Source organism: Anarhichas minor, unplaced genomic scaffold (genome assembly GCF_050575085.1).
Source record: "Anarhichas minor isolate MPS153535 unplaced genomic scaffold, ASM5057508v1 ptg000010l, whole genome shotgun sequence".
NCBI classification, from domain to species: Eukaryota; Metazoa; Chordata; class Actinopteri; order Perciformes; family Anarhichadidae; genus Anarhichas; species Anarhichas minor.
In genome coordinates this window covers 1,810,909-2,092,287 of record NW_027466456.1, presented here as the reverse complement: position 1 = coordinate 2,092,287, position 281,379 = coordinate 1,810,909, and the positions used below count along the sequence as shown (strand labels likewise).

Genomic DNA, 281,379 nt, shown 5'->3' with positions numbered 1-281,379 from the left:
AAAAGAAGTGATGGTCGGAGCATTAAACCAGACAGACAGTAACAGTTGGACATGCGCACACATTCAAACAGTTTAGGTGCTGGAGAAGTTAAGTCAGGGGAATGCAGACAGACACTCCAGTAATGTTTTTGATGACCCGCCTGTGGCCACCACATAAACTATCATGACTGGACGAGCGGTGTGTTGGAGCATGAGTGAGAGGACATGGGCGGGAAGTGGTAGAGAAGAAGAGTTTTCAAAAAGCAAACTAGGAAATGTTGCGTTTTTCCAAAAGAATTGTACACATGCAGACTGTTCTCAATCATTGTTCGTACTTACGAAGAGTTAAGGCCTTCACACATCGGGGGCGTGATGAATACACGACACAAAAATGCGAAATACTCATCTGCAAATATTTTACATCAAAACTATTCATACTAGCAAAGATGCAAATTTGCAATAATAAACGGTTTGAATAGATTTGTGGGAGCAGAGGACCAACTACAGGATCCTATTGACGCAGTCTGACAGTCTGTCTGATGTAAATGTGGAATAGCCTAAACTACTGAAAGCTGTTTTATTGAGTTTCCTTTTAGAGAAATGCTCTGAATCAAATCAGTTCCCTCTGGTAAACAGTTTCACAGTGTATAAGGCTTTTATTGTGAAAGGTAAGAATGGAAGGAAGGGATCTGGTCTGCGCTGCCTTCGTCAAAAATTGAAAGGAGTAATAAAGTTTGCAGTCTTCCGTGTTGCTGTAAACTATAGTTTTGAATTTGTCCATTCCACACAGCTGATTGGTTGAGGCTTTTATTTGTGGTTGCTAAAGATTTACTTTAGTTGCCAGGTGTATGTTTTGGTGTTTGAAGTGCAAAATGCATAAAACTTGTGATGGAACTGTGATTTTTCAAAAAAGTAAGAAAGATATGGAAAAAAACTTATATAACTATAATATAAGGTTTAAAGTTAAGGTTGGCAGAAAATGACTGCAAGAAAAAGTCACAGCACACCTTTCCCTCCATTGGTCGCACAATTTGATGTGTCATATGTGTAGGTGGTAGGACTCAGTAAAATGAAAAGCTTTAAATTATAATAAGCCATGTGTGCATTGCAAGCACTCATAATGAATAGAAGGAGTCTGAAGAAAAGGTACGCCCTTGTCTCTAAAACCAGCTTTCTGTGTGTGTGCGTGTGTGTGTGTGTGTGTGTGTGTGTGTGTGTGTGTGTGTGTGTGTGTGTGTGTGTCAGCCGTATACGTGACGGCGTCCACTCACAGAGGACACATGACACGACAGTTGCGTGTTCGCAGGTGTTTGACTCGAGAGAGTTTGGTTGACGGGATGAATGAGACACGCACAATCGGTGTTTTTTCGGCTGAAGGTTGCGGACTGAGAGGATTCGCTTGTAATTATGGGTCTATTCTCATCACTCTTCATCTGAAGGCTAAAGTGCTCTCTTGGCGCTCCCTCCTCCACTTTAGTTTGATTGAAAAGACTTTCAAGCAGACACGGCTTTCCAACATGGTTTAGCTCAAACACATGCACGACCGCACAAAATGCATATGAGCATAGCGTGCGCAAAGCACACATGCAAACACACGCCGCAGCTGTTCTTGTATGATATATATATATTTATTTTATTTTTATGAGCACACAATGATCTCTTGGCAGCACCTCAGCTCCCCAAAGTTCAAGCACCCTATAGATGATGTCCTGGGTGAATGCCAGACTGACACACACACACACACACACACACACACACACACACACACACACACACACACACACACACATACAAGCTCACACAGCCGCAGAGCTTTGATCGTTCGGTGCCCCTTGCCAACTGTTTCACTGCAACGAAGGGAACCGAGTGCAGCCCCTCTCTCATGTAGACGCTCCCTCCTTCTCTCACCTCTACTCCGCTTCTCAGCCTCGACTATCCCTCCGCAGCGTGCGATAAATAATCACAAAGCGAGGCCCCAGTAATTAGCTGGCATAGGTGTGAGAGGAGGGCGGCTATCGAGGCCCCCAGGAATGAGATGATGTGGAGCGAAGGGGTGCAGAATGAAAGGGCAGAGCGAAGAGGGGAGTGAAAGATTAAAAAGGTGATGTGCAGACGTCGGAGCAGCCAAACGAACCCGGCGACCCCTCTCCTCGGCCCAGTGCTTTCCCCCTCTCTGATGTTGTCCTCTTTTTGGCAGCAGCAAGACATCTCCATCCCAACCCCCCGACCCTGCCCGTCCTCTCCCAGCCTCACCTAGCATACCAAACCATGTGGCCCGGTCCAGCGGAGCAGCGCGAGCCAGCCCCGCCCCGACCGCTCAGCCAACCCCGCAGGAGGCAAACGCTCTCGTATGAAACACTGGAAAACTTTTATAGCTCCATAATATTTAAAAACTGCCCCCCCCCCCCCCCCCATCTTATGAAGCGGTCACGTTCTTTCTGCATGTGCCACAGATGTTTAATCGCAGGGCTGTCATTGTTATCTCGTTCTTACCCCCCCCCCCCACAATTCTATCTCTCTTTCTGTGCTTTCTCTTTCCCCCATCTTTCCCCCTCACACCCACTCCGCCGCCGCCGCAAACCTCCACCGCGCGCTGCCTCCTCGTCTCTCTGGCTTTCTGTAACAAAACCAGGGGCTTAGAGAGCAGTCAGTGTCGAGATCCTCCACAATGTGAAGCAGATGTGTGACCCACACACGCACGCACACACACACACACACACACACACACACACACACACACACACACACATACACACACGCACACACACACACACACACACACACACACACACACACACACGCACACACACACACACGCACACGTGGAAGAGCAGCCTGGAGCATTTTGGGCCAGAGGGTGGAGAGACAAGTAAGCAGAAACAGCTCTGTTGCTAGGCTACGGCCAAAATAAAACAGACCCGGAAAGCTGTGGACTCTAGCTGAAACAGGCGGTTGTGTTTCACACACACACACACACACACACACACACACACACACACACACACACACACACACACACTATGAACTGTCAAGACTGGGAAACAATGTTTTGAGAGAGGCCTGGGAAAGTGGACAGTTCGACCTCGTAGACTTTTAGCATCTTTATCAGATTTCTGTGAGTCTCATGTTCAGCTCCAGTTTGTCCCCAATCAAGTGGAAAGATGCAAATTGTTGGCTTGGGCAACCTGTTGCCGATTATGTTTTAGTGTATTATGAGTGTGTGTGTGTGTGTGTCTTCATGTGTGTGTGGAGAGAGTTGAGGAGTTCAGGCTTGCTGGTACATGCAGGTGTGTGTGTGTGTGTGTGTCGTGTTCAACAGAGGAAATCTCTTACTGATTGAACTGTTTTCCAAGGCGCTTATCGTAGCCAAAGGTCTGCTGTCTTTCTGACAGAGAGAGCGGGAGTGTGTGTGTGTGTGTGTGTGAGTGTGTGTGTGTGTGAGAGAGCGAGAGAGAGAGAGGAAGAAGGAAGAGAAAAAGGTTGTATGCTGTCCGTCAGCATCTGACAGCTTGTCCATCCAATTCACTCCTTCTTTTGTCTTCCTCTCTCCCTCTCTTTGTGCGTTTGTCTCTGGTATTTCGGCCTCTTTGGCTTCGGCAGAGTTATTTACATGGTTGTTAAAAACAAGAACGTGAACGATTCCTCGGAAACGTTTGCATCCTAACCTTCCTCAGACAGGTCTGCAGGAATGTTTAGTTCCCTGTTCGCCGGAACAGGTGCTATCTTCTTGGAAATCTCCTGATCGCTGTATAAGCACTCACCAGCACACACACACACACACACACACACACACACACACACACACACACACACACACACACACACACACACACACACACACACACACACACACGAAGCCAAGGGGGATTCCATGGGACTAATGTTTAACAGGGAGAAGTTGGACTGCACCATCAATTTTAGCTCCCTGTGTGCAGACACTGTGGTTTACTCTAGATAGCCGGGCCAAGCCTCAGAGATAAGAGCTCTCTCGGCCTGCCTGTGGGAAACATGAAAGCATTCTCTTTAGAACCGACTGCTCTCTCTGTCTCCTTCCCACCCTCTTTCTCTGTCAGTGCACGACGCGTGAACGTGAGAGAGCAGCTAGTGTGAGCACATTTAAAACTTTAAAAGCAATGCCAAAAAGAGTTTACTAGTCCCAATACGATTGCACCCTTTTTGTTGGAACCATGTTTTATATTTGGTGAACAAAGCATTAAACTCTTAGAAATTAAGGTGCTGACTAGAACCATGTCGGGTTCTTCAGCTTGTCCCTAGGAGAGCCCCTTTTGGCTCCTGGTAGAACCTTTTATATAAAGCCTCTCAGAGGATTCTAGCTAGAAACCAACATAAAGGGTTGTATTTCAAACTTAGTGAATGTTTTCACCCAGAACCCCCCATGAGAGGTTCTACAGAGAGCAATTCTATGGTCTAATGGTTCCACCCAGAACATTTTGTTGAGGTTCTATCTAGAATCTATACATCTTTTAAGGGTGCTTACAAGAACCCACGCGGGGGGTTTTACCGAGAACCCTTATATATCCCAAGGGCTTCATCTCGTACCTACGCTGAGGTTTCTACCAAGAAAACTTTTAAGATGCCAAAGGTTTCATCTAGAAACCACCCAGCAGGGTCTCCAGAGAACCCTAACATATTCCAAGAAATGTATCCAGAACTCACCCAGGAGTTTAAACCAAGAACCCTTTCATTTTACAAAGGTTTCATCTAGAACCCAAACAGGGGGCTGGATTGTGTGCGTTCCCTTTCATCAGCCAGGCTTTCAACTATTCTTGAAGAACTCTTCTTTCCAAAAACAGGATGAAAGGGTTGTTAATGGAACCCTTAGTCTCACAAAGAACCCCTTAAAAAAACTCTCTCTCCATAAAAAGGTTCTTCAGAAGCAAATTGTTCTGGGTGGAACCTCGGCCCTTCAGAAAGAACCGTTTTGGAACCCTTATTTCTAAGCGTGTAGTATTCATCATGTACGTCAAGTGCAACACACTCTCTACGGGCGCTTGTTTAAATATCCCTCTAAATATGTGGCGCTCTGTTCTTTAAACACATAAACCGTCATACATGATGAAAACCTGTGTACTTTAACCGAAACATGTTCAGCTTGATTTGGTGACAGCTTTAGGTAGAGCAGCTGGACATCGTCATGTTTTTCCACATGTGCCCACATGCTGTGTATTTCGAGTGAATTATAGAGGTCACAGAGAAGAAGAATGAATATCTCTTCACAACTCGTCCTTTCACAGTTGAATACTTTAAATGCAAAAGAGAGAGAGAGAGAAATTGCAGGTATGTTTCAGAAGAAGTGTGGTAGTTCATCTGTAACTTGGCATGCCAACCAACACACACACACACACACACACACACACACACACACTTCTAGGCCCATACACAAACAGACCTACCAGGGTGAGCTCCGTGAGCAACTGTAGAACGCAGAGCTGTCAAACTGGCTGCTGGAAGGAGGCAATTAGAGCAGAGGTTGTCTTGCTAATGGGCTGCCTGACCCCAGACGCCCTCACACACACACACACACACACAAGCAGAAACAGAATTTCTTTTGTAACCCTCCTAAACCTTGCACCGAACAAAAAGCAGAGCACTGTTAAGTGCAAGGCTTGCCTTTAGGCTCACACACATGCACAGTCCAGACCAGGAGTGCAGGATATGCAGAGGCATGCACCTCTGTAAGCCCTGACACACAGGTATGAAAAAGATTCCACTGGAAAACCACTGAACTACTGTGCCGTTTCCCAGGATCACCCAAGTACTAGTAAACACTGTGTGTGTTGTGTGTGTGAATCTGTGTGCGGGTTTGTACCGATATATATATGTATATGTGTGTGTGTGTGTGCACACGTTTTTTAGGCAGACAGAGGACTCATTGTGATATGGTTGTGTCCCTCAAGGCGCTGGAATCCGGCAAATTGGCTTTGTCGGAAACTCAAACCATTTACAACTCTCGACTTGTTTTGATCCTTTCAAAAAATTCCATTTCCTGCGGTCGTTTTGGGGAGTGACTGCGGAGAAGCCTCTGGAAGGAAAAGCCTCATTGTGGCTTCGGTGTGAGCTGGTGAGGCTCGACTTGAAGGTCAGACTGTAGGTTCCCCCGTGTGAGAGTGAATGGTGGATGAAAAGGTGACCCTTAGATAACAGGGAAAGGACAGTGTGGCTGCTTTGGCACTGGATGGGCAACCGGTTGAGAGGGATGTTTCTTTAGGCTTCACTTGTCATGGGGATGATTTTGCAATTAATTTATATCTTGTAATTGAGTTGGTTATTTTTTGTTTCACTAAATCAAAATGTCTGTTAACTGTGATTTAAAAGAAATACGCCTAAAGACCTGTTTATTTTATTATATTATATTATTATTTTCTCATCCTTTATTCTAATCATATCACAAAACCACGCGAGAATCCCACAATAATCCAGGCTTCGAGTAATGCGTTTGTGTCCGGACCAATCGGCGTCTTCTGAGGAGCTACTGGCAGCAGGTTTATGTGAGTGTGTGTGACGCAACGACACGGAGAGGCGACAACAATGGCGGCTCCTGGAGGGGTTAGCATAGATGCTGCAATAGCACCAGAACTGGAGATTATTCCTTTAATCTCGATGGAAAAAGATGTTTTCACTCTTCCACCCACTGGCTTCGGTAAGAGTTTGATTGACAGATGCTTCATCCAATCCCCTGTCAACGTCTCAGATGGCTCTGAGTAACCAATCATCTGGCAGGTCAGGTTAGAGGACCAACACAGCACAGCGGTTGGAACAATAAAAATGTGTTTTACCTGTGTACTAGACCTGAGTGTTCATCATGTTTCATCCTAAACTATGAGCTTGTGTGCATGCAGAGTGAGGAGTTGTGTTTTCTAGCGTGTTTGTATGTGTGTGTGTGTGTGTGTGTGTGTGTGTGTGTGTGTGTGTGTGTGTGTGTGTGTGTGTGTGTATGTGATGTAACGTCTGATGGAGCCGCTCTGCTCACCGCTCCAAAAATACAACCAGTATGACCTCAGCCGATGCAAACTTCATTGACAGCGTGAATCACGGCACTGGAGCTCAGTAAGGAAAAGAGACGAGAGCGTGTTAGAGGGAGGGAGAGAAGCCTGAAGATAAACAATATGGCCAAAAGTATGTGGACACTAAGTCACATACAGTATTTTTGTGTGCTTTTTTGCCAACGGCTGTTCTTCATGGTTTGGGTCAGGCCTTGCTGCTCCAATTAAAGGAAGTCTTAATGCTTCAACGGTATTTAAGACAATAGAGTGCTGCAGGGATGAGGCATTTTTGTTGGCCAACCCAGAAGTTAGCATCGCTAATCGTTGATTTTTCCATTGGATTTGGGATTATTGCAGAAACTCTGTTGCAAACAAACATTTGTGATACTTCGGAAGCCTTCTGGTTTTGTAGTCGGTGTAGGAATTACCAATCACGTTGAAGCAGTCCTTGAATGCAGGTAAACACTCCATGTAGGAAAGCAAAAGAAGTGGAACGCATTGGCCGAAATGCAATCTGGGAACCGGCTGTCATCTGATGACGATTTCGATTTTTATTGGCTGAAAATGAGTTTGTAAACTGGCTACTTGTGAAACAATCGGGTCATACACGTCGTATCTCAACTCCAGTCTTGCCTCTCAAGTTACTAATCAGACCGTAAACATTGAGCAGCCCCTCGGCCCCGGATATCTGCGGACTTCATCGGAACCCCAGAAATAAAGCCCATTCACCCCAAAGGCTTACTGTGGACAGACCGATAGCGGACGGGCTCAGAGGACGGGTGTAGAAGAACTCAACGGGCCTGCACTGAGCTCTTATCTGAGCCTCATCCAACACCTTTAGGAGGAACTGAATCATTGTGTTTATTTGGTGTTTGCTCAACTTCCTCATTTTCTGCGGCCCCACAAACCCCACTGGTTTTATCTTTAAAAATATTATCAAAATCATAATTTTGTTCCTCTAATTTCATGTTTCTGTTCTTCTGACCTGAATATGTATTGAAGTGGGGAAACTCTTCTCTTGCCACAAAGTAAGCTTAGACATTTGATGACGGTGTGAAATGTTCAGCATATTTTCGGAGCTGCAAGTTTGTCTTTCAAAGCCTTCGCAGATGAGTGGAAGCTGGTGCAGCGGCGTTGAAATGACACGTTCGACAATCACAAAGGGGTGTGATTGTCGTGCACACGCACTCAGACACAGAGGTGAACAGATCTGGTGGAGGGGGATTCTCCGAGCAGGCCGCCTTTGTTTAGCTCAGATATGGTTTTCTGTGCAATGTGTATGAATGGACGTCGTGCCTGTATATGCAGATGTGAACGCTGGGTTTGTGGCAGAAAGAAATAGAGAGAGAGAGAGAGGTTATTTGTGTGTGACAGAGGGTTGCCTGTATCTGTAGCGTGTGACACACAGTGCTCTCGCTGCAGCAGCCAGGCCACAGTTTAGGGACTTGTGCCAAGGGACAGAATAGCCTGTCTGTTTCCTGCTTCTTACTGAGCGCTGATTGACAGCAGGGCTTCTTTGTGTGTGTGTGTGTGTGTGTGTGTGTGTGTGTGTGTGTGTGTGAATGCATGAATTCTCTGTCTATGTGTGTGTGTGTGTGTCAAACTGACAGATTGACAGAAACACACCACACATTGCATGCATGGGGATGTAAAGAAGTTGCCATCTCTGCAGAAAAAAAAGAAAAGGAAAAGACACCCAGCCTCCTGTCAAATTGTCACTTATTTAGCAACGTGTTTATCTGGTCTTTTTGTGTTCACAGCGTCACACTCATTTCACACACAAACACTGGGGAACACACACATTTTCACCCTCAATTTAAATAAACAGTTTCACCACAGAATATACTGTGGTTTATTTATTCAGGGTGTCAAATTGCGCACACGGACGGGAACTAGCATACATGCACAAGCACACATGCCGGCCTCAGCTGTCATGTTTCTGGAGTGTCGGGTTGTGAAGAGCAGAGGTAGCCGCCTCACCTCCGACCTCTCTGCGGTCCCTCGAGGTCATGAGGACCGCAGACGCAGAACATGTGTATCCGAGATTTCAGCATGCAGACTGAGGAAGGCAGAGATCAATGTAGGGAGGGTTAGCGTGTGGTTGTTTAGGTCAAAGCGTCCGCAGAGGAGATAAAGATAAAAAGCAGATGTTTGCATACAGGAACAAAGTACAGGGTAAAGGATGTGGCTGGAGAATAGCAGAAGTTAAGATGGGTGTCATTTAGACTGCAGAAGAGAGTCTTTGCACCTCTCTTTTAAAGTGGCAAAAATAATCTTGTTGGAGCTGAGAGTGAGCACTTGAGAAGAAATCCAGTCAACGAAATTCTGATGCACTGACCGAAAATAAGTGTGAAGATGAACAGATGTGTAACTCATACAAGGGTCCTAAATTTGGCTTCTGCATTGATAAAGAAACTTTAGAAACTGCCATGTCAGACCACCTTAGACAATATCTTACCTGATATCTTAACATTGCATTAGCAGTCATCACAATGCACTGTGAGATCATAAAATATGTAGCTGGCGACATAAACCTTGCTACTAATTCAAACAAGGCACCATGTGCACTTGTAATAAACTCAAAGATGCAACATTTTGCAGCCGAATTTCGGTGTTGTTTTTGCATTGGATTGTGGACTGTGTAGCTATTGAATGGTTTAAGAGGAGGAACTAACACCCTGACCCGTAACCCATGAGGTTCACCCACTGGTTAGGTGGGTCAGATTGTGAAAAGAAAGATGATCTAGTCAGAGATACATTACTTAGAGATATTTAAAGATAAACACATTGTAGATTCAACTTTTATTCTTGTCTGGCCTTCTTTAATAAAGCGTACTATCATCATGCAGGATGTGTGTTGTCTCTTAATATACAGACAAATAAATCAATAGTAGCCCATATATCAGAGCATGCTGATTATCTGTGGGCGGTTGGAGGGAAGAAGTTCTACATCGGACATATGGTTTGATTTGATCGTTTTTTATGAACTTCAGCAAAATCAGCAGACATACACATTCTCTGTATTTTGTTTTCCTACAGTGTATATATGTACAGACACGGTTAGAATTGTTTAATGTTGAAAAGACACATTACTTAAGAAATTGTTGAGGCAACATTGATATGGTTTTGCTTTCACTTTTTCTTTTAAAGTACAAAAAACGACAGAGAAGGAAATAAGCGGTAGAACAATATCAAAACAGACTGTAAAGTGGGCGCAGGTTTGGTGGAGCTCAAGGCATGGTGTATGTGTTTTCATTTACAGGAGAGGCCGAGGGAGTAGAGAAGAAGTGGAGCGAGGAGACATGAACTATAAACAACAAAAATTGGACACATCATCGCGGGCAGCTGATAGTCTACCCAGCCCTCCCGCCCTCTGCAGCCCCGCCTGCTCCCTGCTATGAGCCCCCAGACATTCACTGAAGGGCTAAACAGGAATCCCCCATAGCCCCACGACAGACTGACTGACTCTGCATGGTTTCGATCACACACACACACAGACACACACACACACACACACTCACACACACACTCTGGCTCGAATGCACACATGCATTTACACACGGGCTTACAGACAGCACAGAAGTAACCCCAGTCTGCAGTATTATCACGCTATCAGCCAAGACCATCACCTCGTATCACACTGCAGCACTATATGGCTTTAACACATGCAGGCATTTAGAGAAGGAGCATGCGATGCTCCCTCAGTTTTAATTTCTCTTTCACTCTCTCACATGCACAGATATTTACATTAACACCTAAACCCTTACGGTAACACTCTCTGCTTCCTGAAATCACTTCTTTTTTTTCACTCACTGTTTATTTTCACGGCGGCACCAGCGGGTGATGCACAGCACAGGTGTGACAGAACGTACAGATGAGAGGAAAGGTTAGGAGTTCCTCACCTCCCACAGCACCGCCCGGTGATGTGCATTTGGGGGGGGGGGGGGGGGCTTTCTTCCACCCTTTCCCCTCAACATTTGCATGGCCCTCGCTGTTAGGGTTTTCCCTCAAACACACACAATACCACATGAAGTGACACACAAGGGGAATGCATGGCCTCTCAAGGCTGTAGAGGTTGGAGTGCTACATTTTCACTGTCGAAAAATGATGAAGTCCTGAGTGTCTTCACGGGCGCTGATCACGGGGAGATAGTGGAGGTTGTTTAGGGAAAACACCTGCAGGAAGTTCCTGAGTACATTTTATGATTCAGGATTCAACATGAAGATTACAAGAACTCCTAAATAATAAGACCTCTGCTGTGTCCAGATGTGTTTCCCTGAGAATGTGCCATCATAATCTGTAAAATACTCAGCACTTCAACGTGTCCTTTTCCTGTTGTATTGTATTCTTACAGTGATTGGATGATCTCTACAGATTTCCTTGGACTCTAATATCTACCAAATCTAACCTAATCTCTATATCTGCTCAATATCTCCTGCCAGAACGTCGTGATAAGTCATTTCATGCCTCCGCAACAAGCTGAAGTGTCCTCCTCTGAGGATGATTCAGTGGTTTCGATCAGTACACACTTACTCAAGCATGAAAGAGCTTTTCATAAAGCAATGTTGTGTCAGCAGCAATTAAAATTTAGTGTTTAGGAGATATCGCTTGGTGCTGTGACAAAAGCCCGGATGGCATCATCAAAGACGTTCAGAAGATTAAGAAAACCTTGAAATTTAAAGCAGCAGTTTGACATTTTGGGGAAACATTTTTTTTTTCGCCTTCTTGCCGAGAGTTACACGAAAAGGTCAATATCAATCTCCTACATATCTGTAGGCAGCAACATTAGCTTAGCTTAACATAAAAATTGGAAACAGCTAGCCCGGCTTTTTCCAAAGGTCACAGAATCCGCCTACAAACCTCTAAAGCTCATTATTTTTTGTGTAAAAGGGACAGTTTGCTGGTTTACGCAGGATTAAGGCCTTTACACGCCGCGGGCGTGTGGAAGGAACAACACAAAGATGCAAAATACTTAATATATACTCAAACTAAAAAAAACGCACTGTGAAAGTCCTTTATGTGTTGATTATTGAACTTTGGAGGTGCTGATTGGCAGCTAACCCTCTCCCAGCTGTACCTTTTTATATATAGACATAAAATTAGTATCGATCTTCTCGTCTAAGTCTTGGCATGAAAGAAATAGGACCGACTCTTTTGTCTCCCCCGGACCACAATAACAATGTAGGTGAAATAAGTGGCGTTTCAGCTCCGGCTGACTCTGAGTCTGGCACGCGGCAGCGGGCAGATTTGCTCCGTCACGATGGCCGCTGAGGACACACGATCCTCTGTATCAGGTCAAGCTCGCCACCAGGAATGCCATCTATTTCCAGTTGACCTGCCGTGACAGCGAGTTATATACCCGGGGCGGGGGGGGGGGGGGGGGGGGGGGTATGCGATTAGGGCTGCCACAGCGGAGGAAGAGGAGGGTGAGGAAGAGGAGTGTGGGGTTTCCTGGGAAGCTCCCAGTCAGACATCTGCTGCCATCACTCCATCACCCTCACACTCCCTCCCTCATCTCACTGTCTATCTGCTATTTGCCCTCTTTCTGTCCCGGCGATGGCTCACTGAATAATTCAAAGGGCGAGCAGGGACAGTGGATTAAGTCCCTGTAGAGGAGGAGGAGGAGGAGGAGGAGGAGGAGGAGGAGGAGGAGAAGGAGGAGAAGGAGGAGGAGAAGGAGGAGGAGGTATGAAGAGGGAGGGCAGAGGGGATTTTGCCTCGTTAGACGTGAGGAGCTGAGGGGAATTTTTTTATCGATGAGGCAGCAGGGAAGAAAGAAGGGGGCACCCTGAGAAGTGGAAGAGAAATGTAGAGGCGAGGAGCGAGAGGGTGAGCGAGCGGGCAGCGCGTCACATGACCACCGGGAGATCCCTGAGCAGAGCACCCTGCTGCCTGAGAACGATTCCCAGAAGTTACGTCTGTGTGTGTGTGTGTGTGTGTGTGTGTGTGTGTGTGTGTGTGTGTGTGTGTGTGTGTGTGTGTGTGTGAAACAATGCCTCCTGTCCTTGTGCTGAACGATTATAAAGCAGCTGAGTGGTTCATGTGACATCATCACATCTTTTATACATTTAAAAATTATAGAATTTATCCCACTATTTATATCAGTCTAATATAAGGGAAAAAACAAGATGCCCTTCAGATTTAAAGCATTGAAAAAGAGGATTTCGTTGAAACAAAGCCGTGTGTTCAAACGACACAAAGGTGCAGGGAGTTAGTGTGACTGATCAGAGGATAAACCGGGGTAATTCTCTTTCTTCTTCTTCTTCTTCTTCTAGTGCTGGACTTTTGGGCCAGCCGTCTCACGCCCACTCAGTCGCACACAAATGCACAAACTCACAGAGCAAAACAGCCAGAACGTCATTTACAATTCAGTGTGCTTCAGAAGTTCAGAAGGTCAGGGGGGATTCGATCAGTTGTCTTTCTTAGAAGAGCAAGTTTTAATTGTAAATCTAATCTTGATCTTTGAAATCCGCTGTTGAAATATCGATTCTGACAGCTGAACATACAACAACCAGACATTTTGATGCTGCAACAGTTTTAATTCAATGTTTAAAGGGTCTATAGTGCCGTTGATTGTGGCGGATTCCGCCACTACCAACAAAAACTACTGTATAGACAGATAATTACTGAGTCTAAATACATTGAATGGCTTTTGCAGAATAACAGCGAACATAAATGGTACCAAAAATTGGGGATAATCAAAAGAAAACGTTAAAATGTTTAATCTAACTGTCTCGCTCAAAAAATGTATTTTCTAAACAGCTTAAATGTCAGGGAACAGTAATTAGATACCTTGATGAATAAAATACAACACAGTTCCATTATCTTAGACTGTAGTGAAGTAGATTGATGAGTAAGACGTTATTAACAGGGGTTTGAACTTTTCTCATCGTGCTTCAAGGGACGTTTTGCTCATACCCAGCAGTTCATGAGGCTCAGGCTGGTTCGAGCAGCATCCAAGGCCCCCGTGCATTCTGGGAGTGTGACTAAATAAGCATATTGCAGCCACACATGCACAGTTCGTTGATAGACTTTATGGCCCTTCTCCGTGGGCTTTGTAGCAGTAGATGAAGAATGCAGTCGGCATGAAAAGACGTGAAATACTTTCCATGTGCACGCGTTTGGTTTGTGTTCCCTGGAGGACGTTCGCACGTTGGCTTATACGTCCCCGGTGGGAATCTGATGTTTGCTTTATTTCCGGATGGGTTGCGCTCTGGGTTTGTGGGTCGGTATTGTTTTCAGGCCAGTATAGTTTCAGAAATGGGACCGTGCAGGACTTCTGTGTTTTTAAAAGGAAGCTCTGCAGCTGTTGTTGCTCTCATCTCAAATATATATTTTTTAAACGACTCCCCTGGTTCCATGTAAATGGAAGGTGAGGTTGATACGTCGAATTCTTTGAAGCTCCTCTGAAATACGTGCAAAAAAACCAGTGTCGGTTTCATTGGCACCCACTTTAGTTTCAGAGCATCAATAATGAAGAGTCACTCAGCGGATGCAGACCTCTAAACACTGGCCTGCTGCTGTGAACAAATGTGGGCCAACATCACTGCAAAGAGCCTGATAAGCAAAGAGAAACAGCTCATGTCTGATCACCATCAGTCAGAAAGTGATTCGTTTTATTAAACCGCAGTCTGTTTTATACCTGCTCTTCTGTCTCCGTCTCCATCATCCTTCCTCTCTATCCTTCTGTCTTCCCCTCTAACATAATTGAAGCGAGCTCCACCTCTCCTATGTAACCCAATGCTTCTCCCACAGCGCTAAAGTGTCGTTTGGGCCGCAGCTTAAGTACTAACTCGTACAGATCAGCAGAAAACCTAGATTAGAGCGATGAATAATTCATCTTATTGCCTTAAATGCAGTTTGTGGTAAAAGATAGTTACAAATCCTATTAGACTTCTGACCCTGTTCATTTCACTGGTGTGACCAACATGCACTGCAAAGCTGATTATTACTTCTTCCTTTCCTTTCTAATCTTTCGCTCTCACTCGCTCTTCCTTTGGAGGGAGTTGACGACTCTTCATTAATCCTTCCAGGACTCAAGGACAAGTGGGCGCATCTGAAGCTTTTTACATGTATGTCTGTGTGTGTGTGTGTGTGTGTGTGTGTGTGTGTGTGTGTTTTATATTTATAATATTGACTGTGCTCTATAAAAATGGCAGGAAATTGTATTAAGTTTGGCAGAGCGGATTCTCTCAAGACAAATCTAACGATTTTTTCTGCTCGTCCCTCAGATCCATTTATATAATAATGGATGTCAACATATTAAAGTGAATTAAAGTGGGGTTGGTGTTAGCCATCATCATCAATTATTGATCTTTAATAATTGATGCAGGTGATGTTTAGTGTGGCTGATACTATGATAATGGGTTGATGCTGCCCAAGTGGACCAGCATGTTAAAACCATAATGTTTTTTTGTTTTTTTCCTGTGTGTGTGTGTGTGTGGGTGTCGGTTGTTTTCACCGTGTCTGTCTCTCTGTCTGTCTGCCTGCCTGTGCTGCTGCCGTCCGTTGAGGGTGAGCTTAACCTGATGATCTCATACTGTGAGGTGATGCAGTCTTACGGCAGGTGAGTCATCAGGCGATGCTGTGGGCCTCTTACTGGAACAAATAGACACGCTCAGATCATCTCCCCTGCAGCTTTTTTTATCTGCTGCTGTACTTACTGCTGCATCATCTCCCCGGTCTCCCCCCTACTATCCCCCTCCCCCCCCCCCCCCCTCTGCCTCAACCTCATCGCACAGCCCCGTCTCACTTTCCTCCACCCTCCACTCTCACTACACTCTCTCATCTTGCCAAAGCTTTTCTCCTCCTCTTCTCCTCTCACATCATGGTCCCGCTCTTCTTCTTGAGTATCACGTTACACTGAGAAAACTAAATACATTCAAAGACATTAAAGGAAAGGTCGGACTTTTCTTTTCTTTCTTTTTTCTTGTTGAGTGTTAGATGAGACGATCGATGCCCCTCTCCACACAATCCGTAGTATACTAGTTATGTTAGCTTAGCATAGGCTTTAAAAGGAGACGCTGCTGCTGCCGGGCGCTGAGGTCTCCTCCTCCCTCCGGAGCTCCGACTGCAGGTCAAAGCTGGCCGAATCTGGGTCTGTCCACGGTGGACCGGACTCTGCTGGAGGATCTGGGTCTGTCCACGGTGGACCGGACTCTGCTGGAGGATCTGGGTCTGTCCACGGTGGACCGGTCTCTGCTGGAGGATCTGGGTCTGTCCACGGTGGACCGGTCTCTGCTGGAGGATCTGGGTCTGTCCACGGTGGACTGGACTCTGCTGGAGTCTGAGCTGAAGGAGTTTCTGGTGAACCTGAATGATTTCACCTGATTTCGCCAGAATCCGACCCGGTGGCACCGATGACGAGCATTAAAATGAAATATATAGAAATAGTCCATCTTCTCTCTGATGCTCTTGGGTTCTTGTGTATTTCTCTTTTGTCCTCTGCCTCTTTTCCTCCAGCTTTTCTATGTCACCCTGCCGTCTGCTTGTATTTTATGTCCTCCATCACACAGCAGCAAAGAAAAGAGCCTCACAGGCCGCTGGTTTGTTTTTTTAATTAGGTAAATGGACTTGAGTCTGCCGGACCAGACTGAGAAATCACTCTCTGGACTCCAGCGCTGTCATAACGACTTCTTAAATGAATGACTTCAACTAAATGTTATTCAAATCTTTGCTGTGCAGTGGGGTTATGCAGACTTTTTTTTTTTTTTTTTTTTACAAACTGCTGTTTTGGTTTTGGGTTTCTTATGTTTTTTCTTTGGCTTTGTCAAGGTGAACACTCCACAGTCTCTCCACAGATGCTCATGCTTTAAGGGGAATTCACCCACACAGCGGCCAACCTCAAACCTCGGCCTCACCTGGTCCTGACAGGCTGCATTCTGACTCTCCCACACCCACACAAGGTGAGGCCTGGCTGGGCGTAGCAGACGTGGCACTGCTCATCTTTCCAGGGAGGATCCCTTCAGACACAACAACAAATATGCGCTCAGACAGAGGGGGTATTATCAGTTGTTATTACTGGAGATAATTATGTCAGATAATTATATCTAATAGCTATGTTGTGTCTTTTCAGCCACTCCGGTGTCAATATTATTTCAATCTCAGTCCTGAGAGCGCTGGACCTCATGGGAAAATACTGTGCGTCGGGTAAAGAGGGGGTGTGAGGGGACCACGACGTCAGGGAGGGGTACGGATTTTATTTGGTTATGTCATAAAGCTCTGACGATTAAAAACACAAGGTTTATTTGTATAGCAGTTTTAAGGTATTTAAGAAAACTTCTGACCCAAAAAGAAAAAAAAGGATTTCAAGTTTGGATAAAAAAACATTAACAAGTAGATAAATAAACAATAATTGGTATTAACAATTGTTTAAACGAGTAAAGCCATCATGCCAGTCTATATACGCTTTAATCTAGCATTAAAGCAAATCACATCTGTGTTTTTTCTTATTACCAAAGACACACAGTCACCCAACGCTCCGACGTTTCCTTGTCGTACACGAGCGTTTCTGACTTTTGAGGGATTGTTTCTCTCACAGAGGGCTTTTGTGTGCTGCAGGTGTTGAGGTATACGAGGCAGCACTAAGGAGGGTTTTATTCCTATGGGCCCCCTGAGGCCCCGAGACCTGGTCCAAGAGAAAGACCAGAAGCTGTTTCAACTTCCTCGACTGTTGTTTTGTATGGAACACAACATCAAACACTGTACGTCAGAGCGCACAGCCCACCACAACTACACACACACACACACACACACACACACACTCATACACATACTATTAAAAAAACCCGTTATCAGTCAAATTCATCTTTAACTTTCTTTACTGTGTGTTTTATCTCTATTTGACAAATTAATTACATTAGACAGAGAGTCTGAATCCATACTTTATATATAAAATGATTTAAGAAGTGCTGCATTATAATAATATAATATTATCAGATATGAATTATCTACATGATACTAATATTTCATTCTTTTAAATGGTTATTGTCAATATTGTATATATCGCAGCACTCGTACTAAAAGTAAAAAATAAAAGTAGCACAACAAATATAAACAAATAAAAATAAAAATACTCCTTTACAAGTAAAAACCCTGTAATCAAAGATACAGAGAGATACAGAGGCATCATTAAAGTAAAGAATGTTTTATTGTTGTATTGTAATATTGGATTATAATGTTTCTCCAATATATTAATGGGTAATTTAATCTATCATAATATCTTGTTTAACAAGATGATCATTATGTTTTGTGTGTAAAGAATTTAGTATGTAAAGCAACAAGTAAAGATAACTGTCAAATTAATGAATCGTGATGTTTAAGTTTTTTTTTTTAAATACTCGTAAAGTACAACAATCTCAAATTGTACTCAAGTACAGTATTTAGCCGTATTAAAGCTCTGCATTTCTCTCTGCTCTTGCAACAGATTTTTAGAAAAAATCATGGATTAGAATCCCACATTTGAATAAACATAAATACTTCTGTGAGGCCAAGATTCTCTCTTCATCTCTCTGACAAAATCCCTCAAGAATAATTAGAGCTATATATAATATAGCATATATTTGTCAGGCTCAGAATGATGATATACAATACGGTGTGTAATATTAGACTATAGCACCGAATGGAGTCCAGCCAACAGGTATAGAGCAGCAGAGCAGAGAGCTCCCAGTATGGATTGTGTTAGCGTCTCTGAAGCCCCTGGAGCCACAACACTGACCTTTCCTGTTATGGAAATGTGCTGCTGGCTGTTCTAGGCCCACAGCCACACGCTGCTTGTTTGAATGGCTGCACAGGCCCCCTTCTGCTGCCTGCCTCTTTCCTGAAGACTTGCTTTTTACTGTTTGTGGTGCTTTCTGAACCCACATTCGTGAAGCATTGTTCAACAGAATGGGCACAATGTGTTCCATTTTATTATGTTGTTCTCTGTTCTCTTTATTTTGGCAACCTTTTACTCGACCGTGTGGTTCTCCGAACTCTTCATATAACTGATAAATAATCTCTGCTCGGCCAAGGCAGGAAAAAAAGTTGGCATTGTATGTATCGTGCAAAGCAGAGGTACGTTGAATGTCAACGTTTCTGAACCAAAAACACGTTTCATAAATACGTTTAATATCAGCCTTGTAAAAACGTATGTGGTTAACGTTGGGAAAGTACTTGGTTAGGGTTAGAAGAAACACCATGGTGTGTGTTAAAATAATAACGCAACAATGTAACGTAGCAACGTAACATCACAACTTAAATAGCAAAAGTAAATAACATAATTTACTTTTGGCTTTCACATGGGACATGAACAGGGGTCTCCTGGGTGAAAGTCCTGTTTGTTACATATCCGGTTTCTTTCACACTTAGGGAAATGACACATGGTTACTGTTGGGAAATGTTTGATATTTTGTTAAGGTTGGAAAATAGTTCATAGTTTGTGTTAAAATAATAACGTTTCAAAGTAACAACGTTACTTGCTTGAATATATAACAACTGCCCTTAGTGGACTTTCATTACATAACAAGCTTCACAACCTTGTGTAACCAGCGTGAAGTCAAAGTCTACTTTTGGTTTCGAACAGCGTTCTCCTGGGTGAAGGTCCTGTGTAGTGGTTTGCAGAAACATTCAATGCCAACATTTTATTCCTGGCGACTGGGCTCGTCTGCTTCTACATGTGTGAATGTGTGTTGGATGTAAAAGACTTTGTGATTCCGAACCAAAAGAACATACGAGGGTGTAAAGAGTCCACTTGTCTAACTTCGTGCTGCCCCCCCCCCCCCCTCTCTCTCTCTCCTGTCCGTCACTGTGATTAGAGGCTAAACTGGGGCAAATGAAGTGACATGTTTTGCTTTGCAAAGAAAACAGAGCTGCGTTAATCCTCGCGTGTGGACTTGCGTGAGTGTCGGAGGAGCTGGGGCTCGAGCTGCACACAGTGGGTCAGCAGTGACGCGCTCTGTACGCCATCATCTGGACTTTCCATATGTGACGTGATTAGAAAGCAATTTGCTCTTTGACAATCTGATCCAAGAAAAACACCCGCTTTATTAAAACAAAACAAATTACCCCATTCAGCCCCAAAGACATCGAACCGCACGGTTTAGCGGCCTGAATACATCACATGGATGGATTATTATAAACAAATGGGGGTTTTAAGGAGTTAATCAAGATGATCCTTATCGTGACGTTTGGCGGCAATCCACCAAAATCTCCAGTATGTTCATTTGACCCGCAATCTGCACTGAAAGGCTTAACAGAACACAGATGAACATGACTGAAGTATTGTAATTGCTGAGCAAGGGATCCACTTTGTATGTTCCAGAACGCAGAACAGTATTTGTGTTGCACTAAACTGTGTGGCCTCCTAATCTTCAATTTTCATTTGAGGAACTTTTAAAGTTCCATCTTGTTTCCTACGGTGCAGCACAGAACTTAAATATTGAGTTTCTCCAAAGCTTTAATGCTAATATTGTGGCTGTATATTTCACATCGTTTAGAAATGAAAGAGACTGCGTCCAAGAGAATTACACTGTGCTGGGTTACGTAAAAACACACGCTACCTTGTAAAATAAATATGTCTGGATTGATGTGGCTGAAGTGACAGAGAAATTGGAAGATGTACAGCAGTTCTTCCAACACGCTCTGTATAAATGGGAGATTCTGAAGAAAACTATTTTGGCCACAAGAAAGCCCCTTGCAGCCAGGGGAGGGGGGGGATTATACAGTGTGACGTAAACAAAGATCAGTGCTGGTAAAAATAGATTTAACAAACACTTGCCAATAAGAATTTGCATTAAATTTGACTTGAAATATCCAGGAAATGCCACGCGGCTTAGCTCTGCTTAGGCCTGTGAAGCGTCCCCATTGTGCAGGCGTTTGTCCTCCTGCAAGCCCTCAGAGAACGGTAATCGCCTTGCCAGCGTTTGTGCGACGTTAGCGTAGCATAGCGCGCCTTAGCATTAGACCAGTCAGCTGTAAGCCCGGATTGTTTTATGATTTGTCAGAGAAACCATGCATGGCATGAAAATCGCGAAGCTGTTGGGATGCCCCTTTCAGTTTTGGCATTTTGTACAGTTTCGGATGCTTTCCCTTGTACAATGAGGCCTTTTCATACGATTGTTACAACAGTCAATCTCAGCTGATTGTGTGTTCTACTCATGGGCTTCAACAGAAATCTGTGTTAGGATCCGTCATTTTTCAGTGTTGCAACCAGAGGTCTTCCAAGCATGACTGTGTGTCTTCTGTTATCTCCCCTCTCTGCGCCGTTTCCCTCCATCAGACAGGGTTACCCCCCTCTGTCTATCTTTATCTTCTGATGAAGTCTGTAAGCTCTTTAAAAGGAACAACAAATACAGCATTTTCCTGTTTAATACAAACTGTTTTTCACTTCAATATGCAAAATCAGAGACATTCTTCTCTGTTTCTAACGCTTCAGTGGACATTTGCTTTCTGTGACGCTCATCTCGGTGTTCGAAGTTTCTCCTTCATTCACTCTCGCTTCCGCAAACCTGCTGTTGCTTTATTTAGCTTTAGACGTCCCCTCTGCCCATGACGTCACTGACGTCAGGACTTTTTTGAAGTGTAAGAAAAAATGTTGCCGTCCGTGTGCACCCAGAGCTCTACGAGAATACATCGTCTTTGTACAGAGCTCAGATGTATAAATGTATGTGTATGAACCATCGACTGTCCAGTGTTTCCCACAGGATTTTGTGAGACTATAGTGGGTGGACCTTGGACCCTCTAGGGGGGTCAGGGGTCACAGCTCCCCGCAGGGAAAGTTTGTACATTTTAAAATGAAATGCATCAATCTGGTATACTTTCCGAGAAAAAACAAAAGTCTATATCTAAGAAGTTTTGTGCTATTCTTCTAGCAGTGGTGGACGAATGTAACTAACTACATTTAGGCTACTATACTGAAGTGCAATCCATTTATGTAAATCCATCTTATGTAACATTAAACTCCCACTGTGCACCTCTGTGGTGGAAATGCTACCCGAGAGGGCCAGCCAGCCAAGTCGTTGAGAAGTGTAAAAACGTTTTCGGGATCATCATGAAACTGTGGCCGGACAAAATAGACTTTGGCGGACCGCAGCATTCTCTGTAATTAATGTCGCTGCCATATTTATCCCGAGATGCCGTTATTCTGAGTGTTGATGGAACAGCTACAATGTCATCCCAGCCTAGCACTGATCGATTCGAACTCCATTCAGACAACAAGAATTTTAAAAGTTGTTCGCTTGTCGTCCGAGCGCCTCCAGGTAAAAATAATCTGACCAAATTTGATCAGCAGTGTGTTTGTGAAAGTAAGACAAACTTCTCCTTCGCTTTCAAATTACAGCCGACCAAATATAGTAGACATCTGCTGCCACCGGTCACATCTTAATGTGTGTTAAGAATATCAGTCGTATATCAGTGTTTGACACAGTTTGTTTATGAGTTGAATTTAGCAACTCAGCATTATCTGAAAAACGAGCCGTGGTGTTCTGTGTAGACAAACTGGCCAGGTTCACCGGCTATACAAGGGCTCCAGGCAGATGATAAACAGGTCTACTCCTTCCCCAAACTTGGTTTTCCAGTATTTATGAGCTTCACAGTGACAACTCCAGGCCAACGGTAAGCAGGGATTTGTTTGTTTTTTTGAAGCGTTGGCCTACTTAAGAACACAAAAGTCTAAATCTGTTCTTTCAGCGCTTCTCAGCGTCAACAGACAGACAGACAGGATTCCAGCACTGGTGCCAGCCACAACAATGTGTGTGTGTGTGTGTGTGTGTGCGCGTGTGTGTGTGTGTGTGTGTGTGTGTGTGTGCGCGTGCGTGTGTGTGTGCGTGTGTGTGCGTGAGTGTCTGTGTGCTTGTGTGACTGTCTGTGTCAGCATGTGTGCATTTTTGGACAAGAGATGGAGGGTGTTAGTGAGTTCAGAGGAGGAGAGCGGTTGGGTAAAAGAAAAGAGAGATGAAGCAGATGCTATTTCTCAGTTGGGGCAACGTTAACCCGGGGCGGTGCCAAGAGGCAGCAGCCGTTGGCACGGGACGAACAAGTGTGTGTGTGTGTTTGTGTGTGTGCGTGTGTGAGTGTAATTTCAATTGGGGGGGCTTGTCTTGCATTAGCTGTGCCCTTATAAAGACGAGAGCAGGATATACTGTTCTCATACTGAAATGCCATATTAAACAAACACCAAGCAGTGGTTGGTGAGACAGTGTGTGTGTGTGTGTGTGTGTGTGTGTGTGTGTGTGCGTGTGTGTGTGTGTGCATGTAGAGAGAGATGGTGTCTTTCTCTGTGTGAGGCCTTTACAGGCTTTAGGAGCTGGAAGACCGCAGTCCTCTTGATGTAAAAATAGTCTGTGTATACTTACAGTCTATACGCTTTGTGTAGACAGTGAAGAGATTCAAGCCCAATTACCTTCTGTGTGCACAAAGGAGGAGAAATCCGTCTCAACACAGTCGCCAGAAAAAGATGTTGACATCGTACGTTTATGCAAAACACGGGATACGTTGAATGTCGGCGTTTCTGAACCAAAAAGACGTTTCAGAAATTTGTTTCATACTATCACACTTGCAAAAATGCACAATGAAACGTGGTTAACGTAACTTTAATACATACAGGTTCAATACATACATGTTAAAATGATAACGCAACAGCGTAATGTAACAGTGTAACAAGGAACGAAACAACGGAACAGGGGTGAAGCTAACAGGGTGAAGCTATCTGCTCTGTGTGTCGCTCGCTGTACTGCGTCTATTCATCTAACCAAATGGAAAAAAAACATTCACATTCAACGTATCCGAGGTTTGCAGAAACGTACACTGCCGACATTGTTTTTTCCTGCCGTCTGAGCAGCCCATCGTGAGTGGACTGTCCGTACTCAAATGGAAGCACAGGAACAGCTGATGATGCCATGTTTGATATTAGTTTTGAAGGATTAATTGTTGAAGTTGTTTTAATACAGAATGGATCAATTGTTGGCCCTGACCAACAGCAATCTGACTTCATGCTACACATGTGGCAAGTGTGTGTTTTTCACACAGGACAAGGTGAGGTGACTCCAACTCAACTTCAGCTCGTTCTTACTGTCAGGGTAGTTTGATGTGTATCAGTATCTGCAGCTGCTCAAGATCAAATTGACCTGTACAAGAGGAAAGCCTGTGTGCTGCACCTTTTCCTCTTCCTCCTTCCTTTCCTCACTCCCTCGTGTCCTCTCCTCCTGTCTTTAAGGTCACATATCAGCATGTGTGTGGCTCACTCCATCAGCTCTAAGCAGCTGGCACAGGTTGACCCCGGCGGTGTGGTCCGCTCACACCAGCGGTAAGACACTCACACGCACACACATGCACGCACAAACTCACATAGACTTACACAGAGGTGCGCGCTCAGCAGCGACAGTTTGAGGCGGACTAGGAAACATGCACAGACGTGTGCGCGAGATGTTTGTTATGTCTGTCTGTGCGGTATTGTGCGAATCAGGCCCCATACAGAGCGTCTGATACACTTCCACCGTGTGTGTGAACCACGTAGCTGCGTGGTTCACTGCCCCTTTTTTCGTAGATGTAGAACACATGGACACTAAATTATTGGGTGGAAAAGACTTCTGAAACCCAACTTCTATTCCACAACTCTCCTGTTTTTAACCCACTCTCACGTCCTTGCCTGTTTTCAACCTAACATTGGTTTTGTTGCATGATTACAGCATTACGGATCACTTTACTAAGTACTTTAGGCCTTTAAGGCAGCAGTTGAAATTGCCAGAGGCTGCTCAGGTTTTAACCCCTTTGACTGGCTTGGCAGCAAAGAGTGTTTGCGAGTCTTCAAGCACTTTGGCATCACAGGTCAACTCTAAAAGCACATTCTGGTAGATCCGTCTCTGGTTACAAAAGTCAACACCTTATGAACTGACACTCGCCTAAACAAAAAGTGAAAGTACTGTTACTTTAAAGAAATTTTACTCAAGTAAAAGTGAAAGTACTTGTGTAAAAATGTACTTAAGCAAAAGTAAAATGTAGGTAGCTTAAAATATATTCTGAGTAACCCTTCCTACTAGATTACATAAAAAAGATTAGGGAGGGGGTTGATGATATATGATACAACTGTTACTGTAAATTAAAGAATATCTCTAGGCTACATAGTTGCATTAAATAACGTATACACAAGTGGAACAACGTCAGCAACAAGATCCCTTGTGTCCTAACAAGTCCACTCGGCTCCTCCTCAAATTCAAAACATTTTGAGCTGAGTGAGGCTCTACCCTCACATCCGCGATGAAGAGTCTCAAACAGCAGAACTTCCTCACACTTGTCATTGAAGGTATAAGCACCTCAGTGAACTCTGAGGCTCCACCATTAGCATGTTAGCATTTAGCATGTTAGCCAGTGCACCTACTATCCAGGTCACGAACATCGTGGGTGTGTCACGCCGGGTGGTGCATTAAATTCTTAAATGATTCAAACGCATTTAGGATCCAGAGGAAAAATAAGTTTCCCTCAAAACATAATTGACGATGCAGTTTCGTTGAATGGGAACGGAATTTTTAGGAGACCAGGCCGCCGTTTACACTCTGAAACCATCGCTCTCACACGATTTCACACATTTGTTTTGTGGACAAGTGTGTCTGTGCACCACAGTCGATGCACTTGGAGACAAGTCAAGACAAAGTCATGCTTGGAAGCAAATCAAAAAAGAAAAGAGTTGCACAGTTTAGTCAGCTTGCTGCTTCTAATGAGGCTGTGGTTACGCCTGTGTGAGGGTGTTGAGTGAGAAAACAACTGAAAGTGTTGATAAAACAAAAAATGAAAATTTTAAGGATAAAAAAAGTAAACTTCTATCATGGCAGAAGGTCAATAAACCTGAGTGAACAGAAACGTTTCAGTGTGTAGTTTCTGACCAGTGGGTGAGCAGACAGTTTTCTGTGACTGGAACCATTTTCACTTTAATCTCTCAGAGAGACACAATGTAAGAGAGAGAGAGAGAGAGAGAGAGAGAGAGAGAGAGAGAGAGAGAGAGAGAGAGAGAGAGAGAGAGAGAGAGAGAGATTGTCTGGTTCTTAACATTGTGGTGTGTATGCATGTGTGTGTGTGTGTGCGTGTGTGTAGGGCTCTTTGCAGATGGCTGGCCGTGTGCCAGCAGCAGGCATCTCTGGGAGCAGACCCAGGCATGATGTCATTACCAGCCAGACCAAGGAGCCGCAGTTATCTGTGACATTGTGTTCTCGAAGGAGACACAATGTGTGTGTGTGTGTGTATGTGTTAATATTATTTTTGAACGCTTTGTGTCTGCACACAGTCACATTGTGAGGACTCGCCTTCCTTTTGTGGACAAAGTGCACGTTTAAGGTTGTGTTAAGGTTAGGTAAGAGTTAAGATTAGGCTGGTCACGGTTATGGTTAGGTTACCTCTCCAAGAAAAATGAATGCTAGTCAGCTACGTTTACATGCACACTCATATTCCACTATTATTCCTTCCAAAATATTTAGAATTTGATATGGCTCATGTAAACATCATATTCCGTTTGGATATGCAGAATTAGGCCTTATTCCAGTGGAGCATTTTCCGATTAAGACATGCAGGACATGTTGATATTATTAGAGTATTCTTTGGACATGTATACAACTCATTCAGAATATGCGTCTCTGTAGAGGTTTTTACTGCACTTTGTGAAACACGGCCTCTTTCCTGTTTACGACCAGCTCTCTGCGTTGATCACAAACTAACGAGCCAATAGTTTGAAAGAAGTAGAGATGCCTTAACATGCCCAAAAGAAAGGCCCACATTTCTCGTTGGAAGGAGAAACACAACTGCTTTTAATAGTGATGAGGATGCGCCATGGGGTCGTTTTACGTTGATCCGAATATGCTCTGCTGCATGTAAACGGGAATATTAGTGGAATATATTTTCATTAGCTATGTAAACAGCTAATTAGGAATATTGTCTTTTTCCGAATAAGGGCAAAAAACTGAATATTTGGTGCATGTAAACGTAGTCAATGTAATGTCCTTCTAAAATGATGGGAACACGACTATGTGTGTGTGTGTGTGTGTGTGTGTGTGTGTGTGTGTGTGTGTGTGTGTGTGTGTGTGGTACAGGACATGGTTATTGTCAGTCGTCTGTGCCTGGTGTCCATCAGTCACACTCTCTCTCCTTCATACTCTCCTCCCTCTGGTCTTCAAAGATGACCCTCAGAGGTTCAAGTGTGTGTGAGCGTTTATGAGCCTGTTTTCTCTTTTCTATTTCAGGTTTATTACTTATGAAAGCGGATAGACGTCTGACAGGGTGACATTTCTCAGTGGCCACTTGAGTTTACAGCTGATGTGATTTGGATGTCGGAGGAGAGGCAGTGGCCGCCTGGCGGTCTAATCCAATTGGTCTTTTTAAGGAATGGAAACGACAAAACACACCGTGACAATTTGTCCCTTTTTTCCTCGTTCACTTCAGACTTCTCTGAGATGTTTCCATGTTATATTTGTTTATGTGAGGCTAGTGAGGGGGGGGGGGGGGGGGGGGGGGGGGGGGGGAGGGAGGCAGAGAGAGAGAGAGGAATCATTGAAGTGCTCGCCAGTGTTTTTGTTTGTGTCTGGGTTTCCCGCTCTCTCTTTTCCCCTTCTACCCACAACAGCAAGCAGCTTCAGTTTCTTCCCCTCTCTCTCCCTACCTGTCTCACCTCCCCTCTCACACTCAAGTACAATTCGAGTCGGCCCAACCGAACCTGTCCTCCCTCCCTCCCTGCTGTCTGTCTATACACCTGCCAACCTTTACTCTCCCGCCCGTGTTTGTGCTCCAGTCTGGCTCTTGGCGTGGTCCGTCTGGGCGCTGATGAGAGGGAAAACCCGTCAGGAGGAGCTCTGAAAGCCGCGAAGAAAGAGGGCCTGTGGTGCAGGACTAAGCTGCAGGGTTTTCCATCGGAACGCCGAAACCCAGACGTCTGAGCAAGCTTTATCAGGAAGGAGTTTGCTCCTAATGCACACACTGTGCAACAACACATAGAATATTAAGTGGAGGAGGAGTGTGTGAATTCGCCCCCACTGTAGTGGAAATGTTAACAGCCTGGTTGACTCACGCAAACTCTCTTCTTTCTTTCTTTTTCTCTCCGTCTGTCTGTCTGTCTGTCTGCGTTCGTGTGATTTGTGACTAAATTGAATTGGCCCTTCAGGTTTCACATGCCAGCAGGGATTTCTGTTTTCAGATGGTAGGTTTCAGGTAACGACCCAGTCTCCCCCGTCTGCGTCTCTCTCTAACCAAACACATTAGCACCGCTCTCACCTCGGAATATGAGGTTCACCCCACACGGCCTTTAACGCGTTTCACCTCATTGTAGAGTTCCAGAGGTCCCCCAGGCCAAAAGACAGACACATGCAACACCACTAACACTGGGAGACATGCAAAACCTCCACCACCCAACTCTGCAGGACAGAACAAAACAATTTTAGAAAATATCATGTAATATATAAAACAATTAAATATACGGTAGGACTTATACATAAATATATATATATATATATATTATTATTATATATATATATATATATATGGTTATATATATGCCCTGCAATATCAAGATCTTAGAAATATTCTAATTGCTGCATCCGCTTGAAGCTTTTTCCGGATGTGCGTGTTTTTCGTTCTGAGGGACCACAAAAACAATAAGTAGTGTCATTTCCAAATCTCCTTGAGCAAATGTCGTAAGTTAGTGCCCACACATTCAGTAAGGGAGCAGCGTTGTTTTCCCGGAAGACAAACAAACAAAATTTTGCTGGTTGTTGACTGGAAGCTTATGTGGCAAATTTGTATTTTCAGTATGACTCGTCCTTTTCAAACTGCCGTCCCAAATGCTCAGTGGTTTTGTTTACATTGTGTTTTTCTTCATATTCTTCAATTTGAAATTGATCACCAAGAAAATATGTTTATCTGAACCAAGTTTAGTTGCTCACATAGTTTCCCCGTTGCATCTTTAAATAGCAGGCATGTAGCAACACACTCACTCACAAGGGGTGGTTACTGGTTTACCTGAGATTACAGGAAATGTTTTTCCCAATAAGAATGTCTTTTTCAGAATTTCCTGTAACCCTCTAGCTCTTTCTCACTGGGATTTTTGCTGTAGTTTACTAATGAGAAAGTGTAAACATGTGTAGAAACCTTTGACCTTTGCGGTTGCACTTTCTGTCCACCTCTGCAGCAGCTGCGGAGCTCTGAATCCCCGCTGTGCTGCTACATCTGCTGAAGCTCACCTCGTGCAACCATCTTCGGATCAGCCTGAGAGGGATTCCCAGCTCGTTCACGGTTAGTTTACCTCCCGCCCCCCCCCCCCCCCCGCCCCCTTGCATCGCTGTCCTATCCCCCCTCCCCTGTGGTTTCTTCTGCCTACACTGTGGTGAGCCTGTCAGTGCTCATGAGTCAGTGCAGAGACATGCTGTGGTTAGCTGATCTTTATGGCGTCCCTGATAAGAATCCATATGAAGAAGACCCCCATGATGCCTCACTCGTAACCACAAAGGGAAGCACTATTATTCAAAAGGTGTGTGTGCATGCTCTCATTTATGCAGAAATGAAACAAAGTAGAAAGACAGCTTAGTTTGTAAGTAAGATATTTAGCAAACCAACAGTTTAGTTTAGCCACATTCTTTATAGGGAAGTAAAAGTGAAAAATGTAACTATGATAAGCAGGTCAAAGTGGAACACAGAAGTTGTTCTGTAAACTGTAATATGTGTTTAAAAACATGACAGTTTGGATAATATTTAACATTAGCATGTGTTTTTTCTTCAAAATAAGGATGTCTAACTTTGAGGGTTTCTTTGACAAGAAAGACTACAGCCATGCTAGCAGCTCTGTGAGGCTGTACTATGAGCTAAATGCCAACACCAGCATGCTAATGTGCACACAAAGTTTTGCAGGTATGGTCATTTACAAATGCCTCATGATAGCTCATGAAACCTCATGATAGCTCCGTGTGGAAAGTTAAAGTTTGTAAAACCAAAGTTTGTTCATTAGGCTTCATGCTTTTTGAGGCTGGAATATCTGCACAACATTTGAAGGCAATCCATCCAAAAGTTGTTGAGCTATTTCAGTCGAGGCCAAAGTGTTGGACAGAAAAACTGACATATTGCTAAGTACTGTCTGATCATGCAACAGTTTGGGTTTGTTGCCCCCTCTTGAGCAATGTTGTTGTGTTCTCAGCGACTAAAGTTAAAGCATCTTTGATCTGGTGAGAATATTTACAGCAGACAGAAACATTTGGCCTCATTGTATACTTGTTACAGAGGTCCACTATTCTTCGACAGCTGAGGGCTCATTGCAAGAAACATTTACCGAAACACCGTCTAACCTTTCATGAGAACGCAGCTTTTATTTGAATGTCATTATGTGGAGCGTAAAGTTCAATCTCAAAGGTGTGAGCAGCGAAGGAGAGGGGATCCCGTCGCGGCCCAGCAGACTGTCAGCTGCACAGCAGAGCGCTTACATGGAACCCACGCAGTGGGTGGGCGGACCGCTGCTCGACACATTCTCAGCTGTGGGGGGGATTCTGAAACTGCAGGGGGGGAAAGGAAAGCCCTCATTTCAAAGTGTGTGTGTGTGTGTGCGTGTGAGCGAACAACGGCAGTTGACAATGGAGCTGAGGTTGCAGGTACACTGTCTATATTACGCCCACACGTCCTCTTTTCTAGCTGCACTTAGAATCAGATGCATTTTAAAGATGAATCCATCCATCAAACATGATCTTTCAAGTAACAAACACAATTGATCACGCGGAGCAAAATGAGGATGTTAAAATAGGCTTTCAGGGGGAAATTTGCCTAATTTTCTTCCCAGTAGAAAGGTTGCCAGTTCTCATCCAGCAAAATTAACTTGTGTAGCGATATGAAAAGCTTCCCACCAATAAACAAAGCTAGCTGTATCAATCCAGTTGCACTGTTTAACTTAGTTCTTTTGGCAAGATTGATTGACCCCTCACTAAGTCCCACCCCATGAACGCAGACTAGCCAATCATAGCGTAGCATCACCCAGCTCCAAGCAGGGTCCGAAAACTATCCGGCTCTGCTCCAAAGAGTCTTATGCACATCCTTAACTAGCGTTAGCACCTCTATGCTATTCTTATACTAAAGGTATACTGAATGTAAACACATGCTGCTGTAGCTTTTTAATGATTCTAACAGTGAATAAAGATCTACCCGGCTTTACAGGAACAGTGTTCCAGAATTTCATTGTCTTCTGTCTCCATCACCAGGTGATGTGTTGGTTCACGTTTACACTGTGATCTGTAGCTTTAGCTTCTATTTTTATCTTCTTAACCTGTTTTTGCTGATGAACCAGTCTGACATCCTGGATATATCCTTCAAATGCATATTGTAGACCCTTCTGTCTGCTTCTCTCTGAAATCGCTTTTTCCAAAAATAAGATCATTTATCTATTCAGGGAGTGCAGTTAGTGACAGTGTGGGCTCCATGGTATCGTAGCTCTGGCAGCTTGACAGAGAAGCAGCGGGGGGCGGGGCTTAGCGAAGGGTCGTTTTGTACACACAAAGGGCGATTCTGCTCCTATGTGAGGAGAGAACCTTACTGGAACTCACAGCTTCCTCTGAATGACCGTAAGTTCAGTCAGACATCCAGGCGAGCACAAGAGGATACAGCACCACTTACTTTAGCTAGTGAAGGGTATGAGGCCTTAGCATGAAGCTGTGAAGGTGCTGTTTTTCTCAGCGAGCGGTTGTCCTGGTTGATAATTAGGTCAGCACAGCCCTCCTGGGAGGAGAGGGCAGAGGGGACACTGTAGAAACCCCTGAGCCCCATCACAGCCAGATGAAAAGAAAACAGTCCCAGTACAGGTTCCACATGTCAGGGCGAAGGGTGAAAATGTGTTTTAGATTTTCCTCCTTCCCTCTCCTCTCTGGTGCTGTTTGATTCTGGGCTAGGGAGGGAGTAACCTCCTAAGAGCTCTTATAACACCTCTCTGTCCCAGCGCGTCGGTTTGTTTCTACACTATGTGAGGTTTGTGTGTGCGTACTGTTATGTGGTCCGGCATATCTGTTTCTTCCTTCCTTAGGGTTTTAGCTAATCCACTTCTCCAGGCTTCCTTCCCAGAACAGGCGAGACCTTTCTAAAGAAAACAGGACAGAGCAGCACCTTGGAAATCCCTCCACCTCTCTCATTAAAGATGAGGATGAAGACGAAGTTGATTTTCCTGATTCGATTTAAGCCCGTGAAACTATACCCGGGCCACGTCGCTCCGAGAGAGGGATGAAAGAGAGACAGCTGGAGAGAGAGGGGGGACACTTTAGTGAGCAAAGATGAATCTGGTTAATCAATTTAATCCAGTTCTGACTGCAGGATCTGAAATCCCTCTGTTTAAATCTCTGCATGTACTTAAAGTCAAGTAAAATAAGAATACATTTTTGCCAAAAACTTAGCCTTGATGTTGACTTCTGCACTTATTTGGTCCAATAATGAAGGCTCTCGGCTCTTTAGCCTCTCCTTGCAAAGCCGGCTCTCAGGTGTAAGTCAGCCACTCTCGTGGGATCGGTCAGTATTTTGACTCTGTCCAAAAAAAGGTTTTATTCTATTTGGAAAAAATAGAGAAATAAAATATGCACGATTGCCATCATAGTTTACATTTCCATAAACCAATCCAAATTGAATTTGAAGAGAGGAAATGTAATGAGATCCTACTTTAGAGATTCACTGGGTGAATGCATGCGCATGTGCAAACATGTGTGCATGTGGTCGTGTACAACATAATGACCCACCATCAGAATTGCACGTCAGGCAAAATGACAGACCTGCAGAGATAAAGACCGTTCTTATGTTCATGTAATTCAAACAATAATCTGCTGTGGACTCGATGATCCCTCCAATCTGGGAATCTTCCCTGTAATCACACTCGTCACGTTCTGCACCGAAGAGCAACAATTCCCGTCTTCCACCCTGATCTTTTTGTATTGCCTTTATTAATAATACATAAAAACCTTTTATAACAGGAATGCTGAATCAGATGTGTAAAATGTAAGACTTGCCCTGACACCCAGGCTTATTTAAACATCGTAGTATTGACGTCATGTGGCGTCAAATGGGCTCTAACTGAGGCCAGGCTTTCCATTCTCATTCAGTAGTCCTGTAAACCAATAGAGTCATCTCTACAAGAGTGTGTACGGTTTTAAACGTCTTCCTCTGGGACGCGAGTGTGAACGTCAGCTCTGTGGGCAGCAGTGTTTGTCTCTGTCAGCGGCCCTTCAGCACCAGCGGGGATCAAACACGGTGGAATAACAATCCAGGAAACCAAACATGCTAGAACTGAAGTCTACAGTTTCAGTTGGCAGGAGAAATTAAAAAAAGTTTTTTTCGAGAGATATTTTTATCCTGCATTGTAAAGAGTTTAGTGGAGAGGTGGAGTAAAAGAAAAAAGACAATTTCTCCTGAAAATATTGGTAATATGCACGACGAGAGCTGGTTATTGTTCAAAAAGATACAATAACAGTATCAATACCAGTCGAGTAGTTAGGGTCAGGATAGCCTATTGGTCCATACGACCCGAACAAATCAGGTTACCAGTACCTCGGTAAGCATGGACGCCTGGCCGATCCTAGCACTTGAATGCTGGCACAGGGCCAGGGTTTTGCCAAGAAGAGCAGTGGGATTCATAATAACGTATGTAACGTAGTAGCGTGTTTAATTAATCAGAGAATGCTTGCAGTGATTTGCTGCAAGCAAAACAATATAGTCTATTTATTTTTTTTAAATCTGGGCACAAAAAGGATCGATTGCAGGTGTTGTTTTACTGGAGAAGTTTCGATACGACTTGGTGTTGGGATATTCCGGTGGATACCTCACAGGTATTGAGTATCGATGCCCAGCGCTACTCATGACTTTAAAAAACACCCATGAAGGAGTTAAACCAGGTGCTGTTGTGAACTTCTAGTGAATCATCACCATCAGTTGCATCTGCTTACTGGAAGTTGTCGTGGGCCGTACAGCTGCACCCACCAAAACCAGTGTATCCACCCATTAAATTATTCAGCATGTAGATGCAACACCTTGAGTAAAGTCAATGCAAACCAACTGAGCTGAATAGAATGCAACAGGGCAACCGTAGTTCCCCTCTCAAGAGGGAACCAGGTTATTCCAAGTAGAGCGAGTGTGTTTTCACAACTCAAACCTGAGACTTTTTTTCCTCTCATCTCACACTACCAGCTGTGTTTTTGTTGTCTTTCCCCTCATTTTCTGTCTTTCTTTTCATTTCAGAATAAGTGCTGACAGGGCCTTTCAAACACGGCAGAAACTTCTCTTTCTGCAGCCTCTTTGTCTATTGTTCACTTTGAGTTCAACCCTCAAAGCCTTTATGTCCAGACAATGCATGCGTGATCCATATCTAAGAATGTGTACACCGTAAAGAGACCAGCGTTCTTTGCTCTGGTTTGTGTGTATCTACTTCATGTCAAATAAACAATGTTGAGTGAATTGAGTGAAATGTCTTGAGCAGATGTGTCCACACTGGATCAAAATCTGCAGTCAGCTGCTGCATATCTGCTTGACAAATCCCCCCCCCCCCCACACCCGCTAAACTCTAGACCTCTCCATACCCACCCCCCCTTCGGCCTCTCTGGGGAGCCACTACAGGCCGCCTGGCTCCAGCGTTCTGCACTAGGAGCCAGGGGGTCTCCATGGAGGGCATACCCAAACCGTGAGTCCCTCCTGGGGGCACATGGACTCTCATCACCCTGGAATCACAGTTGCAGGAGACGGGGGAGGGGGGGGGCACGTGTTATCATAAACACGGTACGAGCACACAGTTAATGAGTCACACAGCAAATCCCAGATCCCGGCTGACATTCTGTGTTTTTTTGGAGGACAGTTATGCAGGAAAGTTATTGTGGAGAGGAGGAAGAAACGGTCTCTCTCATTATCTTCATGCTCTCTCCCTTATAAAACTCTACATAAACATGACCTGCAGTAATAAACACCTCACCTGAATTTAGAAGGAAATGAGAGCTGTAGAAAGATTCTAGCATTGTGACTTACAGCCATTAACATCGCTGATACAACAAACGCCGCCAAAACATAATCTCACGCTTTATCCATGTTACTCAGAGTCCATCTCCATGAAAACCCTTCACCACTCGAGCCCTAATATTCCCACTATCCCTTAAGTAGCTCCAAAAATAGATAAAATATTGTCTTCACGCCATGTCTGCTATATCTTCCACTAATTGATTGAAGCCACAGGAGGCGACTGTACATCAAGTGAAATATTCGCATTATTTATCGCTGCATCATTAACAGAAATGGAAAATTAGCTGTTTCATGCAACATTTTAGAGACACTTCCCTGTTACTTCGGCTGTGACGCTCTATTTACGTACATTTAGGACGTGTCATGGACAACATGTCAGGTTCCGCTCGCGTTTATAGACGTCGCTTTGAAATGACGGCTCCGAGCCAAATACGTCTCATTTTGTTAAACGGCTGTCGCCTCGACTCCTCTCTCTCCTCTTACTCGCCTCTTCCGCTTGCTTTTCCCGTGGGCGGGACTAAGGCACAAGGAGATGAGGTTGAGGAAAGGAATCAAGGATGCACAAAACTGGGAAGTGGGGAAAGGCCCATTTCTGTATCGCATTTCAAGATGAAGGCATATTCATGAATTATCTTCTTTTTGTTGATCCTAGCTGGTAAACTGACAAGTTTATTTTTTTATTACTGTTGCCTAATGAGAATTTATCGTCTTCAACTCCGCTAATTAAAATACTCTGAGAACGCTAGCCAGTCTATACAGATGCAGCTATATGTTCAGACTCTTCTGTAGGCTTCTGTTTCCTTCTCACTGTCTCAGATTCATTTGCGATTTGCCCTGTTAGGGACCCACAGGCTACTTACAGCCTGTTGCCCTCTGACCTCTGGGAGGGGTTAAGTATGGGAATGAGAGGGTCACGGAGAAGCTAAGGGTTAATTGTAGTCCCTCTTAGAAGTAATCGCCAGCATCACCCACGTCTAGTGCCGCCCCCACTGCCTCCCAGCACACACACACACACACACGCACATTTGACAGCTACAACAGCAGTCCGGCTCTTTATCTGCAGTGTCCCTTCATATCCTGGCCTGCAGGCAAACAGTCCCTCTTTTTATGTGGACAGATAGATGTTCAGCTTGTTTCCTGTTACATATTTTGCATACCACAGAGCGCTCGAAGGTCAGGCCTTACCCAAGCCTCTCCCCCGGGGACTTGGGCCGGGACTGTACCCCTGTGTCACCCAAACACACAACCGCCCCATAGTCTCGGACGTCCTTGCGAGACTGAATACGGCAGCGACCCGTCCAAGTCTGCTAATCTGTTATAGCCCAGAGCACAGAGGGACGAAGCTTCGGAAGGATCTCTGGAGGAAGAGGAATGATAATTGGAGTGGAATTTTTCTTTTTTCTCACTTAATTTATGGAACGATTGTAGTTTGTCATCCTATTTGAGCTTTTCATTTTGAAGGACAGTGTGGGACAGTGTGTGCATGTGTGTGTGAGAAGAGACATATATGTGTGTGTGTGTGTGTGTGCATTCATGTGAGGCAGAATGGATGCGATTAGAGGACTGGGTTGAGCGCAGCAGGGTAAGAGGGCCAGATGGAGAGACGGAGGAAAGCCGGGGTTGGAGATGGGAGGGTAATTGGCTGAGATGAAAAATGAGAGTCCTTGACCTTTAGTTACCTCCGGGGGGACGGCTGATAGCACGGGAGCCCATCCCATCGCCCCGTCCCTGTGCCACTCCCTCACCCATAAAGATCTTTAACTACAGGGATGGAGGACGGGAGGGACAAAGGTAAAGACAGGCGGAGAAGCTCAGGGGGGAGTCACTTGGTTGTTCTTGGGCGTGGTGGTCTTTTATTGTGTGCGTGTGTGTGTGTTAGGGTCTCAGCTGTCCCAGCCTCCATTAGTCTCTAATAGGGCTGTCACTCTGGGCTTTTAAGTCTGCTTGGTAGCATGGCAGACAACCAACAAACCCGCAGCCCCTTCGCTTCCCAATCCCAATTAGCATTGCTCTCCTAACACCACCCAACCGCTCATCCAGGTCTCATGTACACAAGCACGCTGGGTGAGACGAGTCCTACCTCAACCGCAACACCTGTGCGGAGGACAGACTCTCGACAGCGCTGCCTTTCTTTGGAACGGATCAACAACTACATGCGGGCTCCCTAATCTATAATGAGCGGAACAGTTTTGTGGGGAATTCCCCAGCGTCCCCGGTATGACCTGCTGTGTCTGTGTGCAGCGCGGTGACAGGTGCGTCCGTTAATTAAAGCTCAGAGCTAATGACAGGGCGGCAGAGCTGAAGCCTGGCTGAAGAGAAGAAAAAAACAGGGCCCAGGGGATGAAGCATTTCTGGCACGAGTGCACTTGTAGACTGAAATCCTCACTGTTGACAAATGACTTAATAAGTTGAAGTAAAGGAAGCAATCATTGTTGTTGTTATACTGTTCATTGTTATATGTGTATTGATAGTGTTTTAGAGAACTAAACGTATTTGGTAAATGGACCGCATTTGCTGAGAGCTTTTTTAGTCTTGGCGACCACTCAAAGTGCTTTACAACACAAGTCGGCATTCACACACTGGTGGCAGAAGCTACCATACAAGGTGCCACCTGTTCCTCAGGAGCGATAAACATTTACATTCACAGCAATTTGGGGATCAGTGTTTTAAACATTCTAGTCTGCACGGGCCAGGGATTCAACCGCAAACATTTCGATTAGTGGACAACCGCTCTACCTTCCTAACCTGGCCTCTTATTTGAAATGGTCTAGAAGCAAATAAGGCGTCAGGGTTTTCAAGCCCAAACTAATTAGAAAACAAAAACTCCATTATTCTACTGAATCAAACAAAAAGACAACACTTGTCTCCCTGACTGGCCACAAAACAGCAGAAAAGGAGAAGCAAAATGAATAGCAGAGGTTAATAAAGTCACCAAGACTAACAAACACAAAGGATCAAGGATTAACAGAGCTGTGTCTGTCAACGAAAGCAGAGCGTTTCACCAGTTAAACTCAACCACAGCAGCAACAGACAGCTCAGGGACCAAGAGGGCAGGAAGACCGACTCTGGGGAGAAGCTCCACTGATTGTTCAATGAGATTCAGAGGTTTGGGTGATCAGGTACTGAGGGAGGAGCGTGGCAGACCTGAAAACACAGAGAAAGAGAGAGAGAGAGAGAGAGAGAGAGAGAGAGAGAGAGAGAGAGAGAGAGACAGCTGTCTTCCAAGAAAAAGGCCAGAGGAAAAATCAGTCGATGTAACACACCCTTCGCTAAGCCCCGCCCCCAGCTGCTACTGTCAGAGCTACCACTAACTGCTCTCACTAAATACATTATCTTATGGTCTTGAAGTCAGTGTTTTTATTGAATGTGTTTTTGTTTAGATGCCTGAGACAAAGTCTGTGCTTAACACAAGCTTACATTTTTGCTTTTTGTTCTACAATATATAATATGTCAGTAAATACCCCTCTGATGATAGCGGTTGCTAACAAGTGGCTGAATGAGACGACTAAACCAGAACATCAGTCCTCTGTTAGCTTAGTGGTGAAGTCATGTGACTGAGGTGGCGTTTGTTTATAGCCTTTAGCTTTTCACTTCTGACGATTGTATTCACACTTCAAAAATAATAAAAGTGTGAAGATTATCTGTGAAGATTGTCTTGCTGAACAAACGTGTAAGTATCATAAAGGTTTTTTTTCGGTTGGATCTAAAATCCAAAGGAAAAATCCTGTTGGCTTTTTGGTGAGGGAACCAGTGCGACGCTAACTTCCTGGTTGGCCTACAAAAATACACCATCCCCGCAGCACCTTATTATAGGTTTTCAATTTACTAAAACAAAAGAACGTTAAGTTAAATGTCTGATTGTTTTGTATTCCACAAATCTGAGTAAGAGAGTGAAGTAATAGAAAGATGCCAGAAGTGAATTAAATAAAAGGACACAGATGAAAAGCTAACGAGATAAGCTGATACTACCAGAGAGCTCAGACACACGGGGAGGGAACTACAGAAGAGAAAAGAAGCAGAAACAAGGAAGGATTGAACCCGAGAGAGCGGCCAGCTGTGAGGAGGTGCAGTTTGTCCTTGTTAAACTCGCGGCCCATATGGCCGGCATTCTGAGCCGGTTCTGGAGGTGATTTTTATAGCCACTTTTATAGCTTGGCAGGCTCGCACTGCTCCAATGAGAGAGTGCCTGCCTACCTGCCAGTGCAGCCATTCAGCTGATGGAGAAGGAATAAACATGAATAATGTGCTGAACTTCATTCTACATTTAGAATATTAAAAAGTACCAAGAACCATGCGTCTTGAAAAGAGATTAGGTGGGGATATCGGGTCACACCCCCCCCCCCCCCACCACCATCCTTCCCCTTATGTCTTTTCTTTGTTACATCTCTTTGTCCTCTGCTCTATCCCTCGTCAATCCCTCCAGGCCTTTTTTGGACAATTAAAAGTTCACGGTGAAATGTATCCGCTGGAAAGGAAAACAAACACGGCTGATTTCAGTCATGTCTTTCCCCACCCTGATGGGTAACAGTATTACACATGTGCTGTGGTCACGAAGCCCAGCTTTCACCAACCAACAAGGTAAATGTTTCTGCATATAGTGGTTCTCCATCACATCTACCCCATTACTTGGCCATTACAATGAATGATGAACGCTTAACAAACCATTATGGTTGATACCAACAACAATGATTACTGCGTTTTGTAGAGAAGCACATGGTTGACTATGTGTACTCACACAAATTTAGTCCTTGGAGATCGTTGTGTGCTTTTTTTCTTAAACAGTCGAAGAAGCACAGTCCCTTATAAGTAAAACCACACTCTGGGAACCTGTCCTCGTTCATACTCAAACACATACATTATATCTGCCATGCAGATCATTTCTTTTCATCCTTTCCCACAAAGTTCATTAGGTTTTTTGCTGCCGTTGATGTTTTGAGTTGCCAAGCCTCTCCAGCAACTCGCATTTCAGCCATTTCTCTCAGCGTTTGAACTGGAAATATGAAGCGGTTCAGGTTTCCACTGAGGGGAATTGGTGAGTGTGTGTGTGTGTGTGTGTGTGTGTGTGTGTGTGTGCGTGCGTGCGTGTGCATGCGTGTGTGTGTGTGTTTGTGTGTGTGTGGCTAGATAGAGCTTTCCCGATGTAAGACTCTCTTGTGGGCAGACAGATGCTCGGCACACATATGGTGAGGCAAAGACCGGACAGGCAGAGGTTTTGTAAAAACAAAAAACATCTGACGTGAATATTGTAACAATAAAAGTAATTAAAAAAAGCCAAGTTTAGTGTTTAGAAAAGAAAAAAACATCGGACTGAACAACACAAAAATAATGCTCAGAAAAGAATGATTTTACTTGACGTCAGCGGGTCTTTCATTCTCATGCAAATGTTTACCACTGGACCGTTTGTGCTGTTTATTACAGATGTTTGCTGTAAGCTAGTTAGCAACGTGTGTGTGTGTGTGTGTGTGTGTGTGTGTGTGTGTGTGTGTGTGTGTGTGTGTGTGTGTGTGTGTGTGTGTTTCTATCTGTGTGTTCAGCTCAACCTCAAACTGAACGCAGAGTTCATCAGAAACTCCAGAACTTTCTCTGCCTTTATGGAAAAGATAAAGGAGCTCCGGGATATCTTTTCCCTCTCAAGTGTGTTTGTGTCTTTCCATAAAGTGTGTTTCAAATTGCGCACTAAAGTTACTAAAAGGAGCTTTCATTTTGTGTTGATTCTGGCGGTCCCTGTGGTCAAAAACGGTAGTGAATGGAAATGCGACACAGTGCAATTAAAAGAAACCTACATTGTTTATCTCTGTGCGCCGAACTCCTGATATCTACAGAACTAGACCCTTTAAAAGTGGCCTTGGTGCCTTATCTGACAACATAAAGTACACTGCCAGAAATTAGTAGTACTACTATTTGACTTGGATTTATGCTTCAAACCACAACTCAAAAAAGGTTCTCACACGCTGACCTTGTAAAAATAATTAATGCTTTTATCTTCTGAAGACTTGATTACTGTAACGCCCTCCTTTCAGGCTTAAGCCATAAGTCACTTCTCGCCTCCAACTAGTTCTCACTGGTTTTAACAGACAGCATCACATCACTCCAATCCCGGCTTCTGTCCATTGGCTCCCTGTTTGTTTTTTAAATCGATTACAAGATTTTACTGATCAGTTTTCAAAGGAGGTCTGGATCTGGACACAAAGTTGAGCCGGCTCAGAGCCTTAGATCCTCGGGTGGGTCGAGGCTCAAAACTAGGTGAGGAGCCTGAGGAGATATAAGACTTCAGAATTCAGAAGTCATCTCTTTTAAATCGCTTCTTAAAACACATTTTTACAGACTTGCTGTAATGTGACATGGTCTTTTTATTGCTTTCATTCTTTTTATTGCTTTTATTGCTTTTTTCTTTGTATCTATTGTATTGATATGTTGTTTATTGTTTTACATATTGTTCTGTTTTATGTCTTTAAATGTAATTTCTGTTTGCTTGGCCTCACTGTTTGACTTTCTGTTTTGATATTGCCTTGGATCCTGCTTTTGCTTTCTTTTTTGTAAACTCTGGTACACACGTCCGAACACACGTTTTATTGTTTTACTTTCACACTTACCTGCATGAGAAAAACAAGTTAATCAAGCGTGAATCTACGAGGACAAGTAGCTCTCTTTCTTCGATCTGTTCTCAAGGTCCGTGTCAGGGATGGTCATCAAAGCGACATCCAATCTATCGGCTGACTTGAGACGTTCAAAGTGAAACTCACGCTGACGCACGCGTCGGCTGCGGAGGTGATTGAGAGAAGTAATGGTTTGTCTCTGCGTCAGGTGACCACATCTGTGGGGCCTGTGTTCATGTTTTCATCATGATAATAGAGTCTCAACTCACCACACGGCCTCGCTCCAACTCTTTCTTTCTCTCTCTTTCATCATGACGTTGTTGTTGTGGAGGACTCGTGGATCATGGCCAGCTTAAACAGTTCCACCCCCCCCCCCCCCCCCCCCCCTCCCACTTGCAGACCTTCAGAAACTGACTCAAGCGTGTGTTGTGGGTTTTGGCGAATGGCGAAACGGGGATGTATGTAGGAGGGAGATGGAGAAAAACAAGCACAAATTCAACTGGGGGAGAAATCGGTGTTTAAAACGACTTGATTGGAAAGTGCTCATGTAGATATAGGAAGGCAGGGAAAAGCACAACTGAGAGGGGCTGAAAAGAAGAGTGGTGCAAAAGCTGAAACGTGAACTCCTGCCAAACTATTGTAAGAGTAGCTGCTCCGCCTGCAGCTGCCCTGGTAATCTCCCCCACTGCTGGTTCCTCCTCCACATCTGTCCTCGTTCTCCCTCTCCTCTCCTCCAGTGGCAATGTGATCACAATAACAGAGAAGCTCTCTTAAAGCCTTTACACACCGGGGCCATTTCTTTTTTTTTTGTGCAATTAATTTGCACGTCAACATATTTCTCTGAACTCTCAGATTTTTCAGAGCTTTTGCAGCACGACTAAAAGCATCAACCAATCACATTGTGCGGAAATGGTTGAGTCGAGCCTGTATTTATATCCCATTCAGAGGCTCCGTAGTTCAGACCAATGAAGGCAAAGTTATTCAACATATCCTCATACAACAGTTTGTATGATTTCTTACAAACAGTTTGTGTGTTTCCTACGAAAGCCAACAACACATGTCAATTTCCACGCATTACATGCATACCGTCTTTTCAAAATAAACTTACGTCTTCACAGGAAACTTAGTTAGGTTCATAGACTGTATAAGTAGTAGTCATCGTGACGTCACCCATTGGTTTGTGGTTTTGAAGCCTTGGAGTTCAGCGTTTTGCCCGTCGCCATGTTGGCTTTTTTGCAACCAGCGAACGAAAGTTACCATATTTGGATGGTGGAGAAGTGACTCAGAGACACCATATACGGCTCTAGAAGGGTAACAACCTGTGAAACACAAAGTAGCTAAAGCATCCCCTGCTTTATGGTCTGTTTGACTCTAAATGGACCATAATTTACGAAATGAACATCATGCTGTATTGAAGAAGACTTGAAACTAGAGATTGAGACCATAAACTCATGTTTACAATGTTTACTGAGGTAATGAATCAAGTGAGTAGAAGAGCCATCTTCTCATAGACTTCTATACAATCTGACCTGTTTTTGTAACCGGAGGAGTCGCCCCCTGATGGCCAGTAGAGAAAATGCAAGTTTAAGACACTTCCGCATTGACTTCAGTCTTCAGAACCGGAGGTTTCCGCCTGATTACGTTTAGGCAGCAAAACTACTTGGTTAGGTTTCGGAAAAGACTGCAGATTGGGTTAAAATAACTACGGAAGAGCTGTTACTGAAGTTTGCATGCTACGTGACAAAAACCTCAACGTTGACGTTTTGTTTCATGCGTGGAACGAACCGCGGTCTTCTGGCTGGAAGTTTGACCTACACCTCCACTTGCAGACTTTAAACTTCCTCGTTCCTCGTAGACTACAGAAGAAATGCTTTTGTGGGATTTCTATGTATTACAGCTCATTGTTTTTCGTAGGTTTTGCAGACAGGAAGGCAGCGCAGACCAAATCTACTCCTTACATTCTTACCTTTCACAATAAAAGCACTAGACATGTAACAATCGCAGGCGAGTATTCCACATTCTCCTATTGTTTACTCGTCACACCCTGTATGTAAACGCCTTTAGGGGAAACGCACACCTGTGTGATGGATTGGTGTGTAAAAGTGTGCATTCCAAAGAAAGAGCGAAGCAAGGTGGAAATAACTCCAGGTTGATGCACGCAGGGTGAAATGGAGGAGAAATGTGGGGATGTTAAATGGAAAATGGCCGCCTGCCAAGTGGCAAAGTGCCCTTTCAGCTGCATGCTTGTTTTATACACACTCCTCAATCACAAACATTTCATCACCGAGGACAAGCCTCGCATGTCTGTGTGCGTGTGTGTACCTGCAATAACTTGTTCCTTTGACCATAAAATGTAAAAAGCTTTGTTTTGCAGAAGGACGGCTGAGAAGCGACTGTTTTGTTCTGCAGACAGGATTGCGGACACAGAGACGTTTAATTTAGAGTGCAGCCTTGTACTTCCTGTCAGCCACTCATAAAGAGAGATGATAACACACTCGTGGAGATGTGCCTGTCACAAACCTCTCGACAGGTGTGTGTGTGTTTGTGTGTGTTTTTGCTTGCGTCAAACTCCTCTCCTCCCCGTCTGCGTTCAAAGAAGTGTATTGTCTGCTCTTATCTGTGCATCTGTGCGGAACAAGTGAAGGGAGAGCCGCAAGCTTGTTAAACCTTGTTGCCGCCCAGCTTTTAAGCTGTGATTTTTTTTAAACCTCTTCACTCTGACAGAACAGACAGAGACTCCATAGTTCTGAGTGATGGATGTTGCCTTTGACGGAGTCATCTCAGACATTAGGACAACTTCGCTTTTTCCTCCAGTCGGCCGTGAGCTACGGGACAGACGGGTGGCCACAAATGAAAAAAGAATCTGAATTAGTGAGTGGAGAAACAGATGCTTTCATGCAGGGCCAGAGTAGTCACTGACTGGTTTGATGAATGTGAAATTAATGGGGAATCATTTGGCTACAAGATCTCACAGAGCTAACACCGCACCACCTACTAACTCTCCAAAGCTGTCAGCAGCTTTTTTTTCACAAATTACCTCAGTTTTAAACCAGGTGTTTACAGCTGGGCTCATCATCATTCATTCCTGTCAAGGATATTTCAGTCTGCATTAAAATAATTATTGGCCATTTGGGGGCAGCGGAAACCAAGCTGTAGACACAACATTGACATATTACGAACTTTTAAAGGGGACATCATGAAAAAGTCACTTCTTTCAGTGCTTGTGCACATACATGTGGGTATCTGGAGTGTCTACCAACCCACAAACTGTGAAATAAGACGACCCAGTCATTTTATTGTGGGTCGCCAAGATCAAAAAAACATGTGATTTTAACAAGCCATTTAGATTTGGCTGTGTCTCATGCAGGCTCATTACAGTCCTCAACTGTCTCCACCCACAGTCCCAGAACTCCCTTTGCAAAGATGCACCATGTTTTTCAAGCCAATCGTAACAGAGTGGGCTTTTTCGAGAGTGGGTCTCAAAGAGTGTTAAAACCTAGTGTTTCAGATGGATGGTGGATACAGGTATATTCACACAGACAGTATGTAAAACATTTGGTGGCATCTAGCTGTGTGGTTGCAGATTGCAACCAACTGACAACCCCTCCGCTAACTCCTCCCTTTAGCAAAATGACGTGAGTCGCCGAGTGCAAAACCTTTTGTAATGTTGTTTGCCTCACACAGAGGCCATCCTTACTATAACAATACTACTTTTGGAGCAGAAGTCAGAAGGCTGGCGGCACCATGGTTTTGCAATCTGCGGCTCATGTTACCGCACTTTCACAAGCGTATAGAGAACTACGGTGGCCTTCAGGTAACGCAAAAAGGCCCTCTCTACCGCCAGTGTTTGGTTAGTTCGTTCAGGGCTACTGTACAAACATGGCGGTGCAACATGGCAGACTCAGAGAAGAGGATCCGCTCCCTATGTGGATATGAAGGGCTCACACCAAGCAAACAAAAACACGACGATTCTTAGATTCAGGTGTTTATACACTAAAGAAAACAGAGTTATAGAGTATTATATTCCATTTCTGCTAACAGATCCCCTGAAATCCTACACTGGCCCTTTAAGTGTAAGTACAATAGCGGATATTAGAATGTCCAAAAAGTACAAACGTATAAAATGTTTCAGTAACAGTAATACATTTTAAGCACTTGGAGCTGCCAAACATGAGCCTTTCAACACAGTGTGGTAGTATTAGTACATAACTCTATTCAATGTGGTACAGTATAAGTATTGTTTCTGCTGTATTTAGAGCTCCCAGCTGAGTAGTAACCACAGTGAATGCAATAAAACTAAGAACTCTATTTAAAGAGGGCTCTGTTTGCTGTTAAAATGCTGGATCCGTGATCTGTAGCTTGTGCCCAGTGTGTTCTGTAAATGGTATCAAGTAGATTTAAGTCGCTATTTCGGTAAGTAAAAAAAGAAAAGCTGACAATTCCCTTGTATGCACTATACCCCACCGTGTCCGATTGTCAGTGTCCCGGCATGAGAAAACCTGGCTGGGTACGGGCCAGCTGGAGCGGCCCTGAGCTCCTCTGAGAACCAGAGTTACAAAGGCTCACTGTGCTGGAGTGGCACTGAGAACTGCACGCTGGCAGCGGCTCTGAGGCTTCACCAATGCTGGGCGGCAACACTTGAAAAGACCTGTGATTTTTCTGTCTGCCTTTCACCTCCATCCACCGCGTTCTGTTTCCTACTGGCGTCGCCCTGTCTCACCTCCGCTGTCTGTTTCTGTCTGTCTGTACATACATTTTGACGGTGGTGAGACGGAACTAGGCACATTTACTCAAGTAAATTCTGTAGGAGTGTTTCCATTCTATGCAGCTTTATGTTTCCATGCCACCACATCTCAGAGAACTACTGTACTTTTTTAACTCCACTGCATTTATCTGACAGCCTTAGTTTCTTAATAGATTACTGTTTTAAATCCCCTTCCTGTCCAGTGAAAACCATGTATCTGCAAATGTTGTAAGGATGAAGTCTTTCTTCTATGTGTTGAGGAAAATCCTCCTACTTCTTAAGCTAAATAATCTATTTGAAAAGCCTCTTGGATCAGCTGGAAAATGCATCGTCACAAAGCTGAAAACAGGCTGTTTTTGAGCTCATGAAAAGTCGACGACATTCTCACTCCCAACTCGTATACTGGACGTCAACCTGTCTTTCTCTTTCCGTTTGTTTGTTTTCTCTTCCCCCTCTGGCTCTTTCTCTTTCTGTTTCCCGCTCCCTCTCTTGGTATCAGTGCCATCAGAATGTCACTTCCAAGATAGCTTGCCCTTTTGCTCAGCAAACCGTTGGCAGCAAAAGACAGATTGGCAGAAAGAGAGTCTGACAGATTTCCCTGCCCAGTTTGCACAAGTGGCTGTGATGTTTTCACCGCGAGACGTCTGGACTGGGATCAGGTGCAAGCATGGCACTAATCCCGCTATAAGAGGCCTAAATGGCACCCACTAACTAGCAGCAGGGAGGAGGGATAAAGTATTGGGTGCAGGTAATAACAGAACAGACGGAGAGAGTCGGGCAGCGGGGAAATCCCTGGTGAGGTCACACTCCTATATTCTGAGGCCTGAGTCCCCCCCCCCCTTCTAAAATGAAACCCCCCAAAAAGCTGTCAGGGGGCCAGCAACCTACCTGATGCAACCTACTTCTCTTTGTACAACTGCACCTGGATGAATTACAGCAGGAGTCATAGCTGCATTCTTTTTAAATCACCCTGTGGGATATCTGTGACATTTAGCAGGATTTGTGAAACTTTATTTGAATCAGTAGTAACGCAGACAGCCAAAGAATGTCCTGGACTGAGCTTCGGGTCTAATCACTTTATCCCTGCTTGTGACCGCATCACTACTGTCCCGAACACCCTTATACAAATACTCTACCGCAACAAGATTTACTACGGCTGAGGAACTTTGAGAGAGCTATAAATATCTAGGGTTACTCAAACAAGTTGCGTTTTTGTACCATTCCTGCGCCTAGTGCCTTTGAGTCGGGTACCTTTGCCCACAATCAGAGAACAAACAGCAAATATTTGACTTTCAGTTTTGTTAATCTGTGTCACAGATAAAGTCAGATACCACAAGGGTGGCGACTCTCACCCTGCAAGTTTCAACCACGAAGCAATCTTCCATTCAAGTGCCTCCTCTTTGGGAGGAGGATTTTTTTTAATAAGCTTTTCTCTTGTGAGATTATGAGTTTATGTGTTGAAGAAATACCTCAATATCTTGGGAAATATGCTAATCTACCTTCTGAGGTAGACGAGAAGATCAATACCAGGCTGCCTAATGTTGTACTAAGACAAATGCAAACAAAATATTTCTCGCCTGGGAGCAGCAACCAGCGGAGACTCCAGGAGGTTTCTGGTCCCAGCCAAGTAATAGACAGTGGCAACTGTTCGTTCAAAACAACAATGGCGGCTCCTGAAGAGGTTGGCGCAGATGATGCAATAGCATCATTTATATCAGAGCTGGGGAGTATTTCTTCATTGAAAGAAGAACAAAGAACGACACTGGAGGTTTTTATCATTTGAGAAAATGTTCAAGTATTTTTTGAAAGAACCTGTACTTTTTGAAAGTGCTTTCCAAACAGTTTCTAAAGACGGCTTCTCAGATGGTTTTGTGTAAAAAAACAAAAACATCTGGCGCGTTTGGTTAGCTTTTAGTTGGACACGGTCCCCTTTGGACAGAGCCAGGCTAGCTGTTTCCCTCTGTTTCCAGTCTTTATGCTAAGCTAAGCTAATTGTGTGCTAGCTCCCGCTTCATATTTACTGTACAGAAGTGGTATTGATCTTCTCATCTAACTCTCAGCAAGAAACCGTATTTCCAAAATGTCGAACTATTACAACTCTCATGAAAAGCGATTAGTGGCTTAAAATCTCTCACAGATATAATTAATTATAAATAAATGTCAGTGGCAATACCATTTTTGTGGTTCACATGTCAGACAGGAGTCTTTTATTGCACAATGTTGAAAAAGTAATCATGTGAAATATTACTTTTATTACTTTTTCAATAAAATGACTTAATATTAGTTTTATATTTTAGTTTATTGTTATTATATTGTTATTCTATTAGGCACTGGTGTTAGCAATACATCTCATACACTTTATATTTATTATTATATTTTTTTGATGAATCTCTGGCACAAGCATTTCCTTTGGGATTTAATATATTCTGTCGTATTTTATGTGAAATATATTTCTAACAGGAGTTTGGTCATGTGACAAAGTTTGTTTTCAGCTGCACCCTGAGGTGGGATGCACCCACACCCATACAGACTCTGATAAAGGGCAGCTCCTGACCCTCGATCCCCTAAAGTTTCAGGTCAGACTGGAGGTGAAGCGCCGCCACCCTCAGCGGCTTCATGTTCAGCGCGTTAGCGATAGAGTTGACCTCTGCATTATGGCCACTGGGTCAGAACAAGGTGTGAAGCCACTGACCCGACGTCTAAGCTGTTGTCTCTCTTTTTTTGTCCCCAGCAGACAAATGTGGCAGTTTGTTGGAGCCCAAACACAAAAAAATCAAAGTTGCTCCCCATTTCCTCCTCTCCATACCTATGTATAAATAAACATGTGTACAGGCGGTCGACTCACCTTAACTCCCCCCCCCCCCCCCCCGTCCCCTACTTAAATAAATATACAGGGGGAAGCGAGGGGTTAATAGGGCCACATTTAGGGAAAAGGAGGAGAAAGGAGGGAGGGGTGGAAGGTGAGGGAGGCCCAGGGGAGCTCATTATACTCAAACAGAGGAGACATTAACTCACATACACACACTTTGACACAAACCTCCAAACTTCTTTAACGCACACATAGAGACTTATTACTCTCCATGTGAAGCATATGCTGGCTTAAAGCCCCATTAACACACAACGTTTTGTAAGCGTACTTATTGAAAGCAGTTACGCAGAAAAGTCACTGGTTCCTGGTGGGGTGACGCCCGCAAGCCACATTACAACATGAGAATGAAATATATATATATATATCTGCTTTACGGGATATTAAATCGTGCGTAGCAAAGATTTGGAGTCTTATATGTTGTGCTGATTTTGTCCAGAGCTTAAGAGAACTTTATTACATCTTAATTAAAGCACTTGGTCGTTCCTCTTTATTAACAAAACATATATCTGTGATATTCATTTTATATTGTTCTTTTTTCTTTTCCTGCCTCTCTACGTATCTTCAGACAATAGTTTGTGTGATAACTTACAGAAAGTTAGTTGTTTATTGCGTTCCCCTCAACCCAGTCGTAAGAAGAAATGTTGGCATTGTACATTTCTGCAAACCATAAAAACTTTCATATTCATATCAACCTCGTATCACACAATGCCCCGTGGTTAACGTTGTGACACGATTGGTTAGGTTTAGGCAACAAAACGACATGGTTAAAGTTAGAAAAAAAAGATGTTTTCAAACAATCACGTAACAACGTAAGGTGACATTGTAAGGTAACAACGTAAGTAACATCGTAACTATAAGAAGTACACGTTACCCTCCAAAAGTAAGGTTATTTAAGTCGATGTTGACTTTTGGTTTCACACAGGACACAAACAGCGGCCTCCTGGGTGAAAGTCCCATGTTTGTTTGACCCGATCCTCCCGACAGACTTTGGATGCTGTTCATTATGCTAAAGCGTCTCCTTGCTATCTTCACTCGCGTCCTAACTCTTCCCAGCGAGGATTTAAAAAGAGAGATGCAAGGAAAGAAACGAGAGGAAAGAGGAGCCCAAGCTGCCAAATGAGAACTCCTTGGTTCCACAGTTGCTTCAAACTGTGTGCCCCGTGTGGAGGTGCAGTATTTATGTGTTACGTTGATAAGAGACTTCCGTGTAGGACACCAGCCCTGCACATAGGTGGTATCGACAAATGCTGGGGGGGGGGGGGGGCGCCATTCAGAATTCAAAATGTTTAATGTCAATTCTTTTTTACGAAGACTATTCCAATACTATTATTTCAAAATATTACCCAAAAAACGATATGGCCGAGGAAATAGGCCTGATTTTGCACGCAGCATCACCGCGGTGCATGAACACAATGATTGGAGGAACGTGATGAGAGGTTCACCAACTAAGATCTGCCTAGGAGACCAAATTGGTCAGGTCTTTATACTACGTCACACGACTACCTTAGCAGCAGCCCCACACGTCCTGGCTCATGATTATACGTAGATATATACGTATATAAATGAATTACTTTTGGTAGTAGTGAGTACGAGCGGTGAAAGAGAACAGCCTGCTCTGTGTGAGCTTGGCCCTGTTTATTTACAAGTGCTCGTTTTATGATCATCGCTTTAATTGATAGTTAACCATGGCTCTGCTCTCCCACTGTTGGATGAACATAAACAAGTACTAAAGCAAAACATGTGTCACTCTCTCAGCTCTGTGTGTGTGTGTGTGTGTGTGTGTGTGTGCGTGTGTGTGTGTTCACATGACCTGGAGTGTGAGAGCCAGGAAAGCCAGACTGGTTTCATTATGCTCCAAACTAGCCCATTATGGTTTAGGAAAATCATCCAAACCCTAAACAGTTGTTATGGCAACGGCATGTCACCTCTCCTTTTTTTTTTTCAACCTTCCTCACTCTCCCGCTCTTCACATTTCTTCACACTCAACACACACACACACGGCCCTCGCTCTCTTTTCCCCCGGCGGTGAGTTATAGATGCAGCCTCTGCCCTCGGCCTAAAGAACAATAAACCAGTGGAAAAGAACACAGAGGGAGGAAAAAAAAAAAAACAGCAACAGGAGTTTGGAATTGTCGGATCTCGATCTTTTTTTCCTTTCTGCTTCATTTTGTTCAAAAGGTTTTGGCCCGTCCACTTCCTTTCCTATAAAGTTCAGGTCAGGTGTCAGTGAGGGGGATACCAGCCCGAGGACCACGGTCAACATGTTTGTTGTTACTGGCAGAATGCACGTGGTTCAACTTGAATACTGGAAATAGAATCAATTATTTTAAAGTGTAACTGCATCCCCGGGTCTGAGAGAAGTAAAAGGGAAACAGATAAAATCACGCCCACTTCCGTATGATGAAAGCCTTGACGCAGCATCGACAAATATGACAACCAGAGTTGATGACAGTTGCTTGGAAAATAGCGACAGGGCATGGGGTACTGAATTTAATGGATTTACTGTTTATCAGACCACAAATTAGACAGGAATTACTTCCTATGGTCAGCAACCTCCGCGGCAACCTTCGGTTCTGAAGAGTGAAGCTAATGCTGAAGTGTCCTTAAACTTGCATTCTCTCTACTGGCCATCAGGGGGCGACTCCTCTGCTTACAAAATGAAGTCAGATTGTATAGAAGTCTAAGTTAACTTAAATTCCAGTAGACAGAAAGGAGAGAACAGGCTTGTGCTGTGATTGTACTGTAATGCTACTCTGTGGCTACTGGAAACGTAAAACCAATCGACGCTGAGGAGAGAGGAGAGGAGGGAGGTCTGATTAGAGGGTGTTCAAATTATTTTATTTCATGACGTTATTAGTCACAAATGGTCGGCTCTATCTCAGAATTGGTCTTGCAAGATTACGGCAGATTTAAAACAGTAGATGGTATTTTGAATCATGATTTATGAAGTGTGCAGTTATTCTTTAAATCTCTTTTCCTACTTGCTGTATCATGTTCACTTTCTGTTGCTGCCGTTGTATAGTGTTTTCCTTCATAGCACCTTGACACAGCTCTGTTAATCCATTAGTCTTTGTCTTGGTTAGCCTAGCTTTCTTTTATTTCTGTTATAATAATTTAGTTTTTATTTAGTTGGTGTAGGTTCTTTTGCTTGTTTCTGTAATATCAGTTGGTTTTTCTGTTCATCTTCATAACAATGCCACTCATTTGTTACACTTGAGGTGCTTCAGCAGCCTTTTCTTGCTTTTCTTGTCACATTTTCTTTGCAAAGGTCAGTGAAACGTATTTATTACTCCTCGTGTTGCCTCAGACATAAAGTAACGGATGTGAAATACAGAACAGAATTTTGACAACTAGAATATTTCAGTTTAATTGAATAGTTCAAGCACTTCACTCAGTGTGAACATCGTGTTGCTTCAATAAATAGCTGGAACAAACTGATCCAGAACATATGTCATACTGTCAGCGTGAAATAAGGTAATTTTCCAACAAATAGTTATTAAACATTGGGGAAATACTCGTTTAAAATTCTGAGAATTCGAGAAGAAGATTAATGCAACTCGTGTGAATGGTAGATGTAAGGCCAACAGCTTAGCTTAGCATAAAGACTTATGCTAAGCTAATGTCTGCTAGTTGTAGCTGCAGCTAATAATCTGCTATCTCCTTAGCTAGTACGACAGACAGTCAAAGTGGTATCTTATTTAATTCTTAGCAAGAAAGTAAGTAAGTTAAAGGGTTAAAGTTTAAATATACCTTGAGCATTCTGAGTGTGTGGCTTTAGGAATCTCAAGTGCACAGCACACATGCTGAAAACATTATTAATGACTTAAAGTGGTGTAGCATAGTGCTTCGCTTTGTGGCAGGTCTGGTGGTCTGGGATCCTTATTGGGTTGTGTTTGATGTCTCTTCTTAATGGCAAAGTCCCAATGCGTTATGATCGCACACACACACACACACACTTTATGTGAGCAGCCATTTGCCTTGTCGCCATGATAAAGCTCTTGGCGCTCTACCGGGGTTGTTTTAAAGCCCAGACACCCTTAGCCATTACTCAGGTGATATGCCAGCGGCTAGTGATCAATGTGTCTCTAATAGAGAGAACGGGGGGAGCAAAAAGCGAGAGAAAGACAGCGATATTGATAGAGAGAGATAAAGATAAGCACAAAGAGTGATTGCACTTTTACCTTCTCATCCATCACCCTCTTCGTGGAGCGCTAACTGGCCCTAACCTGCTCTGCAGTAATAGCCTGCCTGCATGTTGTATTTACGAGGTGCCATCAAAACAATGGCATTTATCTCGGCACTCGGATCATAAGCTTTCATCATTTTTATCATCGTGTCTTCGCCTCTGTGTGTGTGCGCAGGTGTTGGCGGACCTGCTGAAAGGCTCAATGACCCATGCTTTAGCAGGAGTGAGGAAAGCTCAAGGGCTGGGTGTCAAATGCGAGGCGGTTAATGCTCCTTAAAGTTCAGCCAAATCCTGAGGTCAGCGCGCGTGTTTCTGTACGTCTATCTGACCTTCAATCTGTTCATCTGTCTCGCTGCCTCTCCACTCGGGAGGAGTGGGTGCACAGAGAAAGGCCAACGGGTTGTTTTGCGGGAGTTTCAGATTGAATGATGATTAAACCGCAACATGAGCGAGGGAGGAAACAAAGAGAAGAAGTGCATGGGAAAGGAGAGCTGAAGAAGCAAAAACTTCTGATAAACGGGTTTGAGTGAGACGGGGGAGGTGCTAGTGTGTGTGTGTGTGTGTGTATGTGTGCGTGTGTGAGATGTGGGGAGGGTGAGAGTGCCAGGCGATGTAGGAGGGGGAGAAAGAGCGGGCGCGTCTGGAAAGCATCAAGCCATAGTTCGGCATATGTGCGAGTGTGTGTGTGTGTGTGTGTGTGTGTGTTTTGCAGCTCCTCTGGTCTCTGGCTTGTTAACCCGCAGGTCACGGGCAGCTTCAATGCCTGGCACACAGCATGGGAATAATGACCTCTTCCATAGCAAGCACATGCTCATGAATAAACACACATAACACAGAAACATGCAAACTGAGTGTGTGTGCGTTCATGACATCTTTTTATGTCATGCTGCTCCCTCTCTACGTCAAATGTTTGCAACACTTTTGAAGCCACGCTAGCTGTTTCCAGGGGACAACCGTTTCTGAAGCCAATGTGGAAGTGCCTTAAGCATTCTCCCTATCTACCATCCACTTCTTACACAGTCTATGGCTCTTTCCCCAGGTTTCCAGTCTTTATGCTAAGCTAAGCTAACCGGCTGCTAGCTTCACAATTGGCGCAGGACCGTGAGAGCGGTGTCGATCTTCTCAAGCAACTCAATCAAGAAAGCGAATTCCCCAAAATTGTCACACTAGTCTCTGAATATTCACAGTAAGATTAATGTTACTCTCAAAGCTACAAGCAGTTTGTTTTGTTGGTACGGAGTCGCTCCTGGTTATCACTTCTCAGGAAGACTGGAGCCTGGTGCATCTGAGGGGGAAAAAACACGTCTTCTCCTCTGAGATAAGACAAGTTTAGTGGGAGGCCACTCCTTTTAGAGCGGTGCTTGGGTCTTTGATCAGCGGTGTAATGTGTGTGTGTGTGTGTGTTTGTGTGGGGGGTGTGTGTGTGGGATGTGTGTGTGTGTGTGTTTGTGTGGGATGTGTGTGTGTGTGTTTGTGTGGGGTGTGTGTTTGTGTGGGGTGTGTGTGTGTGTGTTTGTGTGGGGTGTGTGTTTGTGTGGGGTGTGTGTGTGTGTGTGGGATGTGTGTGTGTTATAGAGAATAGTAGAAAAAGACCAGCAGCTGGTGTGTTGTGTTTTGCCCTGTGAGACCTGGACCAGGCTGGTGTTGTATTACATGTACTAGTGTTGCAGAGGCGAGGTGGGGTGAGTTGGCTCGATAGCCGAGAAGTGAGGGGTGGCAGATGAACAGGAGGGGGATTGGAGAGGGGGGGCTTGCAGTGAAGCCAGCATCTGACACCCAAAGCGCTTCTCATGCTCTGGCACGGGCTATTGTAGTCTGGAATTTGAGAAATGCATTTGATCGGTACAGAGCGTCCATGCGGGTGTTATTTTGGACGACTCCTGGGGACAAAACAGCCACCAGAGAAGGAGAGGAGGGCAAGGGTTACCTGGTGAATACTTTTACTTTCATCACACATGAGAGAAGCATCCAGCGTTTACGTGAAGAATGTAGGCCCTTTCTGTCCAAGCTCTGCAATCTAAAGAAGAGAAAGAAAGAAACAATGCATACCATATAGCACTTTTAACCTTTATGGGGCGAAGTGAGCATCTGATTAAAAGAGAGAAAAAAGAATAACATTCCAGTTCACATTGTGTGGATGACAGGAGTGAGAAGAAGGAGGGCCTGGAGATATTATATCTGGCTCTGCACACTCTCAGCCTCCCTCCTCACTCAAAGGGAATCCCATCTTTTCTCTTTGACCTCTGCATTCCTCGGAATCATTGCAAGGCGTTTGTGTGTGTGTGTGAGAGAGAGAGAGAGATCGGTGTTCACCTTCAAACTACTTGAAGTAATTAATACGATCCTCAGCCACAGCGTTGTGAGGGTTGAGTAACTCAAAGAGGGAAACCTACACCTCGGCGCTGGCTTCAGTGTCTCATCCAGGCCGACCTGCAGAGATGTGTTTACCGCGGCTGAAGAATCGGTTCAGTCTTTCATCTTTGTCTGCAACGCGGAGATGTGACGTGAGACTTTAGAGTTGCAAGAGATATAAGATACTTTGTACAGTGTTGGTTATTGTTTTGGTGCAGCATGGGAGCTCAGGTGTAAAGAGAGATGGAAAAACCACCATAAACCATTGCAGCAACGCACACAAAGAGGAAGCACGTGAATGTGAAAATACATTATATGAGCAGTTCACTCCCCCAGCAAAACAAGTACGCCAAAAGGCAAAAATAAGTAGTTAATTCCAGTGCTTGCAGAGCAACACAGGTCAGTGATTGGGTTTTATATAGATTCTGCTGAGTTGAAATGAAATAAAGATAAGGATTCTCAGAAATGCATGCTTGACATCTCTGTGCAGTTAAGGTTATTCGATCAAGCTAATAAAATAACTTCAAGAACTACTTTTTAGTAGTGAAACAAGTATTCAGGTCTTTTACTTGTTTCAATGTGCTGATTTGGCGGCTAGATGCCACCAAATCAGCGACTGAAGTCAAAGTGTAAAAAGTACAATAATTCCCCTGAGTTTTACTTGAGTCAATGTAGTTAATGGTTATTTTCCACTTCCACGGTGCAGCTGCTACATTTCATCTGCGATTAAAAAGCCTTCGACATGAAGCATAGAACAAACGGAACAATCAATTTAAAAGACTAATCCATTGTGCATTAAGACATTTAGACAGCTAGGGCATGAGCCTGGAATGCTGAGTCGGCAAAAAGATTAAAAAACGGAGCAGAACGTTTTGTAAACCTCACTGGGCACTTGGAGAAACATTGCTGGAAGTAGATCAACTCGATGTGGTCGATCCTCTTTTTATAATGAATGGAAATGTAAATAAACTAGTCATTTCACTACATGTGGTACCACTCCCCATGTCTGTGACTGTTTAGGACGGATTGGTGCTTTCACCCTAATTGCTTTCAGGAGAGATCATGAGTGGGTCGATCATTGAGCACATACCGCCACCTATTGATGGAAGATGGTACTGCAGCGAGAGCAGCAAGCTGATATTTCTAGTTTAGGTTGTAGGAGGACACCTAGTGGTACAGTAAGCTGTTCAGAGTGAAAAGATTCAGAGGACATGTGTGAAAAGTGTGTTTATTGAAGGAAACAAGGCAGCGTAAAAGGACACTATACTCTACACTACACTCCTGGCTCATTGCATCCCACTAGTCACCAAACCGGATAAGTGCATCCAATGCTTTTGATCAGTTCTATATGAGAATTAGCATTTCAAGGATTTCCATTTTTCCCCAAAAAGAGCTGTTAACTAGAGAAAGCTGTAGTGTCTCGTCAGGGCTGGGTGTAGCGCAAGTATTTCTTCCCAGAAGGCACCTCTTTGGTGGTCACACCGTTGGGGAAGAGAGCAGCGGCTTCAGCATCAGAGAGCGACGGGATGACCATGACTTTCTGACCAGGCTGAAAGAGACATCAAGGAGGCGTGTTATAGGAGCAGGACTCCAGTTTTTGAATCACAGCGTTACTGTGACGACAATTATGCAGCGGCATCATTTGGCTCCTGTGTCACGTGGCTTTTTCTTCAGTGTTTCCACTAAAAGTGAAGTCACATGAACACCTAAATGGTCTGTTTGGAAGGGATGCACTTGCTGTTTTTAATAATATGTAGCGGTTGCTCTCATGGAGGTGGAATGCACTTATTTTAACTCTACACAACAGTGTCTGCTCAGTGGATTTACTGGATGCTGATCATCACTGATGTCGTCAGCTTTGGTACTTTTCAACCTGTACCATTTTCCCCATGTGTTTGTGTCTAAGTGACTAATGGGACCAATTTATTTATTTATTTTTTTTAATTGGTCCAGTATTGAAGGAGACATTTTGCAGACAGCAGCTGCTAAAAGGTCTGCAATATAATCGCTCGGGGCAACTCCTCTCCGTTATTATAGGTCCACTAAAAGTGGCTCAGATTGTTGTTATAAATAAGAATCCTACAGAGAAATAAAATGTTTTTCTGTACCTTTTACTTGTTCTGGTCTGTTTGTTATTGTGTCACAACAATATTGTGATTTGTTGCTGGAAGGCAACGGTGGGAACATGAGAGAGTTGGAGGAGTGCTTTGTGTTGTCAGAGTTTGTTGTGTTGGACTACAGAAAGCGTAGCCAAGTGTTAAATACAAGATTTTTAATGTCATGGCTGAATATTTAAATGATTTCAACAGTGTGGATGAGACGCAAAGTTTCAGAACAAAATATCAGAACGATACTTCTGAGAGTGACACTTTGTTGAATGCAATAACAAACACAGGATCAAGGGAAAAGGTGAAAAGGAGGGTTTTTCCATAATGTTGTCAGACACTTAATCTGAAAACAAGAGCAAAAACAAGCACTTTTAGTGGAGTGAGTTGCCCAAATGCACTTTCAAAAATCGTGGTCGCTTCCACACGCAAAATACCAGAATGAACTTTTACGTGTCTATAAGACTGTGGTTGCTGCTGCACAGAAAGTTCATCGTCAACAGATCAAGAAAGTGACAGAATCCATGAATGGAAGGCTTATTACGGTTATTGAAAAGAAGGGGGGCTATATTGGTCACCGATTTTTTTTTTTTTTAAATGTCAGAAATGTTTATCTGTAGATTTTGAGTTGTTTGTTTAATATTCGTTTTTCATTTAGTTGCATAATAATTGTGCACACATAGATATTCTCCTAAGAAAGCCAAAACCTCACTTTTACGTTCTTAAATATTCAGGTTTGAGGTTTATTAACATTTTGGATTGACCGAGAGCTCTGTAGTTGTTGAATAATAAAATGAATCCTCAAAAATACAACTTGTGCATGCAGTGTACATTTTGCGAAGTGTGATCATTTGCTTTCTAGCCGAGAGTTAGATGGTAGGCATCCCCTCTTATATCTGTACGCTGAATATGAAGCCGGAGGAAGGAGCTTAGTTGAGCACAGTTCACGGCTGCAGGTGAAGAAACACGCGGTTTAACCGTTTACCTTCCAGTCGACGGGTGTGGCCACCTTCTTCTGTGCAGTGAGCTGCAGAGAGTCGATAACTCGGAGCAGCTCGTCAAAGTTCCTCCCTGTGGTGGCGGGGTAGAGGATGGACAGCTTCATCTTCTTGTCTGGGCCGATCACAAAGACCTGAAGAGGGTGAAGATGTCACAGGGTCAACATAGCACCCAGAATATGCTTCTTTTTTCTGTTTTTGTAAATATGGTGATAAAGTGGCACACAAAACAAATGGAAAATACTGGGGAAACAGCTTTGTTGAGGTGCAAACACTTCATCATTTTGCTCCGACTTGACTGGCTCCCAGACAAAAGGATGTGGTAATCAGCTGCAGCTAAATTTGAGAATAAAGACCAAAAAACTGTCCTGCACAGATTTGTTTTGCCAGTAAAAGACTAATTTCACCGGCATCTGTACATTTTGGATCATGATGCGGTCTTGGCAATCTTTTTTTAGTGATGCAATACAAAGTATGTCCGGCACTGAGGACAGGTCTCTTACACAGCGAGCGGTGAGGGGCATCCCATCCTTGTCTCTCTCATCGGGGTCCAGCATGCCGAGCTGGACGGACAGCTGTCTCTTGTCGTCAGCGATGATGGGGAACGGCAGAGGGCTATCAGCCTCATTGTTGAACGCCATCACATCCTGTAGGAGGAGGAGACACACTCAGACTTTACACCTTTGTTAACGCACGTACATCATCATCCTCAGTTAATCATTCTCTCCGTCCTGACAGCCGTCTCCTTCACAGCGGCACAGGTTTGATGAGTGACCAGAGACATTTAATCTTCAACTCCAATAAGAGCTCAGACACCGATTGTAGAGCAAACACTGTAAATGTTAATAATTATCATCTGGAGGGCAAAAGGAGAAAATCCTACTTTCAAAAAGTAGTTTTCTGCATTTTTTAGCAGGGAAGCAGGATCGTGTTACTGTTAAATAAAAAACATAATGTAAAAGGTTCATGACATGCAGCACATGGCCTCCAGGCTAACTTTTAGAGCTACAATGCTTAGTGAATTACTTAAATTACTTATTTTTTTTAAACGTATGTAAAAAAAAAAAAAGAAAAAGTATGCAATGTATATCACAATTAAAAAAGGTGTGTGTGTGTGTGTGTGTGCATCCCCAACCTTGCTCCAGTTGAGGTGATCCTCCACACTGTCTACGGACAAGGCGATCATCTTCACGCCTCGTTTCTTGAACTCTTCGCTGACATTTGAGGCACGGGCGAGCTCGGTGGTGCAGACGGGAGTGAAGTCCTTTGGGTGGGAGAACAGGATGCCCCATCTACAGAGGAAAACACACACACACACACACAAGCAATGAGGCCTTTGCTCTACACATCGTCTTCTGGCTCAGATACCTCAATGTGAAAAACTGTATTTGGAGGAAAACAGCAAATAAGGTCACGGTCATCCAACACTCACGTGTTCCTGTTGAAGACAGAACTTGCATTAAGCTCAAGTGTATGCACAAGTTCAAGTTACCACACTGAATGAAGTAAACTAAAGGTGAAACAGAGGTAAAACACACATTACATAACATACAACTTTGCGCTGTATTTGTGTCTGTTGTAGTTGTGCATGCACGTCTTCATGTTTCCCATAAGGAAGACAGAAACAGAAGAAATGGCTATAAAAAAAAAATTAAAAAAAAGAGGGAAAAGACAGAACATTAAGTCTCAGTAGAGGAAATTCCAGCCGCAGATTGGAACAACAGGTGTCTGTGAATCTGGCAGACTGAAGCTCAAAACCCAGCTGTGCACTCACTGAAAAATGTCCAATGAGGGGTGAAGGGTCAGACGGTTGGGGAAGTTTTTCTGCCAAAACACTTCCAATTTTTTAAAGGAGAATTCTCCCATTAATCACACGAGTCTCCTGCTTCACATGATGAATGTCGATTTATTTTTTTTATGTGTTGGAACATGCCATCACATGGGGGAGAGGAAACTGGAAAGCTTTGTTACTCACATGCATTGTGATCAGCTGAGTATCGGGTGACCAGATGCTCTGGTTAGATTGGGACACCCCCCATCAGTCAAAGCAGGGAGAAACTGGATACTGACAGTTTGTAAGAGGAATGTGTTCAGAAGATGGTGTGTTTTGTTTTTTCCTTCTAATCATTAAACAGGAAGAATGATTTTTAAAAAAACATGAGCTATACATTTTTATTAAAACAAAATATATGATCCATTCTAAGATGCAACTGGCATAAACAACCTCACACAACAATTGAAACTTGAAACTGTTATTTGGCAGTGAACTGGGCGTGTATAGATCCAGCAGTTTGGAAAGTCGGTCAAGTTACAGAGTTGCAACACCGTCTCTGCTCCTCCACCGTGTGCACAACCCTCAGGACAAGAATACAAATCCTGAAATATCTTCAAAATCAGAAGAGAATAGAAGAGTGCAACGTCAAACAAAAAATGATTTGATTATTCTTGCAAAGAGTTTAACGTTGAGCAAACTCTAGATCAGAACAAGTAGCCTACATGTGAAAATCATTCAAATTCCACTAAGTTGTTGGAGCGTAATACAGTCTGCCTACGTCCACTCCAGGCATGTGTGCGTGTGTGTGTGTGTGTGTGTGGTTGAAACGCATGCAATAGTATTATTTTCTCTCTGCTGCTACAAAAAAAAACAGCCGAAATCTCACAGGATTGGATATCAAAGAGGATGTGAGCACCGAGGCACAGTTCCAAGTTCACATAAAACACACAATGCAGGCCTTGTCCTGACTGGGTCAACAACTCACTAATGAGCTGGGCCAGAGAAAAATACAGAAAGTCATGCTTGTGTAACAGTCTCTGTGTCAGCCAGCAGGTGTCGCATCACGGCAGTCACACAGTGGGATCACGGTCAAGTGATCTGGACTGAAAAAAAAAGTCATCACTTGAACTCAGAATTAAATCCTTAATACTCAGATCAGCGTTCAAGCTTCTCAGTCAACCTGCTCAACCTGCTCAATCAAATGTTGCACTGTTAACAAACATAATTCAAAACTCAAGAGTAAAAACATAATAGGGGACGCATGCGAGTGGGAGTTTGCAGATGTGCACACTCACGAGCTGCCCAGGAAATCGTGGAACTTGATCCTGCCGATGGTGGTGTCGGCCTCGAAGTTAGGGAACTCGTCCCCCAGCAGAAGTCCAGGCATGGTCGGCTCTTCTCCGCAACTCAGAAACAAGAAGAAAGAGTCTGTCTGGCTTCCTGGAGTGTGATCAGCGCCTCATGAATGGACCCGGATATCGGCGGGGTTTATTTATGTTACGTCGAGATCATCGACCAATCAGATGCGAGAGAGCTTTTCTTTTTTTTAAATTACTTTATTTAAACAAAAATGACACTTTAACAGTAGAAAAACAAAATACAAAAAATGTGAGGAGCATATTACTGTTATCATGGATGTATAAAGGGAAATGTTATAACAATAGAATAGTCAGAAGAAACCGGTCACATAAAAAAAACACAATTACCCAGGTAGCTTTGCGATTAGAACAACAAAGATGGCGATTCTGTTCAGTGTTTCCGGACGTGATAAGAATTGTGAAACGTCCAACAGATGAATTAAAGGAGCGACAACCCGCACAGCACTGCAGACAATAGAGAATTTACCACTGCGGGTCAGCGACATCACACCTCACTACATTCACCGGTGTATATACTAATAAAATGCCGTCTCCTAAAGCTAAAAACCCCGGTCGCGGAAGTGGAAGCCCAGTGCTTGGCAGCAGCTCCAACGGCCGCTACGAGTTCATGTCGCTAACGAAGCCGCTGAACCGGTCCTCAGTGCCGCCGCCGCTCCTCCTCCAGCGGCAGGGCTCCGACCCGACCACCGCCCGCCTCCGTGTCTCGGAGAGCCCCACTCGGCGCCGGGGCTCCAGCTCCTCCGCGGGCTCAGCGAGCGGTCAGGGTCCGCCGCCGCCAGAAGTGGACGGTTTACGGCTCAACCCTTCCTTCGTCCGCGTGGCGCTCAGCTCGCTTCTCGCCATCGACCTGTGGATGTCCAAGCGGCTCGGGGTGTGCGCCTGCGAGGACTCGTCCTGGGGCAGCGTGCGGCCGTTGATGAAGCTGATAGAGATATCCGGACATGGCATCCCCTGGCTGGCTGGCACCGCCTACTGCCTGTACAAGAGCGACAGCGCTGCAGGACAGGAGGTCATGCTCAACCTTTTCATGGGTAAAAACACTTTGTGTTCATCTGTTGTCACATGCAGACAGGCTTCTAGGTACCACTGAGGTGCAGTATTTCTGCTCCTCCTCCTCCTTCCTCCCTCCCCCCTCCCATGCACACCTCTTCCATCAGAGCCCACATGTGATCCCACCTCCCATGACTAATTATATTAATTTCCCGACCCACTTTTCCTCCATTTTCTGGCAGGTTCTCACATTCAGATCACAACTGTTGTTCATTCTGGCCTTAATACACCTCTTGTTTGCAGCTCTGCAGCTGTAGCTTGCTCCAACAAACACCTTATGAAACCACAAGAGGGGCAGAGTCGTGGTGTGTGTCACAACTTCACCTGCATTCAAGGTGTTAAAGTCTGAAGAGGCCAAAACTCCAGGGAAATGTCATAAGTCTTAACAAATTGTGTTCTATCTATATTCTACAAGTGTTGCTGGAGTTTTGACCTCTTGAAACCACTGGAGGGAAATATGTTCCAAGATTTCAAGAAAGGCAAAGTGTCGACCAGAGTGTGCGGCAATGCAGGTCCACTAGAAATATTAACGCACGCACACACACACTCTTCTCCAGCACACCAAATGTTTTCCACCATGGAAATACCAACGTTTTTTAAACTCTATTCGATACCTATACTTTTTGTTACAATTTGAATGATACAGATACTGATCATATGTGATTTTTCAACATAATGGTTATTTAAAAAAGTACGACTAACGTCTTTATACTCAACGGCAAATCACATGACGCATACTGCTGTCTTGTTGCGAGTTGAGAGACAGGTTTTGACTCTAAAGGATTTGCATTGAAGCTCACGTTGGTCTGCGTTTAATCGGAGACATAGCAGAGTTTTGTTTTTGGGCTGTAAGTTGGTTTGTGACAGTAATGCAGCTTTCTGTTGGATTGTGTCAGTTAACAGCCAGTAAAGGATATACATCTATAAGGAATTAAAACGCATGCTGCATGCCAAAACCCCCCACTGTGCACAAGTGATTCTCTTGTTACAGGAAGAGGATTTGTGTGTCTCCCTATTTCCAGAGGTTGTTTTTCCAGTAACATAATAATAGTAAGATAATTGAAGTGTCAGATCGGTAATTATGAGGCAGGTAGAGGCAAGTCTGTCTCCCCATCATCTCATGCACGGCATGCAACTGTGCATGTGAACCAGTTACGTGTTAGTCCCACCTCGTCATAAGAGTCTGAATAGAAGAAGTCAACTAATAGCAGGCTGCAGATAAACGTCCAAGCCAGCTGCACAGTCTCATCATTGTAACAGCAGCAGTTATTTAAAAGTTGAGTTGTTGTCAATAATGTATACAATGTCCCGTTGCGTATTCATTTTGATGAAATCCTTTGATTGGACTCCCGGCAGCGATTGGCTCGATGCCACCTGGCTGTTGCATGAATATTTCAGCACTGCAGACCTGGAGGACATAAAGCAACTGCTAATAAAACATAAAGAGACATCTCTCTTTATTCAAGACTCTGTCGAATCAAAGGCCAGCCTTTTTAAATATAAGATAAGCTCAGATAATCCTTTATTAGTCCCGCAGCGGGGACATTTACAGGATTACAGCAGCAAAGTGGATAATGCAACAAGAGACATGGTAAAAAAAAAAAACATAAGATTAAAACAAGCAGAAAAGCTGCAGATATAAACTGCTCTTCTTCTTCACAACGAATGACGTTTTGAAGCTTGGTTCTGATTTGTGTATATCATCCCATCCAAGAAACTAAGCTAATGGGTGACATTCTGCTGTATTAGGATACAAAGATAACAGCTGTTATTTAGAAGTATGAATCTTGACTGGCCTCATGATTTGATTGGATTACGATTGTCGATGGATCTCAATGTGTCTCATCTCGTTAATGTGACTACATCTCCTCCCTTCATCCCCTCCAGGCCTCCTGTTGGACCTGCTCCTGGTCGGCATTGTGAAGGCAGTGGTGCGGCGCCGTCGGCCATCACACAACCGCATGGACATGTTTGCCACCTTTTCCGTGGACCGCTACTCCTTCCCTTCAGGCCACGCGACCCGCGCCGCCATGTGTGGGCGGTTCCTGCTGGCTCACCTGGTGCTGGCCGCCCCGCTGAGGGTCCTGGTCCTGCTGTGGGCCGGCCTGGTGGGGCTGAGCCGAGTGATGCTGGGCAGGCACAACGTGACTGACGTGATGTTTGGGTTCTGGATGGGCTACTGCCAGTATAACCTTGTAGAGATGTTGTGGATCTCGCCTCAAACCCTGCAAGGGCTGCTGGGACAGTTGGCTTAATGTTGAGCATCGAAGGAGGACGAGACACGGCCGTTTAAATCTTGATTGTTAGAGCACCTGCACACCTTTTGTCTTTTACACGGATACATCAGAGAAATTGTCTTTAGACTGGAGAAGAGAGCTCCATCACACGCAGCTTTGTTCTGCTGTTATTTGACACTTACAGGCACGTTGAGTAGGATTTGTCGGTTCCGGTTTGTAAACATTTAAAGTTGGTCCCTCCTCGCCGGCTCAACCCGGGTTGCGGTGCTCGGATTCACTCTAGTTTTGGAACGAGCTCTGTCCGCTTGGCGTTTAACCTCGCTATTTTTGCAGACTCCTCCATTTTCAAAGCTTCTTCGCTACGTTTTGAAGCTCAGAAAATGTCCCAAACACGGCAAAATGAAAAGAAAAAAAAGAAACAGAGAGACCGGCACACACTTTTTGTAGGTCATAAGTAATGATTAAGAGGGATTCATTTTGCACGAGTCTACACATTGTTTTTAAGGAAAGTCCTACTCATTGTGCTTTTAAATACAAAAGCCTTTTGGCCCTCATGACTAGCCTGTCTGTAATAAATAGAAACAACCACCTCACTCCCCCTACTGGCCCGATTCACTGGAAATGATTTAAACTGCAAGCTGCATGCTTTTGTTGTTAGAAGAGTGCGGCTGGTTTTTCGCCTGTCTGTCCACATCCGGCGATCGGCGGAGAACTTTGAGGAGTTTTGAGAATGTCGGTTTTCCGCGAAGAGAAACCTGCACAGAGTATAAAAGATCCAACTGGTTCCTCCTCACAGTTCTGCGTCAGCTGATGTCTGTGCGACCGTCCAGGACGCTTTAGATATACTGAATACTTTTACAACACAGAGCACCTTTTCTTATTTTTTTTTTACACCTGTAAGTTTACATTACATGGTTAGGTCTTCTACGGAAGCACCTGAGAGGCAAGTAAGAACAATTATTCTTGTGAATTTTAAGTCTGATCTAAACTGCCAGGATAATCTTTCTAAGTTCCTTAAAAACAAAAACATGAACATGACATTTTTTTAATCAGGATAATTCTTTTCCAGTATTTGTTGTTGTAATACTCATTTCGGCCACAAGAGGCTGAACTGCACCTCCGATTAAAATACATTTATGGCCAAAAAAGACATAACAGTATACACAATAGATGTACCTTGTGTTTAGAGTGCACGGAGACATTAACACTCACCTGTAAGAAAACAGGAATTAGTTTAGTCCTATTTAGAACACGGGGTAGTGGTGCACTTTAGCCTCTTGTGACTGAAATGAGTATTACAACAACAACAACATCCGACTTTACCTGACAAAACTCTTCAGCAATGTAAGATTATCCTGGCAAAATAAAACACCGGACAGAAAACTATTCAGATCAGCCTTCCATCACCAGAATTATTATTTGATTCTCGCCTTCCTCTCAGGGCCTCCGTACTTCTTTGCTGTCAATCATTTTTCAAAATGCGTTTTTTGTTTTAATATATGGAACAAGGTGTATCTGAGCTCCACCTACAGCCCAGGGGAGGGTCCGGTGAGGACATACCTGAAATGCATAAGTTCATACTGGATCACCTGCTCTGACTGAGGATCATGACCCCGCCGGTTACATCTACATCCAAGCAGATTTGGATGTACTGAGACTTTTTAAAATGTATTGTTAATTTAAATGAACACTTATGAATCCATTGATAAGCATTTGTTAGAATGGATATGGGGCACTTTAAAATAAGAGTGTGTGGATCCATTCGGGTGGTTTGCTGTCGGCGTGCTAGAGTTCTGCACTGTGAAAACACACCGTCTTTGCACGCACTAATAATTCTAGTCTCACTGACTCGGATAGACGTTTATTCATTAAGTTAAACATGAAACCAGAATGTGTAACTACGCACGTCATTCCTCTACCAACTCTTAACTATCACTTGGCACTCTGGCTATATTTCTCCTGACTCACATAATGTTTGACATTTTCCATAAAATTCTCAGTTAAAGATTCAGCAAGGCAATAATGTGTTAAAGGAATTAACAGCCAAGTGTTGCAGATCTTCCCACAGTTAATATTTGATGATGGAGTGACCCGTTGCATCTTGATGTTCAGACACAAATGTGACTCTGTGGGTCAGTTAGTTACTGCTCATTGTGTGTTTGGGGCACATGCGGTTCCTCAGACATAGTTAAAGGTTAGTCCGACTCGCTGACCGCAGATTGAATGACGGCGGTCACGATGTAACACGGACGAGTGTTTGACGATAGCGCTGCCACGGAGGCTGCTGACCCGTACACAAGCCATTTGTCAGCACAGCACTTATTTGCATACGAAACGCAACATCACAAGATTAGTTTATGTGATTGTTGTCAGATAGGTAGCAAAGAGATTTAAAGATTTAAAGAATATCATATGCTGTGTTGGTGTTGACACGACCTCTCTGTCCGCAGATTATTCAGTGAGTTGCTCAACAGCTGACTCCGTCTCGCTCGCTGTAAACACGCCAGAAACCAGAGCAAGTGTAGCCTAGTTTATGTTTGTCTGTTATGTGTCTATTGATTAAGACTACGATGGGATATGTGGACGTGTGATTTCTGTGTGTATTTTGGTTATTGTTGAACCATTTATTTTAAGAACTAATGTAATTTAACAGCCTGTTCCCTGGTGTTCCTGTCTCTGCAATAATTGACAAATAATCCCAGTGCTGGTGATAGTATGACTGGAGTGAGCTGTTGGTTCACCTTTTTCCATTACCCTTCTGTTGAAATCTTAACATGCTGGACAGTGAACTTTGTGACCAAAGTGATTGATTGATTTTGTTGTTGTTCCATGCTGACACTGATATGTTTACAGAATAGATTTTACACATGGAGCTCATCTCTAAAGTCAGTCATGTATGTTTTCTTTCTCTTCGTGTTTATTTTTTCTTACTGTCATGTTGTAGATTTTGTTTTTATTGTAAATGCTTTTATTGTTTCTGTTTTTACCATGTAAAGTGTCTTTGAGTGCCTTTTAAAGCGCTATATAAATAAAATGTATTATTATTATCTGGTCGAGCAGACACCACGTGTGCTGAGGCTCAGTCCTCGGTCTGAGCCTCTTCTCTCTCCCACTTTCCTGTCTTCAGCTGCACCATCAGAACAATCCTAAAAAAAAAAGCTTCAGCACATTCCAAATGTCACCTGTTCACTTCACCTCATTCAGCTCTCAAAGGTTGTCAGCAAACGTCACATCTGTTCGTGCAGATTGTCCAACATGAAGCCAGCTGCAATATATTTCACTGCGATCTGTTTTGCCTGCTGTATGCTATAACTGATATTGTGTTTCCTGTATAGACCTTATTCTTCATGTATGTAAATATGCCTGTATACGGTTCTGTGATTACACTGTGTTAATTAATGTTCAGTAGATTTGAATGTGCTGCTCAATATTCCCTGAGGGGTTGTTTTTGATTGATTTGATTGTAATGATTTTTAATTAAATTGGGAACGAATCTGAATCTGTCTCATCTCTGTGAATAGATGCATAGATATGTAATAACTGCTGCTCAGTTACTCTTCATCATCATTGCTCATTGTCTGCAGGAGTGCAGGCTCCTCCCTGGCAATGAGCAGTAAAAGCAAGAATAAAATACTTATTATATATTTATAAAATTCACTCTTCCATGCGGTTGATTTATAACAGAGGTCAGAAATACAAATTCCCTTGTTCGTTGCCTTTCTATAGGGCAGGGTTAGAAGGAACAAAAAGCATTAGACCTTTGGTCCCCGCCTCTATCAAACATTGTGCTGAGGTGGTGCTGAGGTGGTGCTCGTCATTTGATTTTCACAAGAAACCAACGCGCAAGGATCAAGGTAAGAAGGACACTTGTACTTCTAGTGTATTTTACTGCTATTTATTTTAGTGCTGTTGTTGAGTAAGTTGGTCATATTTTAGTGAGATGTGTTGTGGCCCATTTATGTGCAGATTATTATTATTACTATTATTAAACTGCAAAATTACTGAATGAAACAAAAAAGGTAGTTTTCTAAGTGCAAAATATATATTTTGTCTTTACACATTTTCCTCTGATACAATCAAAACACTGAATCTTTGCACATATTGCACCGCTTTGGCTTAGAACATTACAGCCCAAAGAAAGTTGTTTTAAAGTCTCATTGCTCTCAACGAAGTGTAAGATCTGCTCTTCTTTCTACCTTGTAAAAGATCTGGGTGTGATCTTGGACTCATCTTTTATATTGGACCTCCAAGTTGCGTCTGTGGTCAAAGTCAGCTTCTTTCAGCTAAGACTCTTAGCTAAAGTCAAAGCCTTTCTATCATCAAAAGACCTGGAGAACGTTATTCATGCTCTTATCACCTCCCGGCTGGACTACTGTAATTCTTTGTATGCTGGAATAGGCAAAAAACTTCTATCATGCCTTCAGTTGGTGCAGAACTCTGTAGCTAGACTTTTAACTGGAGGCGTGAACACATTTCACCAATCTTAAAATCCCTTCATTGGCTACCTGTAGAGTACAGAATTAATTTAAAAATGTTATTTGTTTTTAAGTGTTAAAAGTCCATCTGTCTGACCTGCTGCAGCCCTATACCCCACCTCGCTCACTAAGATCTCTCGGCAAACAGCTTTTAGTTGTTCCAAAAACCGGTCCTTCTCTGTTGCTGCCCCTAAGCTCTGGAACAACCGTCCCCTTCATATTAGGTTGTCATCCACCTTACCAATGTTTAACAGTCGTTTAAAAACCTATTTCTTTTCATGGCCTATCACCTTTGATCTTAACATGGCACTTTTGTGTGATTTGTGTCAGTTTGTCTGGATTAATAACAGTAAGTGCATTAAAATCAAGTCTTTGTTTGTATGACAGCTTATCTACTGTATGTGCAGCACTTTGAGTAACCTTTGTTGTATTTTAAAAAGTGCTACACAAATACATTTTGATTGATTGATTACAGCCCAAAGACAGTTGTTTTAAAGTCTCATTGCTCTCAACGAAGTGTAAGATCTCTTCTTTCTACCTGAGAAAGGTTTATGAGTGAACCAGAGATCAGGGCTCGATAAGTCTGTGCATAAGGGCTCAGTAATATCGCTTTATGCCGTAAGACAGTGGTTCTCAAACGTTTTCTGTCACGCCCCACTTTGGAGGAAGAAAAATGTTCATGCCCCACCACCCCAACAAACCTGTAACAAAATGGTCCATGTTGAACTTTTATTGAAATAACATTTTGTGACTCCATCTGTGCTTTTTCAAATAATAGAATAAAGAAAATTGCAATCACTTTCAAGTAAACCAGATTGCTCCATCAGACAAAAACAAATACAATGTGCAATCACTTTGTTAGAACAATGCAAATAAAGTTCAATCTGTGCAAAAAATAACTAATATTTGGCAAAAAATAGCTTATTGTGGCTGCAATTCACCTGTTTTGCACTGAATATCTTTCTAAGATAATAACAATAAACTGCAACATGTGAAAAACTAAACAAAACAAGTTCAAATATTTGGCAATAAAGAGTTTTACTGAGTTTTACACTGCGTATCTTTTCAAAACAACAATAACGTGCAACCTGTGCAAAACTAAACAAAATTAGTGCAGATATGTGTCACACATATCTGGAGCATTTTATTTTAAATATGAGCTTTAAAATGTAGCATTCTAAAAGCAAAATAATAGCTGTGATAATAATAATAGCTGCACGTGGGACTGTTGGGACTGTTAGTATGGCTGTGGTCATCACAGTGTGATGAGAGGACATGTGAGCCCTTGTTGCTGTAGTTCATCTCCTTGGAGCAGAGGCTGCATTTAGCATACTCTGCCTTATCAATGTATTTAAAACACTGTGACAGCGGGAAGCTGTTTAGACCTCCACCTTTATCCAGGCCCAGCTCCACCTTTATCCAGGCCCAGCTCCACCTTTATCCAGGCCCAGCTCCTTCACAGCTCAGCCCTGCGTCAAGCTGCGCTACAGACAGCCTCCTCTCCCTGGAGCTCTCTGACCTCATCATCTCATCAGTATCTGGGCCTCATGTTTCAAGTTATTATCACCACGAAATCATCTCATTCTACTTTGAGTTAAAAAACAACAACCTGCAACCAGATGCGCCGGTGTTCCGGTTTAACGTTAATGAGTGACCGCGTGAACTGAACCGGAACACGGGGGGGCTGCATGTTTCATCACGTTACGTTTTTTCCTCCTAAATCGTGATAATGACGAACGTTAACAGTCGACAAAGTTCCGCATGCAGTGGACGTTAACTTAACCCAGCAAGTCTGAACGGTAACGGAACATAACGTAGCTTAAACTTTAACGGAGGGAAATGAAGACGCTGAAGACATCTGAACGCTGATTGGCCAAGACGCGACACGTCACAGATGTTCTATTGCGAAGATCACTACATCACCTTTTCTCCTGTCTCACTCCAATCTGAGAAACGCTGGCTGGCCAGTTGCCCCCCCCCCCCCCCAAAAAAAAAAAACCTCTACGGATCTACACGATTCACGTGGATGATATATTTTGACTCAAAACGGCGAATTTCGCTGAAAAGCGACAAGTTTGCAGGTATGAATAAAGTTCTTGAAATAAAAAAATTCTGCATTTCCCCCTGCGCCCCACCTGCAATACCTCCGCGCCCCACTAGAGGGGCGCGCCCCACAGTTTGAGAACCACTGCCGTAAGCAATTCTATAATATAATTTGATCTACTTTCTTTGTTCAACTGTTGTTGAAAGACTCACTGGAGTATTTTAAATGTGCTGGGAATGAGATTGAGCCTTACTACTGCAAGCACGAAAACACACGATTAAATGAGTTGTCTACACAGCTGCAGCATGTTTTAATTTTAAATTTTGAAATGGATCCAACACACACAAAGATGCATTCATGTTATAGGTGTGAGATGAGGACGTTACATGCTCTAACCTGTTTAATCACCAGTGGAATGTACATTGTCTCATCAGTGAACTGTCTCATATGACAGTGGGTGGGACTGAAAGTCACGCATTTGGATCTGACGATAGCGACAAGTAAAAAAGAATATATATATATATATATATATTATATGTATTTGTCCCTTTCCTTCGTGCAGCTCCATCATGGTGCACAGAGTGGCGGTGATCGGGGCAGGCCCCTGTGGTCTGTCCAGCATGAAGGCCTGTCTGGATGAGGGCATGCTGATAACCTGCTTTGAAAGCAGCGATGACTTGGGTGGATTGTGGAGGTTCAAGGCAAGTTGATACTGGAAAAAAAAAAAAAGATTCCTATCAACGTGTTTGTGTTTATGCCCCCAAGCAAGTCAAGTCAAACGGGGTGAGAAAAAATTAATTAAATTGCTGCCATATATAAAATGTTTTTCTGCCTTTTTAACGCCTTTTTCTGCAGGAAGTGTCGGAGCCAGACAGGGCCAGCATCTACCGTTCCCTCACCATCAACATCTCCAAGGAGATGATGTCCTACAGTGATTTCCCCATCCCTGCAGATTACCCCAACTACATGCGCCACTCCAAAATCATGCAATACTTCAGGATGTATGCAGAACACTTTAAACTGCTGCAACACATTCGCTTCCAGGTAACAAGATGCAAAAGATGCAGAGAGGAGTATGCGGTTCATTCCAATATTTTTTCACAAACTAATCTGCGTTTGTTTTTTATGTATATTTCAGACCTCCGTGAAGAATATTAAACAAAGACCGGACTTTTCTCGCAGTGGTCAGTGGGAAGTGGTGACCCAGAGTAGAGACGGAGAGCAGGAGAGGCATGTCTTTGATGCGGTTATCTGCTGCTCTGGTCACTACACCTACCCTAACCTGCCGCTCAAAGACTTCCCAGGTAAAGACAGTTTGTACATCATTGGAGGATCATGTTGTTTGTTGCTGTTGGCACCTTTATTTACTCGGTGGTGGTGCTCTCGCTTTCAGGAACGCTCTGATCACATTCACACAGTTATACATTCCCACTACAACCACAGTCTGATCTGCAGACTATACAACAACAAAAATACCAAAGAAAATTAATAAATAATGTACTTGTACTTTGCACTCAGATGTCAAAATTTTAACCTGATTCCATCAAACGTTGGTTTGCAGGTGAAAAATATGATATAGCATCACGTGTCAGTAACAATAACTTTTGGTTTCACACTGGACACGCACACCGGTCCCCTAATTAAAAGTCCTGTGTTTGTTTGACCCATCCACCACCAGTCCCTCCCACACTTTCTCGCTCTTAAAACCATGTCCATTGTTCTGAGTGTCTATTAAGAACGCAGATGGGTTTACATTGGAATTAGTTGAAAGCCTGGTCCGTCTCATAGCAACAAAATAGAGAAACACAACGTATGAAGCCATCATTCTGCTGTTTTGCAGGGATAGATACATTTGAAGGGAAATACTCCCACAGCTGGGACTACAAGGGGCCTGAGGACATGCATGGGAAAAGAGTGGTGGTCATCGGCATCGGTAACTCAGGAAGCGACATCGCCGTGGAGAGCAGCAGAGTGGCAGAGCAGGTTGGGGAGTCTTTTTTTTTTTATTGCTCTTTTCTCTCTCCTTCTTTGAGATGATTCATGCATGTTGATGTCTGACTGTTGCTCTCGTTCTGCAGGTGTATATGAGCACTCGTCGTGGTGCCTGGATCATCCGCCAGGTTTCTGACAATGGCCTACCAGTTGACATGAAGTACAGCACGCGCTTTGTCCACATCCTCTTCCAGCTGTTGCCTATCAGCTTCCTTAACTGGCTCTGCGAAAAGAAACTCAACGCCATGTATGACCACACCATGTATGCCCTCAAACCCAAACACAGGTAGGTGCTGTAGGGACCACACAAATAACTACTCTGCATAAACCTCCTCACATTGTTGCAGGCAATAAACAACTTGCATAATGAAGAAATGTGTTGAATCTGTGGATGTACAATACTTATTTGACCGTATATACCTTGTTCTCCATTCTTCTGTCTTCTGCTGCCCCCTCAGATTCTTCAGTCAGATCCCAGTGGTCAACGATGATCTGCCTTTTAAGATTCTGTCCGGGTCGGTCATCCTCAAACCAAACGTGAAGGAGATCCGTGGCTCCACCGTGGTGTTTGAGGATGGCAGCGCTGTGGAAAATGTTAGAGAACTTTGTTTCCAACAATACTGTCTTTTCTTTTTATGCCCAGCACAATTTAAGCTTATATCTCTAACTCATCCTTTCCTCATTACAGGTGGATAGAATCGTGTTCGCCACAGGTTACAACTACGATTTTCCTTACATGCCGAGCAGTGCTGTGTACAAGTCTGGGCACCGTGTGGGTCTGTACAAGCACATCTTCGCTCCCAACCTGGAGCATCCCACGCTGGCTGTCGTGGGTTTCATCCATACCTTCGGAGCCATCATGGTGCAGGCTGAGATGCAGGCTCGCTGGGTTGCACGTGTCTTCAAAGGTGAGGCGGCGTGTCCAGTATGTCAGCTGCCACTAGTCTTTCCAAGCAGTCTTTACCTCAGTCTGTCTTTTGCTCTTCAGGACATAAAAAGCTGCCTTCAAACCGGGCCATGATAAAGGCTGTTGACAAGGACACCAAGGACATGGAGAACAAGTAAAACTTCCAGTATTCCTTTGCCTGACAACTTATTGCAAACAACATTGTCCCCATTGTCCCTTCTTCTGTTTTATATTATGGAGTAAATGACACAGCATACAGGGAGTTAATCAAATAAAGTTGATGAGAGCTGAGCTGTGGGTAAAACAAAAAGTAGCCCGGAAGACATTAAAAGGCTCCTTTGAGCTGCAGAGTGGGGGGGGATAATTGGTCATTATGAGTGAATGTTGTCTGTCTGCGGACTACAGGAGAGGGGCACAGCTTGAAACAGAGGGCGTAACTTGAAGTAAGTCTTGCAGGCGGCAGATTGATAGTATTGCTATGAGCGGCTGCTTCCATATCACAAATTGTTCTACTTTGAACCTGTTTAAGCAACTTGTAAATTCCGGATGCATCCACAGCTACGTTGTGTCGAAGCTGACGCCGCTGCACGTGGACTTTGTTTCCTACATGGATGACATAGCAGGAGAGATTGGGGTGCGGCCAAGTCTCCTCTGGCTCTTCTTCACAGACTACCTGCTGTTTAAGAGGATTATGTGGGGACCCGTCACAGCCTACCAGTACCGCTTGAGGGGACCAGGGAAATGGGAGGGAGCCCGCAGAGCAATCTTCACCCAGTTTGACCGCATGTTCCAGCCCTTAAAAACAAGAAAGGTTGGAAATGTTTCTTCAACATTCTGAGCCTTATGTGAAATTAAATAACTGTGTAATGTCCCTGAGTCACAACCCTGAGTCAAACATCAACATAACCTTTTCCCTCCCGTCTATTCCAGCTGGAGGCAGAAGAGGCCTCCGTCGCTGGTCGCCTGATTAAGCTGAGCCTGACCCTCGTGGCTGGAGGAGCTGCCGTCTACTACGTCCATGTGCGCAACCCGACCACCATCCCCACCCTGCTGTCCAACCTCTTTCCACAAACAGTCTGAACGTGCTGCAATGATCAGACGATGTGAATCTCGCAAATCAAATATTGAATGTACTGTTTCTAGATTCCTTTAGAAATCTTCCTGTTTAGGATGTGATTATGGGTCACTGTCTGAGCTGCTGAGTAATGCTAGAGGTCTTAATGTAGCTATATGTTTAGTTTCATGAATACCTTAACATTTCCTTATAAGTGATATAGATATTCATCTAGATGGCATGTGGTGTTCCCCAAGGTTCAATACTGGGGCCTCTTCTGTTCAACATCTACACGCGTGTTATCATAATTATGCAGACGACACACAAATCTACATAACTATGTCACCAGGGGACTATAATCCCATACAAGGGCTGGGTAACTGCATTGAACAAATCAGCAACTGGATGTGCCAAAATTTTCTTCAATTAAACAAAGATAAAACAGAAGTAATTGTTTTTGGTACCAAGGACGAACGATTGAAAATCACCGCTCAGCTTCAATCACTGATGTTAAAACCCACAAATCAAGCCAGAAATCTAGGTGTAGTTATGGATTCAGACCTCAACCTGAACAGCCATATCAAGACAATTACAAAATCAGCCTACTATCACCTGAAGAATATATCAAGGATTAGAGGACTTATGTCTCAACAGGATTTGGAAAAACTTGTCCATGCATTTATCTTCAGCAGACTGGACTACTGTAACGGTGTGTTTACAGGTCTCTGTAAAAAGTCTGTCAGAAAGCTGCAGCTGATTCAGAACGCTGGAGCTCGAGTCCTCACTGAGACCAGGAGGGTGGATCACATCACTCCAGTTCTGAGGTCTTTGCACTGGCTTCCTGTCAAACAAAGAATTGACTTTAAAATCCTGCTGTTGGTTTACAAAGCACTGAATGGTTTAGGGCCAAAATACATCTCTGATCTGCTGCTACCTTATGAACCATCCCGACCCCTTAGGTCGTCTGGGACCGGTCTACTTTCTGTTCCCAGAGTCAGAACTAAACATGGAGAAGTAGCGTTCAGTTTTTCTGCTCCACATATCTGGAACAAAGTCCCAGAAAACTGCAGGTCTGCTGAGACCCTCAGCTCCTTTAAATCAAGATTGAAGACTTTTCTGTTTGCTGCTGCCTTTAATTGAACCACATTCAATTAATATATTAATCAATTTCCTGCATTTCTGCATTTTACTACTGTATTTTATTTCTTACACTGTTTTTTAATGTTTTAATGACAGTTTTATTGTTTCAATGAATGTTATTAATTGTTTTTAAATCTCCTTTTCTTTTGCCCTATGTTTTGATGCTTTTAATGGTTTTATGTGAAGCACTTTGAATTACCTTGTTGTTGAAATGTGCTATACAAATAAACTTGCCTTGCCTAGATTGTTTTGGTTTGAGTTGTCTGGTTTTGTTGATATGTACCATCAAGAAGGCTGCCTTCCCACGAACATAATGGAGCTATTTTCTTTTAATATATATATATATATATATATATATATATATATATATATATATATTTAGCTGTAAGTCACAGTGAATGTAAAAGACTGTTTTTCCTATTTGAATATACCATTAAACATCTCACCTGCCTGTCATTGTGTGTCCAGCCCCATTTCAATCAGGAGAGACTTGTTTTATAATTTAACAATGATTTATTATACAAGCGTCAAATATGAAAAGTGCAAAGTCTTTGGCGATTGGACTCCATCCTGAAGTACTATCACCGAGGGTAGGGATACTGAGGTCCAACAGGCCTAATCCCCCTGGAGTCCAGACATTGGTGGTGGTGATGAAAGGAGTTGCTGCAATCTGATGATGAATCAGGAGCATGACTGATGCTGACTGGAGGCGACTGGGGTGGAGGAGGGTCGCATCTGCTTAGCTGAAATGACAACTGACAGCAGCAGAGAGGAGAACACTATTTAAAGTTTGACAGCAACGATATGATTGGCTTCAGGAACCGGTGTGCAGAATCTGGTTGGTTACTTAAAAGTGCACGCCCCCAATCAGCTGATAGAGTAATTACAAGGAGAGGAGAGACAGAGATTACTAGTGAGTATCTTCCTGTCTGAACTTGCACTTGAGCTACATTGAAATATAATAATATAATGTTAGACATATGGAGTAAAAAAATACTAAAATAACTGTGTGAGAGCTGTCTTAAAGTGTAACTTCTGTATTTTTCAACCTGGACCCCTATTTCCCCATGGTTTTGTGTTAAAGTAACTAATGAGGACAAAACAATTGAAACTGGTCCAGTATTGAGGGAGAATGCTGCAGACGGCAGCTGCTAAACAGGAAAAGCACAGGTGTTACTAATGACACTATGGCTCTGATTTAAAGTGTTCCAGCTCTGACAGTGAGCCAGCATGCACGATACCAGGAACCCGGGTCCAGTTCTAGACTGCTTTGAATGGCCAAAATCTTGTGCATTTTAGCCCACACACTGTCTGCAAATAGCTTTCAATCATTTTAGGTGGCATCGTTCCTCTCCCCTTTCTCCTCTGTTATACATCTGGCACTGTGTAACACCACTGCTCTCTGACCATGGACTGTGTTTAAGAAATGGACGTTGTAGTGACGTTGGGTGGTTTGTGGACTGCCGTTTTGAAGCCGCAAGTTTGGCATTTTGGCAGTCGCCATCTTGGATTATGGCCATTGCCATTATGAAGTGAGCAGATTCATTTAGTGGGGTCATTTTCTCAGAGACTTCTATACAATCAGACTTCTTTTTGCAGTCATGTTTGCACGAAGAGACCCAAGTTTTCCCACTGGTCATTTGCTGATTTGGACAGGGAGATGTGTGGGTAGGTATTATCAAACAGGAACAAATGCTGTTGTGCAGGTGTCAATGTCACAGAAACAGCACTTCTTTTTGTAGACCAAAACAGAGTAGAACACTGGAGAGGATCATTCAGGCACTGATGAAACATGTTTTCATAATCAAAGTCAGGGCCTGTAAAAACATGTGCGGTGCAATGTAAGTGTTCTGGAGACATAAAGTTCACATGCGCAGACATCACATCATGGGCCTTGTTTATCAGGTGTGCTGTAACGAGGAGAGGAATTTGCCACTGACACACATACAGAGGGGCATTTGGACTGTACTGTATCATTGACAAATAGTTTGTTGGATTGCGAAAAACTTTAAGGCCATCTGGTGTAGATATCAGGCTAATATCTATAGGCTCAACATAAGATATCTCCCCAGCAGATTTACAGGACAACATTGCGAAGACAAAAATGCATGCTTCGTTGAACACATGTCATAGGGACAGTAAATCGTTCTTTGAGTGTTAGTCCTGAAGCTCCCAGAGAATAAACATATTGACCGCTAAGATTTGGATTTGGAAGATCCTTTTCTGTAACTACTGAGTGAGTCGCTCCTGAGTCAACAAGAAAAGTGATTGCCTTTTGTAATGGAAAAATATGTTATTGTATCATGTGAAGTTTTAAAGAATGTACAACTGAATGTGAGGAACACAGGCAGACACAGAACAGCAGTTCTGCAGATGATTTGAATTAGTTTTGTATCCAGATGTCCCGTTAACTTTTCCCACAAAGGTGAGAAGTGAAGAGACACTGTGTCTTTGTTGGTAAGACAAAGACACAGAGAGACCTTGACTCCAGAACTGAATATCCTGCCAGAAATATATAATGAGCAGAAACAGACAGCCTGTGTCTGAAATACCCATACTCCCCTTTTGACACATTATCTGAAGTTGTAAAGGCGTGAACCTTTTGTATACATACATGATGTTGAATGTTGCACTTTGAGAAAGCCTTCTCACAGTGCATTGAGATACGCGTCTGTGGGACTGCTCTCTTGCTTGCAAGCAATAAAAGACCGACAACTCTGATTCTTTCAAGACTCTGTTTATTGATCTAGATTGAAAACCTCTACCCTTCTCCCGATTAATCATAGAAATCTTCCACTACACTCTCCACCAATCACAAGAGCGGTCTGAAGGAGGAAGGCACCCAGAGTGTTGGTTGTGTACGACTTGGCCTTGAGCACATGGCAGGATAGCAGGAGTTCAACACTAGGACATCTGGACAACAGTGATCATTCAGTGATGGACCATTGAATGGTTCATCACTGATTGGTCCACTGATTGCATCCCCATTCAGCCCCCTATAACACTGCCAAGTCTTCACCCAGGGAACTTACCTTAAGCTCCTCTGCATGTTTCAGTCGTCACATCTTATCGCACCGTTAACGGACAGGGGAAGAGGGGTACATTGTTCTAAAGGACCAGAATACTTTGATTGGCTTCAGACACTTACAAAATGTAAGGCTGTGTTTTTATTTAAGTTTTTCACACAACAATCACATTAAACAATTTCAATTAAATGAAACAGTCACTGTGCTACAATAACTAATTTTAACACTCCTACTATAATGGGTTCTCCTCTTTATCAGCTTTCACTGAGGTGTATGAGGTATAATCCACTGGGGGAAAAAGCCCCCCCCCCCTTTTTCTTCTCTCTGCTCTGCTGTTCTCCTGTCAGTGCAGCTCTCAGTCAGCTCTAGAGTTTTTTTTTTTTTTTCTTTTATGCTGTCCTCTGATAGCAAAAGGGTCTTCTGTCCTCCTATAAGTGGGTAAGACAGAAAAAGGGTCTTATTTTAGCCATCTCTGAGGGGGTGGGACCCCTAAAGGGTCTTCTGTTCCCTTTAGAGTGGGTAAGAAGTCTATCCCATTCTCTGGGTGGGGGAGAAGCCCAAATCTCACAGTTTTTATGCTGCTTTTTATGCTGATCTAAGGCTGGCACCTCCTTCATTTCATGTGTCACTCACACATGAGTCCTCTCTCTCTAGAGCTGACACAGAATGTACTGGTTGTAACTGGTTTGATCCTGTTCAGAAGAGTAAGGATTCTAAAAGTTTGGAGTGACTATTTTATATAAGGTATGCAGTTTATATGGTTAATCACGTCTATCATAAAATAAAACAAGTTATATTATGATGATTATAAAAAGTGTAAACAAGCTATATGTTGTGATGGTTACACTTTGAAATCAAAAGGGTTACAGGTTATAATAGCAATACTTTTATGCTTTCATACGATCTTTCTACACTATGCGTGTAACGATGGGGAAATTGCCACGCCATTCCTGCCACTTCCAAAACTGACGCTGGAGGGGTACGTAGAGCGTCATAGTTTAAAACCAAGCGTCTGTATTTGACAGAGTTGGGAGTGAGAACGTGTTGATCGTTAATCATGGTCTGTACTTTAACCAGTGAAGACCATCAGGGAAATCTTGCCCTTGTCTAGAACCTGAGCTACACCCTGCAGCACTGGAGGAACGCCATTTTTCGACAGAACAACAGCAACGGTAACAGTTCCTGCAAACATGAGCAGCCAGGGTGAAAAGAGCACAGAAGGACGGCTCTCCGGTTCTGGTACCACCCTGGTTCTGAACGGCTGAGCCACCCGTTCCCACTGAGTGAGGATGGCCTGGCGGGCTCCGGCCCACTGTCCAGGCCCCGTGAGACGATACTGATAAGGCGTGCAGGGACCAAAGAAGACCCTGAACCAGAGCACAGGATCTCTCAGTAGTAGTCTCAGGAGGTTAGGTCGCACCCCGACCTGTGATTGGAAGTCTGTCATGAAGATTGTGTCTCACAAATACAGTCCAAATGGTAACACAATTTTATATAGAGCTGAACTGAACTGACCTCCTCAGCCATGAAATCCAGATACGGGATGTATTCTACCTGGAGAGATGCCTTTCGTGGGCAAGGATAGCTGAGGAAAACATGTAGAGTTTTTGAAAAGTCAAACTCTACTTTCTACAAAAACCAGCCTGAATGATGGCAGCATGGAATGGACATCAGTGTGAAGATGATGTCTACCATTTCATGTTTCTCTTCCTCTCACACTCGATGACCTCCAGCATTCTGTCTTTGGGTGGCAGACGGCTCAAACCTTTAGAGATAAAACACAACAAACTGACACATTTTTCTTCTGTTACGACCGGCTCGGGAGTCGCAACATATAGGAGGGACACAACACCAAGTTAGCTGCCAGTTTATTTACAGGACACAAGTAAACTGTAGTGTGCAAATCCCACTGCAGACCCGGGTCTGGTGCCAGGCAGATGAGCGAGAGCGAGGGTGGAGCAAGGAGGTGCTTATATAGGTAAACCACATCCTCATCCAGGTGCCCTCAATCACTCGTTAGGGAGCTGCACCTAGAAGTCAAAAGACACAGAATACACACACATGCACACACACACACCCAAGCACAAACATTCACAGCAGGACATAGAACCATACGTAACACTTCTTATGCACTGAGAGTTTGTGTACATTTAAAGCTGTTTACCGGCAAAGACCTTCACAGCCCAGCGCGCCTGCATTTCTACCGTGGGTATGATTGGTCCATATGTCTGGAAAACACCCAAGACGGCCAGTGTGGGTTGTGATAGAGAAGGAGGAAACAGTGTCCTGAAATTTCAAAAAGCCTGTGTTGATCCTTCAGAATTATGATATCAGATTCCAAGACATAACATAAGTAAGACCTAAAAATAATGCGTCACTCAGAATAGGCAAAATGGCCCAGTGACGGCAGCGTCGGCACCCGGAATCGGGCCAGTGTATTCGACCCGATTCTGGGGCGTCATTCATGCCAAGTCGGCAACCGGACTGGCTCGACGTGTTTCTTCCGGCGTGCCGAGCTCATGCCGGATCTGGGCCAGGTCATTTTGGCTACCTGGGTAGTTATTATTTGGTTAGGGTTCATTTTGGCTTCATTAAAAAATGTATAAAATGTTATTTTAAAATGTAATGCAATTTTGTATTGATCAAAATACTGAATTTATATGTGTATTTGTTAAGTGTATTCAAAAAGGCATTAAAAAACATATTAAGAGAATAGTTTTGGGGAAAAGGTTCTTTTAATAGAGTTGGATGAGAAGATTGCTGCCGCTCTGTCTTCTCATCCAACTCAAGTATGTGACCTTTACATCCTCAGTAAATCAGTTTTTTATTGCGTAATAGAGTTTCAATTCTAACTTCTTAACAAAATTAAAATCAGTAATAGATTTACAAAACTCCGTCCACCGTTTACTCACTTGTACAATGTCAGCACTTTGTGAGGCCCCTCAGATAGAGATGAAGGCAGGAATGGAAAGTTTCCATTATAGCCTGTACAGAAGACCACAGCTTCAATGTTCTCCTCCACAGTGCCATCTTCAAACACAACTCCAGAGTCCGTGAATCGTTTCACATTTGGTTTCATCACCACCGCCCCCTGAAGGATTCGACCAGAAAGGTCATCATTGATCAAAGGTCTCTGCTCCAAAACTCTGACAGAGAAAGGAAATGATTGGAGTCAATACAAAGATTGGAACGAAATACAAACACATTTTCTCTTATTTTTGTTCGTATCCTAAATTAGTTTTTACTTTGTTAATCTGATTTCTGGGAGTCACCAACTTTTTTTTTTTTTCTCTTCTTTTAGGTGAGAGAACATTTGACCAGTGGGAGAGCACTCTTACCAAGAGTACAAAAATACGCATCTTTTTTTTCACAGTCCATAAATTACGTGTCCAAAGCATGAGTTTAATATGTTAAATATGACAAACATAATGAAATGCATGAAATTATTTTTACCATTATCTCTGCCAGGAGGATTGGTGGTGTGTGTGCGTGTCTCCGTGAGTGAGTGTGCACCTCTGTGTCTGTCCACGGCTAATCTCTAGGACCTCTTGTGGTTGCGGTTACTCACACTTTCGCAAAACACCTTTTATTGCCCGCTTTATATTGCCATTGACTGCCTGCTGACTTCAGACACAATTGTTTTGTATGTTTTAATTTGATTCAATTTGTGGGCTGAAATCGGTCCATCTATCGATCCATCTGCTAAAATTCATTGTGTGTTAATTTTGTTTTTTTTAGCTTTGCTAATAATAAACAAGGGGGATTCAGCATCTGGAGTTGACTTCTCTCAACAGAACATTAAGGGGAAATCTATAGAGGAATTTGCTGCACAAGGCCCATTATGTCACGTTCACTTTTGTATTAACTGTCTGCTCTGGGATCCCGAGGCAGAAAGGGACAAAGGTAAAAAAAAATGTGTCACCTGTGTTTGGGCTTCAGGCCGTACAGTCTGTGGTCACATTTGCGGTTGAGTCCTCTCTCTACTGCCCAGTTGACCAGAGACCTGGGAAGAATCAGCATGAGGATGTTGTTGAGTCTGGTGATAGCGTTCATGTCCAAGGGAAGACCATTACTTGACATCCTGCCCATCACCCAGGACCCCCGCCGTGTGCTGAGAAATGTCTGTCAGAGAGAGTAAAAAGAAGGGATGTAAATAGATGTACTATATTCTCTTTGTGCAATACAAGCTGTATAATACACAGTGGGCCTCATGCAGCAACATTATCTTACATTTCTCTTACATTTTCTCTTGATTTTCTTCTAAGAGAAAAAGAGAAGTCAACTCCGGATGCACAAAACGTTCTCAGCCATCCAAATCTGCTCTCAAAGTTCAGCTGAATGATGAATCCCACTTTATCACACATTTGAGGCATGTGGCTGATTATTATTAGCTTAGGTAAAAAGATTGAATTAGCCCTCTAGATACTATATAAGGGCAGGTGTTGTTGCCCAAGAATTGGAGAGATGCCACCAAAAAAAAGGCTGGAAGCAGAAGAACTTCAGTCGTAGAGAAATTGAGGCTCTGTTAAATAAACTTAAATTAAACATGTGATCTCCAGAGCACCACAACTGGCATTACAGGAAAATAAAAAAATCTTTCTTAAGTGTGATTTATGCTTGCCGCATCCCCGAGGGTTGCAGCACTTTGAGAATTTCATTTTTGGCGTGAGGAGAAAACCACACGAGTATAAAAGATCCAAACGTTTCCTGGTCACGATTCTATATCAGCTAATGTCGCGACCGTCCTCACGGAAAGTATCACCAAGGGTTTACCTTCTCTGCAGATCGACTGATCTCCACTGCAATATCTCCTCCAGAATTGCCAATGCCGACCACCACCACCCTCTCTCCTCTGCGGGTATCTGTGTTTCTATACTCCAAGCTGTGAAGACACCTTCCAGAAAACGTCTTGTATCCTGGAGAGATGCAGATGTTGCAACGGATCAAAGAAATTGCAAGATGTCCTCGCAAGACTGTGCAGATGTCAAGTAAATCGTAAAACTTTCCTCACTAGAAAAGTGTTATCCATTAGTTTACTGACCTTGAAAGTCTGACAGGGGTAAGGCTGGTTGGGTGTACTGGCCTATGCACACCATGATGGCATCAAACACGTGTCTCTCCTCTCCATCCCTGTTGTTGGTCACTATGTCCCACTGACCGGACTCAGAGAAATCTGGCCTCTGTGTAACACTCCTCACTGTGGTCTGAAGCACACATGTTCAAATTAAACGCATGCATTAAAATTTGACTTTACACAATACGTTGTAAAAACCTGTGGCTTGACAACCTGGAAACGAATGTATCTGAGCAGGTCAAAGTGATCAGCGTAGAGCCTGAAGTACTGCAGCAGCTGGGAGTTGTGCATGTAGTTGGGATAGTCGGCAGGCATGGGAAAATCGCTGAAGCACGTCATCTCTTTGGAGGTGTTGGTCACCAAGGAGCGATAGATGCTGGATCGCTCTGGCTCAGGCAACTCCTGAAGGAAAACCAGGCATAGAAAAAAATTAAATTAAATCACTTGGATATGGATTTTTCAGATTTTAATCAATAGTCTTGATAATCACAAAAGCTACACAATCTTTGTTCATATACCATAAATGCTAGACTTGTTCTAGATGTGGTGGAAAGCTCGTTGGCCATTCATCATTGTGAGACGAATCCTGAACTGGGTTAATATGTGGGATACTTGTTTTAAACTGTGGCCTCACTCACCTTAAATTTCCATAGGCCACCAATGTCATCACTGCTTTCAAAGCAGACAGGCTCCAGTCCTTCGTCAACACATGTTTTGATACAAGTCAGACCAGAATTACCTGCTCCAATAACTGCCACACGTCGAACCATTGCTGAGCACTGAGAAACAAGACTAATAGTAATCAGCCAAAATGTGTCAATCGAGCTACACCCACCAACCGCTTCACCGTGCAGAAGGAAACGTGCATCTATACTGGATACGGCTAGCTACCCTAGCATCACTGAGCTAGCAAACGTTATAACTCAGCCGAGGATGACGCAACTAATGTTTACATCTCACACTGTCGGTATCAGAATCAGAAACGGTTTTATTGCCAAGTACGTTACACATACAAGGAATTTGGCTTGGTGATTAATCCATGACAATAAACATAGTGCAATAGTAACAGACATCATTTACAAATAGAAAAAAGATACAAATTTACAATATGATAAACAAACAAATTAAGGGGAAAAGGGGAAAGAACGCAGCCTTGAGGGGAACCGGTGCTGATGGTCCGAGAGTCAGACACGTGTTTCCCCAGCTTCACATGCTGCTTCCTGTCAGACAGGAAGTCTGTGATCCACTTGCAGGGGGAGTCGGGGAACGGGCAGCTGAGAGAGCTTGTCCTGCAGCAGAGACGGGATGATGGTGTTGAAGGCAGAGCTGAAGTCCACAAACAGGATTCATGGCGTAGGTTCCTGGGGAGTCCAGATCTTTCCACAGAGCCAAGTCTCGGTGAAGCACAAAACGGAGGATGAAGAAAAGTCTCTCAAAAAATAGGGGCGCTGTATCCCGTTCTAATTATACATTTGAGCTAAATACTAAGATCAGCACGCTACCAATGAAACCAAAAATGCTAATGTTTGCTAATAAGCACTAAACACAAACAATAGCAGAGTTTGAATATCATTATTTTTGCAGATAAGTTGTAGTGAACAAAATTTTCACACAAATTAAAATTTTAACCCGATTACGGCGCCAAATAAAAATAAAATCTGAGCGTCACCAAATCCATCAAATTTATCTTCCCAAAATGTTGAATATCTATTAAAAATTTTTCAGACATTGTGTAGCCTGCAGCAGCATATAAGTGTGAGTACAGCCTGCAGCAGCATATAAGTGTGAGTACAGCCTGCAGCAGCATATAAGTGTGAGTACAGCCTGCAGCAGCATATACGTGTGAGTACAGCTGCAGCAGCATATACGTGTGAGTACAGCCTGCAGCAGCATATATGTGTGAGTACAGCTGCAGCAGCATATACGTGTGAGTACAGCTGCAGCAGCATATACGTGTGAGTACAGCCTGCAGCAGCATATATGTGTGAGTACAGCCTGCAGCAGCATACACGTGTGAGTACAGCTGCAGCAGCATATATGTGTGAGTACAGCTGCAGCAGCATATATGTGTGAGTACAGCTGCAGCAGCATATACGTGTGAGTACAGCTGCAGCAGCATATATGTGTGAGTACAGCTGCAGCAGCATATACGTGTGAGTACAGCTGCAGCAGCATATACGTGTGAGTACAGCTGCAGCAGCATATACGTGTGTGTACAGCTGCAGCAGCATATACGTGTGAGTACAGCTGCAGCAGCATATACATGTGAGTACAGCCTGCAGCAGCATATACGTGTGTGTACAGCTGCAGCAGCATATACGTGTGAGTACAGCTGCAGCAGCATATACGTGTGAGTACAGCTGCAGCAGCATATACGTGTGTGTACAGCTGCAGCAGCATATACGTGTGAGTACAGCTGCAGCAGCATATACATGTGAGTACAGCCTGCAGCAGCATATACGTGTGAGTACAGCTGCAGCAGCATATACGTGTGAGTACAGCTGCAGCAGCATATACGTGTGTGTACAGCTGCAGCAGCATATATGTGTGAGTACAGCTGCAGCAGCATATACGTGTGAGTACAGCTGCAGCAGCATATACGTGTGAGTACAGCTGCAGCAGCATATACGTGTGAGTACAGCTGCAGCAGCATATACGTGTGTGTACAGCCTGCAGCAGCATATACGTGTGTGTACAGCTGCAGCAGCATATACGTGTGAGTACAGCTGCAGCAGCATATACATGTGAGTACAGCCTGCAGCAGCATATACGTGTGTGTACAGCCTGCAGCAGCATATACGTGTGTGTACAGCTGCAGCAGCATATACGTGTGAGTACAGCTGCAGCAGCATATACGTGTGAGTACAGCTGCAGCAGCATATATGTGTGAGTACAGCTGCAGCAGCATATACGTGTGAGTACAGCTGCAGCAGCATATATGTGTGAGTACAGCTGCAGCAGCATATAAGTGTGAGTACAGCCTGCAGCAGCATATACATGTGAGTACAGCCTGCAGCAGCATATACGTGTGTGTACAGCCTGCAGCAGCATATACGTGTGTGTACAGCTGCAGCAGCATATATGTGTGAGTACAGCCTGCAGCAGCATATACATGTGAGTACAGCCTGCAGCAGCATATACGTGTGTGTACAGCCTGCAGCAGCATATACGTGTGTGTACAGCTGCAGCAGCATATACGTGTGAGTACAGCTGCAGCAGCATATACGTGTGAGTACAGCTGCAGCAGCATATACGTGTGTGTACAGCCTGCAGCAGCATATATGTGTGAGTACAGCTGCAGCAGCATATACGTGTGAGTACAGCCTGCAGCAGCATATACGTGTGAGTACAGCCTGCAGCAGCATATACGTGTGTGTACAGCCTGCAGCAGCATATATGTGTGAGTACAGCTGCAGCAGCATATACGTGTGAGTACAGCTGCAGCAGCATATATGTGTGAGTACAGCTGCAGCAGCATATAAGTGTGAGTACAGCCTGCAGCAGCATATACGTGTGAGTACAGCTGCAGCAGCATATACGTGTGAGTACAGCCTGCAGCAGCATATACGTGTGAGTACAGCCTGCAGCAGCATATACGTGTGAGTACAGCCTGCAGCAGCATATATGTGTGAGTACAGCTGCAGCAGCATATAAGTGTGAGTACAGCCTGCAGCAGCATATACGTGTGAGTACAGCCTGCAGCAGCATATACGTGTGAGTACAGCCTGCAGCAGCATATACGTGTGAGTACAGCCTGCAGCAGCATATACGTGTGAGTACAGCCTGCAGCAGCATATATGTGTGAGTACAGCTGCAGCAGCATATAAGTGTGAGTACAGCCTGCAGCAGCATATACGTGTGAGTACAGCTGCAGCAGCATATACGTGTGAGACTACCTTTATGCTCTTTTAACACAACAAAACTTTAGAAGAACAGGTAACCGTTATTAAAGAACAGCAATGTCAAGCACATCATATCATTAAGTAGTTCAAAACACTTGGAAAAGTTTGAGGAATTTGATCAGATTAAATTTACTGAATGTTTATTGCGCAATTCAAGAGAGATATTTTTGGCATTGCTGAACACTGCCGGAACAAAAAGTAGGGCTCTTTTATTGTTGAAGTCTAACAGATTGCTCTCACCTTCTCCAGTGCACCGATTTCAAGTCTTGGGCAGCTCCGATTAAATGCCAAACAGCATCTAAATTCACATGAACTGAGCTGTTGTTAATAGTCAGTTGAACCGGGTTGCAGGGGGAAGGGAGGAGCTATAACTTAATGCCATATACCTTTAACCTGGAAATGTTTTGTGAGGGAAAATGTTATTTACTTTCATAAGCCGTTTACTCTTTCACAGGGTTTGATGTGCATGTCAATGGTTAACTTTTCCCCTCAAAGCACATATTTTGACTTTTCACTATCACAGTCAGAACTGGCAGGTTTGGATCCAAACGCAGGAAAGACACTGATAAGAGGCAGCAAGTGTTCAATGATTTCAGGGCAAACAACTAACTCAGACTGAGGCAACTCTAAAAAGAAAGAACAAACCAGAACACAAAACACTGGGAAACTAACTCTGTAACAGGCTGGACTTTCTAAAACAAAGAGAGGGGAGCACTAAGACTATATACACAAGGGACTAATGACCTAATGAGGGAAAACACACAAAGACAGGAAGTGAACCAAACCAAAAATAATCCCAGACCATGAAAGTCACAGTAGGAAAAGCACAGATGTAAATAATTAATATTGATGGCTGAACTCCAATGAGCCCCATAAACCACGGAGATACAGCAAGGAAGCAGTGTGACTTTTGTGATCAGCTTTCCATAGGTTTACAACAAGTTTACACACATTAGTCAACTATAACTGACCGCACGTTCAAATGTTAGACGGACTTAATGGCGGACTGATATGTAGATAAATCCACGTTCTCTGATAAGTAACGTGTCAGAACTGCAGGTTCTGAAAAGTGTGATGGTAAATTTCCACTGTGTATCTTCTCCTGTTTTATTAGCTGACCACTCAGTGTTTTGACCCTTTTGTATCAACAAAGATAATCAATGTCAGACATAGTCAGCGAGGGTCCTCTCAGGTTGAGTAATATTGGATGTGTGTCTTAATCAGGGGCATGAAACTGTCAACTTAGGCCCTGTCCACACTACTCCGTTTTTACTCCGTATTTGCTACGTTTACACTGAGCGGCCACACTACGCCGGAGTTTTGGAGCACCCTAAACGGAGGAATCTGAAAACTCCGCCGAGGTTGGAGGTATTTGAGAACTCCGGGGTTGCGTTTGCGTGTGGACGGTCGGATACGGATGTGCTTAGAAAAAATTACGCCCACACCCGTGTTCGCTACTGGATTGGTTCTTGGCAACCATGACGTCTCCGTCCCTGATTCGTCACACTCACTATCACGTGACCCGTACCCGGAAGAAAACAAACTGGGCTACCAGCGATTCATTTCAACATGGATAACTAATTGTAAGCGTTGCTGCTAGCACAACAGCTACATGATGTTGCTGCTAGCACAACAGCTAGCAGCAGCTAGCAGCTGTTGTGCAGTAAAAGTCTGCATTTCTGTGGAGGTAGCAGCTGTTATTGGAGTGATTAGCGAGCGGCGTGACTGCACAGGTGTGTTAACTGGTTTATGTGGGAGTGCCTGAGGCAGATGTGTGGTAGGAGTGGCATTTCAGGACCCACGTAGAATAAACAGTTAATTCAAAACCAGTTAATTCAAAACCAGTTAATTCAAAACCAGTTAATTCAAAACCAGTTAATTCAAAACCAGTTAAACTCGCACACCTGTGCGGCATCAGCCCTATGGAGCAGCTCGTTGTTTTTAGATTCTAATGAGAAGACACGCTGCACTAACGTTTTACTTCTTCCGTTTGGTAGCCTTGAGAGACCTTAGTCTGTAAGTATGTATTTATGAAGCATGAAAAGATGTACGTAGATATATTCTATTCGCGTGTTTAGTATAACATTTGTGTTGTATTAAATGCTAATCGCGGTTAGCATTTCTCCATTGGCGGTAATGTTAAAATTAGCTTAGAAGCTAGCTAGGCGGACATGACGTTCAGAGCTACTAGTGAGAACAGACATCAACAACACGGAGGAAACGAGTGAGAGACCACATTGATGGACCTATAATTTAGAGAGAGAGAGAGAGAGAGAGAGAGAGAGAGACCCGCAGCACTGTAACTACGTCTGAAAAATAAAACTTTCCACGAACTGTCTGTTTGAGTTTATAGAGGGAGATTTTAGAGGAAGATCTTAAGTATCAAATACAACATTTCATTATTAAAGACTACTTTATTACTCTGTCGTATTTTATTTTTTTAAACTAAGCAAGCAATCCACTTCCTGTTTACACTGTCACTCGCATGCCCAGTGTACGTTAATGGTCACGTGCTGTCCGCCTTCGAAGGCTGCCATGTGGACGCAGATCAACTCGAGAATGATGCTGAAACTCCCGTGTGGACGGAGATTGTTTCTATTTGACAAATCTGCATCCAAGGAGAAACGGAGTAGTGTGGACAGGGCCTGATGCCCTGCCCTGTCAGCCAGCGCTTTATAGACTGGGAACACTGGGCCCAGGTGTTCCCAGTTCGCACTAATGATCAGAAACAGGTAAACAAACGACAGATTGGCAGGGAAGGGCAGAGGTCATCACACCTCCTGAATAACTCTTTCTAACTTGATCAGAAACAGGTAAACAAACGACAGATTGGCAGGGAAGGGCAGAGGTCATCACACCTCCTGAATAACTCTTTCTAACTTGATCAGAAACAGGTAAACAAACGACAGATTGGCAGGGAAGGGCAGAGGTCATCACACCTCCTGAATAACTCTTTCTAACTTGAATCTTGATAGCATCGCAACACGAGAGAACTTCTGTTTCCCAGCAGACATTTTGTTCTTTTCTCTGTTTTATTTTCTTAGCAGACAAATCACAGGAGGGAGTAATAATGTCAATGATTGACATGAACTTCTGGTATTTGTTACACCTGTGTAAATCTTCCTCTCTGAAAAAGGTGGATTCAATTTACACTACACATTTTTTTCTGGGCAGAAAAAAGATTATTGATCGAGCCATTGTTCTTTTAAAAGAAGATGACGCTTTAATCTTGTCTAGTACTCCTCTGTCTCATACTCAAATTAATCCCACTGTCCTTGATTGGCTCAAGCAACTTGAAAGGTCATCAGTCATCATCATGCAAATTAAAACCCGATGGGGTGTGAAAGACACTCAACATAAAGCTGCTTTCAAATCACACTGCGAAGCAGCACACACATTTCTTCTGTCTCCGACCTCTTTAACGCATCAGAGGTCCCGTTGCTGTCGGACGTTGTTCCTCTCCAGCATGGTTCAGAAGGTGGCAGTGATCGGCGCTGGGGTTTGTGGTCTGATCAGCATCAAGGCCTGTTTGGACGAAGGTCTGGAGCCCACCTGCTTTGAGAGCAGCCATGAAATTGGAGGTCTGTGGAGATTCAAGGTGAGCGAGAACGCTTTTATACCATTTTTATACCATGCGCTGAAGTCACACTGTTTTGACTTTTAGTGTATGAATATACACACAAATCTGACAGTAAATAAAATAGGATAAAACCTCTGTGGATCTCATGATGTTAAACGTATTGATGCTGAAAGAAAAACAAACACCAGAGCTGTCATTAGTTACTGAGAGGACTCACAATGTATTCGGGAGTTTGACCCTTTAATGGCATTTTCAACAGCTACCACTCTCTTTGGAAGATTGGTTTGCTTATACAGTATCACACAATATGGTAAATAACTGTTTATCATTTTAATTTATGATCATTTCAAGTCAAGTTTATATTGTCCCTCTGCAGGAGGAGCCAGAGCCTGGACGTGCCAACATCTATCAGTCGGTGGTCATCAACAGCTCCAAAGAGATGATGTCTCTCAGCGACTTCCCGGCTCCAGCTGAGCTCCCCAACAACATGCACCACTCTGAGGTGCTGCTGTACCTTCGCCTCTACGCTCAGGCCTTCAGACTGCTGCAGCACATACACTTCAAGGTCAGTGACCTTTAGGATTGTTTGTAAAGATGATAATAAGCCCATCTTTACGTTAAACATATATAGGCCTGCCCAACCGGTCGCTATAACAATAGTAACCACATTAATCCTTTAGCTCATGAGGACCGTAACAATGGTGGAAAATCTGCAATGAAAATATAGATTCTGGTTTTGGCAAATCTATACCGATGAATTTAGACTTTTTATTGGCTATTATTTTGAACCACTGGAATAATCCTTGATATGCTCCTGAAGGACAGGAAAACAATGAGCGCAGTACCTTTTTTATATATATATTTGAATGCATTAATACAGCCTTTTTTACAGAGTTTTGGGCTTTTAAGGGTAATATCACCCAAATGTAACACTTTACTTTAAATGCCAAGTTCAGTGTTTTTTAGCCATTTTCTCATGTTTTTGTGTCTAAGTGACTAATAAGGACAACGATTTTTGAAATTGTTGCAGTATTGACGGAGAACGCTGCAGCCGTCAGCTGCTAAACACGGCTGCGATGTCATGTAAAGTGCTTGTTTCTACCACTGATAGGCTCTGATTGTCATCATAAGTGTCTGACAACATGATGGAAACAACCTAATGTTGTCCACATTAGTCACTTAGACACAAAAACATGGGAATATAGGGTCCAGGTTGACAAATTAGAAGTTAGTCTTCAAGCCCCTATTTTTAGCTTTATAAGCACGACATAAACATTGAATAAATGGTTTATAACAGGCTATATTGTAGTTGTAAGCAGATGTGCTGTGAGCACCATAAGTGGAGGCTGATGTATGTAAACAGATAATAAAAGAAGCTATAGTAATACACATACATATATTAATTATATGAAATATGTCTCATATAAACATATATATATGATATCAATCCAGAATATTCAACTCTGTGTGTGTGTGTGTGTGTGTGTGTGTGTGTGTGTGTGTGTGTGTGTGTGTGTGTGTGTGTGCCTGTGTGCCTCAGACGTCTGTGGTCAGTGTGAGGCAGACCCCGGATTTTGCAGCGACAGGCCGGTGGGAGGTGGAGACAGAAAGGAGAGACGGTCGGAGGCAGACTGCTGTTTTTGATGCGGTGATGGTTTGTAGCGGACACTTCACCAAACCTCACCTGCCTCTCAGAGACTTCCCAGGTACCAGGAGTCATCATACACCCTGCAGCTGCTGCAGCTCCACACACTCACTGCTCTTCAATGGGGTACATACGGCTATGAATATATGTTTTCTTTCTATTCTTATTCCATCTCAGGTATTGAGAGCTTCAAAGGTAGATACTTCCACAGCTGGGATTATCGCAACGCTGAGGGTCTGCAAGGGAAAAGAGTGGTGGTGATCGGGATTGGGAACTCCGGAGGCGACATCGCTGTGGATATCAGTAGAGTTGCTGAGAAGGTACAGTTTTGTGTCTTTTTGAAATCTATCGTTGCTGTTCCATATTAAATAGCCGCTGCATGTGGCTGTACTTTGCGGTTAAAATGAATCTAAAGGCTGAGCACATGAATCTGAAGCCTCTACGTTGTGACCTGACCTGCAGGTGTTCCTCAGTACCAGGAGCGGAGCGTGGGTCATCAGCCGCTTGGGACAGGGGGGGCTCCCGGCTGACCTGGTTGGGACTTCTCGAGTGGATGCGATGATGCAGAAGCTCTTCCCCTCGTGGATCAACAGGATGGTGGAGAAGAAGATGGACGAAGCATTTGACCACAGACTGTATGGTCTGAAACCAAAACATGGGTAACAATGGCACTTAGTTGAGCAATTATTTCTAAGCATCAAAAGTCCAAATTCCTATCTAGCAGTGCTTCACGCAGTAATGTTCACTACACATCATAATGTGAAAGTATTGGCGGAGTGTACGACATGATTCACCTGCTGGGTCTAAAGTTAAAGTTTGGCCTGCAGGTGGCATCAGATGAGAGCTTAGAAGTGTCCAAATATGAAGTGCGACCACAATATAACTTGAGCAAAAATTTAATTTTCAGTTGTCTTATGTATCCATTTTATAATTTGTGCACGCAAGCACCACGTATAAAAGTTTCTTTACATATCTATTGTGTAACGGTTAAACGTTTGGCCTGATAATAGTGCTGGAAGACTGATTACGGGTGCAAAGGGTTCAAACACCAAAGAGAACAAATTCACTCTCTACTTCCTTGGTGAGAGTGTATGTACGTCTACACACAGAGTGTGTGTTTTTGTGCCTCTGAGACTTCTCATGTACTGAAGTTCCCTCACACAGCTCTGCTGTCCTTTTCTCAGTTTTTTCGCACAGATCCCTCTTGTGAATGACGAGCTGCCAGCTCGGATCATCTCGGGTCGGGTTCAGGTGAAACCAAATGTGAAGGAGTTCTGTGGATCCAGGGTGGTCCTGGTGGATGGGAGCATCATAGACAAGGTGTGTATTTGTACAATTCTTAGACTTCAATGTACATTCATTGTAAATATATATAATCGCATTCAAAACTGTGATGTCCATTTTTTTGGACTCTCCTCCCTTTTTGTTTTCTGCACACAGTACTTTGTTTCCTTGTGAATTACGGTCCGGTTATAAAAAATATAATAATCACAAAGAAATGAAATGCTGCTCTAACCTCTAAAGTGTGTGTGTGTGTGTGTGTGTGTGTGTGTGTGTGTGTGTGTGTGTGTGTGTGTGTGTGTGTGTGTCTGTGTGTGTCACACAGGTGGACATAGTGGTGTTTTCCACAGGGTACAACTACAGCTTCCCCTTCCTGCCCTCAGCTCTGCAGGCTAAACGTGGTGACAAGCTGCGTCTCTACAAGCACGTGTTCCCTCCTGCACTGACTAAGCCGACTCTGGCGGTGGTGGGCTTCATCCAAAGCTTCGGGGCGATCAACCCTCTAGCTGAGATGCAGGCCCGCTGGGTCACAAGAGTGTTTAAAGGTAAAGCACAGTGTTAAGCGGATAAAACAATGATAAAGATATACAAATAACTTTTAACTGAAACAGATTCAATGTGATGCTAATGCCGCTATATGACCTAAATACTCAAAGCGAGAAGATTGGCCATTTCTATACAGTGCTGGATATTCTTAGTGCCTGTCATTGAATCTGATTAAGGACTAAGCGGGGCAGACTTGCAGACTTTCCTGCAGGAAATTTGAGGTTTTCAAAAGGGAGTCTGGCAGCTGCATCTTTAAAACACAAAGTGGTGACGCTCGTGGAAACACTACCGCTTTTGTCCACAGGGGCCGCAAAAATCCCCACAAAATGAAAGTTCCTTATAGTAAAACGAAGTATGTTTGTTGACCTGTTAAAGAGGGCCCAGGGTCTCCAGGACCCCAAATAGAACATCAGCGTTAAGCTCACTGTTAAAATAATGTATCTGTGTGTGTGACTGATTATTTTTTCATGCAGGCTTAACCACCCTCCCATCAGAAGAGACCATGATGAAGGAAATTGAAAAAGACACAGCAGCTATTCATCAGAGGTAGGAAATATGTGTGAGTTGTATCCAAATTAAGATGTTGAGATGATCACAAATAATCCATTTCACTTTTCATAATGGGCCACCAAAGTTCTCCTGCACGCTTGGCACAACCTTGCCGCTAGATGGCGCCAAATCATACACACTAGAACTTAAAATGTCTCTCTTTCAACGTCACATTTGTTTTGTTTGCTTTATTTCCCATATAAGAACCGCTGTTTTTAATGTGTTATAATGTTTTTGTTTTTGTTTTTTTACCTGTGTTAGAAAGTGTAACCCCCACCAGGTGAACTACATCCCTTACCTGGACTCTCTGGCAGAGCAGGTGGGGGTTAAACCAAATATACTGTGGCTCTTGCTGACGGACCCCAGACTGGCTCTGCAGGTTTTGCTGGGTCCCTGTACTTCTTACCAGTATCGTCTGACTGGACCGGGCCAGTGGGCCGGAGCCCGTCAGGCCATTCTCACTCAGTGGGAGCGGGTGCATCAGCCTTTCAGGACCAGAGTGGTACCAGAACCAGAGACCAGACCCTCGTCTAGACGGAGCATCATTGTGATTGTTTCAGGTGCAGCGCTACTGTGCTCCTTCTTCTCTCCTCTGGCATTCTTCAGACCTCCTCAGTAAGACGGAGTGGTTGTTTACATTAATGATGGAAACAGACGGCAACACATTCTCTTTATCAAAGTGCTTTAGGCAGAGCATGTTTTTAGACTGTACTAATTTAACAATTTGAATGAGAAATAAAGTCTTAAAAAATTAACATGCTCGTTTTGGCTAACTCTGTACAGCATACAACGTACTGAATGTATGAAAGCTGCTAACAAGTGACTAAATAAGACGATTAAATGTTATCATGCAAATTAGTCTGTTCGCGTCTTACTTCTGCAAATTGCATTCAGGCTTCAAAAATCCTAAAAGATGTGTTCATTTGTGAAGATTATTTTGCTAAAACAAAACTTGTGAATGTCATAAACGTTTGTTTTAATCTTTTTGTCATCATTTTGCTTTTCATTTTAGTCATTTTGTTTTGTTTTGGTAATTTCCCGTCTCCCGTAGTTTTGTGTCTCTTTGTGACTTCCCAACCAAAACAATGTTTGCAGTAACTTCAAACAGAGGCTCATGCTCAGGGCCCCCGAACCTGTTTGGCCCCTGAGCCTGTGGACCCACTCGGTATCCGTCCTATACAGTAGAATCATAATGCTGTCAGTCTTTACTCTCGCATTGGCTTTTTTACAGTCTAACAATAAATCATTCGACTTGTTTGTAGAAGCAAAAGTTACTGTTAAACAGCAACGTCTTCTGTGGTTCCATTTGCTGCACAGTTTAAGTGTCAAGCTGATACAAAACCAGCAGCGGATACATTCCAACGCTTGTATTGATTAACTACCCTACAGAGGCCAATGGATCCGGAGGTAACCTCCACTGCGTTCAAGTTGAAGGAAAAGAAGAGACACCACAGACTATTGTTTTTCCTACAAGATGAATGTTGCATTTCACCTAAATGCGTGTCGCCCAGACTGGACAGGACACGCTCCTCAGACACTTAGGTAAAGTTAGAAAGATATTGTAACCGTCTACCTCACTACGGTTACAGGGAGGTATCGTTTGTATTTTAGCAACGTTTCGTTAACGATTTATTGAACCGGGAAGTCCGAATCTGTCAATATCTTTCTAACTTTACCTAACCTCCTCAGACACGGTTACATCTATGCCCCAAACAGCCTCCAAGGTGGATTTTGACTCGACATAAAGTGAGTTATTTTCGTGCAGTGTGTTTCCCTTTGCACCAGTAAGGACCCACCCGCTGCTGTCAGCGGCTCAAGGGTCACGTTAAGATCCTACATATGTGCACCATCCCGTCACTCTCACTTCCGCCCACCGCAGAGACTACGTGCAGCACGAGCAAATACGTCTCCCTCTAACAATCACAAACAGGTAAAACACAGTTAGTGCAGAAACAGATTGTAACTTTGTGAGCGCATGTATGTTTAGAGTTGTGGTAAAACCGAGATGTGGTCTAAATGCTCACGTTAAACGTCTTGTTGTTGCGCCCTTGCAGAGTTCAGAGTCGCACTAAACAACAAAGTTTAGTTTGTTAGTTATTCTGATAAATTGAAAATAAATGATACATTTCCGGGTATCATGTTGGTGCACGACTATAATTAGAGAATTTAGAATGAGAACATACCGGTAACGGTACAAATTACTGTCCAAATCTATAGTATTTTAACTTGTATTGACGTCTTCCGCGACTGGATTTACAGGTTACGTAACTCCCTCCCTCAGGAAAACTGTTACGTTGAATCGGGATTATTTGGCAATGGTGTTGTTTTTGGAAACTTTCATGGCGATAAAGCCACATTGTATTGACTATTAAGAAGAAGCTGCATTTCATGGCTACACGCATTACTAGAATAAATCATTTTATTTAATGTATTTTATCACCATCGCGACCTTAGATGTAACCGTGTCTGAGGAGCGTGTCCTGTCCAGTCTGGGCGACACGCATTTAGGTGAAATGCAACATTCATCTTGTAGGAAAAACAATAGTCTGTGGTGTCTCTTCTTTTCCTTCAACATGAACGCAGTGGAGGTTACCTCCGGATCCATTGGCCTCTGTAGGGTAGTTAATCAATACAAGCGTTGGAATGTATCCCTCTTATAATTTGCTTATACTTTTACTTCTGTGAAGCCTTCAGAGTACACACCTGTCATATCACTGGATATTGTTCATATTTTATTAATTTGAGTTTAGCCTATATAAACAATGTCATGACTCACTAAATACACAGGGTGGCGCTGCTGGTTTTGTATCAGCTTGACACTTAAACTGTGCAGCAAATGGAACCACAACCTTATATATATATAGATATATATATATATTTATATATATATATATATATATATATATATATATATATTTATATATATATATATATATATATAGATATCTATATATATATATATCTATATATATATATATATCTATGGTGCCATCATCTAACTGATTTCATGTGAATGCAGCATTTGAAATCTCTGCCTGTGGCTACATATTAACTCATGTTGAACTTTAATTTTGGTACATTCTGAAGTTTGTGGCACAGATCCAACATTTAGAGAGCTAGAGGGCAGATAGGATCCCCCTGTTTGAAAAAATAAACATGAACCTCTTATTTGCATTTTTCAGACAGCTATAGTCATTAATGTGTGATGTGTATGTTTATGTATTTCCATATTTGTAGTGTATTATGGGTTTTATGATACTGAAAGCTGTAATGGCCCAACTAGGTACAAGGGTTGTGGATAAACTCTGTGCAGCGCTACATCGTCCTTGTCTGATGCGAGTGTCCAAGGACAGAGGATGTTGTCAGCTGTACCGATTGTAAAACCCTCTGAGGCAAATTTGTGATTTTGAGCTATGCAAATGAATTGAATTGAATCCTAATCAACCCGCTTAAGTAGGAAACAAAAGTAGGAAAACCCCTTGGTCCACTTCCTGTTGTGTGCAGCCCCATGAATGCATCTTATCAGGTTTACAGGTGAAATATTTTTCAGTCTGATCTGGTTTAAATCCTTCACAGAGCTGAAGTATGACTCGTCGTGTGGCGGTGATTGGAGGAGGTAGCTCAGGTCTGGCCTGCATCAAGTGCTGTCTGGATGAGGGGCTGGAGCCCGTCTGCTTTGAAAGCAGCAATGACATCGGTGGTCTGTGGAGGTTCAAGGTGGGTCTCACTATGTGCAGGATCTCATAATTCCACAGTTTGTTTAACAAGTTAGGATGGTCATTGGTCTGGGGACTCTATTGCAGGAGAATCCAGAGCCAGACAGGGCCAGCATCTACCACTCTGTCATCATCAACACCTCCAAGGAGATGATGTGTTTCAGTGACTTACCCATCCCTGCACACTACCCCAACTACATGCACAACTCCCTCATCATGGACTACTTTCGGATTTTCGCTGACCGCTTCCAGCTCACCAAGCACATACGCTTCAATGTGAGGATGTTTCACTCTCTGCCTTTCTAGAGTTTGATTTCTCTGTACCTGAAAGCATGCAACATTCTCACCTTGGCCTCAAATGTAAAATATTTTTTAGTGCAAGACAAAAAAAAACAGTTAAAAAGATCATACTCGCCTAACGTAAAAGTCTGTGTTAGCTCTTTGTGCTGTTATCAGCCAATTTATCTGTTTGTGCCTCTCTGTCGTTCAGACCAAAGTCTTGCAGGTGAAGCAGAGATCAGATTTTTCTCGTTCAGGCCAGTGGGACGTTGAGACGGAGAACAAGGACGGCGAAAAGGAGAAACACATCTTTGACGCTGTGATGATCTGTATCGGACATCACTGCCACCCCAACCTGCCGCTGCACGACTTCCCAGGTACCATTTATGGGCTGTAAATATCCCTCAGTTTACTCAAGGACAGGTAGTGCTGATAGCGCTCCAGCAATATGAAGAGGAAAACCTTTGACACAGTCTAAATAGCCTCTAATGGCAACCCTGTACAATGTGATTATGTAATACTTTATCAACAGAAAGCAGCAATTGATAGGTTCAGTGTAATGTACTCAACCATGGCCTAGATTACATTCTAAGGGCAAAGCTGCAATGTCAATCAAGTACAGATTAAAATCCTCTTTTAGCAAAAATGAATGACGCTTTGTCCATTGTCTTTTTTTTTTTTTTTTTCAGGAATCGACACTTTCAAGGGAAAGTTCTTCCACAGCCGAGACTACAAGACTCCAGAGGAGTGGAGACATAAAAAGGTGGTCGTGATTGGAATAGGAAACTCTGGAGGAGACATCGCGGTGGAACTGAGCAGAGTCACCAAGCAGGTTGGGATGAGTCCCATTACAGACAAATAAAACAAGGTGTTGAATAAATCCACAGTGTAGCCATGAACCCAATAATCCGAAAGTTAAATCGAACATGAATGCACCCAATATAACCATGAATTCATTGTACAACTGCAGTAAGTACCGTAAATATAAAAGATATAAAATACATTTTTGGTTATGTTACATGTAACAGAGCCACATAAATTAGTCCACTTTTTAAATCCTACCTTTCTGAATATCATTTTAAATACTAAGATTTTGCAAACTATTGATATTAGTCAAAGATTTCTCTCGTACCATCAGAATGACTGACTACTGTGTCTTCCCTTTCTCAGCTTTATCTGAGCACTCGGAGAGGAGCCTGGATTCTGAACCGAGTCGGGGACAACGGGCTGCCCCTTGATCTGCTTTTCAACAGGCTGTTTGATTTTGTGAAGAGCATCCTTCCCTTTAATCTGTTCAGTGGTCTAGGAGAGAGCCAGCTCAACCGAAGATTTGATCACGCTCTGTACAATCTTAAGCCAAAGCACAGGTACTGCGTTTGCATCTGCTTTTTTTTCACAATTGTATATATATGACAGTGATAGCATAGCTTGACTCTGCAGATGGGATGCGTCCAAAATTCCACACTAACATGCTATCTAGTACGCTAAAAGCAATATGTGAGATTTTTTTCATATGTTGGAAACTTCAGTGTGAAACCAATAGTACGCAAATTGCGATACGATTTCCAGTGAAATATTACAGTATGCAAACACTGGATACATTCTACTGTTTATCCACACAAAGGTATGTTGAACGATAGTACACATATTGAGTATATAGGGATGCAGCAAGACTAGAAATCGCAGAGAAAAGACACTCCCTATAACTCCAGAACTTGCACGACAATTTCCACGTTTTTAAGTTTTCTTCAGTATCGGAGTAATCCAGTGGCAGCCATCTGTACATCCAAGGAATAACTGCAAATACGAACTGCTAATAACTAATTCGGTATGTTTGTAATGGGGCCAATTTGCCGAAATGTAAACAAATTTAGGCACAAAAAACTGTTCTCAGTTCTACACGTAATATCATGATATTCAAATAATAAAAGTAATTTATTGCAGTATTCCTCGACGTGATTGATAACGGTATCCATCAAATTGTTGTAACACAACTAACCAGTGTAACTATATGAATCTCAGGTTGTTCAGCCAACATCCCACAGTGAACGATGAGCTTCCCAACCGCATCCTATCTGGAACGGTTCAGGTGAAACCCAACATCCGCAGGTTTCAGGGGTCCAGTGTGGAGTTTGATGATGGAAGTGTTGTTGAAGATGTCGACCTGGTGGTAGGTTTAAATATTTAAAGTGTGTGTTCACCCACACACACACAGCAGTATAGTTGGCCTGTAGTGTGTGTGTGACTGAGAGGAGTCCCCCTGTCTTGCAGGTGTTTGCCACAGGTTACAGGTTTTCCTTTCCATTCCTGGCCTCACAAGTGGTCTCAGTGTCCGAGAACAAAGCCTCTCTGTACAAGTACGTGTTTCCTCCTGAGTTGGACCGCCCCACGCTGGCTATCATCGGTCTAGTGCAGCCACTGGGAGCCATTATGCCCATCTCTGAGATGCAGGCCAGGTGGGCCACACGTGTCTTTAAAGGTAACACATGAGCAATTTTTTATCATCACTGTCTTTTTACAGAAGTATTTTGAATTTAAAGAGTAACTAAACCCCCAAGTTTTGGCTGAATTGAGCCTCAAAATACAAAATAAATGCCTCTTGAATGTGGGTGTGTGGATGACGCACTGTTGTTGTTGAATTTTACTCATTTAGCTGCAGGCTAGTTAGCTAGTTAGCTTGCTAATTCCACCATGCTTTCATGCTACCATTACAGAACACTAAACAGCACCACATGAACTGCTGGGCTTGGTCTACGTTACAAAGCACAATTATTGAGACTGACACTTAGAGAGCGAAACCTCAGCTCAAGTCTCCAAAACACATTTTCTGCTTTGCACCCAATTTGCAATTCAATATGGCACTTTTTGCAACAACCTGCACATGGTCACTTGTTTGCCATTTCACAATATTGCCATTCATAATGCCACAACCTTGGACCAATTGTCCAAACTGCTATATTGCTTCATTGTCAACTCCTCAATCAGAATGTCAGAACTATAAAAAGGACAAAGAAGAGAAAAGAATCCAGCAACATTAGTTGCATCTGGACATTTAGACGTAACAACATTTTCATTAACGCTACATAATTCTCTTCAAATCATACTATTTACAGACTGACCAATCACTATATTTTTGTTTTTTTCTCAAGAACTGAAAGACAAATGCGTAGCGGTGCAAAGGGTTTGAATGTTCAATGAGGAACAGCAGGCAGCAATAGCTTTTGGCTCAGAGATATGTTGCACTGATTTGTTGTCGTCTTGTTTAAACGGTATTATTTTAGTATAATTAAAGTACCCTTTCAATTAGATTATGCTAATTGGAAAAAAAGTAGTTTGGTTTAGTTACTCTTTAAGAGGACAAACTACTATGTCTCAATGTCTCCTTTCAAACAGGCTGCATCAAGCTTCCCTCAGTGCCTTCCATGCTAAAAGATGTGCAATGCAAGCAGGAGACGATGGCTGAAAGGTACTGCAGTGGATTCACTCAACTTTTTTATTTCTTGCATGTTTCGGATCTAAAAAGCCACCAAATCTTGTATTGCACAACATGCTCTCTTTTCCAGGTATGTCGCCAGTCAGAGACACACCATCCAGGTTGACTACATCACCTACATGGATGAGATAGCAGAGCTGGTGGGAGTTCGACCCAGCCTGCTGAGGCTGCTGCTGACCGATCCCAGGCTGGGACTGAATCTGATGCTCGGCCCCTGCACGCCGTACCAGTACCGTCTCAGAGGACCAGGGAAGTGGGCTGGAGCCCGTCAGGCCATCTTCACTCAGTGGGAGAGAGTGGCTCAACCCATGCAGACCAGGCCCTGTGATGATCCCAAACCCCAGAGATCGTTGAAGTGGCCTCTGATTCTGGCAGCAGCTGCTGTGGGCTCGGCGGCCTACGTCAACAGGAACAACCTTCCAGCTTTCCTACAGGATCCCACTGCACTGTTTGACAAGATAAAAGGTTACTTGCCTGCACAGTGATGTGCAAGTCGTGCTTGTTCCACTCGTAGATATATGCTAATCTTTTAACACATTTATCATGCATGTTTTCAGTTTTTACACTATACTACCCCAACTCTGGAAATGAACAATATACTAAGTGAAACATTTTGGGGGTCTGTTTTTATGACGTTTTTAATTTGCATTAAATATATTATGGGGAAAAAGTAATTTCAACAATGGTAAAATATTTATTCAATTCAATTCATTTTTGTACAGCCCAAAATCACAAGTTACAAATTTGCCTCAGAGGGCTTTACAATCTGTACACATACGACATCCTCTGTCCCGGAACCCTCACATCGGAACAGGAAGAACTCCCCCAAAAAAAACCTTTAACGGGGGGAAAAAGAGGAAGAGACCTGTGGGAGAGCAACAGAGAGGGATCCCTCTCCCAGGATGGACAGAAGTGTAATAGATGTCATTTATTTATTATTTGGGGTGACCGTGGCTCACTGGGTTAAGAGGGTTGTCTGGGAACCTGGAAGGTCAACGGTTCGATCCTCGACTGGGACGTGTCACGTGTCGAAGTGTACCTGAGCAATACACTGAACCCCCGGGCGCCTGTCATTGGCAGCCCACTGCTCCCTATATACAGGGATGGGTCAAATGCAGAGACAAATTTCCCCCTTAAAGGGATCAATATAGTATAATAAATTAAATTAAAATTATGGCTTCATTTGCAATACCTAAACATGAAGGATGGCTGACATTGATGCTACCCTTTAATGTTTTGGTTTGGTTTTATTACCAGTTCTTTGTATTAACATGAATGTTTAAGATTGCTTTTTACAGAATGGTTTGTGTGTGTATATAAAGTTTTAAACCAAAAACTAATGTACAGTCCATGGTTGTATGAATAAACAGTTTGATCCCATTTGAGTTGTGTGCATATATTTGACATTTTAAAAGATAATTTTGCAATTCAAGAAAGTTGCAGTTTGTCGTTGTACCATTACGATTTGTTCAACGTACGTCACCAATACCAACATGGCCGTTACCTTGACTAACTAGATGGCTTGGTAACTTAGCTATGTTCCATTCACAAATGTAACGTTATCTTAACTGACCTGTCTTATCCAAAGATGATTCTTCATTTTTGTCCAGGCCATTTTCATTAGTTTTTTTAAATGATTCTGTTGAACCACAATTCAAAAGCAATGTCTGATTTTCATTAGTTCATTTTCAGTAAATCTTTATTTATTATTACTTTTGTCAGTTTCAAGTTATTTCAGTGACCATTGTGGGGTTTTCTTTCGTGTGTATCTGCTGAGCAAAGGATTAGCTAGAAAAGCATAGTAGCTAGCATACTGCAAAATGCAAACAGGATGTATTGGGGCATACTACATCATTTTCTGGCATACTAAATAGTATGGTAGTGTGGGTATTGGAACTCACACCATGTAGTGCCACAAGCGAGTGGAGCTAACTACAGTCAGACTCTGAATAAGGCTTTTTCAGGTGACCAAAACTGTTTCCATTAACCTTCAATAAACTTAAAACACACTGTGAAAGGGTTAAAGTTCAAAGGCGAACAGGTGATCCACTCAATGACAGGATAATTATGTGCTAAAGGTTATTCCTTTGACTAATCTGCACATTTGCAACAGTGAGCTTTCTGGTTTTTGCATCTCAGTCGGTAAGTGATTTGGATGGTTTTAATGGAAAAATTGGATTTGGTTGATTTAGTTTTTTTAATGCCCACAAGTGTCAGTTTTGTTTCTCATCAGTTGTTGGGGTGAAACAGCTTATTCCACGCTCAAGTTGACACAAAGTTTACAGATTTTTCTGTATTGGATTTGATGCATTGGGAAACCAAGTTAGGTTTTACTTTGCCTTTCTCTGATGATTTGGATATTTTATTTTGCATATTTTATTTCAATCTTATGAGTTTTTCTTTGCGATACTTACCCCAAATGATCATTATCTTTCATCCGTGCGATTGGACAGAACTTTGATTTTAATTACTTTTTACATCCAGAAATATATGTTCCGTGAACACACTTTCATGATATATGTAAGATTAGTTTATTACATTTCTGTGTCAGCTGCCATGTACAAAAAAACATGAATCTCATACAAGGAAAGGAGTTGTGTTGTACCACATTTAGCTTCTAGCTCATTTACACAAACTGTAATTTATTTTGTGTTTAATGTGACATTAACAAACAAATTAAAGTGTATATGCTGCATGTGTTGTTTGCCTAAATAGAATAGATATGAATAGTTACAATGATAATATAATTATTAGGGATAATAGATGAACAGAGGACTTTTTAGATTGTTAGAATAGCTTCAAGACACATTTTGTAAAAGCAAAGTTGGGTTGTTCTGAGGACATGAACCAGCATTTGAAATCTCTGCCTGTGGCTACATATTAACTCGTGTTGAACTTTGATTTTGGTACATTCTGAAGTTTGTGGCACAGATCCAACATTTAGAGAGCTAGAGGGCAGATAGGATTCCACTGATTGAAAGAATAAACATGAACCTCTTATTTGCATTTTTCAGACAACTATAGTCATTATTGTGTGATGTGTATGTTTATGTCTTTCCATATTTGTAGTGTATTATGGGTTTTATGATACTGAAAGCTGTAATGGCCCAACTAGGTACAACGGTTGTGGATAAACTCTGTGCAGCGCTACATCGTCCTTGTCTGATGCGAGTGTCCAAGGACAGAGGATGTTGTCAGCTGTACCGATTGTAAAACCCTCTGAGGCAAATTTGTGATTTTGAGCTATGCAAATGAATTGAATTGAATCCTAATCAACCCGCTTAAGTAGGAAACAAAAGTAGGAAAACCCCTTGGTCCACTTCCTGTTGTGTGCAGCCCCATGAATGCATCTTATCAGGTTTACAGGTGAAATATTTTTCAGTCTGATCTGGTTTAAATCCTTCACAGAGCTGAAGTATGACTCGTCGTGTGGCGGTGATTGGAGGAGGTAGCTCAGGTCTGGCCTGCATCAAGTGCTGTCTGGATGAGGGGCTGGAGCCCGTCTGCTTTGAAAGCAGCAATGACATCGGTGGTCTGTGGAGGTTCAAGGTGGGTCTCACTATGTGCAGGATCTCATAATTCCACAGTTTGTTTAACAAGTTAGGATGGTCATTGGTCTGGGGACTCTATTGCAGGAGAATCCAGAGCCAGACAGGGCCAGCATCTACCACTCTGTCATCATCAACACCTCCAAGGAGATGATGTGTTTCAGTGACTTTCCCATCCCTGCACACTACCCCAACTACATGCACAACTCCCTCATCATGGACTACTTTCGGTTGTTTGCTGACCGCTTCCAGCTCACCAAGCACATACGCTTCAATGTGAGGATGCTTACCGAAAAAGATGTTACTCTGTCCATGAAATGATGCCTTGTGTTTCACCCAGATCTCAAACGTAAAGTGTTGCAGAATAAGATGACAGACAGCTGAATGTATTGTCAGCAGCTGGTTGTGCCTCTCTGTCGTTCAGACCAAAGTCTTGCAGGTGAAGCAAAGATCAGATTTTTCTCGTTCGGGCCAGTGGGACGTTGAGACGGAGAACAAGGACGGCGAAAAGGAAAAACACATCTTTGACGCTGTGATGATCTGTATCGGACATCACTGCCACCCCAACCTGCCGCTGCACGACTTCCCAGGTACCATTTACGGGGTAAACCTGTCCACTTCCTGCTGTTTTATCATGTGACCCCTTGAAATGAAGCCATACTTGTAACCCCTTTGCTTAAAAATGTCGATGGTTTGTTACCCAAACAGTGACTGTCCACTCTTAACTCCTATAGTTTCATTATGAATAAGTGTTAGAGGTCTGAAATATTCACTATTTTAAACAAATCTGAGTAAGTAAGTAGGTTTTCTTCTTACCTATCCCATTATCGCTGAAGGAGAAGTTGTCCAATGTAACTATTTACATAGTGTCTGAAACAATCTATTTTAGGTTTCTGGTGTTGTTGAATGTCTTTTTTAAATGTTTAAATTTAAAAAGTGTTTCATATAATATATTTGAAACTAGACCAGTAGATTAAGCAGCCGAAGCACAGAGGCATTTATTCATTTATTAAAAGACTTTGGACAAAATGAAAGTCTACCAATGAAAAAACATGTAATGCATTTGATCTGATTGTGACAAATCTAAGGAATCGACACTTTCAAGGGAAAGTTCTTCCACAGCCGAGACTACAAGACTCCAGAGGAGTGGAGACATAAAAAGGTGGTCGTGATTGGAATAGGAAACTCTGGAGGAGACATCGCGGTGGAACTGAGCAGAGTCACCAAGCAGGTTGGGATGTTGTGGATCGTCAGACACACACACACCATGAGACTTTGATGTCTTCCCTTTGACACAGTGCTGGCATGATGATTCATGCATCTTATATTTACAGCTGTATCTAAGCACTCGGAGGGGAGCCTGGATCTTTAATCGAGTTTCATTTAACGGTCTTCCCCGTGATATATTCAACACAAGGATGAGTTATTTTGTGCGCCAAATCCTTCCCTTTGGATTAAAGTGCAGCGTGGCAGAGAAAAAACTCAGCCAAAGATTTGATCACAGTCTGTACAACTTGAAGCCAAAGCACAGGTATGGCAGCAACAGCGTATAGCTCAGTGAAATACTTCCGTACTATGTGCTGCAGTATTACTTATCATTGTGAATATGAATCTCAGGTTGTTCAGCCAACATCCCACAGTGAACGATGAGCTTCCCAACCGCATCCTATCTGGAACGGTTCAGGTGAAACCCAACATCCGCAGGTTTCAGGGGTCCAGTGTGGAGTTTGATGATGGAAGTGTTGTTGAAGATGTCGACCTGGTGGTAGGTTTAAATATTTAAAGTGTGTGTTCACCCACACACACACAGCAGTATAGTTGGCCTGTAGTGTGTGTGTGACTGAGAGGAGTCCCCCTGTCTTGCAGGTGTTTGCCACAGGTTACAGGTTTTCCTTTCCATTCCTGGCCTCACAAGTGGTCTCAGTGTCCGAGAACAAAGCCTCTCTGTACAAGTACATGTTTCCTCCTGAGTTGGACCGCCCCACGCTGGCTATCATCGGCCTAGTGCAGCCACTGGGAGCCATTATGCCCATCTCTGAGATGCAGGCCAGGTGGGCCACACGTGTCTTAAAAGGTACTCTTTAAAAACAAAACAAAAAGTATTCTATACTAACTTCCTTGACAGAAATACATTAAATATGAGAATTCACTCACCACAGCTCTCGTTATGAACAGGCTGCATCAAGCTTCCCTCAGTGGCTTCCATGCTAAAAGATGTCCAGTGCAAGCAGGAGACGATGGCTAAAAGGTAGGATTGTGGATTTTCTTAGCTTCATGTTTGTCTATTTCGGATCTAAAAAGCCACCAAATCTTGTATTGCTCAACATGGTCTGTTTTCCAGGTATGTCGCCAGTCAGAGACACACCATCCAGGTTGACTACATCACCTACATGGATGAGATAGCAGAGCTGGTGGGAGTTCGACCCAGCCTGCTGAGGCTGCTGCTGACCGATCCCAGGCTGGGACTGAATCTGATGCTCGGCCCCTGCACGCCGTACCAGTACCGTCTCAGAGGACCAGGGAAGTGGGCTGGAGCCCGTCAGGCCATCTTCACTCAGTGGGAGAGAGTGGCTCAACCCATGCAGACCAGGCCCTGTGATGATCCCAAACCCCAGAGATCGTTGAAGTGGCCTCTGATTCTGGCAGCTGCTGCTGTGGGCTCGGCGGCCTACGTCAACAGGAACAACCTTCCAGCTTTCCTACAGGATCCCACTGCACTGTTTGACAAGATAAAAGGTTACTTGCCTGCGCAGTGATGTGCAAGTCATATAATCAATTCATAATAATGCTATAAAAAAAAATCTAAATAGATAATGCTCAGCTGGCTGTCTTAATGTAAACACACTCCTTTTAACTTAACGCAACTCACATTAAGACTGCATTCATTAAAAATGCTTTAATAGACAACATTTAAAACTGTTAGTTATCGTCACCTATAGCCCTGCTAACCATTTGTACAAGTATTTTCTCAATGAAACTTCGTTGATTGTACATGCACAGATGCTGTGTATGTGTGTAATCCCCAGCTGAAAATGATTCTATTCTGTTTGAATGAACAAAGGCATGTTACTCAAGTAAAAGTACTTTAAAATTGTCCCCAAGCACAGTATAAGCAAAAATAGAAAACGTTGCACAGTTTCTATTCCACTGTGACTCCATTGCCAAGCCGTCCTTGAACTAGGATAATGTACATTGGTGAATGATGCCACCCGATGGCAGCTTCAGAATCCAGCTCATGTTCGGCTTGAAAAGTCTGTATGAAACGATGTAGTCCTGTGTCTCTGCATCCTCTCATGGTATTAAGGACCGCCCTCTGGGATCTCTTTGAATCTCATGTTGTCAAAGTCTGTAATATTTTGTAATAAGTATTATTTTAAACAATGACATGGGTAAATTGTGTGGTAGAATCAAGACATGAAATTAAAAATCAAAAATGAGAGCAGGACAAATTGTTTAATTGTATGATTTTTTTGTTGCATTGTGAATTATTGTTTATTTAACTGAAATTAGGAAAGGTGAGCAGAGAAGCGGAGACACTGACACAAGATGTCCGTTTCAGCACATTTACATCATCATCAATAAGTTCATTAATGGCGTTTTGGATGTAAAGATATAGAAAGTTTCTTGGTTTTGAGGTAGATAGAGAGATCAAATAAATAACCTGCATCGATCAATAATCAATGATGATTGTGGACAAATTTAAAAATGGACCTATCAGTCTTCAAACTAACCGCCTCTCGCCAACCACAGACGGACCCCGGAAGAAGAATCGTCCACGCGTGAATCGTTTGCATTTGGGTTGCCAGGTTTGGGGTTACCTATGAAATTAATGTTATCCGAGGGATGACAGAGATTTTACATTTGAGGATGTATTTATTTCATCTTTTTTTTAAATGTAGCTGCGTTTGTGTGGCTGCACACTTCAACACCTCAGTTACCAAACTGTAACCTGTGAATGTAACCGCTTTATAGACCTATAAATGTACACTACAGGTACCACTCGCACAATAATAGCTATTATAGACAACAATTGGCTTCATTTAGGACAACCTCGTTTAAATGAATCCAATCACTCTCCTCAACCCAAACGATACTATAAACAGTTGCAATTATTACTCCAGCCAACATAACAGTATTTATTAACAAATTAATATAACATTTCAATGTAAAATGTGTACAGAAGTGTATTCACACAGTGATTGTGACTTTATGAACAGTTTTATTACTGTGTGTTTTAATTGCCTCTTATTCGCTACTATTTAATATAGCTGCATATGCTTACTACATTTTATTATAATGTTTAGCCACCAACCTTAACAGAATGTATATTAACAAGAAATGGTTTTCTTTTTTGGGCTTTATAGAGTTAAATACATGCTTATCTATACAGTAGATCTACAAATGATTTAAATCAGAATAAGATTTATTGCCAAGGATTTATTATTCAAGGAATTTGCCATAACATAAATATAAGACAGAATGTTTACAATAAAAATACGGAAAAATATACTATAACCAATGTGTACAATATAACTAATTTGTACAATTAACTTTTTGTTAGAATGAAAGATCTGTACAGTTTTGTGCAGGATGCCATCGTAAGAATGTAGGTTGCGGTCTCTTCTCTGAATGACATATAGGGGGTTTCGGGTTTGCGAGGGGGGGATGAGACGATAAATCTGGCAACAAACGGTCTGCCATCTTTGATTGTGCGACAGGCCGCGGCGCGAGCGGGGCCTCACACACAACTAAGGAAAAAACGGTGTGACACGAGATAACGGGCGTGGATAGACACGGAACCACGAGACCACCGCGCACCGGCTCCCACAGTAACGGCCGAACACACGAGGACAGACCGGCGGCTTGAAACGGCGCCGAAGACACAGAAAAACTAGTCGCCGTGCATGTGGTGGAGCGGTTTGTTGGCAGTAGCTAACGTAAGCTAACCATCGTTAGCAGGCTAGCCATCTTTTGTAATCCGCCGGCCAGACACACGTTCGTCCACCTCAAACCAGGCCGACATCGGGATTCAAGTCGGGCCGCACATCAGCCGAGAGGACAAAGAAGGCACCGGCGGTGGCAGGTGGGTCTGCATATCGTGCGAGGTTAAAACAAATAAAATGATGGAAGTTTAGCCCCCACAGTAGCTGATGTGTTTGTGTTCACACCGCGCTAAGCTAGTGTTAGCATGCTTTTGGCCACTCAAGGAAAAGGGGGGGCTGAAAGTGGATGTGATGGCGACCAGCGAGAAACGAAACTGTGCTAAACGATGCAATGCTCTGCGGCCTGCTCTCGTAACTGTTTCTCATTCTACATTAAAAAAAATATATATGTTGTGTGTGTGTGTGCACATTTAAAGTGTTCTCGGAGACCGGTGTAGTGGAGTTCTGGGCGAAGTGGGCCTCTGCTCCCTGTCGGTATAGTTTGATTCGTGGAGAAGGATGGCCTGCAGACTCCTCAATCAGGGATTTACAGAAACATCACAATAGTGTAAATTAGGCTGGCATAACATTACGTTTTTTGTTTTCTTCTCGGGTGCTAAATGTGTTGGCGTTGAACTGAGATGTATTCCTCATTTTCATGATGTGCAGTCTTGCGTTCAGACTAGCACCGGGCTTTCCTTTTTCAGTTTCGATGTGTTGCAGATCCAACAGATGTGGTCTTAAAGGAGCACATTTGTACTGTGTGAGTCTGTACGTGTAGGAGCTGGGGAGGATTGGGAAGGGCTCTAAATGATTAATAAACTCCATTAGCAGATGTGGAAACCACCTGGTGGCTTACTAATTGGCATATATATATATATACTTGGTTCAGGATCTGAATAGTTATAGGGAGGATATTTGCATATATTGGCCAGTCAGTGACATGTTCTGATGAATATATCTAGTATCTTTTGGGGGGCTTTAGCAATGAGTTAAAGAAAACAACAGATGCTAATCATTTCTGTATTACGATTCTCTTCTCAATAAACCCGACTTTGACAAGATGGCTATCAAACGTAGTTACACACTGCATCAGTTAGTCCCCTAAAGTGTTCCCATGTGTCGAACTCAAATTGGCATTTCCAGCAACATATGTCTTTTGTCCCTTGAACCCAAGCATTTAAGCATCCAATAGGGAGGAAAAAACACACATAGCCACCCTTCAGTTTGTGGTGTGCTTATTGAAATTACTGACATCTCCCAAGGGAGACCATCTCAGTGGTATCGATTGCCTGCTGTTTGAGAACCACAATAATCTTAAGTGGCTTCCGATCCTCATCTTCTTCCATGCTTTTTGTCAGAAGAAGTTGTGTGCAATGAGCCTGATCAAAGTGAATATGAGTTGGTAGATGTTTAATGTGTGCTGTGCAGTTCAATTAATGGATATAGCAATGCATTTTTTTATCTACGGGCCAGTAATCCAGTATCTTTTTATATTTATGTCCACGGCCCACTTAGTATACTTATTTAATATGCAAACTGTAGTCTTATTGCTGTAACTTTGGCTAGTATAACTGAACTGCTAGAGCAGCAACAACAATGTTTACAGAAGATTTGTATCAATACTACTACTCTTATCAAACTAAATTTAAATGTATTTGTATTTTAAATACCACTCAACTGCTAGAGCAGTAACGGTAATGTTTACAGAAGCAAAGTCACTTTACAAACTCTGTAATATTTCACTGGAAACGAATCTTAAAATGCCGATAGATTAAGTAATATTCCTGAGTGAAGTTTATGAAGAGCACAGTCAGTCATTCCTCCCGTCTTCCTCGCTCCGCTGACGTGATTTACTGCCTGCAGGTACCGGCTGCTTTGTCTCAGCCAGCAGATACGTTTACAAGAACAACCCAAGCTAAGCTGTTAAGACTACATCCAGACAACTTTTGTTTTAATTATGCTTTTGCAATTTGCTATTGGCAGATCTTGTGCACTGTGGTTATATAAACTGGCTGAGAGACTGCGGACAGAGCAGTTTGAAACATCCCCCGAGCTACATGTTTATGCTCGTTGAACAGGTGTATTGATAAAGTATTGCATTGTGGCATTACAATAGAAAACCAAAAGGGACAATGAAATACAAGACTGCTCTTTCAGCAGCCATCATTTAGGCCATCGACATGCCTTCTCATTATGTGACTTAACTGTTGCATTAGACGGGTCAGAGCCATGACCCACTTTAAACAACAGATTTAGGTGCATTAGAACTGTACACACAAGTCATCTGAGCCGACCCGCTGGTTGAGTCTGGAATTAGGCTGGATCCTGCAATGGGCTATCGGGACATAAGACTGTATAAGCAGCACTCATTCACAGGCGTGCTACAGAGAAGAGAAGAATAGTTTGATTGTAATGGTATCCTGTATTAATAGTGAACTGCAGTCAATGATCCACGATCTGAACATAATGACCCTTCACTCAGTCCTGACACTCAAACTCAGACGGTCATAGCGTAGCATCCGCCAGCTCGGACCAAGGTCTGAAAACTATCCGGCTCCGCTCCATAGACTGTGATGCAGACGTTTCAGATTTTCTTAAATTTCAGGCTGGATTTTGAGCTGGTCATGCTTCAACGTTTAGCCTGGGATGCGTGTCATAGTGATACTATACGTTTCTAAATGTACATTTCTACATAAAAGCCTGTGGAGCTAACATTAGCAGTATGTTAGCACATCATTAACCACCGTTGGCCCTTCTGTGCTACGCTAGCTACTGAAGGTATATTGAATGTCACACGTGCTGCTTTAGCTTTCTATTAATTGGAACCGTGAAGAAAGACCTACCCGGCTTTACAGGAACAGTGTTCCTTAATTTCATCGTCTTCTGTCTGGATCTCCAGGTGATGTGCTGGTTCACTTTTAACACTTTAACACTATTTTTATCTTCTTGACCTGTGTACACGGCTGAATCAGTCTGACATCCTGGAGATGTATCCTTCAAACGCATATCGCAGACCCTTCTGTCTACTTCCCTCTGAAATCACTTTTCCCCCAACAATTTGATCATTTCTATTCATTTTGGCCATGGTCACTTAGCTCTGACAGCTTGATGGAGTAGCAGTGGGGAGCGGAGCTTAGCGAATGATCAATTTGGGGGGTTTTGCATAGAGGATGTAAAGGTCCAGTCTTTACACAATAAGGCATTCTTAAAAAATGGAGTTTAGAGTACTTAAAAATCAAAGTGTTCCTCCACACCTCCTGTCGAGCATCACTGCTGCGCATGACAATGCTGTACTAGAACCATTGATTTATAAAGATGATGAATGAGTCTGTTTCACTCGTCGATTTTTTTAATTAATTGTTTGTGATCAGTCTCCTCTGCCAAATACAGAAGCCACACAGCCACTACAGTTTCATCCATTTTAATTTTGTCTTTATTTTGTCGCTGTACATGGTGATCCACAAACATGTGTCCAGTGTACTCTGAAGTGGGCAGGTTTGTCATAGCACTTAGGTCGACGGATACTAGTTTGTCCGTGTTTTGGCCGAACAGACCGAGACCGGTGAAAACGCTAAAACATGTCGTCTCCTCTTCAGATTTCAAAGTGCCCGGCTTCATTGTCTTTTCCGACAGCTGGAGAGTGTATGTGCAGATTTTAAAGCCTCGGATGCATCAAAGTCGCCATTCCTCGTCTCGGCTTTCAGTGATCAGCAACCACTACCAGAACTGGAAAACTGTTGGAGAAGAAACTAAGCTAGAGTGTCTGTATAAGACCTGCACTGTCCCATTGCTTCGTTACTCATTTGAAGGGGTGCACATAAGCTACAACACGGAGCTCTACGTACTGTTAATGGACACTTAGGACGCCTGCTGCAGAGGCACAAAAGCTATTTGATGCACAAGTTAACACCAGTGTAAAGACGATGATGATGCCCTCACAATACATTTATACTACTGAACATAATCAAGTATCAGTTGAACTGGACAAATGAACTACTGAGGAGCTGTATTGGCTAGCATCACTACTCCTCTTTAAAGACATTTCTTATGATTTGGGCTCTCATTGGTAGGGCTGCCCCCTCTTAGTCCTCGTTCGTTTGTTAGTTGACTAAGGTTATTTTTCAATTCATGCAGAATTCATTATTTCAAATCTCTGGTAAACACAAGATTTAAAGTGGTGCTTTTGAGTGATTTCTTTGTGGAGAAACCCAGTTTTAGATTAAATCGATGAGTCGACAATATTGTATGAGTGTTTGTCGACTAAGAACTACTTCGGTCAAGGACTGACCTAATCATTGCACTTCACCGTATTTTACAAAATACGAGCCAGGTTGTTTAAAGGGCTTTTCCTTTAAGTGGATGTTCCAAGGCCAGGTTGCAGATAGTCTGAGCTCATCAGAGCTGTTGCCTCCCCCCAACACACACACACACACACACACACACACACACTGCTCCGTTAATAATAAATGACCCCTGTGTGACTTAGGAAAGACACTGCAGCCCCTGAACATGCTGTATCTCTGTCCATGGTGCTGCTCACTCTCATTCACTTTCTGCCTGCCTTGTGCCGCCCCCATACCACAATGCAATTGGAGTTTCGTCATTGGTGGACCAGATCAGATGGCGTTCAGTCTAGACTTATTAGACTTATGTCATGTGTGCAGGCCTCAAATCTGTAGTTTCACAAAGAAATTTAGGGGTTCTCCGATCCACCAAATCTGTATCGAAACAAATACTGACCGTATTAATTGAATCAGGTAGCGGCCAGACATGATCGATCCACAGTTCATAAAACTTAATAAAATTCAGTGTCTCCTGTCAGTTACATTCATGAAGTCACTGCAGGTTGGTGACTCACTGTCCTCGACTTACCTTCAATACAAATAATTCTAATGATTATTGCACTCTGCCCAAACTCCATGTGAGAGAGAGAGAGAGAGATGTTGCACCAAAGCATAGTTAGGTTTTTCGTCCTAAACCATTTGTCTCCAGAGGAGCAGATGTACGGCAGCTTTGTACACCAGCACCAGACTCTAAAGAGGTTCAGAGATATTTGTGATGGTTTAGTGTCCTGAGCCAACAACCTCCTCACCCTTTCTGTTCTTGTTTTTCCTCTCACCCCGGGTCTGTAGGAGGCTGGTTCTGGGGGCGAGGCCAGAGGACCAGACTCAATGAGTTTCAAGCGAAATGTCCGAGAAGTCAGGGCAAAGCACCAAGGCAAAGGATGGCAAAACAAAGTATGCAACCCTTAGCCTCTTCAACACCTACAAGGGCAAATCTCTGGAAACCCAGAAAACTGCAGGTAAGCCCCCACTATTGTCCCCTGTTAGTATTGAATGGAGTGTTGTTGCAGTAAATGTTTGTCTTCATTGAGTTCAGTTGAACGATGTCATATAATATAATCTTTAAGGATAATAAAGTGCTTTCCCTGGCCCTCTTAAAAACCGCTATATCTTGCTGTTCTCCTGCGTGTGAAGTGGCTGCTAGACATGGGCTCCAAAGTTTGGGCAAAGTTGCTGCCAGCCGGCGCATGCCCCCTCCGGCCAACCTGCCCAGTCTGAAGGCAGAGAACAAGGGAAACGACCCAAACGTCAACATCGTCCCCAAAGACGGTAGTGGCTGGGCATCTCGACCTGAGGGAGCGGAGGAGAGGTAAATTCAACAACTCGTGAACGTTTAGTGCATGAACAGACTGAAACTTTTGTCATAGCTCTTCTCTAAATGAAGGTGTATGTTCTGCACAACAGAGTAACTGGAAGCGTCTTAAGGCCGCGGCTACACTTGTCTTTTTAATGACACTTTTGTCATCCGATCACGTCAGGATGCATTAACGGTTAAGTTCGTACGCGTCGAGATCGGATGTAGCTCACATTGAAATCTGATCATCCAGACCACATGCAGAGGTGGCCCGGCTCGCATCGAGTTCGGATATCAGTGAGGTGTGGACTAAGGAGGACAATCTATTGTCTTTTCAGTGGATAACATAACTCAAATTTCTCCGAAAATAAGATAATTTTTTTTGAAAATTCTGTATTAAATGAGAAGATATATTTCAGTATATTTCATTAGTCAAGTATTTAATTCACACAAGAGTATACAAAACCCTATAAAATGACCTGAATCATGATAAGATTTTTATCCATATGGCCCAGTCCGAGTGTGGACAGCGTGTGGGCACAATCCGGACAATTTATAATCTCATTTTATAATCAACCGTTTCCTGATTTTGCTGTGTGTAACCACATCCTAAGATGGAAGAGTCTGTAAACCATGTTTCATGAGTGTTGTTAGAAACTATCCTGTTTTGTTTTTTTTTTTGCGCCACAGGCAATCGGAAACACCGCCACCCCCGATCAAACCACCAGTGATCCCGCCACCAGAGCCTTCTCTTGCGGCCAGCCGCTCCTGGGCCAACAGCAAGCCGACGCAGCCAGAGGGTAAATGTGCTCTTCACCTGCTCCCTATCCTGCGAACACTATCCTGTACGTTTCCTTCTTGTGTCCAAACAAACAGAGGAACTATCCACTGTATGTCTACAACACTCAAACATTACAGTCTGCATGGACCATCTGGTCTCTACTGAATGTGGTGATGGGTTGGTAAGGGGTGCCCTCCACCAGCTATTCTCAACCACTGGTGGGCCTCGTAGCGCCATCTAGTGGGCCACGGAGGTACTGCCAAATGGTTATATGAAAATATAATGACAATTTGGGGTAATTTACAAAGAATTCACATGCATAAAGAACGTAGTACGTTAAACAAAGCTACAAAATTACGACACATCAGGTCGAGACGAACGTGTTTTTCCACTTGGATAGTTAACGTTTCTGCCGATGCAGTGATACAAAATAGATTTTTTTTATTTTATTGTTTTACTAAAAAGTGACGTGGGAGACCACTGCGCCAGTAAAAGCTCCAAAGCCTGTGTGGAGGAAATATGACCCGGAATACATTGAAGCTGGATTCATAATGGCAGGCTGTGATGGCTGGGGGTCACCTCTATTGTAGTCATTACAGCTGACGACACACATTTGCAGCCCAGTTTAATTTTTCTCCTTTTTTGTCATGTTGTGTTTTTTTCTAATTCATTTTGAAAAGGTGATCCTCGGAAGTTGTTTTTTTGACAATCAAAAGTGGGCTTTAAGGTCAAAGTGCTTGAGAACCTCAGCTGTACGCCAACTGAGGATTAGACCTCTCAATGCTTCTCTGTGAGTCACTGTGTTACATTCAATCTTGGGATTTCTGTGCATTCCTAATGATGTGCTCGTATCGTACAGGTGCCCCTCGTGTGAGCAGCCATTTTCAACAGGAGTTTCCCAGCTTGCAGGCGGCTGGTGAGGCGGAGAAAGGGGACGAGCAGGAAGAGGAGCCTTATGGACCAGGCCCCAGCCTCAGACCTCAAAGTAAGGCCACACTCGTGCACGTAAACGTCCACTGGGCTCTGCCTGATGTTCGAGAACCAGAGGTGCTGTAAGTCAAGTTATAATTTTCTTCTCCTGTCGTGTTAGATGTTGGCAGTTGGCGTGAGGGTGGAGGCAGGAATTTGATCACCGCACCCAGCACTCCTGAGATGGACAACAAGGCTCCGGAGGAGGGTGGTACGGGCCTTGGTACCTCTACACCACCGGGGGAAGCTGAGGAGCCTGGACGAACCGTAACCACTGACGTTCAGAGGGAGAAGAGGGACGGCAGGGAGAAGTTGCCCCCGTCTGCCCCCCCTCTTCAACCTAAACTTAACGGGGGGCAGCAGCCTCCCGCTGGGGTGCCAACTCACTTCGACCCAGCTTTCAGGAGCATGATGCCACCCTACGTAAGTCTTAGTTTTATGTTCTGGACAGACCACATCACAGTTACAGTCTGTAGTTGTTGTGGTTATCTCGTCTTGAGCCTGCGTGATGATTCCCATCTTTGTCTTGTAGATGTTCCACGCTTATCCTCAGATGACTTCTGCTCCAGGGCAAGCAAACAGATACCCTGTTCCACAAGACGGAGCGAAGTGAGTTCCCGTCTTCATGGTTAACCTTGTATAGAGTTGAGTAAAAGGCAGTTGTTAGTTTTCCAGACCAGGTGCTATAATGTGCTTTCCTCTCTTTTTTCCCCGTGTTGGATGGTGAGGGGTCCTCGTCCAGTACGGCCCCAGCAGGGCCACCCTCAGTCCCGGCACCAGGACCCAGACAGACCCTCTATCATCAGCGCAACGGAACTTAAAGAGCTGGACAACTTAGACACCGATACTGATGAGGGCTGGGCAGGTTAGTAGCCATAACTTTGAACTTCAGTGTTAAACTACAATCGGTAGGCAAACAATATAAGTATCTATCAACCCTGTCCCTTCTGCTCTCCAGGAGCTCAGATGGAGGTGGACTACACCGAGAAGCTAAACTTCAGCGATGATGAGGAAAACCATGCTTCTAAGGAGAAAAGAGAAAACTGGTAAGTCAACACTTTGATTGTCTTGAATTCATTATTTAGCGTCTGTGGACATTTAGATCATTTAGACATAATTTAATGGAAAGAATTATTCATTCAACGTTCGATATAGTTACACTTTGCATTAAATATCTAAATCCCGATGGTATGACTTGATACGTGGCTGACAGTAATGCAATATTATTTGAAGTAAATGTACTAAAACTTGGAAAAACAAAGTAAACGTTTAGGCTCACATAGTCGATAAATTTGACATGTTTAGTAAATGCATTATGACGCTGACTCAAGAACAGGACAAAATATAATGGACATCCATAAATTGCAGATCGAACACCCTGTATGATGGATGATTTTATGTGCCAAATAGTTATTTAGTAGATGCAAAGTAAAAGGATTCAGAAATGATAGAAGTTGTCAAAGCCAATTTTATTTTTAGTGAGAGGTGTGCAACCTGAGGTTATTAAGAGAGATGGTGAACAGTTGGAATAACCTGTGACATTATTTTCAGGGAGTGGATGGGTAAAGTGGAGCGTATGCGATCCCGGCCCCCAGACGGTCAGGAGGGCTGGAAGGAAGGCACTGAGGACCGTGGGGCCAGTAAAACCCCATGGGCCGATGGTGATCCCAGAGCGCCATCACCTGGCATTATGGGGCAGTACAATAAGTCAGCTGCCCCACAGGACTACCAGGTAAAGCTGGATATGCGATACACAATCCTCTAATCATGTGTGCACTGTTTATTTACCAGCAAGGTGATGAGTCTGTATCTGTGCTCATTTCTCGATCCTCTAGGGCGCCAGTCGTTCTGTCGGTGGCGGAGCCCAACGTGTGACCAAACCACAGGCTGCAGCAGCACCCGGTGCCGACGAGGACCCTGAAGCCTGGCGACAGAAGCGCAAGAAGCCTCAAGAAGTTTCTGAAGCCGTAGAGCGAGCGAGGCGGCGGAGGGACGAAGAGGAACGGCGGATGGAAGAACAGCGGCTCGCCGCTTGCGCTGAAAAACTTAAACGTCTCAATGAAAAACACCGCCCGGCGAATGAGAGCAAATCTCCTCTTCCTCCGACCACCAATGATGAAGAGGAAGCTGTCCAAGAGGAAGAGTCCTCATCAGCTCCCGCTCGTGTATCCAGTCCAGAACCTTCGATCCCAGTTTCACAATCGCAGGCCCCGATCGTGGAAGCTCCTGTAGCCGAGATGGTGGACCAAGACGAGGAGAGGGTGGAGCGAGAACTAGAGAGCGTAGAACCAACTGTAGAGGAGGAGGAGGAGGTGCTCTTGCCTCGCCAGCCCAGCCCCCCCGTCCAGATACCTGTGGCCGTAGCTCCAGAGCCCGTGAGCGAGGAAGAGAGCTCCTCGGTTGAGGTCGTCCCGCTGATGGAGGAGAACCAGGTAGACGGGACAACAGTGCCTATCCGAGACTATTTCAACATAGAGGACAACAGAGGTGAGCTAGCTTGCGTGTACATGATCGTTGTACAGTTACGACTGACTGCCATTCTTTCAGTCATTGATGCCCATTGGTTTTGTCGTCCTGCAGTGGATGAGCCCCACCTGTCTCTGCCTCACATGGACACCCCCAGTGGTGAGGAAGTCCCTGTGGCACCACCACAGCTGGAAGGAGAAGCAGCAGCTGCTATGCGTCCCTCTCTTACCTCAGGCTATTCCAAACAGTTTCAGAAGTCTTTACCGCCTCGTTTCCTCCGACAGCAGGTAAGGACTTCCACATCTGGCTTCTTCAGTCAGTAACTGCTCGCTGAATCGTAATATGTGGGTGTGTCAGCGACTAGAGGTCTAGTAGGGGACTTGATAATGAACATTAGTGTTTACACTTTAAAATTAACATAAGAAAAGAACATTAAAGGTTAATTACATCTTTCCACAGAGGACATGTTGACTTTATACAAGTACAGGTGTACATCAGTGTATTACTGTGAAATATTCAAAAAACTAGGCTACGGTGCTGTCACATATTTGCTTGGGTCGGAGCATTTAGTGATCATAGGTGGCAAATTTCAAAGCAGTGTGTTGTCCGATCAACCAGATATAACTTTCATAAGACGACCTCTTTCTTTTGATGTAGTGGATACCATTAAAAGCAAACTATCTTTATTGATCTTAACTTTTCTTTGTTACTCTTTCCTGTTGGTCTTGTAGGAGCAGATGAAGCAGCAACAATGGCAACAACAGCAGCACCAGAGTGGGGGCTCTGTGTCTCCCTCAGGTGGTGCTGGAGGTGGTGGCGGCGGCGGCGGCGGCATTCCAGCTCCGCAGCAGCAACAACAACACCGCTCCATGTATCAGCCCATCGGCCCCCACCACCAGCACCTGGCCTCCATGGGGTTTGACCCCCGCTGGCTCATGATGCAGTCCTACATGGACCCCCGCATAATGTCGGGACGTCCTCCCATGGACATGCCAACTAACATTCACCCCGGTAAGAAGTTATGTGGATAAGAATTACAGAGTGTACGAGTATCTTTGTTGACAAGCTGACAGATGTGCCAGACGACCCGTTTATGCCCGGCAGCTCGTCGGCAGATTTTTTTTCCGCTTGTCGCTCACGATTCACAGCAGAAATAAAAAGGGGAAATTATATTTTGACAGTATATTGACATACCAGCAGCGTTACAACAGTTTCAATGCGTATATCTGTATAACGTGTCAGATGTGAAAAAAGTTATTTTATTTTTCACACCTCCTGTTTCAAAATAAGAGCCATCTAACGTGTTTATGTCGATGGAATCCCTTCATTTGTTAACACAAGGCTTTTATTCTGAAGTATTTGCAGGACAGTGTTGTGGAAAATGCAGTAACTTGCATGGCTCAATAGATTAATAGAGTTTTTAATTGTTGTATTGTCATTATTTACGAATAAACTCAGGCTTTTCCCCCATTTTCTGTCTAAAATAGACATAAATAGCATTTAAAATGTAATGAAAAACATTTTGGCCATTATGAAAGGAAAACCTGGGCGTTAACGTTAGTCTGTTTTGTCGTCTCCAGGGAGAATGCCTCCTAAGCAGATTGTGCGCAGAGAGCCTGGTGACAACTCCAGCTCCAGCTCTGACTCCTTCGACCATTTGACCCGACCGATCCGTGACCACGGCCTGCCGTCAGACTCGCGCATGGTTTGGGGATCGGACCCGTACCCACAGTCGGAGACGCTACCGTCTGTAACTCCCCCAAAAGGACGGGATGATAACAAGGAGCCGAGGTAAATAGAAGTACATGACATCATAAGAAAAATCTTTTATTTTCTGCACATGCCTATACCTAATGACAATTGTGTCTCTACAGGATGGACTCTGCTTTGGATCTGGACCGGGGTCTCCCAGCGATGTATCCCCAGGACCACAGTGCATTGGACTCTAATAAAAGTAACTTCTTCCAGGACCCTACAGAGTCCCTGTCAGCGTTTACCCAGGACCCAGAGGACCCGCCAGGGCCTCTAGACGGCGTCCCCGTAGGCTCAGCCTTTGATGCTGAGGAGCCGGGCCTACCCAGTGGGGAAGAGGTAGAAGCTCTTGGTCAGGCTATGCTCCAGAGGAGTGTGTCCCAGGGCTCCAGCCACTCCCTCAAGCTGGATGAGCCCATGTTTGATGGGCTATCCCTGGGTACGAAATCTCTAGAGCTACAGGACACGGGAGAACAGGCTGATGATAAGCCCCAGAATGAACTCTACCCCCAAGCTGCGGTGACTAGCAACAGGGCTACACCTCCTGCTGATGGATTACACAAACAAGAGAAGCTGCCTCTGCCAGCTTCTAGCAAGCAGAAAGCTGAGCTGCGCTGGGCTGCTAGATCAGGCGCCGGACGCAGAGAAGGACCAGGGGGAGAGAGACCCGTCCGCAGGTCTGGGCCAATAAAGAAGCCTGTCCTAAGGGACATGAAAGAAGAGCGAGAACAAAGAGAAGAGAGAGAGAAGCGTCACGAGAGAGGGGAAAGAGGGGAGAGACTGGAAAGAGGGGAGAGACTGGAAAGAGGGGAGAGAGGGGAAAGAGGGGACCGGTCCAAAAAGGATCAGCCATCCAAACCTCCTTCTGCAGCTGCTGCTGTGTCTGAGGGCTCCAGACCTCAGGTTGAGGGCAAGAGAGAAGCGGCTGAGGCCGAGGAAACACCGACTGGCCATCAGAGAGTCAGAGACTCCCAGCCTTCAACTGGGCCTCCCACCTCTTCCTCTCAGGAAGAGAAAGTAGACAAACCGCCCAGCAGTGACAAACACCCGGAACCCAAACTGCCCCCCAGGAAAGAGTCCAATCTTCCTCCACGTTCCTACCGGCGAGAGGAGAGGGAGCGGGAACGTGAGAGGGAGAAGGAAATGGACAGAGACCGAGATAGAGATAGAGAGTGGCCTGCCGACCCAAATTTCAAAGCACGCGGTCGAGGGGAGTATTACGCCAGAGGACGGAGCTACCGGGGAACTTACGGCGGCCGAAGCAGGGGGGGTCGTGGTCGAAGCCGAGCAGAGTTCAATTACAGAGAGCCCCGTTCACGCTCTGATTTACCTTCTGTTGGAGGCGCTGCTGCCTTTCGCAACAGGGAAGAAAGCGAAACGCGCAGCGAGAGCTCAGACTTTGAGGTTATACCAAAACGTAGACGGCGCCGTGGTTCAGACACAGATTCTGAAAGTGAAGGTGGGAGAGAGTCTGCCAGTGATACTGGACCGTCTGACCGTGAGCCGAGCACCAAACCTAGCCATCCATTGAGACGAGAGCTCCCTGGGGAGCCCCGGCCTGGGCCCCACAAGCCAGGCTTTGGACCTCCTCACATGGGGGAAAGAGTTGGACCCAGAGGGGATGATGACGGCAGACCCAAGCCAGGATTCCTCCTGAAAGGAGAGCCTTCTCGGCGAGGAAGAGGAGGATTATACAGTAGACGAGGTGGAGCAAGGGAGCGCGGCGGCCCTCGCTCAGGCCCTCTCAGACGGCCAGGAGCTAGAGAGTCCTCTTCTCAGTGGCCCTCTAGACCCATGGAGACATTCAGGCCTGAGGACACCGAGTCCACCTCAAGATATGACAATCCTGCAGCTGACCGACGACACCCACGGTCTGATGGCAAGAGATTTGGAGACATGGCTCCCCAGAGTAGTAGAGAAAGGCCTCGTCGGTCCAGACCAGCGCGGCCCCCGAGGCAAGACAAACCTCCCCGCTTCAGGCGCTTGAAGGAGCGGGAGGCTGCAGTGTTAGCTAATGGAGAAACAGCCCCAAGTCCCGTCCCTCTACTCCCAGTGCCTGCTGTCTCTAGCTCTGCCCCGGCCCCCATCTCGTTCTCCCCGACCCGGTCTAGAGCTCCAGGAACCTCGGTCACTGTGCCTGCTGAAGTGGCAGCCGCTACGTCAGCAACCGACTTGTCCTCTCCTACGGATGCACCCTTGCCTGAGACCAGCAGCCCCACCATCGCTGCAGCTGGCACCAAGTCCCCTGACTTGTCCAACCAGAACTCTTCGGATCAAGCCAATGAGGAATGGGAAACTGCGTCTGAGAGCAGCGACTTCAACGAAAGGAGAGAGCGAGAAGAAAGGAAAGGAGCACTGGAGGCCGCTAATGAAGCAGCCGCTGCCTCGGCCCCGGCTCCTGCACCCCCTCAGGGCTCTTTGACCCCCAATAGAAGCCCTCCCGATGGAGGTGTGACTCCAAGACGCGAGGGGGCTCCCGCAGCCAAGAGGAGTTTCTCAAGTCAGAGGCCTACAGAGAGGCAGAATCGTAGAGGCAACAGCGGACCCAAACCGAGCCGGAGCTACGCAGGGGTCAAGGGGGAGAGGAGGGGAGGGGCCAAAACCGGCCGCAAGGGGTGAGTTTTGAACAATCGAGCTTTTGTGTGTTGTTAAGCATTTACTTTGTCTGCTTACATTAACACTTAACACAATGAAGCTGCCTCAATGAACAGTGTGCAGTAGAATAATACTGGAGGTTTATTCACCCACAATAAACCTTTTGTGTGGTGTTCTTCCTCATTAAGTGCATTTCACTAGTGCAGAAACTACATGTATCAGGAAGCTCTTGCCGATATTGCCTGTCCAAGTTGACTTTGGCTGTTAAAAGGATTCTCCGCTTGGTTAGGTTACTTTATTCAAGTGTCCATCAAAGTGTTAAAAATAGCTAAATGTGTGGTAGTATTTTTAGACTCCAATTGTACCTTGACAGAAGCATTTGAACATTTTCTCTCTTCATCTATCTGGTGCATCAACACTCGAGCCGTTCATCGTCTACTTCACTCAAAGGACGGTTAACAAAAGAGGCCTTTTTTTTTTTTGCACAGTTCTCGTATCATTACAGAATTAATTTACATTTTAAGTGTTTCAGGCTCCTTCACCACTTCACTGTTGTTCTCACCAACATTAAAATGTGTCGCGTAGTCTCTCTTTTGGGCCTTTATTTTTCTCTCTGTCCCTAACATGCGTCTCTGATACAAACAGCCCTGCGGCCCAGCAGAACTCAGAAGGTGGAGCACAAACAGCTGGAGGAGCGTCCCAGAGGCCTACAAAAGACCAGTCCGGCCGGCGCAAAGAGGAGGCCAAACAGGCCGCTAAGAAGCCCAAAGAGAATGCTCTCTCTCAGTTTGATCTCAACAATTACGCCAGTAAGTAACAGTTATACTCTGACACTCTTTTTCTTGCTGCTAAGCCAGGAACCTACACTCAGCTCTTGCTGATCATGACATTGAATGTAAATGTCTCGATCCGCTTTTGTCCCGTCACTGTAGGTGTTGTGATCATTGATGACCACCCTGAGGTCACCACCACAGAGGACCCACAGTCCAACACCAACGATGACGGCTTCACTGAGGTGGTGTCCCGCAAGCAACAGAAACGCCTGCAGGATGAAGAGAAACGGAAAAAGGAAGAGCAGACGCCTCAGGTAAGAGGGGGGGCTTTCACCACATCGTTAAAAACAGCAATGCAATACTTTGACACAGTATAATGTACATATTCTGTTCCTACAGAACTGGAGTAAAAAAGGCTCTGGTGAGAAGGGCAGAGGGGGCGGAGGAAAGCTGCCACCAAGATTTGCTAAAAAGCAGTCATCCCAGCAGCAGCAGCAGCAGCAGCAGCAACAACAACAGCAGCAGCAACAACAGTCCTCACAGTCTCAGCCTCCTGCAGTCCCTACACCTCAGGCCCCACCACAACCCCTCATTTCTGCTCCCCAGCATCCTCACCTCGCCCCCTCCCAGCCCACCGCATCCCCCCAGACTCTGGAAGGAACAGTGGCTCCACTGCCCTCCATCCCCGCTGCCACTGTGGACTTTACCTCAAAGAGTTTACCTCCCGCGCCTGCGCAGACGCACATCACCCTGGGTACAGAGCTGTGGGAGAACAAGGTGGCGGGCTGCACTGTCCTTCCTGATGTCAAGAAGCGTGAGTGGATTCTTGTTAAAAACAATGTCTTAAATTTGTCTCGGTTCCTGAATCTTGTGATGCAGGAGGGGATTTATCAGCCAGCTCTGGTCTGACACATGTAATGTGTTTATTCCAGTTGGTCCAATCAGCCCTCCCCAGCCACCTTCTGTGAGTGCCTGGAACAAACCTCTTACCTCCTTTACTGGCGCTGTCACTGAGGTATGTTGAACACGCCCGGCTCCTTTTGTCCAGCGTGTCCTTTTGGCTAAATGATAAACCTTCAAATGTGTCGTTTCAGGGTGTGAAGCCTGGATCAGAGGTCGGTGTGGAATTGGCAATAGACTGTATTCAGTTTGGAGCGCCGTCGTCTGCAGGCAGCACCGACAGTGATGGAGTTCCAGCGTTGCTAGAAACGGTCTCTGAAAACAAACTCCCTGCTCCCAAAGAACAGAGACAGAAACAACCTCGAGCTGGCCCGATCAAAACACAGAAGGTAGCTCAGCCGTGGAGGAAACTCGCTGTTTGAACAACACTCATTCCTATGAATTCATTTAAATATTGAATCTCTCCTTCTCTCCAGCTTCCTGAAATGGAACCAATGGAAACCAAGGAGTACAAGCCAGGTCCCATCGGTAAAGAGCGCTCTTTAAAGAACCGCAAGGCCAAAGACGCACGTGGAGGAGAAGGGGAGGGGATGGAGGGAGGAGTCCCTGGAGGAGTTGTCAGTAGAGCCACAGACTCCAGTCCTCCCACCAGTGACACCACAGTACCAGAGCTGGGAGGAGACTTCGAGGGCATGATCACAGTCCCCTCAGCGGAGTACAACAGTAACTCTAAGGTACGTCGGTGTCACATGAGCACACAGCCAGGCTTTAAATACAGAACAATTATTCACATTTCTGCCCACTTTTGACAGCCCTACATTGTTCCTTTTAGGCTGTTAATACACCGAGCCCTGAACCCTGTACGCTTTTAAGTAGTATTTCTGCATTATAACATGTGTGCTGAATTTATGTCTTTCCCTCTCAGGAGTCTGTCACTGACTACACCACTCCCTCCTCCTCACTGGCTGACAGTGTTCCTACAGGAGTGAACAAAATAGAAGAGAGTTTGGTGGCAAGTGTGAGTACACGTCCTTGTTTTGTACAGCTTTTTTTAAATATTTGAAGAGATCACACTTGCCATAATACCGATGCTTTAATCCTAAACACTGGGGTGTCTTTGATGTGTTTCAGGTGGCGCTACCGCACTCATTGCCGCTTCCTCGACGAGAGACCCTGCAGCAGAGCTCCAGCCTCAGCACCGTCTCTCCCGCTACCGTTGACCTAACACTAAAGGTACGTAGAGAAAGTTAAAGTTGTTTTGAGTGGGCTGTCCCGCTACAAAAACGTTTCAGTGAAACATAAATCCGAGCGTTTCTTTCTTTCTGTCTCCTCCTCAGATGGAATCGGCTCGTAAGGCGTGGGAGAACTCCCCGAGTCTGGAGAAGAACTCTCCGGCCACTTCCTCTTCCTCCCCCATCACCTCCTGTGCGTCCTCGTACTCCACCTTCTCCTCCGCCTCCATGCCGCAGATCCCCGTGGCTTCTGTCACCCCCAGCACCTCACTGTCAGGTAACATGACCCCAAATTAGAAGGGGGGGTTGTATGAGGTAATCCATAGTCGGTGTATCACCTACAGTAGATGGCACACCCCAAGTTCTGAGAAGGAGAGTACCAGCTCGGAGCAAAGCATTGTTCTGCTGTGGACGTATTTTAGACACCTAAAAATGTTTAGAATGTTTTCTGTAACGGTGCTTGTTGACACCTTGTTTACCGCTGACATTCTGCAGTACACTGACTTTGTTTTGGGATTTCCCCTTGTGTGAGGCCTCCTTTGTGATCTCTTGTATTCACCGTGTGTTCATCTCCACCCCTGCAGGTGCTGGCACCTATACGACGTCATCGCTCAGCACCAAGACCACCACGGCCTCTGACCCCCCCAACATCTGCAAGGTGAAGCCCCAGCAGCTGCAGGGTGGAAGTCTGTCCTCCAGCAGTAGCAGCAGCAGCAGCAGCTTCTCTCAGCTGGGCTGCGTGCCGACCCTCCTGGCCCAGCAGCAGCAGACCCCACAGGTGTACGTCTCTCAGTCTGCAGCAGGTGAGAGACGCATGGCACCGAATCAACATATTCATCCACCTATCTATTTTTATTTGTAGATATTTAGTTTTGTATTTTAAAGACTAAATAGCTAATATTGAAACCCATGTCTGTCGAGGTTCTGCAGCTCAGATTCCAGCTTTCTACATGGACACTAGCCACCTCTTCAGTACCCCCCACCCTCGCTTGGCTCCTCCCTCCCTGGCGCAGCAGCAGGGCTTCCAGCCCGGCATCTCACAGGTACGGTTTTGTGTTTCAGCAACATGCTGCAGGAATGTTTGTTTTTTTAATGTTGGAGGTAAAACTACCTGCGTTTCTTCTCCACCTTTTTGTAGGCGACAGCAGTGCAGCAGATTCCCATCCCTATCTACGCTCCACTGCAAGGTCAGCCGCAGCACCAACACCAACATCAGCCGCAGCACCAACACCAACATCAGCCGCAGCACCAACACCAACATCAGCCGCAGCACCAACACCAACACCAGCCGCAGCACCAACACCAACATCAGCACCAACACCAACATCAGCATCAACACCAACACCAACACACACATCAGGCTCAGCTCGGACTCAGTGCTGGTCCCCCAGTCTCCCAGCAACAGGACCTGTTCAGCTCCTCACTGCAGCCTTACAGGTAACTCTCAACACTGCACTCGTATTCTGTTCTCTGCTCCAACACGCTCAGTACTGCTGAACCGCCAGTGTGCCGTTGTTCGCTCATCCGATCCCACGTCCTGATCCGTCCTCAGGTCTCAGCAGGCGTTCATGCAGAGCAGCCTGTCGCAGCCCTCCATGATGCTGTCGGGGCCGTCGCTGCACAGCTATGCCGGCGTCCAGGCGTCTGAGCTCGGCAAGCCTCAGTCTAGTCTGGCCTATCAGCAGGCCTCCTCCACCCAGCACATTCCCATTATGTTTGAGCCGCAGCTCAACCAGCCCTCCGGCATGGGAGGCTCCCAGCTCATTGACACGCACCTGCTGCAGGTAACCAGTCTGCACAAAGGATCTGTCCCACTCAGCCTCATGGTATTGACCAACGCCTTACTGACCCCTACATTTATTTGTTAATGTGTTTGTGTGTTCCATCTGACATATCTGTGTCTGTGCTTCAGGCCCGACAGGGGATGAGTCAGCATTCTAACATGTACTCGGGACAGGTGCAACAACACGGCCAGAGTAGCTACTACAGCAACACCCAGTCGCCCAGCTCTGCAATGCAGCAGGTAACCTGCATGCAAACATAAGTTTATAAACCTCTTATATCGCTTGTGTTGTGTTAGTGGTTAAACAAAGACCTTAATCCAGTGGTTTAAAGCAGCAAAACTTCCTTTTGATTGGTGAATGATTTGATCGTTTGCGTGTCTTAATCTCTCTCCAGATGACGGTCTCAATGCCCAGCTCCCAGCTGTCCCTGTCTAACTTTGGCTCGGGTGGAGGCCAGCCCCTCCTGGCGCTGCCTCCCACTCCTCCCCAGGCCCAGCCCCCCAACATCAACCGGCAGCCCCCGGTCTCCCAGCCATACCGAGGCATCATGGGCCCCAACCACAGCATGATGCAGCCTCCGACCAGCAAGGTACTGTCGTGCTGCTATTCTCAACCACTGGGAGTCATTTAAAGCGAGCTGTTCTTATATCTAGATAGTTCAGCACTAGCATGAATACAAAATGTCATTAAAATGCATAATTTCAGAGACTTTTGCATATCATCACAATACATCAAGTAGAGTTGTTGGCTAGCTACTGTTCCCTCGTATGAAGTGAAACAAAATGTGTTTAACCAGAGAGTGATGTGGGAGACGACGCTACTCTAGTAAAAACTCCAAAGCATGTAGTGATGAAATATGAACACATTAAATATGACTTTATAATGGAGGGGTGAGGGTAAGCTGAATATGTATCCAGGTCATTACAGCTGGCAGTAGCGTCAGACATAATCCTTTTTAAAGACTCTGAATTGTGCCTAAAGATGAGAGGTTGAGAACCCTCCTGTAGTGTGAATCTCTTGCTGATTTAGATTTCTAAAGCTGGAGTTGGAACAGTTTTTGTGTGTGGACACTTTGCAGATGGACATGGATCTGAAACTCTTTGGCAGTGGGATGGATGTGAAGCCCGGAACCCCTCCTATCGGCGCCCGGAGCACCACGCCCACCTCCAGCCATTACAGGTACCCCCTATAGATTCACATCGGACACGAGCAACGCGTATACAACAAATGTCAATGTGTGTACACACGCAGCACCAAAAAGTCTGTCATTTCTTTTATTCATAAGATGTTTGTCGCCAAGTCAGCACTGTATCTAGTTCGGTTCATGTGTTATTTATGATGATCGTTTCCTCCTCCGCCTGCAGAGCGAGCTCCACGTCTCCCAGCAGCCAGTCCAGTAAGATCAACAGCATGCTGTACCAGAAGCAGTTCCAGGCTAGCTCTGCCGGCATGAGGATGGCGCAGCACTTCCCTGGCCAGTTCAACCCACAGGTAGATTAATCTCACCTGTATTTAGATGGATTGGTATCAGCATGAAGGTTAAATGTCAAGCATCCATTTATTTCCCGTTTCTTCCTCTTCATTTCAGATTCTGTCTCAGCCCAACATCGTGTCTCCTCTGGTTCGACCTCCTCACGTTAACTCGTTTGCTGGAGGCATCCAGCGCTCTCCCATGGGCCCCCCGATGTCGCCCAATATGGGAGGTGGTCTCATGCCCCATCCCCGCCCTCTGCACCCTCAGCACCCACAGCACAGCCAGCACCCTCCCAGAGGACCTCCCGGTCCCTCGCTTGCTCCCAGAGGCACGCAGGCGGCTATGAAGGCTGAGCAGGACCTAAAGGTCTGGTTCCCCGTTTTATCAGACGATGAAGTAATCTTTCAGTGATTGGTGGCTTTGGCTTATTTTGATCGTGTCTTCATCACTCTGCAGGCAAAGCAGCGGGCCGAGGTGCTCCAGGCCACTCATAAGTTCTTCTCGGAGCAGCAGCAGCTCAAGGCCGCCCCGCAAGTCAGCAAAGTGTCGCGGCTCGATCAGGGGGGGAAACCCCCGCTCGACGCCTCCGCCCCAATCCACCAGGCCATGGGCGAACGCCCGGATCCCGACAAACCCCCCATCTCCTCGGCCAAGCCCGTCCGGACTGGCCCCATAAAACCGCAGGCCATCAAACCAGAAGAGGGCAAGTAAAGAGCGGCAGAACCCTCTTCAGATGACAATATGAATGGATGGGAGAGAGAGGATCGAGCCCCTTTCACTCAGTCACCGCCTCATATCAGCCCTGGGGGGGGACAGTGTGGGGGGGGGGGGGGGTGAGTTAATGGTGGAGGAGGCACCGCCTACACATAATCCTCCTCTTTCTTCCCCTATCTTGTCCCACTGTAGGTGGCAGCATTTTGAGTCCATCATATTTAGAAGCTGATTTAAAATGGCTGCACAAGTTGTTCCATAGAAATCTACTCAGACGGTAGATCAGAGGAGAGTTGGAAAGAAAATTCGAAAATGAGATTTGCTGCTGAGTTTGCCTTTTTTTTTTTTTTTTTATAGCTCTTGATTTCTGTTGCCATTTTTTTTTTGGTCACCACCACCCCCCACCCCCCCCAGATAGGATCGCGCATATTATAGGACAACGCTGTTTTTGTTAAATGAAAGAATCAGTTTTGTTTTTTTGTGTAGTTGAAACAATCTTGTTAAGGAGATGTCATTTTAGCGAAGCACTCACATTTCATCCACGGTCACCGCACACAGACGTGCAATCAGAAACTTCTCGTCTATTTTTTGTGTTTTTACCAGAACGGAAATGTGAAAAATTAAAGCAGTTGATTGAAATGAATGATTTTTTGATTTATCGATAAGTCTGCCCGTGAGCTTATGCTCCTGCCTTCTGCTCTCATCTCCTCGCCTGAGAATTACTGATGTGTTGGGATGCGTGTGTGTTTGTGGCATCGTAGCTGGACTCTCCTGTTTATCTGGCCAAAGGTTAAAGCAGCGCAGAGAAGACGTCACCGCCTTTTGTTTTTGGGGGATTTTAAGGAGTTCTGATTGGACTTTACAGGATCACTACATAAAGCTACTCTCACACACTCATTTCACTGCTTCCTTGCTGTCACACAAACACGCACCTATACACACTTCACTGTAAAGCACCCAGGCCTGCTGCTATTGACTGATTTCAGTGCCCTTAGCTAGAGAATAGCTGCAGGATAGGGCTATTTTAGAGGAATAGAAACGGTGAGGAGTTAATGGGTGAAACGGTAGAAAACTCAAGTGTGTGTGTGTGTGTGTGTGTGTGTGTGTGTGTGTGTGTGTGTGTGTGTGTCAACCCTCACGAGGATGGAGAACAAGGAAAAAAAAAACGAAAAGCCTCAAGTTCAGAAGCGTTTAAGCAGAAGGACACTTATTGTTTAGTTGTCTTTACTGATGAGAGCAATCAGCGCTGTGTTCTGTCTCCGCCTCACCTCCGCTGGCTGTCCCACCCACAATGCTTTCATCTCGGGGTTGTGGCGACGAGGGCCCTTCAGAAATGTACAGTAGTATGCACCCTGGGGTGGGGGGGGCGTCCTCCTCACCTCTACCCGAGCCGGGGGGAGAAAGAGTCCTTTCTTTGAAGGATGGATGAGGGAGGGAGGGAGGGAGGGAGGGAGGGAGGGTAATGATTTTGTTTTTGTTGAACTTGTACAGGGGTTTCATCGCTGTATTAAAATATGTACGGTCTTATTTACATTCTCTTGGTTTGGTTACAGAAACTAATAAAATAATATACTGTTGAGATGTTTGTCAGTGATGCCTGGTTTGTACTTTCAACAGTTTCATTTATTTTGATCTACATCAGAATTAATATTTGGCACAGATCACATCTCACCACTAGGTGTCACTACAACACTTAACATGGAGGAGGAAAATCTAGTTCCTAGTTCTTTTAAAGGGATCATCAAAAGGTAACAAATATCAGTGGTTATGAATCATTTAATAATGTTCTGTACATCAGTTTTTAACCATTAACAATGTTTGCGTTGCCAGGCTTCAGCTGGTGTTGATCCTCCAGCAGTACGCCGTCTTTGTCTTGTTAGTACTGCATGAAAGGGATTTGGTGAACAATAAGTTGATTAGCATCTTGTGAAAATTTAGATCTGCAGATTTGATGAATTTAATAATTATATTGACCTATTAACATTTATACCATAACCACAGAAGGGTTTCTGATGGCTTATTACAAATTCTTGACCCTTTTTATTATCATTTCTGCCAGCAGGATCAAGCGATTGGTCGAGTGTGTGAGTGAGTGAGTCTGTCCACGACAAATCTCGCATTCTGCTGCAGCAAACGTCATAATATTGTTTGGGTGGCCGGTTATGGCTGCATGGTCGTGGTCCTCTCGTGATAGCGGTGCTTTCTCAAAACGCCTTTTAATTACTTTTTTCTTCTTGGCAATACGGGCTACCCTGACACACGAACTTCTCAAGGACCGTGCAGAACCTTAACCAGTCTCTGCCTCAACCAGATACGCAGGGCGGGTCTTACCAAAAAGAGCAGTGGGACTATTTATTCATTGATAATTAGCCATTTGTGGGTTGTGTTCATTCAGTCTTAACCGTTAATATTAAAGTTATTAGTTAGAGCTTACAAACCCTTTATGTAAAGAGGTACAGAATCATCTCTAAGGTTCATAATAACCACACAAACTTGTAACTGAGGACGTTTATTTCATGATGATTTTTAACATTACATCATTCTGTTGGCGACAACAGTGTACAAGTACATGCAATATTCAACACATGCTGAGTGAGAGAGCAGTTTATCTAATACGACATGTTGACTGGTGAAACACTAGCAGTTTGTTTTCATTGTATGCTTTGATTATCCCACTTAGCTTGTAAAATTAATTAATCTTTCAGTCCTCAAATATATATATATATAATGTATATATATATATATATATATATATATATATATATATATATATATATATATATATATATATATAGCTTATCAAGAAAACAACAAAATCATACATCTGAATTGAAGGCGGTACAAAAATAATTCCTCTAAGAACATGTGTGGGGGCCGTGCCACAACAAAAGCCCACCCACTGAAGAAAAAGATTTTTTTTAAAAGCACACTTGCGAGAAACTCTTCATTTCGGAGTTTGGTAGCTCTTCTACGCTGATGGTGTTGGCTTTATAACTACGACTACCACGCGCATTGTGCTCTGAAGCTCTGAGTCTTTGAAGCGGGAACAGCTGAGCTTTTCGACAGTCAATCATGGCGGCCTCAGTTGGCCTGCTGGCGACCCAGCCTGAGGTCGTAGGACACCATGTGGAAGTTGTCCCAGGCGAACAGCTTCCTCTGAGCCAGGTTATAGTCGATCATGCTGTTGTAGCGGTACTTGTTCCTGAAGGGGACGGCCATGGGCTTCCCCTGGCTGGTTTTGGTGTCGTACACGTAGTTGATGATGGTGTCCGGCGCCGTGTAGCTGGCCACGGTGTACAGCTTGCCGCAGATGATGAAGGTGTTGGCCACGGAGTTCTTCCTGATGTTGGTCTCCCAGCTCCTCTTCACATCCAGGCTGTGCGGGTCCAGCTGCGAGATCACGATGGCCCCCTTGGCCTTGCTGGTGGAGTAGACGGCCCACAGCCCTTGCTCATCCACGGACAGGTCGATGTCCGTGTAGCCGCCCCAGGAGTAAGGGAACTGGCCGTGGAAGCCGGCGTGGGGGAGGTCGCGACGCGCTGCGGTGCTCTCGGAGGCGAGATCGAAGCGGATGAGGGAGCGGCTGCGTCGTCTCTGGTAATACAGAGAGCCTCGGTACAGAGTGGCACCGGTGCTCTCCACCAGCTCTGGCAACATCAGGACCTGTCAGGGGAAAAAACAGAGTGAGATTTTTTTGGGGGGCTTATTCCAAATGAGGGACTATCATCCATCTGACACCGACCTTGGATGGAAAGCCTTTAGAGAGTTGCTCCATGTCGTCGTACCCGAACAGCTGCCTGACGTCAGAGCCGATGGTGTCGATGCGCCAGACCATCTCCGGTCCGTAGGGGGAGACGGCCTCGGGGTCCTGCATCCAAACGCCATATTTACCCGCTATGTTGTCCGCCTTCCTGTGGGTCACCGGCTCAGCAACTGAGACCAACTCCCCACAACCTGTGCGCAAGAAGAAGAGGAAGGGATGAAGAGATGAGACACATTTAAGAAATATACAATATACTGTAATTATGTTCAAGATGTCCAAAGAGCATTGGATCAAAAAAACGTTTTTATCAAAGAAATACAGGACTTTCAACCAGGAGACCAATGTTCGTGTCCCAACGGGTCGTTGGGTTATTTAGAATTTACTTTCACAATGTTCGTGACATGTTTTCAGTACTAGTGTTTACATTTTACTTAGTTCAAGTACGATTTTAAGCCCAATCATGATGCTTTACCTAAACCTAACGTAAAATTGGATCACATATTTCCGTCTTCAGGAGACATTTTTCGCGGTCAGTGGTGCACATCAGAGGGGACCTCTACATGTGCGTGACTGAGGGCCAATGGGGGCAATCCGAGAGCTGGTCAGGGGTGTGATGAGGTCATTTCCCAGCATGGGGGCAGACGGCAGGTCTAGAGATGCTGCCTGACATCTCTGTTGAGTCACGACCATCAGAGCAGCAACTGGACCACAACTCATCCTGCGTCTCTCCGCTGCTCGTATCACGGGGGAAAGGATAAAGCAGTGCTGTATATTTACCACTTCCTAAAATACACCCTCGCTCTCAGGTCCAGCACGTAGCAGCGGATTAAGGGTTTGATAGGAATATGGTCTTATAAATACACCCACTGCCATGCAGCTTTCCTGTTGGCGTGGCCTCATCAGAGATATCATGACTTCACGTGGTGACCCCACGTGTATTTTCCTGACATCCCAAACAATCAAACCAGCAGAGAGCCATTCAGCAGCACAAGCATGTGGTGGGTTTTTTGGGAAAGGGAAGGGGGGGGTCAGCAGCGTGTGTGACAACCTCGTTAGGCGTGTTTCCCCATTTACATTTATGAGACAAAACGTGAAACTCCGGGGAAGGCCCTCATACCTGCGGATTGGCATGACGTTGGCATTCTCGTTCCAAATGCTGCAGTAATAATAGCAGTATTTGCTTTGAGGCTGTCAGCAGGGGGGCGAGTGTCATGTTTGCCAGGTCAGATGGAGGGGGGGAGGGAGAAAGGGGTGAGTGAGAGGGGTATACGCTGCCAGGACTGGATTTAAAGGACTATACTGGTGTGTTTGCACGGTTTAGCTCTTTAACTGCAGAACATGTGTTCCTTAGGAATTCAAAGCAAACTTTTCCTCAGTAATTCTTAATATTATTAATATTCTTAGCTTTTCGCTGTTAGCATTAACGGAGCTAACGTTTATAGAGGTTGCATTAAGTTACATGATGATGCGTTTAAGCTCTATTCAGTAAAAATGAGAATTGGCCGAAGGACAATTATGTCATCATGATGTGTTCAAGTAACATCTTGTCAAATGTTGTTTTTGGAGAGAAATAGAGATTTTTTTTCTCAGCAACATAAAATAGATATTCGAGAGGGAATTATGACCTTTTTAAGTTTTTTGCATTAACGCGCTGGTATTGGATCGATACTCGATATCGGCCGATGCAAACGTTCAGGTATCGGAATCGTGAAGGAAAAAGTGGTATCAGAACATTGTAGTAAATACGCCAAAACATCACACTGAGCCACTATAAATAAACTATATAATAAATAGGAATATTTCAAACAGAGACCTGTGTTGTCCTCAGATCCATGAGGAGCCGGTACCTCTGTCACCTCGGCCTTCAGCTCCTGGAAACCCGGATGTCCGTACTCCCACGCCGAGTCTGACGGGAAGAGACGAGGAGACACGTGGATTTAGTTGAATAATAAAACTGCGAGGATGGAGGTGATTCTGCAGAAAACGTGACCACACCTCTCAAACTGCTGCTGTCTCCCTGCCTGTTGGGATTGGAACCTAAACACACACGCAGAGTTTAGTGATTTCGGTTGTAGGCCTACGTCTCACATTCAGCGTACAATAGTTAGGAGAGTGTTTGTGTACCCAAACGTGGCTGTGGCACTACTGACAGCAGGGAATGTGACAGCAGGAAACAAACACCCCTGAATGGATTCCCAGCTGCTCCGGAGTCAGGCAGTCGGTAGATTTGGCCGACCGTAACACACACACACACACACACATTCGACACCCATCCCACCCCGGCACCTCAAAACTTCAAACCAGTCGCATGTCAGCCTTCCTCTCTTTCTTTTTCTTCTCCTTTTTTATATTTTTCCTCCAACCCTGTCCTTATTTTCCTTATCTGACTCCTTGAGACCATTACTGTTGAGAGTAAACAACGTCTATGAACTGTGTACTCTGTTTACAACAGAAAAATGAGCTTTTCAAATATGTTTTCATCATAATGGATATGAAGCGTGTGTTTGTGTACCTGTGTTCATGGGTGACTATTTGCACGTTGCCCGCTGTGCTCTTGCACGTGCCGTGTCTGGTGATTTCAGGCATACGAATGAGCCCTAATGATGCGGAGAACTTTAAGCGCTCGCATCTGAAAGCCGATGTTGATTCTCGGCGTCGATGAGGAGAGGGAGAGGGAGGTGGGCGATGAGGCAGACGACGAGCTTGCTATGTTGAAGGTAAAGGTTGAGCCCAATTAAAGGATTGTAAAGAAAAGAGGTTGGAAGTGTTTTGAGGGTTACAAGACGCAGCCATTCATCATCATCATCATCACAGGTAAACAGCCACTTTGTCTTACTGTCTTTTCCCCTGAGTGTGTGGGTGTTTACTGTGAGCCATATGTGCACTCACATCCTGCCTCTTTGTTTGGGATGTCACTGAGCAGAATACCACAAACTGCACAGACCAGACGGGTCTTCATTTCCCAGAGGAGGCAGCGGCCTAATCAACCCCGGCTTACAGAGTTCAGCAGAGCTGTTGGATGTAACTCAGCCAATTGTTGTCAGGAAACTTATTTCCCCCCAGTATTCATAATTCAGGGTGCTGTGTATAATCAACAGTCAGAGGACTTTTAAACATTTTGAACTCCAAATTGGCCACAGGCTGGTCCTTTAGTGCCTCTACATACCACATGATATGCACATTGATTGAAAGATCTTAGAAGTTCATTAAACATTATTTATGACTGCTTATCCTCCTGGCTGCACACATATGCACACACACACACACACACACACACACACACTGGTAACATGTGGTTGTTTACCTGTGATGGTGATGGAGAATGGCTACAGGAAACCAGTTTGAAAAGAAAGCCTCTGATATGATAGACATGGTGAAATCAACTGTGTTTTTGGCAATGGGCTAGACCTGAATAAACGGCACATGCGTGCTCTTATGAGCTGAAAATAAACTTTGTTTCGGCATGTATTGGATGGATTAGTTCTGCCTCGAGCACATGCCATTTCTATCGTCATGAAATAATTACAATATTTCAGCTCGTATATTTTGAGAGGAAAATGTTACTGCAGGTCATAACCACCGCTTGAGTTGTAAAAAAAGAAATTCCTGTCAGAGTTGCCAAAACGCTGTGACGTTGACCTCCTCTCTGCGTTCTGCGCGTCGTCCTCTCGCATGTGATCTATTCTACATCTGCCTCTCACCCTGAGGGGCCCTCGCTGTGTATTTCAGTCTGCAGGTGCAAACATGAGGAGCTAAGCAGATAACCTGGAGTATGCAGAAGATTGAGTGTAAACTTTTTTCTGATGCAGAGGGGGAAGTGATGTGTGGTGGACGGGGAGATGTGGCAGAGAAGGATTTACGAGCAGTAGGCCACACTCTGAGAGCCGAGCGGGTAAACAGAGCGACGGCTGAACTGAGAAAAGAAAGGGGGGGGGGGGTTACCAACAGGAGATGGCAAGTGAAAAGACGAGGGCGAGTTAAACGGATGTTTGGCTACTGCAAACACACAGAATTCCAGAGCTTAACCTCACTGGCTCCAAGATAACTCCCTCGATCTGTGTGGCCCTCTGGCCCCCCCTGGGAGTATAGTGTTCCTCCCTCCCCACCCGCCCTGACCCACCAGGCGTGATCAAAAGCCCAACCCGAGCGTGCACTTCCAGAGCGTGCATCGCATTTCAGCCGCCTCTCCCCTTCCACATAACCTGGCTATTCGCGCCCTGCTCGTCATGCAGAGGGAAACACCGGTCATAAAAGAAGCCGGATCTGCTCATGAAATACTGAGCCGACCCTCTCTGGCTCGTCACCATCACCCTAAATGCAGGAGCAGAAACCTGAGCCGAGTGGTCTAATGTGCAGACTAATGGGGCAACCAAAACATTAACCGCACAAGTACACACAACATTGGAGCATGCACACTTTGTCCCCCTGCTGTCTTTAAGGGGATTTATGCAGGAAGATGTCGGGAGGAGTAAACTTTGTGTGTGTGCATTGAGAGCAATGGAAACCACAGTCAAATTCCTTCACGTAACTGGCCAATGAAGCTCATTATTTATCAGCTTTTTCTCTGTTTCTGCAGACAGTGAACAGAAACAAACACACACACAGTGCAAAACTCTGGGATTGTGTGTGGCTCTGTACCTGCATGGTATTCCACACATGGATGACATTTATGCTTCAATGTTTCTCTGCTTCAATTAATCCATTTTACTTCAATCAGAGTCCCCAAATAGCAGAAAGACAACCTGTCTGCAGGCTAGGTAATCTAGTTGTGCATCTTAATGCATTAGAATATAAAATAAAAACGTGTGCACAATTATCTAAAAGCTGGGAATTTATAAAACATGTATATTTATGAGTTTAAACGGTTTCTATTTATAAGTGTCGATAAGCTTCACACATTTTTTGAGTGGCTCATAAAGTGTGTGGTGGTTTAGAGTGTATCTCTTACCCCCAGCAGGTCTAGTCAGGCCACTGTCCTGCAGAGGGGGGCTTGGTGGCACCATGGGGGTCTGTGGAGGACACGGTCTGCTCCTCAGCCTCTCCGTCTCCCTCCTCATCTCCTCCATCCTGCGCTGAAGCCCCTGCAGCTCCTGCTCCAGACGCTCCTTCTCCCCCCGCAGCAGGTTCCTCTCCCCCGTGGCCCGGTCCAGCGCCTCCTGAAGCCCAGGCCGAGCTGCGGCCCCGGCCCCTTGGGGACCCCCGGTGTCCCCTCCGGTCAGCCGGGACACCAGCACCTCCAGCAGGCTGAGTCTAGCCTTCAGGCCCTCCACCTCGGGGCCCCCCGTCTGTGGGCAGCTGGCCTCGACGGGGCTGGGCACGGTGAAGGTGTACTGGCATCGTCCACTCCGGTCGTTCCCCCTCCACAGAGCGGCTCGGTCCTGAGCGTCTCCTTGCAGCAGAAGACCACACATACACAACGAGAGAAGGAGAAACATCGTGGGGACCGTCCTTCCACAGATCTGATGGTTCCTTTAAATTCTTCTGACCAGTCTTCTTTTATTTGTCACCTCTAAACTTGAACTCTCCTTTAATCAATTAATAATTCCCAATTTCCTGGTGATTATTGTTTTAGTCTTATTTTGTCTCACTCTTTTCTCAGGTATCTCTTCTTCTTCTGTCCTCCCCTCTCTCTTCTTCTTCTGTCTCTCCTCAGTGGACAGGTCTGTAACACTGAGCTCTCCCCAACAGCTCACAGATATTTATACGATCTGGAGGGGAGGGAAGGAGGGGAAGAGAGGAGAGGTGAAAGGAAAGGAGGGGAGTGGAAGGATACAAACTTGGGGGGAGGGGGTCAGAGGACAAGGAGGAGGGAGGGAAGAAGAAAAGAGAAAGTAATTGGATGATGGTTGTTTTGGGGACAAAAGCATAACTTATTTTACACAATTTTGAGCGTCTGTCATTCTGCAAAAGCTGTTTTTTATTCAAGGGTTCAACATGGCAGCGTCTGTCTTTTAAATTTGTGTAATTCAGCCCCTCCAGTGTCTTTTACTCATATCTTATCTGTAGAAACATCCCGTGATACGCTTGATGTGTCGAAGGGGATTTGGCCTCAGCATGGCAGGGTGAGCAATTACCTCCTGAGGAGCACAGTGTCCCCTTTCATATTGGTAGGGGGGCCACAATGTGACTATAGCAGCCGATAAGGGCTGTCATTAGGATGGGGTCGAGGTTACAGGTCAATCGATGAGCACTGACCCCCGACATAGAACCGGATTCCTTTTCGGCTGAGCTTGGGTCTGATGTGGACAGTGTATGTGTGTTTTCTTGCTGCAGACTTCACTCAAATGTACATTTAATGCAACCCGAGTGAGCTGCCGGGGACCATTCCTCCAAAAAAAGCTCACTTCCTGTCACTTGCTGCCCGGGGTGGATTTGTTGCAGTCTGCCTCCCATCCCCTCGTCTCTTGCTTTAACACAACATCACAGACACACTGAACCTCTGCCTGCGAGCCTCACTTCTACAGGCATGTGAACGATCTCTTGTTCATTTCCACAGAGGCAGGATGAAAAGATTTGGAAGTGAGACACTTGCTCAGAGATGCACGCAATGAGACAGGTGTGCAGACGCACGCACACCTTCTGGTCCTCGCTGTGCAAGTCTCAGCTTACGCTCATATCCTGCCTCTTTGTTTTGGTTCCTAGAATATGTCCTGGCTCCTCTCCTACGCGTCTTCTCCTCATGTCTCCTACTTTACGGTGTTTGTTCAGATTTCTTGTACACTAGAAATAAAGGTGCTAACTAGAACCATATTGGGTTCTTTGGCTTGTCCTCGTGGCAGAAGCCTTTTCGGTTCCTGGTAGAGCCTTTTACAAAGTTGCACCTTGAACCCTTTCAGAGGGTTCTACCTACCAACATAAAGGTTTATACCTAGAAGCATCTGTAAAAGGTTCCACCCAAAACCCCATAGGAGAGTTCCGGCAGAAAATCCTTCTAATGTACAGGTTCCACCTAGATCCCTCTCTGGAGGTTCTATCTAGATGCTAACAAGACCCCTTATATATTGCAATGGTTTCATCTGGAAACCATTCTACCGAGAACCCTTTTATATTTCAAGGATTTAATATAGAACCCACCCAGAGGGTTCTAACCAGAAACCTTTCACATTACATGGGTTTCATCTAAAACCCACCCAGGGGGTTCTTCAAAACCGCAATCAACAAACCAATGGGTGATGTCACGGTGACTACGTCCACTTCTTATATTCAGTCTATGGTTCTTCAGAAGCAAACGGTGCTGGGTAGAACCTCAGCCCTTTAGGAGAAACCCTTTAGAGCCCTTATTTCTAAAAGTGATCCATCTCTGCTGACCCCCCCAGGCCACCCTGAACCCTAAAACATCACCTGACCCAGATTCTTCACTCCATGGCTCTAGGGCAAAGGGTGCATACTCTTCAGAAAAACACTTCCTCTTGCCGATTGATGCCAGCCTCATCTGCTTCTGGCAGAGCTTGTTTACAGACAGCTGGTGGTATACCTGAGACAGTTGCCTTTGATTGATGAGGCAAGTCTCTGATTGGTCGGACAGATGGGCGAGTGGATGAATGAGGTATATGATTTAGTCTGCCTTTGAAAAACACATCCTCTTACAGGAAATATCTTAAGAATGAGAAACTTAAGAGAGGGTGGGACAGTCCTTTATTTCACAAAGGAGTGAAATAAATCATCAAAGGAGGAAAAGATGAGAGTAAAACCATGTGTACAAAGAAAAATAGGTGAGAACAAGTGAAGACAGAAGATCCTGGGAAAGTAGTAGGAGGAGTGTTTAAACATATGAACAATGTTTCATTCACTAGAATGAGTGTAAGTATCAATCGGAAATGTATTCTCCACTTCTTGTAGCTCGTGACATTCTCCCTCGTTTCTCCACAGGGTGTGTGTGACTGACTAATGCTTGTTGGCACATCGTCTACTCCTCTCTGTCTCTCTCTGTTGGGTGAAAATCCCTGTTTTATGACTCAAATAACCGCTGCTATGCTCGGAATCTGAAGTCATCCAGTATGAGTCCTATAATGAAGGACCAAAACATGTTCTGCTGCCAGTGTGGGTGTGTCTCCAGCAGGAAGAGAGCATAGAAATGTTCTCTCAAGAACAAATAAACAGTTTAGTGTAACACTGAATAATTTTACCCTTTGCATACAGCTGGACAAAGTCCTGACCAGAGGCTGAATCAAACCTCCAGACAGCCACTTTCCAGTTAAAGCAAGTTGTAACAAATGTCACATTGCAATAACATAATAAACCTTTCCTCTCTTTTCTGTGGACTTGACATTAAGCTGTCAGTGCATGACAAACTCTGGTGAATCTGTGCTAATGACTGATAGCAACGTGCTTTGCTACATTGCTAGAGCGTGAGGATGAGGCACGCATTTGTTATATTTTACTCATTTAGCAGCAGGCTAGTTAGCTAGGTAGCTTGCTTATTCAACCATGATTTCATGCTACAATTACAGAGAATAAAAAAAAAGCACTACATGAACTGCTTGGTCTACATTTCTTTTAACATTGAGACGGAATTTACCGCTTTAAAAATATCGTTCATGATAGTCGTTAACATTTCAGTTAGCTTACGCTCATCACTGGCGCTACAGCTAATTGCTAGCATGAAGGCTATTGTTGTGATTATTGTTAGGTACGGTTGCTGTAAAGGGTCATTGTCACAAAATGCAGTTCAAACTAATAAACATTTGTGAATTTAAGTTTACATGCGGGGCCGGGATATATTTGTATGCTTGCGATTAGCATCAGCGCCAGCTACGTGTATGCTATCAGTTAGCATAAGCAATTCACAGGTTCATTGAGAGAGGACCGGCCACTCTTCACTAATACTCCTCTCTCAATAGTCTGCAGACTCCATTAATTGCTTTTATAGGAGGAGGAATCTGTAGAAATGAAATCCTTGTAAAGATTTGGACCTGAATCCATCAATAACACTATTAAATACCCATATAAGTGGTTTAGGATTAAGTACTCTTTGAGAAGGAGTTAGCTTCCCCTTTAAAATGTCTTTGTGGGTCATTTTTCCTGCTGTAATGTTTGTCAGTTCCGAGGAAGGAAATGTTCTCTTGTTTATCAACTTCAACCATATGTATGTTTTGATTATGCCTCTTGAGAGCGTGCATTTGATTCATATCTTTTCTCAAAGTGCATTTGACTACCAATTATAGCTCCAAATGAGGGGAGATTGATGCCACCTGGGTTTAAGTTGCACTGATTCCAGAGATCGTCTCTGATTGGCCGCAGACAGCAGGTGACGGGTTATAAAAGGTCATGGAAGACAGCAAACTGGTTGGTCTGTGCTTTTTTGTTTTCTCACTAATTGTACACAGAGGACCCAAAGTGATAAACCTATATGGTTTGTTTCTCTGGTCTGAATACATTTTGTTCGAAAATCAACGCCTGCATCCCGCTTCCAACTTGCATCATACCAACCATCCTAAGTACACTGCAGCCACACCAACATTAAAATAAGCATGTGGGATGAAATGCCCTCTCTTCTCTTCATCTTCAACGATGAAATATGGCCGTCACCCCCCTGCCGTGCGCACTAGCAACTAGCGCGAGCTGGAATACCATCTGCCGTAGATCAATGAAGTAAAAGACCCCTCTGGGCCAATATAATGTCTGCTCCCTCAGAAGGGTTGGGCAGCGCTGGCTGAGCAAAGAGCAGAGCTGTCAGTGTGCGTTTGTGTCTACTGTCCAGAGAGGACAGGAGCAGCCGGTCTGTCGGAAAACAATAGCGCTTCACGGCGTCCAGTCACTTCAAACTTTAGTGCCATCTTGGGACTCCACACTGCCAGTAAAGTCAGACCAATAAAAAAAGAGTTTGGTAATGAGATAAAAATAGAGCTCAGGCTTTAGAAAGTGGTTAAGAGTGAAGGGATGGCATTTTCATCTTCTTTCTTTCCATCAACCAAACTTTCCCTACGATTGCTCCCCCCATCCTCACTTTTCTGATGTCATCCTCGCAGGAAAACCAGTTAAAACCAGTTGAAACCACACCGGTGCCCTTTAAAATCACTTTATTCCAGAACAAAAAGGATCATTATATCAGTCTTCCAATGCAATGCAGAGAGTATTGTACATCATTACAGAATCAATATTTACAGCTAAAATAAATTACATCAACAAAAGATATGACAGTGTAGAGCTCCAATGTGTTATACAGTTAATTAATCCAGAACACACTGACACCTAAGTTTGTTTCACAGCGAGACGTTTAACTTGCATCTCTTAAGTTACCCCTGCTTCAAAGTAATATAACAGTTCTGTGGGAATACCAGCGTTCATACAAACATCACATTGAGCGACCGGCATAAATAAGGAAAAATAGTAAAGACAGAAGAAGCATTAAAACCAAACAGAGCCATCTGTCACGAGCATGAAAGCAGCGCGGCCGCGACCCAACGGGCCCCAGAGCCCAGCTCAAGCCGGGAGGGAGGCGAGCGGTCCGGAGAGGCCGAGGAGACATTCATGACCTGGATGTTTTGGTTCGACGCCGTCCTGCCGTAGTTTAACAAGCTACCAAGGGGCAGACGGAAAGCGGTGATTTATGGAGGAGAATAATATTCAGGATGCCGTCTGAATCGATGACCTTCCTTTCCCCGATCATCTGCACTGATGAGGAAACATACCTGATAAGTGAAATCACTTTCCTGCCAGAATGATTAAAAGAAGCCGCACTTTTGACGACGCAGATGAGCCTGGTGTTCTGGTGTGCTCGTGTTCACAAAGGGTCCCCTATAAACGCTCTCACACAAGGAATCGTGGGTAGACGTCTGAGGTTCATTCGCTAAATGTTAAAAGCCCCTTTATGGCCTTTGTACGAGGCTGCTGCAGCAGATTCAGACCAGCTACACTAAGAGAGACTGTTGGCATAGATCCCCTTTACAGTAAACTATCTATGTAATATGCAGGAGTTTTCCTGTTGTCAGGGCAAAGACCCTACACGTGATATGTGTCATGGCATGGAGCACTCCTTCACTTAGACTAGAGGGGCTGAGAGTCGGCGGTTTCTCCCAAACCGCCTTAAAATATGTCCCGCGTTCCCTTATCTGTAGCTTTACTTTCAAACCAGGGATCAAACCGTGAGCCTCAGTGCTGATCTCACAGCAGATTTATGTGGAAATACAAATGATGAGATCTGTACTGAGGGGCAAGTTGAGGCCAGATCCCTTGAGGGGTATACGCAGGCTGACACTGGGGAGGGTGTGGGAGGCTGGCTGGCGCCCCCTAGCTGGAGTGGAGGACTGTGTGCAAAGAAGAGAGAGAGAGAGAGGGGAGGGGGGGGAGGAAGAGGACAGTTCTCCCTCATCCTCCTCGTCAAACACTAGCGATATCGCATGATCACTGGAACTGAAAGAGAGAGAAGGAATATTTAACGACAAGTTCTGCACATTATGTCCATTTGAGTGTTGGGTCTAATACTCACTGATGATAATGAGCAGGAGGGCAACAACTACCGAGGCGATAATTATCTTCATCTGTGGAAGAAACAACACATTCCTCACAACACTGGAAACCTCTGAGTGCAAGCGAGTAAAGAGACACAATGAAGGTGTGTCTCACACACACACACACACACACACGTATATAAAACAGACAGACAGCCCACCTTCATGTCTCTCCACCACATCCTCCTGTGCAGCTGTTTGGCTCGGCTACTGAAGGCCGACGCGTTGTCCGATAGGCTCTCTGGGACGCGACGGGACCGCAGCACGGACGAGGAAAAATAAATTAGAGAAGAGGGGAGAAAAAAAAGAAATCTGTTAATCACCACGTAAACAAAAACCTGGCTATTGTTCAGCCTTTGATGTTGGATGAGGTGACTCAGAACTGCCTGGCTCCGATGTTGTGCATGTGCAGTTACAACGTGTTATGCAACACCGTAGCTCTGCTGGTGAGATCATTCCCATGAACAGTTTAGCATTTAACGGTGAACAACAACCCGCCGAGTTTAAACACATTTCCTCCCGTCTGTCCGCGTCGTGATGTCCCTCTCCTAAACGCTCGCCCACGCTGCCGCTCTGTTTCTTGGATACCGTCGTCTACTGGATTGTTTACGCGAGTTAACAGGAAGGTCTCAGCTCCCTGAGCGTTCGGCGCTGCTCTCGTCCGAGCCCCTGGTCCCTCTGTGGAGTGTTTGTCTCCGTCATGTGTCGGCCGTTCCCACGGCCATGTGCCTGTTAACGACCGGTCGACCGCTACAAAGAGAAGCGCTCAGAGGGGAGGCTTCTGAGAAGATGCTTGTTAATCTTCAGGAGTTTTAACGACAGGTTCGCCTGCACATGGATCGGAGAGCAAACTGCTCGTGTCCATCGCATAAAGGTCAACACACACACACACACACGGCAGAGACACGCAATCAGCCACACACGGACCAACAAATACAGCGAAACTCACGTATACACAAAGGCTCACGCAAACAGATGTGTTACAGATGTGCGTCATTGTCTTGGTTGGCTGGTCGACCTGACAGAGAGAAGCAGTTATATAACATCTGTGTGGAGCTCATGATGAGACTGAGATGAGACACTTCAGCCTCATCTTTTCATCTTATGAAGTAGAAGAAGACGTGTGTGTCTTGTTGAAAAGCCTTGCATGCGTGTGAAGTTGAGCGAGATTTCACACACACACACACACACACACACGCACACAAAAGAGTGTGAGGGAGAGTGTGAGACCTATTAAAAGCTCAGACACACACCTGGTAAAACACTAAACCTGGACATATCATTAGCACCTTTAAAGTCTACTTTAAACTGTGTGTATTTACACGCACGCAGCACTACTACTCACAAAGGGGATGTTTTGTTGATTTTTTTTCAACTAAAATATGTGACATACATTACGTATCTCTGCAGGGTTTAATATAGAGTTGCAATGATTAGTCAATTAATTGATGAGTCTACTAATAAAAGAATAATCTGCCTCTATTTTTGAAAGTGTGCCATGACCCTGACGAGCTCTGGGAGGAGCCACAGGTGAAAAACAGGTGAGCTCAATCTGCCCTCAATCAGCGCTCTCATAACTAGGAGGATCTTTACTCTGTTTGCTCGGAGTAAAGATTAACTGACCAGACCTGTGCTCCCTCGTGTGTGTAACGTGAGTTATTCCTCAAGCTTCATCAGTTTCCTAATGTCATGTTTGTTTCCTTCGTATTATGACTAATTCCATTGTTTAAAGGTGCGATATGTGGAATTCAGAGCATTAATAAAGCAGCAAACAACTTTGGTTTATGTAAAGATGTCGTTGAGTAACCTGAGCAGAGGATGAAGTCACTCTCACTCTGTGTGTGTGTGTTGTTATCAGAGCTTCTCTGTTCTTTGTTGACATAACTGGGCCATCAGTGCATGTGTTTAGTGCATGTTGGTACATAGTGCCGCATTTTTGGACATAGCCTCCAAATATTATGAAGCATATTGTCTATTGTTGATTGAATTTTGTATTTGCAGAACATTTCGTATGCAGGTCTGAGATCTCACTAGAAGCTGAGGGCATTACCCAAACCTTCATTGCATGACTTTAAATACATTAAAGATCATTGGGCCTCATCACGCCTACATACAGTGAGAATCAATCCTCAGAGCCATGTGCAAACAATCTGTGAGCTCCCTGTGGAAACTACCCGTTAAAATAAAAGACGTTCCCTGTAGAGTTTGTGTCAGCATGTGGACGAGCACAAACGAACCCGCTGTGACTCACCCGACTTGTCCTGCAGGTCGTCGAGTCGCTCGCCCCTCTCTATCACCTTGGAGATGTTCTCCTGCATCACATCGATCACCTCGTCAACCTGCGACTGCACCCTGAGGACACAAGTTGGTGCGAGACATAAAGGATAGAAATCAATCGTGAATGATAAAAGGTACGATTTGTTAAACTGATCTTCTCTTTTGGGGTAACCCACCACAGCACAAAGCACCTGTCTTCCCAACAATTTCATCCTCTCTCTATCCAGCCTGGTCCAGCTGGCAGGCAATACAAAGCCTGTCAGATGGTTTTCATCCTCTCAATGATCTGCCTGCACCTGTTTAGTATCTGCAGAATAATGCTCAGATCCTTGCTTTACTCCCGGTAGCATGGCATGACAAGTGCAGATTACCCTTCAGTCACTCTTATTGCCAAGTCATTCTTAGCATTATCTCTTTGAAGGATGCAGCGTAGGTTGGAGGGAGGGCAGAGAAATCATACATAAATATAAGCAGAGAGGCTCATAAGGGAGATACAAGACGAAGGAATTAGTTTTTTCTAACACTGATTGTCTCGGACAAGGAGCTGCAGGAAATGATCAGTCTTGGACTTCAGCTTGATTGCACGTTGAAGACGGTAATATTAAACATGCAAAACCATAACTACAACAAATCAGGAACAGGGGGACATAGAGAAGCATGGACACATAAACACATAAAGGCACATAAACACCCAGAGAGAGAGACAGACTGAGATGAGGAGCCTGGGTAATGTGCAAACATTCCTGGGGCCGTATACTCGTAAAGCTTCTCAGTAACCAAACTCTTCAGCACATAAACCTCGTCCATTGTGCCCATTTGGGTGATGCACATGTGCAACTCTCAAAAGAAGTGAGATGGCTCACTCTTAAGCTACTTCCATCATCGGCTCCGCAAAAAAAAAGAATGTTAAATTCTTTATTACCCGAAACGGGCAAGTGAGCTAGATTTACTAGCCCAACGTGGCCTTTTATTTGCCGTGGGTAATCCTTACCGTGGAGCTCTGATTTGTTTCAGGTGCTCACAGCAATGACTAACGGTCAGGTATGCACCGATTGGGAGAAACGACTCTGTCCCAACAATGACCTGGTGGAAACCGACCGCGGAGGTCTTGGGAACGTTACACAACGACCTGCACACGGCGGCCGGCCTCTCTTACACAATCCGCTATAAAACCTGTAAACACGACGAGCCACGGTTGTGTAACACCGACACCTAAACTCAAGAGTGCCGGCAACACTATTCTGACCTCTGACTTGTAGTTGTTTTGGAGGAATGTGTTCATACTTACTGCTTGAATTTGTCATTCTGAGGTCCAAATCTGGGTCCCGTGGGTCCTCGCCTGGAAAACAGGTATTAATGAAGCCAGAGTGACCAATTTAATGTGAACTTTCAGCTGTAACGACTTATTTCGCTGTTTGTGTCAAAATATGTTCGTATGACTGCTCTCGTCTTCTAGATAAAGTGTACTAAAATATATTTGATTTATTTAGTGTACTCTGTGTCTTAATAGAATTTAAACAAACTCACAGAAAGAAGTCTTCCTCCTCATCAGAGTCGTCCTCCAGCAGGTTCCTCTGTACAAGAGGAAAAGGTCAGAGGTCAGATAAGGGAACGTTCTAAATACTGAACTATGATTCTAATTAATTCAGATGTATTTCAGGAACACGCTGCCGTAAGAGCATCTCGTCCAAACGGAGTACTTTCCTGGCACTCCAGATGAATGCTGATCGATAGAATCTTTTTCTGTCTATCCTCAGAGGGCAGATGTAGCCGAAAGCATTTACACTACACTATTATAGTGCACTTACGTTGTGATGACGTACTAAAAAAATGAGACTGTTGCTGCTCTGCTTTACAAACCTCAATAAAAACTCTGGTAAAACTCCGGCTACCGGGGAAGAATGATTTCTAAGTAAAGCGGGAGTCGTGCCTCCGTTCAGTGCGTTGGTCCATTAGTTCAGGAGCAGCATAAACTACATAGTTTAGAAGTAGTTTTGGTTAAATTTTTCAATCATGACCTCATGCCACTATAAAGAGCTAAGAGAGAAAAAACACAGATGCTCTATGTTGACAGCTGCAAGCCGATATTGTGCCAGTAAATATGTAATGCACTGGCGTCTGCAAAACAGCCGAGGGAATGGTGACCATATGATGAAGAACTTCACAAGTCGAGGCACCGACACTCACTGTCTATCGTTGGAGACGTGAGGGAGGACTGGTAGTTATTATCAGAGGGCAGGAGGTGAGGCACCAAAGAGAGCCACTTGTTATGCAAGTCTCCCAGTAAGCTTAGCTTTGATCCCAGTTCAACACGCTAGAAAGAGGATTTCACAGAGAAAACAGGACGGAGGGAAGGTAAGAATCAGTGGAGGTGGAGGGGGGGGGGTGATCACTTTGATGAGAACCAGACATTTGGCTACAGGAGTTTCTTCACTTAACCTCCTTCTAAAGGTTCACTCTCTTTTCTGCATTTCCTCATTTTTCATTCACTTTTTCCACAAATACTAATCGAATCATCTTAAAGCAAAACCTGCATCTGCTATCAACATCTGTTTTTGACTGTCTGCAGCCAACATGGATGCTTTGGTGGTTTCATATTTGTTCCATAACCCTATGGACTCCTTTAGATTTTGCGGTTGTGTTCGCATGCCAGGACACATGGTGGCAGTTAACATGTCGGTGATGGGTCACGTCACACAATCAAGCAACAAGTAAACACAGGTGTGTAGCCGCAGTGTGTTTGAACCGCAGGAGGTGAAGGGTTCTCCACGCAAAATGGCGTAATACAAACAATTTATGTGTCGTCATTAAGTAACACAAAACAATAAGCCCCTCCCTCCTCCTGTGTGTCTCACCCTCTCGCTGCGAACGGATCCCGTGACCTCGTCGTCATTGAGGTGTCGTTTAAACTTGGGGGGCATGTTGTCTTCAGGCTGCTCCTCCCGATCCGGCTCCCTCTGTGGGACAGGGGGGGTGGGGGGTAGAAGATCATGATGTGGACAGTCAACAACAATGGTCCTGCTGCTCATGAGTGTTACTTGTGACATGGCGGCCTGCTAGATGAGAGTACTCTAATATTGGTGGTCAGAAGTGAGTGATTTGACTTGCAGGTTTTAACCACAACTATCTTAGCATTGAGTGTATGAACAAAGACCCAAAATCTAAACTCGCTCAGCAACAATTGCATTAAGGAGAATTATTGGTCGAGCAAACTGAGGAGAGCTGATTTCATTCATTTCCTCTGCAATCTAATATTTACCTCCTGGAACATGTAAAGAAAGCAGTTCTTCCGTTATGCCAGCTGTGTAAGAAATAATAATCCTCTCCTCTCCCTTTCATTGTCGGTAAAGAAAGACGTCCTATTTAGAGGTCTTAATTCCTCATATTCTTGGCGGGAGCAGACATTGAGTCTCACTAGCTATGAAAGGAAATGTCATCATTGCTCTGTGTGTCTTTGGGTGAAAAAAAACTCGACCATATCGGATGTGGAAAACATGCTGTTCTTCCAATTACACTCCCTTGAGTGCGTGTTTGGGTGCTACTTGTTCCAAACATCGTTTGGAACGGTGCAACAAAACAAAACGGCGCCTCAATAAAGTGCCTCTGTGACACTGAACTAAACAACATGTGATCCTCAGGCCCGTCTGTCACCAGGGGGAGGAAACACAGACACACACACACACACACACACACACACACCCCTCTCTCAATACAACTTATACCATTGAATCCAGTTCAGTCTGACTGTGGCTTTCTCAGCAGCGTCCTTTTCTGGCACTGCGATATGGAAAAAAAGGCCATTGGGTAGCCAGAAGAAGAGAGGAACTTTCCAGTAAACAGAGGTGAAGAGAAGCAGGGGGCAGCGCTCGCTCTGAAGCAGCGACAGCGAGAAGAAGAGACACAGAAAGAGAAGCCAACTCCATCATGTTAGGGTTTCAAAAGGAGGAGTTTTTAAAAGCTAGAATCCATTTTAAAAAAAGCAGAATTGGATTCGTATTAAAGTTACAATTACAGACAGCATGATGTCAGGTTCGGACAAAAGAACTGAGGGAATTGCATCATGATGACTACAAGACTGTAGATCATTAATGATAACAATCAATATATGGATTGCAATGTGTCATCCTCCTGGAGAAGAGAAGATGCTGCTTTCATTGAGCAAAGTACAGCTATTTTTAGTACTGCTGTAATGGTATTAACGTCCAAACAAGGACTCTTTAAAGGAGCCGGTGCTGAAAATATCAAATCTCAGGAGCTCAGCTGGTGTCAGGAATAGAAGCTACGGGTCCTGTGTTCCTCAGCTCAAGACAATATCCTCTTAATATGAGAATGATGGCGACCTTTTCAAGAGTTTTATGTTCTAAGCAATGTTTTTTCCCTCCATCAAATGTTTCTTGTACGTTTCCCTGGGTCAATATGTGGAAATCACAGTAAAACAGTTTTATCAACTGGCGCCTCAAACTTGCGTGATAATAATAGTTAATATCAAGAGACACACATGTCCAAGGAACATAGGACCCTGGGATGATCCCAATTAGCTAACGTTAGCTAGCTACATCACAGCTGTTAGCTGCTTTAGCTGTTTGTTAGCATACATTTAAATACGTCAGAGTGTCGCTGTCTACTACACTTTAACTATTACACTACTACACCAGCATATTTTAAGTCAAAGTGGACCGATATCAACGCCAACACAGCTAACCGAATTGCCAATGTAGCTAGCTCAGGTCACATTTAGCTACCTAGCTACCCAGCTAAGCTAAACTAAGGATGCTATGGAAGCTAATGATGCTAACGTGGCTACCTGATGTTTCCCCACGAGATCCGATGCTCGATGCTGGTAGACACAGACACACAGAGACTCGGGTATTAATCCAGGTGTTTTCGGGTTTTTACAGTTTCGTCGCTTTCATTTTTAAGCGCTGTCCGGACGAAGAGACAGGATTCTCATCATGGAAGCTTAGCGGTCCGCTTGTCTTTCCTTCGTCTGAATCAGCTGACCAGGAAATGAACACAAACAGCTGGACTAGGAGGAGAGGAGCCGCTGCAGATGTTTCTCAGCGTCAACCCTCATCTTTTTTACTTTACTTGAGTATTTCGATTTTATGCTACTCTTTACTTCTATTCTAATTCATGGCAAAAGGAATTATTTTGTATTTTTTTACACAACAAACTATTTGACATATTAAACGTCTGTAAATTATAATTCATAGTTATTCATTTATATAACAATTAGAATATGAAAGATAAAAGAAAGTATTGCAAAAATCAAGAAACGTAGATCTATAGAATAGAAGAAAAACAAATAAGTATTATGAGATATATTTATATACCACTCAAAGAGCCATTGTTCTGTTTAAGTACTTTTACTTTTGAAACTTTTACCATTATATTGTCACTTTATATACTTGGTCTTTTAATATCATCATGCATTTACTACATTCCTGTTTACATTCAGTTTATTCATTTGCAATTACTCTAATTTATAATTTATTCATGCTATATTTTATTGCTTATTTTAAGTTGAACTATTTCATTTATTTCTTTATTTATACAGTTTTTAGCAAATTTATAGAAATTTCTGTAAATCTAACCATCTTTGCAAATTTGCAGCTGCAGTCCCTGGGCATTTTGTTGCTTGTATTCTCACTTTGTTTTTACTGTAATCTCTTTGTATACAACTGTATATACAGTGTGTGTGTGTGTGTGTGTATGTGTGTGTGTATATATATATATATATATATATATATTATTTTTTTTGGTGTATGTAGTATGTTTGCCTCACCTGTAGATGGCAGTAGTGCGCATGCTCAAGCGTGCCTCTATTGATAATGTAGAAGAAGAATAAAACTTTCACCGGAAGAGAGTTCCGACTTAGTTGGTAAGCTATCTGTCTATCACGCTTCATTTACAGATGTATTATTATGTTTTCCTGAATCATTGTTCTCTTTTTAAACAGAGATATAGTGTGTTTCTGTAACTACAGACAGTTAAAAACAGACCCCGTGTTTGTTGCTGTTCCTCCGGAGCTCATACCCGGGTCTTCTCGGAGAGATGCAGCGTGCTGGAGGCAGCGTCGCTGGGTCTCATCCTCTGTTCGGTGGAGCGCTGTCGGCCGTCCTCCCCCACAGCGCCAGAGACACCAGTGAGCTGAGGGAGATCCCGGACAACCAGGAGGTGTTCGCCCACGAGCACACCGACCAGAGCCTGATCGTGGAGCTGGTGGAGTACCAGCGTCAGGTGGAGGACCGAGACGCCGCCAGGTATCACTTTGAGGACATCGCGGGCAGCAACAAAGCTCTGGAGCCGGGTGCTTTTGAGGTCACAAGTGTTGTGCACATGTCCAAGTCTGAGCTGTCCCTCTCAGACTGCAGCTCCGCCTGGATGCTGACTGGGACGCAGTGTGTATCCAAATTCAACGAAGAGGCGAGGAACACAGTGACCCTCCACCTGGGTCTGTTCCGCCTGCCACAGTTCTCCACGGACGTGCTGATCACCTTCAACGACCCGCAGGGGATCAGCCCTGACAGCAGCAGTGCTGCTTCGGCTGAGACGCACAGAGAGCCGTGGACGGTGCAGGACTTCCAGCGCTTGTTGCAGACTCTGACTCTGCACAACCCGGGACTGTTTGGGTAGAGCAACTGCTTCTTTCTCTGCGTGGGGCCTTGATTTAGTCCCAGGAACATTTAAACTGATCCATGTAAGAAGCAGGCCTCCACCAGGCTTTGGATCTCAACCTGAAAGTTCCTTAGTGTGGTGGTTCCCTGTCGCTGACACATGTGTACTGTTCTGCCCTTGATGTTGATGTTTTTCTGACATCTAAAAAATGAATTGATGACCAAACACTTCACGGTTTTGTCGTGTTTTTTTTGTAAGGCATTTCTGTTTTATGTGATCATCTGAACCTGAGCGAAATATGAGGGTTTAAGACATAATGTCATCGACATGCACATTTTCTGCTCCTGTTTCCCTCCACGTTCCAGTTCTCCTACTCACTCAAGCATTTCCTCCTACTCACTCATGCCTCTCCTCCACCATCCCAAAGTGTGTTTTTACTCTTGGATACAAACATCTTGAGAGAAGAGTCTCGACAGTATCTGTAAAGCACAAACCCCTAACGGAACGTTAAATATTCACCCACAGCCAGCCAGCTCGTGCTACTCCGCTCTAACCTCCTATATATATATTTTACAGTACGAAAGTAATAAAAACACACAAGTGATGGCCAATTCAAGTCAGAAGGTTAAAGGTGAGCTGCGTTTCCACTTATAAACTCCCTCAAGAACAGTTAATATTCATAGAGTCCTCAGTGTCCTCAGACGGACCTGAGTTTAGTCATAAACAGTGAGAATTGAGGAGGACAGTCCCAGCAGGAATATGTATTAGGTCAACTGTTTCCATCCTTTATTGCTCTCATGGTGGAATAATTCATTAGCCTGAACTGTGAAGAACTTTTTGGAACGGCTTCATTCAGTTGGATGAGTTTGGTGAAATTTATGGAATGGAAATTAACCCTCATTAACTTCTGCTTTGAAGACTTTTCCTTAGTTATGTGTGCTGTTATTCGAGGAAACTTGAGTCTGCTGTTGCATAAAACTCATCACAGCGAGGTAGTTCAGGTAAATCTTGAATAACAAATACAAGTCTGCCCCCCCCCCTCCCAAAAAGCCACATCAATCCCTTCTCATCCTCGGGATTAGGGTCTCATAAAGTCAGGCATCCTTTCCTGTCGGTGATCCCGGATGGAGCACATTCCTTCATCAACCACAACATCCACAGTAACACAACAGCAAAGCCTCCTCCTGACTCCCTCGGATAAACATGCTGCTGTTGGTTCCTGTAAAGCCTGAAAAGATTCCCGTCTCTCAGACCCGAGGGGTTTTAGGAACAGGCACCTGACCTCAAGCTCACGTCAGGAGACGATTATTGAGGCTTTAAGGACTTGAAGCGTTTTCCAGGTCCTAAAAACAGCCCATTACAGCCTGGCTACTGGGCTACCGTAGCGTTTAGCAACGTCATATTGTGTCTTTACTATACTGAGTAAATGTATCATATTAAAATATATATTTATGTTCATTTCAACAAGTTTTTATAGTCATGTGGTACCAGAGCTGTTCCAGCCATCACATGATAAAATAAAATACTATTTATATCGCACTTTTCTTAATGCTTCACAAAAGAAAAGAAACCAAAAAAAGGCAGATACATTAGAATAAAGCCAAATCACATGAGCACAGAGGAAGTAAAGAAAATAAATCTGATAAATAAATAGAAATAAAAACTATAAATAAAACTATATCAAAGATTTCCAAAGGTTTTCACGATCAGAAAAGTTTTAAGACGAGATTTAAAAGAAGCTATAGACTTGATGTGTCTTAGTTCAGTTGGTAGAGTTAAATATAGTGTGAGAGCTCTGCAACAGAAGCCTGATCAGCCTTTTTTGTTACAAAAGATGACCTGTGAGTAACCAACAGGGCTCCATGGTGTGTTAATCAAGAGGGCACATACCAGGTCAATAAGTCAGATGCATTTAGAGCAAGGCCTTAAAAGTGAGCAATACAAGAGCTGCAAGAATAGAGAGAAATTAAATGGGTTTGTTTCAACAATTCAAACGCCTTCTTAGCTGACAATTAAAGCCTTTAAAAGGATCTGAAATACATACTGTACAGGCTCCACTGAATGCTGCAGCGCTGACAGTTAACTGTTGACTTTCAGTCACAGAGGAAAAAAGGAGGGATGCCTCCATAGCGATGTCTTTGACCTATGACCTGAAGTCTGGAACCCGTCTCAGCTGCCAGGTGAACTGAAGTCTCCCTGATGAAGACAGAATACTTCTCACAACTAATTGCTACTTTCTGGCAAGTCCACCCCCCAAAAAAATGATAGGTCTCAGTCATTTCACGACCTACAGCACCTCTCTTCTCAAGAAGCATCACTTTTACTTGCAGAGTATCATTATCCATAAGCAGGTGGAAATGTTTTCTTATACACAATAAGAAAAGCTTCATGTGTCATTAAATCTGTGTTGAAAGTAGAGGAAATATTTGATAAAACACACAAGTGGTACTGCCATTAATATTAGTAGTTTCTACTGTCTTCTGGTCTCATTCGGAATGCGTGCGTTTAGAGATTTTCAGTACATCTGGGAGACATCAGTCACAGGTGTATGCATAGTTCCTGCTAAGAGACTTCCAGCTCCAGGGTCATTTATTACCCACGCTCCCCTGCTCACTGTTGTGTTTGTACTGAACCCTCCCCCACCTTTCTCTCTCTGGACTCCAGCCTGAACATCCTTCCCTGTCTGCTGCTCTCATCACAACCCTTCTCCCTCCTTTCTGTGATTTATGCTTCTCTCCAAGTCTTACCTTTGCCAGTCTCTGGAAGCCAAAACTCAAGCGGTTGTCTTTAAAGTATCCACTATGGAACAATGAAACCAGTCTTGCAACAATTTTCCGGTGCCTTCCCGAATTATCTGGAAGATTTTTAACATGCTTCATGATTTTTAAACATTCTAACCACCGACACATGGAAATGTTAAACAAGGTCGAGCCACAATGAACTCAAACATAACATCCATATACTTGCACAAACAAGATATCTTAGCATAATGATTATTTTGAATTTTCTTTCTCCCCTTATTCATTTCTGTGTATTTACTCTTTTTTTCCTTTCAACTTGCAGTCTGATTGTCATCACTGCTGCCGTAAATGCCTCATTACTTTTATGCCCGAACTGACTTCACACAGCTGCTTCCTTCCAGTGATTATTCAGCCCTCATCTTCCTCCCCATGCACATCTACAGTACATCTGTCTATTCAGGATTCTATACATCGTTAACCTGTATCCTCCCGGACCTTCCGATCTGTATGTCAGTCATTTATCTGTGATGTTGCAAATAAATAAAAAAGGAAATCTTCACCAGGAACACAAAACACACAAAATAGGTTTATTAAAAATAAGAAAAAGATATCATGCAGCACATTTTCAACCACAGATTATAGAAGTAGTCATTGTGATCACAAATCTGTCATCTGCCATACATTTCTGACCCAACCATAAAACATGTCTTCATAATCCTCTGCATTGTTAAATTCTAAGGTTTGATACATTTCGCTCCAGATTCGGAAGCTAAAATGACTCTTTAATCCTCCTGCTTCTTCTTCTTCTTCTTCTTGCCCTGAGGTGAGGTGTCGTTGGTTTGAGAGAAGTGCTCAGACATGGCAGCAAGCGCCCGGTAGCGGTGAGAGATGGTATTCTTCACCTCTTTGGGCAGTTCAGCGTAGCTGCAGATCAGAAGGAAGTAGTTCAAGTCAGTATGGATGTGTCCTTATTCTCAGCACATTAGTTATAAATAAGGGTGAAAGGGATTGTCGCAGTGATGTAATTCGTTGTATGAACTTATCTGCAATGCTCAATTCATTTCTAAACTGAAAGTTTGTTGATCTCTGGCTCTACCTTGTGGTATGAACAGGACATTTCATGCAGTCTTTTGCTTACGTTTGGTCATATCCATCTGGCTGGAAACAGGGATCCCATCCAAAGTCTCGAGGTCCCCTGGGTTCCACAATGTGTCCCTTAAAATAACAAGAGGAACGAGTGAATGGATTATCATAAAAAATAAATAAAAACACACATGCAGGCAGACACTGAGGCAGTTTGAGAGAGACTCTGACCTCTGTTTTCCCTCTGAACAGCTGTACTGGTTCATCTTTCCCAGCAGAGAAAGCAAAAGTGCAGAGAGCCCACGCTGATTTATCTTCAAACCCAGCTAGGAGTTTGTACAAGCCTGCAACAGAACATTTCACTAAAATTAAAAAGGCTGTATTTGCTTTAAATGTCTCCGTTCAAACATCTCGACTGTGTTTTACAACATTACCTTCTGGCTTGAGTTTATCCAGGAACCATTTTCTACAAAAACAAAGTTAAGTTGTATGTATGAATATTCATTCCCACTGTTAAAGATACAACTGCTCGGCTGACGTGGACGTTATTATACTAACATGTAAGGACCAGGCAGGTCTCCCAGAGCCTTGAAACACAGACAGGTGTCCTCGACGATGACTGGCCCATCAATCTGAGGGTGAAAAACATACAATACATCAGTTTCAGTCGTGCACACACAGAACATTCACTTGTACGATAGTGTAGTTATTGTACCTCCCTTGCAGCCTCCTTACACTTCTGTATGGAAATCTCATCTGGCTCCCCTTGGTATTCAGGCACTGGATGAAGAAATATTTGGGTGAGCGATGATGACAGGCATTGAATCTACTGGTGGTCTCTGTTTTGATACTTACAGTCAATCTTTTTTGACACTAGTTTATAGGGAAACCTGTCTCCCAGGATCTGAATGACCTAATGGAAGTGATTTTAAAAATGAGATTTAATCTAGCAGGACAAATGAAACGAGGGATTTCGTCTGTATTAATTTACAGCTCATGCTCACTGTCTATATTTAGCTAGCATAGTCTGGAACAGCACAAATACATAATTATTCAAGTATATCCGGCCTGAAACGGTTAAAACAGGACAGCACAACCGTTAACGTACCCTCTGTCTCAGATATAAAATGTTTCATTCTCACCTCTTCGAGTTTCTTCGCGTTTCCAGTCACGAAGACCACAGACCTCCCAGCAGGCACCGCCATGTTGAACGACACCCGGCGGACTAACAACATCGGACCAACTACTTCCGGCTCAGCAACAGCCAATAAAATCAGCTCCGAGAGCCTCAGCGAATCACCGGGCAGGGATTAGCCCCGCCCTTTGGGGAAATCCACCAATCAGCGACAAGTGCTGCCAGCTATGTTGTCCGACCCAAAAAGTGACTGCCATGTGGACAAGTGGCTGTCAACAGACTGTGACGGTGAACTGAAGCGGTTTTGGAGAACTGTAAACCACCCTGCAGCCGAAAATGAGTCTTTTACCTCGCACAGCCGAGGAGTTCAGCTCCGCGGAATACTGGGAGAGGTTTTTTAAGAAGCGCGGGGAGAAGGCTTTTGAATGGTACGGAGACTACAACAAACTGTGCGGCGTGCTGCACAAATACATCAAGGTCCAAGATAAGGTGAGATAACTATAGCGACACACAAAATACCCGCTGTGATTCAGTAGCTATAAAGAGAACAGTCACTACTATACATGTCAATACAGCAAAAACTATTTGTGTTGACAAGTTAACTAAAACTACTTGTCATCCACTTGCTAGTTTATTTGTGTCCTACTGACACAAATACAGTAGCAAGTTGACATGTCTGCTTAACTTTCATCAAAGTAATGTGCTAATTAATTGTGTTGAATAATAATAATAATGTCTTATATAGACAGTTATACATACCTAGTTATATAATTTAGCATAAAATGGAAAAACTTTAAATGAAGCACAAGTCCCCTCAAAACTTAAGTTATTGTGGTTACTTACTTTCCACCACTGCAAATGACAATAACTGATGAATTAACAGTGTTTTGTATTTGCGTCCTTCAGGTGTTGGTGGTCGGCTGCGGCAACTCTGAGCTGAGTGAACAGATGTACGATGTTGGCTACAAACATCTCACTAATATTGACATCAGCGAGACGGTGGTGACCCATATGAACCAGAGAAACGCCGAGCGCCGGCCGGGCCTGACCTTCCAGCAGGTGGACGCCACTCAAACTCCCTATGAGGAGGCCAGCTACCAGGCTGCTCTGGACAAGGGCACGCTGGATGCCATGGCATCAGAAGAAGAGGGAGCACTGGCCAGGGGCATGCTCACCGAGGTGAGAGACCAGTGGGTCAGGGTCTTTGTAGACTCCTCAACGTGCCTCTTTGCACTCCCGTCACATTAGTGTTCTTGTTTCTGCAGGTGGGCCGCGTGCTAAGCGTCGGTGGGCGGTACGTCTGCGTGACGCTGGCTCAGGAGAGCGTGATCAAGTTGGCCGTGGAGCACTTTGTCCAGCTGGGGTGGGCCGTGAGGCTCCACTGCCTGCAGGAGGAAAGCGGGAAAGAAGAGGACTCCTTCGCTCTGCCCGTCTTTGTCCTGGTCTGCACCAAGTTTCGCCAGCCGATGCCCACGCCCATTCTGGAGATGTGTCTCGGGGAAGATGGAGCCCCGACGCGTCTCGCACGGGTAGCAGAGTTGCTGTCGGCCGTGCGGGAGCATCAGGCTTACTCTGTGTTGAAAAAGAGGCTCCGCACGAGCACAGACGCCAGCTCCAACCTCTCTCTCACCCTCTGCCACGCCAAGACTGGCCTCCCCAGATACACTCTCACAGTGCAGGATTGTCCCCCAGGGGCCAAGGTGCCCAGATCAAACCAGTTTGCCATTTTTATCGGTGAGCTCTCCTGTTCTCGCCTCATGTTTATTCCCTCTTTTGTAAATCACACTGGTTGTATTTAGTTCTTCCCCTGTGCTCATCCTGTCAGTGCCTCAAGGCAGTGAGACGGCCTGGCTGTACAGCTCCGGTGAGGGACGACGGCAGCTGGCGGCAAGCGCTAACTTTCGGCGCCTGGTTATTGCGGCAATGCACCGGAACCAGGAGTACACAGACATGCAGGCTGTCCAGTCAGAGCTCTCTCCGATGGTGATGGACCTGGCTCCACCGGGCATGCCAGCCAACCAGCAGGTAAACACACACAGGCAATCCTTTTGGGTTAAAATGTGCGTGAGCGTGTTCATTTGAGCTGCTCCGTCCCTTATTCAGGTGCCGTTTCTGTCAGTTGGAGGGAACCTGGGTTGGCGGGAGGAGGTCAGCAGGGGTGTGAGCGAGCTGAGCGGGGAGTACTGTGTGGAGAACGTCAAAGGAGAAGACGGGGAGCTGTATAGGAGGCTCGTTTTCCTCTCTAATGCTGCCCTCGTCCAGTCAGAGAGCCGCCTCGTCTCCTCAAATACCGGTCAGTTATTTTTCCTTGTTCACTGTGATTTGTTATGCTCTCTTTTTCTTTATGATAAACAATATAATAAACAATTCAGCAATACCAACAACGCATATGCATGTTTAGTTGTGGCTAAAGGAGATAGGGAACGTATTACCCCTGGAGAAAATCAGGTACATTTCGTCAAGAAAGTTTGGCAACCTTTGATTAATTTAATGAATTAAAGTTAACTGTAAACTATCATTGAGCCTCTGCCAGGACATCTACAATATCCTTTTGTATAACCACCAACTGTTTGTGTTTTATGTATGTATTATTTTATTCTGAAAACAATAAAAAAGATAAAAACAAGACACTAAGAAGCCAACAAACAACAAATATTAACAAAATAATTTGAATAAAACAATAATAGCAGAAACAAACAAACAATAAAAAGGAAAAATACACAATATATAATATTATAATATCTTAATAGCCTGCCTGAGGATCTGAGAGCGGCTGGAAGAGCTGAAATCTTTAAACGTAAAAACTACCTATTTTATAATTTTATTTTATTATTTATATTCTCCTTTTTACATTATTTGATTCACTTATTTTATTGTATTTATGTTGTATATTTGTATTTATGTTATTAATCTACTTCTTATTTCAAGATGTTCTATTGTTATAAAAGCTTTTACTTCTGTTTTATTACATTTTTATCATTTTATTGTCCCACGTGCATTGGTTTCAAATTCTCGAATTGCTTTTGTCTTTTCTGTTGTTTTCACGGCCCACACTCGTTCTCCAGTAACGGCTTCTCGGTCATCCGTGAAGCACTTTGAACTGCATTCACCTGTATGAAAGATGTTGTACAATTAAAGTTCGATTAATCGATGAAAACGTAGATGTAGACTGATGAAAGGAATTCATATTTATGTTTTCCGCAGCATCAAGTCACAAGAAGAAAAACAAAAAGAAGATCAAGCCAACGGCTGCTCCAACAACATCCTCCACCTCCCTGTCAGTGGACAGCGGCTTCCTCTGCTGCGCTCACCATGAAGTCATGGTGGCCGGCCTCACAGTGCTTGGGGTGGGCACGCCAGAGAACAAAGGTCAGTTCAAACCTGTTTTCTACAGTCTTGTTAAGTTCGTAGAAGATGGCAGGAGGAAATGCTGACATACGCAGCATCTTGATTTCACTTTCATCCCCTCCATCTCTTCCCTCTCAGACGTCCCAGTGTCAGTGCTCCTGGTGGGGCTCGGTGGAGGAGGCCTGCCTCAGTTCCTACGGGACTTTGTGCCCGACGTTACCGTCGAGGTGGTAGAACTCGACCCTGTTGTGATGCAGGTGGCAAAGGAATGGTTCGGGTTCAGACCAGACGAGCGTTTGACCGTCACTCTCGGAGACGGCCTCGAACGCATCTGTGCCCTGGAGAAAGAAGGTGAGTGAAGGAGGAGAGGGCAGGTAAAAGTAAGGCTGCATTGATGAATAAGTTAACCAGGAAGTGGTGGGCTATGTCTTTTCTCTGTAGGCGGTCGTTTGTTTGACGTCATCATGTTCGATGTCGACAATAAAGACAGTACTGTGGGTATGAGCTGTCCCCCTGCTGCCTTTGTAGAACCCTTGATCCTGCAGAAAGTCTGCAGACTGCTAACCCCAAGAGGTACGGTATTTAAAAAAAACCTTCTCTCTTATTTTCTTTCATGTATTCTCTGCATTTGTTTTGATAATAAGGCCTTTATAAAATGAAAAGATTGCACCCTTATTCAAATCATGTTAGAAGGCAACAGAAATCTTCTCAATATTGGATCATCAAAGTCTGTGTTCAAAAAAATCTGATTTGTCAAGACCATTTTTTAATTGTCCCTTTTCTGTGAGGGAATAGAAAGTTGTTCTTCCTTTTTGAGATCCAGGATTTGAAATCTGTGATCTACAGAATGTTATTTGGCTTGAACCCAGGAGCCCTCCTTAAGAAACAATAGAAAAACAATGCCCTCTTGTAAAATAAGTATATAATTAATAACAAAAATACCTCCGTCTCCTCCTGCCATTGGACCAGGTGTATTCATACTGAACCTCGTGTGTCGTGACTCGGTCTTGAGGAAAAGCGTGCGGGAGCGTGTGAGCGCCGCGTTTCCCACCATCCTCTCTCGAAAGGTGGAAGGGGAGGTCAACGAGGTTCTGCTGTGCTCTCGTGGAGCCGCTCGCATCCTCCCATCCCTCAACGAGGCGGCCAAGAGTCTGCAGAGCGCGCTGAGCTCCAACAGGACCGGAACCAGCAGCAGCCGCCCACATATAGACATCGCAGAGTTGTTAAAGGACCTGAAAGTGGAGTGAAGTTTGTTTGTGCGACCGGAGGGGATGGGATTTAAAGATGTGTCAAGACGGTTTGAGAGACTGAAATATGAGAGAGTGTGTGCTTTGACATTCAGTACAATGTAATGAAAAGTATTCTGATACAGTGTCATATACAACCACAATTAAAGGACATTTTATCATAATGTGGTGCTTCTACAAAAAAGAAAATCCCCAGTGTTGTTAGATATTTGAACTTGCATTATCTCACCATTAAAAGTACGCTTCACTTTCCCTTGCTTCCTCCCTCCCCATTGCCAGAGAATGCAGCAGTGTTATTTACAGTAGATGAATCTTTCCTCTCTGGTTCCAGTTGCAGTGTTGCAGCCCCACCCACACGCTGGATGCGTGGGATTTTAAATAGCTTGTCGGCTAGAAGGAGTGAATTGGCTATGAAGTTTGTCCCTCTTCTGCATAAGGGGCTTGCCGAGTTAAAACTTGCTGATTACCGCGCATGCGCGAAAAAACTCGATTCCGTTAGCTGTCAAGAGTAGAGGGTTTTCGCCTCTTTTCCTTGGACCGAAACTCAACGGATATCTTCTCAAATGTACCAAACGTTTAACGGAAACGACACACTACGGACGTTCGGAGGTTTAAAAAGATAAAAATGTCTATAGCGAGCTGTTTTCGGAGGCTTGAAGAGGTCTGTGAGTACAAACTTGGACGCTACTGTCGTTACAAGACGCACCAACGGTTACCCACCGCGAGCTGCTAACGTTACGGAGCTTTTTTTTTAAAATAAGTTGGCAAACGTTCCTCGAGAAGAGTATTGAAATAGTGTATGTACATAACAGTGTTGAAAATAGCCTAATGTGAGTCACTAATAACTATGGCAGATACTCGCGTAGTCTAGAGCCGGAGTGAAACCGTTTTTGAAAGGACCCAGGTAGCAGGGTAATGATGGGCAACCGCGGGATGGAGGATCTGATCCCGCTGGTCAACCGACTTCAAGATGCCCTGAGCGGCGTGCAGCAGAGCTGCAGCCTCCACCTGCCGCAGATAGCCGTGGTGGGCGGCCAGAGTGCAGGCAAGAGCTCGGTCCTGGAGAACTTCGTGGGCAGGTATGTGTGACACAACCGAAACACAACACAACTGTGGCTATCAACTTACACAACCTAGGGGAACACCACCTAAATACAAACAAACAAAACAATTCCAATGTGTTATTTCCATGGCCTAGAAAAGTTAAATCAACATGTAAGAGCATCTCTCTCAAAGCCAGAAACCAAAGAAGTAAGTCTCAAACTTGTGATGTGAACTTGTCTGGAGCTGCTCCCATAGACAATGAGTGGGAGGCTAATTTTAATCACCCAAATCACGTTTGTTTTCTTTTTTTAATACCCAAGTTGTTGCTAGCAGCAGAAAGTCAATGAAAGGGTCTGTTGTAGTGTTATCAGTTATGAAACTGAAACATCTGGGTGCTCTCTGTGTCATCTACAACACTGAAATAACACCAATTCATTGTCGATGGAGCAGACTTTTTATTTGGTGGCATCAGAGACTCTAGTTTTTAGATTTGAGCTAATATGTTTGTACCGTCTTATACCACATGAATAACATGTATGGCTTTTTAAAATGGGTGTAGTTCCCCTTTAACTGTGTTACTCTACTAGGCTACTTTTCACAAAGTCACCCTAAAAACAGAATATAAGTTAAAAATGACAAACCCTTTACAAAGCATGCAGAAACAATGAAAGAAGAGAGAATATTAATATAAGTTTAAACATCATTCAGGACACTCTTATACTACATTGTCAAGTACTATTAAGACATGCAACACAGAGGCTCATAAAACAACACAGACAGAGCAAATAAATGAGGGATGATTATGCTAAATAGAAACATTACCTTTACTAAAGGTCATTACCTTTACTAAAGGTCATTAGGTACCCGTTAGAGTATTGAGACCCTTGTTGTGGAATATTTCTTATGACTAGTCGGGAGAAGAAAGTTGAGGTTTTCTATCTATATAAAGTAAAACAGAGTTTTGATGAACGATCAAGGTTTGTAAAGTCAATTTATTTGCTTGCAAGCAAAGAGAACAGTCTCACAGACACATCGCAGTCATCTGTAACAGTGCTCTCCCTAACAGTCAGAATGCATGGACTTTTATGCTCAGACAGCTTCCTGTTATCTGCTTAGCTAACAAGAATACACAAAGAACACAACAAAAGGCAGGTCATCCTTCGAGCCTTAGTATATCATTTAAGACAGTCAGGAAGATGCTTTATCTCCTGTTTACAAATACCTTTTGTTCACAGTTTGCCTTACACTAATCAGTTTAAACTCACAACAGATGCTTCCTTTGAAGTCACTGTGACAACATAAAAATGACCATTTGCAGAGACAGAACAGACATTCTTTACCCTCACACATCTTATCTGCATGCAAAGGTTTACGCCTTTACAACTTCAGATAATGCGTCACAAATGACTTCAAAAGTATTTAAAACAGAGGATCTCTGTTAATCAAGGCCTCTCTGTGTCTCTGTCTTACGAAGAAGAAACAAACAGTGCATAATGATAACAGATAACAAGACACCTGGATACTAAACTAATTAAAGTCATCTACTGAAACTACAGTTTGGTGTCTGCTCTTTTAGGACTTACATTCCTTAAACCTTCACATTAGACTATGACATATTTTCCCATTACATTCCACTCTTTTGATTATACAGTAATCACACAATATAGTAAAAATATGTTATAAGACATTTCAATAACAACAGAAGTATTACCCCAAAATGTGAGATATCTGAAGAAAACCTGTTTTAGTGAGATAAAGGATCTCTGGTTGTTTGAAGCCAGCAATACAATTCAGTAAACATAAAAGAATAAAAAAATAAAAAACAAAAACAAAAAAACTGTCTTTAGACCTGAGCATCAAAATCATCATAATACAGAATAAAATGAAAACGAAACAAGCATTAATATGAATATAGCTATAATAATAATAAATGCGTTCTTCGTCCTTTTGTAGAGGATCTAACCGTGCTCCTTTTCTTGTGTTTGTTGGCATAAACACGTCAAGAGGCTCTTCCAGCCGTCTTTCTTGCGTGGCATCAGCGTTGGGACAGTTAACACAGATCACGCAAGCGTCTGTCGGTCAACTGCCCGTTGTGATTCCGTCCGTGATCACTGCATCTCCTCTGTTGGTGGCTCCGTCTGTCCTTCCTCCCTCGGTGGTGCCTGTTGGCTGACACTTGTTGTAGGTGCGAGCTCACCTGTAGCTTCAGTTGGTGCGTCTCCTGGTTCTGGAACCTTCTTGCAGTGGGACGCGTGGACCCAAGTTGCCCTCTCAGCTACTTTGACAGCCGTCTGAGTGACGAGGAGGACTTGAAATGGACCCAGCCAGCGTCGTGAGTTCCAGTGCTTCCTTCTGAAGTCTTTCACCACCACGAAATCACCAGGTTTCAGCTTGTGGAGAGGTCCTTCAGCTGGCCTCGGGAGAGCGGCAGTCACCTGTTGTCTTATTTTAGATAAAGCAGAGGACAATTGTGCACAATATGTTAACATTTCATGTTCGCATAAGGCGGTTGAGGGAAGTGGCGCCTTCGGTGCTTCAGTTCCTACATGAGGAGGAAAACCAAACAGTATCTCAAAAGGACTCAGATTGCTTCGTGTTCGTTTTCTCATTCTCATGTACATCAGCACTAGAGGCAGGGCTTTTGTCCAAGGCAGACCTGTGTCAGCACAACATTTTGCTAACTTGGTCTTAAGTGTTCCATTTTCTCGTTCAACAGCACCACCACTGGCTGGATGGTAAGCACAGTGTGTTCTTAAGTCGATACCCAAGTATGCGCTTAGTTCTGTAATGGCCTGATTGACAAAATGAGAACCATTGTCACTTGATATTTTAGTAGGAATGCCCCAACGGGGAATGATTTCAGAAATCAGAGCCTTTGCTACTGTTGCAGCAGTTTGTTTACTCGATGGAAAAACTTCAACCCACTTGGACCACATGTCTACCATCACAAGACAGTGTTTCTTACCTTCAGATGGAGATAACTCAACAAAATCCATCATAATGTGCTCAAAAGGGCGTGTCGGAGGTGGATGTGCAGCCTGGCTGGACACTGCCACGGGCCTGCCTACATTGTGAGTAGAGCAGGTTACACATGCAGAACAGAATTTTTGTGCATATGCTGTGAATCCCTTTGTGAACCATGTCTCATTTAATGCACTCAACATTCCCCCTTTTGACACGTGGTCTAACCCATGTGTCAACTTAGCATAATGGCTGAAATAATGCTTAGGCAGACATGGTTTAGCATCAGGCCCTGACCACAGTCCATCAGTGTATGTGCAACCTGAAGCTGACCACAGCCTACGTTCTTCCGGAGTGGACAACGTCTGCATAGCTGTAAGAGAAGAGGGAGCTGAGACAAATGAGGACATGAGAGCAGAAGAAGTGGGGACTGGAAGTCGAGCAGCAGCTTTTGCAGCAGCGTCTGCACATGCATTTCCTATTGAAATGACGTCAGTGTGTCCTGTATGAGCAGCACATTTGCAAACAGCAATTGCTGTTGGCAACAACATGGCCTCTAACAGTTCAGCAATGAGAGTGTGATGCAAAACAGGTTTACCATCAGACTTAAGGAACTTTCTGTGTTTCCACAGACTACCAAAATCGTGGACCACGCCGAATGCATAACGAGAGTCAGTGTGAACTGTAACAGTTTTACCTTCAGCAAGTTTACATGCTTCGGTGAGCGCGATGAGCTCAGCTGCCTGGGCTGAGAGGTGACATGGCAGAGAACCTGAACACAGCACTTCTGAGTCCGAAACAACAGCAAACCCCACAAGATTAGTACCAGTATGATCGCGAGAGGCAGATCCATCCTCATACATTACCATGTCGCTATTGGGCAGCGGAGTGTCCATCAATCAGGACGAGGAGTGCACTGAGCTTGGAGCTCAGCTAAACAGTTGTGCTCCTCTCCGTCACCAGGAATAGGAAGTAATGATGCAGGGTTAAGATTAGTACAGCGTTTGACCATTACGTTCGGCATGTCTAAGAGACATGTGTGATAACGCAAATATCGCGCTGCAGAAAGGTGAGACGATTTCTGTTCGAGGAGAATCAAAGACACCGAATGAGGAACGAGCAAAGTTAATGGAGCGTATCCTACTATGTCACGTGAGGCAGCGAGTGCCTTTTCAGCCGCGGCCACTGCACGCAAACATTGTGGCAAGCCTGAAGCGACAGGATCGAGTTTTGCGGAGAAATACGCAACTGGTCGTAGTTTATCACCATGTGATTGTAGCAACACAGAGGTCATGCAGCCCTGTCTTTCATCTACAGTCTGAGTGAACGGTTTGTTCGGATCTGGCAACCCTAGAGTTGGAGGTGTTTGCAAAGCACATTTCATTTGTGTGAAAGCCGAATGGCCTTCTTTTGTCCAAATTATTTTGTCATGTGCTGTGAGATTTTTACCGTGAATCAAACTTGATAATGGCTGCTCCATTTGTGAGTAATTAGGTATGAACGACCTACAGTATGAACACATGCCTAAAAATGACATCATCTGTTTTTTAGTGTTAGGTTTTGGTATCGACACGATTGAAGCGATTATTTTAGGAGAGAGAGTTTTCCCTTCCCCTGAAATGTCATGACCTAAGAAATGTACATTTTGCATTACAAACTGTAATTTAGATAGGCTCGCCTTGTGGCCTTCTCGTGCTAAATGTTGTAGCAGTTTTATTGTGTCTTTCTGACACTGTGCCTGAGTAGGAGCTGCGATTAAGCAATCATCTACATATTGCAGGAGTGCAGAGCCTGGTGAGAGAGTTAGACTTTCTAAGCTTTCTCTGAGTGCATCATTGTAGATGGTTGGAGACTCGGTGTAGCCTTGACACAGACGGGTGAAAGTGTATGGCTTACCATTGAAGTTGAACGCGAACCAAAATTGGCTGTCTTTGTCGACCGGGACACTGAAAAAAGCATTTGACAGGTCAACCACAGAAAACCATTTAGCTGCAGGAGGAATCTGAGCTAGAATAGTGTAAGGATTAGGCACATTTGGTGCACGTGCATGAACTGCAGCATTTACTGCTTTCAGGTCTTGCACGAAACGCCATTCAACAGGCTTGCCTGCATCTCTGATCTTTTTAACAGGAAATATCGGTGTCCTGACTGGAGAGTCTGGACAGGGAATAATCACACCTGCTTTCAGGAGTGAATCAAACACAGGCGTAATACCGTCAATGGCCTCTTGGCGCAGAGGGTACTGGTGCTTGTGAGGCCGAAAATCAGAGCGCGGAGTGATAACAACAGGCTGACAGTTGTTGATCAGGCCCACGTCATATTTGTTCGCCGCCCAAAGTGTCTGTGGAACAAGAGTAAGGGCGGGAGAAATAGATGCAGGTTTAGTTAAAAATGTTTGAATTTCTTTGTCAAGCTCATGAAACACATAGACTGATCTGCAGGCTGGTGATGAGAGCACACAAAACGTTCTGTGGAAGCCTGTAGATTGTGATCGCAGGACAAATGGATCCAGCGTCTGTTCCCAGTCGGTAAGCGCCTCGCATTGTGCAACGAATGGACCCAAATCCCGCCACTCATCCTCGCGTCCTTTTGACAGCGAGATGTGTGGAGCTGAATCTGGAACATCAAACAGTTCTTTCTGTGATGGAGTCAGAGAAACAGATACAGCAGATCTATAAGTAGACCAAAACAGTGTGGAACAGGCAATTGCATCATTGAGGCCTTCAAAAAACTTGTCCTCATAGCAAACATCTTGTCCCCTAGAAATGTGTGAGGTGCAGTGTAGATGTTTGTAGTTCATGCGGTCGGCATGTGGTGAGACACGTGCGTCTACTGCGTGACAAAGTCGTTGTGCGTCATTAACAGGAAGCCACCATTGATAGGCAAAAAGTGACAGAGAGGGAGTCTGTATCATTTGGTGTACGACTCTACGCCTAAGCACTTTAAGGCCATCAGAGGATGACGTCAGTCCTATCCCACTTCTGACACCAATTTGTTGTGGAATATTTCTTATGACTAGTCGGGAGAAGAAAGTTGAGGTTTTCTATCAATATAAAGTAAAACAGAGTTTTGATGAACGATCAAGGTTTGTAAAGTCAATTTATTTGCTTGCAAGCAAAGAGAACAGTCTCACAGACACATCGCAGTCATCTGTAACAGTGCTCTCCCTAACAGTCAGAATGCATGGACTTTTATGCTCAGACAGCTTCCTGTTATCTGCTTAGCTAACAAGAATACACAAAGAACACAACAAAAGGCAGGTCATCCTTCGAGCCTTAGTATATCATTTAAGACAGTCAGGAAGATGCTTTATCTCCTGTTTACAAATACCTTTTGTTCACAGTTTGCCTTACACTAATCAGTTTAAACTCACAACAGATGCTTCCTTTGAAGTCACTGTGACAACATAAAAATGACCATTTGCAGAGACAGAACAGACATTCTTTACCCTCACACATCTTATCTGCATGCAAAGGTTTACGCCCTTACAACTTCAGATAACGCGTCACAAATGACTTCAAAAGTATTTAAAACAGAGGATCTCTGTTAATCAAGGCCTCTCTGTGTCTCTGTCTTACGAAGAAGAAACAAACAGTGCATAATGATAACAGATAACAAGACACCTGGATACTAAACTAATTAAAGTCATCTGCTGAAACTACAGTTTGGTGTCTGCTCTTTTAGGACTTACATTCCTTAAACCTTCACATTAGACTATGACATATTTTCCCATTACACCCTTTACCAAGGTGGTGGCTTGATCCTCATCCGAAATTCGTTGAGTCTCAAGGTTTGTTAGTTGCATTAACGCAATGCGTGAGACTGGACGGTGAACTAGTAGGAGAATATGTATTGTTGTAGGCTTTGATGATGTTGCCGTTCTCTCCCTAGGCTGGTCTTGAATGTGTTAACTGAGGAGGCGCTGACTGTTTCTTGACTCAGGCTGTTCCATATTGGTGTTGTTCTGCTTGCAAAGAAAGGTGTCCGTGGACCAGGCTGGTGCTGTACCTGTAGCTTCAGGTCGTGGACTAGAGACAAGATTATGTTGCATTGTTGGTCAATAAAAACATACATGTCAGAGGCACAAAACATAAAAGCATGGAGAGTATGTAAAATATATAAGTCAGTCTGACACAGCAGAGCAACAATGAAAGACATGCAGGTAGATGAGGGTCGGCTGGCAATTTCAAGACAGACAGACGGGTGACAGGAGACAGACTGAGGACAGCAGACAGACAGGAGACAGACTGAGGACAGCAGACAGACAGGAGACAGACTGAGGACAGCAGACAGACAGGAGACAGACTGAGGACAGCAGACAGACAGGAGACAGACTGAGGACAGCAGACAGACTGAGTACAGACTGAGGACAGCAGACAGACAGGCTGAGGACAGTAAGGTACAGTTACGTTCTAGAAATGTTTACTGATTGAAAAGCAAGAAATCAGTTCACAGTTATAACTACATTATTACCTAATCCAAATAATAAACTTTATTTTTCACAGACTGGAAATTAGTTTGTCCAAATTATTCACTTAACATTGATGAAGCCATTAGTTCCCACGAATAAACCCTTCCTTTTGAACAACCCCCATAAACCACAAAGCATGATAAGTCACTTAAGTCATCCTGATTGACTGAATGACTTGAAAGTGTAACCATGTTATACTATCAGTGAAAATGTGATGCTTGATCTCTTAAGTTTGATAAGTTATGACTCATTAAAACCTGAATTTGCTTGTAATGATAAAATTAACAGCCATGGGCAACTGTGATTAACAGCAATTGCTGTAACCAGTTACAATGCAGCGCTGAAATCACTGTGTTCATACGTCACCGTCTCCACCCGGGTGCTTGAGCTGTTGAGTTGCTCGTCTGACGTCGTGGATGCCGGAGGTGGCGGTGTCTGTATGACAGGAGCCAGTGCAGCACCTTATCTCACTGACAGGCTGTGGAGGTGTCGATGAAGGAGGATGGGAAGGGGAGGGGGGGGGGCTAACATGGCTCCTGAAAAAGTAATGGAATCGGCATCATTTTAATTAACCTAGAAGTCAAAGGCCTTTAAATAGTACAGACTAGTGGTGAATAACAGTGTTTTCTGGGTAAAGTTTAAAGGTAGGAGTCTGCAATTCTAATCCAATGCAAATATTTCAAATTAAGCGAGTGTCTCCTCCCAGCTGTCCATTCTGTGTATGTGTTGCCCTGGCTCTGTAAATAGGAAAACATGCTAACGTTGTCAAGGAGCACTGACGTGAGGGGGTGTATTTAGCAGACCCCACCTTTTTTTAATTCAAGTGAGACAATTTGTTTTGTGAGGAGGAGACTTTAAGTATTTCCATCCTGTCAGTGAAGAATGCTGGTGAGTAATAGTGAGTTGTTTCCTAAAGGAGGCCTAAAGTATTGTCCACAGAAGTCAAATGTGTGGCCTTGCCAGAAGCTATAGAAGCCATTAATGCTCGCTTTCCTGAGCCTGTTATGATATTTTATCGCACGCCTCGGTTCTTTGTCTCCGCTATGATTATGCTATGACACCCATTTTGTGCAGGACGGTGCCAGCTGCTTCATGGGACAGGATGCAGGAAAACAAACTTCCTGAATCTGATTTTGAAAGGAAAGAGGAGGATATCTTCCTGTGCGTTCTGTTTCTTTATTGTTACTACTACATGTAGCTTTTAGTCTTTATATATCTGGTATATATAGCATGTGGCAAAGATTGTTCTTCGCCTTCCTGATCAAGTTACTGATGTTTTAGATATTAAATAGCAACTAAAATACAACTAATGTACAGCTGACTGTTAGTACTCACAATGCCAGTTACACATCGTTTTAGTGTATTAGTCTTATCTGTGCATGTACAAGATGTAAAGTAATTTAAATGGTGTGTGTCAAGCTTCTGATTTAGAATGACAACAAATGCAGTGTGTGTGTGTGTGTGTGTGTGTGTGTGCGCGCGCACAGCCGTCCCCAATTCAGTCTTTCCTTCCCAACAGAGACTTCCTTCCCCGGGGTTCAGGAATTGTCACTCGCAGACCTTTAATCCTCCAGCTGCTCAGCGCCGACACAGGTAGGTAAGACGCACATCGTTTAGTTGCTCATGCAGGCTGTGCAGTGTCATTCTGAAGCTGCCACCAGATGGCAGTATGATATTTTACAATGGCTGAGCCTGACCTGTGGGACAGTGATGGACTTACCATCCTAAAGTCAGAACTGTTTAATTATGAGGTTTTTTGGGAGAGAAGAAGTGTCCGGATGTATATCATTCTTATTATGTACAAACAATCTCAAATGGCTTTTAGAAACTTGCAAGAAGAGTACAATTAAAACCAAATAAAGTGGAGTTAATTAAATAGCATTTATGTATCGTGCTGTATTAAACTGTGCCATTGTGACCTGACTCCCAAACACTTTTTTTTAACTGGTGAGTGTTCCCCGGTCCGTTGTGTGTCTTTCCAGAGTACGGTGAGTTTTCCCACTGTAAAGGGAAGAAGTTCACAGACTTTGATGAGATCCGCATAGAGATTGAGGCAGAGACGCACAGACTCACAGGATCCAACAAAGGCATCTCTCCTGTCCCCATCAGCCTGAGGATTTACTCACCACACGGTAACACAATGTCTAATGTGTGTTGTTCACTGCGACATATCCATTCAAGTTCCATTCAGGAAGGTAATACAGGCACTCCAAAATCTATAACCTATGAGGAAGGAAATATTAAATGGCTTTTATTATAGTGGCTAAATCATTGAAAGAGCCAACATGTTTCAACAACTGTGCGTCTTCGTCAATAAACAAGCAAAGCGGCTGTGGCCACACCTATATGCTATAAACAACCAATGGGAGGAAATCACATGACCCGGATAATTACATGACATGTGAAACAAATTGGAAATAATGAAAACACTAAATATAATGAGAGAAGCTGGCACAGAAACGTTTTTTTTGATATGATAAGTACCCTTAGGTTTTTTGAAAAACAGAGAAGCCTATATGAAGGAAATAAAAGAATGATTACAGAAAACATGAGGTCTATATGCTCATTAAGACCAGGATAGTTTAACGCATCCAGTCGATTGATTTAAAAAGCTTGAAGTTAGGTCTTTGTATCCTGTTTCCTCTATTTGACCAAAGGTTTAATTTGTTCAATGCCCTCTATGCGCAGTAAGGAATCATTAGCATTGTGACACTCACTAAAGTGTCTAACCATGGGGTAATCACCTCGATTCCTAGGTCCAATGGTATATTTATGCTGAGCGTGGCGATCCCTCAGGCGTCTTTAAATACGGCTAATATAGAAGAATCCCTCCTCACATGGAGAAGACAGGCGGTTTATGACAGGAGTACTCTTGCAGTTGATGAAATGAACATATTAATTATGTTTATTTATGTATTTGTACTCTTCTGCATGCGTGCAGTGCTGAACCTGACTCTCGTGGACCTGCCTGGCATCACCAAGGTGCCGATAGGCGACCAGCCGGCAGACATAGAGTACCAGATAAGAGACATGATCATGCAGTTCATCTGTAAGGAGAACTGTCTCATCCTGGCTGTAACGCCAGCCAACACCGACCTGGCCAACTCTGATGCACTCAAACTGGCCAAAGATGTTGACCCACAGGGTAAGCCGTGTGTGTGTGTGTGTGTGTGTCTTCTGATGATGTCTTCATGGGGGATTAATTATCACTTTATTTCAATGCGATTGTTGAAGGGGTTGTCATATATCAGTCATACTTCCACAGGTTATGATATCACATTTGGATAAAATGTCCTCTTTTTCTTCATCTGCTTTTCAGGCCAGCGCACAATTGGTGTGATCACTAAGCTGGACCTGATGGACGAGGGAACAGATGCCCGGAACATTCTAGAGAACAGGTTGCTTCCCCTACGCAGAGGTGTGTGTGTGTGTGTGTGTGTGTGTGTGTGTGTGTGTGTGTGTGTGTGTGTGTGTGTGTGTGTGTGTGTGTGTGTGTGTGTGTGTGTGTGTGTGTGTGTGTGTGTGTGTGTGTGTGTGTGTGTGTGTGTGTGTGTGTGTGTGTGTGTGTGTGTGTGTGTGTGTGTGTGTGTGTGTGTTGAGTCAACTTGCTGTAATGCAGTCACACACTGCGTCCAGTGGAGGCTTTGTGGAGAGGACTGACATTATGATTCAGCAGCTCGGTCTCAATCAAGCTCTCAGTTCCTCTAGTTTCGTTTCTCTGTCTGACTCTTTATTTCTGTCTTCTTTATTCACTACCTCTCTGTTGAAAGATGCCCGTTCACTTTTTATGACATCACAGTAGTATCATTGAGTGTGTGAGTGTGTGTGTGTGGACATTTCTTCTGTGTATGTATCCAAGAGATAGACAGAATCAGAATCACCTTTCTTGGCCAAGTGTGCGTGCAATCTCAATGTACTTACACAGAAACAGACTTAGTGACAAGTAGTGAAACAATAGGTATGTATATATATAAAATTAGAATAAAACAAATTACTATATACAAGCCAGATGTTTTCTAAGTTGTAAACAATACAGAGTGTAGGATTTATAGAGACAGAGATGATATCATTGGTTAGTGAAAGTATGAGAGAGAGAGAGAGAGAGAGAGAGAGAGAGTGTGTGTGAGTGGACTGAGTAAAGCACCACCAGGTGCTGGCTCCTTCATGCTTCTCCTCCAGTGCTAATGCATTAGCTATGGAAGCCCACTGAAATAACTGCCCTGGTAGTAGCGTAGAGCTAGAGCATTAGATACGGAGCCTGGTGCTATTGCATCTATTACTGTACTAAACAGGGGATTTGGCCCGCTTCGAACCACATGCTCTGCTGTTGAACAGACGTATTCATTTCCTGCTCGTATGCAACAGTCCGAATGGAACGAATGAGTTCCCAGGGACACGTCGGAAAATGCAAGTTGAATCTGTCTCTCACCAGAGCTCTGAGTGCTCCGTCCTCTTGTTGCACATTGTCCTCCTTACAATGATCACATGCTCTTGCTTGGCCTATCACAGTTTGCGCTCAGGGCTGGGCAGAAGAAGCTACAGCTAAACATCTCCAAGGAAGTAAAACACACGCCAGGCTGCTGTTTGTGGATTCCTCATCTGCTTTTCACAACACAACATTTTAATAAAATAGCTCATTAATAGTTTGGGTTTAGATTTTAATAATGTCGGCTGGATCCTTGATTTATTAGCTATCAGATCTCAGATAGGGATTGTGAATGGATGCATGTCAGGGGAACTGTTAGTACAATAAACACACTATCCTGGACAGTGAGAGTGAGCAGCAAGATCCTGGTTGTAGAGCAGAGTCTGCTATCTGACCTGTTTAACAGACGAGTAGAGAAGAAGGCTGAAGCCATCTTATCCAGCACGCCCACCCACTATACTTTGCCTCCTGGCTCTTGGTTCAGATGTTAACATGTACAAGCACTCCTCTCATCTCCTCCTTCCTAGGTTACATCGGGGTGGTGAACCGCAGTCAGAAGGACATTGACGGGAAAAAGGATATTAAGGCAGCCCTGCTCGCGGAGAAGAACTTCTTCCTGTCCCATCCGGCCTACAAACACATGGCTGAGACCACGGGCACCCCGTATTTACAAAGAATACTAAACCAGGTTAAAAAACACACACACGCACATACAGGTCTGTCAGGAAAACTTATTTTCTTAGACAATATATATTGTGCCAGAAATAATTGCTGTTGTTTGTTTGCAGCAACTGACAAACCACATCCGGGACACTCTGCCAGCCTTCCGTAGTCACCTGCAGAGCCAGCTCATGGACTTGAACAAAGAGGCTGAGGAGTTCAGACAGTACCGTCCTGATGACCCTGCACGCAGGACCAAGATGCTGCTCCAGTCAGTCAGCCAATCACTCTGGATGCGCCTGTGTGTGCCCACTTGTTTGTCTTTTAGATAATTTTATACGTCAGTGTGTCTTCTGTCTCCCAGGTTGGTTCAGCGCTTGTCCGTCAACTTTGAGAAGCTAATCGAGGGCTCGGGCAACAAAGTAGACACCGTGAACCTGTCGGGAGGGGCTAGGATCAACCGAATCTTCCATGAGCGCTTCCCCTATGAACTGGTCAAGGTGTGTGGGAGATTCTGAGAACGATTTTTGTTAGTCTTGGTGCATATGTATATTCCATACTGTATGTGCATTAATAACTGTGATACTTAACTGTTAGTCTATTAAAGGCAGGGTTGGTAATCTTCTTCCAAAACATATTTGATATGTTTGTTGAAATTCTCATTATTTCCTGGGAGCAATCAATACGGGGCTGGGTTCTTCGGTGGGATGATTTTTAAAACCATCGTACTCTCAAGATTTCCAACCCCGCCTTTAACTTCAGCCAAGTGCTCAACTCTGACTGACAGTGTGCTGTGTTTGTCTTCAGCTCGAGTCCGATGAGAGGAAGCTGCGACGGGAGATCAACTATGCCATCAGAAACATCCATGGTGTCAGGTGTAGTATAGTGGCAAATGCTTTCACATCATTTATCATTTTCTGTTCCCTGCAGCCAAGCTCATTTTACTTCCTTCTCTCCATCTGCCTCTCCTTCCCTGTAGGACAGGTCTGTTCACTCCTGACATGGCCTTTGAAGCCATAGTGAAGAAACAGATATCAATGCTACAGGAACCGTGTGTTCAATTTGTCGACATGGTCAGCCAAGAACTCATCACCACTGTGTACCAGTGTATCAACGAGGTATAAACGTGTGTGTGTGTCTGTGTCTGTGTGTGTGTCTGTGTGTGTAACTGTCTTGTGTCTAACTGCTGGTCTGTTGTCCCCCTCTGTAGCTGAGTTCCTTTCCCAAACTGCAAGATGAGACGGAGAGAATTGTAACCTCTGAAATACGAGAGCAGGAGAGTAGATGCAGGGATCAGGTCATTCACACTCAGCTGGACATTACTTTCACTAATCTCTTTCAGATAACTCTACTGGAGTACTAACGTTTGTGTGTTCTGTCTGCGTTTGTTCAGGTCTTGTTGCTCATTGACACGCAGCTTGCCTACATAAATACCAAACATGAAGATTTCATCGGCTTCACTAAGTGAGTAAACTCATCGGTTTTAAACGATTAACTGTAAATTCTAACAAGCCAACAGAGTTAATGACAGGAGCTCCTCCTCTCTCTCTCAGCGCCCAGCAGACATGCAAGCAAAGCAATAAGAAGACTGTTGCAGTGATGGCAGGAAACCATGTAAGACTTTCACTGCATTCATTCATATCTATATACAGTATATATATATATATATATATATATATATATATATATATATATATATATTTACAGTGTGTATATATATATATATATATATATATATATATATATATGAGGTTAAGAACTAAGCGCACAGGTTAAGAACGAAGCGCACAGCAGGAAAATGCCCGTTTACAGTATTTTAATCATTGTTCCGTCACTTCGTTCAGAGTGAAATATCCCAACAATTATTAACACTCAAGATCCCTCGGGGATGCATCGGAATTACTCATCTACAGTAGTCTCACCATAAGTTTTAAAGAAACAACGAGTAGGATTTTCCTAAAAAAGTACAAAATTAATCCAGAAAAATTCTATATTATAGTAAAACACTGACCGGGAACATTTTACTGCACAATGAGCACTAAAACTTTTCATTCTAGAAGTACATGTTGCTGATAATACTTGTACTTAGTTAAGGTTTTGAATGCAGGACTTTTACTTGTAGTGGAGTATTTTCACAGTGTGGTGATAGTACTTTCACTGAGTTAAATGATCTGAATACCTTTTCCACCACTGATGGTTATGAACTATTATTTTTTCCATCCATCTTACTTTTTTCATTTTATTTTCAGTAATGTCCCCGTCCCCCCATGTGTTACTCATTAATCAGCATTAATAAGAATTCATAGCTGCAGATAAATTAGGTATTTTGTGATTTTCCTGGAGGGGATTCGGGGTCCAATCCTGCAACCCGGGTTGATCTTGACTTCTCAAAGGAATGCAGTCGAGCAGAGATGGAAGGCGTCTCAATCTGTTATGATTAATACGTAACATGATATTTATGTGACACATTTATAAGCAGGGCTAATTAAAAACACGAGCCCAGTGAGTGTGATTGGGTTTAGTCAGGAACCTTCGTGTGTGATGATGAGATTTGTTGAACAGCAGCATATTTTAACCACAGCTAAAGAAATAAACAATGTTGTCAGTTATTTACACAATCTGTCATGTCACTGTCATAGTAGTTAACTATTAAAACATCAGTATCAGTGTCATCCCCCCCAAAAGTACGTAATATTCCTCTACTAAACAAGACATTAACGCTTAAATCTCACTTTTGCTCCCTCATCTCCTGTTTCTCTCCAGGGTGTGGCCCCTCCTTCAAGACTAATAGTAGGAGACCGTTCTCTTTAAGCTCACTCACTGCTGCCTCTCCTGGAAATACGTCCTGTGCAGGATTCAAGCTTAAGTGTTGTGGGTCGGCATGCAAACACGCACACTGGCAAATGGCTTCTTGTAGCTTTGTCAATCTTTTATTTTATCATCTGCACCTGATTCCTTTCAAACTCTTTTCAGTGACAGTGTTCTCTCTCTCTGTCTCAACCTCATCGTCTTTACTTTCTGCCGTCCCACCGCTTCATAACCTCGTGCACATGTTCATATTTTCCCTGTGTGCAGGACGTCCGTGTCATTTTCTTGGTATCTTTATGTCATCTCACTCTTCCAGCCTCTCATGTCGTGTCTTTACCTCCAAATGTGTTTAGTTACTTTTTTGTTTCTGTGCTTACGTTGTGTGTATCTCGTCATATATCTCACAAATTATTATTTTTTCCTACAGTGTCAAGTGTTCACTCTTTCTTTCATCAGCAAGAGTCCACTCTTATTGTGTGGCCTTTATTTTTTCTACCTTGCTAATCTAATTTTCCTTCAAACTGTCCTCTGAATGCTTTTGATGACGTCAGTCCTGCCATCTGAGCTCCTTACCCTCGTTTTGTCTTGCAGGTCATACGCAAGGGCTGGCTGACCATCAGCAACATCGGCATCATGAAAGGTGGAGCCAAGGAATACTGGTTCATCCTCAGTGCAGAGAGCCTGTCCTGGTTCAGGGACGACGAGGTGAGGCGTTCACGCACTCAAGACATTTAAAGTCAAAACACAGCAGCACTCTGTTTATTAAAACACGTTTATTCACACAGATCTCAGTTTGACACGGCACGTTAATTGGGAGGTTGAGAGATAATCAAGTAGAAGGGGAAATCCCTCTCATCTGGTGGTATTGTTGCCACAGCGTCATTGAAGTAAATGGTGGAGCCAGCTCAGCTCTGTTTCTGGTGTCTGTGGGGCTGCCATCTGTCTGCCTGTCTGTGCCTGCTGTACAGGAGCAGAAGGTCTGCACAGCAAGTGTAGACAGGCAGACACACCACAACAGTCTCATCCTGTCACAGTCCATGTCCTGGGACGAAGGAAGGGCAGAGTGCAGGAAGTGAGGTCAGAAGAAGGGGAACACATCGCAGCGCTCGTTCGTGGATATAAAAACCTGTAAACACTCACATCTGGATGAAAACACCGTGTTGTTGTGGAGGAACTAGAGTTGCGTGTTGTTTCCCAGACATAACTGAGTGGTTGATGGAACACTTTTACAGATAAGTTAGTGTTCTTGGTAACCGTCGTGCTGTGGGTCAAACTAGACGCTTTTTGACATATGACACCAATAACTAAAAGAGCATCTTAAACCCGGTTTCTCTGTCCAACTGTTTTCTTTGCTTTTCCCTGCTGCCACCTGGACCGGCTCCGTTTCCCCCATTCATTCCTCTACCCTCCCCCCCCCCTCCACATTCGTCCCGCTCTGCCTTCCCTCTTCCCCTCACTCCCCCTTTTCTTCCTCCTCTGGGAGTTCAGGCATTTGGAGCGGCTCACTCTGACACAGCTGGAGCTGCCCCAAGCCAAACTAAGACACACACACACACTCACACACACATACACACAGTGGACAGACTAGTATATACAGTATACAGTACACATGCGGAGTCTGATGTAAACAAACTGGCATGCAAATAGTGGAGAAAAATATACACTAACTCAGACAGACACGGTCACTTTTCAGATAAACACTGGGTCTCTTGAAAACAGTGTTCCTAGCCCCAGGCATGCATATTGTACAGACACACACACACACACACACACACATAGTGTTATAGGTTTCCTCTCGCTGTCATCTCCTGGTGATCAAATCAACTCACGCATACACACAGACTGAGCACATCTGCAGCGAATATCTGTTGAGCACATCAGAGAAACAACCTTTGGCTGTGTGCAGATTCGTGATGAGACGCGCATGTGTCACTACGTGGACTGAAGCTAATTCGAAAAAACTTCTAAACTTTGAAAAATTAATTTTGGTTCAGCTGGTTTAAGCCCTGCGCCTCCTCACTACGTTGGGAGGTTTTATCTGCTGTGTTTGGAAGGCCTGAGTGCAAAAGCAGTCACCCACATTATCACAGTAGATCGTATCGTCTGCCTTTTCCACATTGCATCTGTGCGACCTGCAGCCAAACTTCTGCTTCTTCTCTCTTGCAGTTCTCTCTCTCTCTTCCCCCCCCCCCCCCGCCCACACTACCTTCCACAGACATTTATTTTTTCTTCGACTACTGCCCCCCCTCCCCCCTCCTTTTTAAAATTTCTCTTTCTTTACCTCTGTTGCCTTTTCCTCCTCCTTTCTTCCCCCTCTCTCTCTCCCCCTCTCTGTGGTTGGCAGTCTCTCTGGGACTGTGCACATTCCTGGCTGGAAAATCTGAAGCTTTGTCCAAACACCAGCTTCCAAGATCTGCCCAGAGAAGTCCCACATGGCTGTTTCTACACTGCAGACCTCCCCCTTTGACTCCCCCCCCCCCCCCCCACACTCCTCTCAACTCCACCACAGTCTCTCTCTCTCTCCCCCCCCCCCCATTCCCTCACCCTCAACCTCCCCTCTCCATCCCTGCCAATTGCGTCTGGACACTTTTAACGTTTTTAAGGCCGCGCGGTACATCTCCTCTCTGAGTATCTAAACAGTTGTACCCTGAGCGAGCAGCACAGTAGTTCACAGTTTAATCTCCACAGCACACTGACCAGACATGCATTCCTTCACCCCCCGACTGCCAGGGCTCCACCAGGCAGTCTGAAGAAAAACAGACGGCTCATGCATATACACTTAATCTGCACGCTCCCCTCTTTGTGTAGGTGTCTGTGTGTCTGTGTGTGTCTGTGAGAGGCCCGTTCCATATCTCAAATCCATTAGTCTACAGAACGAGGAGACACAGCAGCTCTGATGTATGATACTTCATGACCACCCTGACACCAATATGACACATATACACACACACACACATGCATATACAAAGCAGTGCCATGATGTCTGTGAGCACAGGGGTTATCGTACTGTCACACGGATGCACATGCAGAACCTTAAAATACCCAGTGAGAGGCACCCTGATAAAAAAGAATCAGTTAGTTTCGAGCTTCTCTAAAATGAATGTGTGTAAAAGACTTTTCTTAAATGCGATGCATGTAAAATTCTCGTAGTTATCACCCGCCGCTAACAAATGTGACAAATCATTACGCTTGACCAAATATAGAGTTAATGGCAGCAGTTTGAACAGTGGATAGCTGGGGACAGTGAATGCATCAGAGTATTAGAGCCTAGATTTGCCGATGCGTAGAGTACATGCAGGTTTGTCCGTCGAGTCTCGCCGCTGAAGCACTTCCTTGCACAGTCTAACCAATGTGCAGACTACTGTACACCAGTAAGATCCTGAACAGGTAGTCTGAACACTGGGATGACGGAGCAGGACCCTTTCTCACTTTCTCTTCGGCCTCCCCCCTTTTCCCGCCAACAGTCCTGCAAGTGGCGGAGGGGGAATCGTGGGGGAAAAAAGATTTCCTCTGTTATATTTTCTTGTTTCTTATCCTGTGTCGGTGCAGGAGTCGCCAAGGCGAGGGGTCTCACACACATCAGACATCCACTCCTTACGGGTGTCCCTCCTCCGGAGATGTGAGCGTGTCTCGGGTCGGGCGTCCGCCCGGGCTGCGTCCCGGCGTAGTATCCAGTCTTGACGTGGCACATTCACTCATTCAGCTCGAGATCTGCCCGTTCACTCGGGGAAGGCGTGAGGAAATGCGGGGAGTGAGAGAACGAGAGAGAGAGAGAGTTAGGGAGGAACTTAGCAGCCATATATGGGTTGATGGGACCCATGGGGAATCAACTTTGGAGTGGTCTGCAGTTTCTCCCCACTTCTCCTGCACACTCTGTCCTGCTGTCTATGTTCCTCAACCCCTTCCTCTCCTCCTCTCGCAAAAAAGAAATTCAAATCCCTCTATCCACCTCTATCCCTCCTCTTCCTCTCTTCATCATCTCTACTTTCTATTTCTACCCCATCAGAGCACCCTATACTCTCTCCAGTCTCCTCCCCCCCCCCCCCCCCCTCTGTCCAAAGCGATCCCAGATGTTGCTGTATGAGCGCCAATCCCGTCCAGTCACTTTTTTTTTTTTTTTTCAGCCTCTGTTACAGGAAGTGGGCCCCTTTTGGAAAAAAAAAAGGAAAGAGGAACGAAGGAAGAGAGTCACAGGGTTCAGGGGAGCACTGAGAGAGGGAAGGACCCGAAATGTACCACCGGCACACATCGCATCCCGTACATCATGCGTACACGTGGTCAGATGCAAACATTTTTATGGACACCCTGTTTAGCAGGCGTGCTTTAGTTCACACTTCTACGGACATCACATTTCTATTTCGTACCCTCTTTACCTCACCCATGGGTGCTCCTCTGACCAGCCTCTCTGGAAGCTCCCCTGCTCAAAGGTTAGAAAGAGGGAGCAGGCCCGAGGAAGAGAGATGAAGGGGGAAGGGCTTCACTTTAGGAGAAATGTTGTGTTAGAGCTAGAGTCTGAGTAATGACTTTCACATGTGGGCCCGGCCTCTCTCCCTCCCTCCCTCCTTCACTTCTCCGTACCCTGCCTTCATACTGTCTGGTTCTCCTCACGCGGGCCGCTCCACTCCTCCAACTGTTCCCTGTCATTCATAAGTCCCCGCGGTGTTGACAGACTATAGACTTCTGGTACCCCCCCCCCCCCCCCCCTCTCTCTCTCTCTCTCTCTCCCCCTCTCCCGCTGTCTCTCTCTTACGCTAGTTAGCGGGCTGCTGATGGGAGTCAGTCTGGCAGGCAGACACTTCATCAGATGAACTCAGGTGCTCTGCGAGCATCTCCCGTTCACTTCTCCTTCTGCAGTTCAAGCCCTGGTCTTTCCTCTCTAGAGGCAGGCTGAAAAATATTTACAACCAGACATACAACTATTTAAGCTAAATCCCCCCACGACTGAACTGTCTTCATTCTCTGTTGTTTTGTCTGCTATCAACACCTGTGTTGCCTCGCTGTGATGTCATATTTTACCCCGCATACCTCTGTTCTGTCTCTTCCAGGAGAAGGAGAAGAAGTACATGCTTCCCCTGGACAACCTAAAGCTCAGAGATGTGGAGAAGGGCTTCTTGTCCAGCAAATTTGTCTTTGCTATCTACAACACAGAGTTAAGGTTTGTGTGTGTGTGTGTGTGTGTGTGTGTGTGTGTGTGTGCGCACGGACTCAGAAAAAGGGAGTTCTGTTCTTGTCACCTGAAGTGTTAGTGATGTTTTTAGAAGGGTGGACATGTCGGAGGAGCTAGAGAGAGAGAGAGAGAGAGAGAGAGAGAGAGAGAGAGAGAGAGAGAGAGAGAGTGTGTGTGTGTGTGTGTTTAGGAGCTGGAGCTGACTCAAAGCCCGGCTGATTGTACCAGAGCATGTGGGCTTTGTTTATAATTCTGTGCTATGCTGCATTCGGACACACAGACTGGATTTGTGTGTGTGTGTGTGCGTGCGTGTGTGTGCGTGTGCGTGTGTGTGTGTGTAGACCACAGCATACCGATGGCAGGCTCATTAAGCAGCTAATCAAAGCCAGAGAGCTTGGATCAGAGATGAGGCTGCTCTTGTTTGGAAAGAATTGCTCGACTCACCACAAAAAGGAGGGAGAAAATAAGAATTGGAAGGGTTGAGAGGAGAAAGAAAGCGAGAGAACGAGAGAGCGAGAATATCAGAGCCATCGGCCAGGAATGTGTCAAAGTCTGTCCTATGGCGCCCCCCTTTTCCTGCGTCCTAACTCTCTCTGTTTCTCTTTCTGTATTTGTGTGTGTGTGTGTGTGTGTGTGTGTGTGTGTGTGTGTGTGGCAGACATTGCAGTGGTTTTGTCCCTGTCTGACAGTAATCAAAAACCTCAGGAAACTCTTTAAATCTAAAGCAGTCAAGGATCTGTGCAGAAATTCCTCAAGATGAGTGAAAAAGCTCACGCCGGCTACGAGCTGAGGAGAGGACAGCGAAGTGAGCGATAAATCAGCGCAGAGAACCTTTTTAATGTGCGCTCGCTGGTGTAAACGAACGTCAGCGTCCTGATCTTAGTGTAATAGCACTCTAGTATTGTCATTGTTGGCCTTGTTCCCCCGTCTGTTAGCCACCACGCCCTGACTTATTAGCCCAGCCATAAGCTCACAGACTTGATCTTTCTGTCTCTCTCTCTCTCTCTCTCTCTCTCTCTCTCTCTCTCTCTCTCTCTCTCTCTCTCTCTCTCTCTTTCTACTGCTGCAGTTTTATCCTCTTTCCACTTCTGCTGTCTCTTTCATTCTCACACACACAAAAGGTTTCACATATTTGAGGTTAATTGCTATGTGTTCTGAATGTGAGAAGGGAACAACAAAAGGGGGAAAGAAACAACCGAGTGATTAAAGAAAAATGTTTAACAGATGGGCCGCAGGCTGCTCCAGATCCTTCGCCTGTTTCTTACTTTGCTGTGCTGCCGCCAAAGCACGGAGGGAGACGGAGTGAAGAGGGGAAAGAGTGTAACATTGAGGAAATAGATGATGGAGATAAGGGGATAAGATGCAGGTAGGAAGGTCATCTCAAGCACAGTGGGTTGGAACTGTGTGTCTCTATGCCCTTAACATTTGTCAGTGAATCGTTCTCTCTTTACATTCTTTTGGATTGTATATTGTATTTTCCATTTAAAGGATCGTACCAAATTTTGGGATGACTGATGCATAGTGCATAGTGAAAATAAAGAATAGACTCTATAGGAAATACACAAACATATACACAAGCTTTGTTCAATGCTACATACAACTTAAATACCACCAGACTGAAGCATCAAGTATAGATCATCATAATGTGAAGATTAGAAAAAAAGAAAAACTGGATGTAGTGAAGCTAATGTAGAGCCGCTTCTGCTGCTTTATAAAGGTGGTCAAATCAAAAGGCAATAAACTAGCATCAGAGACATTAAAGAAAATTAAATTAAATACTTTTTTTTTTTCAATCTGTGGCTCCCAACACAGGGGGGACTCTGCTGGGGCCCTTTTACACACAACCAAGTGACCTGTGTCATTGACTCCGGTCAGCCAGTGCCCCATTTAAATAAGCTGCGTCTACATTACACCAGGCTGGGATTTTGTCCCGCTAATAATTTTAACAAAATGTTGCATGAAAGCTCCGACAAATCGTTTTATAGAATTACCGTCGTTGGCAAACTTGTGGGCCTGTGAAGGCTAAATTATTAGCAACATTTTCTCTCCATCTCTAAAACGCTTCAGCGATATTGACACATTATTATTTTCTCTTTTTGATAAGTCCATCTCCATTTTGTTTTGGGTTGCTTTGCAGTGTAGGGAGGCACAATGCTGGAATAGCAACTTTTTTTCCACCGTTGAATCAGGGTTTCACAGTCTGAAGGGACGTGCAAACGTATCTTCATTTGTAGAACAGTTAATAGGATCGCCCTCTCTCTGACATGACCTGGGATTAGCTGTGATTCAACAACAATTTGCTGAAATGTAATGTGTAAAAAACTGCCTACTCCAGCTTTATTTGTTACCTTTATGGAAACACAAGAAAACTGTACAAATACAATCTTGTCAATGTGCAAATATGAGTTGGGTTCACATTTTACACACAAAGCAACCTTGTTCCAATAACAGTTGACTTGTGTACAAAGTGAGTCAAGAGTGAAGAAGGGGGATTTAAAATCATCCACGCGGTCTCGGTTCCACTTTAGCTCTGACGTCTTCTGATAAAAGGTGACTGGCAGCTCACAAGATTGATGATGATTAAGTTTTTAGCACCACTGGGGACTACTTTCCTCTCTTCCCTTTAAGACGTGGAGCAACACTTGTTTGGTTTCACCTGGAAGTGAACATGTTCAGAAAGAGGAGACGGCGGATAGCTGAGAATGACGTTGTCGCTCGGCTGAAACTGTCCCACGCATTGTGACCAAAGCTCTGTCTCCATCATCTCCTCTGAGTTTACGAGAGAAACCAGTAATTACGTGTCATTACTGAAAGGTCAGGGTTCTTCTTTTTGGTGACGCTTGTCGTATCATCCAGCACTCTGTATTCAACCTGTGGATGATTTCAGTATGTATGTTCTCAATGGGTCAGTCTCCCCACAACTCTATTTGTTGAAGGGATGTACAGTTGTGAGATTGCATGCTACGCTCCACATACTCAATATCGGTTAATGTACTTTTGTGCAAGTTGGCATTGCATTATGGGATATTTATGCCGACGTAGTGTCCATACTACAATATTTCACCAGAAATAGTATGCAATTTGCCTACTATTGGCACACTAAGGTTTCGGACGTACTAAAAACAATCTCACATACTGTTATAGCGAAATGAATGTTGGTGTGTAATGTTTGGACGCAACATCTGTATTGTGGAAAGAGTGTTGTTACTGGCCGGAAAGACGTCTGACAATGTTTTGCACTGAATTTGCAGGAACGTGTATAAGGACTACAAGTGCCTGGAGTTGGCCTGTTGCTCTCAGGAGGAGTTGGACAGCTGGAAGTCGTCTCTGCTGCAGGCCGGAGTCTACCCGGAGAAAGTCACCGTCAGTACTCCGACCCGCTTATTCAACCCGATTAGACCCACCCCTGACCGTAGCTGTGGGGGGAGCTGCACCTGTCTGCTCCTTACCTTTCTGCGTTGAATGCACTCACTGACTCTGCTAACGCTTAAAACGCTGACCATAACCCCTCACCCTTCTCTCCGTGTTCCCCCTTCTCCTCCCCTGCCAAAGCGAGAGAGAAAAAAGAAAAAGCCAGTCCCCCACCCCTTCCATCTCGCTCTGTCGTTGGCTCCTCAGCACAGCATTCTTGGCCCATGATGTCACTACAACATGTGTGTGTGTGTTCTCGTCTGTTTCTAATCAGCAGTTCCTCGTCCCTCACTCGCTCCCCCCTTCTCTTTCTTCTTCCCATCTCTTGTGTTCCCTCTATTCTGCTCTCCCTGTTCCTTCCACAGTGGCTCTTCACTTCTTCTCGTCGCAAGCATGCGCGCATAACGAGATATTGAAAATACACACGAGACCGTATTGAACATGAAATTACCGGCTGTGTTACCTCAACTGCTGCACGTTTCACTGCAGTCGGTTAAAACAAAATGGACAATCAGAACATAGAGTATGTTGCAATCACTCCCCAACTCCCATCTGGTCTGTGTGTCACTCAGGTGGACGGGCGGGGAAACGGAGCTCCTGAGAACTTCAGTGACCCTCAGCTGGAGCGTCAGGTGGAAACCATTCGCAGCTTGGTGGACTCCTACATGAGCATCATCTACAAGACCTTCAAGGACTTGATGCCAAAGACCGTCATGCACCTCATGATCAACAGCGTAGGACATTCACACCAGACTCCTCACTTTTAATCATTTCCCCTTTCTTTCTTCTCGCCCACAGCCCAGCAAAACCTGCTAAAACGTTTTTGAAGTGGCTTTGTTTGGCGTTAATCTTCCCCATAACTTGGCCATTAGAATCTGTATTTCTTTGTCTATCATACAAGTCGTCACCATTTGAAACACTATTTGCATATTCCAACTACTTGGAAAAGTCCTTTTCAAGGGAAAAGTCCCTTTTTAAAGGTACAGTTCACCCCAAAACCAGAAATACATATTTTTCATTTACCTGTAGTGCTGTTTATCGATCCACAGCTGTGAGCAGTTTTCTGTTGGAACTATTTTCTTTCAATCATCTACATGAAACTGCTCAGAACGAGGTCTGTGGATTATCTAGAGTAACCGGGTCAGGACTTCTGGAAAGAGACGTTGCTGTTGAGTTTTTCCAAATGTACTTTTTGGCGAGTCAGTTTCATATAATGTAATTATATTGGAGAGGAAAAAATGATCTCCATAACAAACACCAAAACAATCTGGATTGATAAATAACACGACGAGTAAGAGGGAAAAAATCGTAATTTAGATTTTGGGGTGAACTGTCCCTTTAAGAATTTCGGGCCATAATCTCCCAAATCGGAGTAAACTATCAGTTTACAAAGTGTAACATTTTGACTTGTGGCAGCTGTTAATAATCCCCCTCTGTAGGTGAAGGAGTTCATTAGCTCCGAGCTGCTGGCCCAGCTCTACGCTCTGGGAGAATGCTCAGCGCTGATGGATGAGTCACCGGAGCAGCAGCAGCACCGAGAGGAGGTGCTCCGCCAGCACGCCTCCCTGAAGGAGGCGCTCGCCGTGGTCGGGAAGTTCTCCACCTCCACCTGCACCACCCCTCTGCCTCCACCCGTGGACTCCTCCTGGATACAGGCCTCCAGGTAGTTGAACTACACGCGATAAAGCTGTGCTTCCTGTCGCCTGTCACTGAACGTTCTCTTATTCCACCCCAGCCCGACCGTCCGTAAAAACTCTGTGACCAAGCCGGTGGTGTCTCGCGGCCACGCCCCGTCTGTCCGCCGGGTGCCCGCTCCTCACACCGTTTCCAAGAGCGCCGACGGCCTTCGGCAGCTCGTTGGCCAGCCCGGCCGGGCTCCATCTAGTGTGCCAAGGTGACTCAGAAACCACACGACCGCAGGCCCTGAAACCAGACCGGTTACATTAAGATGACCTCCCATCTGTCACTCAAACATGCACTGGCATATATGCATACACACACTCACACACACAGACACACACACACACACACACGATCAAACCGTGTGCTTCGGGGGCAGAGGGAGTTGTTATTTGAGCTGGGTGGGGGTCTGCTGGAAAAATGTGTTTCTCATATTCTCTTTCCCATCAGTAGACAGGACTTCTCTCTGTGCAGCTTTCTACCGGAGCCAGAGACAACAGGCTGAGCGCTCTATCAAGTTTTCATCTTTCTCTCCGTCCTTCATCTCCCCCTCTTATTCCCTCCTTCTAGCATGCATTTTGTTTTATTGCCCTCCCCAGTTTCCCTCATGCAGTAACTGTTATTTTCCCTCTCTCTCTCCCCCCCAATTCTTTTTCTTGTACATTTCTTCACTTCTCCTCTTTCACTGGTTCCTCCCCTGCTTTTGGCCGGTCTCTCCTTCTTCTCTCCGCCTCATTTCCTCTGTGCTCTCCGATGGTTCTTTAGGTTCTTTCCCGCATGGTCTCCCTCTTTCCCTTCCTGACTCATTCCATCCAACGTCATGCCTCTTTTTCTCACTCAATCGCTCTCCCCCTATAGATATACAGTACGTGGGGCATGAGCTTGCTTCTATAAGTTTATTTATTTTTTCTCCGCCATATTTATTCAAATTAAGTATGCTGACACTATAGGTCATCTATTGTGCAACAATCCAAATGTGTGACATAATGGCAAAATCTAAAAGATATGTACATGGAAACTTGTAATGCAGTGCTCCAACATTTGGAAAAGCTGCCTGCTAAATTGTACATCTCTCCATCTTTCTAACCGACTGCTATATTATAGTAATCTCTAATAACCATTATTTCTTCGCTTTTATTCCCCTTTTTTTTCCTCTGCCAAACCCTCATGATTCTCCATGTTTTACATGGCATGTAACTGTTTTTGCAAGTTTTCACATCATTTTCATGACAAGCCTCTAATCCCGGGGTCATGATAGGTTACACCCATAGAAATATATTTTATTTCTGTGTTCACACCATCGGCCTCAAAGCTGTTCACTGAAGGGCCAACACAAGTTTGCAGCTGCAGTGGAGACGTACAGTTAGCCTGTTTTTTTGTTAATTTATTGATGAAATGGGCATATGAAGCTGATGTGCTGCTATTTTTATGCTATCCGGTGTTAGAACTCACAGTTGAGCGAACTGCTGCATAACTAGATTAATAGATTATGATGATGAGGGATCAGACATTATCTCTATAATCAGTTTGTCAGGTCTGCCGTTAAGAAATCTACAGTCGAAGAATGAAAGATGGAAGAAAAAACAAATGCAATGGTGGATATTGAATGGATCTCTGTCGATAATACAAGAACAAAGCACACTACTGCATTTCATTCCGTCTCTCCTTGTGAACGATATTATAAGGCATTCAAGTGATTGTTCTGTTAATATTGTTCTATTATACTGAACCATTGAATCTTTGATGTGACCTTCTCTCTCCAGGAGGCATCCTCCATCTATCCCAAACGGGAAATAACGGTCCTCTCTGCTCTGAACTCCATTACCCATCAACCCCAGTGATCCTTCCAGCTGCCGCTCACTGCTGCCCAGAGACACCCACGACCTGTGTGATGTGTAATCCAGCTGAAGCACTATGCTGGGCTTCTCTGCACCTTCCTTTGGGAGCTGCCGTCTGCCAAATCCACTGAGCCTTGAGTCTGTTTTGTACATAATATCATCGGCCATAAAAGCCGGAATGTGCTCGACTGTCTGCCGACTTTCCTCAAGTGCCTGAACTTTGTGTAAATAGAAATATCAATTTTGAGTTATTCTGCTAAAAGAGAATACACATGCACTATTTTCTCTGTTTTATGAATAAACAGGTTATATTTTTGAACGTGTTCAAGTTTTCTGTGTATATCTGCAGTTTGCTAACGAAGATCCAAGAACATTTAAGGGCCCTTGTGGGTGTTGTCCCAGCAAAAATCATGATAGCTCAATTTCAGTTATGTCACAATTAAACTCTATTTATCTTGAGTAGAATTCAGCAGATGATGTTTAACAGGAATTATCAGATGTTATCTCTGCTCCAACTGTAGCCTCAGTTACATTTTGGGTTATTTTAATTACGTATAGACAGCTAGATAGATTTGGAAGTTGGATTAATACATCAAATTATTATTACATGATCACTTTTTTTATTTAAAGGTGTAACATTTAAGTTAAGCTATTGCATGTGCATACATTTGGCCTCAGAGTAACTTTAGTTCCTACCTGGCATTGTTTGCTGGGGGACAGGTGTGAGTGTAACAGAGTGTAAGTTGTGAACCCAAAAGCTGCAGAGGACTGCAGAAGACCACTAAGCATGAACGTAGAATTACAATACAAGTTTTTGTTTAGTGTCTAAAAATATACAATAAATATATATATATTCAAGGTTGTTCAGGTTCTTTTGGCTTATAGGGCTCCCTGACAGAAATATTTGGGGATCCCTGGTGTATGTGGACCACTGTTCGTTATTCCATAAATAAAACATCTAAATAAACAGAAAAAATAATCGAATTAAAAATATAATTTGCAATCATTTGTTGGTTAAGTATCTAAAATATATAATATATGATTAAAAATATTGTAAATATGATTAAAATATAATTTGGAACCGTGCAATCGGCGATGCGCCATCACCACCACGCACTTCCCCCTCGCACGTGGAGGCCGCACACAGTCGGGCGGCTCGACTGAACCGGATGTTGAAGTCGCGCTTCATCCCCCCGCTTAATGGCGCCACCGCAGCGTTTAAAAACCACCGCGAGGCACGCGGTCACGTTTCGCACCACGCCGGGGAGAAGAGAGGTGAAGGTACGACACCTAGCGTCCACACACACACACACACCGCTTATACTGCACGTGCGTGTCTCCATTCATACTTTCTGGAATCCACTTTCTTTTTTCACAACATGGGTTTCTAAGACAAAAAGCTGGCCTTAAAAACAGTAGTTATAGTTCTGGTGTGTGTTTTTAATGTTTAACTGATAGCTAGAATGAAAACATATTGTTTATATTGAAACATAACAATTCCAGTATTCACATTGTAATGTTGAATAAAAGGAACACGATGAGTTATCGACTCTACCTTTTGTTAAATAAATTGTTACTATGACAGAGGGAGAAGTGCTGCTCTGCTGTTTTATAAAAGCTTTCAAAGCAACGTGACGGTCACACAGGTGTTTCTCATCAACCGGCAACGCCTCTGTGACGTCACTGACCCTAGTGCGGCGCGGCGGCGGGAATGCAACATGGCCGTCGGTCCCAACAGTTCACAATAACTTAAAACAAATAAAAATAAAAGCAAACAAGAGGGAAATTACAAGACAAAAATAAATAATGTAACAACACAAATGGCCAATCACGGTTAAAGTGCATAGATATGCATAAAGATAGAGGGATTTTTACATTGTATACTGTTATTTCATTTACACATTCAGCAAATACAGGAATAGTTAAAAATATATATTTGGCCATAATAATAATTATTCCCAAACTCTTACTTGTCCTCCAGTTGAAGACCAAACTTTATAATTGCATATATTCTGAATATTTTGATCATTATAAATTATACGATATTGAAAAGCATCTCCAAAGCTCCTCGTTAATCTACAAGAAGAAAAAAGTACAAATACTCAAATTAAAGTTAGACCTTTGCTGTATGAAGTTGTTCTTCATTTTAATACCTTTAGCCTTATAGGAGGAATTAGAAAATAGAGGTAACTGGTTTTTAAGTGCATTAGTGGTGTACTGCAGCAGTTTTCTGCTCTGTGTGATGATCAACAGAAGCAGGTTTTCATGAGTTATACTACATTATTAGAAAGCTGTCGGGTTCATTAAAAATAAAATAAAATCTCTCGTTATTGTCATTAATTTCTGAGCAGCGAACTCGCCTTCATAAATAACATGAAAACTTCTAAAAATCAGAGATGAATGCATCATGTACCACTGAAAATACATGAATTAATTATTGTTGCATTACACTCCCACTGTAGTAAAAATTACTGGTAATCCTTAACTTTTATATTAAATAACATCTCACTCAAGAAACTTTTCTTTATTACAAAACCCTTTAAATTGTTCATTTAAACTTCCGTTTCATTTTAACAGTTTGCAATTCACCGGGTTAAACACAATGCATCCGTCCATTCATACACGACACCAACAACACACTGTACACAACCATAAAAAACATGGAACACCTCCCACAGATTATTAAAACATCACCGATATCAAATAGGTGCATCACAATGTGATGCAAGTCAGCATCTCTTGTTAAATTCAGAACACTTATGAAGCTAATAGCAGCTTGAACATTAGAGTATAACAAGTTGTTATGGCTGTCCAAACAGATGTGGACCGACGATGAAGGAGTTCAGTTCAGACGACCGTCATGTGGTCCTCTCGGCTCGGTCCGCTAGTGGCCGAGGTCCTCGTGGATCTCTGCCTCGTCCCAGGGCCCCTGGATGTTGTCCTTGTGCCTCTGCAGTCTGACCAGCAGCAGCGGGCAGAGCAGCGTGACGCTCCCCAGGGCCAGGGCCAAGAGCACGGCTCCGCCTGGCCACTGGGACCCCAGACCTGCCACTCCTGCAACGCACACTCCCACACACACCCCGGCGAACTGGCCGGGGGCGTTCCCCCTCAGCCTCTGCAGCAGGCAGGGCCACAGGGCGAACACCAGCAGGGCGCAGGTGAGCATGGCGAAGGTGTGCAGGGCCCCGGGTAACCTCGAGGCCAAACACACCGAGGCGAACAGGGCGGCGTTCAGGGAGAAGCTGCCGGGAGGTGATGGCTGGGCGTACGGGAACGACACCAGGTGGGCCAGCAGCATCACGGCCGACATGGCGTACACAGTGTCGGTGCTCACGGACTCCGTCAGCGTCTTCAGAACTGGCGAGAAGCCAAAGGTGAAGGAGAGAAAAATGGTGGCGCTCTGCAGGTCAGCCAGTCGGGTCCGGGGCTCGCAGCCGGATTCGACTGGAGCTGGCAAGGCTCGGTGCAGTCCATAACCCAGCAGGGCGCAGACGAGGCTGGTCCACAACAGTGTCTCAGGGGACAGCAGACTCTGTGAGGACAGCAGAGATGTGGAGGAGTTATGCATTTGATATATATTTTTAAAAGGGCACAATGTGCTCTACGAGGAGCCGTAGATCTTTCTGGAGCCTTTACCTGCTCCATGTAGAGCCAGAGGGTGATAAAAATGGCCACGCAGGACAGCTGCTCTCCGACAAAGCCCGCCTCTCGCACCACGGCCCAGTAGCTGTACTGCCGGACGCCCTCGTTCCTCCGCAATTCTTCAAGGAACCGCTGGTCCACGTAGTTGTCGGGAAACGCCTGGCACTCCCACAGCACCTTCCGCCAGGGCACAGCTGGACCCGGGGCCCCGTCTGGTCCCATCACCCTGAACACAGTTTGCCATCCACCGGGTTAAACACAATGCATCCATCCATTCATACACGACACCAACAACAGCAAATATAGATACATGTAGATTAAAGAATAGCAAAGGCTACTTGGAGACAAAAAAACTGACAATTTAAAGGGTATACTTATAAGGATTACTCTAATCTGTAACCACATTTTAAATAATTATACATATTTTAACATCACTAGGAAACATGTGTGTGTGCTGGAGGAAATAGGAGCCTGGGAACATCTGGATGACTCCGTATTGTGCTTATCCACTGCTTTGAGAAACAATTTCGAAGTCAACATTTACCATTATTTCACCAAACACGTAAACTAGCTTCACAGACGAAGCTAGACTCTGTGTGAACGAGCCGGTTTGTGCCAATGTATTTGAGCTTTTACGTTAGCTTCGAAGCTAACGAGCTTATCTATCGTGTAGTGAATGTATTGCGTGATTTTAACAGATCTTTGAATCATACTTTGTGTTGAGTTTGCGGTCCAGGTGAACGCATCTATTCTGAACAGGATCTCAACGGTTGGCCGGTGCTGCTAGCATGAAGCTGTCGCTACTTCCGGCTTTGACTTGACTATAGAACCAGACGTGCCTTATGTAACAGTGTGATTATGGACAACCATTGGCGATCTTTTAAACAATCTCCCCGAATATTTAAAAAAATTATTTCTGACCTACCTGCGATTGTATTTTATTCGGCGCCGATGCTACAATCTCCTTCTGTCATTATACCGGAAGTGAATCAATTTATCATAGAGCTCACAGCGCCCCCTGCTGGTGGATTGTTTTAAAGACGAAAGGCACGTTGTTGATGTTTTGTTTTTGTTTTTTCTTTGACGAGGTGTCTGTGTGGACCATAAGTAGCCCCTATCCTGCAGAAAACATGAGACTGGCCAACCCACAGAACAACATGCCTGCAAAAAGGTAACTCATGCATATTTATTCTGATAATGCACTTTTAAATACATTTCAATCAATCAAAAAATGTATTTGTCACCTAGTGGGCACACATGAAATACAGGGACTTAAATACAACACCAAGACATAAAAACAATAAATACACTCTCTAAAAATCTCCACTAAGTTAAAAAAGATTAAAAAACAAACAAGTTTGTACTCTTACCATTTAGGAGAGTGATAAAGGAGTTTGAATTTATTGTTTTTTAGCTAGTGGAAGTCTGAGATGTTCCACATGGCAGGAACAGAAACTGTAGATGTAAAAAAATTGGGAACAATAAGTAAGATGGATTCTGCTTCGTTCTATAACTGATTGTTGTTAAGATCCTACCGAATTTGATGTGCAGTGCCGGTTATTTCGCTGCAGACGTTAACTCCCGTGTCCAGTACATTTCTGTGTTTGACCGTGAGAGAGATTGATACCAGCGCGTTTTTTTTTTTTCTATAATCGTCATTTCCAAATAACTGCACACTGTTATCTACAGAAACATAACCACAAAATATCTTACATGTCTTGACGCTTAACTCAAACCTCTATAAGAAGCCCTTTGGTGGGCTGTGTCTTCGCTTACGGCCATACCACCCTGAACACGCCCGATCTCGTCTGATCTCGGAAGCTAAGCAGGGTCGGGCCTGGTCAGTACTTGGATGGGAGACCGCCTGGGAATACCAGGTGCTGTAAGCTTTTATTTTTTCCCACTCCTCTTTATAAAACAGCAGAGGGCGCTGGAGCTTCAGAATGTCCTGGTTCTGTCTGAGTGACACCTTGAGGTGGTCCGTTATTAGCCTGTAGTCAAATGATTTTGTAACTATGCACTATTTCTTCTAAAGGCTAATCTGAAATTAGACAAATTGTCTCATGAATGTGATTTGAAGTTAGCTCATGAATGAGATTTTGAAGGGCTTTAATTTCGAAATGCTACATCAGAATGTCCTGGTTCTGTCTGAGTGACACCTTGAGGTGGTCTGCTATTAAGAATGAGGTTCGGACCGCCTACCTCATTGACATACGGACAGCGCCATACAGAAATACATTTAAGGTGAACAGAAATGTAGAAATAGATGTATTTATTTATGTCCTGTTTAGGTATCAACTTTTATTTATTCATTTCAGCATTTAAATATTTCTGTATTTATTTCAGCATGTATTTATTCATTCATTTCCGTATTTATACATTTATTTATGCATTTATCTATTTATTCTTAAGAAGTTTTTCGTCCTCCATAGCCGACAGGCAGACACAATGGAAGTGGTCCTGGTCAATGGATTACATCACGTGACTTGGTACTTTTTGATATTGTTTATTTAAAAAATGACGATAAACTCTCAAAAAAAACAAAAAACGATGAAGTTCTCCACCGGAGAAGCTCCAGAGCCTCTGCTGCTTTGTAAAGAGGAGTGGGGAAAAATAAAAGCTTACAGCACCTGGTATTCCCAGGCGGTCTCCCATCCAAGTACTGACCAGGCCCGACCCTGCTTAGCTTCCGAGATCAGACGAGATCGGGCGTGTTCAGGGTGGTATGGCCGTAAGCGAAGACACAGCCCACCAAAGGGCTTCTTATAGAGGTTTGAGTTAAGTGTCAAGAAATGTAACGTGATTATGTTTCTGCTTTTGTGTGTAGTTGTAGTTCTAGAGCAGAGGATCGGGTCGTGTCTCAACACAGACGGTGTTTCCAGAAGGACGGGATCATCCACGCAGCGTCCGATGACCAGAACAGCTGCAACAACCACTTCTTCTCCTGTCCGTTCTCCCGGGCTGCTCAGCGAGTGTCTAATCATCACATCTCTGCAGCACCAGATCCAGAAGACGCCGCCGGCTTGAAGAAGCCCGAGCTTTCCTGAAGGTATCTGCATAAAGTTTGATATGCTGCCTCCAAGTACAGTACAACGATTCAAGATCAGCAGGAACACACAGAAGTCAGAAAGAATGTAGGATTGTTTAATATATACACATTTGCAACTACAGGACATTAGTTGAATAAATACCACATTAGTAGTAAAAAAATATTTTACTGTTGATCCAGAAACTTTAACAACCTCTTACTCAGTAACTTAGAAATACTTTGTAGGCTTTTATTTTTGTAGAACAGATGACAAATAAATCAGAAACTGCAACTTCATATTACTAATCCATCACTTATAGAATCTCAACATACAGTACTTAAATTAAACACTGACCCCACCACAACATGATGGTCGTAAGCACTGAGGATGAAGATGAGGATGATGATATCTTAGACATCCTGTATGTTATTCCAGCGACCCACAATACCAACACACTAACATTTCAAAACAATCAGACTGCTCAAAGTTTGGTTTTACAGCACTTCCATTGTAAGGCTGTTTAAATGGAGACACTACAGGTGAAAAGGGTACAAAAATAATATATAATCAATACCACTAATAAATATTACTTATGGCAATTCAATTCTTTTTTTGTATTGCAAGTTTTCTGAAATGTTATGTTTAAATATGCGAATGAGGCATCTTTTAATATGTGGTAATTTGCATTGAATAAAGCAAGGTTTAATTTTGTTGTCAGATTAGAGTTAAAATGTTTTTATAGAGGGAATTATATCACCGATCATATAGCCATAAAAAATATATATATTTTCTATTTTGTCCATGTTTTCAGGAATAAAATGTTGAATAAATCTGGCTGAATTATATACAAACAAACCCCAATCGACAAAGCAGTCAAATAAATGTGTATTTTTGGATGTTTTCTTTCCACTAGTCTGAAAGAAGACATGATATGGAAGCAAAATAGCCCAAAATCTCACAACTGACCGGTGCATGAAAAACACTAGAAAACCAAATGATATAAAACCTCTTGAGCAGCTCCTTCACTCACACACGCCACAACAAACTGTGGCCCTGATTAACCCACAAAACAAACTTTGGGGCCCATTATGCTCTAAGAATATAAAGACAAAAACAACGTTGTTCAAACTAAATACAGAGATACAAGCATTTTAAAAAGAATGCCGTCGGAGCCGCGGCAGCGAACGGACTCGCGCTCATTGAACCGAGCGGTGTGGTAGCGGTCGTGACCTTCCAGGTGTCGGGGAGATAGAAATAGACCCGGTCACAGGAGAGACAGGCAGGCGGCAACGTCTTCACACAGTAGGTGGCCGTAAGCAGACACCCGTCAGCAGCAGTGAGGCTTCACAGAGGAGGGCGGCTGCCATCCGGGCAACGAGCCACCGCGGAGGAGAGAAGTGCCGACGTCGGTAAGAGACGCCGGTTCCTTTTTCTCCTCCTCCAGTGTTGGCATGAGCCGGGAAAGTGAGACTGGATTTATAGAAACATAAACGTCCGTGGCAAAGTATTCTAAAGACCTCACAGACCGGCAGCTAAATACAAGCCACTAAGTCATCATAGAAACACACAAAAGGTACATTTATGAGTACAACTTCTTTAAAAATGGGAATACTTGCTGATATACTGATTGAACTTCCCACTCTTATTTGGCAGAAATATAAAATCAAATTCTTCAGACACCATATCTTCATCTAGTTTATCTCAAATAAAAACATGTCCAAAGAAAAAAAAGGACATTTTTTTTTTTTGCAATTGGCCACTGGCCCAGTAACTTAAGGCTCCGTTAGAAAAACATCAAAAACGTGCTCGTCGCTTTCTGTGACGTTAGGGAGGACTATAAAACAATATATACGTCTTAAAGAGAGACAAAGGGACTTTTCTTTCTGCAGCAAAGAGATGGTTTGTAAAGTAGACGGGGTGATAGTTCTAAGTTGTTCCCTAAAACTTCAGTGGGCTGAGAAGCAGAGCAACAACAGAAGTGCCTTTTGTTATTAAGGATGTCAAAATGTCTGTTTGTGTGCATGTGTATAGAAGAAATCTTATGTTAAAGAGATCTGAGGGGTGTGTGTGTGTGTGTGTGTGTTAGTTTCTCTCTCCGTCCTTCCTTTGGGAGGGTGCTGTTATGTACGAATTTTCCTTTTATCTTCAAACAGCGAGCGGACCAGGTAGACCTGAATCCCCGAGATCACCATCATAACGATGACGTTAACCACCGACCAAAGGTTCACCCGGTCGAAGTTGCTCTCCTGGATGTTCCTGTCGCGAGCCTCGAACGCCCGCAGCACCGTCTGGATGTGCACACTCTTGCCCAGCCGAGCCTTCACGTTGTTGATGGTGTCCTGAGGAGGAGAGAGGAGACGCACGGGTGAGTTTGACACAACCAGACTTAATCTCCACAGCGGCTGCACCCATTCCCAGTCTGGGGAGGGGTGAGTCATACCCACATTCTACATCCACTGAGTCAGACTAGATTGACAGAATCTGAGAAGACAAATTATATACTTTGTTCCTCTTAAACTCACTAAATGCAAAGCAGAGTGATCAAAAATGAGGACTGAGTTTGTCAACAGGTCAGGTGTGTTCCGCCTTCCATGGGAAACCAACTTCCTGCACAGCTGGGAGATCCATTTCCTGTCTTTAAAGCCAGTGAGTAAGTGAGGCTGATGTGACTTCTGACACAAATATAAAGGCAGTTCCTAGTGACGGGGCGTTGCAGGCTATTGTGGTGCAAGCTGAGACAATTGGCTTCCCTCACCCAATCGGTGAGAGTTCATGTCATTGTGTATTCTTGTGACAGTCTCCTGACTTTGCATGTGTAAGGGGTTTTTTCTGTGTCCCTGGTGGGTTTGCTTTTAGCCGCGCCAACATGCGTTTCCGCCTACTGTCTCACAGCAGGGGGGGGGTAGCTGTGCCGCGCTGCTGTGGTCCTGCTTGGTAGCAGGACGACCACGGTCAGAGCCCGTGACCGTCTCCTCCTACGAGATCAAGTGTCCTCAGCGGTTAAATGCAATGTGTTTGTCAGCTAGTTAGCGTAGCTTCATTAGCGATGCTATTCTTCAATAAAACAGTCTGATCAACAGGATAAACGGACATACAAGTGGATCGGTTATAAAAAAAAAATACTGTAGGGAAGAATGGTGCAAACAAACAGCCACAGCGAGCTGAAAAATGGCTGCAGGGCAACTACCTGCCTGTTGGGTCACTTTGCACTGTCGATTTCATGCTAAGAGCATCGGTGGCACAGTGACAATTATTTTGCTGGTGGACAAGAGAAGGAAAGTCTGAAATAACCTTCTCACAAAAAAAACTATTACACAACTACTCTGGAATGGGTTGCAATGTCAAAATCTATATTTTTCTGAATAGCATAACATCTGTGTGTCTCAGACCGGCTGCATCCCTCACCATGATGTCTTCCAGCTTCATGTCCAGCACGTCCGTTCCCTGGACGTACTCCTTCCAGTCCTCCACCTCTTCATCATCTCGGTCCATGTTGTCCAGGATCAACTCGAAGAAGACGAGCTTCTCGGAGACGGTGCTGAACGTGTTGTCGAAGCACAACATGTAGTCTCCGTCCTCGGTGTCGACAACGCTGGAGGGAAGCACAGGCAGTGAGAGCTTGCAGATGTATGCGTGTAAAAAAAATGCATGTTACAACTGCATTTCGTTGTGCATCTCTGTGTTGCATAATGACAATAAAAAGATTCCTTGAATCCTAACATACGTGTGCACTCCATCTGACTTGTGATAGTCACTGAACACCACTTGGGCAGAAGGAGAGGTGATGAAGAAATCCACATCGAGACCTGCTCCATCTAATACCTGCGGGATGTGAGAAGTAAAGAGGACAGAGGAAAACATCAGAAAAGAGAGACGTGGAAGCAATAAGCCACAGGGTGGTAGACACTACAACTGAGTACAAGGTGTGGGATTTATTTCTCCCACAGCCAATAACAAAGAGCAACTGCCTGACACCAGAAAATCAGCCTCATTCAGCTGTCAGCTATACACTGACCGGCTTAACAGGTTTACTCGAGGTGTGTGTGCCCCCACTGGCTCTACTGCTTTAATACGATATTTGCATTTTACATTAAAGTATACCAGTGTGGTTTGCTTTAATTGGATCTGTAAACGGGAACAGTAACCACAATAACAAATAAGTTGAATATGTTAATGTGGTATCTCTCTTTGGGTGTTATCACTGATGTGGCAGACAGACACAGAGCTAGTTTGGCTTCACTCACATACCTTTTAAATTTCATATCCCAGTTTATGTGAGTATATTTATAATCACCTGATACTCAATCTCCAGAGAGGCATCTTTCTTCATGGTCTGGAAGAAGCACTCCTTGCGACCGGCTGGCAGCGTGAACGTGAAGTCTGAGTCCAGAGACTGAGAGAAGGAAGCCAGCACCACGAACCTCTCCGAGACCAGCGCGACCAACACGGACAGGACGAGCACGACCACCCGGAGTACCTCCATGGTAAAGCCTGCGCGTCTTTAAAAAAGTCCCAAAAAGAGCCACTACGCGGTGTTACGGAAGCTAACCGCGGTGTAAATAAGCGGGTTATGTTCGCCCAAAACTTCACTTCTGTGTGAAAATGTTCTTCTCACTTTTTAGTACTGACGACTGTCGAAACCTCAGGACCCCGCCTGATAAAAAAGAAAATACACATTTTACTTGTTACTTCACACAATCTCAGATCTATTCACCATTTTATTTCACGTTACTCTGATTAATATGATGTATTTATAAGTTTATATACATTAGACAACCAACGATTTCAAAAAAAGAAAAAGTGCAGGCACATATTTAGCCAGCTTCTCGAATTGCACTCTGGGATATGTAGTTATCGTATTCAACGTAAGGCTAAACCTTCACAGGGGTAAACAGAAGAAACCGTAGATAGTGTATTAAGACATAAAATTCGTTGTTTTAATAATATTGTTATTTCACAATACAATGTACACATTTATTAAAGAAGGAAAGGATGATTGACAATATATAAATACACATATAAAGATGTGTTTTTTGGGGGTTCAAGATGTTTCTATGCTAAATAAAAAATATGTATTATTCCAGTTTATTTACGTTTTAATTTGAATGATCTCTGGAATTCAAACTAAAAGTTTCAGACCCATTAAATAAAACAAAAAAATAAATTGATAGATAATGATAGATGATATTTATGATAAATATATGATACATATAACACAATTTAGCTCCATTGCAATCGGCACTAAACAACGAATGGTTTGTTTTTGAAATACCTTTTTCTGGATGTTCTTAAATATACATTTGTGTACTTTATGAAAGTGTTGAAGGGGAAAGTACACAATGTTCACATTCCTCACCGCATTCCTCACTGCACACCTCATCGAGTAATTTGGACTTTCACATGTATTACCAATTTACAGAATCAAAGGTTGCAGCATTAGTCATTCATATTGAAACGTTTGACAGCAGAAGATTGAGCAATAACATTTTAAATGCCGCGTGCTTTAGTGGTTTTAGCTTGTCAAGACATATGTGACGCGTTCTGCTTCCAGCTCATCCTCAGTCCAAAGGGGGCGTGTCTCGTCAAATACGGTGTTGCTGCGTGTCCTGTGATTGGCCGACGTACACACAGCTGCGATTTGATTGGTCAAACCTGGAGAAAGGGTTGAACATACCGAGAGCCAGCTACCTCCGCCACAGCAGTCGCTGTTCAAGCCGAGTAAGAAGCGGACGACTTGTTCCGCACAATGAAAAAGGAAAAATAGCACACCTTAAGTGTAGGTTTTTAGCCACAGAAGACAGTTGGAGTTAACACGAGTCCTCGGCCAACAGACAAAAGCTTAGAAGAGATTAGAAAAAACTCCCAGAGAGCGAGGATGTTGGTCCCCGCGGGAAGATAATGAAGAGGCTGCGCGTTTTGTTGGTGTGCCTCATTGTAGCTCTCCTGTGCTGGTAAGCTAATATCTCCATCTCCATCTTCGTAAAACCTTCAGTAATTACACGTACGACAGATGACAGCCGTGTCAGCAGGTTGAACCACCTTTAACGACAACTACACCCCTCCGTCACGTCGCTTTCTGCCGCATTATATCCGCCTGTCATCAGTGTTCAGTGACATGAATCCTCCATGCTACACGGCTACCGTTACCAAGCTAGTTACAGTGTTTAATTGACCTGTAACGTTGCCAGAAAGAGGAGCCTTTTGCATGTTTTTTGTCTGTACTTGACACAGCTGGTTGATAAAGTTTGTTTACTTGTGTTTTTTTTTTAGTGGTGTTAGCTAGCCAGCTGTTGAATAGCAGCATTAAGCTAGCTAACCCTAAAGCAGTGAGCTTGGGCTGTGAATGAAAACGTTACTTATCTGATGGCTGGGGACGTGAATAAGTTAAATAAAACTAAGAAATAATAAAGTGACGAGCTGCTTTCTCATTGAGATTTAAATATGGTGCAATTCTAGCCACCTCCTTCAAATAACCATTATTTTACAATAGGTTATATATCAATTAATGGACTAAACCATCTTGAAAATTCATCAGTTAGAAACACCCAAACTGATGTCTTCAGATTGTTTAGTTAGTTTGGGCATCACATTTGAACCCACAGTTACTAAAGTTATAAGAAATTAAGAAAAGCAAGATTTATTTCTGTATTTGTGGAGGAAATAACCTGAATATTTTTGCATTGTTAAAACTGGAGTACCACATTTAATTGGATTTATGTGGGTGGACCAATAAGTGTAAATACAGCATACATAAGTGTGCAAAACTGTGAAGAGCAAGAGGCTACAGCCTGGTGAAAACAGTGTAAATGATTACTTAAACATCATTATACTAGATGTAACGGATCCATTATTACATTCAACAATGTAAATATGTTTCATTATAAAAACATGGTGTGTGTAGTCTTCTCTCCAAAGCACTCGCACTTGTTTAATCTCAGAGGACAAGGCAGGTATCAATAATACGCAGAGGGTTTGTGAAATGGGATTAGCGGTCCAGCTAACATGCTACCTTTAACCAGATTGGTGACTCAGGAGCAGCTAACCTTTCATCGTGTGGCCTGCGGACTGTTTAGTCTTTCTCCGGAGCGGTCATGTTGTCCGCTCTTATACATCACCATGACATTCCCTGACAGTGTAGATGGTGTTTGTTCTTTGGGAGATCAAATATCTTGTTTAAAAGATTATCCTCACAGCATCGTAAACAGATTTGAATGCTCATATTTTATTGAGCACGACAAGGATGAGATTTTTGTAAGGATGTAATCAATAAGTAACACTGTCTCAGGTACGCAGTCTGGTGTGGTACCTTCATGGTATTTGCAAAAGAGACGCAAACTGGTTTTAAAGTCTAAATAATTGGTCAGACTGAAAGGAGAAATACGAGCTCACTGAAAACAGCCCCAGGTAAATCCTCTTCTTACTCTGTTTGTAACCTTTGTACTCTTTTTTTTTTTTCTGAAGAATGACCACATTCCGATAGACTTGATTATTTGAAAAGAGCTCAGATAAGATGTAGTGTGCCTTTCTATCTTATAGCAGGCAAACAAAGTAGAAAGAAGAACATGAGAGCATTGAAACACAGCAGCGTGAAGGTCAGTGAAGCAGGAAGACCGACTGAGGGATCAACACATTTGTAGTTGGTCATTTAAATTCAAGAAGTTTCCAAGGGGAGTATTGAATTAAATTGAGGCAGCCTTTCCTAATAGTTCATACGTGATTACAGCCTTGCGTGTTTGCTCGCTTAAAACCTCGGTGCACTCGCTCCACTTTCTAACAAACTACCTAATGACCGAGCAACCACACGCACACTTCATTACTGATGCAAACCCCTTTTAGCGTGCTGCTGTCGGCTTCTCACTCCTCTGTGCCAGCTCTCACACTTCCCGTTGGGAACAGGGAATGCAGTCCCTGCAGTGATCCGAAGGTTTCCAAGGCAGCCGTAATTTTAGGCAGAAAGGGGCTCTGTATCGGGAGGCTGAAGGCTGTGAGGGGCGGGTGGATGCATCACTCTGTCGTCGTGACTGCAGTTTTTCAATAACCTTGTGCAGATTCCATGCTTTTCTTTGCTCAGTGAAGTCTCTGTACATTACTGTCAGACGGATGGAGGTGCTCAGCTAGAGGTCTTTATGTTGTGCGTGTGTGTGTGTCACGCTGCTGTCGTCGGGTCTGTCGACATCAGCATCACTGGAGAAAGTGTGCATGTGTACTTGAGTGTGTTTTGTGTACACACATTTCCAGCCATGTAATGATGGTTTACCACGTACATTTTTTTGTTCTCCTCCGTTTGGAGTTTAGCTTCTAGACGTCGGCTGAGTGTGGTGGTGCGTCTCCTCTCTGCAGTAACACATTGTTGGACTTTCTCTCTGATAGCTGGCATCTTCCGGCTAATTCTATAGTCTGCAAAACGACCTAAAATAAACAATTACATTTATTTCTACAGGAGCACGCATCATCTCATTCTGTCCCTCGTGTCAGTCATTAGTTTCACAGCCATTTGAAGATTATTGTTATTATGCAACACGATTAGCACTCATGAGATAAGTGCAGCCCACTGTCCAGCTGGGGACTTCATGTTTTAAAGGTGCTGACTCACCTGGTTGCTTAGTGTCTTTGCTGCTGATTGTTCTTCCACGTAATTAAAAGACTTTGATGTAGTTTAAAGTGCTGGAGGGTACTGCTGTGTGTCTTGTGCTTATCATACCCAGAGAGCTGTTTTTCGTGTTTGCGCTGTATGTTTCGACACCAGTCCGGTAACAGAACACCGTAGGGTTTAGCCTGTCGGACCTGTTTCCTCTCCTAGGTCATCTATAGGATGAGGCGCTCTATAGGGGCTTTCATCCACCCTCTGCTGCCGGAGCGGGATTTCCCAACTCATGGCTTCAGTTCTTGAGCAGACCCCGTCTGTGAACCTTTGTTTAGCAGCACAAATACTTTTAGATTCAAAAAGAAAACCAGAAGAAAGGCCACAATGAGTTAGCAGGCTAATGGCGTTTATCAAACACAGCATTAGCTGAATTCCTCTTCACTGCAAACACATACACACACACACACACACTGAAATGTTTTGAGTAAGCAAACGTTTAATACTTCTTGTCTCCGTGCCCCTCTGTCTGAATGGTGTCCTCTGGTACTTGCTCAAAGGCAACGTGAGCACGATGCAAAGGAGCCCAGGACGTAGTCAGAGGACCCTCTCGTTGAAAGAACTATGCGTTCCTTTCAGTTGTGACCACATTGTAAACGTTCCCCTTTTTGGGGCAACTGTTGCATAAGTAGATCCGCCTCCTCATGCCCACGTGTGCAAGTACTGCTTGTGTTTCCCACCAGTAGACGTCCAGCAGCACCTGGACTGGGAGGAAAGGACAGAAGATTTGATGCTCTAAATGAGACACGGAAACACCAACAGTTACCTCACATGACTGATCAGCTGCTTCTGCTGTCCATGTCTTCCTGGTTATTCACATCAATGCTTGTCTTTGTCTCCAGACAGCATGAAACTGCTGACAAGAATGAACCATTAAAACTTGCCCAATTGTGAACAAATTCCTGAAGACCTCTCCATTGTTCTTATGGGTGAGATGACAACTTGTCTTGTTCACAATCTCTTCTTCTTCTACTCCGTTTATGTGTAGATAACAGCCACGCATAGCCTTTAGTGACAATTTATGTTCAAAACTTCACTGTAGGAGACTTTATTCCCTCCAAACCAGCTGATGGAAACGCACCTAATTAGCTTTTTTTTTTGCAGCATATAAAAATCTGTTTGTGAACTATATGGAAACACAGCTCGTGAAACAGGGGAGGCTCTGTGGGAGTTTTTGGCTGTTCCAGCCCTGAAAGCAGAGGCGGGAGGTTTGGACTTGAAGCCGGCTTCGGGACATGACGATGTCGCTCACTTAAGCCTTTTCCTTGAAGCTCATCAACTCGTTGCGTCCAGCTGCTTTGTAGCCTTTACGGTCCTGTAGTGCCGTGTGGCTGCTGTGATGTGCAGCGTGTGCGTCTACACATGCTTGTTTTTATTTCTCCTCTTCGCCGTGCCTTCATCAGACCACTCCTTTGTTGTGCCGGTAATATCTCACATGTCAAGGTGTAAACACCTCTGGTAAATTTCCCTAGTTGACCTATTTTGACTATTTTAACCGCATGTTTGCCTTCATGGTGAGGTGGTCAAAAGAGAGTGATCAGTAAATAGTCTAAGTCCAGCTGGAGGTATTGAGATCTGTTGTCTTTTATAGTCTGAAGGACATTTTTCATATGAATAGTGAATGAGTTGCAGATGTCCAAAGCTAATACTTACTCATGCATAAGCGCCAACATACGACACAGTCACGCTATGTAAGTCATGTGGATGACCAGATGAGAGATGCATGCATTCATGATATTGTGTTCAAGTCTGTAAATCATCTTATCCTGGAAATGATTAAATGAACCCACACAGTGCAGAGCGAGGAGTCGATGTATGTTTGTTACTAAGTGGTTATCTGATTGGCTTCTTCTGGACTAACTCTCTGAGCAAAGATGCAGCAGCATATCTCCGCTCTCACCTCAATGGTTTCTACGCATATTCATTTAAAGCAGTGGTGAACTTTAAAACAATGGAATTGGATGCGTTTCTAAAGCGAAACCAAAAAAGCCCCGGGGCTTATCTGTTGGAGCCAAAAACCAGCAGAATCCTCCTCGGCAAGTAAAACCAGACCACTGCTAACTGCTTACTTGTTGTTTTTCTCTAAGTTTAATCAAAGCTCATCACATAATGTGTCTGTCTGCATTTTCAGAATTCAATTTATAAAAACAGATCAGATTAATTACTTGATCAGCAGGAAAAAATATAGATTAAATAAAAATGGCAAGCATTTGCCGGTCTCATGCTGGTTATTTGTTCTATTTTATATCATTTGTGATAATAAATTTCTTTGCTTTTTTTTTTTAATTGATGGACAAAATAAGCAATATGAAGACATCGCTCTTGGTCTTTGGTAACTAAAAACAGACACTTGTTATTAGATTTAACTTGTAAACAGTATAGCTGGAAATCTATGACATATTAAACAAGCAGTAATAATAGAATCAAATGTACTTCTGGATTGTAATCCTCTGGATACGACTACTTGTATTTTTGTGACTGGGTCCGATCAGCTGCCAGTGGGTGCATCGCACCATGTGACTTATGCTTTATGGATAAAAGCTTCTGTTTCCAGGACTGTTGGCTCATAGAGACCGGAGGCTTAATAACTGAGTCCATCTCTGTTGTTGTAGCAGAGGTTAGCGCTACAGGCTGTGTGAGGAGACAGAGCTGGACCGGCACTGCAGAGCAAACCATTGTTCCTGCCCACTGGCCGTGAAGGCTGCGAAGGCTGCCGGCCTTCCTGTCTCCCCGCTGCAGGGCTCCACTCTGTGTCCATGCTCTACGCTGGCAGCTCTTCACAACGTGAGACACGTGAAGTAGTGCGAGTGAGCCTACACTCGAGGTAGATCCAGTGCTGGGTGAAGCGAGTACACTCGGGTGTCTACGGTGAGAGCTGAGCTATTCTGTTCATTACCGATTCATCTGCAGATACTTTCTCCAATTAATAAGTTAATAAAAAAATGGCCGCCCCACAGCCGAACATGACACCTTCAAATGTCTTGTTTTATTCAACAAAAAGTCCAAATAATAATAGTTACAAATTCATTTTAGAGGCTGGAGTCAGGATGTGGGAGGGTTTCTACTTGAGAAATCACTGAAATGATTCATCAATTATCAAAATAGTTGTTTTTCTGTCGATCTACTAATTGTTGCGTCTAAAAACAGCTCTTTCATTTTAATTCCAATAGATTTTACATATTTTATTGTAATTTTCTTCATTTATCTTTCTTGAATTTTGCAATAATTGCTTTTCTTTTAAATTTAAATATATTTATGTTATGCACAAATACAAAACCAAAGCAAATTCCTTGTGTGTGATACTCGTCAGCTCTTCTTGCATTAACGTTTCCCTCCATAACTATAATGAACATACGATGCTTGTAGTGAGTATTGCTTGTGTGGTGCCTGCTGAACATCATCCAGTCAGACTGAAGTTTATACAATAAAACAAAGTTTAGTTTTGACTTCTCACAACTGTGAACAGAATCATTGATTTGGTCGAGGAAGAATTCTTGGACTCAGACTTCATTAGTCTCTCTGATCTTTTTACATCTGCTTTTTGTTTTTAGTTAAGGCTCAAGTCAACAGAGACAAAGTATCTTCTGTTTCAGTTATGTGTCCGTTCATCTTGTCTCTTACTTCCTCATACTCAAAATAGTTTTGAAGTGTGTGTGTGTGCAAAGGTATATCTTGACCTTGCAACTGTGTTCGCTGCACATCATGTTTTTGAGTCATGAACCTTCATTACATTCTTGCAGATTTGTTACTAAAGAGGTCGACATGAATTGTTGCAAAGCTTGCAAAAAAAGTCAAATTTGGATTCTCTTCTTTACTTCCTGGTCAGCAGGACCTTCTCTCCAGGATCCTGTTGCTTGCATAATGTTTTTCTGGGAATAAGAAAGTCAGTGAGAGTTGAATGCATGCCAGTAGCCGGAGGCTCAGCGAGCGGTTAGAAAGAAAATGCCACTGTTGGATAACCGCGCTGCGAGTGAGGAGATTGTTTGGTCTTAAAGGTGGAGACTTGCGTCAAGACGACCAGTACAGATCGATATGGTGTGTGTCTGCCTGTGTGAGGAGAGGGCAGAGAGTTAATTAATGTGACTATTGAACAACTGAGCGTTCAGCTCGAGCTTGTTTTTGTGGTTCTACACGTCATTACAAATATTTTTCTCAAAAGCAATCAACAGTGCAACTTGTTTACCAGGTTTTTAATTGTACGTTGAGTCTAAAACCATTTAAGACTTGAAAACTTTCCATCTCAAGTTGTTTTAACCCGTCTCTAGACATCTCTGATACCCGGATGCTGTGTATTCTCTGAGGTTTTGTTAGTTCATTACACTACAATCCGAGGTTGCTTTGCTTTTTTCCTGCAAAGTCACTATTTCTCCAGTCTTGAAAATGCTGTGGTTTCTCTTCTCGTCCCCTCCCCCTCTCTGGCTTGCTGCTCTTCTCTGTTTACCTTCTAGTTACAGTCCAGCCTGCTTGAATAGTGTGTGTGTGTGTGTGTGTGTGGGGGGTGGGGGGGGGGGTCTATTTCTCTTTCTTTGTCGAAGGTTTAGTCGTTACGTATGTGACTTTGTGCATGTCTGCCATGTCTCTGTGAGGGCAATGTACAGAGAGATGTCCTGTGCATTGTTAACACACACGGCTAAAGAACATCGTGTACTCAAGCCAATAACGGCTGTTTTTTTACAAAGATGGCATATAAAGTCAGACCAGTACCATCAAATCTACTTTCATCACGCCGCCTGCTGAATGCAACATCCAATTATCTTATTTTAGGCCAAAATAATTAGATTTGTAATGGACATACAGTAGGCTCATTGTTTCAGATTGGGTGGATATGTAGGTGCTCGTGTAAGAGTAGAAAGTATTGTTCAAATCTGAAATATCACAGCATTCCTGTCTGTTGTATGATTATTTATTTAACGTGGTGTTTCCGTGTTCGTTAGGAGGCCACTGTTCACTAAGCAGCAGCAGGTTGGGTACACTGTGTACTTTGGTGAATGTTTAATGAGTTTTTGTTCTCCTGCTGTGCCGGATGATGCGTACATACTGACCAGGCATGCACCCCCCCCCCCCCCCCACCCCACTGGAAAAGTGGCTTTCCCTATCAAATGTCATTATATCACATGACTGCGTCCTTCGGTCCCTTTGTCCCGGGTCCATGTTCCTGATGTCAGATTCCCAAACCTCTCTGATCCCGTGTGACTGGGACTGCTGCGATGCTCCACAGCGTCACAGCGTCACCGTACTGTAGCTGTCGCTCTTTTGACGAGCTTGTGTGTTTAAAATGTCACTGCTGATGAATATGCAGGCATTTAACAGATAGGTAAAGATATAATGGAAACATTAAATCATATAATTACTTCATTTCATAACCAGTAACTTAAATACATGTAAAATGTAGGCTAAGATTGACACATTTAGATGTTAAACACAGGTGGAAGTGTCTTGAACCTGCATTCTCTCTAGTGTCCACCAGGGGCGACTCCTCTGGTTGTATAGAAGTCTATGAGAAAATGACTCTACTTCTCTCTTGATTTATTCCCTCAGTAAACATTGTAAACATGAGTTTATGGTCTCAATCTCTAGTTTCAAGTCTTCTTCAATACAGCATGATGTTCATTTAGTAAATGATGGTATTAAATGATATTATCTAAATTGTTGCATCAATGATTTCGTGGACGGCGCACGTATCCATGATTAGTTTTGGTTCTGGATGAGAATGTCCTTAATGTCAGCCGGTTGCAGGCCTGTTAGCTGAACGTAGCCCTTCAGCAGCAGTCGTCCTTCCTCCAGGTGACTTGGCCTTCTTGGTGTTACTCAGTCGAGCGTCCAAATAGAGGTGTGTCTGTTCTCTCACACACTACATCCTAAAGAGGCTCCTGTGTCAAAGGTTGAAGGATTTTCGTACGTCACAGAGCAAACAAGCTTCACAAATGGCTTAAACTGTTGTGAATCATAAGAGCATGTGGTCTTTCATTATATTAGACGACCTGACGTGGTTGATCAAACTGTGATTATCTGGCTTTAAGAACAAACAGGATGTAGTGGTTTCGTTCTGCCAGGAACTGCTGGTCATGTGTTCAGTCTGATGGTATTTTAACGGGAATAGTAAGAAAGCGACCGATCAAGTTTTCTTCTGAACTGAAAGTGTGACATCTGTTTGTTGGCACTATGCTGTTCCATTGCTTAAACAGAGCTTCATTAATCCAAGCTAATATCACCACATTTTACTCATTTATTCCCTTAAAAGCAGGTGGTGGGGAGGTATTTTAAGCTTGCCTGCAATTATTTCAGACAGGCTTTATTTCTCTACTCCTCCAATACAGCAAGTCGGCTCACAACCACCACTCCAACAACATTAGTAGCAGCGATGCTACTAATGGGGCTAATGTGTCTGCAGCAGCAATGTAGAACACATCCATTCCCATCCTTTCCCTTGGCCCCACTGTCGGTGAAGTCTCTACAAACCGAGCTTCTCCGTGCTATTGATCTGCTAGGGGGAGTGAAGCTGTGCCTGAGATTGGTAAAGATGCTTTGAGGAACATGCAGCGGCCAGCAGAACATCTGGTATCAACTGTTCATTTCTGAGTTTTTACTCTAGATTAGAACCATATTCATTTCAGGCAGAGGTCCGAGCCGTCGCTGTTTCAAAGAAGATCTGGTCGTTAAAGATTTGAGTTCAGATAAGAAGAGTATAGGGGAAGCACAGAGTCACAACATAGGATATACACGGGAGGAAAAGAGGGAGAAACCTGTGATAAACTGCTCTCCATGTTCTTCATCCAGGGTTCCAAAGCATCCTGGAAAACACTTATGTTCAGCATCATATTCATGGTTAAAATGGTCTTTTATGGACCAGAGTGACGTCGCTTTCTTCCCAACTCCTTTAAACGGCTACGTCTCTAACTTTGAATCCACATTTAGGTCAGTAGAGTCCAGTCTAGATTAATGGTATGCTACTCTTTGTGTTGATGGTGTTCAGGCTATTCAGTTCCTGGTGTTGAGGTAGGATCAGAGATGGTATGTTGCGGAGTATGTTTGCACATACAAGGAATCTGACTGGGTGATTGGTGCATAACAATAAACACAGTGCAATACTATATCTATACTATATCTGGTTATCAAATGGACCACAGGTGAGGTGGGAGGGTCCGCTTCAGAAATGTTTGTGGGCGCGTTGGAGAGCTGTTCAGCCACTGAGTCCTGGCTGCCATGTGATGCACCAGAGGAGAGGATTATGGGGGATCAGCAGGCTTTAAAACTGCTCTACATCATTCCATGTGGAGGGAACTCAGATCGCACACAAACACGAACACGCTCGGTCCTAAAGGCTGGTCTTTGAGGCTCTGCCCCCATTTTCCCTCTAAACAGTGACGACATGTTTTTGTCTGCCTGGCAGATGCGCTGGCCTACTTTTACCAGCGAGCCTTTGCTGGCACTCGTCCTCCAATCGCCCCACAATCCACCTCTGCTCACGTGGATGCTGGATTCTCCCCCCCACACACACACACACACACACACACACACACACACACACACACACACACACACACACACACCTGTCAGCTCTGTGGAGGTTCAAAAGGATAACATTTAGAATCCTTGATGGTTTAAATGTCGAAATGATTTTTGGGACGGTGGCGAAAAAAATAAAACAACAAAAACTATCTGTATCTGCCAATATGGATCATCAATGATCGGCAATTGGTATCTGCTGCAAAAAAGCGTAATCGGGGAAACTCTAAAAGTTGTATTTGCTCCTTTTTTCTTTTCTTTTGTGCTGATCTGATCCGTGACTCAAATCCATGATCCGATCTGAACCGTGAGTTTTATGATCCGTTGCACCCTCAGTATGTTGGTTGAAGGATTTATTCTTAAAGGTGACGTTCTGTGAGAAAACAGCTGGATTTATTTGGCCTTATGGGTGTGTGTGTGTGTGTGTGTGTGTGTTTGCTCTCACAAAGCATGTGATTTGGCTTTAGTGAGTTGACGGATCAGTTTATAATAAAGCCTGAACTAACTCACTCCATCATCTCGCTCTGCTCCTTCAGCCTCTCTGACGTTATTAACTCGCACATCGTCTATCAGGAATAATCTGAACCTCAGAGGGAAAACATCACAAGATGTTGGAAAGACAGAGAGACTATTCACATTCCTATTAAATTCTTAATCAAGAACACCATAATAATGTGACTTCAGTATTTTATCAAACAGTTTGTCTCTTTCCCTCTTCTTTTATTCATCCGTCTCTATGTTTTGCACACAGCAGTTGACACGATGACCAGGTTCTAGTTTTTTAATTTAAGACCATTAGGTAAGGACTTAGTGTCCATCACGTGTTGTCGGCGTGTGTGTGTGAAGCTGTTCTGAGATTTAGGCCATGAGAAGGAAAGACAGCAACTAATCTGCCATGTCCCAGGTTCTATATATATATATATATGTGTACTCTGTGTGTTGCTGTGTCATGCTACGAGAGTGACAAAGCTCTCTCTCGATCTCTTCTCACACAGTAAAGAGTCAACAGAAAGAATAAAGGATGATGGAGAGCAGAACTCTGAGCTAACCGGAGCGACACACACAAGTTCACACATGTTGTCTTGCTCGACGCCTGTGGAAACCTTTTGTCACCAGGCTGCCTGAGAAGAGGCCCGAGCACAGTTTGCATGCAATGCAGCTGGTGATAATGTTTGACCGGCTGCTGGCGGATGAATCTATCTCCAGCGTGTTGTCTCTGCAGTTCTGTCTGCGCTGTGTCAACCCAGTCGGTTGGTACAGGACGGTTCTGAATGGCCCTAAAGCCAACAGGAAATAACAGAGGATTTGGCTGTTTCGGAACCAGCGGAGACAGTCGTGTCTGTGTGCATCTGTGGCATATAAAGTCAGACCAGTACCATCAAATCTACTTTCATCACGCCGCCACAATGCAACATTCAATTATCCACAACGCTGTGGTGCTTCAGAAGGCAGTATGATGGAAAAATAAGTACAAATCTGTTTTTGCTCTTCTGTGGCAAACAAGCTGTTGTTTCTTCGGCACGTTAAGGATTCAAGAATCATTTGTCATTATGCAACACAGAGATGCACAACGAAATTCGGTTGTAGTCCGATAAAGCCTAAAATGCTGGATCGGGTATCGGCATGCCTTGATCTGATATCGTGTTATCGTATGATTTTTATCACCTCGTTTAAGCTACACTGGAACAAAAACAACACGAGTCACCTGCTCCCCGATCCGGTCTGCACATGTGCAAACTAGCACTACATGCCTGTGGTTAAACACTCTCATGCACCCTATTGTTTTCCCATGTTAACTCTGCATTGTGAAAAACAAACCTGTGTGGAAATCGGCAGGAGGCGGGCTTGTTAGCGTTGGCGGTTAGCAGGCGGTAAAGCAGCTGCTAAACAACGGAGCTAAAAGAGGTTGCATCTAGTTACATTAGGATAATCCTTTAATCAGGATTACTGCAGCAGAGGATAGTGCCAACAAACAAGATACAAACAAGTATAATATATAATAAAACACGAAGTAAACGTATATTAAATAAGTAAAAAACAACAAAATGATGATGCATTCAAGCTCTATTCAGTAGAAATGAGTATTGTGAAAAGTTAACAACTAATGTTATGATGTGTTCAAATGTCATCTTGTAAAATGTATTTTTTAGGGAGAAACTTGAAAAAATAAATAGTTTTAAGGAGCTTTTTAGATGTTAGAGAGGGAATCATGACCCGTTTAAGTTTTTAACGCACTGGAATCAAAGCGTTTTTCGGTTACGCAAGTTCAGGAATCGGAATCGGGAAGGAAGGAATAACGATATCGGAACATCTCTACTTATTGTGATTGATTGATATCTTTATTTTCGTGTCATGCACATAACGTGCCCAGCCCTCGTGGGTTTATTAGACACCAAAAATCCAGCCGCAGTGGACACACATTTCATAAAGTTTCATTAAACTACCGGTTACTTCACCGCTCGTTCTCAAACTAAATACTCTGCCTTCTCTCCCAGGCCTGGCAAAATACAATCTAAAACAAAAAAGACTCCTTTCCTGAAGCACAACTCAAGCTTTTCAGTCATTCAGCCAAAAGAAATCAATGTAAACGGAAGTCATTTTACTAAAGAGTACATCCTTTATGTCCTCAAAGATGGGACCGTAAAACTAAATGAATATTACAAAATGATTGTAGTAAAAACCTGAAAGACTTCCTAAAAACCCCTCGGGTGCTTCTGAAGTGGGACAGGAAGTGAGGAGGAGGAGTGTGTTAGCAGGATGCTGACTCATCAGTCCTCAGGCTCTTTATAGCTTGGCATTGACCCACCACTGGTATGTAAAGTACAGTATAAGCCTCACTGGAACATCTATTTTTCCTGGTGATCTTTGTGCATTTTGTCCCCCCACTGTTGCGTAGCTGTTTGAATTCAAAAGTAGGTCCCGCCCCCCTAAAGCAGCCCCTTCGTCACCCTTTTCTTTTCCTCTGTTGAAGGAATGTCGACTCTCGGGTCGTCCTCTTCATTCATGCCGATGACGCTGAGTGACGCTGTCGTTCCCTCTCTTTTCACAGTGTGGGCTCGGTTCTTACACTTCGCTCAGTAAACACGGGGCATTTGCGGCCTTGAATTGCTCCGCATGTTTTCATTCCTTTGTATTTGAATCTTTATCATTTAGATAACACGCTGACTTGGCGGCTTCCAGTCAAACATTAGTTCAGTGAGTCGCGAATGAGGCAGTCTGTGTTATTCGCATCTGTCATCATCACGGAAGTTTACACAGGACTGTTTACTCTGTGACTTGTTGGACCTGCGTGATCGCTTTGTCTATCATTGGTATTTGCACAAGTACATGTTGTTATCTGGGTGATTAAAGGCCTTTTAAATAAAAATGATGAGCAAAGTCCTTGTCTGGAACTAGACTGTGAAACAGCCCAGGGTTGTTTCAGTGACGATGCAGCAACAAAGAGGCCTTGATACATAGAAATATGCTCATCAACACGTAGCAAAGTATTCAGACCAGGTGAGGCTTTTTGAAAATATGTAAAGCAATTCAAAGGCTCTGTGGCATCCTGTGCAAAGATAGCAGTCGTGATAATCTGAAGGCTTTGAGTAGACGGATCAAACATTCAGCAGAGATCCACACTAATGATGCTCATTTGGGATACAATAAAGGTTTTTTTTGTGTCTGGATGGTGATGTACAGGTCAAGGATTCTGACTGCACTGCCCTATAACCATATTTTAAACAGACATATAACTCTTGAGTGGATCGACTCACAGTATGTCTTCATTCCCAACCTCTTCTTCATCTCTCTACGGTCTGCTTGTCTCTGGATGTATATACATGAGCAGAAAGAAGAAGTTATGAATAATTTGTGAATCACTTTCAAAGGTTGTACAGAGCACACGGGGATGAAGTGCTGTTAGATTCTGTGTTGTGTGAGAGGGAACAGAAGGAAAGCTGATCTTTTTAACTCGATTTAGTTTCTGCTCTCCAGATTTCGTCGGAGTTACTACGTGTAAGTGTAAACGTCAGAGGCTGTTATGATCTCTGGGTTTGTTTCCTGACATGATATGAATCATATATATATATATTTTGTTTAGGGACGGGGACACACTGCTCCATTACTGACATTAGATATTGCATTTGATTTTTTTACAGCAGTCTGTTGCGTGATGTTTGTGTCGCCTTCAGTACGACATGTGGGACGGTTCCTCGCTGTACATCCTTGGGTGTTCAGTGGTTGAGGGTGGACATTTGAAACGCAGCACAACATAGTTCAAAGTTATGGATCTAAGTTTAGCCGAGAACCTATATAAGCATGTGGCTCATGTTTACTCCATAGCGTCTGTCCACCAATCAGCTCGTAGGTTTCCCTCACTAGCCTTCTAGCCCTTTTTTGGGAAAGCGTACACCGAGAGGTACACAGTTCATGAACGGGGGTCCAGAACAACAGTGAATGTCATGTTCTGGTGTCTGAGTCAGCTGTCCCTTTTTAGCAGAAGTGACATTTTGAACCTGTGTTCAACATTCTGTGAGAGATGAATCCATCACGGAGATGAGAGGAGATCGCCAGAGGACGTGTTGTATTTTCAGTAATGAGTCAAAACTCTAAAAACAACTTGTGTATCAGTAGCTTCAATGTTTGCATTAACACTTTATCTCACCGAGTTGAGATTTGCTCATAGATCTGATGTATTGCAGCACAGCTTTGTCATGTTTTGTCTCGGCTCAGATGTTAGTGAGCAGAGTACAGATGGAGCGCTCTGTGAGTGACGGCGCTCTGACGTGCACACATGTTGCCTCTGAGTGATTGTGAATATGCTTTTCACTGCTCGCCTCCCTCCTCTTGACAGCCAGGCTGACGGGGCGCTAACATGACTGTCCATGTGTGCCGCCTGCTCCTGACATTGATATCTGACCGCTCCAGTTTCAGAATCACATGGTGTCTTTGTATCTGAGCTCTGCGTCTTTGGGCCTCTTCTGATACGATAACCAACTGACAACCAGCTGTCTCTCCTCTGCTGTTTCTTATGGCTTCTTATCCTTTACATTCATAATCTGTTGTTTTATTCTCTATCGTCATACGCTGAGTATTAAAGTGCATATAACATCATGCATGGAGGCGCTAGCTTTGCAAAGATACGGAGGCAGAAATGAAACTTGAAACGCACGCTGAGAAATGAATGAATTCATTCAAACCTTTTTATTTAAGCCTCGGTTTCTCTTTTAAATACACAGAGTTCAATAAATCAGAGGACGATACTCAGTGAAAAGAGTGAAGTGGTTTGAGATCACCGCCTTGAATTGTCCCGGAGTAGAGAGAGTGTCGATCTACCGGGCGATAAATAGATATGATTTATAGATATTGTGATGCACAATGATGTCGTCTAAATTGATAACAACAATGAGAAAACCATGTGGTTATTTCGTATAGACTATTCATGTATTGAGTTACCAGAGAACATGCTATATCATTATCGAGATATAACAATAATACCTCTATCGACATAGGAGGTTTTGGCCATATCGCTCTATGTTGCAGATCATTTTTCCATGTGTTTGAGGTACAAAGTATTGAACTTGAGTTCAGACTACAAACACGTAAGACGGTCAGCAGAGCGAGTTTGAGAGGCTCCTGTGGTCCAGACCAGCTCAGATGTTAGACAGGGTGTCTGTGCCAGAGAGGAACAAGCAACACCTGAAAGACTTCCTGGTTCCTGTTGAGCCTGACGGGTGGGAAGGAACAAGGAAGTGAGATCGAGGAGGAGGAGGAGGAGGAGGAGGTAGAGATGATTCAAAGAATGCAGTTGGCCTTGAGCAGCTTGCAAGAATACAGCAATAACAGTGGAATGTTGTTTACTCTGTTTCACTCGCTGCCTCTCTCCTTGTTCACCAGATTGTACCGTTTGTCCTTTGGGTATATCTCTCCCTTCCTTCGTGTTTTTCCTCATGCACATTCAGCCTCCCTACCCCCCGAGGGAAGCAAGTGCTCTTACTGTGAAGGATGTGATGTAGTAAAACCTCAGCATTCTTTAAACTCAAAGGCAGACCACAGCCTGCAACAATATCGTGCCGTTTAGCTTCTAATCTTTGTTTTAAACCCGTACTGTGACGCAGAAGTGGCAGCAAGTTGATGCAGGGTTTTTAACGGTGACATTTTCTCCCCCTTTCTGTGTTCCAGGTACCCCGGTCGATATGTGTGTTGTTCAGAGCAGAGCTCGTCTGGCCCTGGTCAGTCGGCGGGGGACGGAAACCCCGAGGGCCAGAAGCAGGAGCAGGACTCCACGCAACACCAGGTTTGTGCCTTTGTGCATGTTTTAAAATCAGTCGGTCAAATTAAACATTTGATAAACAGCTTTAATAAAGACTGTTGTGGTCTGATCTTTGACGGCACTTTCTCAATACGAAGGGAGCTCAGATTTATCTGACTGCTTGTATTAATTGATGACATTTGCAGTTGTATTGAGGATGCGACACATTAAGATGCACTGAGAGTCGTTGTGCGTTGGAGTAGTTGACGGGGGATTCACACCTCTAATGGTTGGGTGTTCAGTGTGGTTAACATCGCTGGTTCATCTCGTTGGGGCTGTGGGACGGTGAGCAGTATTATTAGACTCACACCAAAGGGTGGAGGTGGTGGGAGTTGGGTCAAGCGCTTACTTGACCTGGTGAGAAGTAGGCGTGGAGAGAGGAGGAAGAGGAGAATGAGGCGAGAATGGTCCTGGATGGGGGGGGGGGGGGGGGTATTGCATAAGTCTTTGTTGTCGATCCACCATATTTCTTTACCTTTACGACTGATAATCTCGTAGGATTGAAGCGGTGTCAGGGACGCTCGTAAAGAGGGAACACACAACGTACAGTACGTAAAGATTAGAGCCCCTTTCTAGGTGAAAAACAAAATACTTACACGTTGTCACGGCCATCGGGTTCTCTGTGTAATGAGTGATATAGGATAACGCCCTGTGGGGTTAAAGTTCAGAGTATACAGAGTTACCAAATCTCTGCTTTTTCTGTCCTTTTCTTTATCACTGTATTGTGCGTTTCAATATCAATACTGTCGGACTATGTCGTACGTTAGAAAAAGATCGAGTGTGTCCCAATACACAGCATGTCATGTAGGGTTTTATAATTTCATGTTTTTAAATATTATTGCTTATTATTACGTCTGATATACAGTGGTTTTAGTATTTATACATATTTTATTTCTTACTTTATTTGCCTGAAGTGGACTGGCTCTGGGTGGTTAAATATGTGATACCCTCAGCTCTTATCTCTGTGTGTGTGTGTGTGTGTGTGTGTGTGTGTGTGTGTGTGTGTGTGTGTGTGTGTGTGTGTGTGTGTGTGTGTAAATGTTAGAATGAATGAATGATAATTTGGGGAGGCGAGTGTGTTTTGGTGTGTGAGCCCAGAAGAAGGGGAATCATTGTTAATGCTCCAGAACCAAACAGGTGTTCAGCAGTCTGTCACTGGCTGTATAACACAAGCTTTGTTCATCAACAAAACCTGAGATGCAAAGACCTTCTGCATTTCACCTTTCTGCAAGAAAATGCTTCAACATAAGCCGTCAATAATGTCTTGTAAAGATTTAAATTGTCATCCTGCTTCATTTTTAGGCTTTAATATATAATATAACTGCTGTTTATTTATTATTTATTTCCTCTTTAGGTGTTGGAAGAATGGACGACACACACATCATATGATATGGGACTGGAGACAGAGGGAGCAGCACTAGACGAGCTTGCGACACACAATGTACACCAAGAACAGGTAATGTCACACGTGTACCGCTTATTAAACGCTCTCGCAACTGCTGTAGATAAAGTTAGCCTGACAATATGCATCAGAACCACGACGGTGCAAATCTTTAAAATGGGAGAAACAAAAAGAAGCATGAGATGAGAGATCAGTGTATTTGAAGTAATATGCATTTGCTTTAATATTTTTAAATATTTCTTCATGACTGCACACTTGTAGAGGACAGTTGTCTGTTGTAGTAGCGCTGGTACTGTTGTGGTACTTTAGGGAAGCCTTGCGTATAACATACAGCCACGTTTCTTTCTGCCTCTGCCAGTGTAATGTCTACCCGACATTGTTAACTTAATATGATCACACAGGATTGTCATGATAAAACATTATATTATCGTATCGCCTTTCTTTATTCAAACCCGTTTTCTTTATTAAAATAAACTTGATGAACTTGTTTTGTTTATCTTTTTGTCTTTTCTCTCACCAGACTGTGAATCCTCGGGACGCTGAGGTGGAGGAGACCAAGACTGTCCCAGAGTCTGATACTGTACCTGTTGCCTCTGAGCCAGAACTCCACCCAGACCCCCCGGCTGATGTGGACCTGCAGACCGCAGACACACGGGACCATGACCAGGAAGTCCCTGACTCCTCCACTCCAGAACCAGTTCCAGCACAGGACCAAGTGTCCGCAGACGCCCCGGCAGAGGCCGTCAGCGACGCCCCTGCCGCACACCTCGGCCTGGACTCAAACCCAGCCACATCCCCAGATGAAGCTGACAACACACCTACCTCACAGAGCGCCGGCCAGACCCACACAGGGTAAGCCCAGATCCACTTCCTCAATCCAGAGACCTCTTTCTCTGGCATTAGAAGTTGGCTGTAACCTCAGAGGAGTCACATTGGCAAACTGAAATTATAATCTCAGATGGTTAAAGCCAATTTCAACCCAGTCCACCATTTCACATGTTATGATTTTGTTCCCTTTTGTTTTTGTTTTTATTCTATTTTATTCTATTCTATTTTATTTTATTCACCCACTGTTAATGACTGATCACACACTGAAAGAGGAGCTCAAAAGAGAGTTGGTCTGACGGCCTGGATATTTCAAAGTCACTCCTCATGGAACTGGTGGCCGGCGTGAAGAAGCTACATTTACGGTGACATTTTGTCTCGTGGACTTTGTGAAGGAAGTTCGTGGACATTGTGGAGAATCACCAGAGTGGTGACGTGGAACTTTGACCCAAGATTAGTCTGAATATCTCCGGGGTTGAGCCTTCAAGAAGATTATTTCCATCCAGAGGCAACTTTGGCATTCGCCTCCTTCCTCAAAGCAACATCGGGACATTTAAAGACTCATCCGCCTCCCCACCAGCGAGCGACCTCTCCACCTCTTGTCCATCCATTCCTTTTCTCTACTCTCTCCCTCTAGCTCTCCTCTCTCCCTCTAGCTCTCCTCCCCTTCCTCCTCTCTCTCCTTCCTCCCCAGTGCGAGGACGTGTGGTAAACGCCATGTCCTTTCTTTCCCTCAGTGCGGTGAGGGTTGCCAGTGCAGGAGATGAACTCCCAGTAGACAAATTTGTCTTTGCTGAGCACTCTGGTGCACAGTGCGGAGTCATTCCCCCCGAACTGGCAACCTGTGAAAACTCCCCTTTTGGCAGGCCTCTCTTCAGGTGAGTTTTTCTAAACCCCCCCGAAGCCAATCAAAGCACAGAGACAGGTAATCACGGTACAAGCTACACCTCTCTGCTGTGCGAAACCGTCGACCGCTGGCCTTGCTCTCCACTTCTGCTTTTTTTTTTTTTTTTTTTTTTTTTCTCTGTTTCCATCGTTCTGCCTGCTCACAACCAAGGTCAATTCTGTCAAATAAATGGATTATAAATGGATTTTTAAAAATGTTTTGCAGAGTGCTTCCTTGTGTTCTCAACCCCTCTTTATCCTTATTCCTCCTCTCTCCATCACCATCTCTTCCCTCCCTCTCCCCCTCATTGGCCCTGTGTCTGTGCTATAGTGTGGATGACGCCGGCATAGAGGACCAGCGGTCGGACCAGAGCCAGAGTTCTGGTCCTGAAGCAGAGGTCCAGTCTACTCCAGGCCACGTGGACCAGGAACAGCAGGAGCTGGAGGATGAGCCGTCTGATTTGGACCAGGAGGGCAACATTTCTCAGAACCACCAAGAGAAGCAGGTCAGCAGCTTCAGTGCCGTTTTGAGCATTACAGTGCTGAAGGTATCAGGATGGACATTTAAAAAATGACAGCCGTCCGTCTTTCTATTGAACGAGACACAGTCAACATGCTCGCTTCATGTGACACAATAGCCATCCTGCTAAAATATACTTAATATTATTATTACACTATTCTCAAAGACCTTCTGTGATGCCCATGTCTATAATGCATTATGAACATACTTATAATGTGGTTCTATCTGCTTACAGCACTGAATAGTCATAGTTATAAGCACTCATAAATATATAACAATAATCATCAGCATAGAGTAATATCATTTTAAATCTTTCTATAATTATTTATAATGTGCAAGAACACACAAAATGTTGCAAACTTCATTTTTACTTTACTTAAAGCAAACAATTACCTCTTAGACTAACTTGTAAATGCATTATAATACATTATAACAGTGATTATAATGCATTATGAAACTTGACCGTATAAGTCATTCTAAAATGTTTCTTGTTATGAAGCATTATGAATATTTTATGAGTGTTTATATCTATGACTACACAATGCTATAAGCAGAATATAATGAATCATAAGTGTGTTTATAATGCATTATAGGCGAGTCATAGACAGTGTTACAGTGTTGCAGTTCTCAGTGTTGCAGCTCACACCCCACTGAAGTGTGCTGGGTAGCCTGACGGTGCTGTTTGTCATTTTGCGGGGTCAGTCCTTTCAGTGACACTTCTCCTCACAACTGCTGTCTGGATTTCCATGAAAGCTATAAATATTCAGCGTGAACAGCTGTTTGAGCAAAGGGCAGCATTTGAATGTTCCAAGCAGCAAACGCTGAGTCGACGTGCTGCTTTCGGTTGCTTTTGTTCACGGTTGAAGGATAATGAAAGACGAGTGTATCCGGTGGAACGTAATCATTTTCAGGGGGGATTGAGCGTGTTGTGTTTTCGTGCTTCTGGCCTCTGATCTATATGTGACTCCTGAATAACGGTGTTTACATAATAGGCCGTCTAAGTTGGTGGATTTTTAGGCTCAGACTGGCTTGCGAGGTCCAAAAGGGTGCTTATATAATCCATCACAATATTATTCACAGCTCAGTGCATCTCAAAGCCTTAGTGACCAGAGGCTAGCTGACTACGATGCGTGTGTGTTGGATGCTGGTGGTCATAGCATGCAAATTCATGTAGTGGCTCACTGATGCCAGGACACAAATAATCCTATTTAGCAATATTAGATTACTTTACAATGGGCTGTACTTTTTCTATGTCAAGGTATCAGCATATTCAGGGCATTAGGTGATTGTAGACGGATATAGATACAGTTGAACTTTCATTATGGGCCTGTGTGTGTGTGATTCACCCGTCTGTGTGTTTCAGGCAGGGCAAGGCAGTACTGCCAGAGAGACCGATCCCTCGGTACCCAGCAAAGAAGACATCCCCACCTTCGACGAGTGGAAGAAACAAGTCATGGAGGTGGAGAAGGAGAAGAGTGAGTGCATACATTATTAAAACACACATTTAGATGCACGCACACAAATGGAAAAGGGAAACGTCACATCAGCAGCTAAGTGCTTTGAGTCCAGAGGCTTTGCTCCACGGCCAGCTGGAAAACTCAGAGGTAGCTGATGATGTTGATCCCACTCTGTGACACGGGCCCTGGAGAAGCCTCTGTAGACAAAGGGAGGCCTTCACATGTCAGTGTTAATCTACATCTTATTGCTTATAGCTTATTGCATTTTTACATTGTCTTCCTCTGTCGTCTCTCTTTAGCTTCCTTCCCTGTGTTCTATTCCCGTCAATCTCTCTCACCGTCTCCCTCTCTCTTCTCTCTTTTCTGCACGCCATGTGCAGTGGTCAGCGGAGCGTGTGCTCATGTGTAGTTGCGTAACCTCTCTACTTGTTCCTCTCAGGCGACGCTCTTTTGTTTTTTTTCTCCAGCGTCTGTAATGGGCCTAAAATGTATCGCTCCCTCTGTCCAGGTCAGTCTCTTCATACCTCAACCAGCGGCAGCCCCCATCCGGTGAAGAAGGTCCAGAAAAACTTCAAGAATAACTACGCCTCCGTGGAGTGTGGAGCCAAGATACTCTCTTCCAACAACGAGGCCAAGGTTAGACACCGACACACAGCTAAGGATGCAGACTGTCCGACCGCCATCTTTTATCAGATGGTGGATGAAAACAAAGTTTCCCTTTAAGTTAAGACATAAAGCTTCACCTGGGACAGATGTTATGTAGTCTTATGAGCACTGAAATCTAAAACTTGTGATGCTGGTGGATGCTAATTCTCTCTCTCATTCTTCCGTCTTGTATTCAGAGCACTTCAGCTATTCTCATGGAGAATATGGACCTTTACATGCTGAATCCTTGCAGCAACAAAATCTGGTGAGTGAGCTAACACGCACTACTGGTACGCTGACGTTAGATCCGCAAGTGTCGTCTTTTCACAAGCGTTCTCTACTCTCCTCCAATCCAGGTTTGTGATAGAGCTCTGTGAGCCCATTCAAGTCAAGCAGCTGGACATCGCTAACTTTGAGCTCTTCTCATCGACACCTAAAGACTTTTTGGTTTCCATCAGCGACAGGTAACGTCACACGGTTCAGCTTCAACCAGTGTTAAAATGCACTGACGTGTTCTCAGAGGCATGTGGTGGGTGTGTGATGAACAGAATGTGTTGGGCTGTGCAGCAGGAAGCACAGGCATCCAGTCTGATTCATTCGCCTGCGTTTGATTAACAATTGAGTAAATGGGGAGGAAGACTTTCTGCATGTAATGGCCTGGTTTATTGAAGAACAGTGGAAGAAAACAGCAGCTCAGCACCTGTGATTCAAGTCATTTGTAAAGCCCAATATCATAAATCACAGAAGGACGTGGATATCCAATCAGTGTTGATGGTAAATGTAGTCCATTGAAGCAATAAATTCCTCACTGCCTGCTATGTTGACCCAGAAATCTGAGTTCACAGCTGCTAAATCTGTAGTTCTTTCTGCATCCAGCGCCGTCATTTAGTGTGACAGGGAAGTAGTTGGGTGAAGGGAGGAGCTACAGGAAGCTATTTCAGCTTGGATCTGTAGTAGGCGGGCTCTAGATGACTGTCTAAGCCTTCCTTGTTTTCATCACTTGTATTGCAAACTAGCCATGTTACGGACAGAAAAAATGGCGTCCCAAAATATATATGCGGAGGCATTTTACAGTATTTCAGCTGACTCAGTTATTCAGCCGTATCAGAGTAATCGGCCTCAGAAGTGCAGCGAAGCGAGGCCGAGGCTGCATTAGCTGTGCAGAGGACGAGACCGTCAGGGACCCTCCCGGCATCAGATGCTCGTGCGCAATGCATCCTGGGACATGTAGGCACTGCTCCGCTGGCAGGAGAACTCTGCTTTCTTGGTCAATAAAGCACGCACTGAGGAATTTATTGCCTCAATTGACAACATTTACCTTCAACACCGATTGTACATCCACATGAAATTTTTTGACAAAACATGCAATAGATGCATCTGTACACAATAACCAACTTAATGAACTTAAAGTAAAGACAACATTATAGATGGATTACAAACCTATACGAAGAATAGATCCGAGAGGATGTCAAGCAGCTTATTGTGTGGTGACAGAAGAGTATCGATGAAAGGAGTTACTGATTGTGGGCGATCATGAAGCTAACTGGCTCCTCCTCAAACAACATCATATTAAACCACCAGGACTGGTTCACAGGACTGGTTCACAGGACTGGTTAACAGGACTGGTTCACAGGACTGGTTCACATCGTCTTCTTCATCTGTATTATCAGCTCTAGCTTTCGAGCTTCTAGAGCTGGTGATGTCTGAGTCCTGGATTTCACCGTCGGGATTTATTTCCAGCCTGATCTCGCACCCCATCTCATACGTTCCACCCTCTGGCATTTAGAGACAGACCTCCAGTCACACGGAGCACTGTGGCATTTACACAGAGCCTTTGAGAACATGTCGAATTGTGTGTTGAAGTAAACTGTAGCCCCTAAAAAAATGCTCCTCTTGCTTTTCTCTTCCTCTGTCTGCAGATATCCGACCAACAAGTGGGTGAAGCTCGGTACTTTTCATGGCCGTGATGAGCGCATAGTCCAGAGCTTCCCACTGGATGAGCAGCTTTATGCTAAATATGTGAAGGTACTTACTTTTCCTCTTCCTCCTGCTGTAACAGTACATTTATGTCTCGAGGAGAAGAGCGACAAACAATGGACTTATTCATCCTCAGTAGTATTGTATAATATATTGCAGCTCCTAGTTGATGAATACACAGCACACACGGACACATGCTTCTTATCCGTGGGTTAAAGCTGTATTTATAGCTCAGGGGACCCTCTTATGACTTCATGGTAAGTTAGCCATCAGCGCTGCCTCCAACCTCCTCCCTTCACTGGATGAAGAAATGTGACTCCGTGTGTCCATGACAGAGTTTCTCTTGTAAGAGCTGAAGGGTAGATACTTATTACCACCGGGTTGGTTTGTATTTGAGATTTGGGTGTCACAACCTGTCGGCTCAAGTTGGTCCGAAATCTGTTGACAAATGTTGCAGACAGTCTGGAAATGAAATCATTGGGGTGTGACGTTAAAGGATTACAATTGTTTGTCTTATGCTAAAGTCACTTACATGAAGATACGGAAGCCCCGAGCGGCAAACAAAAAACTCAAGATCCCTTTTTTAAAGTCTGATCTTAATTGTTTTCTCTCCTGTGTTTGTGACTTAAGAACAGGGACATTTTTCTAAGTTAGGTTTTTATTCATCTGGATTTATTACCTCAGTAAACATTGTAAACATGAGTTTATGGGCAAAATCTCTAGTTATTAAATCTTGGTCCATTTAGAGTCAAACAGACCATAAAGCAGGCTTTGCTTTAGGAAGATGGTGCCAGAGCTGTATACGGCGTCTCTACGTCAGTCCTCCACAATCCAAATACGGTCACTTCCATTCACTGGTGGCAGAAAACCAAGATGGTGACAGCCAAAATGCCAAACTTGAAGCTTCAAAACCGCACACCGCAAAGCGATGAGTGACGTCACAACGACTTGGTCCGCTTCTTCTACAGAGTCTTTGGTGTACTTCAGCCTCTTGTGGCCAAAATGGTTATTACAATAACAAATAACAAAACTTTTTTCCCCACTTTTTTCCACAAATGAATGAAAGGGTAACGTAGAAAGAGTAACTGGCAAAACTATTCTTTTCACACACGGGAGTTAAAACAATTTAGATCAGACTGAGAAAATGGATCACCAGATGGTTTGCCCTCTCAGGGCTTCCGTACTTGCAGACATTCTTGCTAAGACTAATTTAAACTTAAGACTTTTAAACCATCTCTACATTCACAGTGTCACCCAATACTAGTGACTGTGCTTTTCTGAGCTGTCTCTCCCCTCACACTTCTACCCTCAGTGGTGCTCACTAAGTATTCACTCTGCAGACTTGTTAAACAGTTGATTAATGCTCCGATGATTATCCTCTTTATGTGGCCAGTGTGGGTGTGATGTGCGGGTGATTCATGGGCTCTGTTATGAAATGATTTTAATACATTATCTGAGTTTTGTCTGAAATGTTTCAGGATTGTCTGCTTTGGTTTCACTGATCTAAGCAGCTGGAAATGTCCCATCGTCATGTTTTACATCTGCTTGTCCGTCTGTCCCTCTGTCTTGCTTGTGATTCTCTCTAAGTGCTTGTTAGAAACCCTCTTTCTAGTCCCGTCCCTGTTTCAGAACAAAGATCCAGCAGAGTACCGGCAGTGTGTTTGTCTCATCAGAGAGCCGGACTGTAACCAAAATGCTGGACTTGCTTTGTAGCTTGAATCAGTCTTCACTGATTCTCTTTCTCTTTGTTTTCTTTCTCTCTCCTTCTGTCCTTTGCCTGTCTTCCTATCGCATCAGATGTTCATCAAGTACATAAAGGTCAGCACTCTTCTCTCTCCGCCGGAGGTTGTGACGTGCTGTGAAACGCACTCTTTGTAATGGTCGAACACTATAGTGGGTGTGCTTTGGCAGAGCATCGTCTTTAATGCATGCAAAAGATCTTAAACAAGTAAAACATGCACATAAACCACATTGTCACCGCTTGGCAATCCTTGTATTTGGTGGATTATGGGTGAATAGAGCGGGCACTCATTTTAATTCATGCGTTATTGGCATTGGTATGTGAATGATCATTTTAATTTATCAGTTTATCCATTTTCCCTGCAGGTTGAACTCCTCTCGCACTTTGGATCAGAACACTTCTGTCCACTCAGTCTCATCAGGTAAGACAGTAAATGGCTCTTCCCAATTTCCTTTCTGTCCCTCGGCCTTTTCTTCCTGATGTCCTGACTCTAAATCGGCATTAAAGGACCAGCGTGTGGGGTTTAGTGGCATCCAGTGGTGAGGTTGCAGACAACCAGCTGAATACATTTCTTTGTCTCTTCAACGTGAAAACGTTAAGTCTCTCTAGAGCCAGTGTTTGGTTTGACCATTCTGGGCTACCGTAGAAACTCGGATGTCTCTGTGGAAGATATAAAGGACTCGGTCTAAGCTCATGAAAACACAAAGATTATTATGCTGTATTCACACTACGAGTGACAAAGCAACAGGCTACAAGTCACTTTCAATGGCCTCAATTTCCTTCAGCGCTCTAATGACGCAGCGAAATCGTCAACAATCGCATGTTTGTGTTTCACTATTTCGGGTCCCCTTCTCTCTCTCCCCACAGTTCCTGTTCCGCTCTGTATAAAAAATGGAATTAAAACGTATTCTTGCTGTTAGCTACTTCCCAGTTTTATTTAGCGACATAACTACGTCAACGAGCGTTCGAGTAAAACTTCAACAGCGACTCGGCCAGGATGCAGCTGGTCGTAGTGTGAACAAAGCTTTAGTTTCAGGTTATACACTAATTAAAAAATAATCATGAATATTATATTTATTCTAATATAACTCCTTTAAATCATACAAAGTTAAATCTTGGAACTATGATGTATTTTCAGTATCAGATTATTGAGCTGGCTGCATGTTACTCGTCGATGCGTTTGCCCCGTTCACATGTAAGATTTGCTCCAAAGTTCAAGCCGTCTCTTGCACTGTGCTCACACTTAATCTCACAAACAGCCAGAGGAACGTGTACCTACATGTCATCGGGGGGCTTGTTCTCAAGGAACTGCACTTGGGGTTCAAAGGGGCTTTAAAAGGGTAAAGTTACTTGAGATAACATTTGTCTCCAGATCTGATCTGAGCAGCGTGATTTTAAACAGCTGCCTTTCCCGAGAAACATTCACCCTTAACCTTTTCCGTGGGTAGGTTTGTCTGTGTAACGCAGTACGTACGTGTGTTTCTTTGTAGGGTGTTTGGTACCAGCATGGTGGAGGAGTACGAGGAGATAGCGGATTCCCAGTACCCTTCAGAGAGACTGGAGTACTTGGATGAAGACTATGGTATGATGGTGACCCGTTACGTCTTTTAATGGGACGTTTTTAAAGGATATCTTGTTCATCTTCTTTGTCGAGACCGGTTGCATATTTACCATTTTACTCCCAGAAACGGATCAATGCACTTACTAACATGAAACTACATTTAGCTGCCTCCCCTGGTAGAACAATGCATGCTCTGCAAATGACTGGACTACAAAGGACCCTGAGAGAAGAGTCAAATTACATTCTTACTCACCAACTCAGTCACCAAGTACCTTGTGCTGAAGTTAACTATATCAGCTGGCTGAGTTCCCTTCATCGACTTCTTGTGATATTTTAAAAAATTCCATAAAAGCACAAAAATGTTAATTTACAGTTGAATGTTATTTATTTGTATTGTGTGTATTTTCATGTATTTTGCTAGATATAACCTGCAGTATGTCTTCTTCTCCAGATTATCCACCTGGCTACCAACCATCAGAGGACAAGGCCTCTAAAAACCTGCTTGGCTCAGCGACCAGTATGTACACACAGACGCACAACATGCATACACACGTATAGATTAGCAAAGACTCATTCACAGCAAATAAGCTACAACAGTAGTTTGGATGTTTTGAGGTTCTCCTCCACAGTCAGGGTTCTACTACAGTAGATGAGTTCATAGAAACAGACAGGAGAACCAGCACGGGAGCAAAGTAATGTTCTGCTGAGGACGTATTTTAGACTCCTACAAAAAGAGGTGCGAGCACGCTGCCTCCTCGGTTAGTTTGTGTTATTGTATGTCAATAAAGTCACAAACTAAAACGGACTAATCGATGGAAACTCATCTACTGTAGTAGAACACTGACTGTGGAGAAGAACCTCATACAAACACACTTCTAAACATCACAACTATCCTGTAACATCGTAACACAATCAATATGATTTTAAAGGGCTAGAAGCAGGGACTTTTTTTCTAGACTTTTACTTTGAAAAGGCCGAGCAGGGAACGCTTCCTCATTCTGTTGGAGTTTGTGGCTGCAGTGTACAGTTTGGGGACTTCCAATCTTAAAATGCCTACTATATGTAAAAGAAAACAATTCCCCTTGTTTCTATACACCATGTGAGTGTTCAGGATGCACAATCTTCAGTGCAGTAACCCATGGAAGCCCCAGTGTGGGTTAAATATGGACTCATCCCCTGTAGGGTAGTGTTGTCTTAACCTACTTGGTCTCACACATACTGTAGGTGTAGACCAGGGTTTGGGTTGCAGAGCTTGCACTCGACTTTCTTTTTCTTTTTTTTAAACCACGCAAACACACTGGTGCCCCTCTGTCTCCTGATTGAGCAATGTGAGGACTAGTGCACCGCTCCACACAAACCTTCAGGCCTCTAACCATGAAAACCAGCAGACGAACACATGCTTTCTTTCTTCAGATGAGCAGACTCAGAGGGGACCTTAACAAGGTAGAAGGGGACGTGAGGAAAGCCTGACGGAAAAGAGGGGAAAACGCATGGCAAAGCCTGTGGTTTCATCAACACGTGTTGGTCCACGTGCTGCTGCCTGTCGACGTATTTACCAGGAACCTCATGCCTTTCAACATAACTGTAATGTGTGTGTGTGTGTGTGTGTTTTTTTCTTTCAGATGCCATCCTAAACATGGTAAACAACATTGCTGCGAATGTGCTGGGCGGCAAACCAGAGCTGGAGGGTGGAACGTTAACAGGAGGTACTCATCCCTCATATGTGCTCATATCTTTACTCTGCTGTGGGATTAGTAAAGTTCCATCTCATTTTAGCTCATCTTATTTAATCCACTAAGGCCTTCCTGTTGCTTTTTTTCCCATTCTGCTTCACCTTTCATTTCCACAACTCCCTCTGTGGCCACTTCTCTGAAGTTCCATCTAAATCCTGTTCTATCCTTCTAAAGTGGGAAGACATAAATAAAACCACTGTGGTCTGTGTTTGTTGGATTCTGCACCATGTTAACAGTACTGATTATGATATTATAACATATTCTTGGAAATCTGAAATCTATGCATAGTTTGCAGCAGAAATTTCCACACGCTGAGTTAAGTGAACAATGTATTTTATATTTCTCTTATGGATGAAGTGAAACTGTCAAAGGCTGCAAGCCTTCTCAAAAGTGTAGATTTCAGAGACGCTTGACACACAGTAACCGGCTTATTTATATCTTAAGAGATGAAAGGCTCGTCATTATTACGTCTGTACATATTCTTTTATTAGTAACAATAGGCCCTGACGTGCACTTGCTTTCATTCTCTATGAGCAACCTTATCACAGCTGAAAACCTATTCATTGAAATGGAAACAAACATGTCAACATCGAAACATGCAAATATAGCGGATGGAAACATATTTAGCAAATAAACATTGAGCTCCCAAAAACAACAGATCAAAAGGTTCCACGCAGAGTTTATGGCCATAAGAGAAGAGACACATTCATTCAACTATATAAATACTTTATTTTGGCAATATTACAGAACACTAGTTGGTGTTTTTCACATTTTACGCCACAGAGACTGTTTTAGAAACAGCATTTTCCTCTTTTCTTGCGCTCTGCTCATTCTCACTCTGTTCAGCCTCCCCTTCTCTCCCTCTCTCTGCCTCTAACCGCCGGCCGGTCCCGTCTCCCCACATATTGTTTAAATTAACTGCCTCTAAATCTGGGTCACTTTATTCCCTTCTCTACAGTGCGAGCATATGCGTTGCTTTGAATGTCCATGTGTATGTTGAGCGTGGAGAGCCAAGATGTTTATTTGGCTGTGGGCGGGATGGCAGAGAGGAGCGTAGATGAATTAAGACTGAGGGGGGGAGGCTATGACGCCAGGCTTGCTCCTTGGCCTGCTTACCCCACAGAGAGCTGCCTCAAAATCACTCCGTCTCTCAGCTTTTCCCCTGGGGCATCGAGTTAAAGGGAAAACTGGCTTTTTATGAGCTGCCACAGAAATGAAGCGCTCTATTGAAATGGAAGTCCACAAAGTCAGCATTTGACTTTTTGTCATAGGATGTAACTCCATCCAGTTCCAGTTGTGATTTCCACTTAGACACGTAGAGTAAGCAGGGAAGAGCTGGTCCAGTTCAAACTGGACTCGACCGGTTCACAGTATTTATGGCTTTCCCAAACACAGGCTTGCCAGCCAGACTGAGCAGCAGAAAAAGTGTCTCTGTTCTACTGTTTGCCTCCTTCAGCCACATTGGATTGGGGGGGGGGGGGGGGGTTTGGGGATTTCTGTGCACTCTTAAATAGTGACAAAGTGTTATTAAAGTCCTGTTCTCAGGTTAATTGTTGTGTTTTCTTTTCTAAGTGCTAGGTAATATAACAGCAGAGGGGGATGAGAAGAAGGAGAGCGCAGAAGATACGCCTGAAACACCTCAGGACTCCGTAATGTAAGACCAATTAAAGATGATCGATGATAAACCATTATGTATGTGAAGTGGTTTCTACCTCACAGAAAGATGAGTTAAGCTAGAATACGACTAAGTTGGGATTGTTTTACGTCACTTTTCTTCTCCACAAAAGTCTCTGTTGATATGCTCCTAAATTAGTGTCTGTGTCTTTGGTCCAGACTGGAGCCGGCAGAGCCAGAACACCCTGCAATCCAAGAGGACTCTGCAGTCTCCAGTGACTCTTCCACACCTTCCCCCTCATCCCCCGACTCCCAGGAGGACAGAAAGATTGTCACGCTGGTGGAGGAGGAGGACGACGACGAAGAGCCCCGACAGTCTACCGTCACCCTGATGGAGGAGGAGGGAGAGGAGGAAGAGGAGGAGAAGAAAGAGGAGGCGACGCGGCGGGAGGCGGACAGGAACCAGTGGGAGAACCAGACCTACTGTCCTTTCTCCTCCTTCTCGCTGTCTCTGTCTTGCATGGCCACCCTGCCGGAGCTGCTCCACCGCTGGTGCTCCGCCAGGCTGGCCAAGGAGCGACTCCGCAGCCTGAGGCGGAGGCAGCTGGGCGCTCAGACACACCCCGACCCAAACACACCATCCCTCACATACACCCCCCCGCCGATCCCTGCCCCTGTTCCCACACCTCTCAAGGAAGCCCTCCCCCTCGCAGAAAAGGCTCCAGAGCCCGAGGTGCCTGTTCAGGGCCTAAGTGAGGGAAAAACCCTGGGTGAGGTGCACACCACGCATCCAAACGCTCACACCCCCGCTGAGGCACACACTCCAGAGCTCAACATCCTCCTAGAGCCAAGCAGAACAGCCACTATCCCCCCTCACAGCTTCTCTGACGCCCACAGCTCCCTGGCGTCGCCCACCCCGTCCCACGAGGAGGAGAAGCAGCTCCCTCCCATTAAAGACGCAGCCATCGACCCCGTCCCCACCCCACCCCTCCCAGCTGTCACTGTCCCAGAGACGCAGCAGGGCAGCAGCGCCACCCAAGCTCTTACTGGCAGCTCTCCCACACTTGCTGTAGCTTCTGAGACGGCCTCTGCCGGTGCTGTGGTTCCCCCCGTCAAGGAGCAGCCCGTTCAGTCTCTTCCCACTGCATCAAGGCCTGAGGACCTCCTCCCCCCTCCAACTGAACTACCAACAGCTCTCCCGCTGACTGACACCCACACAGACACAGTAAAGTCAGGTGCAGACGGTGGGGACTCTCAGAGACACAGTGTCCAGGCCTCTCAGACTCACGGGGAGCAGGGGGACTCTCTCGCTCCTACCGGGGAGCCCCACCGGGTGGAGGACGCGGTGGACGAGGACCTGTTGAGCACTAACGGGAACGTCCACCGGACAGCCACAGACTTCTATGCAGAGCTGCAGAACGGAGGGGATTATAACGGCGGGGCGATGCTGGGGAACGGCATGTTGTTGAACGGCGCGGTGCACGGATCCAACCAGAAGGAGAGCGTCTTCATGAGGCTGAACAACAGGATCAAAGCCCTGGAGATGAACATGAGTCTGTCAGGCAGATACCTGGAGGAGCTCAGCCAGAGGTAAGCCACAGGACACAGGGAGCCTTTTGAAGTGTAGCCTAATAACTACATAGCACTTCTCTCAAAACTGTGGAACGGTTCCTTACAAGGTTGTCATTTTTGCATTTCAGATACCGTAAACAGATGGAGGAGATGCAGAGAGCGTTCAATAAGACCATCATCAAACTGCAGAACACCTCCCGCATTGCTGAGGAGCAGGTCAGTTTACACGAAGGCCATGAGAGCAAGAGTCGTCGAAGCGTAAACCATAAACTAGTTGTCTGATAGTACGAGTAACTTGTGCTTCTCAGGACCAGAAGCAGACCGAGTCCATCCAGTTCCTGCAGAGCCAGCTGGAGAACGTCACTAGGCTGATGCTCAATCTCACCGCCACAGTCGGCCAGCTGCAGAGAGAGGTACCTGTAACCGCTGTATTGTCTACAGCTCACGTAGTGCTCACGGTCTGTTTATCGTATGCGTTTAGAGAGTTTGAGCTCTTCACGACACAAAATAAACGTGGTAGGTTTCCTGCTCGGAATGATCTCAGCAACGATGTGTTTGATGTCGTAAATGTACTGAAATTGAGTAGACGACATGGAACTAGTGCTGCACAGCACATCTGTGGAGTTAAACAGGGAAATGATCACGCGCCGTCTACCGAGGCTCTCGCTACGGCTCTTAAAGCTTAATGTTGGGAAAGGCTTTTATATGTATGTGCACAACATTGTGATCTGTTAAATGTCTGTGACTTTCAGACTTGCACAGCATCTTCACTGTCTCCCTGTTGAACTGCTCCTCTGCAGGTGTCTGACCGTCAGAGCTACCTGGTGGTCTCTCTGGTTCTGTGCCTGTCTCTGGGCCTCCTGCTGTGTCTGCAGTGCTGCCGCAGCGCCTCTCCCGCCCCCCTTCCCACCGCTGCTGCCCTCCCCAAGAGCAACCACTACCCCAGCCCCAAGAGGTTAGTCTCTGTCACACACACACACACACCACATATGAATAGGGCAATATAATTGTTCTCCCGTTCTCATCTCTGTCATCTTAAAGCCCTACACCCACTTTTTAAATAGAACGTATTGTGTAACTTCACGTGCTGTCTGCTTGTTTAAGGCAGTCGCTCCTGTCCTGCCACTAACTGTAGGAAGCTTGACGACGTAAACGACTTAAATGCCAAATCTAATTTTCCCCGTCAGATGCTTCTCCTCCTATGACGATATGAGCCTAAAGCGCAGGGTGACCTGTCCGCTTGTTCGCTCCAAGTCGTTCCACTTGTCCTCTACAGAAGGTAAGAGCCACTTCTGTTAACACACACACACACACACACACACACACACACACGCACTTTATAGTTCAGTCTCTCCTCCACCCTGCCCTCTGTTCTTCTGTCTAGTGTGTTTCTCCCTCTTCTTTTGTCATTGAAGCATAAAGCAGCTTTGAGGCTTGATACTAGTCATAGCTCATTGAGCGCTGCAGGGATGACGTCGTTTTAAGTTAGCATCGTCCTGGTTCCCTGACAAAAAACTGGATTCTGGATTAGAGCAGGAAATAAGCTCTGTGGGAAACAAACATTTATGATACTGACATGTTTTGTTTAACAGGATAATCTTCACAAATGAACGCCACCTTTTAATGATTTTTGAAGCGTAAATGATCAAGTAAAAAGCTAACATTAGGCTGCATAACTTTCACGTCACCACCACAAAGCTAAAGGAGGACTAGTGCTCTAGTGAGGACGTTCAGTCGTCTCATTTAGACACTTGTTAGTAACCGCATTGTTAAAGAGCCTCGACATGGACCAGAGGGTTTTCGTTCTCGTGTTAACCACAGTCCTTACCTCAGGCATCCAACCACAAACACTGTCAACAAACCCGTTGACTTCTAAGATCGAGGAACCGGATGTGCACAAATATGCTGATTTATTTAGGACTCATTCCTGCAGCACTCTATTGCAAAAAGAGCTTTTGTTTTCAAGCTAGCTGCGTCAGGCTGCTGCAGCTTTTACTGCTCAACTGCCCACATCCACGTCCACATCCTATCCCAATCCCTCTCCATTCTCTCCAGCTCTCATTCAGTCTCTGTCTCTGCTGTTTCCTCTCACACATGTTGCCTCTGCTCAGTGGCTGAGATATGCCCGGGTGTTGCCAGTGCAGCGAGCAGCAGCACAAGCCGACGGGGAGAAGCTGGTGCAGGCAGTAAAAGAATGAAACCTAAAACTCCCCCTGCTGTTCATTATCCCTCAGCTGTGTGTGTGTGTATATATATGTGTGTGTGGGTGAGTGGGTTTGCCCTTGAGGCTGAGAGGCTGTCATTGCCAGCTTGTGGCCACATGCAGACTCGAGGAGTGTAATAATAGAGCATGGTGCTTCGCTGGCTCATGGTAGACATTTGCAAGTAGTGATCGATAATAAATTAATGCTTTTTCTGTGATTTTAGCTTCACCCTAGTTGTTTGTTTTAGTCAAATCACTTGTGTACAATAAGCCATGATTATAATATGGATTTTTTTTGTTGCCGTTGCATCTTTTGATAAAACTACTTGCAAGGTCACTTCATGCTTGTTACATGTATGTATTCCTATTTGCCATTCCATCATTAACATGGCCCCTCTCTCCCCTCCCCAGTAGGTCCCGATGACTTGTACATTGTAGAACCTCTAAGGTTTTCTCCAGAGAAAAAGGTACAGTGTCTGTTTCCAACTGCTGCTGTTGGCCGTGTCGGCCGCCTTACTTTTCAAGTGCTCTCTGTGTGTTTCTTTGTTGTTGTTGTTGGTTTTTCTAGTGTCAGTCAGTCTGTACTATAAGTGTGCTAGAGCAGAGAATGGCTTCTTCGTCAGTCGCTGATTCTCTGTGGAGTAGCCGAGATAAGGGAGCAGCTGAACAGTGTTAAGATTCAGCCCACTCCAAAGGCCTGTTAACCACTTCTCTGCAGACACTGTCTTCATTGCAAGTCCTTCAAAATTAAAACGCGTCACAATGCCTCCTCTCCAGTTAAGACATTTGATGAGGTGATTTAAGCGTGGTTTATTGTGGACTTGTATCGTAACACAGCACTGATCAGTGTAGAGACTTTATTTAGATCAGGAAGCTTCTTATAATATTTCAGGGTTCCTATATGTCCTGGAAGTCGACCAATTTTCCTGTCATGGAAAATGAGAGAAAAAGTCAAATTTCCTGAAGATTGATTTCAATATTCTTCTGTTTTCCTTTAACTGAGAATGAAGTACTAGTCTATATTGTAGGGCTTCCCAAAACAGATATTACCTTCTGTTTAAGACTGTATTAACGGTCAAATGGTAGTTTATGGACCAGAGTATTTTGGTTCTGTTATGTTACTCCTGCATAGTAGCACATGCAGATTGGATGAGTTTACAACTTAAGTGGTCAAAAGTCTGAATAATATATTACATTATCCTATATATTAAATGTAACTGTGGTAGTTCTTATTATCTTATTTTATTCTATGATCAATTTCTAAGCCCGTAGGAGATGATTTTATAGATGAGTTCATAGACTACACGTCTTTTACATCAGACATCCACAGAGAGGAACGATCTCTAGAGAGCGTGGGAACCCTCTGACTAGTTTCCTCCTAATCCCAGATTCCATCACTCCTGTGAAACCTCCCCACCCTGATGTGACCGTAGTGTCGAGCACAAAAGTGGTTAATACGGCGTTGCACTATTAGATGCTTCTTTGCGTTCCCTGAATGTGTTTTGTTTTCATCATTCGCTCCTCCTGTCTTTGTGTTCTTTTTGTAGAAAAAGCGCTACAAGTCAAAGTCGTTGGACAAAGTTGAGATTCTGAATCTGGCCGATCCCTCGGCTCCGCTCACAAACGGGGGTCTAAACTGCAACGGCTTCCAGCCCTGCCTCCCTGCGCCTCCTCCCCCACCTCCACTACCTCCACCCGCTCCTTCTCTCCCGGCGCCTCCCCCTCCTCCCTCCACAGAGGAGGTGTCATCGCTGCCCACTTGCACCTCCAAGGAGTTCCCCTCAGAGACCAGCAGCTGCAGCTCGTCCACACACTCCGAGGAGTCCTACACGAGCCGCCTCCCCCCTCCCTCCCCCGTCCTCCCCTCCTCCGGTCTGTGCAATGGACTTCGCCTGCCTTTCTCCCTGCAGCAGCATCCCGCCAAGTCGCGTAAGGAGAGGCGCTCGGTGAAGCAGCGGAAGTCGCTGCAGACGGAGCTGCAGTTCCCCGCCATGCAGGGAGGGGGCGTGGCCTCTCTGCCCAGCCTGCAGCAGCTTATGAAGGGAAACAAGGACATCAGTGTCGGGACCATCAGGGTGACGGCGGTCACCGGACACGTCTGAACACTCACACTTTGACACAACTTTCTATTTCACTCACACACACACACACACACACACACCATAAAGGTAGCAGACGTGTGAGGAGGTGAGAATTAACTGCAACCCAAAGAACCACATTTCCCATGAGCACCCAGGCGCACCGTGGAACTGAAGTGGCTGCGGCGGCAGTAGCTCGACATCATCCGGTCCTCATCCACTCCCGTCAAAGAGCTGTTTACGGTTACGTGCCTTTATATCTGTTCTCTACCTTTTTAATGCTAAACATATGAAATTTAAAGACACTGTGGTGGAACATTAATGCAATGTGGTTTTTTTTTTTTTCTTAATGGATAAGCACATTGTCCCATGACAGTTGAGTACCAGTAAGTTTTTATCCCACTCATGAGCACAGTGAAGAGAGGTGCTGACCTCAGCTCTACGTTCCCACACAGGGGAGGAAGTATTAGGCTGCTCTGTAGGATGAAATGTGTCGTCGTGAGAGAGCTGTGAAGCGTGACAAACTAACGTCTCATCTTTATTTCCTTCTGTCTTTCATTGTCATTCATTTTTTATCAATTCTGTCTTCATATTACATCCTTAAACTCCTGCAGGTGTTTGTTATGGGACCAGAGCGTTCATCTTTCATTGTACACCAGACGCTCTCTCTCTCGCCCTCTCTCTCTCTCTCTCTCGCTCTCTCTCTCTTCCCCCAACCCCCCCCCCCCCCCCCCCGCCAGTCTCTTCCAAACCAACCACCAGAGCTGAATGAAGAACAGGATTTTTACATGTCCGAATGTGTTTAGTGTCCCGGTTAACCCTCGTAATTACAAAGACGATCGCAGCAGTTTGTGGATCCCACTAGTTTCACCATAAAACTGTCCTCACTCCGTTAGTTTGGGCTGGCCCCGAAGAGCTTGCTCACACATCGAATACAGAGAAATTGCACTTGTTACAGAGGATATTGTGACTGTGAGGAAGGTAAAGGCTTCAAACAGGCCAGAGGCAAAGCCACCGTGGAGGTTTATATCGTTTAGTTCCGTTATATTTCAATATTTCTCTCATCCATAGCTGAGCCATGCTCCTGTTTATTCTCAAACCATCATGGAGGCGATGCGTTTCCCTGTTCAGGGCACAGTGTACTGTAGGAGCACGTTAGGTTGCAGAGCTGAATGTTTACATTTGTGTCTCACACACACTCACACACATACACACCATACTGGGACCCTGCAGCCGAGTCTGACAGACCAGTTTTATTTATCTATTTATTTATTTAAAACGAACCCAGCTGGCTTGCCAGTCTCCCAGTCCTGTAGTTCATCCATGTGATAACGTTACGTAGAAATATCACAGTGAAACGCACTCGACCGCACTGACACTTTCTTCTTCTTTTGTTTATTTCTTTACATCTTAGCCTGACGTTATGGCAGCCCCCCCCCCCCCCCCCCCCCCCGAGTCTGTTTGATCGCAGTCACATGTCCTACCGCAATTTTTATTTTTTACACGATAATCACGAGAAAGTTGTTGGGATCGTCACACTGCTGCTTTTTGTTTCTGTTCAGAGCTGCTGGGTAGCAGACGTAGTGGAAAGGGCTGTAATGAGTGTTGGTTATCGTCTGATCACTAACCAAACCGGTTTTAAACACGCCGACATTCGGTTTAATGTTTAAGCAGCGTAGGTAGGGATGCGCATGTGAGAATTCATTTTTTTTTTAAAATAATAAAATGTATATTTTTCTTCATGTATGCAGTTTCTGACTGGCTCTGAGTGGTTGGACTTTTTTAAAGAGATTATTTTCTTCTGCCTCTCAAAAGGGCATCGTTGCCTCTCCTGACCAGCTTCCACAGCTCCTCTTCCTCTTTTACATATCTTCATCCACCGAGGTCGCCTCTGGCCACCATTGCACGACTTTTCTGTGACTGACGTTTTAATATATACCTGCTTTTATCAGCCACTCTTTAACGTGTGTTCCCATTATGGAGCTTTAAACGCTTTCATCTTCACGCCTGCTTTTTTCCCCCCCTGATCTGTGCATCCTCTCTCATTGTACTCATTTTTTTATTTTTTTTTATTTTTTCCCCCCTTGTCACGGCTCTTTGACTTCACGTGGTCGCCCCACCTTTGAATGACTCTTTTGTGAGGAGACGGATGTGAATGGTCTAATAAAGGGAACGCAGCGGAGATGGGTGAATGTGGAACACTATTAATGTGATTCTGTATGTTCCACAAATCATGAGTTGGGTTTTTTACCCTTTTTTTTTTTTTTTTTTTTTTTTTTTTCTTCTTTGAATGTGTACGATCTTATGTTTGTGTGTGTGTAAACCTGTATGCATGTGAGGATTTATTTGTTGATCTCATGTATGTGTGTGTGTTTGTCTGTGTTATGAGAAAGACTACTTTGAATCTACTTATCCCGTAACACAGCGACGAGGGAGAACGCCCTCGGAGAGAAATTCTAGGAGCGCAGTGCACTTTGAATGACTCCTCATGCCTTTTTTTTTTTTTACCTTATATGCCAAGTGCTATCTCTTCTCTCTCTCACTCTTTCTCTGTGTGATTAACTCTGAAGAGCTGCACAGTATTTTTTGAGCAGGAGTGAGTTACTACAAAACTGTAGTGCCATTAGAAACTGTGAATTTCTAAATAAAACCTTTTTTTTTGTTGTCTCAAACGTTTGTCTTTTATTGTTGGTGTCTTCATATTTAGCCTTTACTGTTCGTTTATCATCAATCAGTCTTGAATCAGACCTAGTTTGTAAAGGAAAAGGTAAAATATGATAAATGGAACAACTTTTATGGGATAAAAGGCGTCTTCATCAGCAGCATTGTGCAGGTTCATATTACTCCTGCTGGTGGTTAAAGCTGAACACACTTCAGTATTTAGGTCATGCAGGAGACGCAAATACTTCTCCCCGCAGATATTATACTACAGGACACTAAACAAAATGTAGGAAACCATTGGATGGTGCCTGTGGTGCATGTTATCTTTTCGAAGTTTTTTTTCTCGTTGCAGAAATCTCCACTTCAGCTGCTCTTGCATACACCAAATGTTGTAGTTAAATTTTTTAACCATATTATATTAGTGACATTACACAAATATAAAGCTGGAGTTTAATCTGTGATCCGTCTTCACTGTTGTATGATATATTATTATATTATACTGAATTGCTTGTGAGGGTGACAAAAATAAGATGTTCTCACGTGTTTGTCAAAGTGTTATTTACTGCTTTTTTTCATGTTGGAATAAAGGTTAAATATTTAACTGCAACGTAGTAATATGTGTTTGATACCTTAAATTGTTTGCATTAACTCATACTGGGATGTTTGCTGAAATTGATTGGATGTGGCACAGCCCTACCTAGAACATTTCCACCAGCCGCCACTGTAGTAGCAGTAGTAGTAGTAATAGTATTAGTATTAGCAGTAGCAGTTGTGGTAGTGGTAGTGGTGGTAGTAGAAGTAGCAGTAGCGGTAGTGTTAGTAGGTGCTAGTTAATCGTGTTAGTTCATCCCACCACCAGGTGTCGCTGTGAGCAGAGCAGAGCGCTGTTTTTCCTCCGGCGCTCTCGCGCTCTCGCTCTCTCTCCGTTGTTTACGTTTATCCGACAACATGGAGGACGAGGTGGATGTTGACATCGAGGGAGACGAGTTTGACGACAGTATTCGGTGAGAATATTGCCTGTTTCTGATGAATTAACGCTCACACGGTGCGCTGGTCCTGTGTGCTGTCGTCCACACTAATCTACGGAGACCTGCTCGTTGTTCTTTAGTCCCACGTAGCGGTCTACAGCGGCGGTTAGCTGCTCTGTGGGTCTCCATGGACTGATGGGAGTCCTCCTCGGCCCTTATCGTGTCTTTTCTCTCTGTTTCAGTGAGCTGGACGGAGGAGGTCTAGTCCCGGAGCAGTTCATCCAGTCCGGATGGAAGAGCAGCGCGGGGATACTGGTACGAGTTCACTAGGCTAACTGACTCCTGTGTGGCTGTTGATGCTTGTGTTGTTGTAGTTGACTCTCTCTCTCTGTGTGTGTGTGTGTGTGTGTGTGTGTGTGTGTGTGTCTCTGTCTCTGTCTCTGTCTCTGTTGTGCAGCCATGGCAGCTGGACAGCTCCATCAGTCCGGAGAACAGGGAGGTGATCGAGAGGATGCTGCTGGAGGAACAGTATCCTTTTCACTGGCCCTCAAACGCACCACACACACACACACACGTTTGTAAACGACAGTGTCGTAATGGCTGCAGAGTCTTTTAAGTGTCTTTACTGCAGACCTGATGGACGACAGAGCCAGTGACGTATCGACATATACAGTAAACATTTATAAATTATGTAAAACTGGGCCTAGTTTCTAGCTGTTTTATTATTTGCGTTTTCAAAATGAAAGGCTCTTTGCTCTTTTAAAGGGTGGCATTATATCAGTGGCATAAAATCGTCTTAAAATTAAAATAATATCGTTTATTGCAATTTTAATAGATCCTGTATTGTCCAATGCAGAGACTATGAGAGGTGAGATGCTAAGGAATGACTTGTCTTGACAAATATTGATGATTTTAATAAAGCTCCTCCCAGTGAGCATTAAGTAACTAATTGTAGAAATTAAAGACATAAAATAAAGAGAGAACGAGTGTAAACAAATTATAAAGATTAATGATGAACACATTCATTTATCTTTTAAAGAGTCGTTTATCAGATAATTGCTTGTGACATTCTGTATTAAAGGTGTTGGTCCTGAACTAAGCTTGTAGATACTACCTGACAGGTGAGGGGATTCCGGACCACATTTGGGAAAGTGATGCAGACAACAAGCCCAAAGTGAAGAAGTGAGTCAAACCTTTCTTTAGCATTCACACCAACAGTTGTTAGCATTTTGCTGTACGTCACACTTTTGTCTCATCGGGTGTTCAGGTCTCCGGCCAAGACGTCGGCCTCGGGCTCCGGCTCCTCCACTCGCTGGTCCAAACAGGAGAAAGACCTGTTTGAGGAAGGACTGGTGAGCTCTTGGTGCTTGTGTTTACAGGCCTTTGACATGTTAATTTGTGAGCGTATTGTCCAAAAATAACCAGGTGTGTGTTTGTTTTCTGCAGGCTCAGTTTGGTCGAAGGTGGACTAAGATTGCCAAGTTGGTCGGCAGCCGTTCCATTTTTCAGGTCAAGAGTTATGCCCGACAGTATTTCAAACACAAGGTGAGACCTGCTTTTACTTTCACATGTTCCAGTCTGTTAATACGAGCCTAACCGTGGTCGTTCCTCAGTGCTCAAACTCTTTCACAACCAGAAACGCATTCCTCAGGACGGCCTGGGAAATAAGAAATGTGAAAACGAACAAACTCTTTCGTCATCTGTGCATGCTTTTTTTGTTTTTTTCAGACTACATCAGAACCCAGAGCTGCAGCTCCCTCTGCTGGTCCCGAGCCACACTTACAGCCTCCTCAGCCCACCTCCAGTCAGGCGTCCGCTCTGACAAACACTGTCCGCATAGAGAAGCTCTCCGATGAAGAGGACGAGGAGGTGGACATCACCGATGATCTGAGCGACGACGGAGACGACGCCGGCGGTGACGACGGACCGCCGGCTGAGCTCAGAACTGACCTCTGTGAGCCGGAGCGTGATGTCCAGACGGACACAGAGGAGCAGGAAGAGCCAGGTCTGCCTGAGACGAAGGACCGACTCGGCCACACCTCGCTGTCTCCGCAAAGTCCTCGACCCTCGTCTTCCCTCCCTTCCTCGGAGAAGACCGTTGTGACCGGGCTGGACGAGAGAGAGCCACCCCCTCCAAAAAACCCTCAGACGGCAGCTCAGAAAGACTCGGAGCAGATGACGGATGACAACGAAGAAGTCTCCCAGTCTGAGAGCCCAGCACAGACTGGTCAACTGGAGGAGGCCAGTAGTGACGACACAGGTGAGACTCAACACCTACTGTCTTTATAACCCACCCCATGATGAGGATTTTTTTTACTCTTGTGTTACATTGTGTTCGTATTTGCTGCCCAGATTGTGCTGATAGGACTGAGCAGAGTCCAGCTGATGGGCCAGAAGAAGACCAGGAGGAGGAGGAGGAAGAGGAGGAGGATGAGGATGACGAAGAAGAGGAGCTCAAGGTGCCTGAGCAGGAAATAGAGATGGACATGGAGGCCATCACTGAGGAGGAGAAACAAGCTATCCCAGAGTTCTTTGAGGGACGACCGTCCAAGACCCCTGAAAGATACCTTAAGATCCGAAACTACATCCTGGATCAGTGGTAAAACTTCAAACTGTCCGGGAACGTTTGTCAACCACAGCTCTGCAGAAAAATGTCTTACTTTTTTTTTGTTCTTCAGGTTGAGGAGCAAGCCCAGGTACCTGAACAAGACGTCAGTCCGGCCTGGACTGAAGAACTGCGGAGACGTCAACTGCATCGGGAGAATACACACCTACCTGGAGCTCATCGGAGCCATCAACTTCAACTGCGGTAACTTCACTGAGCTGAATTTTGCTGCTCTTTTTCTTAAGTCTGGCTTCCCTTTTTCATTTGGAGCCATACCTCTTCTCTCACAGAGCAAGCGGTCTACAATCGCCCAAAGGTGGTGGACCGCTCCAAGCACAAGGAGGGCAGAGATGTCATTGAGGCCTACCAGCTCGCCCAGAGACTGCAGAGCATGGTAGGTACCCAGAAACTCCTCAAAACTCCCATAAAACACACCCGACCTCAAGAATGTAAAACCTCGAGCTAACTGCCGATTGGCTGCACGTTTCAGCGGACCAGGAAGCGGCGCGTGCGGGACACGTGGGGAAACTGGTGCGACTCTAAAGATTTGGAGGGACAGACGTACGAGGTGTGGACACTTTGAGATAAAAATGCAACCGTGCAGCAAACAGCTGATCGTTCACATGAACACATTTACTGATCCTGTGTCCTCAGCATCTCAGTGCGGAGGAACTCGCCCTGCGGAGAGAAGAGATGAAGAGGCAGCCTAAACCCTGCAAGGTCTCACGGTTCAGAGGGTGAGCATGATGGATTCATTATATAATTATATCATTTTATATTCATTTATATGTGTAACTATTTACGGTCTTCTTTTAGGTCTTTTGATCCCTTCCAGTTGATTCCCTGCAGGTCTTTTGGAGAGGATGTGCAGGTCAGTGGCCGTTTATCCGTCATTCAGTCATCAGCAGTACAATGTCTCTTTGTTAGTTTGATAAGGATTAAAAGCTCTCCTTTGCTGTTCTTCCCAGGAACCATTCCAGGTTATTGTGTGTGCAGAGACTCTTCTCATAATGGACATGGTATGCTTTACACACAACCAGCTGAATGTACTCTCCCCTTTGTATCACGTGTAAGGAGGGCTGGCCGATACTTCACTATGATCCTTTATCGTCTTTCAATGGAATCATATGGTGAAGAAATCCTTCATGGAGACATCTTCAGACACAGTTAAATGATCTTAATTGATAATAACAAGCACATATTAACACTCATTTCTCAGAAAATCTGATCATTTTGTACTAGATTTCTTAATTAAATGAGAAAATACTCATTTGTCAAGTATTTAATTAGTATACTATTGTGATTTTGGCCATATTGCCCCGCCCTAGCTGCAAGCCTGTCATTCATTTATTATCATTAATGGTATTCTAATGTGTGTTGTGATTGTCAGCATGCCCACGTGTCACGGGGGGAAGTCATCGGCCTGCTCGGTGGAACCTTCAATGAGGAGCAGAGAGTGTTAAAGGTAGAGAACGGAGTGGAAAGCAACACTTTATTTCTTCTTTGTGTTACTGTGTACAGCAGTCTGTGTGTTCTGTGTGTTCTGTGCAGATCTGTGCAGCAGAGCCGTGCAACAGTGTGAGCACGGGTCTGCAGTGTGAGATGGACCCGCTGTCTCAGACGCAGGCCTGCGACGTGCTGTCGTCTCTGGGCCTCAGCGTGGTGGGCTGGTACCACTCGCATCCGACCTTCCACCCAAACCCTTCAGTACGGGACATAAACACGCAGGACCAGTTCCAGGTAAGAGCGGTCCGTCAAAGAAGTCCCACTGGTTTAATAGGTCTTGGTTACACTTGTTGATTTAGCGTAGCTTTAGCGTTAGCTTTGTCAATAACATGTTTAGTAATACTACAGGGAGGAAGAGGACTTTTATTGCGACGAATTTACAGGAAATTTAATGTGTTTCACCGGCTGTTTCTTATATTTGATCACTGTCTGATCCAGCAGGTTTTTATTGACGCGTGACATTGAAAGGAGGAGTTTGAACGTTCTGGTTTGAATGTGTGATCTGATTTCCTCTGACCTGGTTGTTCCAGAGTTACTTCTCTCGTGGCGGAGCCCCCTTCATCGGGATGATCGTGAGCCCGTACGACCCGGCCAACCCCTCCCCCCACTCCCAAACTACCTGCTTGTTGGTGAAAGAGAGCCAGGAGCCTTCAGGCCCACAGAGTGTGTTACACACACACACACACACACACACACACACAAAAAGACATGATTCAAAACTTCAAAACAGTTAAGATCAAGAGGCTTTGAAATCCAGCTGATAATGTAGGTCAGTGATTTCATCACACAGTAGCACAGTTTATCCTCTGGCTGAGTCTCTCTCTCTCTCTCGCTCTCGCTCTCGCTCTCGCTCTCTCTCCCCCCCCCCTCCCCCTCCAGAGCTGCCCTACAGATTCGACTTCCTGTCATCACAAGACATTCCAGACTGGGAACAGACGCTGAGGAGAGCTCAGTGGATCATCTACAAATACTGTCAAACAGCCGGGTGAGTGGAAACCGAGTCCTGACCAAGGCTGGAATAGTTTGGAATCCTTTTTATTCTAGTTTAGTTATAGTTAGTCTTCAGAGTGAGTTTGTTAAGTTTAGTTTAAGTTTTTCAGAAAGTTTTAGTTTTATCCTGGCCAAAATAATTGCGATTCCCGATATTATCCCGATAATCACCAAAATATGCTTAAAACTCTTAAAACATACTGGAATTACTTTACCTTTCCTGTTTGTGTAGAAACAAATATCTCTATTGCGTCACAGACAGGACACGCGTCTTTTTAGTGAAACACAAACAATCAACTTGTTGTGAGTTGTTTCTTTTTATCATGAGCCAAGATAAAAAAATTCTATATTGCCCAATTCCTAATAATTAGTTTTAGTTTGTCTTGGTTAGGGCGAGGTAACTGTTTTAAAGATGAAGCATCTAAACTGTTCCTTCTTCTTCTAGGAGTGTGCAGATGGAGAGATTTTTCCGGAAAGACTCCCATCTCACCTGTCTGGAGAAGGTCCGTTCACACATCCCAGTGTTCCCTGTTCTGCAGTTTTATTTTCTCTGTCTCATTTCACTGTACCTCTTCCACCTGGCCCCTCCCCTTAGATGCTGTCGTCTCTGGCCAGGTACATGGAGCCCCTGCCGGATGAGGAGGGAGACCCCTTCCTCACCCGGATCCAGGCCCTTTTCCAGGCCGACTTCATTGCCCAGGAGCAACCGTCTGACCAGGAAGAGGAAGAGTCTTTGAATCCCTCACACAGACCGGTGGACCTGGATGACTTTGCTTTTGACGAGCTGCTCAGTGAGGAGAAGCCTCCGGAGGGAGGAAGAGGAGGAGGAGGAGAAGGCGGCTCTGATCCAGACTCTGGCAGAGCTTCAGACACCAGCGTACAAACCACAGACTCACAGTTTGAGACAAACAGCAGCACAGTTTTACATCTGGGCTCTGTGTTGTCGAGTGAACACGACTATTTACTGTGATGGACGACGTATCTCACCCTGCTTGTGCTTAAACAATATTTAACGCAGCAAAAGCTTTACGATAAGGTTTTGTATCAGTATTACCAACTTACTCATTCAGTTTTTGACATTTTGTTATTTTATGTTCAATGCTTTAACCAAAAAACTAGAAAGAAAGAGAAAGATTTGTGTTATTGGGGAGAAAAAGTTTCTCAGTTCTGCAGGTTTCATTTAAACAGGAAAATAAAAATAGATTTATATATTTTGGCCTCTTGTTTTATGTTATATTTGTGTAATGGTTTGATAACCCGATACATCTTAGTTACAGTGCTTTTAAATGCTGTCGTTTTTGACCAAAATGTCTAAAATAGAAGTCACACCTTCGCTGTTTTCTTTTCCGTCAAAGGAAAATGCTTAGCTTCTATGGTAGTACGTTTATTTTTGTTAAAATTGTCTACCTGGATTCATCATTAGTAGGTGAACCCTTGGCTTTTTCATTTTTAACGGTTCGATCATTTTCTCTGTTATTGCATTTGGCATACATTTTGGCATGGGCGTAAGTTTTACCTCATCTCCTGAATAATAAGTCAATGATAATAAAGTCTGTAGCCAAAACACAGATGATCAGACCCTAAATGTCCCCATTGAAACCTATTAAAAAAAGGACAATCTTTAATCCCAAATCCATTACATCATAAAATCATTTATTCCAACATATCAGACTTTCAATCTCGAGCCCTGGCTTCAAAGTTGCACTTTTTTCCACCAGATTGAGTGCTGCTGTATTTAGGAGCACTGCAGTGTTTCATGCATAAAAAGCGAAGTTGTTGCCAATCATTGACATCCCAGACTGAAAAAAATAGCATTTAGTGCACAGAAAATAATTAAGTTTTGTGGGGGGGTTAATGACAACTGTGGCGTTACGTAAGCAACATTTAAAAGGGTTAGAATTCTGAAATTAAATTAATTTTTGGTCCTTTTTAAGTGAGGCACAAAGGCTAATAATGCAACTGACAACTTTAACCAAAGACGCTCTATTATTTTTATTGAATAAACAGTTATATGATAGTTATATTAAATAGTGAGAAATTATACAGTTAATGGTGTAACACGAAACATACAGACATAAGACGGATGAAACATGTTATGATGATTATGTTTCTACTGCGAGACGCTAACTGCAGCCGGAACGTCCGTCGCGGAGTCGTTTCTAGGGGGAATCATTTTGGAAGCGGAAGCGTCTAACTGTCCAAAGTTCCGTCGTCAACAGTGCAGACGATTCGCGTCGCAAAGGAACTAAAATGTTTTCTTTAACTCGACGTGTTAAGGCGCTATGAAATAAACGTTTGAACCAGATAAACATTTTAGTTCTGCGGACAGCGGTACAAGGCTAAATGTAGCTAGCGTCCACCGGCTAGCAGTGACATTGACAGCTGGGAACAGTTCGAGGTTATTTTAAAAACGAAAGGAAACTTAAGCGTCCGATGAAAGTCATTTCTACTTCAACATGAGGAATACCAGTCCTCTTATATAACAACAGACGGACGTGTTTGCGTCGTCTGAGGTTGCAAACAATACTTTTTTGTGTCACCAGCAAGGACGATGCTTCTACTTTGTGTTTTGAGGAGCAGTCGCTTCTCTTCTCTCTCCGCTCATCTGACACGACACTTCCGGGTGTGCTGCGCACAAGCTGGACGTCCCGTGCAGAAGACACACTACTGGGTGTCCTCTCAGACTCCTCCATCAAACTCTGTTCACCTCAGAGCCACTTCAAAGTTATCGCCTCTCTTATTCCTTAACAATGGGAGGACGGCGTGTTGCCAGATCGGTCCCAAACCCCCTTTACCTGTGCACTCCGGTCTCGTCCTCCTGGGACACCCGTTCCACACCTCAGCCCCCGCGAGGGCCTTGCCCGCCCCCCTCATATGGTTGATGCTCAAACCTCTGCAGAAGCTCGTAGCTATAATCCTGGGCAGGTAGGAGACACACAATGTTATTTAATTACCACTTTAATGTAGTAATTTGTTCTTAATTGTTTTATTAGCAGTTGTATTAATTGGGTCATTTGATTTAACAAATGAGTTACTTTGTTGCCATTGTTTTTGTTAATTAAGTTTTTTAATTAACTGATAACAAAAAATCTCTGTTTCATTACCATAATATGTGTACATATTTGTCTTATGTAATTAAAATTTCTATCCTTTGTTTTTGTATTTAATTTAATTGATTTTTTTAAATGTAACCACTCCTTCCTACTGCTACTACACACACACACACACACACACGTGTAACCCTCCACAACAGACTGCCTGCTCCTCTAATACACGGCCCCACATCAACATAAAGTGACATAACATTAAATAAACATTCAGTACCTTTTGTTCTGCAGTTTCTATTCACACTCAGTCTCATCCTTGTACTCACTGCACGTGAAGTCCCCCCCTTTCTGTCTTGTTGTGTCTCGTCTGTTACGTCTTGCTACACTAATCTGAAACCAATTTAACTTTAAATTCATAACAATAATAATGGCATCATTTGGCACACGTGAGGCTCCACAGCACACTTTCATCAGTGAGGCGTCGTTCATTTATTCGGTTCTATTTTGGGTCAGAGAGATGAATTTGGAAGCATTTGCAGCTCCCCCACCATGAAACTCCCCGCTCTACAGAGAGGTGTTCTGTCTTGGCCTACTTGTCTCCTTAAATATTTGACTGCCTCCTTGGGAAAAACACACAAACTCACTCCAGTGTTTTGTGCATGCTATGCTGTTGTGAGCATATTTTATGCATGTTTTGATGCTGCTTTCTTGGTCAGACCTACTTTCAGATCTCAGTGGTTTTTGCATTTTTTTTACTAAATTCCAAACATGCCAATTTGCCAGACATGAAAGGAGATTTAAATGATTTATGTCCTCTTCATTCTGTCCCACTGTGGGGCAGTATGTGATGTTTAAACGTACAGCGTGATTCTGTGGGAGCTACCTCAGCACCTTCCCCCTGTGCACAGGAGTATAAGGAAGTGGTGGGGGGCTCTGTCGGCCGACCGCCGGCAGCTCTTTCGCAATTGGGTCCGTCAGCGCCGCTGGCATCTGGTGGCGGGGGCAGGCGTTACTATGGTGATTGTAGCCCTCCTCCTCCTGACCCACCTGGACGAGTCCCCGGTGACGGGACGCACCCGCCTCCTCCTGTTCAGCAGAGAGAAGTACATGGAGCTGGCAGCCCTGATTTCAGAGGCGGTGAGAGAGAGAGAGAGAGAGTGTGTGTGTGTGTGTGTGTGTGTGGAGGATGACGACAACGGATAGAAAATTACAAATTATCTTTCCAACACTTTTAACAAGATTACTTTAGATGAAAACAAGTGAGATGGCATTTAGTAAATGGATGACTGAAGGAGGGAGAGAAAATTGAATATGAGGAGGAATTAAGCAAATTAAATTATTCCTAAAATGCTCAAGTGTGTGTGTGCGTGTGTCCTTCAGTACATGGAGGAGTTTGCGGAGCTGCTGGTTCCAGTCACCGACCCTCGTCACCAGGTGGTGGAGCGGGTGGTGCAGCACCTGGCCCAAAGAAACAAGGACATCCCTGAAGTGTCCGAAGTCACCTGGAGCGTCCACGTGGTGCAGAGTCCCGACGTCAACGCCTTCGTCCTGCCGGTCAGTAGAAGGAAGACGCCATGTAGAGCTACACGTGTCCTTCGTGTCACGACGTCGTCTCAGACTTGGATTGTTCTTTCCTTTTTACGCAGGACGGGAAAGTGTTCATGTTTGCGGGGATGCTGGAGGAGGTGATGGACGTCCACCAGCTCACCATTGTGCTGGGACACGAGATGGCTCATGCTGTATTGGGACACTCTGTAAGTACACTCTGTGATGGTGTCACCTCTTTCTACCCCTGATTATATCTCCACAGAGCTTATTATTATTTACAGTAGCGCTCCACCTGACATTGGAGTCCGTCCCTTTATTTCTCCACCAAAATATCCGCTCATTAGTTTGCATTTATCACCTTGAAACACATTTAGTTCCCGCTGCCTCACAGCGCAGTAGCGACAGGCCCTCATTGTTAGTGCGGCTGTCGCAATGGGGAGGGAATTAAACCTACCACTGTACTTATTTACAGAAATAATTCTCTCATTCATTAATTCAATGCGAGCTGCAGTTGCACGACGGAGCCAAACTATTTAAATGGAAAACAAAGACGCAGCTCTGTGGAGAAGGACGTGCTGCCAGCAGCAGACCCTCACCGTGCACACAGATGAGTCATCTGAAACAATGTTCCAGAACAAAGTTTAAAGTCATTTAAAAGCCTGCGTTGGCACACAGAGTAGAAAGTTACAGCTGGAAGTCTTCCAGGTCTCTCCCACACAAGGTGGTGAGATAAATATGTATGTGGACCTCCTATAGGGATGTGCATTATACACTGAGATCTCCCGATGATTCATCATCAGCCCCCTCCCCCCAGCTCTATCTCGGACGTGTACTAATGGCTGAAGTGGCACCAGTTGCGGTGTTGTTGCATCAGCCGGTGAAGAAGACTCCCTGACAATCACCTCCGAACGCTCACTGATCCCGTCTGCACCGCGGCGTCCAAAGCCCCGTCCACCGAGGGCGCCGCCGAGCGTTGTTAATTCTCCACTGACGGCTGTTTTTTTTACTCTACAAAAGCCGATTCGTCTTGTTCTTTAGAAAAAAGAAGAAAAAAAAAGAAAAAGTGTCTAATGAAGTTGTGGGTATTTCAAGACTTTAAACGTCCTCGGAGGAAATGCTTGAAGGAGATTTTAATTAGATGAAGGGAATGAGCATCGATGTGCTTGGTATTACCCAGTAGGTGCGCTCTATTGGATCGGCTGTTAAAACCTCTAAATCTGTTATAGCGTAAAAAGTTCCTCTGAAATAGATGGGAACAATCAATATGCTCCAGCAGCCTTGTTCACCTCCCATACACTTTTTCTATTCTCTTCTATTTATTTTTTTAACCCTTAATCCTTTCTACATTCCCTCCTTGTCTCCTCTGTCACCTCCCTGTCATCCCTCTGACCCCCCCCCCCCCCCCCCCCCCCCCAGGCAGAACAGGCCAGTCTGTCTCATGTCGTGGACCTCCTGTCCCTGATTCTGCTGACAGCCATCTGGGCCTTGTGTCCTCGAGACAGCCTGGCTCTGCTGGGACAGTGGGTCCAGGACAAGCTGTCCCAGGTGAGACCTCTTCCAGAATGTCACACGATCTCCTGACAAGACATCACAGTGTTCATACTTTGCACACAACGTTCAATCAACTGGCAACGATTTTCTTTTTGTTCTGGAATATGTATGAATTTTGTACAACCTCATACATCATCTTTTTTTTTGTTTCTCCCTCAGCTGATGTTCAACCGTCCCTTCAGCAGGAAACTGGAGGCTGAGGCCGATAAAGTCGGGTTGCAGTTGGCTGCAAAGGTATCGTCATACTTAAAGGAACAATCCACTGAGTTTGCACATAGAGTCCGTTTTTGTCTTTTCTCCAGTTGGATTTTTGCTTGTTTTCGGTCTGTTTGGCCGGATGATGTCAGAGTTATCTTGGCTTGTGCTTTCGATGTAACAGAGCCTGCATTACAAACTGGAAGTGGCAGATTGTAAAGATCTGGATGTCAAATGAAAGATGCTATTGCGTTGCATTATGCAAAATGTAGGATCCAGCATTTTTGGAGCTTGACCCACGCAGGGGACTGAAAGTTGGCCATTGATTTTTAAGTTCCCCAACTTTATAAAAGTACAATACTAAATAGTTTACTCCTGTAATGTAGCTGTGGTTTCAAACCTCGCTGTCTGCAGGCCACTAGGGGACACTGTTGTCAAACTAAACTAGACTCAGATGTCAGTAAGGATTTTCATCTCGGCACAAGACACAGGGATGCCTCATTGTGTGTGTGTGTGTGTGTGTGTGTGTGTGTTTGTGTGTCCTTTCCAGGCGTGTGCAGATGTGCGAGCAGGACCCGTATTCTGGCAGCAAATGGAAATCAGAGACCAGCTGACAGGAGAGCCCACCTTCCCCGAGTGGCTGTCCACACACCCGTCGCACAAGAACAGATTCACTCAGCTGGACCGCCTCATGCCACAGGTACACACACACACACAGTTCAAATAACATGTTTATTACCACAATTACATAAGTAAAGGCATTGCTGCTGCTCTGATTCATGTGTTCGTCTAAAGTAAAAGACTCTTTGATCCCCGTGTGAGCAGAGAGCCCCGCACCCGTCTGCTGTTTAGAAGAAACAGTGAAGCTTTAGGAGCTGTTGCGAGGAGTCTTCATGAAACTAATGAATCGTCTGGAGAGACGGGTATCCACCCGCAGACATGTGGCGAGGAGGGCAGGGAGGAAGGAGAGGCTCTGGGAGGAGAGGAAAAGATGTTTTAGCAAGACAGGAAAAAACATGTTTTTTTTGCCCACACATGGCTCTGCTTTATTAAATGTCTTTGAGGCTTTGAGTTCAGGACCTGAAAGAAAAACAGTCAAAAACGATAGCAGCACGATCTCGAGTGTTCCCACACTGTGTCAGTGGTTTATTAAGCGTCGTCATTCCACATTCATTGTTTGCGTCTGAGGCAGAGAGAAAGAGACTCGACGCATTTACTCGACAGAGTTTAACCTTGAGCGAGAGGTGGACTGTGTGAACACCGTCAGATGCTCCAAGCAGGAAAGATGAACAGATGGGTAGACCACTAATTGTCCATCAGGTGCCAGTGTCGTGTGTGTGTGTGTGTACATGTTCCATGTGTGAGTGTGTGTTACATGTTTGTGCCCGCACATCATATCACATCCCTGTGTGGTAGATTGCTGCAGCCACAGGCAGTGAAGTGCTGAAGACTGTTGTTTTGGGGATTCAGCCGCCTGCAGCGTGTGTGTGTGTGTGTGTGTGTGTGTGTGTGTGTGTGTGTGTGTGTGTGTGTGTGTGTGTGTGTGTGTGTGTGTGTGTGTGTGTGTGTGTGTGTGTGTGTGTGTGTGTGTGTGTGTGTGTGTGTGTGTGTGTGTGTGTGTGTGTTGGTGTGTGTGCGCGCTGAGTAAACTCTCTGTTACATACCCTCCTCACTCCACACGGTTCGATCCAGCGCGGCAGCACATGTGAGCCAGTTAACAGCTGAGCTGAGTCTGGTGAAAGTGGTGCATAATGTGATGTTTTTAACCTTGCGAGAGGTGACAGCATCGAGCTACTTAACCCGACTCTTCTGAGGGCACTCCGCCTCCACTAGTGGGCTCATCATCTTTGAGCAAAGCGCATTAAGTCCACCGGCAGCATGAGAGGGAGAGCCTGTTGAGTGGGAAGCCAAGACCGTGTACGTATAAGTCTTGTAGGTGATTCTAAAGTGAGGGATTAATGACTTTGGTGGGTGTTTGTGGGTGGGTGTGCGAGGCAGTTAGGGAAGTGCTTGTAGTTAGTTCTCTCCAGCTCTGCTTATCCGACCTGTATGGGATTGATTTAGGGAAGAGAGGTCGCATCTTTAGCCATATTTCTTAGCCTCTAGCATATGTTTCAACAACGACAGGACAGATTAAACAAAGATGTGTTAGCATTTAGCCTAAAGCACCACTGCGGTATAATGCAGCCTCACAGAGCTGCCAAAGTGTCTCAGTGTCTTCGTCTTTATTGTGTTTGTCTGTCTTTGATGCTTCTCATCCTCTTCCTTGTGTTGCGTTCCTTTCAGTTCAGCGTTTCTGATCAAATATCTTATCTGCCTATCACAACAAGTAACTGCTCTCTTCTTCTACTGCACTGCGAACAGAAACGTCTCGAATCCACCTTTGTACTGGTCGCTAATGAACTCCTTGTCCGAGGTCACGATGCGTCAGTACTCACTCACGAGTGTGCTTCTCTCTCCACTCTGTCTCCAGGCTCTGGAGTTGAGGGAGAGCTGCTCCTGCCCGGCTCTACCAGCCACTGACCCTCGCGCCGTCTTCATCAAGAGTGTGCGCGTGTTGCTGGAAACCGCCAAGCCCCAGGAGGGAGGAGGTCCAGAAGGGGCACGCAAGCCCCGCCTGCCCCACATCCCGGGCTCACTCCCCACCGGACTGCCCGCGGCTCTGCTTGCCCAAACGGCCCTCCCTTCATCCTCAAATGTGGACCAAGAAACTCAAGAACCAGTCCCGTCGGTAGCTTCAGAGTTAGCCGTAGCCGCCGCTGTCCCTGCTCCTGCTGAGGTGGAAGGACCCCAGCCCAGCTGACAGGGCTTTTAAAATCCTCACAAACTTCTAGTTTTTTTCCACAGACTGGTCAGCGACCATATTCGTTGCACTATTCAAGCCAGTTTTCATCGTCTATTCAATTTGGTGAAGGAGTTCTACCATCACAGGGTCAGTCCTTTTTCTCTGCACCATAGACTCCCTCTGGTTGCCAGCACAATGGAGGGTGAATCTGGGGGGGGGGGGGGGGGGGGGGGGGGGTACTGTGGCAAGAAGAAGTGGCTCTGGTCAAAATTGGTGGAAAAAGTCAGCAAAAAAAACAAAACCCAAGGCCCCTCCTAACCTTTCCCTCCCGCTGACTGAGCTTCAGAGAATGTTATTCATGCTTAGTGACTACAAAGATGCCACGTTAATGAGATAACCTCGAACAGGAGAGAATGCTGAATGAATGTCGGTAAAGCTTCCGTACGTTGTCGGATTAATATGTGCATTATTCATGGACACACGGCAACAGACGCGCGAGTAAGCACTTCGCGTGTGCATGTCGGAGGCTTCGTCCACAGCAGGCAGAGGACATCTACATTCTAATTATGACTACTGCATTCTCATGCCACACACACACACACACACACACACACACACACACACACACGCACACACACACACACGCACACACAATACAGTCTCTACCCTGAGGGACTTAATGGTGTAAATTTATGCCGGGTTGTTTGCAGGTTTTTAAAAGAAAAAAAACACAGCCTTCTGCACAGGAATGCCAATATCCACCATCAAGCTTTGAGAGATCTTCAACGGGGTTTTGTAAAATATTTTTTAACAAGGCAAGTTGACTGAGAGAACATCCTTATTTACAACAACAGCCTGCGGGAGCAGAAGCACTGTGAATGGGGGGGGGGGGGGGGGGGGGTGCTGAAACAATTTGCACATTTGGTTAAACTGAAATCAAAAAAAAGTACTACTGTGTTGTCAAACTGGAAGCTTTGTTTTACCTGCTGGTCTGTATGAGAGTCTGTTTCTACACTACAATAAGTGGCCAGTGATGGGGTTTATGCAAAAATATGTGTATCAATAACTCAGCAGGAATGTGCTCTAAACAATAAAAACCTCCAGAAGAAAATGAGATTTATTTATTTCTTCAATATTTTGGCTTGTTTTCAAAGTGGATCAAAGATGTGTGTGTGTGTGTGTGTGTGTGTGTGTGTGTGTGTGTGTGTGTGTGTGTGTGTGTGTGTGTGTGTGTGTGTGTGTGTGTGTGTGTGTGTGTGTGTGTGTGTGTGTGTGTGTGTGTGTGTGTGTGTGTGTGTGTGTGTGTGTGTGTGTGTGTGTGTGTGTGTTAACCCTCCCATTCACACAACCGAACGAGTAGACAGCGGGTGAGAGGAGATGTGGACGCGTCTTCCTCTGAAGTGGTGGATGTGTGGTAGCAACAGTAGTAGCATTTACTTATTCATGCCGGGCTCCTGGGGGACAAACCCTTGCTTGGCCTCTCAGCTGATCAGACAGACGTTCAGTCGGGATATCTCGTAGACGAGATTAAAACCGAGCCAGTCGTAATCGCATGAAAGCTACTGGAGTTCCTACCAGTCTGCTTCACCGCACTGCTTTTGTAATGCCTGCCAACTGTTACACGTTCTTGCTTCTTGAATACAAGATCAGCCTTATATCTCTGCAACATCCAAAGTTCCCCTCGTGAGCATGGACCTCAGTGCTTCCTGCTGCAGAAGACGAGCCTGAGCTGAAGCTCACTAAAGCCCAGACGTCTTACTGCGTCTATTGCTCCTCACAAAGGTCACAAAGATTTGACCCTTAGTTCCGGATCCACAGCTCTCAGACTTTCCCATCTTTCCTCGTCTCCGCTGCACGCCGAAGCATCTGGATGCTGCTCCCTCACCACTCAGAGAGAAGTTGGAACATGAGCAGGCGACAGATGACACACTCGCACCCAGAGGTAATTGTAATGAGCGTGATACAACACACACACACACACTGCGCTGAGTAATTGTAGCCTACTGCTGAAATCTAAACAATACCGGGACAGAGGGCTTAATCGGGGAAAACAAAGAGACAGCAGTCGGAGGGATTGAAAGGACGGAAATAGAAAGTAGACAAAGTGGAACCGTGGGGATTGACAGGAGAACAGATTTATTTCAGGTTTGTGAAAGGGAACATCTTTATGGTGTTATCATTTAAATCACATTTCTTTTCTTTACATATTTTATGGGAAAGTCCTCCTGTTCTATGTGGTTTCCCTGTGTTCACATGCGCAGCCTGAGGCAGATCTAGTTAGAAATCAGGTGTCTACTTCATGTCTGCGAATTCACCTCAAGTCTCGGATTGTCTTGTGTTTGTGTATTCTTCCGCCCACTAGAGACATCAGACTGCGTCTAAGACCTCTGACAAAACCGCTCGCAGGTATTCCAAGAGATTGCCAAAGCGGAGCAGCGTTGAGAAAAAGAGGAAGGAGAAGAGGGAAACAAAAAGAAAAAGGTAGCACACCCACAACAGAGAAAGCTGAATGCACGGTGAGACTGTTTCCACCAACAAGAAACACTCCCAGAGAGAGTCGGGGCGGTGAGAGAGCAACCCAACACATCTGCTGTGTAGGTGGCTGAATGATGTCCCAGAATGCAGTCTGGCTGCCCTCTGACCTCCCTGTGGAGCGTTGCTCGAAGTGGCTCATCCACGGCTCCATTTCCCGGATCCACTCCCGACACACACACACACACACACACACACACACACATTTGCAGCAGCTGGCTGTGACGTGCAGAGGGAATATGGTGATGAAAATGTGTGTGTGTGTGTGTGTGTGTAGTAAAAAAGTTGCTGTGTCCTTCCGCTGTGCATTAATTATACATGTGGCATGTGGGTGTCTGATTGAAATGAATATTTTACTGCTTTTAATCACTGCCATTGCCAGAGTGATGGAGCATCTGGCTGTGTTACCTGGGTAATTAAAGATGCCGTCCCACACGTGCACACATGCGAGTCTCAGAGGTTGTGTCTGCGGTATGAGACGAGCACTCCAGAGGCCTACTAATGAGCCAGATTAGATTTGGAATGTTTCGAAGCAATGGAGCCCATGGAATGATAAAGATTGCCTTTGTCCAACTTTGATTAGCAAAAAGCTTTTCATAAAAGGTCGAGGGACGACAGGAAGCCTCTTTCAGCTGATGTGACATGAGTCCTTCATTCAGTATGAACTCTGACAGTAAAAGATCTTTTTCCGCCAGAGCAACTTTGCATTTGACTGCGAAGATTTCTACCCTGAACAAAGCTGCCACCATAATTTTATTTAAATATGGCAAAACTATGGTGCTCAGGAAGGTTCTTCTCTGTTTATAGTGGGATATAAAGCCGCAGATATACTTGCTTCTTAACCACTCGTTCGCGTAGACAACCGGCTGCGTCGTGAACAGAACTGTTCACATACTTTACTGTTGCTGCAAGTCAGAAGTCGATGATTGCAAGTTGGTATTCCTCACTTCCAAAATAAATGACTTTTCAAAGAAACGTAATAACTATAAGAGTCGAATGTTTGGGACGTTGGGGACAAACCAAACACTGGCTCTACAGAGAGATGTTCACATGTTTACTCTACCTTCAGGGCCACTTGGAAAGCGAGAGGTAAGCGTAGGGGTATTCAGTTAATTGTAATCTGCAGCTTCACCACTAGATGTCACTAAATCCCATACACTGCTTCTTCAAACGTGAGCTAATGTGTGAGCTAACTGGTCGTGCGGTGCCTGAGAGAGAGAGAGAGCCATGCTCCAATTTGCAAAATCTTAAATTTCTTGTCTCCAGAGAGCATCAAAATGAACACGATGAATGGAAATGGATCTCCACTTTCTGGTTTCTAAATGATTTATAAATCAGTTTTTCCTTGTATCGCTGCCGTCTGTTGGTGAGAACCGCAGTGAAGGAACCGTCAGCCATGAGGGTCATCGAGGCTATCTGGGTATTCTCTTTCAACACGCAATACAGGACTTCCTCTAATGGCTCCTCGTGTCTCCCCCGTCTTCTCTTATCATCTCCATCTGTGCTCGTGTGTGTGTGTGTGTGTGTGTGTCAGTGTGTGTCGGTGTGTGTGTGCATGGTTGAGCTGGTAGAGGTTTTTATAGTCTTGCTGCTCTGATGCTATTAGAGATTAGGATGTTAACACAGTCCCTCATCTGACTGCATCGATCCCGACCCTCGCAGTGGAATCACATTAATACTAACAACGTCAGGTACAAGCTCTCTCTCTCTCTCTCTCTCTCTCTCTCTCTCTCTCTCTCTCTCTCTCTCTTTACATCTGCTCCTCTGTCAGTGTTGATTTGAATTTGAATAACCAGCGTTCTTCTCCGTCTTTCAGCGAGGAGAAGGGCTCAATCTAATGAAGGGAAAGAGGGAAGGAAGATTGCAGAAGCAGAGGGGGAGACCAGAGGATGTGGAATGAGACGAGATGAAATGGTTTAAATCAGTCTTCCTCAGCTGCTTTGACACCGGTAGCTTTCGGTGTTGGAGCGCATTCATCAAGTCTCAGCTCAGGCTGAGCAAATTAAGACAGTGAAGAAGCTCTATTTTTTTTTTGTTATGGAGACAAATGAACAGCACGCAACAGTACAGTTTACTTAAGGACAGGTGCTGACGAAGTGAGATAAAAGATGGTCGATGACAATAAAATATTAGATTGACACTGAAAATTAAAGTTCAGACACATGTAAGTTCAGGATTCTACATTTCCACAGCTGAGTGACCCCCTCCTCTGTGATCCCTGTGGATCCAACGAGACCAAAGCACCATCACTGTCCGCTAAATGCAACAAACAGACTAAAGGTACAGAAGCACAGCCAATGTGTTCTTTCACCTGACCTCTCAATTAACTGATGATTTAATTCATGAATATATACTGTACGTCTGTAGAGTAGTGTTCACAGAGCAGCCGACTCTCATATGTCAGATTTCAAGGCCTCTCACCAGCTCATGAACGCACCGCATCCTAAACAGCCTTCACCGTGGTCTGCACTGAGTTTCTTCCCACATCAGTAGCCTCAATAATATGATGAAAAGGGTTTGAGATCCACCAGAAATGTGCCCGGAGAGCTCAGGTTGAGGTTCAGGAGCTTTCGGTTAGCTGTTGTTTTATGTTAACTGCATTTATCAACTTCGTCACCACAGAAATAGACCAGATCGTACAGGCTTAGTAGCAGCCATGAGGTCAGCGAGAGGGACGGCACATCTTTATATATATTTTAATTAGTTTGGGTGCTGAGTTCAGATAACAATCTTTGGCAGAGGTTTCATGGGTTCCTAACTCAATTTACCGGAGAGATGAAGGTATTTTCATGTTTTTTATGATATTATTATTATAAAGATTTATATAAAGCGTGTTGTCCATGATTTGCACTGATTATGATGCAAAACATATAATGATAAAGGATAGGCTGTAAGTTTTCCCACAGTAACATCATATTATATTCTGCTAAAAAACACACAGCTCTTTCATTTTAATTCAGATATATTGAACTTTTCTTTATATATTTTGTTGTAATTTTCTTCTATTTTATGGTCATGTTTCTGGATTTTTTTATTTCCATTGTAATTGTCTTACTATGTTTATGTTATGCACCAACATACCAAAGCACATTCCTTGTGAATGAAACCTACTTGGCAATAAACCGGATTGTGATGACAATGAAGTGGGAGGTTCTGCACACGGCCACTCAGACCTGAGAGGAAGTCCAATCAGGACGAAGTGGAAACACCTGTGTGAGTTCACCAAGCGCGTGTTGTGCTTCCTGAACATGATTAGCGCTACAGTTGTGTCCGTAATTAGTCAAACGGCTCAGTTTCACTTAATTGCTTCCTAAAACCGCAGTTGCAGTAACACAAGAAAACAAGGGAGCAACAATGAACGCAACGCGGCTTCGCAACCAGTTTGAGGATAAAGCAGACACGGGTGAGTTTAATGCGTTATTTGGACTTTAAAAGACTGTTTCATATTAACAAGACAAAATGCTTCATGTATGTGTGGAGAATTTCAGTATTAAACGCATTATTAGTAGGATTTAGTAACACCCCTAGTGGTGAGTAGAAGTGTCACAATAATAAATATGTTAGTCACAATATGTTTCCATATGGAATGTATTATAGGTTTACAATATTCTTACTTATAGAGGATATTATATGTTACAGTATATTAACTCATTGAATGTATTAAATCATAGAAGTATAGTCACTGCAGGTATTAAAACACTAAGAATAGTCTTGAGGGTCAGATAGGGATTCTGAGTGAGGTGTCAGACATGCAGCAGCAAATGGAGGCGACCTCATCGATGGAGGATGGGGCCAGTGGGACGGTCAAATGCCAAGCTGACCAGCAGGACAGAGAGGAGGAGTCCAAGATGTTTTGCTAAGGGATCGATAATGGGGGGGACAGAATTCAAATGAAGCCAATCACTAATCGCCATGGAGGGTCATTCACACGTTTTATGACAGTATCGGACACTTTCCGACTCTCAGGGGATACAAAAGACAATGTTTTAGGGAGTTTACCTCAGATCACTGCAGCTCTCATTTTCAGCTAACTGGCCGCGCCGGACTGTGAGGAGATGCGTGTATGTGGTCTCTGCTCTCGAGAACATTACTATTGATAGTTAATTCAGTTTGTAAGTGAACTTTGTGTAGTACATTAAATATTGTTTTAATTTTGGACCGGGTCCAGCTCATTCTTCTGATGCGCGTGCGCAGTAAGAAGCTCGCAGCAGAAGAGTACCTGCGGCCTGCAGGCTCCTTCATCCTTTGTTCTTAAAAAACCTAACATATGGTTCTAGTTTATTTGGCTAACTAAACATGTTGAAACGTCCTGTTAAAAAGTATTGGGTTATAAGATGTACAAACCGATTTATTAGGCTAAATTAGCTAAGAAATGGTACATTATTGTTCAACCTAAAACATGCTACAAGTGTAAATAAATTTGCTATAAACTATAGTTTATTAGGCTGAACATGCTAGCAATGATTGTTTTATTATTGTTAAAGCATCTAAACAGGACGGTAACGATTATTCCAGTGGAATGAAACTAAGTACACAACTTAAGTCAATTTGAAGGTACTTGTATTTCCACTCTACACTACATTTTGGAGGCAAATATTTGACTTTTTTACTGCACTACATTCAACTGAAAGCTTAAATTACTTTGCAGATTTAATTATTAATAATAGAAATAAACTAATAAGTGATGACGCATTATTATAGCCAAGGTAAACTACCCAGCTCTACCTTTACCAGCTGCAACGTTAAAGTGATGAATATATCACTTATTAAAGTTCAGTAATAATATGTGATTCTGAAGTGAACTTGTATTCACAGTACTTTTTATAGTTGGATGTTAATACTTTTGTACTTTTTACTTGAGTAAGATTTTGAATACAGGACTTTTACTTGAACGTAACAGAGTATTTTCTTATTGAATACTTCTTCCACTACTTGTGTTACCTGTGGTTACTCAGGGAAAAGAGGACTTTTAGGCATCTGTGTGTGTGTGTGTGTGTGTTTGGGAGACTGATTTATGTGTCTGCCTGCTTACAGCTACTTACAGGGATATTATGAGGGATTAGGCCTGGAATAAATTACAATAATTTCACATTGATCCTTGTGCGTGTGTTTCTGTGACGTTTGTTTTTAAATTTGACATTCTAATTCCGGCTTACTGCCGGGGGAAACCAGCATAACATCTGAGGCAACCTCAATGCAGCCACTACATGCTGTTAGCTAAGGGTTCACTCAAAACACACTCTGCCAAAACCTCAGTGAAAACCAGCGTTGAGAATCCTTATTTCTGTTCTCCCACATATCTTCTCAGTTCCCCTCCCCTTCCACGGGCCTCTCGGAAATCTCATCCCTCCATCTCTCCCTCCCTCCCTCCATCTCATCCCTCCCTCGCTCCCTCCCTCCATCTCATCCCTCCCTCCCTCCCTCCCTCCATCTCATCCCTCCCTCGCTCCCTCCCTCCCTCCATCTCATCCCTCCCTCCCTCCATCTCATCCCTCCCTCCCTCCCTCCCTCCCTCCATCTCTCCCTCCCTCCCTCCCTCCCTCCCTCCATCTCTCCCTCCCTCCCTCCCTCCCTCCCTCCCTCCCTCCCTCCCTCCCTCCCTCCCTCCCTCCATCTCATCCCTCCCTCGCTCCCTCCCTCCATCTCATCCCTCCCTCGCTCCCTCCCTCCATCTCATCCCTCCCTCCCTCCCTCCCTCCCTCCATCTCATCCCTCCCTCCCTCCCTCCCTCCCTCCATCTCTCCCTCCCTCCCTCCCTCCCTCCCTCCATCTCATCCCTCCCTCCCTCCCTCCCTCCCTCCATCTCTCCCTCCCTCCCTCCCTCCCTCCCTCCATCTCATCCCTCCCTCCCTCCCTCCCTCCATCTCTCCCTCCCTCCCTCCATCTCATCCCTCCCTCCCTCTCATCCCTCCCTCCCTCCCTCCCTCCATCTCTCCCTCCCTCCCTCCATCTCATCCCTCCCTCCCTCCCTCCATCTCATCCCTCCCTCCATCTCTCCCTCCCTCCCTCCATCTCATCCCTCCCTCCCTCCCTCCATCTCATCCCTCCCTCCATCTATCCCTCCATCTCTCCCTCCCTCCATCTCTCCCTCCCTCCCTTCATCTCATCCCTCCCTCCCTCCCTCCATCTCATCCCTCCCTCCATCTATCCCTCCCTCCCTTTTTTTAAAGTCATCTCTCTCTCTCAGACACACACACACACACACACACACAGACAGTGTGTGGTTTTCGACCTGCAGACCCCGGGCATAGAGGCAGCTCTATGAAAACGCCCCCTCTGGCGTCAGATGTTTAGCTCTAGCGAGCCTTATCTTTTAACGGATCAATAAGCAGGTGGTTCAGCACTCCCTCTGCTCTCTACAGCCCCACTGGGCAAAAAACCCGCTAACATCAAATTTATTTTGTCTTTAGTGGGAAAGGTTACACTCGGCATTCATTCCCAAATGACGCTGCAGTAGTCGAGTGTATTTATCGGCTCCGCTCGGCAGTGATGGGAACATGACACTCGGGGTCAAATGTTAATTTTCACCCCTTTTCCTTTTTTTGGCTTTGTGACTAATGTTGAAGGGAATATATAATACATGAACATAACAGGGATTCTGATAATTATTGCAATCTATTAAAGTACAAATGTTTTTTTTAATATGCCACCCGACTCGCTGATCATCAAAACACACTTCATTCTATCTCGACAGAAACAAAATATAACTCGTCTAAACCGTCTTTGTAACTCTTTGCACTGCTCCAACAATCCACTGGATTCAGTTCACAGTTGGAGGTGAAAAGAAACGGACGTTATATTCGCTCCTTAAAGCTGTAGACTCCATTGACAGAAACGGTCATTTAAGCTCACTGATCATTGTAAAATCATCAAAATGTTCTTTATTCTTTCCACCGGTCTAACAATAATTTGAGAGTTTGAAAGACAAACTGATGACTAACTGATATAAAAAAGATGCAACCACCTAAACCTTAACATTTTCACCGTTTACACTTATATCCGGTGCGTTCGTGATGTTGAACGTGACGCCACACTCGTCTGCTGGCAGTGGTAAAGTAGTACATCGCCTTTTTCAGGAGGGTTTTCATGTGTTTAAAAAGAAAAACCTGCATATGTATGTTTATTTTTGATGGATAACAGGATATTGGGGATGGACTGCACTCACACAGTATTGTACCAAACCAGCCTGCACCAGGCCTGTGTTATGCTCAATGAGCGAGCTGCACACAGTGAAGCAATACAAGGAATGGAAAAAAAGGATTTTCTCTGAAATCTATATCTAGCTCTTGATACCTGTGAGTACATACAGGTAGGTGCATGTGTGAAGTCTTCAGACTGTCAGGAATGAGGCTAAAACCTTGAACTTTATTTAGCTGACCTGGTTGTAGAAAGAGGAGGAGTCAGTGGAGATGAGTCGGGAGGAAGATGGTCATGGAGTGTGTGTGTGCGTGTGAGCGTGTGCTGGTGAAAACGCGAAGGAAAGAGCTTAAACTCAATCCTTTCTCCACTGTCTGTTTCCCCCCCTCACCCCTCTCTATTGTAAGGTTCTTAGGGCCTTCCTTAACTTTTAATAAGAGTCTTTAATAAGTCCCCAGATCTCGGCTTGGTCGGTCAGGGCTTCTATTTCAACGCGGCTCTGCTTAATCTCCCTCTAAAATAAGATCTGCTCCTTCCACTCTCAGCCCCTCTGTCGCCTCCTCTGTCTGTATTTCTCCACAAGATTGTAAAAGCATTTAATAAACTACTGGGGGGATCAAGCAAGGTTGTGTCGTCCTCTGTGGCGTGTCGGCAATCTAGCAAAGGTATATATGGCTGAGGATATGCCAGTTACATTTCTATTAAGAAGGATCTACATCAATGTTTTTTTTTAAAGGAAATGGTTTTCACAGCGATGAAGGGCAAATACGGCGACAGAGAGGACTTATTTTTTATTTTTTTTTCTATGAGCTCATGACGGCCACACTGAAAATGGTGAAGTCAGAATGAGGCCATGTAGAGATGTAGTCTAATTGTCCCCACCAGCCGATATGTTAGGCCTCCTGTGACTGTAGCCATTCACCAAAAGTGACTCAACCATTGCACACACTTTGCATCGCTAAGTCCAATAGAAGTGTGCTCTCCGTGCTCGGGGTTCCCATGTTTCCACGGTGTTCATGGTGATGTTGTGGTGCGTCTGCGTGTCACACTTTAGTTTCAGTCTCTTTGGCCTACTTAGGCGTGTTGTAAGTAGCACACTGAGCTGCTTCTCCCATCCCCGTGGACTCGGGCTGAATAATTGAGTGGTGCTGAGGCCGGGTAATAAGCTACAGTGCCGCTGTAATAACCTGCCGGACTGTGTGTGTGTGCGGTAATGACTGCTATTACTCAGGGCTTGAGAAGCAGACACGTAAAGGAACCAAACATGTTATGTGAGCATTATTTTTTTTGTGTTTGAGCGTACAGATCTGGTGTTTTATGAGTCGGGCAGGCAGGAACCTCCCGACTGCTCTTGTGCTTTATGGTGGAGATTCACCAAATCCGGCCAACAAATAAACAGACGTGACGGGACCCCAAACGGTCCTGTTTAGCTCCGGATGGTGGGCGACGCTTGGTTCTGTTTACAGTCTTTGTCATTTTACAGCTGAACAGCGCATTAAAAATATGTTTCTGAAAACATTTGAGGCGAGATGTAAGCAATGCAGTAACGTAATATCGATTCATTTTCTCAGCACGGCCTCGTTAGACTGTTTCATCAGAGGTTTGTGAGTCTGCTGCCCTGCGGTGGACGGCTTCATTTGTCATGATTATGGAAATGGAACACAACGCGCCGCGTCGTAATCGTGGCCGGCTCTCTTGCTCTCCGTAGAAGATGAATGGGATCCATCAACTTCACATACGTCAGCGGATTTGGTGGATCTCCACCTTGAGTTTAAGAGCAGGTCTCCTCCATAAGATTCTCATGCTGTTATAGTCCGTTTCTTTCTTCAAAAATCTTAATTCATGTTGACTTAATAGTATATACTTTTAAATGTTTATGTATTCTGTTATTTGTGCTGTCGGTTATCAAAGACATCTGGTCCTTTTTTGTTTTGTGTGTTTTGATAAATAACTTCCCTTTGCTATGAAAGGTGTACGTACCTGTTATTAGTAGTCATCATTTTTCTATGACTCCATTATTACTTCTGTCATATGTATAATTTCTATCATATGGATTGATTATGTTGTAATTCTATAATGTTAGTCATTCTGTACACATGAGATATCTCTATCTATATCTATATATCTATAGATCTATATATCTGGTAACTGTAGATAGATCTACATAGATCTGTAATAATATAATATAATAATAAATATAATAATATGACTATAATAACTGTAGATAGATCTATATATAGATTATTATTATCTATCTCTATCTCGCTCTTGCTCTCACGAGCTGAAATTGTCACCTGTCCCCCAAAGTGATGGTAGCTGAAAACCCCTCTGATTTCATGTTCTGCAGTCCACTAGGACCTAACTTGGCGTTGTTCACAGAGACTATGTTGTTCAAGGGGTAGAAGTAGTTTTCCATCAACAATATGTTGTTCCCCCCCCCTCACTATTCTGCATCCTCCTCCCACCTGTGACTACTGTGAAACACCCCCCACTGTCACAACCGTACACACCACCCGGCAGTTTCCCCCCCGCCGAGCACCAGTATCAGTCAACAGCTGAGCGAGCCGCTCCCTGTAATCTCAAAGCAGCATCACTTAGATCACATAAATTCTTGATGCACGGTCCTAAACCTGGAATACTTCAAACCCGCTCTCCATTTTCACTCCGCCTGCTCTCCTTTCATCTCTCTGTACTGGATGACTGACCTGTATCTGATGCTGCTTGTTTTGATTTGTTTATTCTATTTGATAATTCAAAAAGTAAAAATGATACGCACAATTCAGGTGCTCACACCTCGTGATGCCGCCATCATTCCTCTTTCTGCTTTGTACCTTCTGCAGATGAAAGCGCTGCCTGCTGGTTGCTGAAACATGACAAATCAGAGGGAGAGCGGAGGAAAAGCCATTCATCAAAAAGTTGGAGTTGACAACTGTGTTTTTCTGCAGTAGGTGAGCGTCTTTCTGCCGGCTTTGTGTGCACACTTTGAAGTGCACGTCACTGGTTCTTGTACTGTGTGTGTGTGTGTGTGTGTGTGTGTGTGAGAACTGTGGGACTAGAATTACTGTCCTTGTTGTGTTCCGTGCAGACAGACGTGCAGACATTTCATCTTGGCAACCCACGTTATCTTACCTCTCTTCTTGTTGACAACCAATATAATAAGTCTGTCATTCAATCACCTTGTTGCTTGGCCTTGGCAGCTCAGTTTTACCCAGCTAACTAAAATCACACGCACTTTCTCTCACATACACACTTGAGTTAACCCTCTGAACCCACAGCAGTTTTGGGTTGTTTTCTTTCTCCTGTCACATTTTACCGTCTGTGGGCTTGATTTTCACTGTAATGTAGAGATCAAAAATGTCTTTCCTGCAGTGTAGCACAGTTACCATGCCATAAATCATAAAAAAGAAACAAAACGCAAGTGGAATTTCTTTAAAAATGTTACAGAAATTGGAAAACAATGGAATCTATATATCCAACATTTTCCCAAGTTGTCACAAGTGTTACCAATGTTGACAGACAAAACAAATGGAGGTTCTACATGCAATATTCATTGAACTATTTACATTTTTGCAGCCTCTCTCTGTTTTCTCCTCAATGCACTGTGATCAGCAGACTGCAGTTCAGTCAAATTTTCACTGAATTTCTGTCAGGTGACCGTTGGTCTCAGGTAAATCCATCATGGCTTCCTAGTTGCACTGAGGAGCGTATAATTTAATGTTTTTTACAGTATTTGGTTAAAGGTTAATTTGGGGCGAGATTTTAAATGAGACGAAGTGAAGAATAAAATGTTTTTGATGAAATATCACAATTGGTCACACATGATGTGTTCAAGGACCGTCGGAAAGATGAAAATCTTTACAGCTTTTTGCTACGATGATGTGGGTTTGATGATTGTTGAAGGAAAACGTGCTTTTCAATCCTGCCGGTGGGTTTCGGGGTTCAGAGGGTGAAGCTGTCTGTGTGATGGATGTCACCTCTCAGACAGAGCTGCATCTCAACCTTCAGGCTAGAGACAGAGTACCAGTCCGTGTGTGTTTGATCATGAATACTTTTTCTGAAAATACAGTTGAACGTGGGAAGAAACCCCAGCAGACACACTGACTGTCTCACACACACACACACACACACTGGCTCCTATATAGTGGCTGATAAAGACCTTTTTGGCAGAGGTTCTCTGCTCTGTGGGCTCATTAATGCTCCGAGTGTGTCCCTGTGACTGAGGACTAAGCCCTCAGCTCTTATCAACAACACCAGGCCTGGTCGGCTGCGCACACACACACGCACACACACACACAATGGATTATGAAGAGTGTGGATAAGTCGCCAACATCAGCTCCGATATCCCCTTACAGGACAATGACAGACACCCGCTCTCCCATCCCACTGTCACAGTCATGGATTGTGGGTGTCTCTGTGTGTGTGTGTGTGTGTGTGTGTGTGCGTGTGTGTGTGTGTGCGCGTGTGTGTGTGTGTAGGGGTTGGTGGATGCACTGCTCTCCAATTGATCCATTTGTATTTGTTGATCCATCTGTACACAGTTCCTGTCATGGATAGGTCATTTAGTGAGTGTTTTTGTGCATTGTTGGGTGTGTCGTCTCAACACAGGATGACATGAATGCTTACACCAACTCTCCTTGAGGGTACTATTTGTTTCCTCCAGTGCGCACGCACACACATGCAAGCACAAGCTGTGGGGTTATTTACATATTTATTACTGCGCTGTGCTTGTGCTCCACAAATTGATATTGTGTGATTAACTGGGTGGTGGTGCAGAGTAATGTTACAGGCCTGGTTCTGGGAGGACAGTGTGGGGGCGGCTGCTGGTTTATGGCTCTTTTAAGTTGGTGTGCGTGCATTGTTTGTTTGTTCCCATGTTTTGTTTAACCCTCAGGCGTTATCTGTTCAGCTCGGTGGAGAATTATTATTACTTCATCCTCAGGGAGAGCAGAGGTGACGTACTGTTAACACCTGCACCACTCCCTGCCATGTTCTTATACACACACACACCTATGCAGACTTGAGGTGTCTTCCCCTACACGTGCATTAACGCCAAGGTCATCATGGCGCAGGCCCCCAGGAGCTGTAAACATTTAATCTTGTTGTCATATTTGTTGCACATGAGGATGGAACAGCCATATGAATTTTTACTGTTTTTTAAAAAAATTAATTTCATTAAAAGCAAAAAATCCTACATTATTAAAAAGCCAGGTTTTAAGGAATGTTCCGCAGCGGTCTCATTTTCAAATTATGCATTTTTACAAATGTTATTATGGGTTGAGTGGATTTTATTTGCCCAGAGGTCACAACAATTGTTCTGCTTATTAAAGACCTTTGAGTAAAAACATGCAAATCGCCAAAATAGTTTCTGTAGTTTTAACAGCAGCAGCAGCAGCTGTATTATTTTACACCCCCGCGGTCTTGGTTCTCACTTTAAGCCTGAGCTGTTCCAGAAGATGCTGGGGACTCTCCTCGCAGCAAATCCCTCTCTCCCTTTTGTCCAGCTCTCCCGCTAAGAGCAGCATGAAGTTGAATTCACAACATAGAAAATAGATATTTTTTATTTCATTTTGAGCTATTTAATCTCTGCTCTCTGTACAAGAGAACAAGCGGACCGGATGTCCTCTGGTGGGTTCAGATCTAATCACGTTGAAAGGCAGCCAGTGTAGCCTGCAGCGCTCGATAATTGGTTGACCCCAGAAACACTCCAACTCCTTCTGAGGATCTGATATTTAAGGGCTAATGCTGAAATGCAGACTGCTGGTAACGATGGTTCTCTCCGATTTACTGTCTTAATTCATCAGATTTTCCTCCCCGACTTGGACCAGTCAGGCGGCCGGCTGCTTATTCACAGCTATGTTACCATTAGCATGGCTAATTAAAGTCTGCATCTGGGGCCTGAAGAGATGGAGAGGCAGACAGGCCAGGTTTTTAGTGAGTCTCAGAGGGAAAGATCTGTCAGTGATGTAACACCGAACTCAATCTGAAATTAGTTTGTCAATTTTCTCGTCAATGATTTGTGGCTGCGAAGTGTGAATATCTGTATGCCTTTGCGTGTGTGTGTGTTTGTAACCCTTCAGCGTGTTTGGTTTCATGTGTGTGTGTTCCTTTGTCTGTGGAGGGAGCAGAGAAGCATCTCTTTAATTTGGTCTATAATTGAATTTGGCCCATGGGCTTGCTATACTCTTCAGAGAGATGGCAGCGGATGAGAAGGGGATGAAAAGAAGTGGCAGAGGGAAGGAGAAGGGGGACAGGAGGCGACATGGTAGAGTGAGGGGGAGAGAGGGGAGAAAAGAGGAGGTGGCATATGGGGGGCGGGGGGGAGGAGGTTGAGGGAGGATGCAGTATTGCATCCTCAGTCATCTGAGACTTCATAAGGACTGGGTTCTCGGGCGACTGGCTGGCAGTCAAGTCAATATGACATATGAATATTGCAGGAGCCATTCTTTCCCCTCCTCAATTATTAATGTCTGCCTCAGTTGGCTCAACTTTTACTTGATGCTCTCCTCTTCTCCACTACTCTTGAAAATAAGTGAGACAGACAGATGGACATAAAAACACTCAGACATGTACGGAGCAGCGTTCAGCAGAAGGAGATGAGGTTCATTTAGTCCTACGCTGATCATTTATTCCTGCAACAGAGATGGAGTTCACGGTTTGTTTTCTGCAGTGCATTGTCAATCCAAACAATCCCCTCCCCAAAAAAAAGAGGTCAATAATAGCCAGAGGCCTCTGCTCATCACAAGCTACTGCAGGAACGCAGTAATGGTAGGTTTAGATATACAGGCTGCCATTTTCAGAGCACAGCGTTCTCACTTTCTGCATATCTGTGTAAATAGTGTTTTTCTCCAAAGAAAAAAAAAAAAAACGCTATAATTTGAAATGTGCTCTAACAGATTGAGATGCACCAGGTCATTGTAGTTTGGGGCAACATGTTTGATATCCAGACGTCTGTTGTACTGCATATTCACTGACGTGTTAATGTTAAGTCCTTTTGAAGGGTGTGAAAGGAACTACAGCTCGTGGCCTTTTTGAAAATCAACACTGTGAAGATGTGTAAGGGGGCTCCGGGTACATCAGGTTCACAAAGGGTTGAACAGTTGGTTAAAGATGTAGAGCACATATAGTGGTGTTCACTCTTTGATAGGCCTGCTATGATAACTCATTTTGTTGTTGGACATAGTGACATTACCCATTGGTTTGTGGACCGCTGTTTTGAAGCCTTGAGTTTGACGTTTTGGCCGTTGCCATCTTGGCTTTTTTGCAACCAGTGACTATATTTGGAATGCAGAGGAGTGACGTAGACGCCGTATACGGCTCTGGTAGTAGCAGCAACCTGTCAATCACAGTAAGCCCCGCCCTAAAGCATCCCCTGCTTTATGGTCTATCTGACTCTAAATGGACCATCATTTACTAAATGAACATCGTGCTGTGTTGAAGAAGACTTGAAACTAGAGATTGAGACTATAAACATGTTTACAATGTTTACTGAGGTAATAAATCAAGAGAGAAGTAGAGTCATTTTCTCATAGACTTCTATACAACCAGAGGAGTCGCCCCCTGATGGACACTAGAGAGAATGCAGGTTCAATGCACTTATAATTAGGCCTGACTTTTCATGCTGCCTGCATGCATGTAATCATATTACCTAACGGGTAACACAGAGGTCAGCAAAGAGATTGTTTCCATATATTGTACGATAGTAATCATTGTGACAGGCCTACTCATGTAAGATGTCTATAGTTCTTAATGTGTTTATCATATAATATGTCATCAAGGGGACTAAGTGGAGGTCATGCTGAGTCAGCTATGCAACAGGTATAAGTGCATAGACCTGTGAGTTATATTCCGGCTTTAATTGGCTGCAGTCGATCCTTGTGTCGGGGAATGCAGAATTACTTAGTCGTCCTGTGTTACTTGCTACCCTGGTGATACACCACACATAAATTACACAGGCTGTTTGGAGGATAACCATTAAAATGACCGTTAACTCGTGTTATTTCCAATTTGCGTTAAGTGTTATTTAAAGGCATTAAAGCGTCGCATTAAACCTGTGAGTGTCACATCAGATAGTGAGAGCCAATAACCTTCCGTGTAATGCATGCATGAAATAAAGTTTTGAATAGGTCAGGACGGCTACATTGAAGCAAAGTGACTGTCAGCCAGGTTGTTGGTTGACATCATGGCTCCTGTTGACCCGAACGGCTGGTGGAGGAGGGAGGTACGGTGGGCGAAGAGATTATGTAATGTGTGTGTGTGGAGGGTGGGCTAGGTCAGTGTGATCCACGGGGGTGTTGGCAGGACGTCTGCACAGTACCAGGGTGCAGGAGATCTGCCCCAGCTGGGTATGGGAACTCGGAGTGGATGTCAAGGTCTCCTGTGCTATTTACGCACTCCCCACACACACTCGCACACTTATGCAAGCACACACACTCTGCGTTTTGAATGCTGACCTTGTTGGGCGGACAGAGTTAGCAGGAGCAACACCTCGCTTTGGCAGCATCATCTGTTTGCTTAGAGCACTGCAGTGTGTTACAGTGTGTGTGTGTGTGTGTTTCTGCACTGCCTGTGTAGGTTTTTTTGGTTAAACTCCCATCGGGCTGTGTGAGTCATCCCTTTACATACCTACAAGTTGAGAAATGGATGAAGGAAAACGAGAGAAGAGGAAGAAAGAGGGTAAAAAGCAACAGTGGGTTTTCCGTTTGTCTGCCGTGGGCTTGGAGTGGATGTTGGAGGAAGCTTTGGAGAACCGGCATCGACACAAAGTGAAGAGATTCAATCAATCTTTCAATTCGCTCTTTGAACTGGGCTGACGAAAGCAAGATCGACGAGTTGCATGTATGCAGGCGTAGTTGTTGTACGTGCATAGTCATCAGATCAGAGTCAACCTGCGAGTGTGTTTGTTCGTGAGTGAAGACAAACG

At 44.2% G+C, this 281,379-nt stretch overlaps 19 protein-coding genes, 1 long non-coding RNA gene and 2 other non-coding genes across 49 annotated transcripts; 14 read left to right on the top strand and 8 right to left on the bottom strand.

Moving 5' to 3' along the window:
- Positions 1-56,902: 56,902 nt before the first annotated feature.
- prdx6 (peroxiredoxin 6) lies at positions 56,903-62,054 on the bottom strand. The gene is made up of 5 exons (XM_076087467.1): positions 61,863-62,054; positions 59,929-60,085; positions 59,297-59,440; positions 58,781-58,927; positions 56,903-57,239 (listed from the first exon to the last, which is right to left on the bottom strand). Exons 1-5 carry the CDS (start codon positions 61,952-61,954, stop codon positions 57,114-57,116), a joined length of 666 nt encoding a protein of 221 aa, XP_075943582.1. The 5' UTR covers positions 61,955-62,054; the 3' UTR covers positions 56,903-57,113.
- A 22-nt stretch (positions 62,055-62,076) lies between these two features.
- On the top strand, positions 62,077-68,732 carry plpp6 (phospholipid phosphatase 6). The gene is made up of 2 exons (XM_076087466.1): positions 62,077-62,977; positions 64,884-68,732. Exons 1-2 carry the CDS (start codon positions 62,470-62,472, stop codon positions 65,249-65,251), a joined length of 876 nt encoding a protein of 291 aa, XP_075943581.1. The 5' UTR covers positions 62,077-62,469; the 3' UTR covers positions 65,252-68,732.
- A 3,589-nt stretch (positions 68,733-72,321) lies between these two features.
- LOC142946914 (flavin-containing monooxygenase 5-like) lies at positions 72,322-75,731 on the top strand. Of its 2 annotated transcripts, none has more exons than XM_076088540.1 (10): positions 72,322-72,453; positions 72,608-72,796; positions 72,891-73,056; positions 73,593-73,735; positions 73,831-74,030; positions 74,203-74,338; positions 74,433-74,652; positions 74,733-74,805; positions 75,210-75,462; positions 75,582-75,731. In XM_076088540.1, exons 1-10 carry the CDS (start codon positions 72,322-72,324, stop codon positions 75,729-75,731), a joined length of 1,662 nt encoding a protein of 553 aa, XP_075944655.1. The 2 variants fall into 2 exon arrangements, with proteins under 2 accessions (XP_075944655.1, XP_075944654.1); XM_076088539.1 differs by having other exon boundaries at positions 75,210-75,471; positions 75,588-75,731.
- Positions 75,732-80,940: 5,209 nt separating this feature from the next.
- Positions 80,941-85,715, bottom strand: LOC142946223 (dimethylaniline monooxygenase [N-oxide-forming] 2-like). Its single transcript, XM_076087286.1, has 10 exons — positions 85,584-85,715; positions 85,159-85,347; positions 84,913-85,075; positions 84,645-84,787; positions 83,794-83,993; positions 82,784-83,017; positions 82,036-82,157; positions 81,564-81,636; positions 81,387-81,456; positions 80,941-81,297 (listed from the first exon to the last, which is right to left on the bottom strand). Exons 1-10 carry the CDS (start codon positions 85,713-85,715, stop codon positions 80,941-80,943), a joined length of 1,683 nt encoding a protein of 560 aa, XP_075943401.1.
- A 6,598-nt stretch (positions 85,716-92,313) lies between these two features.
- Positions 92,314-97,104, top strand: LOC142946915 (flavin-containing monooxygenase 5-like). Of its 3 annotated transcripts, none has more exons than XM_076088543.1 (9): positions 92,314-92,445; positions 92,804-92,992; positions 93,968-94,133; positions 94,250-94,392; positions 94,535-94,731; positions 95,257-95,392; positions 95,679-95,898; positions 96,373-96,445; positions 96,710-97,104. In XM_076088543.1, exons 1-9 carry the CDS (start codon positions 92,314-92,316, stop codon positions 97,065-97,067), a joined length of 1,614 nt encoding a protein of 537 aa, XP_075944658.1. In that variant the 3' UTR covers positions 97,068-97,104. The 3 variants fall into 3 exon arrangements, with proteins under 3 accessions (XP_075944658.1, XP_075944657.1, XP_075944656.1); XM_076088542.1 differs by having other exon boundaries at positions 96,373-96,448; positions 96,701-97,104; XM_076088541.1 differs by having other exon boundaries at positions 96,373-96,448; positions 96,698-97,104.
- A 1,216-nt stretch (positions 97,105-98,320) lies between these two features.
- On the top strand, positions 98,321-105,304 carry LOC142946913 (flavin-containing monooxygenase 5-like). The gene is made up of 10 exons (XM_076088538.1): positions 98,321-98,378; positions 100,025-100,165; positions 100,252-100,440; positions 100,655-100,820; positions 101,133-101,275; positions 101,614-101,810; positions 102,466-102,613; positions 102,715-102,922; positions 103,837-103,909; positions 104,007-105,304. Exons 2-10 carry the CDS (start codon positions 100,034-100,036, stop codon positions 104,419-104,421), a joined length of 1,671 nt encoding a protein of 556 aa, XP_075944653.1. The 5' UTR covers positions 98,321-98,378; positions 100,025-100,033; the 3' UTR covers positions 104,422-105,304.
- A 2,048-nt stretch (positions 105,305-107,352) lies between these two features.
- Positions 107,353-110,240, top strand: LOC142946912 (flavin-containing monooxygenase 5-like). The gene is made up of 9 exons (XM_076088536.1): positions 107,353-107,485; positions 107,572-107,760; positions 107,909-108,074; positions 108,573-108,715; positions 108,819-109,015; positions 109,102-109,249; positions 109,351-109,558; positions 109,660-109,732; positions 109,826-110,240. The coding sequence occupies exons 1-9, from the start codon at positions 107,354-107,356 to the stop codon at positions 110,238-110,240; spliced, it is 1,671 nt and encodes a 556-aa protein (XP_075944651.1). The 5' UTR covers position 107,353.
- A 1,936-nt stretch (positions 110,241-112,176) lies between these two features.
- On the top strand, positions 112,177-134,122 carry prrc2c (proline-rich coiled-coil 2C). 9 transcript variants are annotated; one of them, XM_076087464.1, is made up of 34 exons: positions 112,177-112,567; positions 117,542-117,711; positions 117,887-118,061; positions 118,737-118,846; positions 119,687-119,812; positions 119,918-120,219; positions 120,329-120,406; positions 120,517-120,661; positions 120,755-120,842; positions 121,348-121,528; positions 121,632-122,283; positions 122,377-122,549; positions 122,994-123,273; positions 123,843-124,053; positions 124,137-126,629; positions 127,255-127,418; positions 127,542-127,696; positions 127,782-128,196; positions 128,315-128,397; positions 128,477-128,671; positions 128,759-129,016; positions 129,208-129,300; positions 129,414-129,515; positions 129,620-129,791; positions 130,099-130,317; positions 130,436-130,557; positions 130,653-130,951; positions 131,067-131,298; positions 131,427-131,537; positions 131,693-131,887; positions 132,377-132,477; positions 132,663-132,789; positions 132,887-133,138; positions 133,229-134,122. In XM_076087464.1, exons 2-34 carry the CDS (start codon positions 117,597-117,599, stop codon positions 133,481-133,483), a joined length of 8,679 nt encoding a protein of 2,892 aa, XP_075943579.1. In that variant the 5' UTR covers positions 112,177-112,567; positions 117,542-117,596; the 3' UTR covers positions 133,484-134,122. The 9 variants fall into 9 exon arrangements, with proteins under 9 accessions (XP_075943579.1, XP_075943578.1, XP_075943576.1 ...); XM_076087463.1 differs by having other exon boundaries at positions 131,067-131,340; XM_076087461.1 differs by having other exon boundaries at positions 131,067-131,340; positions 132,353-132,477.
- Positions 134,123-136,284: 2,162 nt separating this feature from the next.
- On the bottom strand, positions 136,285-143,547 carry myoc (myocilin). Of its 2 annotated transcripts, XM_076087451.1 has the most exons (5): positions 142,195-143,547; positions 139,242-139,283; positions 139,060-139,152; positions 137,226-137,437; positions 136,285-137,146 (listed from the first exon to the last, which is right to left on the bottom strand). In XM_076087451.1, the coding sequence occupies exons 1-5, from the start codon at positions 142,679-142,681 to the stop codon at positions 136,565-136,567; spliced, it is 1,416 nt and encodes a 471-aa protein (XP_075943566.1). In that variant the 5' UTR covers positions 142,682-143,547; the 3' UTR covers positions 136,285-136,564. The 2 variants fall into 2 exon arrangements, with proteins under 2 accessions (XP_075943566.1, XP_075943567.1); XM_076087452.1 differs by lacking the exon at positions 139,242-139,283.
- Positions 143,548-147,248: 3,701 nt separating this feature from the next.
- vamp4 (vesicle-associated membrane protein 4) lies at positions 147,249-155,980 on the bottom strand. 3 transcript variants are annotated; one of them, XM_076087453.1, is made up of 9 exons: positions 155,778-155,980; positions 154,696-154,844; positions 153,829-153,930; positions 152,501-152,547; positions 152,262-152,312; positions 150,948-151,048; positions 148,858-148,937; positions 148,675-148,726; positions 147,249-148,598 (listed from the first exon to the last, which is right to left on the bottom strand). In XM_076087453.1, the coding sequence occupies exons 2-9, from the start codon at positions 154,696-154,698 to the stop codon at positions 148,573-148,575; spliced, it is 462 nt and encodes a 153-aa protein (XP_075943568.1). In that variant the 5' UTR covers positions 154,699-154,844; positions 155,778-155,980; the 3' UTR covers positions 147,249-148,572. The 3 variants fall into 3 exon arrangements, with proteins under 3 accessions (XP_075943568.1, XP_075943569.1, XP_075943570.1); XM_076087454.1 differs by having other exon boundaries at positions 154,696-154,750; XM_076087455.1 differs by lacking the exon at positions 154,696-154,844.
- A 767-nt stretch (positions 155,981-156,747) lies between these two features.
- rangrf (RAN guanine nucleotide release factor) lies at positions 156,748-157,818 on the top strand. 2 transcript variants are annotated; one of them, XM_076087449.1, is made up of 2 exons: positions 156,748-156,854; positions 156,933-157,818. In XM_076087449.1, exon 2 carries the CDS (start codon positions 157,028-157,030, stop codon positions 157,607-157,609), a length of 582 nt encoding a protein of 193 aa, XP_075943564.1. In that variant the 5' UTR covers positions 156,748-156,854; positions 156,933-157,027; the 3' UTR covers positions 157,610-157,818. The 2 variants fall into 2 exon arrangements, with proteins under 2 accessions (XP_075943564.1, XP_075943565.1); XM_076087450.1 differs by having other exon boundaries at positions 156,813-156,854; positions 156,941-157,818.
- Positions 157,819-160,898: 3,080 nt separating this feature from the next.
- Positions 160,899-162,678, bottom strand: itpa (inosine triphosphatase (nucleoside triphosphate pyrophosphatase)). The gene is made up of 8 exons (XM_076087448.1): positions 162,558-162,678; positions 162,271-162,328; positions 162,131-162,195; positions 161,974-162,047; positions 161,850-161,881; positions 161,647-161,759; positions 161,471-161,547; positions 160,899-161,256 (listed from the first exon to the last, which is right to left on the bottom strand). The coding sequence occupies exons 1-8, from the start codon at positions 162,648-162,650 to the stop codon at positions 161,115-161,117; spliced, it is 654 nt and encodes a 217-aa protein (XP_075943563.1). The 5' UTR covers positions 162,651-162,678; the 3' UTR covers positions 160,899-161,114.
- A 118-nt stretch (positions 162,679-162,796) lies between these two features.
- Positions 162,797-167,397, top strand: mettl13 (methyltransferase 13, eEF1A lysine and N-terminal methyltransferase). Its single transcript, XM_076087441.1, has 9 exons — positions 162,797-163,039; positions 163,457-163,729; positions 163,816-164,284; positions 164,376-164,575; positions 164,654-164,843; positions 165,755-165,919; positions 166,037-166,249; positions 166,340-166,471; positions 166,868-167,397. Exons 1-9 carry the CDS (start codon positions 162,887-162,889, stop codon positions 167,143-167,145), a joined length of 2,073 nt encoding a protein of 690 aa, XP_075943556.1. The 5' UTR covers positions 162,797-162,886; the 3' UTR covers positions 167,146-167,397.
- A 218-nt stretch (positions 167,398-167,615) lies between these two features.
- Positions 167,616-195,934, top strand: dnm3a (dynamin 3a). 4 transcript variants are annotated; one of them, XM_076087438.1, is made up of 21 exons: positions 167,622-168,224; positions 177,141-177,214; positions 177,604-177,753; positions 178,563-178,766; positions 178,941-179,039; positions 180,575-180,735; positions 180,836-180,978; positions 181,072-181,207; positions 181,515-181,582; positions 181,687-181,825; positions 181,918-182,004; positions 182,101-182,171; positions 182,261-182,321; positions 183,471-183,497; positions 184,107-184,220; positions 188,561-188,670; positions 191,934-192,045; positions 192,666-192,827; positions 193,533-193,756; positions 193,829-193,987; positions 195,537-195,934. In XM_076087438.1, the coding sequence occupies exons 1-21, from the start codon at positions 168,061-168,063 to the stop codon at positions 195,568-195,570; spliced, it is 2,499 nt and encodes an 832-aa protein (XP_075943553.1). In that variant the 5' UTR covers positions 167,622-168,060; the 3' UTR covers positions 195,571-195,934. The 4 variants fall into 4 exon arrangements, 3 of the variants coding, with proteins under 3 accessions (XP_075943555.1, XP_075943553.1, XP_075943554.1); XM_076087439.1 differs by lacking the exon at positions 183,471-183,497; XR_012953058.1 differs by lacking the exons at positions 192,666-192,827; positions 193,533-193,756; positions 193,829-193,987; positions 195,537-195,934 and adding an exon at positions 191,311-191,496 and having other exon boundaries at positions 167,619-168,224; positions 191,934-192,047.
- A 1,267-nt stretch (positions 195,935-197,201) lies between these two features.
- On the bottom strand, positions 197,202-200,899 carry pigc (phosphatidylinositol glycan anchor biosynthesis, class C). 4 transcript variants are annotated; one of them, XM_076087443.1, is made up of 3 exons: positions 200,789-200,899; positions 199,248-199,479; positions 197,202-199,143 (listed from the first exon to the last, which is right to left on the bottom strand). In XM_076087443.1, exons 2-3 carry the CDS (start codon positions 199,473-199,475, stop codon positions 198,496-198,498), a joined length of 876 nt encoding a protein of 291 aa, XP_075943558.1. In that variant the 5' UTR covers positions 199,476-199,479; positions 200,789-200,899; the 3' UTR covers positions 197,202-198,495. The 4 variants fall into 4 exon arrangements, with proteins under 4 accessions (XP_075943558.1, XP_075943559.1, XP_075943557.1 ...); XM_076087444.1 differs by lacking the exon at positions 200,789-200,899 and adding an exon at positions 200,624-200,751; XM_076087442.1 differs by lacking the exon at positions 200,789-200,899 and adding an exon at positions 200,179-200,564.
- LOC142946316 (uncharacterized) lies at positions 199,870-206,390 on the top strand. 2 transcript variants are annotated; one of them, XR_012953060.1, is made up of 5 exons: positions 199,870-200,424; positions 202,081-202,302; positions 204,436-204,647; positions 204,853-204,932; positions 205,670-206,390. It is a non-coding gene; the product is annotated as an uncharacterized LOC142946316 (long non-coding RNA). The 2 variants fall into 2 exon arrangements; XR_012953059.1 differs by having other exon boundaries at positions 200,176-200,424; positions 204,853-204,928.
- LOC142947185 (5S ribosomal RNA) lies at positions 201,024-201,142 on the top strand. Its single transcript, XR_012953278.1, has one exon. It is a non-coding gene; the product is annotated as a 5S ribosomal RNA (ribosomal RNA).
- LOC142947173 (5S ribosomal RNA) lies at positions 201,872-201,990 on the bottom strand. The gene has a single exon (XR_012953266.1). It is a non-coding gene; the product is annotated as a 5S ribosomal RNA (ribosomal RNA).
- On the bottom strand, positions 202,384-206,922 carry tmed5 (transmembrane p24 trafficking protein 5). The gene is made up of 4 exons (XM_076087446.1): positions 206,577-206,922; positions 206,007-206,104; positions 205,688-205,874; positions 202,384-204,621 (listed from the first exon to the last, which is right to left on the bottom strand). The coding sequence occupies exons 1-4, from the start codon at positions 206,763-206,765 to the stop codon at positions 204,403-204,405; spliced, it is 693 nt and encodes a 230-aa protein (XP_075943561.1). The 5' UTR covers positions 206,766-206,922; the 3' UTR covers positions 202,384-204,402.
- A 1,063-nt stretch (positions 206,923-207,985) lies between these two features.
- On the top strand, positions 207,986-247,606 carry suco (SUN domain containing ossification factor). Of its 5 annotated transcripts, none has more exons than XM_076087430.1 (24): positions 207,986-208,233; positions 224,592-224,706; positions 226,076-226,177; positions 226,644-226,975; positions 227,686-227,826; positions 228,165-228,339; positions 229,717-229,828; positions 230,319-230,446; positions 230,653-230,720; positions 230,812-230,919; positions 232,375-232,480; positions 234,230-234,250; positions 234,539-234,594; positions 235,664-235,755; positions 236,186-236,251; positions 237,357-237,440; positions 239,040-239,121; positions 239,301-240,671; positions 240,782-240,869; positions 240,962-241,066; positions 241,454-241,608; positions 241,841-241,932; positions 243,271-243,323; positions 244,404-247,606. In XM_076087430.1, the coding sequence occupies exons 1-24, from the start codon at positions 208,181-208,183 to the stop codon at positions 244,956-244,958; spliced, it is 4,260 nt and encodes a 1,419-aa protein (XP_075943545.1). In that variant the 5' UTR covers positions 207,986-208,180; the 3' UTR covers positions 244,959-247,606. The 5 variants fall into 5 exon arrangements, with proteins under 5 accessions (XP_075943545.1, XP_075943544.1, XP_075943547.1 ...); XM_076087429.1 differs by having other exon boundaries at positions 243,268-243,323; XM_076087432.1 differs by lacking the exon at positions 227,686-227,826 and having other exon boundaries at positions 243,268-243,323.
- Positions 247,607-248,487: 881 nt separating this feature from the next.
- Positions 248,488-254,875, top strand: mysm1 (Myb-like, SWIRM and MPN domains 1). Its single transcript, XM_076087434.1, has 20 exons — positions 248,488-248,599; positions 248,806-248,878; positions 249,021-249,091; positions 249,671-249,745; positions 249,831-249,915; positions 250,010-250,108; positions 250,292-250,823; positions 250,916-251,162; positions 251,242-251,372; positions 251,459-251,562; positions 251,659-251,736; positions 251,823-251,905; positions 251,985-252,039; positions 252,137-252,187; positions 252,559-252,633; positions 252,720-252,908; positions 253,205-253,337; positions 253,554-253,659; positions 254,110-254,167; positions 254,260-254,875. Exons 1-20 carry the CDS (start codon positions 248,544-248,546, stop codon positions 254,632-254,634), a joined length of 2,676 nt encoding a protein of 891 aa, XP_075943549.1. The 5' UTR covers positions 248,488-248,543; the 3' UTR covers positions 254,635-254,875.
- A 965-nt stretch (positions 254,876-255,840) lies between these two features.
- On the top strand, positions 255,841-263,901 carry oma1 (OMA1 zinc metallopeptidase). Of its 2 annotated transcripts, none has more exons than XM_076087436.1 (8): positions 255,841-256,589; positions 257,620-257,848; positions 258,092-258,265; positions 258,358-258,465; positions 259,676-259,804; positions 259,970-260,044; positions 260,556-260,705; positions 262,479-263,901. In XM_076087436.1, the coding sequence occupies exons 1-8, from the start codon at positions 256,216-256,218 to the stop codon at positions 262,806-262,808; spliced, it is 1,569 nt and encodes a 522-aa protein (XP_075943551.1). In that variant the 5' UTR covers positions 255,841-256,215; the 3' UTR covers positions 262,809-263,901. The 2 variants fall into 2 exon arrangements, with proteins under 2 accessions (XP_075943551.1, XP_075943552.1); XM_076087437.1 differs by having other exon boundaries at positions 260,831-262,613.
- The last annotated feature ends 17,478 nt before the right edge of the window (positions 263,902-281,379 follow it).

Bases quoted from the DNA above. Each gene is read 5' to 3' on its own strand.
- prdx6 (XM_076087467.1), bottom strand. From the start codon at position 61,954: ATGCCTGGACTTCTGCTGGGGGACGAGTTCCCTAACTTCGAGGCCGAC. The intron at 60,086-61,862 runs GTGAGTGTGCAC...TTTCCTCTGTAG, and splicing joins CACGATTTCCTGGGCAGCTC to ATGGGGCATCCTGTTCTCCC. The intron at 57,240-58,780 runs GTAAACGGTTAA...TGTCTCTTTCAG, and splicing joins CCACACCCGTCGACTGGAAG to CCTGGTCAGAAAGTCATGGT.
- plpp6 (XM_076087466.1), top strand. From the start codon at position 62,470: ATGCCGTCTCCTAAAGCTAAAAACCCCGGTCGCGGAAGTGGAAGCCCA. The intron at 62,978-64,883 runs GTAAAAACACTT...CATCCCCTCCAG, and splicing joins CATGCTCAACCTTTTCATGG to GCCTCCTGTTGGACCTGCTC.
- LOC142946914 (XM_076088539.1), top strand. From the start codon at position 72,322: ATGGTGCACAGAGTGGCGGTGATCGGGGCAGGCCCCTGTGGTCTGTCC. The intron at 74,653-74,732 runs GTGAGGCGGCGT...TTTGCTCTTCAG, and splicing joins GGTTGCACGTGTCTTCAAAG to GACATAAAAAGCTGCCTTCA. The intron at 74,806-75,209 runs GTAAAACTTCCA...ATGCATCCACAG, and splicing joins ACCAAGGACATGGAGAACAA to CTACGTTGTGTCGAAGCTGA.
- LOC142946223 (XM_076087286.1), bottom strand. From the start codon at position 85,715: ATGGTTCGACGTGTGGCAGTTATTGGAGCAGGTAATTCTGGTCTGACT. The intron at 85,076-85,158 runs GTTGTCAAGCCA...TGTGTGCTTCAG, and splicing joins TCAGATACATTCGTTTCCAG to ACCACAGTGAGGAGTGTTAC. The intron at 84,788-84,912 runs GTCAGTAAACTA...GCATCTCTCCAG, and splicing joins ACCCCTGTCAGACTTTCAAG to GATACAAGACGTTTTCTGGA.
- LOC142946915 (XM_076088541.1), top strand. From the start codon at position 92,314: ATGGTTCAGAAGGTGGCAGTGATCGGCGCTGGGGTTTGTGGTCTGATC. The intron at 94,393-94,534 runs GTACAGTTTTGT...CCTGACCTGCAG, and splicing joins TCAGTAGAGTTGCTGAGAAG to GTGTTCCTCAGTACCAGGAG. The intron at 96,449-96,697 runs GGAAATATGTGT...TTTTTGTTTTTT, and splicing joins GCAGCTATTCATCAGAGGTA to TACCTGTGTTAGAAAGTGTA.
- LOC142946913 (XM_076088538.1), top strand. From the start codon at position 100,034: ATGACTCGTCGTGTGGCGGTGATTGGAGGAGGTAGCTCAGGTCTGGCC. The intron at 100,166-100,251 runs GTGGGTCTCACT...ACTCTATTGCAG, and splicing joins GTGGTCTGTGGAGGTTCAAG to GAGAATCCAGAGCCAGACAG. The intron at 102,923-103,836 runs GTAACACATGAG...CCTTTCAAACAG, and splicing joins GGCCACACGTGTCTTTAAAG to GCTGCATCAAGCTTCCCTCA.
- LOC142946912 (XM_076088536.1), top strand. From the start codon at position 107,354: ATGACTCGTCGTGTGGCGGTGATTGGAGGAGGTAGCTCAGGTCTGGCC. The intron at 107,486-107,571 runs GTGGGTCTCACT...ACTCTATTGCAG, and splicing joins GTGGTCTGTGGAGGTTCAAG to GAGAATCCAGAGCCAGACAG. The intron at 107,761-107,908 runs GTGAGGATGCTT...TCTGTCGTTCAG, and splicing joins CCAAGCACATACGCTTCAAT to ACCAAAGTCTTGCAGGTGAA.
- prrc2c (XM_076087456.1), top strand. From the start codon at position 117,597: ATGTCCGAGAAGTCAGGGCAAAGCACCAAGGCAAAGGATGGCAAAACA. The intron at 118,892-119,686 runs GTACGTTTCCTT...CGTATCGTACAG, and splicing joins TATCCTGCGAACACTATCCT to GTGCCCCTCGTGTGAGCAGC. The intron at 120,220-120,328 runs GTAAGTCTTAGT...TTTGTCTTGTAG, and splicing joins GGAGCATGATGCCACCCTAC to ATGTTCCACGCTTATCCTCA.
- myoc (XM_076087451.1), bottom strand. From the start codon at position 142,681: ATGTTTCTCCTTCTCTCGTTGTGTATGTGTGGTCTTCTGCTGCAAGGA. The intron at 139,153-139,241 runs GTGTGGTCACGT...TCTTCCCGTCAG, and splicing joins AGACAGCAGCAGTTTGAGAG to ACTCGGCGTGGGAGTACGGA. The intron at 137,147-137,225 runs GTCGGTGTCAGA...TTCCCCTGACAG, and splicing joins CTAAAGGCTTTCCATCCAAG to GTCCTGATGTTGCCAGAGCT.
- vamp4 (XM_076087453.1), bottom strand. The intron at 152,548-153,828 runs GTGAGACACACA...CCTCTTGTACAG, and splicing joins GATCCGTTCGCAGCGAGAGG to AGGAACCTGCTGGAGGACGA. The intron at 151,049-152,261 runs GTAAGTATGAAC...TTGTGTCCTCAG, and splicing joins CAGAATGACAAATTCAAGCA to GGTGCAGTCGCAGGTTGACG.
- rangrf (XM_076087449.1), top strand. From the start codon at position 157,028: ATGCAGCGTGCTGGAGGCAGCGTCGCTGGGTCTCATCCTCTGTTCGGT.
- itpa (XM_076087448.1), bottom strand. From the start codon at position 162,650: ATGTTGTTAGTCCGCCGGGTGTCGTTCAACATGGCGGTGCCTGCTGGG. The intron at 162,329-162,557 runs GTGAGAATGAAA...CACTTCCATTAG, and splicing joins ACGCGAAGAAACTCGAAGAG to GTCATTCAGATCCTGGGAGA. The intron at 162,196-162,270 runs GTAAGTATCAAA...TTCTTCATCCAG, and splicing joins AGTGTCAAAAAAGATTGACT to TGCCTGAATACCAAGGGGAG.
- mettl13 (XM_076087441.1), top strand. From the start codon at position 162,887: ATGAGTCTTTTACCTCGCACAGCCGAGGAGTTCAGCTCCGCGGAATAC. The intron at 164,576-164,653 runs GTAAACACACAC...TCCCTTATTCAG, and splicing joins GCATGCCAGCCAACCAGCAG to GTGCCGTTTCTGTCAGTTGG. The intron at 166,472-166,867 runs GTACGGTATTTA...CCATTGGACCAG, and splicing joins CAGACTGCTAACCCCAAGAG to GTGTATTCATACTGAACCTC.
- dnm3a (XM_076087438.1), top strand. From the start codon at position 168,061: ATGATGGGCAACCGCGGGATGGAGGATCTGATCCCGCTGGTCAACCGA. The intron at 182,172-182,260 runs GTGAGTAAACTC...TCTCTCTCTCAG, and splicing joins GATTTCATCGGCTTCACTAA to CGCCCAGCAGACATGCAAGC. The intron at 192,828-193,532 runs GTAGGACATTCA...CCCCCTCTGTAG, and splicing joins TGCACCTCATGATCAACAGC to GTGAAGGAGTTCATTAGCTC.
- pigc (XM_076087443.1), bottom strand. From the start codon at position 199,475: ATGGGACCAGACGGGGCCCCGGGTCCAGCTGTGCCCTGGCGGAAGGTG. The intron at 199,144-199,247 runs GTAAAGGCTCCA...CTGTCCTCACAG, and splicing joins TCTGGCTCTACATGGAGCAG to AGTCTGCTGTCCCCTGAGAC.
- tmed5 (XM_076087446.1), bottom strand. From the start codon at position 206,765: ATGGAGGTACTCCGGGTGGTCGTGCTCGTCCTGTCCGTGTTGGTCGCG. The intron at 206,105-206,576 runs GTGATTATAAAT...CACATCCCGCAG, and splicing joins CTCTGGAGATTGAGTATCAG to GTATTAGATGGAGCAGGTCT. The intron at 205,875-206,006 runs GTATGTTAGGAT...GCTTCCCTCCAG, and splicing joins AAGTCAGATGGAGTGCACAC to CGTTGTCGACACCGAGGACG.
- suco (XM_076087429.1), top strand. From the start codon at position 208,181: ATGAAGAGGCTGCGCGTTTTGTTGGTGTGCCTCATTGTAGCTCTCCTG. The intron at 227,827-228,164 runs GTGAGTTTTTCT...TCTGTGCTATAG, and splicing joins TTTGGCAGGCCTCTCTTCAG to TGTGGATGACGCCGGCATAG. The intron at 234,251-234,538 runs GTCAGCACTCTT...TTTTCCCTGCAG, and splicing joins TGTTCATCAAGTACATAAAG to GTTGAACTCCTCTCGCACTT.
- mysm1 (XM_076087434.1), top strand. From the start codon at position 248,544: ATGGAGGACGAGGTGGATGTTGACATCGAGGGAGACGAGTTTGACGAC. The intron at 249,916-250,009 runs GTGAGCTCTTGG...TGTTTTCTGCAG, and splicing joins ACCTGTTTGAGGAAGGACTG to GCTCAGTTTGGTCGAAGGTG. The intron at 251,563-251,658 runs GTAGGTACCCAG...TGCACGTTTCAG, and splicing joins CCCAGAGACTGCAGAGCATG to CGGACCAGGAAGCGGCGCGT.
- oma1 (XM_076087436.1), top strand. From the start codon at position 256,216: ATGCTTCTACTTTGTGTTTTGAGGAGCAGTCGCTTCTCTTCTCTCTCC. The intron at 258,266-258,357 runs GTCAGTAGAAGG...CTTTTTACGCAG, and splicing joins TCAACGCCTTCGTCCTGCCG to GACGGGAAAGTGTTCATGTT. The intron at 260,045-260,555 runs GTATCGTCATAC...TGTCCTTTCCAG, and splicing joins GGTTGCAGTTGGCTGCAAAG to GCGTGTGCAGATGTGCGAGC.